The 288,358-nt window shown below is 43.1% G+C and overlaps 12 protein-coding genes and 2 long non-coding RNA genes across 40 annotated transcripts in view; 9 read left to right on the forward strand and 5 right to left on the reverse strand.

Annotated features, from left to right (window-relative positions):
* LOC118400675 (inaD-like protein) overlaps positions 1 to 21,687 on the forward strand; it is a 309,349-nt gene extending 287,662 nt beyond the window's left edge. For both annotated transcript variants that reach the window (XM_052475280.1, XM_052475281.1), the window contains 8 exons: positions 1,836 to 1,922; positions 2,409 to 2,541; positions 6,254 to 6,285; positions 6,492 to 6,614; positions 6,872 to 6,976; positions 16,741 to 16,832; positions 17,103 to 17,226; positions 17,644 to 21,687. In XM_052475280.1, coding sequence (XP_052331240.1) covers positions 1,836 to 1,922; positions 2,409 to 2,541; positions 6,254 to 6,285; positions 6,492 to 6,614; positions 6,872 to 6,976; positions 16,741 to 16,832; positions 17,103 to 17,226; positions 17,644 to 17,790 — 843 coding nt within the window. In that variant the 3' untranslated portion in view covers positions 17,791 to 21,687. The remainder of the gene's footprint in view (positions 1 to 1,835; positions 1,923 to 2,408; positions 2,542 to 6,253; positions 6,286 to 6,491; positions 6,615 to 6,871; positions 6,977 to 16,740; positions 16,833 to 17,102; positions 17,227 to 17,643) is intronic.
* Positions 7,240 to 9,686, forward strand: LOC127910657 (uncharacterized). Of its 5 annotated transcripts, none has more exons than XR_008075620.1 (3): positions 7,240 to 7,284; positions 8,077 to 8,142; positions 9,463 to 9,686. It is a non-coding gene; the product is annotated as an uncharacterized LOC127910657 (long non-coding RNA). The 5 variants fall into 5 exon arrangements; XR_008075621.1 differs by lacking the exon at positions 7,240 to 7,284 and adding an exon at positions 7,350 to 7,394; XR_008075622.1 differs by lacking the exon at positions 7,240 to 7,284 and adding an exon at positions 7,548 to 7,592.
* Positions 21,688 to 22,097: 410 nt separating the features above from the next.
* Positions 22,098 to 26,412, reverse strand: pdzk1ip1 (PDZK1 interacting protein 1). Its single transcript, XM_035799110.2, has 4 exons — positions 26,248 to 26,412; positions 23,195 to 23,309; positions 22,938 to 23,027; positions 22,098 to 22,633 (listed from the first exon to the last, which is right to left on the reverse strand). Exons 1-4 carry the CDS (start codon positions 26,312 to 26,314, stop codon positions 22,561 to 22,563), a joined length of 345 nt encoding a protein of 114 aa, XP_035655003.1. The 5' UTR covers positions 26,315 to 26,412; the 3' UTR covers positions 22,098 to 22,560.
* A 5,576-nt stretch (positions 26,413 to 31,988) lies between these two features.
* Positions 31,989 to 39,272, reverse strand: tal1 (T-cell acute lymphocytic leukemia 1). Of its 3 annotated transcripts, none has more exons than XM_035799112.2 (4): positions 38,648 to 39,272; positions 34,758 to 35,428; positions 34,283 to 34,380; positions 31,989 to 33,845 (listed from the first exon to the last, which is right to left on the reverse strand). In XM_035799112.2, the coding sequence occupies exons 2-4, from the start codon at positions 35,273 to 35,275 to the stop codon at positions 33,391 to 33,393; spliced, it is 1,071 nt and encodes a 356-aa protein (XP_035655005.1). In that variant the 5' UTR covers positions 35,276 to 35,428; positions 38,648 to 39,272; the 3' UTR covers positions 31,989 to 33,390. The 3 variants fall into 3 exon arrangements, with proteins under 3 accessions (XP_035655005.1, XP_035655006.1, XP_035655004.1); XM_035799113.2 differs by lacking the exon at positions 38,648 to 39,272 and adding an exon at positions 37,071 to 37,876 and having other exon boundaries at positions 34,283 to 34,377; XM_035799111.2 differs by lacking the exon at positions 38,648 to 39,272 and adding an exon at positions 37,071 to 37,872.
* Positions 39,273 to 48,477: 9,205 nt separating this feature from the next.
* On the reverse strand, positions 48,478 to 52,468 carry LOC118400795 (chemokine XC receptor 1-like). The gene is made up of 2 exons (XM_035797796.2): positions 52,081 to 52,468; positions 48,478 to 51,788 (listed from the first exon to the last, which is right to left on the reverse strand). The coding sequence occupies exons 1-2, from the start codon at positions 52,094 to 52,096 to the stop codon at positions 50,752 to 50,754; spliced, it is 1,053 nt and encodes a 350-aa protein (XP_035653689.1). The 5' UTR covers positions 52,097 to 52,468; the 3' UTR covers positions 48,478 to 50,751.
* A 12,010-nt stretch (positions 52,469 to 64,478) lies between these two features.
* On the forward strand, positions 64,479 to 109,758 carry LOC118401526 (FYVE and coiled-coil domain-containing protein 1-like). Its single transcript, XM_052475808.1, has 18 exons — positions 64,479 to 64,586; positions 70,184 to 70,284; positions 72,091 to 72,197; positions 72,526 to 72,651; positions 73,314 to 73,420; positions 74,162 to 74,305; positions 74,439 to 74,532; positions 74,703 to 77,219; positions 78,855 to 78,947; positions 81,391 to 81,509; positions 83,236 to 83,403; positions 93,665 to 93,814; positions 96,493 to 96,728; positions 98,122 to 98,275; positions 101,878 to 101,970; positions 102,217 to 102,427; positions 106,739 to 106,848; positions 107,198 to 109,758. Exons 2-18 carry the CDS (start codon positions 70,230 to 70,232, stop codon positions 107,268 to 107,270), a joined length of 4,557 nt encoding a protein of 1,518 aa, XP_052331768.1. The 5' UTR covers positions 64,479 to 64,586; positions 70,184 to 70,229; the 3' UTR covers positions 107,271 to 109,758.
* LOC127910658 (uncharacterized) lies at positions 87,487 to 90,119 on the forward strand. Of its 18 annotated transcripts, XR_008075640.1 has the most exons (7): positions 87,487 to 88,784; positions 88,850 to 89,044; positions 89,110 to 89,434; positions 89,500 to 89,629; positions 89,695 to 89,824; positions 89,890 to 89,954; positions 90,085 to 90,119. It is a non-coding gene; the product is annotated as an uncharacterized LOC127910658 (long non-coding RNA). The 18 variants fall into 18 exon arrangements; XR_008075627.1 differs by lacking the exon at positions 89,890 to 89,954 and having other exon boundaries at positions 89,695 to 89,889; positions 90,020 to 90,115; XR_008075636.1 differs by lacking the exon at positions 90,085 to 90,119 and having other exon boundaries at positions 89,110 to 89,239; positions 89,305 to 89,434; positions 89,695 to 89,994.
* A 13,497-nt stretch (positions 109,759 to 123,255) lies between the features above and the next one.
* LOC118400677 (growth hormone-releasing hormone receptor-like) lies at positions 123,256 to 164,490 on the forward strand. The gene is made up of 13 exons (XM_052475809.1): positions 123,256 to 123,270; positions 123,703 to 123,811; positions 126,142 to 126,255; positions 126,353 to 126,444; positions 128,439 to 128,536; positions 131,781 to 131,913; positions 132,090 to 132,243; positions 133,139 to 133,199; positions 136,446 to 136,515; positions 149,955 to 150,046; positions 152,746 to 152,875; positions 159,001 to 159,042; positions 161,778 to 164,490. The coding sequence occupies exons 1-13, from the start codon at positions 123,256 to 123,258 to the stop codon at positions 161,877 to 161,879; spliced, it is 1,212 nt and encodes a 403-aa protein (XP_052331769.1). The 3' UTR covers positions 161,880 to 164,490.
* Positions 164,491 to 173,866: 9,376 nt separating this feature from the next.
* On the reverse strand, positions 173,867 to 210,163 carry LOC118401527 (SUN domain-containing protein 2-like). Of its 2 annotated transcripts, none has more exons than XM_035799117.2 (13): positions 210,098 to 210,163; positions 184,377 to 184,479; positions 184,152 to 184,288; positions 183,675 to 183,950; positions 183,509 to 183,580; positions 183,097 to 183,230; positions 182,908 to 182,961; positions 182,764 to 182,817; positions 181,287 to 181,360; positions 180,656 to 180,788; positions 179,831 to 180,325; positions 179,546 to 179,635; positions 173,867 to 179,158 (listed from the first exon to the last, which is right to left on the reverse strand). In XM_035799117.2, exons 2-13 carry the CDS (start codon positions 184,475 to 184,477, stop codon positions 179,036 to 179,038), a joined length of 1,743 nt encoding a protein of 580 aa, XP_035655010.1. In that variant the 5' UTR covers positions 184,478 to 184,479; positions 210,098 to 210,163; the 3' UTR covers positions 173,867 to 179,035. The 2 variants fall into 2 exon arrangements, with proteins under 2 accessions (XP_035655010.1, XP_035655009.1); XM_035799116.2 differs by lacking the exon at positions 210,098 to 210,163 and adding an exon at positions 192,433 to 192,790.
* On the forward strand, positions 198,243 to 204,014 carry LOC118401529 (leukocyte elastase inhibitor-like). Its single transcript, XM_052475289.1, has 7 exons — positions 198,243 to 198,398; positions 198,544 to 198,802; positions 199,039 to 199,176; positions 199,397 to 199,514; positions 199,634 to 199,776; positions 200,181 to 200,345; positions 203,344 to 204,014. Exons 2-7 carry the CDS (start codon positions 198,551 to 198,553, stop codon positions 203,785 to 203,787), a joined length of 1,260 nt encoding a protein of 419 aa, XP_052331249.1. The 5' UTR covers positions 198,243 to 198,398; positions 198,544 to 198,550; the 3' UTR covers positions 203,788 to 204,014.
* LOC118401528 (cytochrome P450 2J4-like) lies at positions 204,159 to 212,375 on the forward strand. The gene is made up of 9 exons (XM_035799119.2): positions 204,159 to 204,717; positions 205,161 to 205,326; positions 207,056 to 207,205; positions 207,881 to 208,041; positions 208,197 to 208,373; positions 208,620 to 208,758; positions 209,061 to 209,248; positions 209,411 to 209,552; positions 211,144 to 212,375. Exons 1-9 carry the CDS (start codon positions 204,520 to 204,522, stop codon positions 211,317 to 211,319), a joined length of 1,497 nt encoding a protein of 498 aa, XP_035655012.1. The 5' UTR covers positions 204,159 to 204,519; the 3' UTR covers positions 211,320 to 212,375.
* Positions 212,376 to 219,079: 6,704 nt separating this feature from the next.
* LOC118401530 (cytochrome b-c1 complex subunit 6, mitochondrial-like) lies at positions 219,080 to 225,984 on the forward strand. Its single transcript, XM_035799120.2, has 4 exons — positions 219,080 to 219,230; positions 219,491 to 219,526; positions 219,772 to 219,933; positions 225,782 to 225,984. Exons 1-4 carry the CDS (start codon positions 219,186 to 219,188, stop codon positions 225,812 to 225,814), a joined length of 276 nt encoding a protein of 91 aa, XP_035655013.1. The 5' UTR covers positions 219,080 to 219,185; the 3' UTR covers positions 225,815 to 225,984.
* A 10,071-nt stretch (positions 225,985 to 236,055) lies between these two features.
* On the forward strand, positions 236,056 to 264,635 carry LOC118401531 (fatty-acid amide hydrolase 1-like). 2 transcript variants are annotated; one of them, XM_052475288.1, is made up of 16 exons: positions 236,056 to 236,375; positions 236,776 to 236,889; positions 237,932 to 238,072; positions 239,212 to 239,345; positions 239,684 to 239,890; positions 240,140 to 240,180; positions 240,467 to 240,591; positions 245,983 to 246,108; positions 246,340 to 246,437; positions 246,918 to 247,017; positions 247,378 to 247,421; positions 247,525 to 247,564; positions 249,949 to 250,057; positions 250,782 to 250,927; positions 251,387 to 251,533; positions 264,486 to 264,635. In XM_052475288.1, the coding sequence occupies exons 1-15, from the start codon at positions 236,094 to 236,096 to the stop codon at positions 251,507 to 251,509; spliced, it is 1,830 nt and encodes a 609-aa protein (XP_052331248.1). In that variant the 5' UTR covers positions 236,056 to 236,093; the 3' UTR covers positions 251,510 to 251,533; positions 264,486 to 264,635. The 2 variants fall into 2 exon arrangements, with proteins under 2 accessions (XP_052331248.1, XP_052331247.1); XM_052475287.1 differs by lacking the exon at positions 264,486 to 264,635 and having other exon boundaries at positions 251,387 to 252,341.
* On the reverse strand, positions 261,571 to 269,320 carry LOC118401532 (diencephalon/mesencephalon homeobox protein 1-B-like). The gene is made up of 5 exons (XM_035799123.2): positions 269,047 to 269,320; positions 266,062 to 266,226; positions 265,658 to 265,836; positions 264,469 to 264,862; positions 261,571 to 264,241 (listed from the first exon to the last, which is right to left on the reverse strand). Exons 2-5 carry the CDS (start codon positions 266,213 to 266,215, stop codon positions 263,799 to 263,801), a joined length of 1,170 nt encoding a protein of 389 aa, XP_035655016.1. The 5' UTR covers positions 266,216 to 266,226; positions 269,047 to 269,320; the 3' UTR covers positions 261,571 to 263,798.
* Positions 269,321 to 288,358: the final 19,038 nt, after the last annotated feature.

A 288,358-nucleotide genomic window follows, 5' to 3' on the forward strand; every position in this document is an offset into this window, starting at 1 on the left:
AGGCTTTTTGGTTGGTTTGGCTACAGTTCTTTACTATGTGGAGACCCTCTAAAGTGGGTGCTTTGTGTGCCCTTGCTACAGTGGTGTACACTACATTTACAGTGTACACTACATTTACAGTGCTGAGGTATATAACAACACTATCCTGTGTCCTTGCTACAGTGGTGTACACTACATTTACAGTGTACACTACATTTACAGTGCTGAGGTATATAACAACACTATCCTGTGCCCTTGCTACAGTGGTGTACACTACATTTACAGTGTACACTACATTTACAGTGTACATGACATTTACAGTGCTGAGGTATATAACAACACTATCCTGTGCCCTTGCTACAGTGGTGTACACTACATTTACAGTGCTGAGGTATATAACAACACTATCCTGTGCCCTTACTACAGTAGTGTACACTACATTTACAGTGTACACTACATTTACAGTGCTGAGGTATATAACAACACTATCCTGTGCCCTTACTACAGTAGTGTACACTACATTTACAGTGTACACTACATTTACAGTGCTGAGGTATATAACAACACTATCCTGTGCCCTTACTACAGTAGTGTACACTACATTGACAGTGTACACTACATTTACAGTGCTGAGGTATATAACAACACTATCCTGTGCCCTTACTACAGTAGTGTACACTACATTTACAGTGCTGAGGTATATAACAACACTATCCTGTGCCCTTGCTACAGTAGTGTACACTACATTTACAGTGCTGAGGTATTAAACAACACTATCATGTGCCCTTGCTACAGTAGTGTACACTACATTTACAGTGCTGAGGTATATAACAACACTATCCTGTGCCCTTGCTACAGTAGTGTACACTACATTTACAGTGCTGAGGTATTAAACAACACTATCATGTGCCCTTGCTACAGTAGTGTACACTACATTTACAGTGCTGAGGTATATAACAACACTATCCTCTGCCCTTGCTACAGTAGTGTACACTACATTTACAGTGCTGAGGTATATAACAACACTTTATCCTGTGCCCTTGCTACAGTAGTGTACACTACATTTACAGTGCTGAGGTATATAACAACACTATCCTGTGCCCTTGCTACAGTAGTGTACACTACATTTACAGTGCTGAGGTATATAACAACACTTTATCCTGTGCCCTTGCTACAGTAGTGTACACTACATTTACAGTGCTGAGGTATTAAACAACACTATCCTGTGCCCTTGCTACAGTAGTGTACACTACATTTACAGTGCTGAGGTATTAAACAACACTATCCTGTGCCCTTGCAACAGTAGTGTACACTACATTTACAGTGCTGAGGTATATAACAACACTATACTGTGCCCTTGCTACAGTAGTGTACACTACATTTACAGTGCTGAGGTATATAACAACACTTTATCCTGTGCCCTTGCTACAGTAGTGTACACTACATTTACAGTGCTGAGATATTAAACAACACTATCCTGTGCCCTTGCTACAGTAGTGTACACTACATTTACAGTGCTGAGGTATATAACAACACTATCCTGTGCCCTTGCTACAGTAGTGTACACTACATTTACAGTGCTGAGGTATATAACAACACTATCCTGTGCCCGTGCTACAGTAGTGTACACTACATTTACAGTGCTTGAGGTATATAACAACACTATCCTGTGCCCTTACTACAGTAGTGTACACTACATATACAGTGCTGAGATATTAAACAACACTATCTTGTGCCCTTGCTACAGTAGTGTACACTACATTTACAGTGCTGAGGTATATGACAACACTGTAAGGCCAGTCCCTAGCTGCTCTGGTCTAGTAGTTACGTGCTGTGCGCTACCTGTGCCTCTGCAGTGTGCCAGGGGGGTGGTGCTCCTGGAGCTGGGCCGACTGAAGGCTGCCTCCTGGCTCTCTTCCAGACGTCCCTCCCAGGGAAGCCAGGTGTGTGTGTGTGTGTGTGTGTGTGTGTGTGTGTGTGTGTGTGTGTGTGTGTGTGTGTGTGTGTGTGTGTGTGTGTGTGTGTGTGTGTGTGTGTGTGTGTGTGTGTGTGTGTGTGTGTGTGTGTGTGTGTTTGTGTGTGTGCCCCCGTTGTCACCCCCACTGCCTGGGTGCTTGCATGCATAAGTTTAGTTTAGTTTATTTTATTTGTACAGGGACAGTGCACATTAATCAACGTTTCAAGCTCAGTCATCGACTGACCCTGGCTGCTGTGTCATTAATACCCCTGTCTCTCCTCCTTCTCTCCATTCATCACGTGCATGGAAGCCAAAATGGCCATCTGATGGTTGTTTAGCAGGCTTCTTCTGGTGTCACCTGTATGTCACTCAGCCACCCAGCCAAACTTACCGCCACCGGGCAGCATGCCTCAGTGTGTGTGTTTTCTCCTGACTGGATCATAGCTCTGTTCCCTCTCCCTCTCTCTAGCAGATGAGTCACGTGAGTGCCAACAGCACAATCGTCACGCCCCACCCCCTGCCAAACTCCACCCCTTCCACCTCTCAGCTCCTCAATAACGTCAGGAAGCCAATGACAGTGGGCATGACATCATCACAGAGCGCAGGTAAAGTAGCACCAGTCCCTTTCCATAGAGAGTAGGACCCTTTCCACAGAGAGTAGGACCAGTCCCTTTCCACAGAGAGTAGAACCAGACCCTTTCCACAGAGAGTAGGACCAGACCCTTTCCACAGAGAGTAGGACCAGTCCCTTTCCACAGAGAGTAGGACCAGACCCTTTCCACAGAGAGTAGGACCCTTTCCACAGAGAGTAGGACCAGTCCCTTTCCACAGAGAGTAGGACCAGTCCCTTTCCACAGAGAGTAGGACTAGAACCTTTCCACAGAGAGTAGGACCAGACCCTTTCCACAGAGAGTAGGACCCTTTCCACAGAGAGTAGGGCCAGACCCTTTCCACAGAGAGTAGGACCAGACCCTTTCCACAGAGAGTAGGACCAGACGCTTTCCACAGAGAGTAGAACCAGACGCTTTCCACAGAGAGTAGGACCAGACCCTTTCCACAGAGAGTAGGACCAGTCCCTTTCCACAGAGAGTAGGACCAGTCCCTTTTCACAGAGAGTAGGACCAAACCATTTCCACAGAGAGTAGGATCAAACCTTTCCACAGAGAGTAGGACCAGACCCTTTCCACAGAGAGTAGGACCAGTCCCTTTCCACAGAGAGTAGGACCAGACCCTTTCCACAGAGAGTAGGACCAGACCCTTTCCACAGAGAGTAGGACCCTTTCCACAGAGAGTAGGACCAGTCCCTTTCCACAGAGAGTAGGACCAAACCATTTCCACAGAGAGTAGGACCAAACCTTTCCACAGAGAGTAGGACCAGACCCTTTCCACAGAGAGTAGGACCAGACCCTTTCCACAGAGAGTAGGACCAGACCCTTTCCACAGAGAGTAGGACCAGTCCCTTTCCACAGAGAGTAGGACCAGACCCTTTCCACAGAGAGTAGGACCCTTTCCACAGAGAGTAGGACCAGTCCCTTTCCACAGAGAGTAGGACCAGTCCCTTTCCACAGAGAGTAGGACTAGAACCTTTCCACAGAGAGTAGGACCAGACCCTTTCCACAGAGAGTAGGACCCTTTCCACAGAGAGTAGGGCCAGACCCTTTCCACAGAGAGTAGGACCAGACCCTTTCCACAGAGAGTAGGACCAGACGCTTTCCACAGAGAGTAGGACCAGACGCTTTCCACAGAGAGTAGGACCAGACCCTTTCCACAGAGAGTAGGACCAGTCCCTTTCCACAGAGAGTAGGACCAGTCCCTTTCCACAGAGAGTAGGACCAAACCATTTCCACAGAGAGTAGGATCAAACCTTTCCACAGAGAGTAGGACCAGACCCTTTCCACAGAGAGTAGGACCAGTCCCTTTCCACAGAGAGTAGGACCAGACCCTTTCCACAGAGAGTAGGACCAGTCCCTTTCCACAGAGAGTAGGACCAGACCCTTTCCACAGAGAGTAGGACCCTTTCCACAGAGAGTAGGACCAGTCCCTTTCCACAGAGAGTAGGACCAGACCCTTTCCACAGAGAGTAGGACCAGACCCTTTCCACAGAGAGTAGGACCCTTTCCACAGAGAGTAGGACCAGTCCCTTTCCACAGAGAGTAGGACCAGACCCTTTCCACAGAGAGTAGGACCAGACCCTTTCCACAGAGAGTAGGACCCTTTCCACAGAGAGTAGGGCCAGACCCTTTCCACAGAGAGTAGGACCAGACCCTTTCCACAGAGAGTAGGACCAGATCCTTTCCACAGAGAGTAGGACCCGACCCTTTCCACAGAGAGTAGGACCCTTTCCACAGAGAGTAGGACCAGTCCCTTTCCACAGAGAGTAGGACCAGACCCTTTCCACAGAGAGTAGGACCAGACCATTTCCACAGAGAGTAGGACCAGACCCTTTCCACAGAGAGTAGGACCCTTTCCACAGAGAGTAGGACCAGTCCCTTTCCACAGAGAGTAGGACCAAACCATTTCCACAGAGAGTAGGACCAAACCTTTCCACAGAGAGTAGGACCAGACCCTTTCCACAGAGAGTAGGACCAGACCCTTTCCACAGAGAGTAGGACCAGACCCTTTCCACAGAGAGTAGGACCAGACCCTTTCCACAGAGAGTAGGACCCTTTCCACAGAGAGTAGGACCAGTCCATTTCCACAGAAAGTAGGACCAGCCCCTTTCCACAGAGAGTGGGACCAGACCCTTTCCACAGAGAGTAGGACCCTTTCCACAGAGAGTAGGACCAGTCCCTTTCCACAGAGAGTAGGACCAGACCCTTTCCACAGAGAGTAGGACCAAACCCTTTCCACAGAGAGTAGGACCAGACGCTTTCCACAGAGAGTAGGACCAGTCCCTTTCCACAGAGAGTAGGACCAGTCCCTTTCCACGGAGAGTAGGACCAGACCCTTTCCACAGAGAGTAGGACCAGACCCTTTCCACAGAGAGTAGGACCAGACCCTTTCCACAGAGAGTAGGACCAGTCCCTTTCCACAGAGAGTAGGACCAAACCCTTTCCACGGAGAGTAGGACCAGTCCCTTTCCACAGAGAGTAGGACCAGACCCTTTCCACAGAGAGTAGAACCAGACCCTTTCCACAGAGAGTAGGACCAGACCCTTTCCACGGAGAGTAGGACCAGACCCTTTCCACGGAGAGTAGGACCAGTCCCTTTCCACAGAGAGTAGGACCAGACCCTTTCCACAGAGAGTAGGACCAGTCCCTTTCCACAGAGAGTAGGACCAGTCCCTTTCCACAGAGAGTAGGACCAGTCCCTTTCCACAGAGAGTAGGACCAGTCCCTTTCCACAGAGAGTAGGACCAGTCCCTTTCCACAGAGAGTAGGACCAGTCCCTTTCCACAGAGAGTAGGACCAGTCCCTTTCCACAGAGAGTAGGACCAGTCCCTTTCCACAGAGAGTAGGACCAGTCCCTTTCCACAGAGAGTAGGACCAGACCCTTTCCACAGAGAGTAGGACCAGACCCTTTCCACAGAAAGTAGAACCAGACCCTTTCCACGGAGAGTAGGACCAGACCCTTTCCACGGAGAGTAGGACCAGTCCCTTTCCACGGAGAGTAGGACCAGACCCTTTCCACAGAGAGTAGGACCAGACCCTTTCCACAGAGAGTAGGACCAGACCCTTTCCACAGAGAGTAGGACCAGTCCCTTTCCACAGAGAGTAGGACCAGTCCCTTTCCACAGAGAGTAGGACCAGTCCCTTTCCACAGAGAGTAGGACCAGACCCTTTCCACAGAGAGTAGGACCAGACCCTTTCCACAGAAAGTAGAACCAGACCCTTTCCACGGAGAGTAGGACCAGACCCTTTCCACGGAGAGTAGGACCAGTCCCTTTCCACGGAGAGTAGGACCAGACCCTTTCCACAGAGAGTAGGACCAGACCCTTTCCACAGAGAGTAGGACCAGACCCTTTCCACAGAGAGTAGGACCAGACCCTTTCCACAGAGAGTAGGACCAGTCCCTTTCCACGGAGAGTAGGACCAGACCCTTTCCACAGAGAGTAGAACCAGACCCTTTCCACAGAGAGTAGGACCAGTCCCTTTCCACAGAGTGTAGGACCCTTTCCACAGAGAGTAGGACCAGACCTTTTCCACAGAGAGTAGGACCCTTTCCACAAAGAGTAGGACCAAACCTTTTCCACAGAGAGTAGGACCCTTTCCACAGAGAGTAGGACCAGACCCTTTCCACAGAGAGTAGGACCAGAATTACACCCAGTTAGTTTCCCGTCCTCATCTTTTTCCCTTTCTTGGTTTGTTGTATCTGCAGAAACAGGGATACGCACTGTGGAGATTACAAGGGTGAGTTGAGCTGTCTCCAGTTATGTTTAGTGGGTTTAAACTACTCATAATATGCACATTTATATCTATATACTATACTGTATACTGTGCCTATTCAACTCTAGAAGCTTTCTTTATTGTCATAAAAATGATGACAACAATCACAATATCCTCTTCTATACCAGTTTATTATTAATAATGATCATAGCATTGACGATATCTCCCAGGGTCCTACTGATGCGTTGGGGATCAGTATAGCTGGGGGGAAGGACAGTCCTCTGGGGGATATCCCCATCTTCCTGGCCATGATCCAGGCCAACGGGGTGGCAGCGAAGACACACCGGCTCAAGGTACGTATGGGTGTGTGCGTGCGTGTGTGTGAGTGTGCGAGAGAACGCCCAGTGTCTTAGAATCCCCTTACTGTCTATGATGGCTCACCCTAGCGTGCGCTTGTGTGTCTCTGTCTCTCTCTCTCTCTCTCTCTTTCTTTCTTACTTTCTTTCTTTCTCTTTCTTTCTTTTTTTCTTTCTTTCTTTCTTTCTCTTTCTTTCTTTCTTTCTTTCTTTCTTTCTTTCTTTCTTTTTCTTTCTTCCCTCCCTCCCTCCAGGTGGGTGATAGGATCGTGAGTATCAACTCCCAGTCTCTGGAAGGTCTGTCCCATGGGGATGTAGTCACCATGCTGAAGAATGCCTACGGCAGCATCATTCTCCAGGTACACACAGATCATTCTCCAGGTACACACAGATCATTCTCCAGGTACACACAGATCATTCTCCAGGTACACACAGATCATTCTCCAGGTACACACAGATCATTCTCCAGGTACACACAGATCATTCTCCAGGTACACACAGATCATTCTCCAGGTACACACAGATCATTCTCCAGGTACACACAGATCATTCTCCAGGTACACACAGATCGTTTTCCAGGTACACACAGATCGTTTTCCAGGTACACACAGATCGTTTTCCAGGTACACACAGATCGTTCTCCAGGTACACACAGATCATTCTCCAGGTACACACAGATCATTCTCCAGGTACACACAGATCGTTTTCCAGGTACACACAGATCGTTCTCCAGGTACACACAGATCGTTCTCCAGGTACACACAGATCATTCTCCAGGTACACACAGATCGTTTTCCAGGTACACACAGATCATTCTCCAGGTACACACAGATCGTTTTCCAGGTACACACAGATCGTTCTCCACGTACACACAGATCATTCTCCAGGTACACACAGATCATTCTCCAGGTACACACAGATCGTTTTCCAGGTACACACAGATCGTTCTCCAGGTACACACAGATCATTCTCCAGGTACACACAGATCGTTCTCCAGGTACACACAGATCGTTTTCCAGGTACACACAGATCGTTCTCCAGGTACACACAGATCATTCTCCGGGTACACACAGATCATTCTCCGGGTACACACAGATCATTCTCCAGGTACACACAGATCGTTTTCCAGGTACACACAGATCGTTTCCCAGGTACACACAGATCGTTTTCCAGGTACACACAGATCGTTCTCCAGGTACACACAGATCATTCTCCAGGTACACACAGATCATTCTCCAGGTACACACAGATCATTCTCCAGGTACACACAGATCATTATCCAGGTACACACAGATCGTTTTCCAGGTACACACAGATCGTTCTCCAGGTACACACAGATCGTTCTCCAGGTACACACAGATCATTCTCCAGGTACACACAGATCGTTTTCCAGGTACACACAGATCGTTCTCCAGGTACACACAGATCGTTCTCCAGGTACACACAGATCGTTCTCCAGGTACACACAGATCGTTTTCCAGGTACACACAGATCGTTTTCCAGGTACACACAGATCGTTCTCCAGGTACACACAGATCATTCTCCAGGTACACACAGATCGTTTTCCAGGTACACACAGATCATTCTCCAGGTACACACAGATCGTTTTCCAGGTACACACAGATCGTTCTCCAGGTACACACAGATCATTCTCCAGGTACACACAGATCGTTTTCCAGGTACACACAGATCGTTTTCCAGGTACACACAGATCGTTTTCCAGGTACACACAGATCGTTCTCCAGGTACACACAGATCGTTCTCCAGGTACACACAGATCATTCTCCAGGTACACACAGATCGTTCTCCAGGTACACACAGATCGTTCTCCAGGTACACACAGATCGTTCTCCAGGTACACACAGATCATTCTCCAGGTACACACAGATCGTTTTCCAGGTACACACAGATCATTCTCCAGGTACACACAGATCGTTTTCCAGGTACACACAGATCGTTCTCCACGTACACACAGATCATTCTCCAGGTACACACAGATCATTCTCCAGGTACACACAGATCGTTTTCCAGGTACACACAGATCGTTCTCCAGGTACACACAGATCATTCTCCAGGTACACACAGATCGTTCTCCAGGTACACACAGATCGTTTTCCAGGTACACACAGATCATTCTCCAGGTACACACAGATCATTCTCCAGGTACACACAGATCATTCTCCAGGTACACACAGATCATTCTCCAGGTACACACAGATCATTCTCCAGGTACACACAGATCATTCTCCAGGTACACACAGATCATTCTCCAGGTACACACAGATCGTTTTCCAGGTACACACAGATCGTTTTCCAGGTACACACAGATCGTTCTCCAGGTACACACAGATCGTTCTCCAGGTACACACAGATCATTCTCCAGGTACACACAGATCGTTCTCCAGGTACACACAGATCGTTCTCCAGGTACACACAGATCGTTCTCCAGGTACACACAGATCATTCTCCAGGTACACACAGATCGTTTTCCAGGTACACACAGATCATTCTCCAGGTACACACAGATCGTTTTCCAGGTACACACAGATCGTTCTCCACGTACACACAGATCGTTCTCCAGGTACACACAGATCGTTTTCCAGGTACACACAGATCGTTCTCCAGGTACACACAGATCATTCTCCAGGTACACACAGATCATTCTCCAGGTACACACAGATCATTCTCCAGGTACACACAGATCGTTTTCCAGGTACACACAGATCGTTTTCCAGGTACACACAGACCGTTTTCCAGGTACACACAGATCGTTCTCCAGGTACACACAGATCATTCTCCAGGTACACACAGATCATTCTCCAGGTACACACAGATCATTCTCCAGGTACACACAGATCATTCTCCAGGTACACACAGATCGTTTTCCAGGTACACACAGATCGTTCTCCAGGTACACACAGATCGTTCTCCAGGTACACACAGATCATTCTCCAGGTACACACAGATCGTTTTCCAGGTACACACAGATCATTCTCCAGGTACACACAGATCGTTTTCCAGGTACACACAGATCGTTCTCCAGGTACACACAGATCGTTCTCCAGGTACACACAGATCATTCTCCAGGTACACACAGATCGTTTTCCAGGTACACACAGATCGTTCTCCAGGTACACACAGATCATTCTCCAGGTACACACAGATCGTTTTCCAGGTACACACAGATCATTCTCCAGGTACACACAGATCATTCTCCAGGTACACACAGATCATTCTCCAGGTTCACACAGATCATCTAAAAAATGCTTTTTAGAAATGTTTGCAAATGTAAAAAAATATATATATATATATATATTATTCAGTATTCAGACCCTTTATTACGTACGGTTAGAGCGTTGGACTAGTAACCGGAAGGTTGCGAGTTCAAACCCCCGAGCTGACAAGGTACAAATCTGTCGTTCTGCCCCTGAACAGGCAGTTAACCCACTGTTCCCAGGCTGTCATTGAAAATAAGAATGTGTTCTTAACTGACTTGCCTGGTTAAATAAAGGTAAAATAAAATAAATAAAAAACCTTTGGCAGCGATTACAGCCTTGAGTCTTTTTGAGTTTGACGCTACGAGCTTGGCACACCTGTATTTGGGGAGTTTCTCCCCTTTTTCTCTGCAGATCCTCTCAAGCTCTGTCAGGTTTAATGGGGAGCGTCACTGCACAGCTAATTTCAGGTCTCTCTAGAGATTTTCAATTGGGTTCAAGTCCAGGCTCTGGCTGGGCCACTCAAGGACATTCAGAGACTTGTCCTGAAGCCACTCTTGCGTTGTCTGGCCTGTGTTCTTAGGGTCGCTGTCCTTTTGGAAGGTGAACCTTCGCCCCAGTCTGAGGTCATGAGCGCTCTGGAGCAGGTTTTCATCAAGGATCTCTCTGTACTTTGCTCCATTTATCTTTTACTTGATCCTGACTAGTCTCCAAGTCCTTGCCACTGAAAAACATTCCCACAGCATGATGCTGCCATCACCATGCTTCACCGTAGGGATGGTGCCAGGTTTCCTCCAGACGTGACGCTTGGCATTCAGGCCAAAGAGTTCCAAAGAGAGAATCTTGTTTCTCATGGTCTGGAGACCTTTAGATGCCTTTTGGCAAACTCCAAGTGGGCTGTCATGTGCCTTTTACTGAGGAGTGGCTTCCGTCTGGCCACTCTACCATAAAAGCCTGATTGGTGGAGTGCTGCAGAGATGGTTGTCCTTCTGGAAGGTTCTCCCATCTCCACAGAGGAACTGGAGCTCTGTCAGAGTGACCATCGGGTTCTTGGTAACCTCCCTGACCAAGGCCCTTCTCCCCCGATTGCTCAGTTTACCCAGGCGGCCAGCTCTAGGAAGAGTCTTGGTGGTTCCAAACTTCTTCCATTTAAGAATGATTGAGGCCACTGTGTTCTTGAGGACCTTCAATGCTGTAAAAATGTTTTGGTACCCTTCCCCAGATCTGTGCCTCGACACAATCCTGTCTCTGAGCTCTATGGACAATTCCTTCGACCTCATGGCTTGGTTTTTGCTCTGACATGCACTTTCAACTGTGGGACCTTATATAGACAGGTGTGTGCCTTTCCAAATCATGTCCAATCAATTCGATGTACCGCAGGTGGACTCTAATCAAGTTGTAGAAACATCTCAAGGATGATCAATGGAAACAGGATGCACCTGAGCTCAATTTCGAGTCTCATAACAAAGGGTCTGAATACTTATGTAAATAAGGTATTTCTGTTTTTTATTAATACATTTGCAAAAAAAAATTGAAAAAACTATTTTCACTTTGTCATTATGGGTTATCGTGTGTAGATTGATGAGGAAAAAATATTTAATACATTTTAGAACAAGGCTGTAACAAAAAAAAAATGTTTAAGTCAAGGAGCCTCAATACTTTCCAAATGCACGCACGCCTGCTCCCGCTTCTCCTCTCTGGCGCTCAAGGGCCCTTCATTACGGACACCTGTCAAAATCATTACGCGCATCAGCGCTCATTGGACTAACCTGGACTCCATTACTTTGTTGATTGCCCCTCTATATCTGTCTGGTCCTCAGTTGGTTCCCCATGTCAGCATTATTGTCTTCATGTCGTTTTGTTCTCCCTGTCCAGACGCTGTTATTGTTTTTTTGTGTCCGTTTTCCATTAAATGTTCACTCCCTGTACTTGCTTCTTGTCTCCAGCATCGGTCCTTACAGTAAACACACACACACACAGTACACACACAGAGAGTAGGTCAAATGAAATATCAGTTATTAAACGTGATATCACTCAATGTAACCACATTGTTTTTTAATTGCCTATTATTTTACATTCATCAAATAAATGTTTCCTGATAAGAGATGTAAATAAAATCATACATTTTTCAAATATACATTCTTGAAAAACCTGTATGTGTCTGTGTTTAGCAGTGTGTGTGTGTGTGTGTGTGTACCTAATGTGTACCGTATGTGTGTGCTTTGGCAGATCCTGCCGTGCGCGTGCGCGTGCACACTACCGTCCGGACACTGTGTGGTTATCAGCTTGTTGCAGCCGGTTGGCAGTTTGGTCAGATAATCCCAGGCCTTTATGTTAATGCTGCTTTATCAGTCCGGCTCCAGCAGCCTCAGCACTGGACTGTTAGACTGGACTGTCAGACTGGACTATTAGACTGGACTGTTAGACTGGACTGTTAGACTGGACTGTCAGACTGGACTGTTAGACTGGACTGTTAGACTGGACTGTTAGACTGGACTGTCAGACTGGACTGTTAGACTGGACTGTTAGACTGGACTGTTAGACTGGACTGTCAGACTGGACTGTTAGACTGGACTGTCAGACTGGACTGTTAGACTGGACTGTCAGACTGGACTGTCAGACTGGACTGTCAGACTGGACTGTTAGACTGGACTGTTAGACTGGACTGTCAGACTGGACTGTTAGACTGGACTGTTAGACTGGACTGTTAGACTGGACTGTCAGACTGGACTGTCAGACTGGACTGTCAGACTGGACTGTTAGACTGGACTGTCAGACTGGACTGTTAGACTGGACTGTTAGACTGGACTGTCAGACTGGACAGACTGGACTGTTAGACTGGACTGGACAGACTGGACTGTTAGACTGGACTGTCAGACTGGACTGTTAGACTGGATTGTTAGACTGGACTGTTAGACTGGACTGTCAGACTGGACTGTTAGACTGGATTGTTAGACTGGACTGTTAGACTGGACTGTTAGACTGGACTGTTAGACTGGACTGTTAGACTGGACAGACTGGACTGTTAGACTGGACTGTTAGACTGGACTGTTAGACTGGACTGTCAGACTGGACTGTCAGACTGGACTGTCAGACTGGATTGTTAGACTGGACTGTCAGACTGGACTGTTAGACTGGATTGTTAGACTGGACTGTTAGACTGGACAGACTGGACTGTTAGACTGGACTGTAAGACTGGACTGTTAGACTGGACTGTCAGACTGGACTATTAGACTGGACTGTTAGACTGGACTGTTAGACTGGACTGTCAGACTGGACTGTTAGACTGGATTGTTAGACTGGACTGTCAGACTGGACTGTCAGACTGGACTGTTAGACTGGACTGTTAGACTGGACTGTCAGACTGGACTGTTAGACTGGACTGTCAGACTGGACTGTCAGACTGGACTGTTAGACTGGACTGTTAGACTGGACTGTCAGACTGGACTGTTAGACTGGATTGTTAGACTGGACTGTCAGACTGGACTGTCAGACTGGACTGTTAGACTGGACTGTCAGACTGGACTGTTAGACTGGATTGTCAGACTGGATTGTCAGACTGGATTGTCAGACTGGATTGTCAGCACTGGACTGTCAGACTGGACTGTCAGACTGGAATGTCAGACTGGACTGTCAGCACTGGACTGTCAGCACTGGACTGTCAGACGTGACTGTTAGACCGGACTTTTAGACTGGGTTGTTAGACTGGGCTGTTAGACTGGGTTGTTACACTGGACTGTTAGACTGGGTTAATAGACTGTGCTGTTAGACTGGGCTGTTAGACTGGACTGTTAGACTAGACTAGCTGCCTGGTGCTGATTACACCAAACACACACGACACCCAGGACACCCAGCAATTACTGTCTGACACGATCTCTCTCTTCCCCCTCTCTCGTTCTCGTTCACAACTTTGGTCTCTCTCTAGGGGGGCGCACTATTGGCCCAGTGTCGACAGGGTTAGGGTTAGGCCGGGGTAGGGCGTCGTTGTAAATTAGAATTTGTTCTTAACTGACTTGCGTAGTTAAATAAAGGTTCAATCAAATATAAATACAAATAGTGACTTACAGTAGTGAGTTCATACATTTTTAAAAACTTTTTCTCTCCCTCTCGCTCTCTTTTCAACTCTCTTCTACTCTCTCTCTCTCACTCTCTTTTCAACTCTCTTCTACTCTCTCTCCCTCTCGCTCTCTTTTCAACTCTCTTCTACTCTCTCCCTCTCGCTCTCTTTTCAACTCTCTTCTACTCTCTCGCTCTCTTTTCAACTATCTTCTACTCTCTCTCCCTCTCTTTTCAACTCTTCTACTCTCTCTCGCTCTCTTTTCAACTCTCTTCTACTCTCTATCCCTCTCTCTTCTACTCTCTATCCTTCTCTTTTCGACTCTCTTCTACTCTCTCTCACTCTCTTTTCAACTCTCTTCTACTCTCTCTCGCTCTCTTTTCAACTCTCTTCTACTCTCTCTCCCTCTCGCTCTCTTTTCAACTCTCTTCTACTCTCTCTCGCTCTCTTTTCAACTCTCTTCTACTCTCTCCTTCTCGCTCTCTTTTAAAATCTCTTCTACTCTCTATCCCTCTCTTTTCAACTCTCTTCTACTCTCTCTTGCTCTCTTTTTAACTCTCTTCTACTCTCTCTCCCTCTCTTTTCAACTCTCTTCTACTTTCTCTCGCTCTCTTTTCAACTCTCTTCTACTCTCTCTCACTCTCCCTTTCTTTTCAACTCTCTTCTACTCTCTCCCTCTCGCTCTCTTTTCAACTCTCTTCTACTCTCTCCCTCTCACTCTCTTTTCAACTCTCTTCTACTCTCTCTCCCTCTCTTTTCAACTCTCTTCTACTCTCTCGCTCTCTTTTCAACTCTCTTCTACTCTCTCTCTCTCCCTCTCTTTTCAACTCTCTTCTACTCTCCCTCTCGCTCTCTTTTCAACTCTCTTCTACTCTCTCTCCTCTCTTTTCAACTCTCTTCTACTCTCTCGCTCTCTTTTCAACTCTCTTCTACTCTCTCTCCCTCTCTTTTCAACTCTTCTACTCTCTATCCCTCTCTTTTCAACTCTCTTCTACTCTCTATCCCTCTCTTTTCAACTCTCTTCTACTCTCTCTCCCTCTCTTTTCAACTCTCTTCTACTCTCTCTCCCTCTCGCTCTCTTTTCAACTCTCTCTTCTACTCTCTCTCTCGCTCTCTTTTCAACTCTCTTCTACTCTCTCTCCCTCTCGCTCTCTTTTCAACTCTCTTCTACTCTCTCTCCCTCTCGCTCTCTTTTCAACTCTCTTCTACTCTCTCTCCCTCTCGCTCTCTTTTCAACTCTCTTCTACTCTCTCTCCCTCTCTTTTCAACTCTCTTCTACTCTCTCTCCCTCTCTTTTCAACTCTCTTCTACTCTTTCTCCCTCTCTTTTCAACTCTCTTCTACTCTCTCCTTCTCGCTCTCTTTTAAAATCTCTTCTACTCTCTCTCCCTCTCGCTCTCTTTTGACCTCTACCTGTTTCCCTTTCTCTCTCTTCATCCTCTATCCATCCCTCCCCTTCATTCATCCCCCTATCTGTTATTCATTTCCATACACACAAGTAAGCCTTAAAGCTGGAATCCTTAATGGTCAAACTGCCACGTCCGTTTGTGATATTACAACAACAAGGAAGTTACTGCAAACAAGAAAACACAGTTTTCCCCCTCTGACATCACTGCATCACATCAGAACAGCATGATATGTACTGCTGGTGGGGACAGTGGCGCGGTTTCCCCCTACTGGGGATTCCATCTCTAACAAAGGAAGAGAACATTGCCCCTCTCTCTCTCTCTCTCTCTCTCTCTCTCTCCTCTAAACACTGGTTTGGCTCTGTTGTCTATTTTGCTGTGTTCCCCTCTCCCAGTTCTCCTATCCTTCCCCTTTGTGTTCCTCTTTCCCACCCTTCTCCCTCCCTCCCTCCCTCCCTCCCTCCCTCCCTCCCTCCCTCCCTCCCTCCCTCCCTCCCTCCCCCTCCCTCCCTCCCTCCCTCCCTCCCTCCCTCCCTCCCTCCCTCCCTCCCTCCCTCCCTCCTCTCTCTCTCTCTCTCCCTCTCTCTCTCTCTCTCTCTCTCTCTCTCTCTCTCTCTCTCTCTCTCTCTCTCTCTCTCTTTCTCTCTCTCCTCTAAACACTGGTTTGGCTCTGTTGTCTATTTTGCTGTGTTCCCCTCTCCCACTTCTCCTATCCTTCCCCTTTCTGTTCCTCTTTCCCACCCTTCTCCCTCCCATCTCTCTCTCTCTCTCTCTCCTTCCTCCTCTCCCTCTCTACCCCTACACTCCCCCTCTCTGTCTATAAAGAAGGTGTGTTAGTAAGATAAGTGCAGACGATGGCTGGGGAGCGTTCCACTAGCGTTCCACTGACGTTCCACTAACGTTCCCTCCACAGCCCACCAGTCGTCTGTTCATCGTCCGTTAATTAACCTTTGTTTGTTGTTGTTGTTTTCAGATTTTTAATTGCCTCTCGGTTGATTAAATATGGAAATGAACAGATGCTGACAGACCGTTGCCACCCTTGATATGTGGCTGACTGAATATTTCATTAAAAAAAGACAACTAAAGTGGGAGAGAGAGAGAGGACTGATAAATGATTGCTACATTAGGCCTTTGTGTAGTTCTGTGGCTTTGATCCAGGACCTGTCTGTAGTAAAATCCATTCTTCTGTAATTCTATTCAGCCATGAGGGACGTTAAAGTTTAAAATAGGGGGTTGATTTTGAACACATATCACATGTACTGTACTTTGATATGATAGGCTTATCATACACTGACACTCATCCTTGTCTATAACACACACACACACACACAGAAAGACACACACTCATGCACAGATCATGTCTGGTTAATAATATTTTTTTTAACTTGACACGTGCATTGTTTTGTCTTCTGTCCGTGCACATGTGTCTGTGTGTGTGTTTTAAAGGTGATTGCTGACACCAACATCAGTGCTATAGCCAGTCAGGTGGAGAGTATGTCGACTAGCAGCTGCTCCGAGACACAGCCAGGGGAACCAGAGTAAGTTGGACTAAGTATCTCTTAGACACTGATGTTAGGTCCGTTTTTTCTCTTCTCCCCTAAAGGTTAAAGGACCAATCCGGGAGTCGAAAAAACAAAACAGCAGTCACCCAGCCTCTTGTTTGGTAAACAGCTGAGGGCTAGGGGAAATGTAACAACTCCCAAATTCATAAACCGAGCAATGGATTGCATGAGATCAAAATAATAGTTCCCCCCCTCCCTGTTTTGAAGCTATACAGTGCTTGTTTTGTAATGTGATGCTCTCTGCAGAGCCCCCAAACCCAAGAGTATCTGCCTGGAGAAGGGTTCTGACGGCCTGGGCTTCAGCATCGTAGGAGGCTTCGGAAGCCCTCATGGAGACCTGCCAATCTACATCAAGACTGTCTTCAGCAAGGTAACTATCTCTAACTCTACACCATCACACACACATGTCCTGATTTCCCCTCTGGGACATTAGATGGCAGCAAAATTCCCTTCCCCACACACACACACAAACACACACACACAAAAACACAAACAGATCAGTGATTACTTGAAAGAAGGGAGGAAGGATCATAAGGTTACATTTAAAAAATACTGTAACAAGGCCAATTTTTGTATTTCCACCATTTTGTGTGTGTGTGTGTGTGTGTGTGTGTGTGTGTGTGTGTGTGTGTGTGTGTGTGTGTGTGTGTGTGTGTGTGTGTGTGTGTGTGTGTGTGTGTGTGTGTGTGTGTGTGTGTGTGTGTGTGTGTGTGTGTGTGTGTGTGTGTGTGTGTGTGTGTGTGTGTGTGTGTGTGTGTGTGCGTGTGTTCCCCTGTTGTCGCTGCAGGGGGCAGCAGCGGTGGACGGGCGTCTGAGGAGGGGTGACCAGATCTTGTCTGTGAACGGAGAGAGTCTGGAAGGGACCACACACGAGCTGGCTGTGGCCATACTGAAGAGACAGAAAGGGGCCGTCACCCTGGATGTGCTGTCCTAACTCACACACACTAACCCTTGAACTGGTTTGAACTCCCCAACATGTTGGAAGGGGTTGACCAACAACTGATGCCCGTCTCCAGCCCATTAAACAGCCCGTTAACGTGAAGGGGACATTGGTTCTGGAAGGATTCAGTTGATAGTTAACATATGTGGTTGAACCATGGGAAATAAGAGAACTGTTATGGGGGGTTGCAGGAAGTAGGGACACCTCATTTCCTGTGTGCCATCTTATGAGCTTCACTGTGAGGGCGGTTCAACCTCTGTACTGACTGGATACACGACTCAAAATGGTGAATGTTTGGATGAAGCGAGGAAGCGAAGTGGGAAGCTTTATATGTGAATATCGGATCTCTTTGTGTCATTTCAACTTTGTGTGATCACACATCATAGAACACTGATAGGGCAATATGAATGGTTCAGTTAGGAGGTGTCTTCACCATTAGCCTAGCGTTAGCTTAGCATCTCCCTTATGGGGAGACACTGGTTAGCCGTTAGCGATGTTAACTGCAGGTACTGCTAATGTGAAAACTGTGAGGAGGAATGGTCTCGGCAGGACGCACTAAACTGGAACAGATACTACACACACACACACACACACACACACACACACACACACACACACACACACACACACACACACACACACACATGCACAATAGGCTAGTTAGTCACTGTCAGGTTGTCACATTCTCATTCATCACAGACACTTGTCCATTTGTCTCATGTCATGTCATACTTGTTGCAAACAGACAATTTAAACTCCTAGTGACTGGCTCTTACACAACAACACTACTCAGTTCAACAGTGATTAGGCTAGACATGGCCAAAGGAAGAAGCAATGCATTCTATAGTAACTGGTAAACAGCCGTGCACTTCTAATACACTTCATAACATGCTCGTAAAAATGACATAACTCCCTCTGTAGACATTCAAAGGCAGTTATAAAGGCCACCCAACTACTGGTGTCACTATACAGTACCTTGTGTAGTCCTGCAGGAAGTTGCTGTAGGAAGCTTCTTTATTCATTTTTTAACTTCTTTTTCATGGTATCCAATTTGTAGTTTACAGTCTTGTCTCATCGCTGCAACTCCCGTACGGACTCGGGAGAGGCGAAGGTCGAGAGCCGTGCGTCCTCCGAAAAACATAACCCAACCAAGCCTTACTGCTTCTTGACACAATGCCTACTTAACCCGGAAGCCAGCCGCACCAATGTGTCGGAGGAAACACTGTACACCTGGCGACCGTGTCAGCGTGCACTGCGCCTAGGCCCGCCACAGGAGTAGTCGCTAGGTCACGATGGGACAAGGACATCCCTGCCGGCCAAACCCTCCCCTAACCCGGACGACGCTGGGCCAATTGTGCGCCGCCCCATGTGTCTCACGGTCGCGGCCGGCAGCAGGCTTTTCTGAACCCACTTCAAATTTGAGACCATGAACAATGTGTACTATAGGTGTGTGTTTGCTTTAGCAGTACAATGTAATGTAGCTGAATCTTAGGACCTCCATCAGGCATTGGGAGTCTATTGCTGGGTTTGATTTACAGTAGTGGGGGTTCGTTCGGAGGGCAGCCAAGTCTTTTGTTGGTGGTCATGGAATAGCCCTGTAAGTCTATAGGTCCTATGAAATGGTGTCAAATACATGTCTTCACTAGCCTGGTCCCAGATTTGGGTTCTACTCCCATGGTCATTGTCACGCCAAACCAGACAGCACAAACAGGTCTGGAACCTTACTGGTAGAAGGAGGATGGGATAGTATGATATTTTGATATGATATTGTGATATGATGCTATGATATTGTGATATGATGCTATGATATTGTGATATGATATTGTGATATGCTATTATGCTATCATATTGTGATATGCTATTATGATATTGTGCTATTTCTGCTTTGAGTGGGATCATTCACTTCCTATCCAAAACTCCACCGACTATAATTTTAATTGGTTAGTGGACTGGAAACGTTTCAACCAGATGCTAATACTTGTAGTTTGACCTGCCTTTATATTATGTGGATGGTACTACCTGTATGTTACTGCAAGCTTATTCTTTAGCTTTTCACAGTAAAACAATTGATTATTTTTTACATCATTTTTGGGAACTATGAGAATCAACAATGATCCATTATTTTCTTGTTATGAGACATGTTAATCATCATAGAGCAGGGCTGTATTCATTAGGCACCAAATGGAAGAAAATGGTCTGAAACAGGAAGGGACAAACTGAACTTGTCCAGTAAGATATGCTTGTTTTCATTTTTGTGAAGAAAAACATTTTGCTACGTTGTGCATTAATGAATACGACCCATGTGTGTCTGTGGCTTCACACTGTCCTGTCCAGTGGTGAGAAGCTTGCCACATCCAACAATGACAGGATATCCTGTTTCTCTCTGAGCCCTTCGTCTGTCTCCCGTAAACCCCTCCACACTCACAGGAAGTGACAACATGTTCCTCCAAAACACTTTGAGACTCCCCAGGGGTCATGTTCCTTAGGCACCAAACTAGGAAAAATGGTCTGAAACAAGGAGGGACTACCTGAACTGAATTTTTTTTTAATTGCTATGCCGTGCCCTAATGAATACGACCCTGGTCGACACTGTATATTAACCCTGCATATTAACTCTCAAACCATGCCCGTCTCAGGGTGGCAGGTAGCCTAGTGGTTAGAGCGTTGGACTAGTAACTGAAAGGTTGCAAGATCAAATTTCCCCGAGCTGAGAAAGTACAAATCTGTCATTCTGCCCCTGAACAAGGCAGTTAACCCAATAAGACTTTGGTCTTAACTGACTTAGTTAAAAAAAGGTTTTAAAAAAGTAGAAGTGCAATCTGGTGGCAATATCTAATTGTAGGCTGTGTCTTAAATGTGCGCCTTGAATACTCAGAAGTGGTCCTAGGATTTAGAGGAAGTGTACTATTAGTGCCATGTGGTGCCTCTTAAGGGAACTACTGCTGTGCCATAAGTCTCTGATGTGCTAGAGTAGACAGTGGCTATTTATCATATGTCAGTCTTAGTTCTGTGAGAGCCTAGCGCTGTCAAGTCTTAATGCTCAATCCTTTAAATGCACACATCCGGCCACTCACTGCTCTCTCTCCCTCTCCTCCTGTGATCTCTCCATCTACTGTTGAATTTTAGCTTTTGTCTGGCCTTGTCCTAAGTGTGTCAATCAGCCATAGGCTGTGTGTGTGTGTGTGTGTGTGTGTGTGTGTGTGTGTACACATACGTGTGTGTGTTCATCAGAAGTTGTACTGATGATGATCCTGTAACTCCCAATCTTTCCGTGTTATGATGCCACCGATGAACTGACTGCTCGACCTTAGCGCCACAGAAAACATCTTAATTCACCTCATTGATCGTTGGATCGCATTTTCAAATCCAAAGAAACGATCCACTTTTCATATGTCCACATGTGACAAGTTATGCTGTAAAAACGTGCATAAAGAGTATATACAGTGCATTCAGAAAGTATTCAGGCCCCTTGACCTTTTCCACATTTTCTTACGTTACAGCCTTAGTCTAAAATGTATTTAAAAAAGAATTTCCCTCATCAATCTACACACACAAAAAAAAACATTTTAGTATTTAATCCATTATTGAATAAGGCTGTAATGTAACAAAATGTGGATAAAGTCAAGGGGTCTGAATACATTCCGAATGCACTGTAGGTCTATAGAAGAACTTGTGTGAAAAATATATTGTCTATGATCACAATTGCAAGTCGTATCTTTAAATGTGTGTACTGAGTGTGTTCCTACATTGATGCTCTTTATTAATACTGATTAATTGTTTGATGATGAGGTTTTATTAAATGCAAGGGGACCACAACCATTTCCACCATGTCCTCCCTCTGATCTTCAAGTGTGGCTGTTCAGTCCTTAAAATAAATGTATTTTAATAAGAGGTCATTCTACCATGTCTCATTGATACACTGTTAAGGAATATCTCAATTGCTTCCATTGTTATGAGGATTGTTCCTTTTATATTTCATGTTCGTATATTAATACTTCAGTGGGCTAAATCAGACTACTGGGAAGACAGACAGCTCAGTGGGTTAAATCAGACTACTGGGAAGACAGACAGCTCAGTGGGCTAAATCAGACTACTGGGAAGACAGACAGCTCAGTGGGCTAAATCAGACTACTGGGAAGACAGACAGCTCTTAAATAAAGCCTTTTACAGCAGTGGGCTAAATCAAGGTCATGCAAAGTGCTTCTTGGGAGTCTTAAACAAATCTACTTTGAAGCAAATGTATGAACCTCACACACATGGTTATGAGCTTATAAAAAATAAGATGCCTGTATCATACCAGATCTAGAGTTGTAATGTATTACATTTTGAGTTTGCATCCCAATGTTACACTTTATATACATCACAGAAGACTGAAATACAGTATAACAAAATTATCTGAAATAGAAACAGCAGATTTTCTAATGTACATTTTTTTTTTTTTATGGTTTATGAAATTATGAAAAAGATGAATAACATTCCACCCATAAGGCCACTAGATGGCGATTTGACTGCAGGAATGGGTTTTAAGAGTTCTATCACACATTAGGCCCATATGTACTGTAGCTTTTTAAACAAATCAGAAAGTTGTTGGACAAGATTCTACACTCTAAGATCCACTTTAATGCATATCTACTGATCTTGAAACTTTTTGCGACTTGCTTGGAGTGCTCTTGGTAAATTGCTTTTGCATATCTCTGAAAATACGTGTGTGTGTGCGCGTCCACGACAAACCACAGATTGGTGGCTTCTATTGGATCTCATTGGTCACATGACAGTGACTTTGTCTTCAATACCTTCGAGGTCCATGTTCTCATATGCACCCTCGTGATCTCTGCTCCTGTGGGTCTCACACACACACACACACACACACACACACACACACACACACACACACACACACACATACTTATTAGAACACAGGCCCTAATGTAATTGCACACACACCAACATTAGTGCGGCTTGGTTGGGTTGTGTATCAGAGGACGCATGACTTTCAACCCGAGCCCGTACGGGAGTTGTAGCGATGAGACAAGATAGTAGACACTAAAACAATTGGATACCACGAAATTGGGGAGAAAAAGGGGTAAAAAATAAAAAAGACAAGTAGACCACACATCAAGAGCGATTAAGTGGCATCTTACCTGAACATGTCCAGGCTGGTATCATAGTGGTCTCCATTGGTGTTGGCATACCCAGGGGTCTTCCCACACTCACATTCTTTGGTATCAGGCCTTCATGTAATCAATAACAGATGGTAAACAGACAGTAACGCTCCCTTACATTTAGATTCAGAAGCAATTATAACGTTTTGTCAATCTCATGCCGTTGGGTGCAGACAGCTACTACAGTAGCTGTGGGGACTGTGGAGATGGTCAGGTGACATGGTGTCTTGGCTCACCTCGAGTCCTGACACCAGGCCTTGTTGACCAGAAACGCCACGAAGATGAGGAAGAGAAACACGGCCACAGCTATGATGCCTGTCAGCCACTGTGGCAGTGCCCGCTCCACCTTATCTTAAAGAGTCAGGACATAGGGGGGAAGTCATCATTGGATACCGGTGTGTAGGTGCAATATGCAGAAATCTCTCCGTCGTTTCCTGGTTGCTAAAATTCTAATAGTTTGTCTAATTTCAGTTTATGTGACAAAACAAGAGAATCATTGTACCATCTTAACTAAAATCTAATATTCTCAGCTGTTTGAGGCTACAAGTAAAAGACACAATAAACAAAACTTAAGAACGGGAAGCATAAAAATAGAGCACATAGAACAGATCTACAGCTTCTTATACTTGCTTTCAATGACAGTGACAGATCTATAACTACTATTTCTATGTGAATTTGGTCATGTCACCCAAAAATGTTAATTTTGCAGCTTCAATTAAGCAATCATTTTGATTCCTCATGTTGTTACAGGTGCAATTGTTGCATAGAGCACTTTTTAAAAATATATATTTCATGATATCCAATTGGTGGTTATACTTGTCCCATCGCTGCAACTCCCCTACGGACTCGGGAGAAGCGGAGGTCGAGAGCCATGTGTGCTCCGAAACACGACCCTGCCAAGCCGCACTGCTTCTTGACACACTGCTCGCTTAACCCGGAAGCTAGCAGCACCAATGTGTCAGAGGAAACACCATCCAGCTGGCGACCGAAATCAGCTTGCAGGTGCCCGGCCCGCCACAAGGAGTCGCTAGTGTGCGATGTGACAAGGAAATCCCGGCCGGCCAAACCCCTCCTTTAACCCAGACGACGCTGGGCCAATTGTGCTTCACCTCATGGGTCTCCCGGTCATGTAAGTTACAGGTTCCACCTTTAAATGTTTAATTTAGACTGTATGTCTGTCACTTGTCATTCTAATGTTCTGTAATGTGATTTTTATTCTCTTGAGTTATCGTCCCAGTTGATGGGATTATTAACATGGCAGTCAAGATAAACTCTATATATATATATATATATATATATATATATACAGTATATATATACAGTACCGGTCAAAAGTTTGGACACCTTCTCATTCAAGGGTTTTTCTTTATTTTACTATTTTCTACATTGTAGAATAGTGTGAAGACATGAAAACTATGAAATAATGTAGTTAAAATCAACATTTATTTAATATTTGAGATTCTTCAAAGTAGCCACCCTTTGCCTTGATGACAGCTTTTCACACTCTTGGCATTCTCTCAACCAGCTTCACCTGGAATGCTTTTCCAACAGTCTTGAAAGACTTCTCACATATGCTGAGCACTTGTTGGGTGATTTTCCTTATCTCTGCGGTCCAACTCATCCCAAACCATCTCAATTGAGTTGAGGTCGGGTGATTGTGGAGACCAGGTCAGCTGATGCAGCACTCCATCACTCTCCTTGATCAAATAGCCCTTACACAGCCTGGAGGTGTGTTGGGTCATTGTCCTGTTGAAAACAAATGACAGTCCCAAGCTCAAACCAGATGGGATGGCATATTGCTGCAGAATACTGTGGTAGTCATGTTGGTTAAGTGTGCCTTGAATTCTAAATAAATCACAGAGCGTGTCACCAGCAAAACACCCCCACACCATCACACCCCCTCCTTCATGCTTCACGGTGGGAACCACACATGCGGAGATCATCCGTTCACCTACACTGCGTCTGACAAAGACGCGGCGGTTGGAACCAAAAATCTCAAATTTGGACTCATTAGACCAAAGGACAGATTTCCATTGGTCTAATGTCCATTACTCATGTTTCTTGGCCCAAGTAAATCTCTTCTTATTATTGGTGTCCTTTAGTAGTGGTTTCTTTGCAGAAATTCAACCATGAAGGCCTGATTCACCGCAGTCTTCTCTGAACAGTTGATGTTGAGATGGGTCTGTTACAGTGGTACTTAAGTAAAAATACTTTTCAGTACTACTTAATTCGTTTTTGGGGGTATCTGTACTTTACTTAACTTAACTACTTTACTATATTTTTACAACTTTGACTTTTACTTCACTACATTCCTAAAGAAAAGATTGCACTTTTTACTCCTTACATTTTTCCTGACAAGCAAAAGCACTTATACTTAAGTATATTTAAAACCAAATACTTTTAGACTTTTACTCAAGTAGAATTTTACCGGATGACTTTCACTTTTACTTGAGTAACTTTCTAATAAGGTATCCATACTTCTACTCAAGTATGAAAATTGGGTACTTTTTCCACCACTGGTCTGTTGCTTGAACTCTGTGAAGCATTTATTTAGGCTGCAATTTCTGAGGATAGTAACTCTAATGAACTTATCCTCTGCAGCAGAGGTAACTCTGGGTCTTCCTTTCCTGTGACGGTCCTCATGAGAGACAGTTTCGTCATAGAGCTTGATGGTTTTTGCGACTGCACTTGAAGAAACTTTAAAAGTTCTTGAAATGTTCCAGATTGACTGACCTTCATGTCTTAAAATAATGATGGACTGTCATTTCTCTTTGCTTATTTTAGCTGTTCTTGCCATAATATGGACTTGGTCTTTTACCAGACAGAGATATCTTCTGTATACCACTCTACCTTGTCACAACACAAATGCACTTTTAACGAGGCACACCAATTAATTTAAATGCATTCCAGGTGACTACCTCATGAAGCTGGTTGAGAGAATGTGTGCAAAGCTGTCATCAAGGCAAAGGGTGGCTACTTTGAAGAATCTCAAAGAAAAAATATATTTTGATTTGTTTAACACTTTGGTTACTACATGATTCCATATGTGTTATTTCATAGTTTTGATATCTTCACTATTATCCTACATTGTGAAAATAGTAAAAGTAAAGAAAAACTCTTGAATGAGTAGGTGTTCTAAAATTTTGGACCGGTAGTGTATATATAGTATATTTTATGCTCCCCACTCTTATCAACAGTGAGTTGGAAAAGCATGCAGTCACATAAGGCAGCTATTTCTTTATGTGGGCTACTATAAACTTCAAATGTAACCATTAGTTTCAGTTCTTACCTATTTGAGCTGTGACTACTCCCAAAGTCAGTATCAGCCATATAACCACAGTATGATCTCTCCCCATTGTTGACTCTGAAAATCCACAAAATGTTGTTTTTAGATCCCAAAATGGCCTCGTGAGCAACTCTTCGGAATAGGTTTGTTCTATGTAGCTCAGTTGTGTTTTTTGGCATGTAAAGAACACACATCCTGGCACAGTATTTGGTTAATGATTAACCCATGCCTGCTTAGACAAACAACTGGTGATGATTCGGTAATAATCGCTATAACCTCGTGTTTTAATTATTGATTTCGTTCAGAGATTGACATTTGTAGGCCATCCATCTATTAACAGAAAATATGCAAATATTTGTATTATTTCAGATGTGCAAATGAATCTCTCTGTCCTACAAAAGTACACATAATTAGAGAACATTTGACTTATTAGGTCCACTTCAATACATAACACTTGGTACAGGGTATTTTCCACTATAGTGACCAGGAAGTAGACTATATAAACACACTCTAATAGCAGCTCAGTGGAAACACACAAAAACCTAGAGAATAAATATTAATCTCTGAAGAAGGACTTTGGCTTGGTTAGTGTCTCATGACCACACTTCTAATATGTCACTGGAGGTTCTAGTTGAAAAGAACTGTGGAACTCAGTTTTTGCCCACTAAGGAGTTACCACTTGACAAAATCTATTTTTTTGTATAGTAAACTATATTAGCCTGAGTTAAACAGCCCTCTCCTGCTTAATTTATAATTCTAAAATGATTTAGAGTTGTATAATATGATGATTTGTTATCAGATAACTATAGTTTACTATATCTCATTGAAAAGGTGAACTTGACAATGCGCCAGAATGACTGACATAAGGCAACAAGGGAGCTGACTTTGCAGTCAAAGTTGACGCTTAGCAGAGCCATACTTTTATACTTTCAGTAGTTACTGTAGCCTGCATGGGTATAGTTGGTGCAGTGGGCTTCACATGGGTGCATGTTGTTATTTCAGACATGACGGGGGAAATGTAAAAGGCTGGATTAGTAGAGCAGAAAGGGGGATGTGCTGGAAGGTTAGGGGAAACACCCCCTCTGGACTCCAGGGACACATGATGAGCGTGTGTGTGTCTGTCCATCCGCCTGTCTGTCTGTCAGTTTATACAGTCCATCAGTACTAGGCTTTGTCCTAACCTTAGCACCAGCCAAATTAGCAGGTCCCTTTCAGCCAACCCCGCCCTCTCATTAACACCACCCCTCCCCCCTCTCTCTTTCTCTCTCTCTCTCCCTCACACACACCTCAGGGGAGTAGGTTGGCAATGATGTCAGATAGCGACCCTGAGAGCCAGTAGTAGCGTCTCTCCCCACTGTCCCGTTACCTGATGAGAACCAGCCCTCAGTTCCGTTCTCTGGAGAGAACACAACTCCCATATGGCCCATCCCATCCATCCCATCAACCACACACAGAGGCAGGGAGGGATGGGAGGAGGGAGAGAAGGAGGGGGCCTTTAATTGATTTCTCCCCCTGTCTATCTAGTTATCTCCAGCCATAAAGAGGTTTTATTTTGTTATCTGTCTGTAACACTGGTTTCTGTTTGAAAAGCCCAAATGGTAACCTATTCAGTGCACTACTATTGACACGGGCACATAGGGCTCTGGTCAAAAGTAGGGCACTATGTAGGGAATAGGGGGCCATTTGGAACGCATACCCAGATTGGCTCCTGGCTGCTCTGACTGCTCTCACTGTCTTCTTATGGGAGAAGGGTTCTAAGAGTTAAAAAGAGGCAAGAATCCGCTGTGATTTTGCTGAGTTAAAGTGTCTCGATTTAATCCATTATTTCAATGGAGGGAACTCGCTCTCATACTCAATAAGCTTGAGTGGACATAATGCCATGAATGTGAAATGAACATATTTAATCTATAGGTGGATATACACCAGAGTGGTTTTTATGGATGGGGCTGATGTTTAGTTAAAATCTGGAAGGCCTTATTCTGAGTGTTACCCTGAAAGCAATGCATAATTGGTAGATAAGTGTGGCACAGACCTGTAGTTAATATTGTTGGATCGCTGTTGCAAGTATAAAGATATGACATTCGGGGTGCGTGCGCGTGTGTGCGTGCGTGCGTGTGTGTACAGTGCCTATAAAATGTCCATTGCACACCAGCCTAAATTAATTTCTATACATACTGTGCATTTGGAAAGTATTCACACCCTTTGACTTTTTCCACATTTTGTTACATTTACAACCTTATCCTAAAATGGATCAAATAAAATAAAAATGCTCATCAATCTATACACAATACCCCATAATGACAAAGCAAAAAGGATTTTAAGAAATGTTAGCAAATTTATTACAAACTAATACAGGCACTTTGCTATGAGACTAAGGTCCCACAGTTGACAGTGCACATCAGAGCAAAAACTAAGCCGTGAGTTCGAAGGAATTGTCCGTAGAGCTCAGAGACAGGATTATTTCGACGCACAGATCTGGGGAAGGGTACCAAAACATTTCTGCAGCATTGAAGGTCCCCAAGAACAGTGGCCTCCATCATTCTTAAATGGAAGAAGTTTGGAACCACCAAGACTCTTCCTGGAGCTGGCCGCCCGACCAAACTGAGCAATCGGGAGAGAAGGGCCTTTGTTCAGGGAGGTGACCAAGAACCCGATGGTCACTCTGACAGAGCTCCAGAGTTCCTCTGTGGAGATGGGAGAACCTTCCAGAAGGACAACCATCTCTGCAGCACTCCACCAATCAGACCTTTATATTTATGGTAGAGTGGCCAGACGGAAGCCACTCCTCAGCAAAAGGCAAATGACAGCTCGCTTGGAGTTTGCCAAAATAATAATAATAATAATAATAATATATGCCATTTAGCTGACGCTTTTATCCAAAGCGACTTACAGTCATGTGTGCATACATTCTACGTATGGGTGGTCCCGGGAATCGAACCCACAACCCTGGCGTTACAAGCGCCATGCTCTACCAACTGAGCCACAGAAGGACCAAAAGGCACCTAAGGGCTCATGGTGGTGGCATATGTGGGGATGTTTTTCAGCAACAGGGCCTGGGAGACTAGTCATAATCAAGGGAAAGATGAACGGAGCAAAGTACAGAGAGGTCCTTGATGAAAACTTGCTCCAGAGAGCTCAGGACCTCAGACTGGCGTGAAGTTTCACCTTCCAACAGGACAATGACAATGGCACACAGCCAAGACAACGCATGAGTGGCTTCGGGACAAGTCTCTGAATGTCCCAGCCAGAGCCCGGACTTGAACTCGATCAAACATCTCTGGAGAGACCTGAAAATAGCTGTGCAGTGACGCTCCCCATGCAACCTGACAGAGCTTGAGAGGATCTGCAGAGAATAATGGGAGAAACTCCCCAAATACAGGTGTGCCAAGCTTGTAGCGTCATACCCAAGACGACTCAAAGCTCTAATCACTTCCAAGGGAGCTTCAACAAAGTACTGAGTAAAGGATCTGAATACTTATGTAAATGTAATGTTTCTTTTTTTTTATCCACTTGCAAACATTTCTAAAACCCTGTTTTTGCTTTGTCATTATGAAATATTGTGTGTAGATTGATGAGGGAAAAAACATTTGAATCAATTTTAGAATAAGGCTGTAATGTGGAAAAAGTCAAGGACTTGGAATACTTTCTGAATACACTGTAGCTACAGAACATAATCCACGTCTTTTATGTGAAGGCCTCTGAAATATAAACCTGTGTTTGTTTAATCTCTGTGTTTGCCTGTGTCATTATAGTGGGGGTGAGACAAGTGCACAGTTGCTGTGTAAATACTGGGGTGATGTAGCACCTCACTCATTGTGTATTTGTGTCATTACTTCCTTAAGGGCCAGTTCCCTGGACATACAAATTAAACCTAGTCCTGGACTAAAAATGAATCTCAATGGAAAATCTCTATTGAAAGTGCCTTTGAATTGTGGACTAGTCTTAATCTGGGTCCTTTATGTGCAGTATGAGATCAATGTAGTCCATTTTAACAAAGAATATATACCCACATATACACCCATAATATATACCCACATATACACCCATAATATATACACACATATACACACAATATATACACACATAATATATACCCACATATACACACATAATATATACCTACATATACACACAATATATACCCACATATACACACACAATATATACACACATAATATATACCCACATAATATATACCCACATAATACTGTATATACATCCATAATATATACCCACATATATACACATAATATATACCCACATATATACACATAATATATACCCACATATACACACAATATATACCTACATATACACACATAATATACACCCACATATACACACATAATATATACCCACATATACATACATAATGAATGCTGATTGGCTGAAAGCCGTGGTATATCAGACAGTATACCATGGATTTGACAAAACATTTATTTTTACTGCTCTAATTTTGTTGGTAACCAGTTTACAATAGCAATAACACACCACGGGGGTTTGTGATATATGTCTATTATACCACGGCTAAAGGCTGTCTCCTAGCACTCCTCGTTGCGTCGTACATAACAGCCATTGGCCATATACCACACTCCCTCTGGCCTTATTGCTTAAATATACACATATAATATTTACCCACATATACACATATATTTACCCACATATACACATATATTTACCCACATATACACATATAATATTGACCCATATGCTCATATTTTTGTGTGATATACTAGTTTACTTACAATCAGAGCCATTTATAAAGAGACAGTATATTTCTGCTTCTAACCATTAGGCTCTTTTCCCATGTTCTCCTGAAATTAAAATGATGCCCGTAGACCGCGATGGGAACTGGTGATGCGTCAGTATTTCACACACACCCCTTCATTCCCTACGGGACCAGTACCCTGACCTCTCCGTCTCTGATGGCTTTTTCATTGGCTGTGATTCTTATCAGTCATCTGCACCATCGCTCCACTCATCATAGAGCTGTAATCAGGACATACTGCTACCCAGTGCCCCCTTAAATACCTTCTAGCTCCACTCTATCACAATCCTATTAGTGGATCATAACAATAGTTGTCCATTCATATGGTGGGAACACGAAGGTTACATTTGACCCATTGCAACTCATCTGAAGAGGCATCTATCCTGATTGTGGGGTCTGTCTGTGGATGGATTATTCAATGATGATAGGCCATGGCATCTTTAGGGATTGGAATTTCAAATGGTGGGAACTGCCCTAAAAATGGGTTGAAATTCAATTGGCATTTTTAATGGATAGTTTTGGGGGTTGGGGTCAACATTAAAAAAAATATAATAAAAAATAAATAAAATTCCTTCCTCATACCAATTCCTTCCATGTACTGTATCTCTATTTGAAAACCAATTTGGAGTAGGCATAAATAATACTACTGCCATTGAAATATACTGGAATTCAATCAAACTCATGCACCGAACAATGTTTACACCATGTCTTCGTTTGCGAACTACTGCCCATGCAGATTGCAGACAGGCCTCTAATTCACAAAATGGGAAGCATCTTCCTGTGAGGGGTCTACCCACATATCCTATAATTCACTATGATTCTATACGTAGTTCTATGGGTCCACCTGGTTGATTTTAATACTTTTATGTTTCAGAAATGTTTCAAGTAAAATAGACCCACTTATCTAATAGATGATGGACAAATATAACATGAATTGGAAACGATTAGCACAACAGCACACGATTGTCAAGTTATTTTTCTCAATTTTTTTTATTTTGTGGTTTCATACAATTCTCTGGGAAATAACATTGCATGTATTTATAGATGGAAAGGTTTTATCCTACAAAATAACAACTTTATATGTAATACATCATAGAATTAAAAAGTACCAATTCTGGTTACTCAATAGTATGCTGAAATAGCATGTACATTATGTTAAATACAGTGGTAAAACACTTCCTTTATGAATGTTATCAATACAAGATAAATGAAAGAAGTGAATGTGTATAAATAGGATAAACTCAATGTACCGTGGTTACAGGGAAAGAAGCAGTTGAAAAAATGTTCCATTGTCCGTTTTATGTACACCTAGAGTGGAATGCTTGTACCTGTCTTTAAATATCTTTAGATACAGAGATATTATAATGTTGTTTTATTGTTCTGTTATTGGACAGGAATCATTTCCTCCTTTGTTTTGGCTCTCAGTTAACTTGAATGGTGTGTGTGAACTTCGAATGGTATGTGTGAACTTTGAATGGTGTGTGTGTGTGTGTGTGTGTGTGTGTGTGTGTGTGTGTGTGTGTGTGTGTGTGTGTGTGTGTGTGTGTGTGTGTGTGTGTGTGTGTGTGCACTTGCGTCGTACTTATAATCTCAATTACATGTTGTATGGTAAATGTTGCAACCATGTGGTTTATGTGAATATCCTATTAACAAGTAGACTTTTAAACATTTTGTTCTCCTCCCAACATTGACAGCCACACTGAGATCTCACACTTTTTTTTGTCTTGACCGATTATCGGTTATTATCAGTTATCTCACTGAATAACTATTTGTGCTGGGGATTAACTGTGCCATCCAACAACTAATGAGGTGATCTTCAAGAAAACCATTCAGGTCTGGACATTATTATTTGATAAACCCCAAATGTTAGGTTCTAAAGGAACTCAAATGAACTTTAGCGGACCCTAAAATGAAGACAAGTCACTTACATTTAGTAGTCTGTAGTACTTAAGAACACAGTTCTCATTCTTGTTTAGAGTCAAGCGGTGTACCTAAACAAACTTTCACCTTAGACAAGAAAAGGTATCATTTTGCAATTTCATGCCTTTTTCCAGAAACACCTTCACTGTTTTAAAATATTTTCTTCATTTTCAACTTAGTTTGTACTTTCATGACTTCCAAATCCATCACCTGCTTACAACAGCAGCTGGGACATGTTCCACCAGAGAACACACCCTCCTCTGGATTGGCCAATAACAGACAGAGCCATTGAGCGAAACAGGAAGAAGAGAAAGAGCAAATCTGTACACAGCACAAATGCATCACCATTCGACACACCCTATTGACCCCTCTCTACCCAGGTGGAAAAATGCTCCAAATCGCCAACCTCCTGCTTCTCACATTGTTTCTTTTCTTCTCCAAATAGGGAAAATGCTGAGTCATCTGTGGTTGTGTTCATCCATATGGAGTCCAGAGTGAGGATGGAGAACCCTGGAGGTTTGCGTTCGAGACTCGACAGACGAGTCCTGGTCCTCGGTGTAGCTGTCGGGACTCCCATCCCCTCCCAGAAGACTCCCGCAGCTGGAGTTGCTGGATGACAGCATGCCCTGGAGGAGCTCCTCCCGGACCAGGCTCTCCTCATGGCCCTCGGGAGCCCAGGCCCCCTCAGCACCACTGCTGCCCCCCACCACACCTTCCTGGTCGTCCAGTAGCTTGGCTAAGAAGTTGATGTACTTCATGGCCAGTCGGAGGATCTCGTTTTTGGAGAGCTTCTTATCGGGCGGGTGGGTAGGGATGAGCTGGCGGAGGTCAGCGAACGCGCCGTTCACGTTCTGCTGGCGCCAACGCTCACGGCTGTTGGTGAAGATCCGCCGCACAATTTTAGGCTGTGAGCCTGAGAGAGGGAGGAGGAGAGGGTGTTAAATACTGTAGGTATTCTGATGTGTTTGATAATACACTGTCTGCATACATCAGCAGTATGTACAGTATAGTTGAATCAGATGTGGTAGAGATGGGCTGTAACAAAAGCTTGCACTGTGGCCTTCCAGAACCTGAGATTGTCATCCCCATTCCCTACATGCCCTTTCCTTCTGTCTAAAGACCACCAACCCAGATGTCAGCTCTCTGTGTTAAACCACACTTTAATGGTATGACAGTTAGACTTGATGCAGCACTTTACAATTTGTCTCTCTGTATTCATGTTGCAGCTTTTCTCTTTAAAATGACTATTGTCCAGAAACTCCCTTCACCCCTTTGCACTCTGACAGTTTGATGCAATATCCAGAGCAACATGTCGATAGACATAATTATTAAAATCTAAAATACTCTTACCATTATCATCGTTGATTTCAATCTCATAAGGCGCGGGTCGTCGTTTGATCCGATGGCTGGGGTACATGCCATACTGTTCTGTCTCGCCACCATAGCTACTAGAGAAAGATGTAAAAGTGTGGAATTAGACCACACATTAATATATCTATAGACTTTTATACTGGTGATTTTGTTGGACATAACTATGACAGTTAATATAGTCCTACGCATTTCCATTTGCAAAGTAAGAAATGAAAAACGCAAAGCATTTATAATAACACAAATCATTATTATTATTACTATTTAATAGCCAATAATAATAATGAAAACAATTTAAATCGGAATGCACATTTCAGGCCTAAACTTGGGATAGACCTAGGCTACATAAATCCAATACATATCCAACAATAATTGCGCTGACCAAGAGCATAAACATCTCAAGACCACGCACATAATTTGGACATAAAAACATTACCAAACGGTTAGTATGCCTTACCTGTTCATGGTGGCGAGTGGTTGAGCAAAGTTACTGTACAGCATCGCTCGTGCAGGGAGAGGGAAGGCGAGCGGGCTCAACTGCACCATTCGAGTTTCGCTCAACAACGGGTCCCGGGAATCCAGTGGAAGGGGTATCTGCGGTCTGCACAGTTCCGTGGTCTTTACCTTGTGGTTAATGTCTGCCGTCTGCTCCCTAGCTTTTATATCCACCGGTCCTCCTCCCCTGGCCAATTCGATAACCGGTACTAACTTTTTTAGCTCGCTGTGGTACGCCGTTTCCTTGGAAACGCCATTAATGAAGATAGTCCCGTTGCAGTGCTCCCTGGGGACGCGCTTCCTCTCAGCTGAGTCCCCCGACGCCGCAGTCGTGTTTTCCTGTGTCTCGCTAACAGCTTCGCCCCCCTCCCCACTGACACGACCTGTTATGGAAGTAGTCAGGCTGTCGTGCTGTGGGGACTTGCACCCATTGACAATAGGACTGAGATGCCTAAATTCTGGTTTCCGTTTTTCCATCATTTCAACCGCTATTCGATAGATTCGACCGTGCGTAAAAATGCATGAAATGGCCTAGTAAAAACGCAAAGGCTTAATGGTAGGCTTTTCCGAGATTGACTGAGTTGAGCATCGAAAAGAGCCCACTCATCTGGCGATATTAATCCTTGATGTCACCTGCAAAAACAAGATAGCTTTTATGCTTATGCTTTATTGTTATGAATATTATCAACGTGTTCAACTGTTTGAGCACACTGTTGCATTTTCTGCCGCCCTTGTCAATTACAGGCTAACCAATTAACAATTTTGAATGCACTCTTGTAGTCCATCAGATCGGAAATACCATATCACATGACATGGCTACTACTTTAGAGAATAGTATAGTTTTTAAAACAATTGTTGTTCTATTTGGCCTGTACATAAAAGATAAATAAAGAATGTAACATAGCTGGCTTTGTTCTAAGTGCTACTCCACGTTCACGTGACCCTGACCTTATAAGCTGCTATTAACTGGCAGGGTGGATAACAATTCTGATAACGCACAGGTTTTAACAGGGAGGGGTCCTAATCATTCTTCCACATTGTTGCATTTGCCCAACAATCGTCGCGCCGTTAAACGGACGCGATATCTCTGCGTGGCTATTTAAAAAATATATATATATTTTATTTGGGATTTTTAGACAATTGTCTAAATCAACAAAAAAAAGTATATATTTTTTAAAATGTCCACGCAGAGATAACGCTTCCTTTTAATGTCTATTACAGACAATAGACTTAGACAAAATACAATAGACAACATTTCACATACATGGATCCCCAAAATTAAACATCAATATAATTAGCCTTTGTCTTTCGCTGGATCATTATCGTTATAATATAGCAGCCTATACCACACTCATATTCATTAAGTTGCAATGATAACCGCTGTCACTCTTGAGCACATATTTTTCAATTGAGCTCATAATTCTTCGTTCATTGTCTTTTTCTTTTGAATGTATTTTATTTGATATATTCTTACTTTGTTGCTTGAGCATAACTTAGTTTCAAATTAAATGTATTTCCTCCCATGCTGCTAAATGTTATTTCTTCCATGCTGCAAAATGTTATTTCTTCCCATGCTGCTAAAGGAATAAGTGTAGTGTTTTTCACAACCAATATTGTTTTGGTTATGGCTCGTGCGTTTAAAAGGTAATGACAATAACAGGGTATAGAGTACGTTTTTGCGTCGTTTATTTTAGGCTATCATTCATTATTAATGTATGATTTTGAACGTTTGAACCGAATTGAATCAGGTTTTAGAGTGCACAAAATGTGAGGCGAAAACCTTTTCATTCCATAGCCAAACTGTGTAGATAGACCTTGGCTTCACACATTTTTACAGAAACAGAGTGGTCATTTTCTGTTTCACAATAGCCTATAAAGATGTAGAGATTAATAACATATTTAGACTGGGCCTACATAACGAATATATTAGGCTATTGCTCCGTAACCTATATCAGAATGAAATTATCATCCACCAATTATTCTTAGCCTATAGCCTTCCCAAAGTATGTGGATATTGGACATTGACTGAGGATATGTTACTAAACGAATAAAAAAGGAAAATGTCGAAGCCTATTATATTGGTAGATAAAGTGAACGCCAAATCGACAGGCAAACTGCTGTATTTCCCTTGACCGAGAAACAAATTGGCTGCATTTTCAATAAGAAATAGGAACTTACAATGATAAACACTTTTCTATATTTCCATCACAGATAACATATCCACACCAACAACAAATATGACTTGATGATGCCTATTTGGGTGTGCTGTCCTTACCATAGCCGGAGTTTTGTTGATAGAGTATGTGTGGAGCCATTTTGTCGAGGGTCGTCCATGTCTGAGGTTTTAGATTCACTGACGTACTGTGTGGAAACTGGAAGTGAGGTTTTATATAATTCCACATCATGTCCAGTGTGGCGCTTAGTGTGGGGAACGAGCTGAACACCGGTGCAATGTGGTGACGAGAGATAAGGGCGCGCAGTTGCGCCCCCTTAACCATTATTTATACAATGATTCATTATTATTTGACGTTTTATCGAGGGCAAATGGGAGGACATTTTTGTTGTCTTATAGGCCTATTGAGAATGGATATGCACTGAAATATTGGCTAAGCGGGAAATTTGAAAGGAAAACATCCCATGTGCCTTGTAAAATGCTCCAAGGCTTAGTCCAAAATTAATTATAGAACAATGGGGCTTATTTAAAATCATATCCGTGAAGATGTTGACTTGAGAAAAATACTATCAGGCCGTGTTTGTTTTCACTAATATCTTAACCTTTTATGACGGAGAATAACTAAACAGTGCGTGCTAAAATCATTCATGAATTTGAATAAAATAATGCGACATGTACAATTAATATCATTGGTCTTCTGAATGTATTTCTGATAATATTGTATTGTGCAACAATGATAATTAATGAATTCTCTGTCATTTGGATCAAACTCTTAAGTTAATGCATTTGACAACACCCAGAACACTGTCAATCAATTATCTCTAACAAGTGTCTCTTGGGCCAGATATTCAATATTCACACGAGAGGTTTGCATGAAAAACCTAAATTGAAACAGCATAGCTTACACCTGGTAACCTACCTTGCCAATTATGGTTAGCATTATTATTTAGCTGGCTCTACAATGATGTAGTCTATTCTTATAGCTATATAGTCTATATGAAATAAACATATAGATCTACAGAAAAAAATTATAGGCTAAATCAGCTAAATTATCAGAAGCCTTTATCTTGCTTTGTTCATTTTGCAGGGGTTGCCGTCATTACCGAGGTAAAGACAGATTCAGGTTGGATACGCATTCGCCTGTAGTTTTCCTTACGTCCACCAACAGCAGCGAGGGACCGTCAACATAGTGACAATTCAACATTTCAATAGCTCTTCAACCATTACTCTTACAACATTCAAAACTGGTTCTAGCTAACCCGATGGCATAGACACACACATAGCTTTTTGGTTGTGACCTACTGACTTCAAACAAGGTTCAGAATGTACACTCAGCGGGCCTACACATTGCACCCCCTTTAGTTTGTCCATTTTCATCTCATGCAATTTTACATTAATTTTCTATGTTTTTTAATGTATATAATTTCAATAGCTACTTGGTCATGTGACCTACGGACCCCTGCTTGGACTCGGAGCCCCCCCTCTCCCGCCTTGATGGAGGTGTCCATGGACAAACTAAAGGGTGTGCAATATAGAAGGGTGGTCAGTGGACATTCTGAACCTTGTTTGAAGTCAGTAGGTCACATGACCAAGGAGTTATTGAAATTCAAATGTAAAAAAAGTTTGTACTTTGTTTACGCTCTCTAACTAATTCAACTAGGAATACAAAATGTCTTTACCTCAGTGCAGTCTTTACAGGGTCCCTGATGCCTTTGGAAACTTGGCAGAATTAGGTGTAAAACTCACAGGACCACCTCGCAGACGGAGATTTGGTGGTATCAGTGCGCCAGCAACCTGCAGGGTCATCCATCAAAGCAGGAGGCGAGACACTCGATGTGGGTATGGTGCGGTACAGTATACTGTTTGCTCAGAGATGCAAGCTTAGGTCCAACATTAGGTGTATTTTAGGCCTACATGTCTCCTTTGGGTAAATCTCAAAGACATATGCCGACATTAAATGAATATTCAATAATCAGTAGGCCTAGTGAACAGAACAAGTATCTAAATATATATGCGTGAGTCTATTTGAAATATATATATATTCTAGCAGATTGGCTAATTAGCCCATGTCAGACATTCAACATTTAGGCCTGGAAAAAAAGAAAAACTGTTGAAATATTTCCTTCTGTTCTTTGTCAACGCAGCTCCCTCTGTCACGACCATAGAAAAACAGTGTGGTCACGGCACATGACCACCAACATCCATCCTGTCAGTATCCAAGTGTCACACAATGTAAACTACCGTAGCAGGCGAAAAAACACACATTCTAAACCCAGAGGTGCAACATCGTGAGACTTCCGGGAACGCTTGTGAAACAGACCATACAGGCCAGGTTTGGGGTTTGAGAAGTCAATGAGAGAAGTGAAAAATTAATAATTCGTTTATTGTGCCTTTATATTCTCGAAATATAAAGGCACAACCTAGATAAGAGCCAATGTCTTAAGTAGTTTAATTACTCCAACCTCGTGAAAGTGATAAACTTAAATTTTTATTTTCGTCAAAAACAACTTTATATTAACGTGTTTCAGCGCATGAGTTTAGTTAGCTAACGTCGCCATGACATCGCCTACACGTGTGATCGTGGATTTCTATTGGATATGCACTTTCTAACTATCGTCATACTGTATCGCCTTTGTTTAAAAAATATATATTAAAAAAGAGACGCCTGAGCGGAGTAACCACATCAGTTTTTCATGGGGTATTTCAGAAGCCTATGAATGTGAATTCCTATGTTATGCTTTAACGTCCTCTGCTGGTCATTGGCTGGCATCACAAGAAAATGTATCTTGGAGCCCTAACTGTCAATACCCGCTCTCGCTGTCTCTCTCACGCAGGCTTGTAGAGTGGAAAAGCACCATAAAAAGTTCATAAGTTGCCACAGTTTTTAGTAGGCTACATCTCTCTCACATTCTTTTCTACTTCTTGTTTTTCTCTCTCCCCTCTCAAAATTCAGTTCAACAGAATGCACACATAAATGTCCAGAGGAGATAACTCACCCCTATCTGATATATTTACTGCAGTGTTATCCTCCACATACAACACCCTTTCTGCCAGTCACATTCTGTTAAAGGTACCCAAAGCACACACATCCCTGGGTCACTCCTCTTTTCAGTTCGCTGCAGCTAGCGACTGGAACGAGCTGCAACAAACACTCAAACTGGACAGTTTTATCTGAATCGCTTCATTCAAAGACTCAATCATGGCCACTCTTACTGACAGTTGTGGTTGCTTTGTTGTCTCTACCTTCTTGCCCTTTGTGCTGCTGTCTTTGCCCAATAATGTTTGTACCCTGCAGGTAGCCTATTTTTTAATTATTATTTTTCATTTAACTGAGCAAGAACAAATTCTTACTTACAATGACGGCCTAGGAACAGTGGGTTAACTTCCTTGTTCAGGGGCAGAACAACATATTTTTACCTTGTCAGCTCAGGGATTTGATCTACCAACCTTTTGGTTACTGACCCAATGCTCTAATCACACCTGCAGCCCCAAGTGGTTAGAGCGTTGGGCCAGTAACCAAAAGGTTGCTGGATCGAATCCCCGAACTGACAAGGTAAAAATCTGTCGTTCTGCCCCTGAACAAAGCAGTTAACACACTGTTCCCCGGTAGGACTTAATTGTTAATAAGAATATGCTCTTAACTGACTTGTCTAGTTAAATAAAGGTTAAATAAAACATTTTTTTTAAATAACATCTTTAAAAGGCCTATTTTTCTCCCTTATCGTGCTTATGTCCATATCACCCTTCAACACACGCAGGGACATCATTTCAGCTAAACCTGCCAGGGCAGCGTTTCCCAAACTTGGTTTCCCAAACGTTTTGGGTTTTGCCCTAACACTACACAGCTGATTCAAATAATCAACTCATCATCAAAGCTTTGATTATTTGAATCAGGTGTGTAGTGTTAGGGCAAAAACCAAAACGTGCACCCCTTGGGGTATGTCATGCCAAATAGTGTCAGATTTTGGAGATCATTACAGCCAAAATAACTTTATTATCATTCCTGCTATGTAAACAAAGCTGATTTCTGCAACAATATCGCTGTTTAAGATGAAAACACTACTTGGACCTACTTTTGGGTACCCTAACATGTCAACAACGGAAACATGGCTCACTCGAGACACGCTATCTGAGTCGGTACAGCCACCTGGTTTCTTCACGCATCGCGCCGACAGAAACAAGCATCTTTCTGGTAAGAAGAGGGGCGGATGGGTATGCCTTATGATTAACGAGACGTGGTGTGATCATAACAACCTACAGGAACTCAAGTCCTTTTGTTCACCTGACTTAGAATTCCTCACAATCAAATGCCGACCGCATTATCTACCAAGGGAATTCCCTTCAATCATAATCACAGTCATCTATATTCCCCCCCCAAGCAGACACATCGACGGCCCTGAAAGAACTACATTTTACTCTAACTTCCGCAACACATGGGGCAGCAGAGTAGCCTAGTGTTTAGAGCGTTGGACTAGTAACTGGCATTTAACCCACTGTTCCTAGGCTGTCATTGAAAATAAGAATTTGTTCTTAACTGACTTGCCTAGTTAAATAAAGGTAATACATTTTTTTTTTTAAATCCCCTGCCCTCCCTTCGGAAAAGCTGACCATGACTCTATTTTGTTGCTCACTGCCTATAGACAGAAACTAAAACAGGAAACGCCCTTGCTCAGGTCTGTTCAACGCTGGTCCGACCAATCGGATTCCACACTTCAAGATTGCTTCGATCACGTGGACTGGGATATGTTCTGCATTGCGGCGAACAATAACATTGACGAATACGCTGATTCGGTGTGCGAGTTTATTAACAAGTGCATTGGTGATGTTGTACCCACAGCATCTATTAAAACATTCCCAAACCAAAAACCGTGGATTGATGGCAGCATTCGGGAAAAACTGAACGTGCGAAACATGACCGAATACACACAGTGTAGCTATTCCCTCTGCAAGGCAATCAAACAAGCTAAGCGTCAGTATAGAGACAAAGTGGAGTCGCAATTCAACGGCTCAGACACGAGAGGTATGTGGCAGGGTCTATCAATCACGGACTACAAAAGAAAAACCATCCACGTCACGGATCACGATACCTTGCTCCCAGAAAGACGAAACAACTTTTTTTGCATGCTTTGAGGACAATACAGTGCCACTGACATGGCCCGCTACCAAAACCTGCGGGCTCTCCTTCACTGTAGCCAACATGAGTAAAACATTTAAACGTGTTAACCCTCGCAAGGCTGCAGGCCCAGACGGTATCCCCAGCTGCGTCCTCAGAGCATGCGCAGACCAGCTGGCTGGTGTGTTTACAGACATATTCAATCAATCTTTATCCCAGTCTGCTGTCCCCACATGCTTCAAGACCACCCATGTCACTTTTCCCAAGAAAGCTAAGGTAACTGAGCTAAATGACTATCGCCCTGTAGCACTCACTTCCGTCATCATGAAGTGCTTTGAGAGACGAGTCAAGGACCATATCACCTCCACCCTACCTGATGCCCTAGACCCACTCCAATTTGCTTACCGCCCCAATGGGTCCACAGGTGACGCAATCGCTATCACACTGCACACTGCCCTAACCCATCTGGACAAGAGGAATACCTATGTAAGAACGCTGTTCATCGATTACAGCTCAGCCTTTAACACCATAGTACCCTCCAAACTCGTCATTAAGCTCGAGACCCTGAGTCTCGACCCCGCCCTGTGCAACTGGGTCCTGGACTTCCTGACGGGCCGCCCCCAGGTGGTGAGGGTAGGTAACAATATCTCCACACCGCTGATCCTCAACACTGGGTCCCCACAAGGGTGCGTTCTCAGCCCTCTCCTGTATTCCCTGTTCACCCATGACTGCGTAGGCATGAACGCCTCCAACTCAATCATCAAGTTTGTAGACGAAACTACAGTGGTTGGCTTGATTACCAACAACGAAGAGACAGCCTCAGGGAGGAGGTGAGGGCCCTCGGAGTGTGGTGTCAGGAAAATAACCTCACACTCAATGTCAACAAAACAAAGGAGATGATCGTGGACTTCAGGAAACAGCAGAGGGAGCAGCCCCCTATCTACATTGACGGGACAGTAGTGGAAAGGGTGGAGAGTTTTAAGTTCCTCGGCGTACACATCACGGACAAACTGAATTTGTCCACCCTCACAGACAGCGTGGAGAAGAAGGAGCAGCAGCACCTCTTCAACCTCAGGAGGCTGAAGAAATTCGGCTTGTCACCAAAAACACTCAAACTTTTACAGATGCACAATCGAGAGCATCCTGTTGGGCTGTATGGTACGGCAACTGCTCCGCCCACAACTGTAAGGCTCTCCAGAGGGTAGTGAGGTCTGCACAACGCATCACCGGGGGCAAACTACCTGCCCTCCAGGACACCTACACCACCCGAAGTCACAGGAAGGCCAAAAAGATCATCAAGGACAACAACCACCCGAGCCACTGCCTGTTCACCCCGCTATCATCCAGAAGGCGACGTCAGTACAGGTGCATCAAAGCTGGGACCGAGAGACTGAAAAACAGCTTCTATCTCAAGGCCATCAGACTGTTAAACAGCCAACAAGTGGCTGCTGCCAACATACTGACTCAACTCTAGCCACTTTAATAATGGAAAAATTGATGTAATCAATTTATCACTTGCCACTTTATATTAAATAATGTTTACTTACCCTACATTACTCATCTCATATGTATATACTGTACTCTATACCATCTACTGCATCTTGCCATCTTGATGTAATGTATCACTAGCCACTTATATGATATAATGTTTACATACCCCACATTACTCATCTCATATGTATATACTGTACTCTATACCATCTACTGCATCTTGCCTATGCCATTCGGACATCACTCATTCATATATTTTTATGTACATATTTGTATTCATTCCTTTACACTTGTGTGTATACGGTAGTTGTTGTGAAATTGTTAGATATATTACTTGTTAGATATTACTGCATGGTCGGAACTAGAAGCACAAGCATTTTGCTACACTTGCATTAACACCTGCTAACCATGTGTATGCGACAAATACATTTGATTTTATTTTTGAACATATTCTAGTCTGTGCTAGCAAAACAGTCCTGTAGCATACATCTGACCACTTCCGTATTGAGCGAGTCGCTGGTGCTTCCTGGTTTAGTTTTTGCTTGTAAGCAGGAATCAGGAGGATAGAATTATGATCAGATTTGCCAAATGGAGGGTGAGGGAGAGCTTTGTACACGTCTCTGTGTGTGGAGTAAAGGTGGTCTAGTTTTTTCCCACTCTAGTTGCATGTGACAGGCTGGTAGAGATTAGGTCAATTAGATTTAAGTTTTCCTGCAATAATGTCATCGGCCACTATGTGCAAATCAGTTTCATTCATACACTGGCTCCTCTGGCTGGCATATTTTTATTTTGAGCTTCCCTCCCCGTGTCTTGTCTTGTACGCTATTAGTCCTATTATGATTATGTTCCCCTTCTTCCACCACATGCCATAGCTCAGTAATACAGCAGTATACTTGTGGTTGAATACGATGCAGTACACAGATAGTTGAATAATGTTGAACTCACAAATACCAAAAGGGATTTACAACAATGAACTAATTAAATGAACACCCAGTGGTAAAAAAAACAACCTGGCAATATTTAAGATTGAAATATGAAAAAGTCGTTTTTGTGTGGAACAGCTGGGTCATGTTGTTGAACTTGTTGATTTTAGTTAAACCCACATGGCAGTTATAGATTGAAATACATCAACACATCAACAATACAATAGTAAGAAGTAAGAATGACAATGAAAGTCTGTGCCTGATTTGCTACGCTTTTACCACGTCGGAGGGTACATCCGTGGTCAGTGGATGGTTCTGAAAATAAATGAGTTGTTTGCATCACCGAGCGGTGGTCAGGAAATAATTAAATCCAATTGTTAGATGCTATCACCCCCTTCAAATCAAAACCAATGTCAATGTTCGCGCGCACACGCTCCATTCTAATTCCTGTCTGTGGCAACATGTAAATAAGTCACATGGTTGGCTAGTGTTATACTGCTAGACTGAGATCTTGGTCTAGAAGCTTGGCTCAGTAATATTCAGCTGTCAGAGCAGCTCACAGCTGTCAGAGCAGATCACTGCACCTGTACATAGCCCATCTGTAAATAGCCCATCCTCATCCCCATACTATATTTATTTATTTATCTTGCTCCTTTGCACCCCAGTATCTCTACTTGCACATTCATCTTCTGCACATCTACCATTCCCGTGTTTTAATTGCAATATTGTAATTACCTTAGAGAGCCTTTTTATTTCTCTATTTGGTTAGGTCGGGGTGTGATTTGGGTGGGCATTCTAGTTTTTTTATTTCTTTGTTGGCCGGGTATTGTTCCCAATCAGAGGCAGCTGTCTATCGTTGTCTCTGATTGGGGATCATACTTAGGCAGACGTTTTTCCACCTTTGGTTTGTGGGATCTTGTTTGTGTGTAGTTGCTTTCTGCACTGCATGTAGCTTTACGTTTGTTTTTTGTTTTGTTTTTTGGTGTCATTTAAAGATAGACAAATTGTTTTCATGCACATTTTTTCACTTGAGAAATACTACACCAAAGATCTTAGATGTAAAATTGTGCGCCTAAGATCTCCTCTGAAAAAATGTCAAAATTAATGACCGATTTTTAAAAGTTATTTTAGATTAATTCAGACTATTTTGAGGAAGAGTATATTGGGTACAGCGTCTCAAAATGGCCAAACAGTACTATTGCCATTTTATTCTAGTTTTTCAAGCGAAGGGAGTATGCTAGCCGAGTTAGGCTAGATGCCAGCCAAACTGAAGCATGCTGACACCTTAACCCACCGTGTGTGTGGGTGTGTGTGTAAGCAGGGTCAGGCTTGGGTTCTACTTGGATGACAGACCGCCTGGGAATACCAGGGTACATATTCATGAAGCGTCTCAGAGTAGGCTCTAGTTTTTCCATTTGCATCATAATTAATAAGATTAAGATGGACAGAGGGGACCTGATCCTACTCTGATAAGCATTAAAAGGGGTCTGGTTATGTAAACCTTTCCTCTTTTTTTCTCTCTTTCCCCAGCAGAGGGCAGTGGAACCCTAGTTGAAGTTTCTTAAAATTATATATTTTTAAAGCATCACACAGTCCAAAAATGTGGACAGACAATTGTTTGTAGGAACAGCAGGCGGACAGAGCTTGTCAAACTACAGGAGTGTGTGAAGCTGTCTCCAGAACTCACACTCATCCTTGACTTCCATCCTTGCTTTTAACAGGGATGGTCAGGGATGAGCACACTGTTATCACCCAGTTCTAACCTATAGCCTTAAACCACTTGGTCTATATCCCGATATTTAAATCTCTCATTAGTGATTTTTTAAATGTCTGTCCTCTTCTGTATCTGCCCTAGAATCCATTGCATTGTAGTAACCTTTGTACAGTAAGTGTTTCAGATCTGTTTAGATACCAATACTAACTTTATTTGAAATGTGATTTTTATACATTGCAGTTATTATTAAAATACAACCGATTGAAAAGAACAAGATACTATTTACAATAATAAAAAGTGGATGATATCATGGTTACGGATAATCCTGAATGAATCGTGAATAATGATGAGAGGGAAAGTTAGACACACAAATATCATACCCCCAAGACATGCTAACGTCTCACCATTACAATTAGAGGGGAGGTACATTTTTTTGGGGGGGGGTATGATATTTGTGCGTCTATAACTTTCTCACTCATCATTATTCACAATTCATTCAGGATTATCCATAATCACGGTAGCATCCAAATTCATGTAAAAGTGTTAAAAATTCCGGACCTAAAATTGGCTTTTTGTTCCACCAGCCACTGTGGCAGGTAGATTTAAATATTTACCAGTCACTCAGATTTTTTTACCAGCCAAAACTATTTTTCCCAGCTAAAATTACACCAACAAAACACAAAAATAAATATGATCATGATTTGTAATCTTTCTAAAACAATAAATGTATTACTAGTAAGAAGTAATGTGGTATATTGTTTAATTTCATATTTGTGACCTGAGTTTTTTTTTACCAGAATATCACGGATGAGACAAACATTTTCACCTGCCCCTTAAAGGGCAGGAGGTTACCATGGTTACGCAACTCCAGTCATGTTTCTGCTGGGGTAGAGTGTGGGAAAATACTGCATTTTTTACAATGTATCGAAATAATGTATTGTAATACCATTGTGCAGTTTCCCGCAAGACATAGTTTCACACACTACAAAGGGTAAAGAGTGCAAGAAAAGCGGGAGACAGGCAGGGAGACAGACAGGTTCTTGGTGCTGTGGAGAAACAGCAGGCCCAGGGAGGAGGAACACAAGAATGAAGACAGGAGTGAAGACAGGAGTGAAGGCACACAGCAAACCTTTTTGTTTAATTTTTACTTGTTTTTACCTACACACACACTTTTCCACAGTGGACCTGAACACCACACATGTAACATGTGTACAGTGGGCACTCAAGGAAAATGTGTTCTTTTACATGTTCTTCACAGAAAATGAGCCAAGGCCAATGAGTCTCAGCTTGGAAAAATGATTCATTATATAATTTTTATTTTAATAAACATTGAAAATGGGTCCCACAGACCCGAACACCACACAAGGGTTAAAAAAGTAAATTAGGCCAACTTTTATGCCTGTTTCTAAAAATGAATCTTTCACTCAGATCTTCATATGCCCACAGCCCCCAGCCAAGCAGTGTTGCAGCGTGAGGTGGCATCGGATATATTGTACAGGTAGTTCTTTGACTTTGTGCGATTTAATTTACCAGGTATGAAACAAACCGGCAGAACTACTTTGAAACAGCTACTGCTGTTTTTGTTATCATACTTGACTATTTTTATTCACAAATGCGAGTGAAATGGTCACACTGTGGAACCCTGCCCACCCGCCAATGTGGCTAATGAAATAGACATCTTAATGCGCCAATGCCAGAAATCTACCCGCATTTGGCAGGTATTTATTTTAGGCCCTGAACATATTATATTCTTATTTATAATAAATGTGACCTCAAAATGACCCCAAAAGGGTCATATTAGATTGTGCAGAACAGTGGAAGCTCCTCAGTGGAGGAAGGGGAGGACCATCCTTCTCAGTGAATTTCAAAAAAATAAAAATGTTAAGACATTGAAAAAGTTATCCTTTTTAGATAAAACTATACTAAATATATTCACGTCACCAAATAATTGATTAAAACACACTGTTTTGCAATGAAGGTCTATAGTAGCCTCAACAGCACTCTGTAAGGTAACAACATGGTGTAGCCGGAGGACAGCTAGCTTCCGTCCTCCTCTTGGTATATTGACTTCTGTTGAGGCTAATGCAAAACAATGTATTTTAATAAATTATTTGGTGAAATGTGAATATTTATGTAGTATAGTTTTATCTAAAAAGGATAACTTTTTCAATGCTTTACCATTTTTAGTTTTGTGAAATTCACTAAGAGGATGGTCCTCCCCTTCCTCCTCTGAGGTGCCTCCACTGCCCCCCCCCATTTCTAAACCCAAAGCTGCGCCCCTTACAAAACCTGATGATATGATTTCAGCAGCCACCCACACAGAGAGTGTGGTGAAGAAGGCACAACAGCACCTCTTCAACCTCAGGAGGATAAAGAAATTTGACATAACACCTAAAACCCTCACAAACTTTTACAGATGCACAATTGAGAGCATCCTGTCGGGCTGTATCACTGCCTGGTACGGCAACTGGGGCGGCAGGGTAGCCTAGTGGTTAGAGCGTTGGCCTAGTAACCGGAAGGTTGCAAGTTCAAACCCCCGAGCTGACAAGGGGGTTTATGTCGTTCTGCCCCTGAACAAGGCAGTTAAACCCACTGTTCCTAGACCGTCATTGAAAATAAGAATTTGTTCTTAACTGACTTGCCTAGTTAAATAAAGGTAAAAAAAAAAAAAAATGCACCGCCCACAAGCGCAAAGCTCTCCAGAGGGTGGTGCGGTCTGCCCAACGCATTACCGGGGGCAAACTCCTAGACAGCTAGAGCACATGATGCCCTAACAATGCCAAAAAGATCATCAAGGACATCAACAACCCGAGCCACTGCCTGTTCTTCCCGCAATCATCCAGAAGGCGAGGTCAGTATAGGTGCATCAAAGCTGGGACCGAGAGACTGAAAAACAGCTTCTATCTCAAGGCCATCAGACTGTTAAACAGCCATCAGAGGCGGCGACCTATAGACATAGATTAGGAATCACTGGCCACTTTTAGAAATGGATCACTAGCCACTTTAATAATGTTTCCGTATCTAGCATTACACATCTCATATGTATAAACTGCACTCCACACTATTCTACGTTATCTTAGTCACTTTTAAATTGGATTTGCATATTGCGTCACACATTTCATATGTATATACTGTATATATACTACACCACTGACTGTTAAACAGCCATCTCCAGCACATCAGAGGCTGCTGCCTATAGACATTGATTAAGAATCGCTGGCCACTTTAAGGAAATGAAACACTAGCCACTTTAATAATGTCTCTGTATCTTGCATTACTCATATGTATAACTCCCTTAGTCACTTTAATTGTGTGTAAATATTGCATTACTCATCTCATATGTATAAACTGTCCTCTATACTATTCTACGATATCTTAGTCGTTTTAATTGTGTGTAAATAGTGCATTACTCATCTCATATGTATATACTGTCCTCTATACTATTCTACGATATCTTAGTCACTTTAATTGTGTGTAAATAGTGCATTACTCATCTCATATGTATATACTGTCCTCTATACTATTCTACGATATCTTAGTCACTTTAATTGTGTGTAAATAGTGCATTACTCATCTCATATGTATAAACTGTCCTCTATACTATTCTACGATATCTTAGTCATTTTAATTGTGTGTAAATAGTGCATTACTCATCTCATATGTATAAACTGTCCTCTATACTATTCTACGATATCTTAGTCACTTTAATTGTGTGTAAATAGTGCATTACTCATCTCATATGTATAAACTGTCCTCTATACTATTCTACGATATCTTAGTCATTTTAATTGTGTGTAAATAGTGCATTACTCATCTCATATGTATAAACTGTCCTCTATACTATTCTACGATATCTTAGTCACTTTAATTGTGTGTAAATAGTGCATTACTCATCTCATATGTATAAACTGTCCTCTATACTATTCTACGATATCTTAGTCGCTTTAATTGTGTGTAAATAGTGCATTACTCATCTCATATGTATATACTGTCCTCTATACTATTCTACGATATCTTAGTCACTTTAATTGTGTGTAAATAGTGCATTACTCATCTCATATGTATAAACTGTCCTCTATACTATTCTACGATATCTTAGTCACTTTAATTGTGTGTAAATATTGCATTACTCATCTCATATGTATAAACTGTCCTCTATACTATTCTACGATATCTTAGTCACTTTAATTGTGTGTAAATAGTGCATTACTCATCTCATATGTATAAACTGTCCTCTATACTATTCTATGATATCTTAGTCCAATGCCACTCTGGCATATATTTATATTCTTAATCCATTCCTTACCTAGATTTACGTGTATTTTGGGTATATGTTGTGAAACTGTTAGATATTACTTGTTAAATATTACTGCACTGTCAGAGCTAGAAGCACAAGCATTTCACTACACCCGCAATAATATATTCTAAACACGTGTATGTGACCAATAAATTTGATTTTGATTTGACCAGATGTGACTTATTTTGGGTCGCCGGTTTGCCTGGCGTGGGTCCCTGGGTAAGGAAAGATTGAAGAACCCTGTGCTAGTACATTGATCCCATCGAGTAAATGTTAGGTAATCTAATCTGTTGTGTATCCATGGTGCTTTGGCGATGGCAAAGCTTCAGCAAGATCACCTTCAAGTGATTTCTGAACTTAATCCCAACAAATGCGTAGAAGACAGGGTTGAGACAGCAGTGGGAGAAAGCAATCAGTCGACACACATAGAACCCATAGTCAAGCCATGTGCTGACCTCACAAGTATTGAAAGGTGCTACGGAGTAGTCAGTCAACAACCTCAGAAATATCACCACGTTGTAAGGCGCCCAGCCAATGAAAAATACTGCCACGATACTGAAGATCAGCTTCACGGTTCGATTCCTCATGTGTGACCTTGACTTGAAGATTGTCCTCAATATCCTCACGTAGCAGAACCCGATCACTGCAAAAGCAGCCAAGAAGAAGATGTTCTGTTGGTAGCTGCCCACTCTCTTCCACAGCGGATCCCAGTATTCACAGTAAAAATGGTTGTCTTCTTCATGGGGGTTCTTTTGGACAGAGCTGAAAATCAAAGCAGGGACGGCCGCCACAAAACTAACAACCCAGATGACGAGAGAGACTGTGACCCCGTAACAGCCCCTTTGGGAACCGTGGTCGGACAGAGGATGCACCACGGCCAGGTAGCGGTGGATAGTCATGATGGTCAGGAACAAAACGCTGCTGTAGAAGCCAGCGTAGAAGACAAAGGTAACGGTCTTGCAGAGGATCAGGCTAAAGGTCCAGCCCCAGATATGGTAGGCTGCCCAGAAGGGCAGACCAAAGGTGAAAACCAGGTCAGATAGGGCCAAGTTGAGGATGAAGATGTTGGTGAGAGACTTGAGGTTCTCGTACTTGGCCAGGATGGCCAGGACCAGGATGTTGCCCGCTAGACTCAGGATAGTCACCACAGAGAAGAAGGCAGGGGTGGCGATGGAGCCAAACTTGACAACGCCGTTCTTGTTACAGACCTCGTCTGTATAACCCTCATCATATTCGTAATCGGCGCCGTTGGTTTCAATATCGCCCATGGCATGGCTGAAATCTTGAAAAGTGAATAGTGCAGATTAAATCAATTACATCACATCTTCATTCACATCTTCATTCACAATACACTGTTTTTAAAGCAGCAATTCAAATAATTCAGATGATTTAGTAACACACCTGACTACAATTACAGAAATATAAAAAGTCATAAAAAAGAGAACACCTGAAACTGCAATAATTAAAATATAAAAAATGTATATTGTTTTTGCTCTATGGTTTTGTTTGGGTTAAACTCTAGAATGAAGTTTGAAAAATGTGGTTTACTATATCATTAACCAAATCAAACTTACCTGTTGTACCCGTCATAATGGTTTAGCGTGATGGCCTCACTGTCCCTGCTAGGCTACACAATGATATGAGGACAGGGGAGTTGTGATGAAGGTAAGGTACTGCATCTTTGTTATAAACACCCCCCATAACGCATCTCTTCCTCTACAGCTCCAGCGTAAGACCGGACAAAGGCCCGACCAAAAAAAATCTGATTTGTTATTTTTGGGCCAATATATGCGGCGCTTTGGTTGTAATGAACTGTCCGTTCTCCCTTTATAATGCACTGTCGCCTTTCTCAAGTTGATGCGCAAGAGACCAAACCACCACAGATCAAGCGCTCAGATAATGTTCGAGTCTTGGATTGGACAGTGAAACGCACACCCTCGCACCTGCAGCCGACGTGCAGATGTTTAATTTCTCCCTCATGCAGTCATCGCTGAAACCAGCGCAAATTCCTACTGTTGTTGTGTCCAGATTAAACGTGGGACGTCCCTCATTATAAACAAACAGTCGGTTAAACTAACGGTTATTGGTTAATGCATATTTTATATTTTATTAGAAGCGATTATTGGATGAAACAACAATGTCATTGAACCAATGGAATGGCCAGAGATCAGGGCATTAATCAGCAAAGACGCAGAGCAAGCTGATTAGTATTTTGGACAACAAAATTGAAGTCAAAATGATTGATGAAATCTAAGTGTGTCAGCTGCAGTGGCGATTTTAGCCTGTAAATCTTGGCGGGGCAACAAAAAAAAAAGGTGGGATGCATGCCAGAAAAGCCACTACACAACACCAAACAATACATTAATTGCACTATAACGGTGACAAACGGTGCCCACAAACTGTTAGGGCCTAAATAAAGCTTTCCCAACAGCAGACCCAACACCATACCACTGCTACACCTGGCTATCAGCAGAGCCTTGTCTTGCAGCAAAACAGGTCATTCAGCCTCATTTACTGCCATTAAAAAAACATAGCTGATATGGGTGACTTGCTTAAGCAAATGTGGTTTCTACAGACAATTCAGATGTCCAAACTATGGCATAATGGGATGGATGACAAGAGGATAAGAGGCAATCCGTAATTTCGATTAAGACATTCAGGAGCGAGCTAGGACGGACGTAGTCAATAACTATTTGTTCAGCACTTTTGAAATGTACAGAGACAGAATTCAGAACATGGGCCATTCTTACAGTGTTCTCCCTGTACACCAAGTCAGAACCGTAGGATAAATAAAGGGTGCATTCATATAAGCAGTCAATGAAAGCTTTTACAATATTTGATGATTACATTTCTCAAAAAAAGGTAATAGACTACATGTGCACACCAAGTCAGAAGAGTAGGCAAAATTAAGAGGTGAATATAGATCATATTGATTAGGGCGAGGCACATGGGCTACTAACAGCTTACTACAAAACATACACTTAGTATTATTTTATTAGCTATAGCATGCATATCTCCCTGGCATATTACATAATTTATGCAGTAGCATACAAGACAGTTTTGGACACCTTGTTGTGCTGTGTTTACTTGGACAGGAAGGTGGCGTGGCAGTCCTTTGTGGGCAAATTTTCTAATCAAACTTTGTCATCAAAGTCCAACATTCTCTGGATTTATATGGGGCTTTCAAGACAACTGAGAACTCGAGAAAAAAAAGGTTAAATCATGATGACGTCAGTGATCTTCAGGTCGTAGCTCTAGAAAGAGGCCCGTGTTCCGAATGTACAATTACGAGTTGGATGAAAGTTCAAAACGTATTTTCCCAGTCGTAGCTAATTTTCCACAAGTTCCCAGTTGTTTTGAACTCACTTAAGTCAGATTTTACAGTTCCAAGTTAACAGTTGTTTTGAGCGCACCACAAATCATGCTTCATTGATAGCATGGTGTTACGCCCTGGCCATAGAGAGGGGTTTATTCTCTATTTTGGTTAGGCCAGGGTGTGACTAGGGTGGGCATTTTGGTTTCTTTATTTCTATGTTTTTCTGTTTCTCTGTTTTGGCCGGGTATGGTTCTCAATCAGGGACAGCTGTCTATCGTTGTCTCTGATTGGGAATCATACTTAAACAGCCATTTGTCTTATGTTATTGTGGGAAGTTATCTTTGTTAGTGGCACTATATCCCTTGTAAGCTTCATGGTCGTTTCTTTGTTTCTTGATTTGTTGGCGACATTTATAATAATAAACAAAAATGTACGCTCACCACGCTGCGCTTTGGTCAACTTCTTCAGACGATCGTGACACATGGCCAATGTTGAATTATAATTCTAAACTATCAAAAGAGACCCTTAATCTTAGACTTGGTACCACACAGCCACTCCACTGAAAAGCAGACTAATGATTGCTTTGCAATGCTTGCAGTTGGCCACTGATTCATTCCAAACCAATCATTGTTGAATTTGCGATTTCCAACTTGTTGTGTAATGTTTATGTCCAATGGCCGTTGAGCATCGATACGTTTTATCTATCATTTCTCTTCATTATTTCTCTTCATATAACAAGGATTTAAAAGGATTTGCCAGTAGATTGTCAACTTGATTCATGATGATGACTGCTAGCTAAGATTTTGAAAGTATGATATTGACAGTCCAATCAAAGATACTGTAGATATAGTGTGATTTGACTTAATATTATCTGTGGCCAATGACCTTGAGCCTTCTTGGTTGGGAACTTCTAATGTAACTCTATGACAGCACCCAAGGTGCTAGACTTTTCGAGGTCGACCCTTAGGCGTTGACGTAGTGTCTCCATGAGTGACAGAACACTGAGCCAATCACAGCACAACACTCTGTATTTTCTGCTGGCTTGCCGCACCACAAAAAGCACTGAGCTATTTTTTATTTGACCTTTATTTAACTAGGCAAGCTACCCTGCCACTCCAATGCTGAAACACCTGCATTTTGGAGCTGCCTTACTCAAGTAAACAAAAATATGCACATGCTGCCAAAGTGAACAGCTACTTCCTGAGAGAAATGTATCAGTTTCTAACTGATGACAAAGAGGTCAGCAAACAATGAAGAACAGGGCCTACTTGATGAGAGAGTATCCTTATTCCTCCTTGATGGTGATGACCCAGACCTGATCATGGATTTAAGGAAGCTGAATGGCAAACCACAATCCTCATTCCAGCCCTTTTGGGATGAAGTACAGAAGTATTTTAACGAATACACAGTTTAGGTCAAAGATCAGACATGGGGAGTACTTGTACTTACCTCTTGCTATATCAGTTGAGGACTCGCGTGACACAGTGGAAAAGCGGCTTCCACCAGAAACTAAAATCCCATCAATACAGTGGCTAAGGAATCACTGGCCACTTTAAGGAAATGAAACACGAGCCACTTTAATAATGTCTCTGTATCTCACATTACCCATCTCATATGTATAAACTGTCCTCTATACTATTCTACGATATCTTAGTCACTTTAATTGTGTGTAAATAGTGCATTACTCATCTCATATGTATAAACTGTCCTCTATACTATTCTACAATATATAAGTCACTTTAATTGTGTGTAAATAGTGCATTACTCATCTCATATGTATAAACTGTCCTCTATACTATTCTACGATATCTTAGTCCTTTTAATTGTGTGTAAATATTGTATTACCCATCTCATATGTATAAACTGTCCTCTATACTATTCTATGATATCTTAGTCACTTTAATTGTGTGTAAATAGTGCATTACTCATCTCATATGTATAAACTGTCCTCTATACTATTCTACAATATATAAGTCACTTTAATTGTGTGTAAATAGTGCATTACTCATCTCATATGTATAAACTGTCCTCTATACTATTCTATGATATCTTAGTCACTTTAATTGTGTGTAAATAGTGCATTACTCATCTCATATGTATAAACTGTCCTCTATACTATTCTACAATATATAAGTCACTTTAATTGTGTGTAAATAGTGCATTACTCATCTCATATGTATAAACTGTCCTCTATACTATTCTACGATATCTTAGTCACTTTAATTGTGTGTAAATATTGTATTACCCATCTCATATGTATAAACTGTCCTCTATACTATTCTACAATATATAAGTCGCTTTAATTGTGTGTAAATAGTGCATTACTCATCTCATATGTATAAACTGTCCTCTATACTATTCTATGATATCTTAGTCACTTTAATTGTGTGTAAATATTGTATTACCCATCTCATATGTATAAACTGTCCGCTATACTATTCTATGATATCTTAGTCACTTTAATTGTGTGTAAATAGTGCATTACTCATCTCATATGTATAAACTGTCCTCTATACTATTCTATGATATCTTAGTCACTTTACTCATCTCATATGTATAAACTGTCCTCTATACTATTCTACGATATCTTAGTCACTTTAATTGTGTGTAAATATTGTATTACCCATCTCATATGTATAAACTGTCCTCTATACTATTCTATGATATCTTAGTCACTTTAATTGTGTGTAAATAGTGCATTACTCATCTCATATGTATAAACTGTCCTCTATACTATTCTACAATATATAAGTCACTTTAATTGTGTGTAAATAGTGCATTACTCATCTCATATGTATAAACTGTCCTCTATACTATTCTATGATATCTTAGTCACTTTAATTGTGTGTAAATAGTGCATTACTCATCTCATATGTATAAACTGTCCTCTATACTATTCTATGATATCTTAGTCACTTTACTCATCTCATATGTATAAACTGTACTCTATACTATTCTACGATATCTTAGTCACTTTAATTGTGTGTAAATATTGTATTACCCATCTCATATGTATAAACTGTCCTCTATACTATTCTATGATATCTTAGTCACTTTAATTGTGTGTAAATATTGTATTACCATCTCATATGTATAAACTGTCCTCTATACTATTCTATGATATCTTAGTCACTTTAATTGTGTGTAAATAGTGCATTACTCATCTCATACGTATAAACTGTCCTCTATACTATTCTACGATATCTTAGTTGCTTTAATTGTGTGTAAATATTGCATTACTCATCTCATATGTATAAACTGTCCTCTATACTATTCTACGATATCTTAGTCGCTTTAATTGTGTGTAAATATTGCATTAATCATCTCATATGTATATACTGTCCTCTATACTATTCTACGATATCTTAGTTGCTGTATTCTCTACTACACCACTGTATCTTAGTCCAATGCCGCTCTGACATATGTATTTATATTCTTAAACCATTCCTTACTTAGATTTATGTGTATTTTGGGTGTATGTTGGGAAACTGTTAGATATTACTTGTTAGATATTAGTGCACTGTCGGAGCTAGAATCACAAGCATTTCGCTACACCCACAATAACATCTGTTAAATACGTATACAGTATGTGACCAATAACATTTGATTTGATTTTAAGATGGCAGTTTACACCCAACAATCATGGTCCATGTATGCTCTCTTGTACACAGGAAGGTTTGACCTCAAGGTCATGGTCCAGTCTCGGATGATAAAAAAGGGACGTCAAGACTCATAGTTTGTTGCAGTACAGTGGAACTACATTAAACAGTTTTCCTGCATGTGGCAGAAGGACTGTGAAATGTTATGTGTGGATGATAAGGCAATCATCCCTGTTGGAGAACCTGGCCAGCCTATAGGGACCTGTAACAGAGGCAGACATCCAAGCATTGCTCCTGTGAGTGGGCCAGTTCTAGCAGCTGCCGAACTTGATTCAAAATCAAATCAAAGTTTATTTGTCACGTGCGCCGAATACAACAGGTGTAGTAGACCTTACAGTGAAATGCTGAATACAACAGGTGTAGTAGACCTTACAGTGAAATGCTGAATACAACAGGTGTAGTAGACCTTACAGTGAAATGCTGAATACAACAGGTGTAGTAGACCTTACAGTGAAATGCTGAATACAACAGGTGTAGTAGACCTTACAGTGAAATGATTACTTACAGGCTTTAACCAATAGTGCAAAAAATGTATTAGGTGAACAATAGGTAGGTAAAGAAATAAAACAACAGTAAAAAGACAGGCTATATACAGTAGACAGGCTATATACAGTAGTGAGGCTACATACAGACACTGGTTAGTCAGGCTGATTGAGGTAGTATGTACATGTAGGTATGGTTAAAGTGATTATGCATATATGATGAACAGAGAGTAGCAGTAGTGTAAAAAGAGGGGTTGGCGGGTGGTGGGACACAATGCAGATAGCCCGGATTGCCACTGTGCGGGAGCACTGGTTGCTCGGCCCAATTGAGGTAGTATGTACATGAATGTATAGTTAAAGTGACTATGCATATAAGATAAACAGAGAGTAGCAGCAGCGTAAAAAGAGGGTTTGGGGGGGCACACAATGCAAATAGTTTGGGTAGCCATTTGATTACCTGTTCAGGAGTCTTATGGCTTGGGGGTAAAAACTGTTGAGAGGCCTTTTTGTCCTAGACCTGGCACTCCGGTACCGCTTGCCATGCGGTACTAGAGAGACTCTATGACTGGGGTGGCTGGGGACTCTGACAATTTTTAAGGCCTTGCTCTGACACTGTCTGGTGTAGAGGTCCTGGATGGTCCTGGATGATTACAACAACAGTGGACTTGTACTGTTTGTCATGTTGATCCCAGACACCCCAACATCTCCATCTAGTTCATTATATGATGGGAAAGTTCATGTCACTGTGAAGGACAAGGTTTTCCAGCCATCCAACCCCCTTCGACACACAGTTGAAAATCTCAGCATCCTCAGAGGAGAGAACTACAGTGAAGATGATGTCTCTCTCAACAAGTCAATCTTGATCAATCAATCTGGGCCAGACCACAGAACCATATATGCCATATAGACACTCCTGTTTGTTCAACTGGATCTTGACATGCTTATCGCCTGTAGAACAGCACCAGCTGACAGCTGGGCCAACCCTGCCGAGAGAGTTAATTCCCTTCTAAACGTGGGGCTTCAGGGAACAGCCCTGGCTACCCTAACCCTAGGGAGAAGATGGAAGAATCAAATGAGAAGCGTGTGAAGAAGTGAGGCACAATGACACACCCACGTGAAACAGCCAACAAACAACCAGAGGCTTTTGAAAAGCGTGTGCATCCTGTTGCAGCTCTTGTGATTGGCCGGTTTGAGCGCCTGGAAAGGAACACACGTAGGAGTACATCAGCCTGCAACACAGGAAGAAATTGCCAATATTACATAACAATTAAACATCATTGATACAGAAGTTGACATGATACATGACCTCAGTATAAAAGTCCTTAACCAGGAAGGTACAAGCAATTCCAAGACATATATTTCAAGATGTCACAATACATGGTACAGATAAAGAAATGCGAGGGAGAAAATCCATGCTGGTACTGCTTAATCAATTCTTGCCAGAAGAACAATTTAAGAAATGAAGCTTTGTGCCTGATCCAATATTGACAGCAGACAGACGTGAGCATCAGACATTTGATGACCTGTACAGCCTGGAAACCACTGACAAGGATAGTCCTTATCTGACACCAAATATAGAACGTGTAAAGAGGTGGCTGCCATGGTCAGTGCAAAGGGGAGAGCGACCATCAACTGTGTTGAATGTGAGAAACCAAGGTGCTTGAATGCCAAAAGCAAGCTGCCTAAAGAAGAACAGAAAATAGTCCAACGCATTTGGGATGAGAACAATTTTAACATGTGGTTCAGACTTTTCCAAGAAGACAATCCATATCACGAGCAGATAGATGGTTTCAAGGGGCTAACCTGTGGAATGCAAATGGAGACGCAGTATTACTCAGTATTACTCAGCAATCACAGTGTCATTCCCAGATGTGTGTTTCCATTGTGGATGTCCAGATGTTCTTGAGGGGGAAGAGGTAGTGAGGCTCAAACAGCAATATTAACATGTCTGGCCAATGTGCCCAGTGTGTAAGCAAGAAGGAAAGCAGTTCATTACTAGAACTCCAAGAAATCTTAAAAAGAAATGGAACACCCTAGAGACCAGAATAATCAACAAATAAAGGACAAACCAGACCGTGCTGTTGAACAGTAAAAAGCAGCAGGTGATTGTGCTATTGCCTCTGACCACAGAACATTGGCCGCCGTTTTCATTTCCAGACGATTCTCCGTGTTGAATCGCCATTGTTTGTATTGTATTGTTTGTTTTCACCCTGTAGGCGATCTACTGCATCCGGCCAACCTTTGTTATGTTATGGTGTCTTGTGAAGCTGTTCTTGATTTTTTTCTTCTTCTGTGTTTCATTTCTCATGGTTATAACGACATTGAAACATCTGCATTCTTTTCAAGAAAAATGTTGTAGGTTTTCACATGGAATAATATAACTCTTGAAGCTCACATTAGGCCTAGAGCCTGCGGAGAAAATAGTGACATAAATTAACCAGAACCACACAAACCATATGTACAGCCATATATAATATATATAAGAATTCATGATTCAGTAATTATATGCAGAGCCACTACCCCATGGTAGGCTACCGTGGTAAATCCCCCCTCCATGGTAGGCTACTGTGGTAACCCCCCCTCCCCAATTCACTGACCTTCATGTCTTAAAGTTATGATGGACTGTCATTTCTCTTTGCTTATTTGAACTGTTCTTGTTTTGAGCACGCTCCCTCCAAACTTGAGACATCTGTTGCATTGTGTTGTGTGACAAAACGACTCATTTTAGAATGAATTTTAATTTGAATTCTTTTGGAACTATTGGATATAAATAAGAGCAATGTCAACTCCCCAACATTACGACCAGGAATACGACTTTTCCGAAGCGGATCCTCTGTTTGGTCCACCACCCAGGACAATGGATTGGATCCCAGCCGGCGAACCAAAACAACGGCGCTGCAGAAGGGGCAGATGGAGCAGTCTTCTGGTCAGGCTCTGTAGAAGGGCACATCGCCCACTGCTCCCGAGTATACTACTAGCCAATGTCCAGTCTCTTGACAACAAGGTAGACGAAATCTGAGTAAGGGTTGCCTTCCAGAGAGACGTCAGAGATTGTAACGTTCTTTGTTTCACGGAAACATGGCTCACTCGGGATACGTCATCAGAGTCGGTACAGCCACCTGGCTTCTTCACGCATCGCGCCGACAGAAACAAACATCTCTCTGGTAAGAAGAAGGGCGGGGGTGTATGCCTTATGATTAACAAGACGTAGTGTGATCATACAGGAACTCAAGTCCTTTTGTTCACCTGATCTAGAATTCCTTACAATCAAATGCCGACCGCATTATCAACCAAGAGAATTCTCTTCGATCATAATCACAGTCGTGTATATTCCGTCCCAATCAGACACATCAACGGCCCTGAAAGAACTACATTTGACTCTATGTAAACTGGAAACCACATATCCTGAGGCTGCATTTATTGTAGCTGGGGATTTTAACAAGGCTAATCTGAAAACAAGGCTCCCTAAATTTTATCAGCATATCGAATGCGCGACCCGGGCTGGCAAAATCCTGGATCATTGTTATTTTAACTTCCGCGACGCATATAAAGCCCTCCCCCACCCTCCTTTCGGAAAATCTGACCACGACTCCATTTTGTTGCTCCCAGCCTATGGAAAGAAACTAAAACAGGTAGCACCCTTGCTCAGGTCTGTTCAACGCTGGTCTGAACAATCGGATTCCACGCTTCTAGATTGCTTCGATCACGTGGACTGGGATATGTTCTGCATAGCGTCGGACAATAACATGGATGAATATGCTGATTCGGGGAGCGAGTTTATTAGCAAGTGCATCGGTGATGTTGTACCCTCAGCGTCTATCAAAACATTTCCCAACCAGAAACCGTGAATTGATGGCAGCATTCGCACAAAACTGAACACGCGAACCACTGCTTTTAATCAGGGCAAGGTGACCGGAAACAAGACCGAATACAAACAGTGTAGCTATTCCCTTTGCAAGGAAATCAAACAAGCTAAGCGTCAGTATAGAGACAAAGTGGAGTCGCAGTTCAACGGCTCAGACACGAGAGGTATGTGGCAGGGTCTACAGTCAATCACGGACTACAAAAGGAAAACTGGCCCCTTCGTGGACCATGATGTCTTGCTCCCAGACAAACTAAACAACTTCTTTGCTCGCTTTGAAGACAACACAGTGCCACTGATACAGCCCGCTACCAAAACCTGCGGGCTCTCCTTCACTGCAGCCAACGTGAGTAAAACATTTAAACGTGTTAACCCTCGCAAGGCTGACGGCCCAGACGGCATCCCCAGCCGCGTCCTCAGAGCATGTGCAGACCAGCTGGCTGGTGTGTTTACGGACATATTCACTCAATCCTTATCCCAGTCTGCTGTTCCCACATGCTTCAAAAGGGCCACCATTTTTCCTTTTCCCAAGAAAGCGAAGTTAACTGAGCTAAATGACTATCGCCCCATAGCACTCACTTCCGTCATCATGAAGTGCTTTGAGAGACTCTTCAAGGACCATATCACCTCCATCCTAACCTGACACCCTAGACCCACTCCAATTTGCTTACCGCCCCAATAGGTCCACAGACGACACTATCGCAATCACACTGCACACTGCACACTGCCCTAACCCATCTGGGCAAGAGGAATACCTATGTAAGAATGCTGTTCATCGACTACAGCTCAGCCTTTAACACCATAGTACCCTCCAAACTCATCATTAAGCTCGAGACCCTGGGTCTCAACCCCGCCCTGTGCAACTGGGTCCTGGACTTCCTGACGGGCCGACCCCAGGTGGTGAGGGTAGGTATCAACATCTCAACCCCGCTGATCCTCAACACTGGGGCCCCACAAGGGTGCGTTCTCTGCCCTCTCCTGTACTCCCTGTTCACCCATGACCACATGGCCATGCACGCCTCTAACTCAATCATCAAGTTTGCAGACAACACTACACTGTTAGGCTTGATTACCAACAACGACGAGGCGACCTACAGGGAGGAGGTGAGGGTCCTCGGAGTGTGGTGTCAGGAAAATAACCTCACACTCAATGTCAACAAAACAAAAGAGATGATAGTGGACTTCAGGAAACAGCAGAGGGAGCAGCCCCCTATCCACATAAACAGGACAGTAGTGGAGAAGGTGGAACGTTTTAAGTTCCTCAGCGTACACATCACGGACAAACTGAAATGGTTCACCCACACAGACAGCGTGGTGAAGATGGAGCAGCAGCGCCTCTTCAACCTCAGGAGGCTGAAGAAATTTGGCTTGTCACCAAAAACACACATCCTGCCGGGCTGCATCACCGCCTGGTACGGAAACTGCTCCGCCCACAACAATAAGGCTCACCAGAGGGTAGTGAGGTCTGCACAACACATCACCGGGGGCAAACTACCTGCCCTCCAGGACACCTACACCACCCGATGTCACAGGAAGGTCAAAAAGATCATCAAGGACATCAACCACCCGAGCCACTGCCTGTTCATCCCGCTATCATCCAGAAGGTTAGGTCAGTAAAGGTGCATCAAAGCGGGGACCGAGAGATTGAAAAACAGCTTCTATCTCAAGGCCATCAGACTGTTAAACAGCCATCACTAACATTGAGTGGCTGCTGCCAACATACTGACTCATCACTAACCACTTTAATCAATGCCACTTTATATGTTTAATACCCTACATTACTCATCTCATATGTATAAACTGTACTCTATACCATCTACTGCATCTTGCCTATGCAGGTAGTTGTTGTGAAATTGTTAGGTTAGATTACTTGTTAGGTATTACTACATGGTCGGAACTAGAAGCACAAGCATTTCGCTACTCTCGCATTCACATCTGCTAACCATGTGTATGTGACAAATAAAATTTGATTTGACAGTAAACAAATTTGTGCACAACATTGTAGAGAAATAAGCTTTTTGTGCATATGGAACATTTCTGGGATCTTTTATTTTCAGCTCATGAAACATGGAACCAACACTTTACATGTTGCGTTTATATTTTTGTTCAGTATAAATGGAGTGTCTCGGATTTACGTAATAGAATACGAAATGCTCTGAGACCAGGTTTCAACCCACTTCGTGGTCATATTTTCACGGGCAGATATTTGGTAGAAGTAAACCCTTTCTCTTCGCCTGTGCAGCTCTGGCTAAAAGCCTATTTTCTTACAAATCATGCCTGAGTTGGGTGTGGTAGTCCTGAGAAATAAACCAGTCCTACATTAATCATCCCACATGATTTTACTATTTACCTTGTCATACTCTACAACCAAACTACACATACCGAGTCCTCTGCCCTTGGGTCGTCACTAATTACCCCAGCCACAAAGTCATACACACCGCCTATTTCTACAATTTATCTTCTTAAAATCTGATTTTAAACCTATCCCTAACCGCAAACCTTAACCTAATCGCACTGCTAAGTTTATGCCTAACCGTAACTTTAAATAAATACCAAAAAGCTTTAAAAAAATAACGGTAGGCCAACAGCCAATTTTGACTTTGTAGCTGTGGTAACTAGTGGGAACCCCTGCCCTTGTCCTCATCCTCGCATTGTAAGTGGTTGACGTACTTGTCAATCCAGTTATTGTTGCCGGCCCATACATAGCAAGATTGTGTGTGGACGTAAACTATCTGGATTTTCATGGATCACGCAGTTTAACGTACGTTTAAGTAGTTTTTTTTTAAAATGATCAATATCTATTTGTTTATATTAATATAAATGTGTTTTATGTACATTCACTTAGAATGAAATAACTGATTTAGGGCTATATACATGCCAAGGACAGACTGTCACAGGATATAGTCAGATAATAACAACATTATTAGCTATGTGGACATACCAGCCCATTTTATTTAGGGTTTTAGTCAAATGTGTTGTGCAACATAATGTAGTCTAGAGTGAAATGATTTGGCAATTAGTGTTTAATTTGAATAGCTATTAAGAATGAAGTACAGTCTATATTGTAACGTTTGGACAGCTTGTTCTTTTAAAATACAAACCATAATAAATCCGCTCCCAGTTTTCGGTTCCCTTTATCCAACAATAAGCAAAATTATACAACAATGTAGGAATAGTTTCACTTAGTTTAGAGTTCCTCCCCACTTCCTCTTTTGGCAACATCGCGGTCTGAGTGAACCTTTTTAGTCTCTCGCGTATTACAATCGATCGATGGATTTTCTCATGAATAAAACCTTGTTGTGTGCGAACATAATCAACTTTAAGCGTCAAGTAAAATGTTTAAAGGACTAGTGCATAATGTTTTCGCATTCCGGTGATTGATAGTTAAACATTACCCTGTTCTTACGCTTAACATTACCCTGTTCTTACGCAACAGTTTTCAATGATCTGATTCTTGTTGCAGCCACAATACAGTCTGTTCCACTCAGAGGATACAACTATGCAATTTAAACACACACGCAATATACAGTTGAAGTCAGAAGTTTACATACACCTTAGCCAAATACATTTAAACTCAGTTTTTCACAATTCCTGACATTTAATCCTAGTAAAAATCCCTGTCTTAGGTCAGTTAGGATCACCACTTTATTTTAAGAATGTGAAATGTCAGAATAATAGTATTGAGAACGATTTATTTCAGCTTTTATTTATTTCATCACATTCCCAGTGAGTCAGACGTTTACATACACTCAATTATTATTTGATGGCATTCCCTTTACATTGTTTAATGTTTTTGGACAGCCTTCCACAAGCTTCCCACAATAATTTGGGTGAATTTTGGCCAATTCCTCCTGACAGAGCTGGTGTAAACTTTTCAGTTCTACCCACAAATGTTCTACTTGATTGAGGTCAGGGCTTTGTGATGGCCACTCCAATACCTTGACTTTGTTGTCCTTAAGCCATTTTGGAAGTATGCTTGGGGTCATTGTCCATTTGGAAGACTAATTTGCGACCAAGCTTTAACTAACTGACTGATGTCTTGAGATGTTGCTTCAATATATTCACATCTATTTTGTGAAGTGCACCAGTCCCTCCTCAGCAAAGCACCCCCACAACATGATGCTGCCACCCCCGTGCTTCAAGGTTGGCATGGTGTTCTTCGACTTGCAAGCCTCCCCCTTTTTCCTCCAAACATAACGATGGTCATTATGGCAAAACAGTTCTATTTTTGTTTCATCAGACCAGAGGACATTTCTCCAAAAAGTATGATCTTTGTCCCCATGTGCAGTTGCAAACCGTAGTCTGGCTTTTTTTATGGCGGTTTTGGAGCAGTGGCTTCTTCCTTGCTGAGCTGCCTTTTAGGTTATGTCGATATAGGACTCATTTTACTGTGGATATAGACACTTTTGTACCTGTTTCCTCCAGCATCTTCACAAGGTCCTTTGCTGTTGTTCTGGGATTGATTTGCACTTTTCGCACCAAATTACGTTCATCTCTAGGAGAAAGAACACGTCTCCTTCCTGGGCGGTATGACGTCTGCGTGGTCCCATGGTGTTTATACTTGCGTACTATTGATTGTACAGATTAACGTGGTACCTTCAGGCGTTTGGACATTTCTCCCAAGGATGAACCAAATTTTTTGCAGACTGGCTGATTTTCTTGGTTGATTTCTTTTGATTTTCCCATGATGTCAAGCAAAGAGGCATTGCGTTTGAATGTAGGTCTTGAAATACATCCACACGTACACCTCCAATTGACTCCAATGATGTCAATTAGCCTATCAGAAGCTTCTAAAGCCATTACATAATTTTCTGGAATTTTCCAAGCTGTTTAAAGGCACAGACAACTTAGTGTATGTTAACTTATGACCCACTGGAATTGTGATACAGTGAACTATAAGTGAAATAATCTGTCTTTAAACAATTGTTAAAAAATTACTTTGGATGTCCTAAACAACTTACCAAAACTATAGTTTGTTAACAAGACATTTTTGGAGTGGTTGAAAAACTAGTTTTAATGACTCCAACCTAAGTGTACGTAAACTTCCGACTTCAACTGTAGATAGTACAGTGCACATTTGCAGCCATCACATTAAACTGCGTTACTAGGCTAAGATAGATAGAGAGAGAAAGAACCTTGATAAAAAAGAAAGGAAGAACCAAAATAAAAGACAGTTGAATTAAGAAGTCTGATACGTTATTTTAGAATTGGCCTGAAGGTCGGCCTGCATATTTTATAGACATATTTGCCTTTGTAGCCTGAGTGCCAACCTAATAATATCAGTACAGTAAATGATAGGTGTGGAGGTGAGGCAATGGATGTTGTGGTAAATGGAAGAATCTCTATGTAACCTAACATGCTGACCACACCACCTGCGTTGTCTGCAAGAACGTTGCAAAATAAATGTACACATACATGTTATTCAATAATTTCATCCAAAACGCTTCTGCGCGTCAACGGGTGTCTGAGTAGCCAGGCGCTAGAATAGAATTTGGCAAGTCCAGTTGGTGGTGGTAATGCACCTTAACGTTGGTTGCCAACCGCCATATAAAATCCACAGAAGAAGAAGACTGAAGGAGGGGAGATTACTAGAAACTAACTAGGTTTCACCTTTTATCTCAAAATGGGTCAACATTCTACAAAGTTCCAGAAAAAAGGACCTTGTGCATTTCAGTTAAAATAACAACCCAATGTTTATATCCCAGGACATATTCACTAGCAACAGCAAGCTAGCTAGCTAAATGTCCATGAAAGTTTCATGGGTTTCGACCTGTCCCCAAATTAATATAGTTGGTTCGGAGTTTGTTTTGATATTTCAATCTGCGTGTCTAGATCGCGTTTGGTGTGGATGGACAAAATCAACATGTGTGTGTGTGATGGTGCACGTGGACGCATGCACGTGCCCAGTTTAGACAGCATGTAACGTAGCAGGCATAACAGAAACGCCTGAGCAGTGTTGAATTTTTTATGGCCCTGTCGGGGAAGGTTATCTTCTGCTCTGGAGAACCAATCCAGTAAATGTGGAGGAGGAGTTACATGCTGACTACACTGGGCATGTGCGTGTGCCATCTTGCACATGTTGATTTTGTCCATCCACACAGGATGAAATCAGGACATGCAGGTTGAAATATCAAAAATAACTCTGAAGCAACTATATTAATGGGGACAGGAAGAAACACATGAGACACTCATGGACATTTATATAGCTAGCTTGCTGTTGCCAGCTAATTTGTCCTGGGATATAAACATTGGATTGTTATTTTCCCTGCCCCAATGCATAGTACCAACTGTAAAGTTTGGTGGAGGAGGAATAATGGCCTGGGGCTGTTTTTCATGGTTCAGGCTCGGCCCCTTAGTTCCAGTGAAGGTAAATCTTAATGCTACAACATACAATGACATTCTAGACTATTCTATGCTTCCAACTTTGTGGCAACAGTTTGGGGAAGGCCCTTTCCTCTTTCAACATAACAATGTAATTGTTTTTTATTTATTTAAACATTATTTAACTAGGCAAGTTAGTTAAGAACAAATTCTTATTTGCAATGAAGGCCTACCGGGGAACAGTGGGTTAACTGCCTTGTTCAGGGGCAGAACAACAGATTTTTACCTTGTCAGCTCAGGGATTTGATCCAGCAACCTTTCGTTTACTGGCCCACGCTCTAACCACTAGGGTACCTGCCACCCCAATGCCCCCGTGCAATGCCCCCGTGCACAAAGTGAGGTCTATACAGAAATGGTTTGTCGAAATCGGTGTGGAAGAATTTGACTGACCTGCACAGAGCCCTGACCTCAATCCCATCGAACACCTTTGGGATGAATTGGAACACAGACTGCTAGCCAGGCCTAATTGCCCAACATCAGTGCCCTACCTCACTAATGCTCTTGTGGCTGAATGGAAGCAAGTCCCCACAGCAATGTTCCAACATCTAGTGGAAAGCCTTCCCAGAGGAGTGGCTGTTTATAGCAGCAAAGGGGGGCACAACTCCATATTAACGCCCATGATTTTGGAATGAGATGTTCGACGAGGAGGTGACATACTTTTGGCCATGTAATGTATGTGTACATTTATTTTGCCACACTCGCACACGCAACGCAGCTGGTGTGGCCAGTATGTAAAGGTGGCGTGTTGCCTGGTGTTTCCTTGTTAATACAACGTTTCTAAAAACCATAGGCGGGACTTGCGAAACAGACTAAGCAGACCAGGCCGGTGTTTGGAGTTTGAGAAGTGAAAATGGATTCCTTAGTTAATTTTCTTGAAATCTAAAGGCACGACCTAGATTTGAGCAAATGTCTTAACTAGTTGAACATCTTAATTCTCCAACCTCATGAATGTGACAAACTGACACTTTTTCATTTTTGTCCAAAACAACTTATATTGAAGAAGTGCTTTTGATTTGACGGCCTGCACATGCGCAGTTCAGTGCGAGATGACCATTAAACCTGCTGACGTGTTTCTACGCATGAGTTTAGCTAGCCAACGTCGTCATGACGTTCACCTACAAGTGTGATCAGGGATTTCACCTGGAGAAGCAGTTTCTGCCTATCTTCATACTGTACAATCTTTGTTGTTAACGTCCAAATGTGGTAGTTGCGTCACAGGATCTCTTTCCATTTCCCATGAAAACCAGATGCATCTGTTTGTTCTGGCCTCGCAGAGGGTGATCTCTATGCAACCAGGCAGCCAAGAACACCATATTCAGAATCCAAGAACACCATATTCAGAATCCAAGAACACCATATTCAGAATCCAAGAACACCATATTCAGAATCCAAGAATACCATATTCAGAATCCAAGAACACCATATTCAGAATCCAAGAATACCATATTCAGAATCCAAGAACACCATATTCAAAATCCAAGAATACCATATTCTAAAAGTGAGTTCCCTGTGGAACTCATAGAAAGCTCATCAATTTCTTTCTCAGACTTGTCTTGAGGTAACACTGAGCTCACAGGCTTATGTACCAGAATCAAATATTTCAATTTTTTTAGCCACGACCAAGGTAGGTGGAGTTCAAACCACAAGTTTGGAAACACAGCATGGTCTCCAGCGTTGCTTAGAAATGCGTAATGAAAGTGTGTGTGTGTGTGTGTTTGACTGTATGTGTGTGTTTGCAAGCATGTGTGTGTGATATAGTGAGTGAATGACAGATAGAATGAGAAAGGGATGTAGTACTGAGATGTTGGGCTGGTCCATTTTTGCCCAGTCGGATCGTCTAACTTGTCTAAATGATCATTATGTAGCTAATAATGGGGGTAGATTTTTGGTCCCAGTCCGCCCGCCCGCGTGTGTGTGTGTGTCAGTACATGCTTGTCTTTTGTTCCTGACTGTCCATCTGATTCTCTGATTCAGCAGACTGTGTATCACCCCGTGACCTGGTTGCCATAGAGCCAGTCGGACCATGGCCGGCGGTGTGGGGGAGAGCCAGCTTCAGAGGATTATCAGAGATCTGCATGGTACACTGCCATTGTGTGTTTTTGTGTGCGTGACTGCGTGTGACTGCCCGCGTGTCGGTCCCTTTGTAACAACCAGTGCGTGCGGGCCTGTGTGATAGTTACAGGGGTAGACCACCACTGTCGGCTGACATCGAGAGTCAGAGAGGGAGAGAAAGATAGAAAGAGAGTAGGATCACAGAGGTAGAGAAAGTGACAGAAGGGTTGCAGTGGCCTCGATGTAACTGGCTTGGCCTCGGCTTCAAGCCCGACAGCATTTCTTTCCACACATTGGTTTTCCGGTCTCCTCATTGGGACGACATCATGGAGCCGACCCTCTCCCCCAGTCCCCGGGGTGTACCCCCCAGGGTGTGGCTGGGGCGACAGAGAGGCCCTGTCAGCATGCAGCGAGAGAGAGAGGGGGTGCTTAGCCTCAGGGTGCACCCGTCACGGGTGTCTTTCCTGTTTTTACGCTGGATGAGAGGCAAGTGGGTAATTGTACTGAGCTGGGATGTGTGAGGAAGGGGTCATCTGTGTGGAGTTAGAGGTTGTGGGTAGGGGTTGGGGAGAAACCATTGAAATGTATCCAGGCCACTGTGAGGATATTACATCTGACTGTGTGTACTGTATTTTTGGTACATTGTAATGGTTTCTAGAAATGTCAGGGTTTCTGTGCCCACTTAAAACGTTCCACAGATACTGTGCCTATTGGCCTAGATCGATTTACGTTTTTTTTTTGTTTAGTTCAGGAGAAGGAGGCTACCAGGTCAGGGACGATCACAGTAATGTGTTTCTCTCAACAGGTAAAGTTTGTGTAGTAGAAACTCAGTTCCTGTCAGCTGTGTATAAGTGAGGGGAATACTTGTGTAACGTCGATGTACAGTACCAGTCAAAAGTTTGGACACACCTACTCGTTCCAGGGTTTTTCTTTATTTTTTACATCAAAACTATGAAATACCACATATGGAACCATGTAGTAACCAAAAAAGTGTTAAACAAATCAAAATATATTTTATATTTGAGATTCTTCAAAGCAGCCACCCTTTACCTCGATGACAGCTTTGCACACTCTTGGCATTCTCTCAACCAGCTTCATGAGGTAGTCACCTGGAATCCATTTCAATTAACAGGTGTGCCTTGTTAAAAGTGAATTTGTGGAATTTCTTTCCTTAATGCATTTGAGCCAATCAGTTGTGTTGTGACAAGATAGCGGTGATATACAGAAGACAGCCCTATTTGGTAAAATATCAAGTCCACGTTATGGCAAGAACAGCTGTGATGCATCAGATGACCTGGCCTCCGCAATCACCCGACCTCAACCCAATTGAGATGGTTTGGGATGAGTTGGACCGCAGAGTGAAGGAAAAGCAGCCAACAAGTGCTCATCATATGTGGGAACTCCTTCAGGACTGTTGGAAGCTGGTTGAGAGAATGCCAAGAGTGTGCAAAGCTGTCATTAAGGCGAAGGGTAGCTACTTTGAAGAATCTCAAATATAAAATATATTTTGATTTGTTTAACACTTTTTTGGTTGCTACATGATTACATATGTGCTATTTCATAGCTTTATGTCTTCACTATTATTCTTCAATGAAGAACATAGTATAAATAGAGAAAAAACATCTCTCTCTGTCTCTCTCTCTCTCTCTCTCTCTCCCTCTCTCTGTCTTTTTTTTTCTCTCTCTCTCTCTCTCTCTCTCTCTCTCTCTCTCTCTCTCTCTCTCTCTCTCTCTCTTTCTCTCTCTCTCTCTCTCTCTCTCTCTCTCTCTCTCTCTCTCTCTCTCTCTCTCTCTCTCTCTCTCTCTCTCTCTCTCTCTCTCTCTGAACCACAGATGCTGTTGCTGAGCTCACTAAAGAGTACAGGGAGAATGGGGAGCCAATCACAGATGATAGTCCCAATCTGCAGAAATTCTCCTACAAACTGGAGTACCTTCTACAGGTGAGTCACTCACCGTTCATAGACAGTGGTATAGTACGAACAGTGTTTTCCCTTTCTTTAGGCGGGACCAAGGCCTCAAAGCAACATCCAGGACTGGTTAATTAATCAAAACATCTATAGAACAATCTGTTTTTCCCCCTACCAGACACAGATTAAGCAACATGCTTTTCAGTCCAGGATTAGGTTTAATCTGTATCCAGGAAACCGCCGCACAGAGTCCAAGTCAAATCAAGGCCAACCTGCTATGCTCACCAATGTGGCATTGTTCAGATCTCTGTACAGTAGGTCACATACAACTTGTCGCTAACACGTCATCTACGCTTTTCAGTTTGACCAGAAGGAGAAGACAACATTTCTTGGCACCAGAAAAGACTACTGGGATTATTTCAGCGACTGTCTGGCCAAGATCAAAGGAGCCAACGATGGTATCCGCTTTGTCAAATCCATCCCTGAGGTATTGAGATCAGCACTTTTAAAGGACAATTATAAGGATTGTCAACTGTTATTACACAATGTATCGTAGTAATTCATACATGATGACGTTCTATCTTTAGAGTTCTTTACCACTTTTTTATGGGTCACAGCAAACACCACTGTCACCATTTCTTTGTACCCTCTATCTGAAGTTATGTATACCATTACAGTTTCACCAAATGTGAAATAATGAAGGAACAAATGAACTGTATCTACAAATGATCTACCAAATCTACTTTGACGCATATTTCCCTTGTGTGATGAAACGGATAATACTCCTGACATTGCAGCTGTCACGGATTGCATAATTAACATAGATGCATTCAATTGTCAGTCTCACTGATAAGTAGTTATAAGGGCATGGGGGAATTTAGCATTCTGCCAGGTAGTGGATACTAGCCATGAAGAAACAAATCATATTTGTTAACAGGATCTACACAACAGATTTAGTTGAATATGGATGATTGATTATAGACCACTTTTGAGGAATGAAAATGTCTGACGAACTTTGATTTGAACTATCCCTTTAATGGACACATTCAGGAAACATACGCTAATTTAAGGCCTCATTGGCAGAGGAACAGCTATCACATATATTTGCTGTACAGCACTGTGAATATTTCCTGTACTTTTCCCTTCCAGCTGAAGACTTCTCTGGGGAAAGGCAGGGCTTTCATTCGTTACTCCCTGGTGCACCAGCGACTGGCCGACACGCTGCAGCAGTGCCTGATGAACCAAAGGGTGACCAGGTAAAACTCAACCCAGCACAGGATTCACAGAAGGTCATTGGTTGAAATCCCTGCGGCAAAGAGGGGGTCAAGTCTCAAATAAATATCATACTTGGAAACTGCAAAGTGAGCAGACATGTATTTTTTCAAATCTCAAACCTGACCCCACTCCAGCAACAGTTTTAGCCGTTAAACATGGGTGCAGAGGTCATAGGTTCACGTCTGGGATAGTGTTTGGCTAAATGAAGGGACTTGTTTATGTTCCAGACTACTATTCTGAAATCGATTTCAAGTGAACAACGTCTCCTTCCTGATTCTTGTTAGCGCCTTTCATTTCTCTTTTCCTTTGTGGTGTTTTACTTCTGTAAACATTTCCCTGTTCCTCAGGTGAGTAAACACAGTGTGCTGGTTCTTATGTTGCCAAAGGTTACTGGAAGCAGTGTTCAGTGGGAGGGGAGTAGACGTTGTCTGACTCAGTATAGATACAGCATTTTGTACCAATCCGCTTCTCGAAAAGTTACTTCTCCCGTTGTACAGAACCACGTCTATATGCTCTATGTACTTGTGAAATGTACCTGTGTGTTTGTAAAAGGCATGTACATTAGTCCAAAAAAGTACTTTTTTTATGTGTCGAAGTGATTTAATATAAGGAACAATCCAAGTGTGTTAGTGAAGGTAGTTCTATGTGAATGTATGCACATGTGTGTTGTTATGCCTATCTCTCAACTCATTTCCCTGTATATGCTTCTCTTCTTCTTGCAGTGACTGGTACTATGCTCGCAGCCCCTTGCTGAAATCCCACCTCAGTGTTGACATCGTAAGTCACCTGTATGAGCTCAACGAGATCCAGTTTGACGTGGCTTCCAGGGGTCATGACCTTGACTCGTCCTGGCCCACCTTTGCAAGGTAACCAATTGCAAAGTCATTATGTTTATAAATGCACCCTACACTCAAGATGCTGCGCATTGGATTGAGGAATTGATCAAATGTAGACACTTGGTGATGTCACCTCATCACATGTGTGTTTTCTTATCTCCAGGAGGACACTGGGCATGCCCAACTCACCTGGCCACATGTGGAAACCACCCAGTCGCAGCTCCAGCATTAACAGCCTGGCCAGCACATACTCACAGGTACTGACACAGCTCCTCAGAGCTTTTACTCTACTGGGACTAATATGGTTCTATAAGGAGCTAGTCATATCTTGTGAGATCATACAGTATTTCTAGTGAAGTCTTAACAATGTGTCAAGTCTGCAGTACTCACTCTAGTACCCTGTTTCTCTAATACCCCCCCCCCCCAGCACGCTCATGAGTTCCCCGGCAGTCCTGAGTACGGCCCGGGCATGCTGAGCGAGCTGAACGAGTCGCTGCCTTCCGGCGTGGAGGTGAGCATGTTGGACGAGCTCCGCCTGGAGCTGGACCAGTCAGAGCTGAAGCAGCGGGAGCTCCAGGACAGGGTGCGCCTGATGGGGGAGGAGGGTGCTGAGCTCAAAGGCGTGGTGCTGGAGCTCCAGAGGCAGCTGGATGTGTCGCTGACCGCACAGGAGGAACAGCAGGGTATGCAAGGGACCCTGAAAGCCCTGGAGAGGCGTGAGGAGGCCTTGTCCCGCGAGCTGGAGACCCTGAGGGCTGGGGAGAGGGCCAGGGAAGCAGAACAGTGCCACCTCCAGGAGAAGCTGGTGGCCGCAGAGGGGAAGAACGTAGAACTAATGGCCAAGCTGGACGGTGTGTTGGATGAGAAGGGCCAGCAGGTGACCAGCTATTTTGACTCAGCACAGAAGATCCACGAGCTGCTGGACAGACTGAAGGAGGCAGAGGGGGGGAAGATAGAGGCTCTGGCTGAGGGAGAGGATAGGAGGCGGCAGGCTGAGAAGCTGGCAAATGAGCTAAGGGTCAAGGAGGTGGCAGCAAAGGAGGATGAGGCCAAGCTGGAGGCGCTGTCAAAGTCTGCTGCAGAGGAGAAGTCTAAGTTTGCAGAGTGTGCAGAGGAGCAGTGTAACGCCATTGACAAGCTGCAGGGGGCATTGACTTTGAGGGAGAAGGAGGCCAGCAACCTGCAGAGGCAGCTGCATGACCTCCAGAGTGCTCTGGAAGAAAGGGAGATACAGGCCGAGGAGGCCAGAGACAGGGCGCAGGAAGAGAAAGAGGAGATCCAGGGAAGCATGGGCAATCTGAAAGAAGCCTTGGAGGTGGAACTCCTCTACCTGAAGAATCAGTTGAAGACCAGAGAGGCGGAGCTGCTCTCCAGCACGCAGAAGCTCCAGCACCTGGAGGGCCAGAGCCATAGCCTGACCACAGAGCGCGATGGCCTGAGCGCCAACCTCTCAGAACTGGAGTCCAGCGTCAGGGAGCAAGCCAATAGGATCGAGGAGTACAAGACCCAGTGCACCAACCTGATGGAGCTGAACGGGAAGTTGCTGGGCACAGTGAAGAGGAATGAGGAGCTGAAGAAGGAGCTGGCAGAAAGCCGGGTAGCCCTTGAGGGTGAGGTGGCTGCTCTGAGGGCCTCTGACAAGCAGTTGAGGAGCCAGCTGGACGACGCCAAAGTGACTGTGGATGAGAAGGACAGGAGGCTGCGTGAGGAGAACCGGGCCTTGGACGAGAGTCTGCAGAGGGCAGCCATGGCTGCCGAGGTGTCAGACGCCGCCGGCAAACGTCTGGAGCAGGAGAACCTAGGCCTGAGGGAGGAGCAGACCACGGTGAGGGCGGCCCTGAGCTCCATGCAGGATGAGCTGAAGGCCATCCATGGGCAGATCGCAGAGCTGGAGAAGAGCTTGAGTCGGTCCCGCAGGAGTGAGGCCAGCCTGCAGGAGCAGCTCAAAGACCGGCAGGCCCAGCTCGAGAACAAGGAGAAAGGCTGTGTAGAGCTCCAGGCCAGGGTGGAGGCCCTAGAGGCCAGGGGTAGGGCACTGGAGAAGGCTAAGACAGATGCAGAAAAGGCCTGTGCCAAAAAGACAAAGCTGATAGAGAGGGTCACCACCGAGAAGCAAACGGTGGAGAGAACCCAGCTAGTGAGGAGCTCTGCCCAGGCCAAGGAGAGCCAGGAGATAGCTGCCAAAATGACCATGATAGAGGGCCAGCTGGAGGTGAACATGAAGGAAGTGACGAGGCTCCAGGCAGAAGTGCTGGATCTAAGGGTGCAGCTGAACACCTCTGCGGAAGACAGGATGAGGAGCCAGGCCCAGCTGGAGGTGACGGAGGCCCAGAGAGACGAACTCAGGACCCTAACGGAGCAGCTTAAAGCCCAGACCGAGGCACTCAACCAGAGGCACGTAGCCGAGCTCCTGCAGTGCAATGAGAGGGAAGAGGCACTGAGCAGGGAGCGTGACCGGGTGGAGGCAGCCACCCGGGCAGAATTGGCTACCGCTGAGGCCTCCGCCAGAGGAGAGCTGGCCACACTCAAGACCCAGAACGAGAGGCTGACCATGGAGAATGCTGAGACACGCGAGAGCCTCCACCGGGCCAATACAGAGATGGCAGAGCTTGGGATGACCCTATGTAGACTGACGGCAGAAAGGGAGGAGGCCAAGGAAGGCTGGGCGGGGGAGGCAGGCAGGATAGGGGAGTTAGAAGAGCGGACGTCCAGGGAGGTGGAGCGGCAGGAGGCTTGCATGGCCGCCCTTCGCCAGGAGAACGCCAGCCTGAGAGAGGAGCTGAGGATGATGGAGAACCTTCCGGCAGCCATGCTGGAACTCCAGGAGAAGCTGGAGAAGGCGGAGGGCCAGGTGAGGAGCCTCAAAGACTCAAGTCGGGAGGAGATGGAGGCGGTCAAGTTCCAGATGAGCTCCGAGAGTATGAATCATCAGAACCAGATCAAGGTGAGTTTGACTGGAGTTCTGTGAAAAGCGTGTGCCTTGTGGGAATCCTGGACAGGAGCAAAATCATATCATTACGGCAGCACATGAAAGGGCAGTTTATGGTGTATTTCCACCCAGTGTTTACCCAAAAGTCTCAGACTTTTCTGTTTTCTGCGGGTCAGCACCCGTGTCTCACTGGGCCATGACTCAGGCGGACCTGCTCTAACTTGGGGCCAAAGCCAGACCACTGGTACTTTTTAGCTGACATTTAAATAACAATGTCTGACTGTGGACTTCAACACCCAGCGGAGGATGTTGATTCTGCTCTTCACAAGTCCTCACTGTCAGCCCTAGCTACGGAGACACGATTTCCCTAGTATATCATAAGGGTGTATGCACTAGTGTAACACTGGTGTTAGTCGAAAAGCAGCATTAAGAGCAATGTGATTTATAAAACAGTTAATGATTACTTGGCACCATTTGAATACCTGTGTGTTTTACTCTCCATTAGAACACCTGTGTGTTTTACTCTCCATTAGAATACCTGTGTGTTTTACTCTCCATTAGAATACCTGTGTGTTTTACTCTCCATTAGAACACCTGTGTGTTTTACTCTCCATTAGAACACCTGTGTGTTTTACTCTCCATTAGAATACCTGTGTGTTTTACTCTCCATTAGAATACCTGTGTGTTTTACTCTCCATTAGAACACCTGTGTGTTTTACTCTCCATTAGAACACCTGTGTGTTTTACTCTCCATTAGAACACCTGTGTGTTTTACTCTCCATTAGAACACCTGTGTGTTTTACTCTCCATTAGAACACCTGTGTGTTTTACTCTCCATTAGAACACCTGTGTGTTTTACTCTCCATTAGAATACCTGTGTGGTTTACTCTCCATTAGAATACCTGTGTGTTTTACTCTCCATTAGAATACCTGTGTGTTTTACTCTCCATTAGAACACCTGTGTGTTTTACTCCCCATTAGAACACCTGTGTGTTTTACTCTCCATTAGAACACCTGTGTTTTACTCTCCATTAGAACACCTGTGTGTTTTACTCTCCATTAGAACACCTGTGTGTTTTACTCTCCATTAGAACACCTGTGTGTTTTACTCTCCATTAGAACACCTGTGTGTTTTACTCTCCATTAGAACACCTGTGTGTTTTACTCTCCATTAGAACACCTGTGTGTTTTACTCTCCATTAGAACACCTGTGTGTTTTACTCTCCATTAGAACACCTGTGTGTTTTACTCTCCATTAGAACACCTGTGTGTTTTACTCTCCATTAGAACACCTGTGTGTTTTACTCTCCATTAGAACACCTGTGTTTTACTCTCCATTAGAACACCTGTGTGTTTTACTCTCCATTAGAACGCCTGTGTGGTTTACTCTCCATTAGAACACCTGTGTGGTTTACTCTCCATGAGAACGCCTGTGTGTTTTACTCTCCATTAGAACACCTGTGTGTTTTACTCTCCATTAGAACGCCTGTGTGTTTTACTCTCCATTAGAACACCTGTGTTTTACTCTTCATTTGAACACCTGTGTGTTTTACTCTCCATTACAATGCCTGTGTGTTTTACGCTCCATTAGAACACCTGTGTTTTACTCTTCATTTGAACACCTGTGTGTTTTACTCTCCATCTATCCAGAGTGTGAATGATGAGCTGGGGAAACTGAGAGTCCAGCTGCCAAAAGAGCAGGAAAAGGTGTCCGGTCTGGAGGCCAAAGTCTCAGAGTTAGAGGTCTGTATCTTCACCTCTTCACATTATTCACATACAGTGCATTCAGAAAGTATTCAGACCCCTTGTATTTTTCCAAATGTTGTTATAATACAGCCTTATTCTAAAATATATTAAATGTTTTTTTCTTCTTCATCAATCTACACACAATACCTCATAATGACAAAGAAAACACAGGTTTCAATAAATTGTTGCAAATTTACAATAAAAAAACAACTGAAATGATCACATTTACATAAGTATTACTCAGTACTTTGTTGAAGCACCTTTGGCAGTGATTACAGTCTTCAGTCTTCTTGGGTATGACGCTACGAGCTTGGCACACCTGTATTTGGAGAGTTTCTCCCATTCTTCTCTGCAGATCATGTCAAGCTCTGTCAGGTTGAATGGGGAGCATCACTGCACAGCTATTTTCGGTCCTTCTGTAGCTCAGTTGGTAGAGCATGGCGCTTGTAACGCCAGGGTAGTGGGTTCAATCCCGGGACCACCCATACGTAGAATGTATGCACACATGACTGTAAGTCGCTTTGGATAAAAGCGTCTGCTAAATGGCATATATTATATTATTATTATATTATTCAGGTCTCTCCAGTTATGTTCGACCTGGTTCATGTCCAGGCTCTGGCTGGGCCACTCAAGGACATTCAGAGACTTGTCCCGAAGCCACTCCTTGGTTGTCTTGGCTGTGTGCTTAGGGTTGTTGTTCTGTTGGAAGGTGAACCTTTGCCCCAGTCTGAGGTCCTGAGCAAAACATCCCCATAGCATGATGCTGCCACCACCATGCTTCACTGTAGGGATGGTGCCAGGTTTCCTCCAGACGTGACGCTTGGCATTCAGGCCAAAGAGTTAAATCTTGGTTTCATAAGACCAGAGAGTCTGGTCTGAGAGTCTTTAGGTGTCTTTTGGCAATCTCCAAGTGGGCTGTCATGTGCCTTTTACTGAGGAGTGGCTTCCGGCTGGAAGGTTCTCCCATCTCCACAGAGGAACTTTGGAGCTCTGTCTGAGTGACCATCGGGTTCTTGGTCACCTCCCTGACCAAGGCCCTTCTCCCCCGATTGCTCAGTTTGGCTGGGCGGACAGCTCTAGGAAGAGTCCTTGTGGTTGCAAACTTCTTCCATTTAAGAATGATGGAGGCCACTGTGTTCTTGAGGACCTTCAATGCTGCAGACATTTTTTGTTACTATTCCCCAGATCTGTGCCTCGACACAATCCTGTCTCAGATCTCTACGGACAATTCCTTTGACATCATGGCTTGGTTTTTGCTCTGACATGCACTGTCAACTGTGGGACCTTATATAGACAGGTGTGTGTCTTTCCAAATCATGTCCAATCAATTGAATTTACCCCGGGTGGACTCTAATCAAGTTGTAGAAACACCTCAAGGATGATCAATGGAAACAGGATGCATCTGAGCTCAATTTCAAATCTAATAGCAAAGGGTCTGAATACTTATGTATAGAAGGAAGGTATTTCTGTTTTTTATTTGTAATCCATTTGCAAAAATGTCTTAACCTGTTTTCGCTTTGTCAATAGGGGGTATCGTGATGATTTTTTTCTTATTTAATCCTTTTTAGAATAAGGCTGTAACATAACAAAATGTGGGAAAAGTCAAAGGGTCTGAATACTTTCCGAATGCACAGTATGACAAGAGTGCAATATAACAGACAGTCTACAATCCTTTGTCTTGTAATGTATTTTCTCTGTAATGTCTTTTGTCTGTAATGTCTTTTGTCTGTAATGTATATTTCGTTATATGCCGGAACCCAGTAAGACTAGCTGTCGCCATTGGCGTCACCATGGGGATCCTAATAAATCACAATCAAGATACATACAGTAAAACACTTTGGGAAACACTGGCAGAGAAAAAATGATTGGCTACATGGCATGTCTGTTCAGCACTGTCTTTAGACCCAATTGAAATAGCTGACATTGAAATAGCTGAAAGCAAAGAATCAGTGATAAGAATTCATAAGATGATCATATAATTGGGTGGATGACAAAGTCAGATGTGCACACGTCCAGCCTGTCTGCTCTGGCGTATGTTTTTACGTTTTCATTAGAGATGCCTAGGAATACATATGAGAGAGGGCAAAGAAATGAATATGAAAGAAGAGCAGGCCTGTACACACTTGACCGGGTTAATTAATACGAAACAGATTAGAGTTCGGTGTTCATCAGCCGAGTATGATAAAACAGAGAGCAGAGTGCTCTTAATCTCCTTCCTGTCCTTGCCTAGACAGGATGTGACACGTTGTAATTAATCTGCCTGTACTGTGCTATCTGAGTGAAGGAGAGAGATAGGCTGTTCATTTACAAAGCATCGCTCCTCTGTAGACTTCTTAATCCTTGGTCTGTATTAATTTATCAACCGATCAAACACCTGTTTCTGAAAGTTTTTTGGTTCTATTTTTATAACTACTGCATGTTATGATTATGTTTGATGAAGGGGGTGAATGAAGAGTACTCACGACTGATTGAAGAGAAGGATGCTCACATTACAAAGTCCGAAGCAGCCATTTGTCAGAGTGAGGGAGAGATTCAGCACCTAAGAGACTCTGTCACCAGGTAAGGCTGTAACCCCGGCATTTACCTATTATACCCCACACAGAAAACAACCTTTCCATTTAGATGAGCTAAGTAGCCCGTCTTAAGGTTTTTATAAACGCATCGTACAGAATCGACAAGACAATTCTGTCTGCTATTTTCTTCAAAGAAAGTCAAAGATTATGTCCCTGATTGAGTCTGTAATACCAACATGTTTCAAGCAGACCACCATAGTCCCTGTGCCCAAAAACACAAAGGCAACCTGCCTAAATGACTACAGACCCGTAGCACTCACATCAGTAGCCAAGTGCTTTGAAAGGCTGGTAATGGCTCACATCAACACCATTATCCCAGAGACCAGGGACCCACTCCAATTTGCATACCGCCCAAACAGATCCACAGATGATGCAATCTCTATTGCACTCCACACTACCCTTTCCCACCTGGACAAAAGGAACACTAATGCGAGAATGCTATTCATTGACTACAGCTCAGCATTCAACCTGCGACTAAACACCTCCCTCTGCAACTGGATCCTGGACTTCCTGATGGGCCGCCCCCAGGTGGTGAGGGTAGGTTGCAACACATCTGCCACGCTGATCCTCAACACCGGAGCCCCCCAGGGGTGCGTGCTCAGTCCCCTCCTGTACTCCCTGTTCACCCACGACTGCATGGCCAGGCACGACTCCAACACCATCATTAAGTTTGCAGACGACATAACAGTGGTCGGCCTGAGCACCGACAAGACAGCCTATAGGGAGAAGGTCAGAGATCTGGCCGGGTGGTGCCAGAATAAAAACCTACCCCTCAATGTAACCAAGACTAATGAGATGATTGTGGACTACAGGAAAAGGAGGACTGAGTACGCCCGGGGCTGTAGTCGTACGCACTCCATCTTCCATTCTCTTAAAGTAACTGTCCAGTATTTCAAGATTTCTATGAAATATGGCCTATAATTCATTTCAAGTTGTTATTATTAAGTATGTTAAAAAGCAGCTGTCATGTGTTGGAAATATGTGGGAGTACCACAACAACAAAATGGGGTGGGCGTATACCAGTCATTAAAATATTCATGGAAGTAGACCTCTCATTGGCCAGCTCAGCCAACAAGCCAACATGACATCATGCTCTATGAGGAAATAGCAAGCATTTTTTAAACAATCTTTTTGAGATACAAATTTGAGGTGGGGTTTTTAAAGTGTTTTTTCTCCAATTTATGTTTTGGCCACATATACTAGTATAGGTCAAGTCAACAACATTATTTGCGATGAGTTAAGAGAATATTAACTTGTACAAATATTCAGTGGACAGTTAAAGCCAATTTATGCTTAATCCAGAAATTCGATCCAGAGGCTCTGTACAGAGAGTGTGATACAATTGCGGAGCCTCCGGAGGCTTGCGACGGCCAAATCGAGCTAGCTCCGCACTGCGAAGGGCTCCGTATAGCTCCGCACTGCGAAGGGCTCCGTATAGCTCCGCACTGCGAAGGGCTCCGTATAGCTCCGCATTGACATGATTGGTTGATGGTAGGTGGGGGCAGGAGGTCCTGTATAAATACAATCTAACTTCCTTGAGAACTTCCTTCAGAACAGCTTGGCTCTGCTCCGCGAAGCGCAAGAAGTATGAATGCTCTGACTTTTGTGGAGTCCGCATCGCAGTAAATGCTGTACGGCCACTGCAGATGTTGGATTGACCATGCTTCCTTGTACTTTAATATTTTTCTCACCCTTATCTCTCTGTCATTTAGTGCTGAGGAGGCTCTCTCAACGGTCCAGGCGGTGTGTGAGGAGCTAAAGCAGAAACTGGAGCAGGCCGAGGTGGACAAACGTAGTTATTACCTTAGGACGACCGCAGAGATCGACGACCTATACCGAACCAAGAGCACCCTGGAGGAGCGTCTCATCGAACTTATCAAGTACGACCTAGTCCCTCCTCTGCACTATCCTGAGCACGGGAAGAAAAAGACAAAGTGACAGCTGAACCTTTGATCTGTAGATCTAAGACAGGCTTTTGTTTAGAAACTGGAAAGGGTGTTGTTGTTTTCTGCCTTCGTTTGGGTGATCAGATAGCAAGGTCTGGTTCTACCCTCTTGGCTGAGTCCTGTGGGGAGTGTGTCCTCTGAGGATGCTCTCCCATAGCGAGCACAGTGTGGGTCTTTGTAATGCCATCTCACCCCTGACAGTCTCATCTGATGAAAAGGAGGGAGAGAGGGATCTGACATAAAGGAGGGAGGAAGGGATCTGACATAAAGGAGGGAGGGATCTGACATAAAGGAGGGAGAGAGGGATCTGATGAAAAGGAGGGAGGGATCTGACATAAAGGAGGGAGGGAGGGATCTGACATAAAGGAGGGAGGGATCTGACATAAAGGAGGGAGGGATCTGACATAAAGGAGGGAGGAAGGGATCTGATGAAAAGGAGGGAGGGATCTGACATAAAGGAGGGAGGGAGGGATCTGACATAAAGGAGGGAGGGATCTGACATAAAGGAGGGAGAGGGATCTGACATAAAGGAGGGAGGAAGGGATCTGACATAAAGGAGGGAGGAAGGGATCTGACATAAAGGAGGGAGGAAGGGATCTGACATAAAGGAGGGAGGAATCTGACATAAAGGAGGGAGGGATCTGACATAAAGGAGGGAGGGAGGGATCTGATGAAAAGGAGGGAGGAAGGGATCTGACATAAAGGAGGGAGGAAGGGATCTGACATAAAGGAGGGAGGGAGGGATCTGACATAAAGGAGGGAGGAAGGGATCTGACATAAAGGAGGGAGGAAGGGATCTGACATAAAGGAGGGAGAGAGGGATCTGATGAAAAGGGAGGGAGGGATCTGACATAAAGGAGGAAGGAAGGGATCTGACATAAAGGAGGGAGGAAGGGATCTGACATAAAGGAGGGAGGGAGGGATCTGACATAAAGGAGGGAGGGATCTGACATAAAGGAGGGAGGGAGGGATCTGACATAAAGGAGGGAGGGATCTGACATAAAGGAGGGAGGGATCTGACATAAAGGAGGGAGGAAGGGATCTGACATAAAGGAGGGAGAGAGGGATCTGACATAAAGGAGGGAGGGAGGGATCTGACATAAAGGAGGGAGGGATCTGACATAAAGGAGGGAGAGGGATCTGACATAAAGGAGGGAGAGATCTGACATAAAGGAGGGAGAGAGAGATCTGATGAAAAGGAGGGAGGGATCTGACATAAAGGAGGGAGGGAGGGATCTGACATAAAGGAGGGAGGGAGGGATCTGACATAAAGGAGGGAGAGAGGGATCTGACATAAAGGAGGGAGGGATCTGACATAAAGGAGGGAGAGATCTGATGAAAAGGAGGGAGGGAGGGATCTGATGAAAAGGAGGGAGGGAGGGAGGGATCTGACATAAAGGAGGGAGAGATCTAATGAAAAGGAGGGAGGGATCTGATGAAAAGGAGGGAGGGAGGGAGGGATCTGACATAAAGGAGGGAGAGATCTAATGAAAAGGAGGGAGGCATCTGATGAAAAGGAGGGAGGGAGGGAGGGATCTGACATAAAGGAGGGAGGGAGGGATCTGACATAAAGGAGGGAGGGAGGGATCTGACATAAAGGAGGGAGGGAGGGATCTGACATAAAGGAGGGAGAGAGGGATCTGACATAAAGGAGAGAGGGATCTGACATAAAGGAGGGAGGGATCTGACATAAAGGAGGGAGGGAGGGATCTGACGAAAAGGAGGGAGGGAGGGATCTGACATAAAGGAGGGAGAGAGGGATCTGACATAAAGGAGGGAGGGATCTGACATAAAGGAGGGAGGGAGGGATCTGACATAAAGGAGGGAGAGAGGGATCTGACATAAAGGAGGGAGGGATCTGACATAAAGGAGGGAGAGGGATCTGATGAAAAGGGAGGGATCTGACATAAAGGAGGGAGAGAGGGATCTGACATAAAGGAGGGAGGGAGGGATCTGACATAAAGGAGGGAGGGAGGGATCTGACATAAAGGAGGGAGGGAGGGATCTGACATAAAGGAGGGAGGGAGGGATCTGACATAAAGGATCTGACATAAAGGAGGAGGAGGGATCTGACATAAAGGAGGGGAGAGGGATCTGATGAAAAGGAGGGAGGGAGGGATCTGACATAAAGGAGGGAGAGAGGGATCTGACATAAAGGAGGGAGGAAGGGATCTGACATAAAGGAGGGAGGGAGGGATCTGACATAAAGGAGGGAGAGAGGGATCTGATGAAAAGGAGGGAGAGAGGGATCTGACATAAAGGAGGGAGAGAGGGATCTGATGAAAAGGAGGGAGGGAGGGATCTGACATAAAGGAGGGAGAGAGGGATCTGACATAAAGGAGGAGAGAGGGATCTGACATAAAGGAGGGAGAGAGGGATCTGATGAAAAGGAGGGAGAGAGGGATCTGACATAAAGGAGGGAGAGAGGGATCTGACATAAAGGAGGGAGAGAGGGATCTGACATAAAGGAGGGAGAGAGGGATCTGACATAAAGGAGGGAGAGAGGGATCTGACATAAAGGAGGGAGAGAGGGATCTGACATAAAGGAGGGAGAGAGGGATCTGATGAAAAGGAGGGAGGGAGGGATCTGACATAAAGGAGGGAGAGAGGGATCTGACATAAAGGAGGGAGGGAGGGATCTGATGAAAAGGAGGGAGGGAGGGATCTGACATAAAGGAGGGAGAGAGGGATCTGATGAAAAGGAGGGAGAGAGGGATCTGACATAAAGGAGGGAGAGAGGGATCTGATGAAAAGGAGGGAGGGAGGGATCTGACATAAAGGAGGGAGAGAGGGATCTGACATAAAGGAGGGAGAGAGGGATCTGACATAAAGGAGGGAGAGAGGGATCTGACATAAAAAAGGATCTGACATAAAGGAGGGAGAGGGATCTGACATAAAGGAGGGAGAGAGGGATCTGACATAAAGGAGGGAGAGAGGGATCTGACATAAAGGAGGGAGAGAGGGATCTGACATAAAGGAGGGAGAGAGGGATCTGATGAAAGGAGGGAGAGAGGGATCTGACATAAAGGAGGGAGAGAGGGATCTGATGAAAAGGAGGGAGAGAGGGATCTGACATAAAGGAGGGAGAGAGGGATCTGACATAAAGGAGGGAGAGAGGGATCTGACATAAAGGAGGGAGAGAGGGATCTGACATAAAGGAGGGAGAGAGGGATCTGACATAAAGGAGGGAGGAAGGGATCTGACATAAAGGAGGGAGAGGGATCTGACATAAAGGAGGGAGGAAGGGATCTGACATAAAGGAGGGAGGAAGGGATCTGACATAAAGGAGGGAGGAAGGGATCTGACATAAAGGAGGGAGGAATCTGACATAAAGGAGGGAGGGATCTGACATAAAGGAGGGAGGGATCTGACATAAAGGAGGGAGGGATCTGACATAAAGGAGGAAGGGATCTGACATAAAGGAGGGAGGGATCTGACATAAAGGAGGGAGGGATCTGACATAAAGGAGGAAGGGATCTGACATAAAGGAGGGAGAGATCTGACATAAAGGAGGGAGGAAGGGATCTGACATAAAGGAGGGAGGGAGGGATCTGACATAAAGGAGGGAGGAAGGGATCTGACATAAAGGAGGGAGGGAGGGATCTGACATAAAGGAGGGAGAGAGGGATCTGACATAAAGGAGGGAGAGAGGGATCTGATGAAAGGAGGGAGGGAGGGATCTGACATAAAGGAGGGAGAGAGGGATCTGACATAAAGGAGGGAGAGAGGGATCTGACATAAAGGAGGGAGGGATCTGACATAAAGGAGGGAGAGAGGGATCTGATGAAAGGAGGGAGGGAGGGATCTGACATAAAGGAGGGAGAGAGGGATCTGACATAAAGGAGGGAGAGAGGGATCTGACATAAAGGAGGGAGAGGGATCTGATGAAAAGGAGGGAGGGAGGGATCTGACATAAAGGAGGGAGAGAGGGATCTGATGAAAAGGAGGGAGGGAGGGATCTGACATAAAGGAGGGAGAGAGGGATCTGATGAAAAGGAGGGAGGGAGGGATCTGACATAAAGGAGGGAGGGAGGGATCTGACATAAAGGAGGGATCTTTGCCTAGGAGTAGTCCATTCGGAATTCAGAAAGAATCCCAAGATAACAAGGAAGAAGACAGCGAGGGGGGATATCAAGGAGGAAGACAGTGAGAGGGGATATCAAGGAGGAAGACAGTGAGAGGGGATATCAAGGAGGAAGACAGCGAGAGGGGATATCAAGGAGGAAGACAGCGAGAGGAGATATCAAGGAGGAAGACAGCGAGAGGGGATATCAAGGAGGAAGACAGTGAGGGGGGATATCAAGGAGGAAGACTGCGAGAGGGGGATATCAAGAAGGAAGACTGCGAGAGGGGGATATCAAGAAGGAAGACAGCGAGAGGGGGATATCAAGAAGGAAGACAGCGAGAGGGGGATATTAAGAGGGAACAGAAAGCGACAGCTCTCGTCTACTTATGAATTTTCAGTTTTTTTGGCAGGCATTGCTCTCTCGCTCCTTCTCTCTTTTTCTGTGTCTGGGTGTGTCTCTTTCTCTCTCTCTCTCTCTCTCTCTCTCTCTCTCTCTCTCTCTCTCTCTCTCTCTCTCTCTCTCTCTCTCTCTCTCTCTCTCTCTATGTGTGTGTATCTGTGTATATGTGTGTGTGTTTCTCTGTGTGTGTGTGTGTCTCTCCTATTTGCATAGCTCTCATCCCCTGTAGGGCATAAAACACAATGCCAGCTCCCCTGGGGTGTCCTTATTTAACCACAATATTTTTTGTTTGTCTTAATTTACTCCTACATTTTTTTTATATTCCAACTGCTCATTGGCAGAGAGACGTACAGTACATCAGAACAGGGGGTCGTTGGAAGTGCATGTAAAATTAGATTAGGACAATATAATCAGAATAGCATGAATAATGATTTTGTTGACTTTATTGAGTTCATTTTTACAGGGACAGTACACATTAATCGACGTTTCAGTAAAAGTGACAGTTTTAGCTCGTTTTCAACCGCAGTCCTTGAGGATGTTAGAGAGTCCATGAGCAGGTGGACACTAAATTTAGTCCTCAAATACACACAAATCACACACATATATGATTCACTGATTACAAAGAAACCATGCCTAAAAAAACCTAACTGAGCAGACAATATCCTGATGATCAAGAGGGGAACAACCAGACGGATGTAACTGTGTTGTTTTAACAGCAGGTCCTGCTCTCTAAAGGCATCTGCATGCTTCCCAGACGGATGTAACCGTGTTGTTTTAACAGCAGGTCCTGCCCTCTAAAGGCATCTGCATGCTTCCCAGACGGATGTAACCGTGTTGTTATAACAGCAGGTCCTGCCCTCTAAAGGCATCCGCATGCTTCCCAGACGGATGTAACCGTGTTGTTTTAACAGCAGGTCCTGCCCTCTAAAGGCATCCGCATGCTTCCCAGACGGATGTAACCGTGTTGTTTTAACAGCAGGTCCTGCTCTCTAAAGGCATCTGCATGCTTCCCAGACGGATGTAACCGTGTTGTTTTAACAGCAGGTCCTGCTCTCTAAAGGCATCCGCATGCTTCCCAGACGGATGTAACCGTGTTGTTTTAACAGCAGGTCCTGCTCTCTAAAGGCATCCGCATGCTTCCCAGACGGATGTAACTGTGTTGTTTTAACAGCAGGTCCTGCTCTCTAAAGGCATCTGCATGCTTCCCAGACGGATGTAACCGTGTTGTTATAACAGCAGGTCCTGCTCTCTAAAGGCATCCGCATGCTTCCCAGACGGATGTAACCGTGTTGTTTTAACAGCAGGTCCTGCCCTCTAAAGGCATCTGCATGCTTCCCAGACGGATGTAACCGTGTTGTTATAACAGCAGGTCCTGCCCTCTAAAGGCATCTGCATGCTTCCCAGACGGATGTAACCGTGTTGTTTTAACAGCAGGTCCTGCCCTCTAAAGGCATCTGCATGCTTCCCAGACGGATGTAACCGTGTTGTTATAACAGCAGGTCCTGCCCTCTAAAGGCATCCGCATGCTTCCCAGACGGATGTAACCGTGTTGTTTTAACAGCAGGTCCTGCTCTCTAAAGGCATCCGCATGCTTCCCAGACGGATGTAACCGTGTTGTTTTAACAGCAGGTCCTGCCCTCTAAAGGCATCTGCATGCTTCCCAGACGGATGTAACCGTGTTGTTATAACAGCAGGTCCTGCCCTCTAAAGGCATCCGCATGCTTCCCAGACGGATGTAACTGTGTTGTTATAACAGCAGGTCCTGCCCTCTAAAGGCATCTGCATGCTTCCCAGACGGATGTAACCGTGTTGTTTTAACAGCAGGTCCTGCCCTCTAAAGGCATCTGCATGCTTCCCAGACGGATGTAACCGTGTTGTTATAACAGCAGGTCCTGCTCTCTAAAGGCATCCGCATGCTTCCCAGACGGATGTAACCGTGTTGTTATAACAGCAGGTCCTGCTCTCTAAAGGCATCTGCATGCTTCCCAGACGGATGTAACCGTGTTGTTATAACAGCAGGTCCTGCCCTCTAAAGGCATCCGCATGCTTCCCAGACGGATGTAACTGTGTTGTTATAACAGCAGGTCCTGCCCTCTAAAGGCATCCGCATGCTTCCCAGACGGATGTAACCGTGTTGTTATAACAGCAGGTCCTGCTCTCTAAAGGCATCTGCATGCTTCCCAGACAGATGTAACTGTGTTGTTTTAACAGCAGGTCCTGCCCTCTAAAGGCATCCGCATGCTTCCCAGACGGAAGAGTTTGTGCAAATATTATGACAACGTTTTGTGATGTTTTTGTTAGTTTTGGATTTACTTAGGTTTTTTTCCGGTTGTTCGGGCACAAATTTTTTTCTTGAGGCAGGCCGAAGTTGGTAGCCAAAGTATACTCCCCTACATCGGTGATTGGTCAACAGTAGGGATTCTTCAGTAAAGTCTTTCTTGTCATTCAACGAGAGACGACTCGTTTTCATGCACATTTAGTCATTGAGAAATACTGTTCCAAACATCTTAGTTAGATGTAAAATCACGTGACAAAGATCTTCCCGTCCAAAACGTCAAAGTTAATGACAGATTTCTTAAATTATTTTAGAGTAATTCTGAATATTGTGAGGAAGTGAATCCTGGCTACGGCATCTCAAAATAGACAAACAGTACTATTGACGCTTTTTCCGTGTTTTTCAAGTGAATGTCTTTTATGTGAGCACACCTGTTTGGTTCAACGAGCCGACTTCGGCTAGCCGACAGCGGGACTGAAGCATGCTGACGCCTTAACCGCCCACCTGTGTGTGTGTGTCTTTGGGTGTCTATCTGTCTGTGTGTGTGTGTCTTTGGGTGTCTATCTGTCTGTGTGTGTGTGTCTTTGGGTGTCTATCTGTCTGTGTGTGTGTGTCTTTGGGTGTCTATCTGTCTGTGTGTTTGTGTCTTTGGGTGTCTATCTGTCTGTGTGTGTGTGTCTTTGGGTGTCTATCTGTCTGTGTGTGTGTGTCTTTGGGTGTCTATCTGTCTGTGTGTGTGTGTCTTTGGGTGTCTATCTGTCTGTGTGTGTGTGTCTTTGGGTGTCTATCTGTCTGTGTGTGTGTGTCTTTGGGTGTCTATCTGTCTGTGTGTGTGTGTCTTTGGGTGTCTATCTGTCTGTGTGTGTGTGTCTTTGGGTGTCTATCTGTCTGTGTGTGTGTGTCTTTGGGTGTCTATCTGTCTGTGTGTTTGTGATCTTTGGGTGTCTATCTGTCTGTGTGTGTGTGTCTTTGGGTGTCTATCTGTCTGTGTGTGTGTGTCTTTGGGTGTCTATCTGTCTGTGTGTGTGTGTCTTTGGGTGTCTATCTGTCTGTGTGTGTGTGTCTTTGGGTGTCTATCTGTCTGTGTGTGTGTGTCTTTGGGTGTCTATCTGTCTGTGTGTGTGTGTCTTTGGGTGTCTATCTGTCTGTGTGTGTGTGTCTTTGGGTGTCTATCTGTCTGTGTGTGTGTGTCTTTGGGTGTCTATCTGTCTGTGTGTTTGTGATCTTTGGGTGTCTATCTGTCTGTGTGTGTGTGTCTTTGGGTGTCTATCTGTCTGTGTGTGTGTGTCTTTGGGTGTCTATCTGTCTGTGTGTGTGTGTCTTTGGGTGTCTATCTGTCTGTGTGTGTGTGTCTTTGGGTGTCTATCTGTCTGTGTGTGTGTGTCTTTGGGTGTCTATCTGTCTGTGTGTGTGTGTCTTTGGGTGTCTATCTGTCTGTGTGTGTGTGTCTTTGGGTGTCTATCTGTCTGTGTGTGTGTGTCTTTGGGTGTCTATCTGTCTGTGTGTGTGTGTCTTTGGGTGTCTATCTGTCTGTGTGTGTGTGTCTTTGGGTGTCTATCTGTCTGTGTGTGTGTGTCTTTGGGTGTCTATCTGTCTGTGTGTGTGTGTCTTTGGGTGTCTATCTGTCTGTGTGTGTGTGTCTTTGGGTGTCTATCTGTCTGTGTGTGTGTGTCTTTGGGTGTCTATCTGTCTGTGTGTTTGTGATCTTTGGGTGTCTATCTGTCTGTGTGTGTGTGTCTTTGGGTGTCTATCTGTCTGTGTGTGTGTGTCTTTGGGTGTCTATCTGTCTGTGTGTGTGTGTCTTTGGGTGTCTATCTGTCTGTGTGTGTGTGTCTTTGGGTGTCTATCTGTCTGTGTGTGTGTGTCTTTGGGTGTCTATCTGTCTGTGTGTGTGTGTCTTTGGGTGTCTATCTGTCTGTGTGTGTGTGTCTTTGGGTGTCTATCTGTCTGTGTGTTTGTGATCTTTGGGTGTCTATCTGTCTGTGTGTGTGTGTCTTTGGGTGTCTATCTGTCTGTGTGTGTGTGTCTTTGGGTGTCTATCTGTCTGTGTGTGTGTGTCTTTGGGTGTCTATCTGTCTGTGTGTGTGTGTCTTTGGGTGTCTATCTGTCTGTGTGTGTGTGTCTTTGGGTGTCTATTTGTCTGTGTGTGTGTGTCTTTGGGTGTCTATCTGTCTGTGTGTGTGTGTGTCTTTGGGTGTCTATCTGTCTGTGTGTGTGTGTCTTTGGGTGTCTATCTGTCTGTGTGTGTGTGTCTTTGGGTGTCTATCTGTCTGTGTGTGTGTGTCTTTGGGTGTCTATCTGTCTGTGTGTGTGTGTCTTTGGGTGTCTATCTGTCTGTGTGTGTGTGTCTTTGGGTGTCTATCTGTCTGTGTGTGTGTGTCTTTGGGTGTCTATCTGTCTGTGTGTGTGTGTCTTTGGGTGTCTATCTGTCTGTGTGTTTGTGATCTTTGGGTGTCTATCTGTCTGTGTGTGTGTGTCTTTGGGTGTCTATCTGTCTGTGTGTGTGTGTCTTTGGGTGTCTATCTGTCTGTGTGTGTGTGTCTTTGGGTGTCTATCTGTCTGTGTGTGTGTGTCTTTGGGTGTCTATCTGTCTGTGTGTGTGTGTCTTTGGGTGTCTATCTGTCTGTGTGTGTGTGTCTTTGGGTGTCTATCTGTCTGTGTGTGTGTGTCTTTGGGTGTCTATCTGTCTGTGTGTGTGTGTCTTTGGGTGTCTATCTGTCTGTGTGTGTGTGTCTTTGGGTGTCTATCTGTCTGTGTGTGTGTGTCTTTGGGTGTCTATCTGTCTGTGTGTGTGTGTGTCTTTGGGTGTCTATCTGTCTGTGTGTGTGTGTCTTTGGGTGTCTATCTGTCTGTGTGTGTGTGTCTTTGGGTGTCTATCTGTCTGTGTGTGTGTGTCTTTGGGTGTCTATCTGTCTGTGTGTGTGTGTCTTTGGGTGTCTATCTGTCTGTGTGTGTGTGTCTTTGGGTGTCTATCTGTCTGTGTGTGTGTGTCTTTGGGTGTCTATCTGTCTGTGTGTGTGTGTCTTTGGGTGTCTATCTGTCTGTGTGTGTGTGTCTTTGGGTGTCTATCTGTCTGTGTGTGTGTGTCTTTGGGTGTCTATCTGTCTGTGTGTGTGTGTCTTTGGGTGTCTATCTGTCTGTGTGTTTGTGATCTTTGGGTGTCTATCTGTCTGTGTGTGTGTGTCTTTGGGTGTCTATCTGTCTGTGTGTGTGTGTCTTTGGGTGTCTATCTGTCTGTGTGTGTGTGTCTTTGGGTGTCTATCTGTCTGTGTGTGTGTGTCTTTGGGTGTCTATCTGTCTGTGTGTGTGTGTCTTTGGGTGTCTATCTGTCTGTGTGTGTGTGTCTTTGGGTGTCTATCTGTCTGTGTGTTTGTGATCTTTTGGGTCCTTTGTACTTCGATGCTGGATCCAAACATAAAAAATGTATTGTGTGTGTGTGTCTGTGCTCCTGCAGGGATAAGGATGTTCTGTGGCAGAAATCGGACGCTCTGGAGTTTGAGCAGAAGCTGTGGGCAGAGGAGCGGTTGTTGCAGGACAAGGAGACCACCCACTGCCTGGGCTGCCAGGCCCATTTCACCTGGTGGTTACGCCGACATAACTGCAGGTGGGCACAGAGAGAGCGCTGACTCACGAGATGGCCTTGTTATGTCTTGTTACAGGAACAATGGACGACATGTTAAGCGCTACTAGCAACACAACCAGATAGCAGGGGAAGAGTAGGCAATGATTTGACTGAGATTTCAACTTGTGTTTTCACACACAATACACTGCCAGTCTTGGCCGAGATTTGGATTAGTGATCAGTGCATGTGTAGTGGGAAAAGGAAGTAAAGTCAAACCAATGTTATTTGTCACATGCGCTGAATACAGTGAAATGCTTATTTACAAGCCCTTAACCAACAATTCAGTTTAAAGAAAATTCCCCAAAAAGGGAAGAGATAAGAATAACAAATAATTAAAGAGCAGCAGTAAATAACAATTGCGGGGCTGTATACATGTGGAACCAGTACAGAGTCAATGTGGAGGCTATATACAGGGGGTACCGGTACAGAGTCAATGTGGAGGTTATATACAGGGGGTACCAGTACAGAGTCAATGTGGAGGCTATATACAGGGGGTACCGGTACAGAGTCAATGTGGAGGCTATATACAGGGGGTACCGGTACAGAGTCAATGTGGAGGCTATATACAGGGGGTACCAGTACAGAGTCAATGTGGAGGCTATATACAGGGGTACCAGTACAGAGTCAATGTGGAGGCTATATACAGGGGTATCGGTACAGAGTCAATGTGGAGGCTATATACAGGGGGTACCGGTACAGAGTCAATGTGGAGGCTATATACATGGGGGTACCGGTACAGAGTCAATGTGGAGGCTATATACAGGGGGTACCGGTACAGTGTCAATGTGGAGGCTATATACAGGGGTACCGGTACAGAGTCAATGTGGAGGCTATATACACGGGGTACCGGTACAGAGTCAATGTGGAGGCTATATACAGGGGGTACCGGTACAGAGTCAATGTGGAGGCTATATACAGGGGTTACCGGTACAGAGTCAATGTGGAGGCTATATACATGGGGGTACCGGTACAGAGTCAATGTGGAGGCTATATACAGGGGTACTGGTACAGAGTCAATGTGGAGGCTATATACAGGGGTACCGGTACAGAGTCAATGTGGAGGCTATACACAGGGGGTACCGGTACAGAGTCAATGTGGAGGCTATATACAGGGGGTACCGGTACAGAGTCAATGTGGAGGCTATATACAGGGGTACCAGTACAGAGTCAATGTGGAGGCTATATACAGGGGGTATCGGTACAGAGTCAATGTGGAGGCTATATACAGGGGGTACCGGTACAGAGTCAATGTGGAGGCTATATACATGGGGGTACCGGTACAGAGTCAATGTGGAGGCTATATACAGGGGGTACCGGTACAGAGTCAATGTGGAGGCTATATACAGGGGGTACCGGTACAGAGTCAATGTGGAGGCTATATACAGGGGGTACCGGTACAGAGTCAATGTGGAGGCTATATACAGTGGGTACCGGTACAGAGTCAATGTGGAGGCTATATACAGGGGGTACCGGTACAGAGTCTCTGTGGAGGCTATATACAGGGGGTACCGGTACAGAGTCAATGTGGAGGATATATACAGGGGGTACTGGTACAGAGTCAATGTGGAGGCTATATACAGTGGTACCGGTACAGAGTCAATGTGGAGGATATACACAGGGGGTACCGGTACAGAGTCAATGTGGAGGCTATATACAGGGGGTACCGGTACAGAGTCAATGTGGAGGCTATATACAGGGGGTACCGGTACAGAGTCAATGTGGAGGCTATATACAGGGGTACCGGTACAGAGTCAATGTGGAGGCTATATACAGGGGGTACCGGTACAGAGTCAATGTGGAGGCTATATACATGGGGTACCGGTACAGAGTCAATGTGGAGGCTATATACAGGGGTTACTGGTACAGAGTCAATGTGGAGGCTATATACAGGGGGTACCGGTACAGAGTCAATGTGGAGGCTATATACAGGGGGTACTGGTACAGAGTCAATGTGGAGGCTATATACAGGGGGTACCGGTACAGAGTCAATGTGGAGGCTATATACAGGGGGTACCGGTACAGAGTCAATGTGGAGGCTATATACAGGGGGTACCGGTACAGAGTCAATGTGGAGGCTATATACAGGGGGTACCGGTACAGAGTCAATGTGGAGGTTATATACAGGGTGTTACGGTACAGAGTCAATGTGGAGGCTATATACAGGGTGTTACGGTACAGAGTCAATGTGGAGGCTATATACAGGGGGTACCGGTACAGAGTCAATGTGGAGTCTATATACAGGGGGTACCGGTACAGAGTCAATGTGGAGGCTTTATACAGGGTGTTACGGTACAGAGTCAATGTGGAGGCTAAATACAGGGGTTACCGGTACAGAGGCAATGTGCGGGTGCACCGGTGTCGAGGTAATTGAGGTACTGGCAGAGGAAGCTTTAATGGTAGTGCTTGTATTGCTTTTAGAGCTGACTGGACACGTCAAAGAGAGTCGGAGACTTTGTTTTGCTTGTATCGTGGCTTCCACAGACTTCGGTCTGACTGGTCATTTCAATGTAACTCTTGAATTGATGTTGAGAGAAAAGGTGCTCCGCTCTATTGAACTGTTGTACAATAGTTTCCAGAAAATGAGAAAATCTGAGAGGTTTCAGGTTTTGGGTGAATGTTCCACAGTGTTATAATACTACAGTACACTCTTCTTGTTTCAGACTGTGTGGACGTGTCTTCTGCTACTACTGTAGTAACAACTTTGTGATGACCAAGCACAGTGGGAAGAAGGAGCGTTGCTGCAGGGAGTGTTACTCCCAGCACAGCGCCGTGGTGGAGAGGTTCACCGAGGGTGAGCTGAGCCCCTCCGATACCCAGCCACCTCCCCCAGTTTTGGTCCTCACTCACCCCCTGAACCAGCCCCCTACAAACCCACTCCCAGGGTTAAAGGTGAGATGTACACACATATGCAAACGCTCAAATATCATACCCCCAAGACATGCTAATATCTCACCATTACCATTAGCATTTTTGGGGGGGTATGATATTTATGCCTCTGTAACTCATCATTATTCATGATTCATTCAGGACTATCCATAATCATGGTAGCATCCGCATTGATGTAGAAGTGTTCAGAAACATATTATATTCTTATTTACAATAAAAGTGACTCCAAAATGACAATACATTATTTACCATTCATTGCTATTGGCCACAAAATAATCAGAAACACAACCAACACAAACAAACAGCAAATGCATCCAACAAGTTCGTAGAGTCACAAGCTTGATGAGGTCCTTGTGTGCTAGGAATATGGGACTGAAGACTAAACTTTTGACAACTTGAATACACATATAAGTGAATTTGTCCCAATACTCTTGTTTTGTTTTGCACAACACCCCTCATTTTGAAGTGGCCACAAAAAGTATCTAGTGAACATAATGCAGCGGAATAATTCAGTTTGAGTCGTCAGGCAAGCCCTTTGGAGTAATTGTTTGACAATCGGATAAAAACATCATGACTTGTTGTGTTTATGCCACATTAAAAGGTAGGCTAATACATTTTCAAAGTTAAACAACATATCTTCACTATTAGGCCCATAAAGATCCTATTAAATGAATAGGGATTTTATATGTAATGCTATGATTATGCCCATATAAAAAGAGAAGAGCTTGAACATATAGGATATACGTCTACCCAGTGATGCCAACTTAGCAATTTCGTTGCTGTATTTAGCAACTTTTCAGACTACCCTGGCAACTTTTTTTTCAAACAGCACCTAGCAACAAATTTAGCTACTTTAAAAAATGTATTTGGAACTTTTAGCAAATTCTGAAAGGTGACTCAAACGCTAAAATGCAGCATTTTCCCTCTAAATGAGACAAAAGCGATTTTCTCTGTCACACAGTCAGTCACAACACGTGCGAGTCTGTACCTGAACAAATGTCAAATCATATTTTTTTGCAGAGATGGCCAGTCAATTTGAGTAACGTTATTGTGTATTCTATGTAATGACGCAGTTTTACGTCATTACAAATCAACCTGCCTCTAGCAACTTACCCTGAAAATGAGTTGGCAACACGTCTACCTCTGAGGATAGTAGACAGGCTGGTAAAGTACATCAAGAGAAAAGCCTTGGTGATCACAATCTGTTGTGCATAAACACACAATGTTATCTTAACAATGGCTTTTCTCTGTGTAAAACGTGTATGACTGTCTGTTATTGGAATAGGCATAGGTTTGACTTCCTGTCATGTCTTATGTAGCTCTTATGAAGGCTTTATGAATGTATACATTAGAGGCTACAGTAAAGTGTTACAGGTACATGACTGGTTTGACGTCCTGTGCAGTGTCGGACCCCAGCGCCAAGTCTGATGACGCGGCCTATGACATCATCACGCAGGAGGAAGTGAACGGGACCTACGACAGCGACTCACTGTCCCAAACAACAGGCGGTTCACTGGAGGGAGAACAGGACGCGCGGCCACTGGGGGCGCTAGACATGTGAGTGCAACCAGACGTGGACAGATAGCCAAATAAAACACGCCCGCGCGCACACACACAAATGTGTACGTACACATACACACACACACACACAAATGTGTACGTACACATACACACACAAACACAGCATTCACAGTCCAAGTGTCCAGTCATGACAAACTCTCTCTCAAACAGTCATGTCAAAGTCATGACAAACTCTCTCTCAAATCTCTGAAAGACAAAAAGTTCAGTGTGACCTTCACACATTCTGCTGCCTTCCATTTATGAACACCTGCTGCTGAAATTAATGTAAATGGAAGGCATGAGCAGACCAAGGAGAACCCCAGGTGTAAACAATGGGAGAGAACATGACTGTGAGTTTATGCATCCAGAGGTGCGATTTAAGACATCCACATTTATAAGTGTGATTTCTTATGTCATCGTCTCCCGTTTTGGAGAATATTCTAATCTCAGATATTGCTTCGGCTTGATTGGACCCTTGTCTGTGAGGGGTGTCGTAATCAAAAAACACACCATGAACAAAGTGAGCGATGTCACCCAAGATCATTCCAAAAAATAGATTTGTAACTCACCGTAGCCATCAATAAGTCCCTCCCTTTACAGGTTTCTCAGTCATCTGAGAAACCTTCGAAATAAAGAGCTTTACCTGTCACACTTTCACTTTGTATCCTTCTGGTGATCTAGTCGATCCCCTTCCGGACCCAAGCCCTAGCTGTACTGGGCCAGGTTACACTGGACCCAAGCCCTAACTGTACCGGGCCAGGTTACACTGGAGCCAAGCCTAGCTGTACTGGGCCAGGTTACACTGGACCCAAGCCCTAGCTGTACTGGGCCAGGTTACACTGGACCCAAGCCCTAGCTGTACTGGGCCAGGTTACACTGGACCCAAGCCCTAGCTGTACTGGGCCAGGTTACACTGGACCCAAGCCCTAACTGTACTGGGCCAGGTTACACTGGAGCCAAGCCTAGCTGTACTGGGCCAGGTTACACTGGACCCAAGCCCTAACTGTACTGGGCCAGGTTACACTGGAGCCAAGCCTAGCTGTACTGGGCCAGGTTACACTGGACCCAAGCCCTAGCTGTACTGGGCCAGGTTACACTGGAGCCAAGCCCTAGCTGTACTGGGCCAGGTTACACTGGAGCCAAGCCTAGCTGTACTGGGCCAGGTTACACTGGACCCAAGCCCTAGCTGTACTGGGACAGGTTACACTGGACCCAAGCCCTAGCTGTACTGGGCCAGGTTACACTGGAGCCAAACCTAGCTGTACTGGGCCAGGTTACACTGGACCCAAGCCCTAGCTGTACTGGGACAGGTTACACTGGAGCCAAGCTGAGCCAAGCCCTAGCTGTACTGGGCCAGGTTACACTGGACCCAAGCCCTAGCTGTACTGGGCCAGGTTACACTGGACCCAAGCCCGAGCTGTACTGGGCCAGGTTACACTGGAGCCAAGCTGAGCCAAGCCCTAGCTGTACTGGGCCAGGTTACACTGGAGCCAAGCCTAGCTGTACTGGGCCAGGTTACACTGGAACCAACCCCTAGCTGTACTGGGCCAGGTTACACTGGACCCAAGCCCGAGCTGTACTGGGACAGGTTACACTGGAGCCAAGCTGAGCCAAGCCTAGCTGTACTGGGCCAGGTTACACTGGAGCCAAGCTGAGCCAAGCCCTAGCTGTACTGGGCCAGGTTACACTGGAGCCAAGCTGAGCCAAGCCCTAGCTGTACTGGGCCAGGTTACACTGGAGCCACGCTGAGCCAAGCCCTAGCTGTACTGGGCCAGGTTACACAGGAGCCAAGCCTAGCTGTACTGTTCCAGGTTACACAGGAGCCAAGCCTAGCTTTACTGTTCCAGGTTACACAGGAGCCAAGCTTAGCCATATCTAGCTGTACTGTTCCAGGTTACACTGGAGCCAAGTCTAGCTGTACTGGGACAGGTTACACAGGAGCCAAGCCTAGCTGTACTGTTCCAGGTTACACAGGAGCCAAGCTTAGCCAAGTCTAGCTGTACTGTTCCAGGTTACACAGGAGCCAAGTCTAGCTGAACTGGGCCAGGTTACATATCCACCATAAATACTAGAACCGTGCTGGAAAGGACAATGTGAAAGCAAAATGTGGTCCAGCACAGCACGGTACGGTTCTGGTCAGTCCCATAGTGTTAATCAGCCAATAGGCACAGTAGGTACAGTGGGGCAAAAAAGTATTTAGTCAGCCACCAATTGTGCAAGTTCTCCCACTTAAAAAGATAAGAGAGGCCTGTAATTTTCATCATAGGTACACTTCAACTATGACAGACAAAATGAGAAGAAAAAAAATCCAGAAAATCACATTGTAGGATTTTTAATGAATTTATTTGCAAATTATGATGGAAAATAAGTATTTGGTCACCTACAAACAAGCAAGATTTCTGGCTCTCACAGACCTGTAACTTCTTCTTTATGAGGCTCCTCTGTCCTCCACTCATTACCTGTATTAATGGCACCTGTTTAAACTTGTTATCAGTATAAAAGACACCTGTCCACAACCTCAAACAGTCACACTCCAAACTCCACTATGGCCAAGACCAAAGAGCTGTCAAAGGACACCAGAAACAAAACTGTAGACTTGCACCAGGCTGGGAAGACTGAATCTGCAATAGGTAAGCAGCTTGGTTTGAAGAAATCAACTGTGGGAGCAATTATTAGGAAATGGAAGATATACAAGACCATTGATAATCTCCCTCGATCGTGGGCTCCATGCAAGATCTCACCCCGTGGGCTAAAAATGATCACAAGAACGGTGGTAAAACCTCAACTCGCCGTGTTTGGAGGACAAAGAATGCTGAGTTGCATCCAAAGAACACCATACCTACTGTGAAGCATGGGGGTGGAAACATCATGCTTTGGGGCTGTTTTTCTGCAAAGGGACCAGGACGACTGATCCGTGTAAAGGAAAGAATGAATGGGGCCATGTATCGTGAGATTTTGAGTGAAAAACTCCTTCCATCAGCAAGGGCATTGAAGATGAAACGTGGCTAGGTCTTTCAGCATGACAATGATCCCAAATACACCGCCCGGGCAATGAAGGAGTGGCTTCGTAAGAAGCATTTCAAGGTCCTGGAGTGGCCTAGCCAGTCTCCAGATATCAACCCCATAGAAAATCTTTGGAGGGAGTTGAAAGTCCGTGTTGCCCAGCAACAGCCCCAAAACATCACTGCTCTAGAGGAGATCTGCATGGAGGAATGGGCCAAAATACCAGCAACAGTGTGTGAAAACCTTTTGAAGACTTACAGAAAACATTTGACCTCTGTCATTGCCAACAAAGGGTATATAACAAAGTATTGAGATAAACTTTTGTAATTGACCAAATACTTATTTTCCACCATAATTTGCAAATAAATTCATTAAAAATCCTACAATGTGATTTTCTGGATTTTTTTCTTCTCATTTTGTCTGTCATAGTTGAAGTGTACCTATGATGAAAATTACAGGCCTCTCTCATCTTTTTAAGTGGGAGAACTTGCACAATTGGTGGCTGACTAAATACTTTTTTGCCCCACTGTATGTGGTTATGAGGAGCTTTGTGGTAAATCAATACCGTCTTTTGTAATATGACCCACGACCTGCAGAGGCACAGGAGCAGTGTCCCCAGACGACCCGGAAGAGAATGTACCCACTGTGCAGGACACAGAGATCACCCTTCTCAAGTCTGGAGAAGTCACGTGAGTCTAGAACCTTGCGCGCACAGACACAATTGCACACACACAATCACACACACATGTATGTTGGAAATAAAAGCACTACCGTTACAGCTTCCTCTGCCAGTACTTCCTTTTTCCACAATACCTACCCTGATCACGAAACCAAATCCTGGCTAAGACTGCCAGTGTATTGTGTGTGAAAACTCAAGTTGTAATCTCAGTCAAATCAATGCCTACTCTTCCTCTGCTATCTGGTTGTGTTTGCAGGCTGGTTGTCCCTCTCAGCATCGAAGACATCTCTCAGTTTGGCGATGGCTCCCGAGAGCTCTTTGTCAAGTCCAGTTGCTACAGCGTGATCAACATCGCCGTGGTCGATTGTGGGCCTACCGTGAGCTGGGTGTTCTCCTCGGAGCCCAAGAGTATCTCTTTCAGCGTGGTATACCGTGAGACCACCGACGTCCCGGTGGAACAGTCCAAGGTAGGACCACTATGGACCAGCTCCGCTCATAGACCAGTGGTCAGTCACTAACCCTGGACCTAAAGAGCTATTGGAGGTACAAGCAGGATTTTGTGCAGTCATCAAGACTAAGATGAGTTGAATCAGGGGCTGTATATATCAAGTGTCTCATAGTAGGAGTGCTGATCTAGGATCACCCGCCCCTGTCCATGTAAGCTTGTTCATTATGATCTAAAAGGCTAAACTGATCCTAAATCAGCATTCCTACTGGGAGACGCTTGATACATACTGTGTTAGTGCTGGGCCTGTTGCTCTCCAGGGCCGTGATTAGGAGGACTGTTGCTGCAGATTATCCCAGTAGCAAATAATAACCCTCGTTGAGTCTAAATAGTGTAGGATGATGTTGCAACTAGACGCTGATCTTTGGTCAGTTTTGCATTTCCCAAACTAATGTTTAAATTCTGGATTGGGAACGGAAAGATTATTCTAAATCTGTACCTAGGGGAAGCTTCACCCGAGAGCAGTGTAAATGAGAGAGGAGCTCCCCCTGCTGAGAACAGAACTCTTTATTGACCTTTCACCTAAAGTAGAGCAAACAGCCTGGTGCAGCTCAGGTAGTCCATTGCACTCCAGGGAATTAACTGTGGACTAGAGGTCGACCGATTAATAGGCAGGGCTGATTTCAAGTTTTCATAACAATTGGTAATCGACATTTTTGGGCGCCGATTATGACCGATTACATTGCATTCCATGAGGAAACTGCGTGGCAGGCTGACCACCTGTTACGCGAGTGCAGCAAGGAGCCAAGGTAAGTAGCTGGCTAGCATTACATTTATCTTATAAAAAACAATCAATCTTCACATAATCTCTAGTTAACTACACATGGTTGATGATATTACTAGTTTATCTAGCTGGTCCTGTGTTGCATATAATCAATGCGGTGCCTGTTAATTTAGCATCGAAACACAGCCTACTTCGCCAAACGGGGGATGATTTAATAAAAGCGCATTCGCAAAAAAAGCACAATCGTTGCACGAATGTACCTAACCATAAGCATCAATGCCTTTTTAAAAATCATTACAAAGAAGTAATTTTTTTTAAATCTGCATATTTAGTTCAAATAAATTAATGTTAGCAGGCAATATTAACTAGGGAAATTGGGTTACTTCTCTTGCGTTCATTGCACGCAGAGTCAGGGTATATGCAACAATTTGGGCCACCTGGCTCGTTGTGAACTAATTTGCCAGAATCTTACGTAATTATGGCATATTATTGAAGGTTGTGCAATGTAACAGAAATATTTAGACTTAGAGTTGCCACCCGTTCGATAAAATACGGAACGGTTCTGTATTTCACTGAAAGAATAAACGTTTTTCGAAATGATAGTTTCCAGATTTGACCATATTAATGACCAAAGGCTTGTATTTCTGTGTTTATTATATTATAATTAAGTCTATGATTTGATATTTGATAGAGCAGTCTGACTGAGCGGGGGTAGGCGGCAGCAGGCTCATAAGCATTCATTCAAACTTTACTGCGTTTGCCGACAGCTCTTAGCAATGCTTGATTCACACGCGGTTTATAACTTCAATCCTATCAACTCCAGAGCTAATGCTGGCAATACTAAAGTGCCTATTAGAACATCCAATAGTCATAGGTATATGAAATACAAATGGTATAGAGAGAAATAGTTGACGTGTCGTAATTCCAATAACTACAACCTAAAACTTCTTAACTGGGAATATTGAACCTCCAGCTTTCATATGTTCTCATGTTCTGAGCAAGGAACTTAAAACGTTAGCTTTTTTACATGGCACATATTGCACTTTTACTTTCTTCTCCTGTGTTTTTCCATTATGTAAACCAAATTGAGCATGTTTCATTATTTATTTGAGACTAAACAGATTTTATTTCTGTATTATACTGTATTAAGTTAAAATAAGTGTTCATTGTTCCTTCAGTATTGTTGTAATTGTCATTATTACACATATATATAAAAACCATCAGATTAATCGGTATCGTCTTTTTTTTGGTCCTCCAATAATCGGTATTGGTGTTGAAAAATCATAATCGGTCAACCTCTACTATGGACAGGCCTAAATGTAAATGCTTCTAATGGAAACCATTATGAAAAGCAAAATGCATAACCATGGTAACAGGTGAAAGGGAACCCTTTAAAGCATGGGTTCCTAAACCTTTTGGGACTACCACCCCATTTTGAAATCTGAACATTTTTGAGACCCCACCCATTTGGAAAAAAGTATGTAATTAACAGTCAATGTAAAAATATATATATTTGGGGCTATGACAGAAAATTGAAAAACATTCTAACAGTATTTCTGATTGTCTTCTCAACTCATGATCCATACTTTTATTGTGGGGATATGACAGTCAATTGCAAATTAGTTTGATATAATCTATCTTATCTCACCACCACTAATGAGATGGGTGTGCTTGATGCATGTCGCGTCAGAGTTTCTCAAAGTCAGGGGGCGTGGTCGACAGTGAGCACCTCATCTCTGCTGTCGCATCCAACCTGGATCGGTATTTGGTCTTAATGTAGACGAGAGCACTGATAAGAGCTGGCAAAGGGTAGCCTACCATGAGTGTTATGGTGCTTTCAAGACAGCTGGGAACTCTGAAAAATAAGAGGTCAAAACATGACATCAGTGAACTTTAATATTATTATTATTTATTTTTTATACCCCCAATTTTGTGGTATCCAATTAGTAGTTACAGTCTTGTCCCATCGCTGCAACTCCCGTATGGACTAGGGAGAGGTGAAGGTCGAGAGCCATGTGTCCTTCGAAACACGACCCCGCCAAGCCACTCTGCTTCTTGACACAATTGGACACCTTCAAAATACTTGTCGTAGGAAACAAGTACACCTGGCAACCGTGTCAGTGTGCATGCACTCGTCCCACCACAGGAGTCGCTAGAGCACGATGGGACAAGGACATCCCGGCCTGCCAGACCCTCCCCTAACCCATACAACGCTGGGTCAATTGTGAGCCGGTGGAGACAGCCTAGAATTGAATGTAATGCGCCAATGTAAACTCAGATTTTTATATAAATATGAACTTTATCAAACAAAACACATGTATTGTGTAACATGAAGTCCTATGAGTGTCATCTGATGAAGATCATCAAAGGTTAGTGATTAATTTTATCTCTGTTTGTGCTTTTTGTGACTCCTATCTTTGGCTGGAAAAATGGCTGTGTTTATTGTGGCTTGGTAGTGACCTAACATAATCGTTTGTGGTGCTTTTGCTGTAAAGCACATTTGAAATCGGACACTGTGGTGGGATTAACAACAACATTACCTTTAAAATGGTATAAGATACATGTATGTTTGAGGAATTTTAATTCTGAGATTTCTGTTGTTTTGAATTTGGCGCCCTGCACTTTCACTGGCTGTTGCCATATCATCCCGTTAACGGATTTCAGCCCTAAGAAGTTTTTAACTAACTTACGGTTAAAATAAAGGGTGTTCTTTAGTCTTTCAGTTTTTATTGTTATTCTTATGTTTGTTTTATCCTCTTATGTTTGTTGTGTAATAAATAAATATTTTCTTATTGTCATTGTTTTTTATATATGTTTTTTTTGCTGTAACGCTCATTACGTTGCATTATGTTTGATTTGATAGAAGGGTTAAAACTCAAGCAGGGAGTTACATTCTGTTTTTCAGGAACTCAGGCTGGTGGCTGGTGGCTGGTGGCTAGTGGCTACAATATGGCAGCAACTACAAAGATGATCCTACATCATCACAGAAAACACTGATTGTTTTTGCTCCAATGCAATGTGTTAGGGACTGCGTTCTGCTTGTGGAACTGCAATATATGTTACAACTGACAATAAATATTTGTTGGGAATGTTCGTTTAAATCGTCACAAGGTTTTTATTTCAGCTGTTTAAAAGTAGAGAGATAGGCTACATCATCATGGTTCAGAAGAGGTTGAGTAAAGACTGAAACGTAAACGGACGGGGAGTGTGACCAGTAGCTACATTGTGTGTGTGTAAAATAACACGAGCAGAACGTGGTCTGGATTCTTAGCTTTGAGAAAGAGGTTTCCATAGGGACAGGAGAGGGCGGGGGCTAAAACTCTCAATAAAATAACTTTTGGTTTTGAATGGTCACCTAAAAGAAGGGCTTCCCCACTTCCCAATTCCCAATACAATTAACCTATCAGATTACAATAAGACTGAAGATTGGGGCCTCTTTTTGAACATGAGCTTTAATATCTCAAATATAAACGGCTCCACATCGACAATATTATCACTGAGTGTTATAAGCTAGGAATCAATTGACTTATTCTCGTGTTCTCGTCTCAGGTGCTGATTCCTCTGACTCGCTGTAACTCTCACAAAGAGACCATCCAAGGCCAGCTGAAAGTCAGGAACCCTGGTCTCTACACTCTCATCTTTGACAACTCCTTCTCAAGGTATGATACGCCACACACCTTTATTATTAGAATGACCCTTGTAGTCAGTCGACACTCTTTACCTCTCCGTGTGCTTGTGTAGCGCAGAACGTTATCCCTTCTCAGCGAACGGTAGGCAAAACAGTCACGTTCTTAACCGTAACCACACTGAAACCCACCTTCTCATGGCAGTGTGCTTCTGTAGAACATCTATCGCTAGCATCAAGTCAGTCTCCAGTTCCCATGTGCCCTTGTGGTGAAGGATGACACAGCTCTCTGAAGCACTCCAGTACTACGAAGTTGCTTGTGAGGGTTTCATTTTTGTTGCAAAATGTTATATTGTTCTATTTCTTCACTACAACCCTGACAGGTTCATCTCAAAGAAAGTCCTCTACCACTTGACAATCGAGAAGACGATTATATACGATGGGAGTGACTTCTAAGCCTGGATAATGGATACTTACGCAGGGTGAAGGTTATAGTTTTTTTTTTCAAATGCGTATTTGTTTCTGGATGCCCCACCAAATACACTATTTTATGTTTGGTTTTGCTCTTTTATATAGTAAAAAAAAGTTTTTGTTGGATCCCTATATTTTTAACACTAATGTTTTTATGTTTTGAGTGTGTTGGTCATGTTTTAGTTAGAGCACAAACACCCTACAGACATGGTGGTTGTTTTGACCTAATGGACTCTTCACATAGAGTATGTGGTGAAACAAACGTACAGATGTAGGGTCTTGATTTGATTACCCTCTTGCAGGAGAACTTTCATGAAATATAAAACCTGTTGTGTATTTGAGGCTTAAAGAGGCTTCTAAAGTTTGTTATTTCCACTTTTACATTTCAGACTTGATTTTCCCTTACAAAAATCTATCAAACCAATTTTAAAAAATGCCCATTAATTATAATCCACAATATAATTCACATGTTCTGTTGCTGCAGGATTATTTTCCTGCTGTAGCAAACTGGGTCCAAATGTAGATCCTACATCTGTAGGAAAACCAGGAATTCAAAACTTAACCACAGGTGAAGAGTTAAAAGGGTAGCCTTATGAGTTCACTACATGGTCTTGTTAAACAGAGATAGAGAGGTTATTGCGCACACATTTATACAATGTTATTAGCTATGATTGTTTTCTATCATGGACTAACACAGTGTCCACAAGTAAGATGACACTTATTGAGCAACTGCTCACATTGTAATCACACAATACAGAGGACAATACTGGACAAAATAGCATCTTTTTCATGCTACAAAAACATGAATAATGTTAATAAAACAAGTCCAGCTAGACTACATTATGTTTAGGAGGAGGCAGTTACTTTGTGTCATCCTCAAATGCTGCCAGGCTGAAGGGAAGATAATTGTGTGGGGGGGAAATGGGCACTAAGTAATACAAGAGATTGAAAGCTTTGCTACCAATTTCTTGTGTCTGTGGGAGCTTTTGAAGCCTTCTGTTTAAACGAATTGAACTCAGACTCATGGGTTATACACTATAGAGGAACTCTCTTCGACCATTAATAGGCTTTCCTCAAGTTTTTCCATAGCTCCAAGATTTCAAATGAAAGACTGCAATATTTATTCTAATGTAAAAAGTATGTGGGGAGCATTTATATCCCAAAAGGATAGTTTTTTAATCAATTTTCAAATGGTTTTGATGCAAAATAATGTTTAATGATAATTTCATTAAGATAACTGCAACATAATAATTTGGTTGTATTGCTTCAAGGTTATATTATACAGCACACTATCAACTAACATGATCTATTACTGTGACCTATAAGCTCAATGTCACTTACCGACAAAGCAAGTGCCAACTTTTGCCTATAGGAGATAAGTTCCCCTTCAACATAGTTTTGAATTATGTTTTAATTACAAAAGACACATATAAAACTGCACTTTAAAGATAAAAAAATATGATTTTCCAAGTGTGGATTTACACGTGTTTTGCATAGCCAGTTCTTGCTATAGTCCGCATCTTTGAGAATACACTGCTGTGCCCAGGGCTTATACACTTTTGTGTTTAGGCTATCCTCCCTGAGCACCCCAAGGCATAGTGTAGTGTACCATGGCAAGCTTATGTTTCTGTAAGGTCTCTTTGGATAAAATCTGGATTGAGCATAACAGCAGGCCTATAGATTATATACCATTATAGGAATATGATTTTGTTATGTTTCGTTATAAGGGATTTTAGAATTGTGTTATAGCCATACATTTATATACCGTGTATAAATATGACCTCTGTTTTTTTTGTTCTTGTAAGGATCCTATGTGTTGATATTGTCCTTTGTAATTATTATAGTATCTGAAAGCAATAAGGAATGACAGCTCAGTCATACCATCAGTCAAGGAGGCGACCAATGTTCTTCACTAATGAAGCCAGCTCTGGGGTGAATTTTCCTTTAGTACAGATCTAGGATGAGCTTCCCCTCCACCAGTCATAACCTTAACCCTTAGTGAGGAAAATTTCAACACTGACCCAAGATCAGATTCTAGGGGCAACTTCACCCTACCTACACCAATGGGGCTCAGTAGCTACATCGAATGCTGCTTTTACAGAGAACTGTTTACCATTTTTATTGGGAGCTTTTCTTTTGTATTTTATAAGTGGTCTACATGTGTGCAATTTGTATACAAAGCCTCATATTTTCTCTACAGTTTTGCACTTTTGGATGGATTTTAGCAATAATAATGATTTACAATGTCACAAGGAATAGTATTTTGATAGTATTTTCTGGTGTTTGTAAAAGAGATTGTGCAGGGAAAGATATCCTATCTTTTTTAAATTAACAAACTGAGGGCTTTCAAGTCTGCCACCAGCATCATGTGACTTCAGTGAAATCCACATGACCCTGTTCTTGATCTATGCATTCACTATGATGTAAAAACATGTACAGTTCAACTTAAAAATAAAGTTTGTTAATTATGTCACTCTCTTCCTCCTCCTAACTCCCCACACCTGTTCCAGGTTGGAAGTCTTTAGCCCTGTTTATATCTGGTGCTGGTATCTGGTGCTAACATGCACTGGGTATAACATGCATCTTATCCACATTCTGATTGGGCTCACAGTTTTAGACAGAAGTATTCAATTAAGATATGCATTGTGATCAGATCTTACTTACCACCTACAGAGGATCCATTGTATCTTGTCCATTGACAGGTATCATTGACTTATGTCATCAATAATTGTCGTACATTTTTTTTTTAAATTCATTAAAAAATGTGTTATGTTAAAAGAATATCTGTTAAATAATTTTCTTACAGGGTGGCACCAGGAACTCTGGTCACAATGCAGACACAGTGGACTTATCAGAGACTCATTTCAATACCATGTCTAGACACGACAAACGTAGAACAGATAGTGATGGATCATATCACCCTTGACTTCCGCTTTTGGACATTAACAAGGCAACACTCAATCCAGGCAAAGCGCTTTTGGGGGTTCCAGGCGGGGGGGGCATTTGATTAATTGTTCAGTTTTGTGGCTTGGGAGTGGAAGCTATTAAGGAGCAGTTTGGAACTAGACTTGGCGCTCCGGTACCCATACCTACATGGAATCATAGGCAATCTTATCCACTCAGCTTGGGGGCATTCGTGACAACGATATGAGGCGAAAATGTGCATTGATGTGTGCGCCAGAGCTACCAGGCCATTAGTGAATGAAGTGCGCATTGTGCTTTAATGTTAATGTATGTATTGACTTCTAAGATTAAAATAAAGAGGAAAATCAACTGTGTACATTCCAGTCTACAGGTGATTTGTCCAAATTGGAAATGACCCTAATTACACCCCACACATGCTTACAGAAATGTCCAATGATGCACAAGAAATGACTGGCATTACAATCGGACACTGGGTTTAAAGCACATAAAGCGCAGTAAACCCACAATAAAAGTTTACATGGGTAGTGTTAGTTGTGATAATCAAATTTCAAACAGATTCTAGATTCAGTAATGTGACTTTGTAGTGTAGACGGCCGGTGCCACGCGCAGGCTCCGACGCAGCAGAGAGATGGTTTTAGATGCATCTCTCCCTGTGGTGGGGAGATAGGTTTTCCGCTACCTTCTTCAGCGCATGTCATTCGAGACTTAATTAAATAGACGGCAGTTCAGTGAGAGTGGACGGTTTGGTGAGTTGATCTGACGCATTCAAACAGCATCGAACACTCAAGATGCGTGTCCTTCTCTATTGGATTATTTTCGTGACGTCTATGGCTCCATCTGTAAGTATTTGAAGTGCTTTCTTCCACTATATGACTTACTGTACACAGATGTTGAGGACCGTATTGTGCATGCATTAGACTCTAAAAGTGTAAATAATTGCCGAAGCATTGACAATTAGGTTACACGCATGTATACAGAATAGGTTATCGCCTACGTGTTTTGGATAACTTAAAATGTCACGTGTATGATGAAGAAATACGCTGTGTACAAAACATTAAGAACACCTGCTCCTTCAATGATATAAACTGACCAGCGGAATCTAGGTGAATGCTAGGATCCCTGATTGATGTCCATTGTTAAACCCACTTCGATGAGTGTAGATGAAGGCGAGGTGACAGGTTAAAGAAGGATTTGTTTAAGCCTTGAGACAATCGAGACATGGATTGTGTATGTGTGCCATCCAGAGGGTGAATGGGCAAGACAATATTTAACTGCCTTTGAACAGGTTGTGGTAGTAGGTGCCATGCTCACAGCTTTGTGTCAAGAACTGCAACACTGCTGGGTTTTTCATGCTCAACAATTTCCAGTGTGTATCAAGGATGGTCCACCACACTCAGTGTACACATTCATGCATCCCTTTATTTTCTTTTTTGAAATATCAAACTTTGATGTAGCTGTGTATAAAAAATATATATATTATTTTTATATATAGATATTTTTCACCCCCTTTTCCTACCCGATTTTGTGGTTACGATCTTGTCTCACCGCTGCAACTCCCCAACGGCTTGGTAGAGGTGAAGGTCGAGTCATGCAGCCTCTGAAACGTGATCCGCCAAACCCGCACCTCTTAAAACCCACTCGCTTAACCCGGAAACCAGCTGCACCAATGTGTCGAAGGAAACACTGTTCAACTGATGACCGAAGTCAGTCTGAGGCAACCGGCCCACCACAAGGAGTCGCTAGAGCGTGAGGAGCCCATTATAATACATTTGAAAGACTGTAAGGAGATAGCTATATCAAATTTGAAGTGTGTGTCTGGACATGTGTTTTGCGTGCGTTTGCGTGTTTGTGTGAGTGTGGAGGGGTCTTTCATTGGTGTAATTAAATCCATGGCACGAAAGCCCCATAATGAATGAGTTTGTGCTGACACTGATTGTCTTCTAATAAGCCCTGCTCCTCCCATCCATAGGGAAATTATAATTAAAGTTATTCTTCAAGGTTAATGTTAATCACACGGGACTACGTGGTATCTGCAGAATAATGATGTGATTTATTAATTAATGTTGTTTGTGCCACAAGGCAGTCACCCTATATCCACATTTTGAAGTGGAGCCAGGCTATTAAATTAACTGTATTTCAATCATGAAATTAAAAGTAGACTGTGTGTTCCCATATAAAAGTAGGATTTGTGTTAGCCTGGTGGTCCCAGATCTGTTTGCAGACTCCTATGGCTGATGTGTGGCAATGACAATGACCATATAGCCTAGTAGTTGACAAGACAACACAATTAGATCTTGGACCACCAGGCTAGGTTTGTACTGAATTGTTGTTGGAATATACTGGTCCTATATGACCGTGTTGGCTTTCCTCTTCCTCCACATGGGTGGGCCTATGGTAGCCCCGGGGCCAGTCTGTTTGTGCTATCATGCCAACTCCTTGTCATGCCAATGACAATGTCGTGTTCAGCTTCTCAATGACAGCTATGTCGTTTGCAAGAGCACAAACAGATGGGACCAGGCTAGGCATACGGTGCTCTGATTTAACTAGAGCCAAGGGTGATGTTGTCTCCGTCAAAATTAAATGTCATCAGTGAAAATTAAATGGTGTTCTTGGCCCATTCACTTTTGCAGAGACACCTAATAAGCTATCTCTGGTCCACGACGTTAGTGTGAGTTTCTCCATGCTCATTTAACAACCTTGATTAGGAGCTCACACTAACGACATGGACCAGAGCTAAAAATAGCCAAGCAAATACTGTATGTTCAGCTTGGAGGGTTATGACTGATTCCTCTAGCCATTAGAGTCTGGTTACCAATGAACATACTTTATCTCCAAAGGTTTATGTATGTGACATCTGCCAAATTAAAACCACTAGATGTGTGTTTTACCAGCTGTTTTGTATTCCTTTCCCAAGCTAACAGTATGACAGTGTGTGTGTCCAGGATAATAATGGACAGAGTGATTACCTAACGAAGCTTGGTGGTGACAACAACAGAGTGATTACCAAACTAAGCTTGGTGGTGACAACAGAGTGATTACCAAACTGAGCTTGGTGGTGACAACAGAGTGATTACCAACCTATGTTTGGTGGTGACAACAGAGTGATTACCAAACTAAGCTTGGTGGTGACAACAGAGTGATTACCAAACTAAGTTTGGTGGTGACAACAGAGTGATTACCAAACTAAGCTTGGTGGTGACAACAGAGTGATTACCAAACTAAGCTTGGTGGTGACAACAGAGTGATTACCAAACTAAGTTTGGTGGTGACAACAGAGTGATTACCAAACTAAGCTTGGTGGTGACAACAGAGTGATTACCAACCTAAGTTTGGTGGTGACAACAGAATGATTACAAAACTAAGCTTGGTGGTGACAACAGAGTGATTACCAACCTAAGTTTGGTGGTGACAACAGAATGATTACCAAAATAAGCTTGGTGGTGACAACAGAGTGATTACCAACCTAAGTTTGGTGGTGAGATGTGACTGCTTGTCTCTTACCTTATTCCAATCCGATGACCCAAGACCTCTAAATGCAGCATAACGAGAAAGAATTCTAAACACTGATAATAATAACAACAATAATAATTATAATATGGGTCTCTCTGTTTATCTGTTCACCCTCTCCCATTCTCTCTCACTCTCTCTGTCACACATGAATTAATATACTGGAGACTATACATCTCTCTCTCTTTCCTACTTTCGTTCTTTCGTTCTCTCACTTTCTCCCCCCTCTCACTCTACAATCGCAGATTTGGCGAGAGTGGAACGTTTGATTTACCGTCTGCAGTTATTTGTCAAGAGAGCTCTCTTATTTGTCCATCTCTATGGCTGCATTCCAAATGGTGCTACAGTACCTCTCTGCCCCATGGAAACATCTGTAGAATTGCAGGAACACACACACACATCTGTCTATCTTACCCTCTCCCCAACAATTGTATCTATACTGTATATACTCTGCTCGAGTTTAGTGCTTTAGAGAACCCACTTTCTCCTCAATGGAGGTGCAGGCTGTACATAGGGATCCCTACTGTAGTCTACACTGTTGCACAGCCAGAGGTAGTAGCCTAGTATGGAATAAACATATTGCATTGAAGTGTGTGTGCTTCCTCTCTAAGCATAATAACTCAAATCCTCTCTCTCTCTCCGCTAATGTATTGCTCTCTCTCTCTCTCTATATATATATATCTCTCTCTCTCTATTTTTACTCCAATGCTTCCCACTGTTGTCTAGTTGGCTGGATGTTCTGTGGGTGGTGGACCATTCTTGATACACACAGGAAACTGTTGAGTGTGGGGGGAAAAAGCAACGTTTGCCTGACCATACCCCGTATACCCCGTTCAAAGACACTTCAATATTTAGTCTTGCCCATTCACCCTCTGAATGGCACACATACACAATCCATGTCACAATTGTCTCAATGCTTAAAAATCCTTCTTTAATCTGTCTCCTCCCCTTCATATACACTGATTGAAGTGGATTTAACAAGTGACATCAATAAGGGATTATAGCTTTCACCTGGATTAACCTGGTCAATCTATGTCATGGAAAGAGCAGGTCTTCTTAATGTTTTGGATACTCAGTGTATATTTCCTCTGTGGAATTGTGAAAATAATTATAATGCTCTGTTAGTGTAAGACCTGTTGAAAAAGACCACCTGAAATGTTAGCCTGTTTTGGTGGGATGGAGTTTTGGCCTGCCTGGTGACATCACCAGTAAATTAGTTAGTAGACCAATAAGAAAAAGAGTTCCAAACCTCTCTGCAAATAACAGCTAGTTTTCAGTTTTCCCCTCCCTGCTCAGGCCACTTCCATACAGTCCTAGCAAAATTATTTCTTAAGAAATAAGCCATAAGCCATATCCATCCATTTTTGTTTCTTTTTGACCATTTTAATTGAAAACATTTACAGTAAGATACTTAATTGTTACCCAGAAATGATTTGATCTATATTTAACCAGGCAAGTCAGTTAAGAACAAATTCTTATTTACAATGACGACCTACACCGGCCAAATTGTGCGCCGCCCTATGGGACACCCAATCACATCCAGTTGTGATACAGCCTGGAATTGAACTAGGGTGTCTATAGTAAGGCTTCTAGCACTGAGATGCAGTGTCTTAGACCACTGCACCACTCGGGAGACCCGTATTGACATACAAACTGCTACATTGAAACTTTAACCGCTCTTTATCCTCTGAAACATTTCTGTCGTCAGATTGAGACAGAAAGGCACTGCAAACAAAATAACCAGGTAACTGGGTCAAGTATTACAAAAATGACTAAAAAGTGTTTTTACCGACAAAGTTGGAAGTTGAGCATTGAACTCCACCATGATGTCTGACTGATTTTATTCAATTGTAGCACTTTGGTCTTCACATCAGAACATTTGGTCACATTTGGCAATGCACCCAGAGCGTTGGGCCAGTAACCGAAAAGTTGCTGGTTCCAATCCCCGAGCTGACAAGGTAAAAATCTGTTGTTCTGCCCCTGAGCAAGGCAGTTAAGCTGCTGTTCCCCCTGGGTGCCGAAGAATTCGATTAAAGCAGTCCCCCGCACCTCTCTGATTCAAAGGGGTTGGGTTAAATGCGGAAGACAGATTTCAGTTGTACAACAGACTAGGTATCCCCCTTCCCATACACCCTTAATATGGTATGACATCAGATTGTATTTGTCACGTGCTTTGTAAACAACAGGTGTAAACTAACAGTGAAATTCTTACTTAAGGGTCCTTTTCCAACAATGCAGAGTTAAAGATAAGACAAAAATATAAAATCAAATTAGAAATAGTGACACAAGGCATAAATAAACAGTGAATAACTATAACGAGTAAAAAATAACATGTCTATATACAGGGAGTACCAGTACTGAGTCTGTGCAGGGGTACGAGGGAATTGAGATAGCTATGTACATATTATAAGGATTTGTGAAGCATCTTTAAAGTGCTTATGAAGACGTTATGTATGCTACATAAAGCCTTTAAAAGTTGTAATGCCTAAAGTGGGACTGAAAGTTTCTATTGGGTAGCCTTCATTTGAAGAGTGAAGAATTGACAGGAAACAGGAAAACAAAATGTAACCTTTTTCAGTGACAAGACTGACATATGGGTGTGTGTATGAGAGAGACCCCGACCAACCTGTGAGTTATCTACACTTTTCTACTCCAGGGAGATTATGTCGTCGTTGTGCCTCGGCTTATCCAAAGAAATAAAGTCCTTTATCAGAATCAACGTGACCTGTTTTTTTCAAAACGACAATGATCCATTTTATAGCAACTGCCAAACCAGGAGACAATAACGTCTGGTGGGAAATATTCCCATATGGAGAATTTGACAAGCGTGTTACTGACACACACATGTTGTTATTGTTGATGATATTGTTGTAATGAAGCCAATAAGAGCAACCAGTGTAAATGCTCTACACAAACAAGTTCAAAGGTCAATTACAGTAGTGATGTGGTTAGCATTAGCTCTCTTAGCGTTTTCCAACATGTCCGACAACATGACCTGCATATTTTACAAATGTAAACATAAACCCTGAGATGATTTTAGTTGAAGTGACTATGCCACTAGCTACATCATACAGAACACACATTGCTCTCCTCTTCTGGTATCCTTTTTTCTCTACTCTTCTACCCAGAGACTTGTAATAACCTAACAGTGATCCAGACAAACACAGAGTGACTCTACTCTGCTTATGCTCAGTTCCATATTGATCCCTAGACCCTAGACCCTAACCCCTTTGCCCTACACCTTAATCCTAACCCCTAGACCCTACACCCTAGGCACTACTGTAGATCTGAGAGGAGTGGATAGATGGAACCAATAGGCCTATGGCAACCAATCAGAACCAATAGGCCAATGGCATCCAATTAGAAACAATAGACCTATTGCAACCAATCAGAACCAATAGGCCTATGGCAACCAATCAGAACCAATAGGCCTATGGCAACCAATTAGAAACAATAGACCTATGGCAACCAATCAGAACCAATAGGCCTATGGCAACCAATCAGAACCAATAGGCCTATGGCAACCAATCAGAACCAATAGGCCTATGGCAACCAATCAGAACCAATAGGCCAATGGCATCCAATTAGAAACAATAGACCTATTGCAACCAATCAGAACCAATAGGCCTATGGCAACCAATCAGAACCAATAGGCCTATGGCAACCAATCAGAACCAATAGGCCAATGGCAACCAATTAGAAACAATAGACCTATGGCAACCAATCAGAACCAATAGGCCTATGGCAACCAATCAGAACCAATAGGCCTATGGCAACCAATCAGAACCAATAGGCCTATGGCAACCAATCAGAACCAATAGGCCTATGGCAACCAATCAGAACCAATAGGCCAATGGCATCCAATTAGAAACAATAGACCTATTGCAACCAATCATAAGCGATTACCGTAACGCTGATATGTAGCCAATCCTCTCAGATTAAGACAAGTGTCTAGGGGGCGATATGGAGTTCAGAATGTGTCGGTAAAAGCCACAACTGTCCGTGTCTCAAATCTGTCTTGCCTACTACTTACTAAAAGTATAAGCTAACTATATAAGCTAACTTTTTTTGATGAATTTAAGCAAAATTCCCCAAATTAACTCCCCATGGAGAACTTCCAGAAAATTTTCGGAAATTTCCAGGAAAGTTTCCGACCCTTTGCAACCCTAGTCAAGATCGAGGGAAAGATGAACAGAGCAAAGTACAGAGAGATCCTTGATGAAAACTTGCTCCAGAGCGCTCAGGACCTTAGACTGGGGTGAAGGTTAACCTTCCAATATTACAACGACCCTAAGTGCACAGCCAAGACAACACAGGAGTAGCTTTGGGACAAGTCTCTGAATGTCCTTGAGTGGCCCAACCAGAGCCATGCCTTGAACCCAATCAAACACATCTGAAGAGACCTGAAAATAGCTGTGCAACGACGCTCCCCATCCAACCTGACAGAGCTTGAAAGGACCTGCAGAGAGGAATGGGAGAAACTCCTTAAATACAGGTGTACCAAGCTTTTAGCGTCATACCTAAGAAGAATCGAGGCTGTAATCTCTGCCAAAGATGCTTCAAAAAAGTACTGAATTAAGGGTCTGAATATTTATGTAAATGTGATATTTTCATTTTTCATTTTTAATACATTTGCAAAGAAAACAGACCTGTTTGCGCTTTGTCTTTATGGGGTATTGTGTGTAGATTGATGAGGGGGAAAAAAATCGAATCAATTTTAGAATAAGGCTGTAATATACAAAATGTGGAAAAAGTCAAGGGGTCTGCATACTTTCCAAATGCAGAGTATGTCCATCCACACAACCACTCAACATATCCTAAAACTAACAATTCCACAAACATACTCTCACACACGGAAATGGAAGAAATATGCGTGTGTTGCTTCCTCCAGTCCTCCGTTCATGCAAGCACACGCGCACACGCGCACACGAACGCAGGCACACAAAATGATTGTGGACTTCAGGAAACAGCAGAGGGAACACCCCCCTATCCACATCGATGGAACAGTAGTGGAGAGGGTAGCAAGTTTTAAGTTCCTCGGCATACACATCACAGACAAACTGAATTGGTCCACTCACACTGACAGTGTCGTGAAGAAGGCGCAGCAGCGCCTCTTCAACCTCAGGACGCTGAAGAAATTAGGCTTGTCACCAAAAGCACTCACAAACTTCTACAGATGCACATTCGAGAGCATCCTGGCGGGCTGTATCACCGCCTGGTACGGCAACTGCTCCGCCCTCAACCGTAAGGCTCTCCAGAGGGTAGTGAGGTCTGCACAACGCATCACCGGGGGCAAACTACCTGCCCTCCAGGACACCTACACCACCCGATGTTACAGGAAGGCCATAAAGATCATCAAGGACATCAACCACCCGAACCACTGCCTGTTCACCCCGCTATCATCCAGAAGGCGAGGTCAGTACAGGTGCATCAAAGCTGGGACCGAGAGACTGAAAAACAGCTTCTATCTCAAGGCCATCAGACTGTTAAACAGCCACCACTAACATTGAGTGGCTGCTGCCAACACACTGTCATTGACACTGACCCAACTCCAGCCACTTTAATAATGGGATTGATGGGAAATGATGTAAATATATCACTAGCCACTTTAAACAATGCTACCTTATATAATGTTACTTACCCTACATTATTCATCTCATATGCATACGTATATACTGTACTCTACATCATCGACTGCATCCTTATGTAATACATGTATCACTAGCCACTTTAACTATGCCACTTTGTTTACTTTGTCTACATACTCATCTCATATGTATATACTGTACTCGATACCATCTACTGTATGCTGCTCTGTACCATCACTCATTCATATATCCTTATGTACATATTCTTTATCCCCTTACACTGTGTATAAGACAGTAGTTTTGGAATTGTTAGTTAGATTCCTTGTTGGTTATCACTGCATTGTCGGAAATAGAAGCACAAGCATTTCGCTACACTCGCATTAACATCTGCTAACCATGTGTATGTGACAAATAAAATTTGATTTGATTTGATTTGAAAATGTTTTCCCCGTACCTGCTTAGCCTTGTAAAGAGCACTGTATATATTATACTTCCCACCTAGAAGATAATGGTTTCATATGTCTGGTTACTTTATCTGATCATCCAGGCACCACACAATCATCTCTGCAGGTGTAACTGAGCCTCAGATGCTTAATATTCAGGCTTTCCTAACTTGAAATTCATAAAACTCTTATCAACATTTGCATAAAATAACACACCAACAGTAACTCTTGAACCGTTCAAATTAGTCACCAAACCAACTTTCACATATTCAGGCTATCTTGTCCAAATACTTTTTAAAGAGCTGAAACAAGTCACACAATTTTACTTCATGGAAAATTACCATCTAGTTTATGTGTATATCTTAGATGCTTTTATAAAACGCAATTTATTTTTAGAAGGACTGTAGGTAAAGGGACTGTAGGTAAAGGGACTGTAAGTATAGGACTGGGTGTATAGGACTGGCTGTATAGGACTGGATGTATAGGACTGGGTGTATAGGACTGGCTGTATAGGACTGGGTGTATAGGACTGGATGTATAGGACTGGATGTATATGACTGGGTGTATATGACTGGATGTATAGGACTGGATGTATATGACTGGGTGTATAGGACTGGATGTATAGGACTGGATGTATATGACTGGGTGTATAGGACTGGATGTATAGGACTGGGTGTATAGGACTGGATGTATAGGACTGGGTGTATAGGACTGGATGTATATGACTGGGTGTATAGGACTGGATGTATATGACTGGGTGTATAGGACTGGGTGTATAGGACTGGGTGTATAGGACTGGGTGTATAGGACTGGGTGTATAGGACTGGATGTATATGACTGGGTGTATATGACTGGATGTATAGGACTGGATGTATATGACTGGGTGTATAGGACTGGATGTATAGGACTGGATGTATATGACTGGGTGTATAGGACTGGATGTATAGGACTGGGTGTATAGGACTGGGTGTATAGGACTGGGTGTATAGGACTGGATGTATATGACTGGGTGTATAGGACTGGGTGTATAGGACTGGGTGTATAGGACTGGGTGTATAGGACTGGGTGTATAGGACTGGATGTATAGGACTGGGTGTATAGGACTGGGTGTATAGGACTGGGTGTATAGGACTGGATGTATATGACTGGGTGTATAGGACTGGATGTATAGGACTGGGTGTATAGGACTGGGTGTATAGGACTGGGTGTATAGGACTGGGTGTATAGGACTGGGTGTATAGGACTGGGTGTATAGGACTGGGTGTATAGGACTGGGTGTATAGGACTGGGTGTATAGGACTGGATGTATATGACTGGGTGTATAGGACTGTACAGTAGTTATAGGCAGATAGATTGATGGAAAGATAAACTATAGTAGATAGATCCATAATCGGCATCTAATGTCAAGGTACAGGTACTTAGTAATTCAGAGCAGTCTAGGCCTAAGTTAAAGGGCTCTAAGGGTTTGCCTATGTACATATTGACTTCAGGCAACTTGGCATGACAATGACCTGCGACCCTAATTGAAACGAATGTGGCATTTAGAGAAAACTCAATGAATTAATGTCTCTCGTTCGCCCTTCCTCTCGCCTGTCTCAGTAACCTAAAACACAAGGCCAAATCTACACTGGAGTTGCTTACCAAGAAGACAGTGAATGTTCCTGAGTGGCCGAGTTTGACTTAAATATACTTTAAAATATATGTCAAGACCTGAAAATGTTTGTCTAGCAATGATCAACAACCAGTTTGACAGAGCTTGAAGAATAAAAGAAAAACAAAAAAACAGGCAAATGTTGCACAATCCAGGTTTGGAAATCTGTTAGATCTGTGACATACCTAGTGGATGTGCAATAGTACGAGGGAATTGAGGTAGACGTGTACAGTTGAGGTCAGAAGTTTACATACACTTAGGTTGGAGTCATTAAAACTCGTTTTTCAACCACTCCAAAAATATCTTGTTAAAAAACTATAGTTTTGGAAAGTCGGTTCGGACATCTACTTTGTGCATGACAAGTAATTTTTCCAACAATTGTTTACAGACATTATTTCACTTATAATTCACTGCATCACAATTCCAGTGGGTCAGACGTTTACATACGCTAAGTTGACTGTGCCTTTAAACAGCTTGGAAAATTCCAGAAAATGAATTAATGGCTTTAGAAGCTTCTGATAGGCTAATTGACATAATTTGAGTCAATTGGAGGTGTACCTGTGTATGTATTTCAAGGCCTACCTTCAACCTCGGTGCCTCTTTGCTTGACATCAGGGGAGAATCAAAAGAAATCAGAAAAGACCTTGGAAAACAAATTGTAGACCTTCACAAGTCTGGTTCATCCTTGGGAGCAATTATCAAACTCCTGAAGGTACCATGTTCATCTGTACAAACAATAGTATAAACACCATGGGACCACGCAGCTGTCATACTGCTCAGGAAGGAGATGCGTTCTGTCTCCTAGAGATGAAAGTACTTTGGTGCGAAAAGTACAAATCAATCCCAGAACAACAGCAAAGGACCCTGTGAAGATGGTGGAGGAAACAGGTACAAAAGTATCTATATCCACAATAAAACCAGTCCTATATCGACAAAACCTGAAAGACCTCTCAGCAAGGAAGAAGCCACTGCTCCAAAACCGACTTAAAAAAGCCAGACTACGGTTTGCAACTGCACATGGGGACAAAGATCGTACTTTTTGGAGAAATGTCGTCTGGTCTGATGAAACAAAAATAGAACTGTTTGGCCATAATGACCATCATTATGTTTGGAGGAAAAAGGGGGAGGCTTGCACGCCGAAGAACACCATGCCAACCGTGAAGCACATCGTCATGTTGTCGGGGTGCTTTGCTGCAGGAGGAACTGCTTTGCTGCAGAAGGAACTGCTACACTTCACAAAATAGATGGCATCATGAGGTATGAAAATTATGTGGATATATTGAAGCAACATCTCAAGACATCAGTCAGGAAGTTAAAGCTTTGTCGCAAATGGGTCTTCCAAATGGACAATGACCCCAAGCATACTTCCAAAGTTGTGGAAAAATGGCTTAAAGGACAACAAAGTCAAGGTATTGGAGTGGCCATCACAAAGCCCTGACCTCAAACCTATAGAAATTTTGTGGGCAGAACTGAAAAAGCATGTGCGAGCAAGGAGGCCTACAAACCTGTTTCAGTTACACCAGCAATCCTACCAAATACTAATTGAATGTATGTAAACTTCTGTCCCACTGGGAATGTGATAAAAGAAATAAAAGCTGAAATAAATCATTATCTCTACTATTATTCTGACATTTTACATTATTTAAATAAAGTGGTGATCCTAACTGACCTAAGACAGGGAATTTTTACTGGGATTAAATGTCAGGAATTGTGGAAAAACTGAGTCTAAATGTAGTTGGCTAAGGTGTATGTAAACTTCTGACTTGAACTGTACATATAGGTAGAGGTAAAGTGACTAGGAAATGGGATAGATAATAAACAGTAGCAGCAGCTTATGTGATGAGTCAAAAGGGCCAATGCAGATGGTCCAGGTAGCTATTGGTCAACTATTTAACTAACCATTTATAGCAGTCTTATAGCTTGGGGATAGAAGCTGTTCAGGGTTCTGTTGGTCTTGTTGGTTCATTTTCCTTTCTCTGACATTTGGGATACAGACTCTGTCAATGTCAAGGTGTTTTATGTTCTTTTTTTCCTTGGGAATAGCCACCTTCAAATTTCAAAAATGTCATTTCATCTGGGTGCACTTAAAATGAATAATAAAATGTGCAGACATCTCAGCTGGTAGATAACATTCATTCCTTTCTTCAATCGCCATTCAGGTGGGTTTCTGGAGGGAGACGTGAGTGTTCTTCCATACACTTAAGAGAAGAATAATTGTTTTTTTTCTATGGTTTCAACTTTTGGTTCAATATTTGCCTCACTTTCTGTTTCTCTTTCTCTCCCCGACCCATCTCTCTCGCCAGGATCTGTCCAGTCTGCACCCAGACTGCGAGTATATATTACAGCTGGAGAGAGAGGAGCGGCATTGTCTTCAATACATCGCAGAGCATGACAACAACCACAGTACACTAGGTATCCGTGACTATCGTCTTAGAATGAGCCATTACATTTTCTCACTCTCCAGTTTACTGCTCATCTCAATGAATAGTCAGTCATAATATGATATATAGTATGTTCACATGTAAACATGAGCGTCTGGCATTGAATAAATGGTTTATAGACAATAGTTTGTTGAAAGAGCAGATTCCAAAACAATTCTAGTGTAAAAGTAGTAAGTCTATTATAAAATGTCAAAAGAGAGCAGCTACAGTGCATGGTTGAGGTGAACTATCCCTTTAAGGCCTATATACAGTGCATAGTTGAGGTGAGCTATCCATTTAAGGTCTATATACAGTGCATTCATAAAGTATTCAGACCCCTTCCATTTTTTCACATTTTGTTACATTACAGCCTTATTATAAAATGGATTAAAATACTTTCCCCCCCCCATCATCAATCTACACACAATACCCCACAATGATAAATAGAAAAACAGGTTTTTGCAAATGTATAAAAATAAAAAAAAACAGAAATACATGATTTACATAACAATTCAGACCCTTTGCTATGAGACTCGAAGTTGAGCTCAGATGCATCATGTTTCCATTGATCATCCTTGAGATTTTTCTACAACTTGGAGTCCACCTGTGGTAAATTCAATTGTTTGGACATGATTTGGAAAGGCACACACCTGTCTATATAAGGTCCCACAATTGACGGTGCATGTCAGCGCAAAAACCAAGCCATGAGGTCGAAGTGACCAAGAACCCAATGGTCAATCTGACAGAGATTCAGAGTTCGTCTTTGGCGATGGGAGAACCTTCCAGAAGGACAATCATATCTGCAGCACACCACCAATCAGGCCTTTATGGTAGAGTGGCCAGACAGAAGCCACTCCTCAGTAAAAGGCACATGACAGCCCGCTTGGAGTTTGCCAAAAGTCACCTAAAGGTCTCCAGACCATGAGAAACAAGATTCTCTGGGCTGATGGAATCAAGATTGAACTCTTTGGCCTGAATGCCAAGCATCATGTCTGGAGGAAACCTGGCACCATCCCTATGGTTAAGCATGGTGGTGGTAGCATGGGGGATGTGGGGATGTTTTTCAGCGGCAGGGACTGTCAGGGAAAGATTAATAGAGCAAAGAGATCCTTGATGAAAACCTGCTCCAGAGCGCTCAGGACCTCAGACTGGGGTGAAGGTTCACCTTCAATGAGGACAACGACAATAAGCACACAGCCAAGACAAGGCCGGAGTGGCTTCGGGACAGGTCTCTGAATGTCCTTGAGTGGCACAGCGCAGAATGCTCAATGAGGTTAAGATGAATCCTAGACTAACAGAAATCTCTGGAACATGCTAACATCTCTGTTGACGAGTCTACGATACGTAAAACACTAAACAAAAATGGTGTTCTATGGGAGGACACCATGGAAGAAGCCACTGCTGTCCAATAAAAACATTGCTGCACTTCTGAAGTTTGTATAAGTGCACCTGGATGTTCCACAGCGCTACTGGAAAAATATTCTCTGGACAGATGAAACTACAGTTGAGTTGTTTGGAAGGAACTCACAACACTATGTAAGGAGAAAAAAGGGCACAGCACACCAAACATCAAAACCTCATCCAACTGTAAAGTATGGTGGAGGGAGCATCAGGGTTTGGGGCTGCCTCAGGGCCTGGACAGCTTGCTATCATCGACAGAGAAATTAATTCCCAAGTTTATCAAGACATTTTGCAGGAGAATGTTAGGCTATCTGTCTGCCAATTGAAGCTCAACAGAAGTTGAGTGATGCAACAGGACAACAACCTAAAACACAGAAGTAAATCAACAACAGAATGGCTTCAACAGAATAAAATACGCCTTCTGGAGTGGCCCAGTCAGAGTCCTGACCTCAACCCGATTGAGATGCTGTGGCATGACCTCAATAGAGGACGTTCACACCAGACGTCCCAAGAATATTGCTGAACTGAAACAGTTTTGTAAAGAGGAATGGTCCAAAATTCCTCCTGACCGTTGTGCAGGTCTGATCCGCAACTACAGAAATGTTTGGTTGAGGTTATTGCTGCCAAAGGAGGGTCAACCCAAAAAATCTAACATTTGGCATCGTCTTCACCATCACTCCACCCCTATCCGATGGCCAGTGCAAGTATCAACCACATTGCATCCAACACCTCCAAGGGTTCACATACTTTTTCCACCCTGCACTGTGAATGTTTTCATGGTGTGTTCAATAAAAATATGAAAACGTCTAATTGTTTTTGTGTTATTAGTAGCTTTATGAATGAATGTACTGTAGACTAGACATCATCTCCCTCTCTCTCTCTCTCTCTCTCTCTCTCTCTCTCTCTCTCTCTCTCTGGAAGGTTGTCTACCGTTCTGGGACTCTGTGGTGTGCTGGCCATATGCTGCAGTTGGGGAGATGATCAACACAACCTGTCCTGCTGTCTTCTCTTTTTGGGGGAATAACACAGGTGCAGGTGACATTTGTGTATCAGTTCACATAGTGGGTGGAGATGTACTTATGTGTATGTGACAGTACTGTATAACCTTTGGCCTCTACCTCAGCAGGGTCAGTCAGCAGAAACTGCACCAGCATCAGATGGTCGCGACCCTTCCCCCCGTACCACACAGCCTGTAGTGTGGGCGACGACGTTCCCATTCCAGAGGTGAAAGAGAGTTTAGAGATAAGGTTCAGGGGTAGGGTTGCGAAGGGAGAGTATATTACTGGAAATTTACCAGTAAACAACCAGAATTTTGGTAACTTTCAAGGAATATATGAATTTATCGATGACATCTAGTGGCCTTTTTTGGTATTTATTACAAAATTATTACAAGAGTCTGTAATTATCTCTGGCCCTCTGTGTGGCCCCATCACATGTAAAATACATATAACATCAAATAAGATTATTTAAAAATGTAAAATACCATGATAAAGCTGTAAACATTATCCTAAATATAAACCATCAATGTAGTGAACACCATTGGTTTTCAGGGTTTCATAGTGAAATAAATAGTATGGTGTTTAATATGTCAATGTTGTAAATGTTTTGGGGCCAAACTGGTGGCAGTTGTGAAAAAAAACTATAGTTGGAAATCTCATTCAAGTCATGGGACTGATATTATCATCATGAGCAAAAGCAATTGGTTTTCTACCCAAAGTTGCAAAGACAATTTTATAAAACACAAGAGACCAGAAAAATAAATAAAATGGTGTGGTGGCAGTAGCAGGAACAGCGACATCTAGTGGGAAACACTTGGTACTTCCACACTCATTTATGGTAAAGATTGCAAGTGACTTCAATGGCTAATTTCTCTGAACAGGGGGGATGAAAATCACCATGTTCAAAGGGAGTGCATTACAAAGGTTGAAGTATCAATACTCTAAGCAACAGCTCCATAATACTTTCAATCAATCAAATGTATTTAAAAAGCCCTTCTTACATCAACAGTTGTCACAAAGTGCTTATAGGTAAACCTAGCCTAAAAGCACAAAGAGCAAGCAATGCAGATACAGTAGATGCACGGTGGCAAGGGAAAAAAAACTAGAAAGCAGGAACCTCGCTGTGCCTGTGGAGATTAAAAGAGTACATGTAAATTAAGACTAGACTGTTCCTCAAGATGTTCAAACGTTCCTAGATGACCAGCAGTGTCAAATAATAATTACAGTGGTTATAGAGGGTGTAATAGGTCAGCACCTCAGGAGTAAATGTCAGTTGGCTTTTCATAGCCGAGCATTCAGAGGTCGAGACAGCAGATGTGGCAGAGAGAGATGGAGGGTTAAAACATCAGTTCCGGGATAAAGTAGCAGGTCCGGTGAACAGGTCCGGAGAACAGGTCCGGTGAACAGGTCCGGTGAACAGGTCCGGTGAACAGGTCCGGTTCCATAGCAGCAGGCAGAACAGCAGAAAGGTCGACTGGGGAAGGGGACAGTCAGGAGTTGTCAGGCCAGGTTGTCCTGAGGCATGGTCCTAGGGCCTAGGTCCTCTGCGAGCGAAGAGAGAGATGGAAGAATTAGAGGAAGCATGCTTAAGATCACACAAGAAACCAGATCAGGCAGGAAAATTTCACCAGATAAAACAGACTAACTCTTTGGGGGGGTGTAACGTCAGTGACTTGACTCCTGTCAAGACTTGATGCACCCCTCCTAGGGACGGCATGGGAGAGCACTATAGCAAGCCAGTGACTCAGCAGTGACCCCCTGCTCTTAAATATAAGTAAAACTAAATGCATTCAACCGATCACTGCCTGCACCTGCCCGCCCGTCCAGCATCACTACTCTGGATAGTGTTTCAGGAATGATTATCTTATCTGTTTCTAACTACAGAAACGATTTCAGAATAATCTGAGTGGGTGTCATGGCTTGCTGAAATGACATGGAATTACCCCAGAGCCTCAAAGCTGATCTAGGATCAGGTCCCCCTGTTCATATAATTGTACTTATTATGATCTAAAATAGAGAACTGATCCTAAATGAGCACCCGTACTCTGAGAGGCTTCATTAGTACAGGTCCTGGTGTCAAGTGGGAGTGCCGATATAAGATCGGTTTGTTTTTAGATCATAATGAACAAAAGTATATGGACACGGTGAAGCTGATCTTAGATCAGTTCCACTACTCTGAGCCTGAATATGGGTTCTGATCTCTATGTGAAACCTATGCAGGATTCCTACTTTGCCACTGTCAAGCTGATCTACACCATCGGCTACGGCACCTCCCTGGTCTTCCTCTTCATCGCCGTGGTGATCCTATTGCTCTTCAGGTAGGAGGCGGTCAAAGGTCACAACAGGAGATTGTTTTGAGGTTGTTGTTGGGTGAAGAAAAATAATGGCTAGAATTGGGGGGCATACTAAAGCCGAGTGGTATAATTTATGATCTCAGTAACAAACACCTGCTAAGGCCAGCACGCACTCTATCTCTCTATCTCTCTCTCTTTCTCTCTGTCAATTCAATTTCAATTTAAGGGCTTTATTGGCATGGGAAACATATGTTAACATTGCCAGAGCAAGTGAAGTAGATAAACAAAAGTGAAATAAACAATTAACAGTAAAAATTACACTTCCAAAAGAATAAAGACATTCAAATGTCATATTATGTGCAAATAGTTAAAGTACAAAAGGGAAAATAAATAAATACACATACAGAAGTTTCAAAACAATAAAGACATTACAAATGTCATATATATATATATATACATACAGTGTTGTAATGATGTACAAATGGTTAAAGAACACAGTGGAAAATAAATAAGCATAAATATGGGTTGTATCTACAATGGTGTTTGTTCTTCACTGGTTGCCCTTTTCTTGTGGCAACAAGTCAGATATTCTGCCACTGTGTACTCTCTGTTTAGGGCCAAATAGCATTCTAGTTTGCTCTGTGTTTTGTTATTTCTTTCCAATGTGTCAAGTTCAGATTTTTTTGTTTTCTCATGATTTTGTGTTGTTGTCCTGGGGCTCTGTGGGGTGTGTTTGTGAACAGAGCCCCAGGACCATCTTGATTAGGGGACTCTTCTCAACACATTATTGTTTCTAAACCTGAGGCTCCCCTATTGTTGTACTATTCTCCTTGACCTCATTTTAATGTCTTTCAATTGTTGGTTGAGAAGTGTGGTCCTTCGTCCTGACAGTGTTTTGTGTGTGTGTGTGTGTGTGTGTGTGTGTGTGTGTGGTCCGTTGTCCTAACAATGTTTTGTGTGTGTGTCCTCTGTCCTGACGGTGTTGTGGGTGTGTGTTCTTTGTCCTGATGGTGTTGTGTGTGTAATCTGTTGTCCTGACAGGGTTGTGTGTGTGTGTGTGTGTGTGTGTGTGTGTGTGTGTGTGTGTGTGTGTGTGTGTGTGTGTGTGTGTGTGTGTGTGTGTGTGTGTGTGTGTGTGTGTGTGTGTGTGTGTGTGTGTGTGTAGTCCTTTTGTATTTGTATTTATTATGGATTAGCTGTTTCCCATTAGCAGTTGCCAAGGCAGCAGCAACTCTTCCTGGGGTCCAGCAAAATTAAGGCAGTTATACATTTTAAAAACATTACAATACATGCTCCGAGTGGCGCAGCGGTCCAAGGCACTGCATCTCAGTGCAAGAAGCATCACTACAGTCCCTGGTTCGGATCCAGGCTTTATCACATCCGGCTGTGATTGTGAATCCCATAGGGCGGCGCACAATTGGCCCAGCGTCGTCCGGGTTTGGCTAGGGTAGGCCATCATTGTAAATAAGAATTTGATCTTAACAGTTAAATAAAGGTTAAATATAAAATCATTACAGATTTCACAACATAAATGTGTGCCCTCAGGCCTCCACTCTACTACCACATATCTACAACACAAAATCCATGTGTGTATAGTGTGTATGTTATCATGTGTTTGTATGCATGTTTCTATGTTTGTGTTGCTTCACAGTCCCCACTGTTCCATAAGGTGTATATTTATCTGTTTTTTAAATCTAATTTTACTGCTGGCATGAGTTACTTGATTGGAATAGAGTTCCATGTAGTCATGGCTCTGTAGTACTGTGGGCCTCCCATAGTCTTCTGGACTTGGGGACTGTGAAGAGGCCTCTTGTGGCATGTCTTGTGGGGTATGGATGGGTGTCCAGGCTGTGCGCCAGTAGTTCAAACAGACAACTCAGTGCATTCAACATGTCAATACCTCTCACAAATACAAGTAGTGATGAAGTCAATCTCTCCTCCACTTTGAACCAGGAGAGATTGACATGCATATTATTCATGTTAGCTCTCTGTGTTCATCCAAGTGCCAGCTGTGCTGCCCTGTTCTGAGCCATTTGCAATGGCACCTCTTTGTGGCACCTGACCCCATGACTGAACAGTAGTCAAGGTGCGACAAAACTAGGGCCTGTAGGACCCACCTTGTTGATAGTGCTGTTAAGAAGGTAGAGTAGCGCTTTATTATAGAAAGACTTCTCCCCATCTTAGCTGCTGTTGTATCAATATGCTTTGACCATGACAGTTTACAATCCAGGGTTACTCCAAGCAGTTTAGTCACCTCAACTTGCTCAATTTCCATATTATTTAGTGAATGATGTGCCAAATACAATGCTTTTAGTTCTTGAAATATTTAAGACTAACTTATTCCTTGCCATGCATTCTGAAACTTACTGCAGCTCTCTGTTAAGTGTTGCTGTCATTTCAGTCACTTGTGGTACAGTAGATGTGTATAGCGTTGAGTCATCCGCATATATACACACTGGCTTTACTCAAAGAAAGTGGCATGTCGTTAGTAAAGTTTCAAAAAGACAGCTGCCCTGGGGAATCCCTGATTCTACCTGGATGAGAGGCTTCCATTAAAGAACACCCTCTGTGTTCTGTTAGACAGGTAACTCTTTATCTACATTATAGCAGGGGGTCTAAAGCCATAATACATACGTTTCTCCAGCAACAGACTATGATCTATAATGTCAAAAGCCGCACTGAAGTCTAACAAAACAGCCCCCACAATTTTTTTATAATCAATTTCTCTCAGCCAATCATCAGTCATTTGTGTACATGCTGTTCTTGTTGGATGTCCTTCCCTATAAGTGTGCTGAATGTCTTGTCAATTTCTTTACTGTAAAATAGCATTTTACCTGGTCAAATACAATTTTTACTAAGGGTTGGTAACAGGCTGATTGGTCGGCTATTTGAGCCAGTAAAGGAGGCTTTTACTATTCTTAGGTAGGGGAATAACTTTTGCTTCCCTCCAGGCCTGAGGGCACACACTTTCTAGTAGGCTTAAGTTGAAGATTGTCCTGATGGTGTGTGGTCCTTGGTCCTGACCGTGCTTTGTGTTTGCCCTGTGGTCCTTGGTCCTGACCGTGCTTTGTGTTTAACCTGTGGTCCTTGGTCCTGACCGTGCTTTGTGTTTGCCCTGTGGTCCTTGGTCCTGACCGTGCTTTGTGTTTGCCCTGTGGTCCTTGGTCCTGACTGTGCTTTGTGTTTAACCTGTGGTCCTTGGTCCTGACCCTGCTTTGTGTTTAACCTGCGGTCCTTGGTCCTGACCGTGTTCTGTGGTTCTTCCCAGGAGGCTTCACTGTGCAAGGAACTATATTCACATCCAGCTGTTTGTCACCTTCATGCTAAAGTCGGTGGCTGTGTTCATCAAGGACGCCACACTATTCGCCAGCGACGACACCAACCACTGCACCCTCTCCACCGTAAGCCAACCACTGCACCCTGTTATCCATAAATCAACCAATGCACCCTGTCCACCGTAAATCAACCACTGCACCTTCCACGTTACCTCTCTTTCTCAATCTTCCTTCCCATGCCCTCTCTCTCTCTCTGATTGTCTTTCTCAATGATCTCTTCCCTGGTTTTCCCCTCTCTCCAGGCAGCCTGTAAGGCATCAGTGGCCTTCTGTCACTACTGTGTCATGACTAACTTCTTCTGGCTCCTGGTTGAGGCCCTCTACCTCAACTCACTGCTCCTCTCCTCCTTCCACCACTACCGTCGTTGCCTCTGGGGCTTTGGCCTGCTGGGCTGGGGTAAGCACTATCCACCTCGCCCCTGTCTGTCTGTAGTAATTCCTTTAGTTCATTTAAGAGCCATTTGTTTATGTGGCTTGGGTTCGTGGTGTGTCACTAATCAAATCCTGTTTGATGTCCATTCCACTATGCGCTTTTAGAATGAATTCAAATGAACTCAAACTGTGCAAAACAAAACATCACTTGCTTACTATTTTTAAATGGCACAAATAACTCTCTAGATATGAGTAAACCTTCATTATGGAACAATCTAAGTTAAACTTAGTGGCCTGTGGCAAATCTCACTGGTATTTTGGATTGGATTAAGAGTTGAATAATATCCCCCCATGCTGTTTAGTGCTGCATGCTTATTACAGTTATTAATCATCTGAGATACATCTTTTTTCTTCGACGAGGTGCCTCCTTGATATGCATATGAATCAAGAGATTGATAATGAATAGTTCTGCCACCATTTCTCCCGCAATCGGATCATGATGCACATTCTGCTGAGATGTGAACAGTAGGTGTTTCCCACTCAGTTAATGAAATGCTTAAATACATTACTTTTACCATTTCAATGCTTGGTCCTTAGACATTCAGGTGTATTTAACTGAAGCAGAATGGGGAGTAGGTTACCGAGAAGTTCTAGTAAAACCTGTCCAGCTACTGCAAGTAGTACTTAGTTCTATGTTCTCCATAATGACTCAGTAAGTGCTACATCTCAGCATATAATTGTTACATCCCACCGTCTAGTCCAAAATGTACATCTTATTTTCTATAATTACTATATGTCACTCATGTTCAGCCAAACAGCACATTCCATCTTCACAAACGTTTACATTTGCCTCCACTCATTACATTAACACACATGAACATGTTTCCTTTTCAAGTTGATTCTTGGCCTTCATTTTTTAGGTGTACCCATCATCTTCACAGTCATATGGATTGGATCCAGGGTGTATTTTGAGGATACTGAGTGAGTATTACTCTGTCATTCTCTCACAGTACTGTATAGTGCATTTGGAAAGTATTCAGACCCCTTCACATTTTTACATTACAACCTTATTCTAAAATTGATAAAAATGATTTATTTTCCTCAAACTACACACAATAAATACCCCATAAGGACAAAGCAAAAACAGGTTGTAACGGGTGTCGTCTTCTGAAGAGGAGGAATCGGACCAAAGCGCAGCGTGGTAAGTGTTCATGACTTTTTATTAAACAGAACACTGAAACAAAAATGACAAAGTGAATAAACGAAACCGAAACAGTCCTGTCAGGTGCAAAACACTAAACAGAAAACAACTACCCACAAAACCTCGATGGGAAAAAGCTACCTAAGTATGGTTCCCAATCAGAGACAACGATAGTCAACTGTTCCTGATGGAGAACCATACCCGGCCAAAACAAAGAAATACAAAACATAGAAAAAAGAACATAGAATGCCCACCCAAATCACACCCTGACCAAACCAAAATAGAGACATAAAAAGCTCTCTAAGGTCAGGGTGTGACACAGGTTACAAAAAAAAAAAAAAAAAAAAAATCTAAACTCAGCAAAAAAATGAACGTCCCTTTTTCAGGACCCTGTCTTTCAAAGATAATACGTAAAAATTCATTGTGAAGGGTTTAAACACTGTTTCCCATGCTTGTCCAATGAACCATAAACAATTCATGAACATGCACCTGTGGAACGGTCGTTAAGACACTAACAGCTTACAGACGGTAGGCAATTAAGGTCACAGTTATGAAAACTTAGGACACTAAAGAGGCCTTTCTACTGACACTGAAAAACACCAAGATCCCTGCTCATCTGCAAGAACATACCTAAGACATTCTGCAAGGAGACATGGGGACTGCAGATGTGGCCAAAGCAATAAATTGCAATGTCCGTACTGTGGGATGCCTAAGACAGCGCTATATGGAAACAGGACGGACAGCTGATCATCCTAGCAGTGACAGACCACGTGTAAACACCTACACAGGATTGGTACATCCAAACATCACACCTGCGGGACAGGGAGAAAATGGCAACAACTGCCTGAGTTACACCAGGAAGGCACAATCCCTGAATCAGTGCTCAGACTGTCTGCAATAGGCTGAGAGAGGCTGGACTGAGGGCTTGTAGGCCTGTTGTAAGGCAGGTCCTCACCAGACATCACTGGCAACAACGTCACCTATGGACACAAACCCACCGTCGCTGGACCAGGCAGCACTGGCAAAAAGTGCTCTTCACTGACGAGTTGCGGTTTTGTCTCACCAGGGGTGATAGTCGGATTCGCGTTTATCGTTGAAAGAATATGCGTTACACCAAGGCCTGTACTCTGGAGTGGGATCGATTTGGTGGTGGAGGGTCCGTCATGGTCTGGGGCGGTGTGTCACAGCATCATCGGACTGAGCTTATTGTCATGGCAGGCAATCTCAACGCTGTGCTTTACAGCGAAGATATCCTCCTCCCTCATGTGGTACCCTTCCTGCAGGCCCATCCTGACATGACCCTCCAACATGACAATGCCACCAGCCATACTGCTCGTTCAGTGAGTGATTTCCTGCAAGACAGGAATGTCAGTGTTCTGCTATGGCCAGCGAGGAGCCCGGATCTCAATCCCGTTGAGCACTGGGACCTGGGACCTGTTGAATTGAAGGGTGAGGGCAAGGGCCATTCCCCCCAGAAATGTCCGGGAACTTGCAGGTGCCTTGGTGGAAGAGTGAGGTAACATCTCACAGCAAGAACGGGCAAATCTGGTTCAGGCCATGAGGAGGAGATGCACTGCAGTACTTAATGCAGCTGGTGGCCACACCAGATACTGACTGTTACTTTTGATTTATTTTGACCCCCCACCCTTTGTTAAGGGACACATTATTCACATAGTCACATGTCTGTGGAACTTGTTCAGTTTATGTTTCAGTTGTTGAATCTTGTTATGATTATACAAACATTTACACATGTTCAGTTTGCTGAAAATAAACGCAGTTGACAGTGAGAGGAAGTTTCTTTTTTTGCTGAGGTTACATACTGTTAGTATTCATACCCTTTGCAATGAGAATTGAAATTGAGCTCAGGTGCATCCTGTTTCCATTAATCATCCTTGCAATGTTTTTACAACTTAATTGGAGTCCACCTCCAATTAAGAGCTCAGAGACAGGATTGTGTTGGTACCCCTACCAGATCTGGGTAGGTGTACCAAAGTATTTCTGCAGCATTGAAGGTCCCCAAAAACACAGTGGCCTTCATCATTCTTAAATGGAAGAAGTTTGGAACCACAAAGACTCTTCCTAGAGCTGGCGACCCGGGTAAACTGAGCAATCGGGGGAGAAGGGCCTTGGTGTGACCAAGAACCCAATGGTCACTCTGACAGAGCTTCAGAGTTCCTCTGTGGAGATGGGAGAACCTTGCAGAAGGACAACCATCTCTTCAGCACTCCACCAATCAGGCCTTTATGGTAGAGTTGCCAGACGGGAGCCACTCCACAGTAAAAGACACATGACAGCCCACTTGGGGCAAAGGTTCACCTTCCAACAGGACAACAACCCTAAGCACACAGCCAAGACAATGCAGGACTGGCTTCGGGACAAGTCTCTGAATGTCCCTGAGTGTCTCAGCCAGTGGCCAGACTTGAACCGGATCTCTGGAGAAACCTGTAAATAGCTGTGCAGCAACGCTCCCTATCTAACCTGACAGAGCTGGAGAGGATCTGCAGAGAAGTATGGTAGAAAGTCTTCAGATACAGGTGTGCCAAGCTTTTAGCGTCATACCCAAGAAGACTCGAGGCTGTAATTGCTAACAAAGGTGCTTCAACAAAGTACTGTGTAAAGGGTCTGAATACTTATGTAAATGTCAAGTTTATTTTTAATACATTTGCAAAAATGTCTACATCTGTTTTTGCTTGGTCATTATGGGGTATTGTATTGTGTGTAGATTTATGAGGGTGAAAAATATATGTAATACCTTTTAGAATAAGGCTATAATGTAACAAAATGTGGAAAAAGTCAAGGGATCTGAATACTTTCCGAATGCACTGTATACCTGATAACCCAAATCGGATCCTGTCCTCAATTGAAGCCATTTTCTTTCCTCTGGAAAATGTGCTACTCACTATTCTCAGTAGGGTTGTACTGTCAGTGTTTACATGGAACTATAATAATCACTGAGAAAGACTCTAGTGACTCTTACTCCCACCAGAGAGTTCTGTCTGACCGGTCGTTCGCATCTCCTCCTATAGATGCTGGGACATCAATGAGGACTCCCCCTATTGGTGGATCGTAAAAGGGCCAATTGTTGTTTCTATCGGGGTGAGTAGACCCTACAGGGGTGCAGTCATACACAATGTGTCATATTTTAAAGGGAGATACTTACTCATTATAGGCCATTTATATCATGGCATTGTTCAATACTCCTTTCTGACTAGCTTGAAGGGCATTCTAGAGTACACATTATTTAAAGTGGAACTTAAAGCATTAACTACTTTGCAGATATTAAACAAACAAACAATCATAATATCAGTCAAAAATATATAATTCCCAGTTTATGCCTCAAAACCAACTTTAAGAGGTTATAAAAATAGGTTATATTTCACAAATTCCATGACGTACAGTAAGACATTGTTGGCAGAATAGATGGATGCAGTTCAATGCATAATTAATATCATTCATCAATACATTTCTTTGTAGTCCTCAAAATATCAGGTTGTAAATCACAGCTGGCCTGGTACATTGTCTGCTGTCTCCATTCAGGATGCACTGGTTCAGTTTCAATGACTCAATATTTTGAACAGAAACGGACAAATGTAACTAAAGGCTGGGAACTTCAACATAATCAAACTAGCAAGGGAAATGATCACAAGTCAGTCATAACGTGGCTAATAGGCTAGCGCACACACAAGGCCTGCGGGTCGAATAGGACACACAAGGCCTGCGGGCCGAATAGGACACACAAGGCCTGCGGGTCGAATAGGACACACAAGGCCTGCGGGCCGAATAGGACACACAAGGTCTGCGGGCCGAATAGGACACACAAGGCCTGCGGGCCGAATAGGACACACAAGGCCTGCGGGCCGAATAGGACACACAAGGCCTGTGGGCCGAATAGGACACACAAGGCCTGCGGACCGAATAGGACACACAAGGCCTGCGGGCCGAATAGGACACACAAGGCCTGCGGACCGAATAGGACACACAAGGTCTGTGGGCCGAATAGGACACACAAGGCCTGCGGGCCGAATAGGACACACAAGGCCTGCGGGTCGAATAGGACACACAAGGCCTGCGGACCGAATAGGACACACAAGGTCTGCGGGCCGAATAGGACACACAAGGCCTGCGGGCCGAATAGGACACACAAGGCCTGCGGACCGAATAGGACACACAAGGCCTGCGGGCCGAATAGGACACACAAGGCCTGCGGGCCGAATAGGACACACAAGGCCTGCGGACCGAATAGGACACACAAGGTCTGCGGGCCGAATAGGACACACAAGGCCTGCGGACCGAATAGGACACACAAGGCCTGTGGGCCGAATAGGACACACAAGGCCTGCGGGCCGAATAGGACACACAAGGCCTGCGGACCGAATAGGACACACAAGGCCTGCGGACCGAATAGGACACACAAGGCCTGCGGACCGAATAGGACACACAAGGTCTGCGGGCCGAATAGGACACACAAGGACACACAAGGCCTGCGGGCCGAATAGGACACACAAGGCCTGCGGGCCGAATAGGACACACAAGGCCTGCGGACCGAATAGGACACACAAGGGCCTGCGGACCGAATAGGACACACAAGGCCTGCGGGCCGAATAGGACACACAAGGCCTGCGGGCCGAATAGGACACACAAGGCCTCTAGGACACACAAGGCTGCGGGCCGAATAGGACACACAAGGCCTGCGGGCCGAATAGGACACACAAGGCCTGCGGACCGAATAGGACACACAAGGTCTGCGGGCCGAATAGGACACACAAGGCCTGCGGACCGAATAGGACACACAAGGACACACAAGGTCTGCGGGCCGAATAGGACACACAAGGTCTGCGGGCCGAATAGGACACACAAGGCCTGCGGGCCGAATAGGACACACAAGGTCTGCGGGCCGAATAGGACACACAATAGGACACACAAGGACACACAAGGTCTGCGGGCCGAATAGGACACACAAGGTCTGCAAGGTCTGGGCCGAATAGGACACACAAGGTCTGCGGGCCGAATAGGACACACAAGTTCTGCGGGCCGAATAGGACACACAAGGTCTGCGGACCGAATAGGACACAGAAGGCCTGCGGACCGAATAGGACACACAAGGCCTGCGGGCCGAATAGGACACACAAGGCCTGCGGACCAAATAGGACACACAAGGTCTGCGGGCCGAATAGGACACACAAGGCCTGCGGACCGAATAGGACACACAAGGCCTGCGGACCGAATAGGACACACAAGGCCTGCGGGCCGAATAGGACACACAAGGCCTGCGGGCCGAATAGGACACACAAGGCCTGCGGGCCGAATAGGACACACAAGGTCTGCGGGCCGAATAGGACACACAAGGCCTGCGGGCCGAATAGGACACACAAGGTCTGCGGGCCGAATAGGACACACAAGGCCTGCGGGCCGAATAGGACACACAAGGTCTGCGGGCCGAATAGGACACACAAGGTCTGCGGGCCGAATAGGACACACAAGGTCTGCGGGCCGAATAGGACACACAAGGTCTGCGGGCCGAATAGGACACACAAGGCCTGCGGGCCGAATAGGACACACAAGGTCTGCGGGCCGAATAGGACACACAAGGCCTGCGGGCCGAATAGGACACACAAGGTCTGCGGGCCGAATAGGACACACAAGGTCTGCGGGCCGAAAAGGACACACAAGGTCTGCGGGCCGAATAGGACACACAAGGCCTGCGGACCGAATAGGACACACAAGGCCTGCGGACCGAAAAGGACACACAAGGTCTGCGGGCCGAATAGGACACACAAGGCCTGCGGGCCGAATAGGACACACAAGGCCTGCGGGCCGAATAGGACAGTATAAATGAGTCAACAGTTGAGTCATCTCGTAATTACAGCCTGATGTGCTTGCATCAGTGTATTCAAATTCAATTGTGCTGCTTTCGTGTGTCCCATTTACAGCACACAGTGGAGGGAAAGTGTACAGGCGCATGCCACAGTCCTAGCAAGGCTACTAAAATGTTGTAGTCTGGCTTTGGTCTTTTGTTAAAGCTTGAGAATGAATAACTAAAAAACTAAACCTGCAACAAAACACCATGAATAGGCCTATGACAGCAACAGTCAGCCAACAATGATTTGCAATTTTTTTGAAATTGCTTCTGGCCTTCTGCTGCCTGGGCACGAGCTGAGCGCCTGCTGCTGACATCACTCACAATGCACTTTTGCAGCCAGGCACATGTGTTGTGACTGACTGTGTGACAGAGAAAATCGCTTTTGTGTCATTTAGAGGGAAAATGCTGCATTTTAACATTTGAGTCACCTTTCAAAAGTTGCTAAAAGTTCCAAATACATTTTTTAAAGTAGCTAAATTTGTTGCTAGGTGCTGTTTGAAAAAAAAAGAGTTGCCAGCGTAGTCTGAAAAGTTGCTAAATACAGCAACAAAATTGCTAAGTTGGCATCACTGCCAGTGATACTGTACATGCAGTGCAATTGAAAAAATATTACATGTTTAAAATGTTACAAGAACCTATAGCTACGTTTGTTATTAGGAGTTAAATACTTTCGGATTAGTGTCGCAGCATATTATGCACATCTGCAAGCATCAAATCAAATTTTATTTGTCACATGCGCCGGATACAACAGGTAGACCTTACAGTGAAATAGCAGCAAATGTTGGACAAATCTTATATCTCTTTTGTTTTAATGTTACAATGCTATATACAGCATCCTATGTACATAAGTGGACATTATAAAGGGTGAATTTGTTGTGTTTTATCTATATGGCCCGTGAGCTGATTGAGTTTGACACCCCTGTGCTAGCATATCTATTTATCGAGCTAGCTATTTATTTAGCAAGCTAAATGCATTTGCTAACTAGCTAGCTATGCTAAACTTGAACGACTGTTATCCACAGTTAGCATGTCTCTTAGTTGTCAATCAAATATATTTGTCATTGACCAAATGGACGGGCAGGCAGGTAAGTTCCCATTCAGTTGTCAAAACATGGGTTGGGGCAAGCTGCAGAAGGGCGAGCAGGCTACTCTTCCACATCGTTTATCAGTGCAATTTTGACGCCCAACTAGCTGAAAAAGTTTGACAGGGTTTATCTAATGTTACCTCGTTAGATTTGAGCTAATCTCGCTCTGTCACGGTTTTCATATGGTGAAGGAGAGTCGGACCAAACTGCAGCGTGTCGATTGCGATTCATGTTTATTTAAACAACGTAAACACGAATAAACACAAACTCTACAAAACAATAAACGTAGTGAAAACCGAAACAGCCTTAACTGGTGCAAACTAACACAGACTAAGGACATCAAGACACTCAGGACAATCACCCACAATACAACCAAAGAATATGGCTGCCTAAATATGGTTCCCAATCAGAGACAACGATAAACACCTGCCTCTGATTGAGAACCACTTCAGACAGCCATAGACCTACCTAGAACACCCCACTAAGCTACAATCCCACTATCTACACACCACATACAAAAACCCATGTCACACCCTGGTCTGACCAAATACATGAAGAAAAACACAAAATACTACGACCAGGGCGTGACAGAACCCCCCCCCCCCTAAGGTGCGGACTCCCGAACGCACCTCAAATCAATAGGGAGGGTCCGGGTGGGCGTCTGTCCATGGTGGCGGCTCCGGCGGGGGACGTGGACCCCACTTCACAATTGTCTTAGTCCGCCTTATTGTCCGCCTCCATGGCTTTCTCACCATGGCCACCCTTATCAATGACCCCACTGGACAGAGGGGCAGAAGCTCTGGACAGAGGGGCAGAAGCTCTGGACAGAGGGGCAGAAGCTCTGGGCAGAGGGGCAGAAGCTCTGGACAGAAGGGCAGAAGCTCTGGACAGAAGGGCAGAGGCTCGGGACAGAGGGGCAGAGGCTCGGGACAGAGGGGCAGAGGCTCGGGACAGAGGGGCAGAGGCTCGGGACAGAGGGGCAGAAGCTCTGGACAGAAGGGCAGAAGCTCTGGACAGAAGGGCAGAGGCTCGGGACAGAGGGGCAGAGGCTCGGGACAGAGGGGCAGAGGCTCGGGACAGAGGGGCAGAGGCTCGGGACAGAGGGACTCCGGCAGCCGGACAGGCGGGAGACACCGGCAGCGGCGCCGGACAGGCGGGAGACTCCGGCAGCACAGGAGAGGCGAGGAGTACTATAGGCCTGATGCGTGGTGCTGGCACTGGTGGTACTGGGCCGAGGATACGCACAGGAAGCCTGGTGCGGGGAGCTGCTACCGGAGGGCTGGGGTGTGGAGGTGGTACTGGATAGACCGGACCATGCAGGCACACTGGAGCTCTTGAGCACCGAGCCTGCCCAACCTTACCTGGTTGAATACTCTCGGTCGCCCTGCCAGTGCGGCGAGGTGGAATAGCCCGTACTGGGCTATGTAGGCGAACCGGAGACACCGAGCGCAAGGCTGGTGCTATGTAAGCCGGCCCAAGGAGACGCACTGGGGACCAGATTGCATAGAGCCGGCTTCATGGCATTTGGCTCGACGCTCAATCTAGCCCGGCCGATACGTGGAGCTGGAATATACCGCACCGGGCTATGCACCTGCACTGGGGACACCACCACTGCGCACCACTGCATAACACGGTGCCTGCCCGGAGTTTGCGCAGGTCTCCTACCTGGCGTTGCCATACTCCCTGTAAGCCCCCCAGGAAATTTTGGGGCTGATTCCCGGGCTTCCGTCCGCGCCGTCGTGCTTGCTTCGCCAAACTCATTCTCCTGTAACCTTCCGCGCACTGCTCCATCGAAGCCCAGGCGGGCTCCGGCACTCTCCCTGGATCGACCGCCCACCTGTCTATCTCCTCCCAAGAAGTATAGTCCATACTGTACTCCTCTTTGGGCTGCTCCTGTTTCCTCTTCTCCTGCTGCACCTTTGGGCGGCTACACTCCCCTGGTTTAGCCCAGGGTCCTCTCCCGTCAAGGATTTCCTCCCATGTCCAGAAATCCTTAATACGCAGCTCCTCTTTGGGCTGCTCCTGCCCATGTCACACCCTGGTCTGGCCAAATACATGAAGAAAAACACAAAATACTACGACCAGGGCGTGACACACTCTGGCAAGCGTTGGTTGTTTTTGTTGTTGATGTGCATAAGCAACTGAGGGAGAGAGAGTTTACATTCTCATTGTTGTTTGATTAATAGAACTGTAAAGTTCCCAAATGTAAGAGGGATCCCTTCCTATTTACATATTTGCAGAAATCCATTCAGGTGTATTTTGTGGCTTTTGGCAAATGGGTTCTAATGATCTAAAGTCACACTGTTGCTACTGCCTGTAAACACACTTCAGTTCAAATTGAATGATGTCAAGCCCCTGTGGCAAATGGCTCATTTGCATATATGCCTTCTGTAGCTCTGATTGGCTATAGCGCACCGGTCTGTGTAGACATATGTTTTTTTAGGTTTAATTTACAGTACTGCAGTATTTTTATTTTTTTTAACCTTTATTTAACCAGTTAGGCCAGGTGAGAACAAGTTCTCATTTATAACTGCGACCAGGCCAAGATAAACACAAAGCAGTGCGACAAAAAACAACGACACAGAGTTACACATGGGATAAACAAACGTACAATCACACAATAGGAAAATCTGTATACAGTGTGTGCAAATGAAGTAAGGAGGTAAGGCAATAAATAGGCCAATAGTGGCAAAGTAATTGCAATTTAGCAATTTACACTGGAGTGATATATGTGTAGATGAGGATGTGCAAGTAGAAATACTGGTGTGCAAAAGAGCAGAAAAACCAAAACAAATGGGGATGAGTTAGGGAGTTGGATGGGCTGTGTACAGCTGCAGCGATTGGTAAGCTGCTCTGACAGATGAGGCTTAAAGTTAGTGAGGGAGATAAGTCTCCAACTTCAGTGATTTTTGAAATTCGTTCCAGTCATTGGCAGCAGAGAACTGGAAGGAAAGGAATTAATTGTCCAAACTTGGCCGCTTTCCCACTCTATATTGCTATAGAATTTTCACAAAGGCCTTACTATACGTCATTCTCAATCATTCTATGGATTTATGCTCGTTTGCCAGAAATTGTTTTTTAAAAAGTGTCATTCTTCCTGGGGGTGTAAATAGACCAATTTGAATAAGATTTCATGTTGCTAAAACACTGTCAGTTCCACTTTAAACAATAAGGCACATGAGGCAGTGCTATATCTTGAATACTGGAAGGTATTCTGTACTGTGATACAGAACTGGTCATCCATTCTTAACAAAATGGTGGCTACGCAGGCTGGATAACGTTCTTGTCACTTGCTAGCTAATTAGCAAACTTCAGCTAACTCATTCACGTCAAACATTGAACCAGTTTTTTTCCCTCATATAACTAGGCAAGTCAGTTAAGAACATTCTTATTTACAATGATGGCCTACCCCAGCCAAACCCTTTCCTAAACCGGATGATGCTGGGCCAATTGTGCGCTGCCCTATGGGACTCCCGATTACTTGTGGTTGTGATACAGCCTCGGGATCAAACATGGGTCTGTAGTGACGCCTCTAGCACTGCAATGCAGTGTATTGGACCTCTGCGCCACTCAGGGCCCCCCCAATGACACTACACAAGCTCCATTTTAGTTTGTTTGATCATTTTATCTATTGCCATTTTCTTGGACATGGCCCATAATAATGACGTTGATGCATAATTTCAACTGGCTCAGATAAAGTTAGAGTGAACAGTGCCCAGACCAGATTATGTATGTTCTTCAGAGATCAAAATTCAACGGTGAAATGTTTCCAGGCAGACCTCAAGGTTCATATTAACCTCTGCTTTACCAAACGAAATACTAGACTGGAAGCAAGGGGGGATAATGTGAGTTGATATAAATACACAAGATGATTCAGACAGCTACATGAACATGATATTATGTAATAATTTGGGAATCATTTTCAGATGGAACTGTTAGCAGGCATAGGTGTGTGTGGCGGTCAATACTGCAAGGCTTGGAACACTGCTCATCCAATCAATATTCCCTTTATAAACTAGGTGGTTCGAGCCCTGAATGCTGATTGCCGTTGTGCCCAAGAACAACCCTTAGCCGTGGTATATTGGCCATATACCACACCTCCTCGGGCCTTACTGCTTAAATAACTTATGGTACAGTATGTCAGCATGGTAGAATTCAATGGCTATAGTTCATTCTTACATGTTCTATGTTTGAGCTGCTTTTGAAAGCAAAAGTCAAATTGAAAACAGTACAGGCATTGTTGAATTAGATTGTCATAATAGCAAGCTAGGACTGATGGTTAAGTTAGCTAAACTGGCAAGTCTGTTTGGTTACCAAGGCAACTTCAGCGGCGGTTGAAGACATTTCTTGCTGCAAATGTGTTAAATTATAACCACGGTATAAAGATAATCAACCTGTGTCTTTATGCTTTCTCTGAAAACTAATGCAACTCTTTGGAGGGTTCGTTCCACCAAAGATTTTTATAACTAAACCAATAGCCCACAGCCTGTCGTTTCCAATGGGAACACGAGTCATAGTGGGCAGAACAAGCAAGAAGATGGGCAGAGCCCAAAGGGTAAAGTCAAATAAAATCAAATCTCATTTTATTTGTCACATACACATGGTTAGCAGATGTTAATGTGAGTGTAGCGAAATGCTTGTGCTTCTAGTTCCGACAATGCAGTAATAACCAACAAGGAATCTAACTAACAATTCCAAAACTACTGTCTTATACACAGTGTAAGGGGATAAAGAATATGTACATAAAGATATATGAATGAGTGATGGTACAGAGCAGCATAGGCAAGATACAGTAGATGGTATCGAGTACAGTATATACATATGAGATGAGTACGTAAACAAAGTGGCTGTCGATGATATAGAGTACAGTATATACGTATGCATATGAGATGAATAATGTAGGGTAAGTAACATTATATAAGGTAGCATTGTTTAAAGTGGCTAGTGATATATTTACATAATTTCCCATCAATTCCCATTATTAAAGTGGCTGGGGTAAAGGGTAAAGTTTCTGTGCCACTCTGTTCATATGATTCTAGTTTGGGTAAAGTCTCTGTGCCACTCTGTTCATATGATTCTAGTTTGGGTAAAGTCTCTGTGCCACTCTGTTCATATGATTCTAGTTTGGGTAAAGTCTCTGTGCCACTCTGTTCATATGATTCTAGTTTGGGTAAAGTCTCTGTGCCACTCTGTTCATATGATTCTAGTTTGGGTAAAGTCTCTGTGCCACTCTGTTCATATGATTCTAGTTTGGGTAAAGTCTCTGTGCCACTCTGTTCATATGCTTCTAGTTTGGTTAAAGTCTCTGTGCCACTCTGTTCATATGATTCTAGTTTGGGTAAAGTCTCTGTGCCCCTCTGTTCATATGATTCTAGTTTGGTTAAAGTTTCTGTGCCACTCTGTTCATATGATTCTAGTTTGGGTAAAGTCTCTGTGCCACTCTGTTCATATGATTCTAGTTTGGGTAAAGTCTCTGTGCCACTCTGTTCATATGATTCTAGTTTGGGTAAAGTCTCTGTGCCACTCTGTTCATATGATTCTAGTTTGGGTAAAGTCTCTGTGCCACTCTGTTCATATGATTCTAGTTTGGGTAAAGTCTCTGTGCCACTCTGTTCATATGATTCTAGTTTGGGTAAAGTCTCTGTGCCACTCTGTTCATATGATTCTAGTTTGGGTAAAGTCTCTGTGCCACTCTGTTCATATGATTCTAGTTTGGGTAAAGTCTCTGTGCCCCTCTGTTCATATGATTCTAGTTTGGGTAAAGTCTCTGTGCCCCTCTGTTCATATGATTCTAGTTTGGGTAAAGTCTCTGTGCCCCTCTGTTCATATGATTCTAGTTTGGGTAAAGTCTCTGTGCCCCTCTGTTCATATGATTCTAGTTTGGTTAAAGTTTCTGTGCCACTCTGTTCATATGATTCTAGTTTGGGTAAAGTCTCTGTGCCCCTCTGTTCATATGATTCTAGTTTGGGTGAAGTCTCTGTGCCCCTCTGTTCATATGATTCTAGGGTAAAGTCTCTGTGCCCCTCTGTTCATATGATTCTAGTTTGGTTAAAGTTTCTGTGCCACTCTGTTCATATGATTCTAGTTTGGGTAAAGTCTCTGTGCCACTCTGTTCATATGATTCTAGTTTGGGTAAAGTCTCTGTGCCACTCTGTTCATATGATTCTAGTTTGGGTAAAGTCTCTGTGCCACTCTGTTCATATGATTCTAGTTTGGGTAAAGTCTCTGTGCCCCTCTGTTCATATGATTCTAGTTTGGGTAAAGTTTCTGTGCCACTCTGTTCATATGATTCTAGTTTGGGTAAAGTCTCTGTGCCCCTCTGTTCATATGATTCTAGTTTGGGTAAAGTCTCTGTGCCCCTCTGTTCATATGATTCTAGTTTGGTTAAAGTTTCTGTGCCACTCTGTTCATATGATTCTAGTTTGGGTAAAGTCTCTGTGCCACTCTGTTCATATGATTCTAGTTTGGGTAAAGTCTCTGTGCCCCTCTGTTCATATGATTCTAGTTTGGGTAAAGTCTCTGTGCCCCTCTGTTCATATGATTCTAGTTTGGTTGAAGTTTCTGTGCCACTCTGTTCATATGATTCTAGTTTGGGTAAAGTCTCTGTGCCACTCTGTTCATATGATTCTAGTTTGGGTAAAGTCTCTGCCACTCTGTTCATATGATTCTAGTTTGGGTAAACTCTGTTCATATGATTCTAGTTTGGGTAAAGTCTCTGTGCCACTCTGTTCATATGATTCTAGTTTGGGTAAAGTCTCTGTGCCACTCTGTTCATATGATTCTAGTTTGGGTAAAGTCTCTGTGCCACTCTGTTCATATGATTCTAGTTTGGGTAAAGTCTCTGTGCCACTCTGTTCATATGATTCTAGTTTGGGTAAAGTCTCTGTGCCCTCTGTTCATATGATTCTAGTTTGGGTAAAGTCTCTGTGCCACTCTGTTCATATGATTCTAGTTTGGGTAAAGATTCTCTGTGCCCTCTGTTCATATGATTCTAGTTTGGGTAAAGTCTCTGTGCCCCTCTGTTCATATGATTCTAGTTTGGGTAAAGTCTCTGTGCCCCTCTGTTCATATGATTCTAGTTTGGGTAAAGTCTCTGTGCCCCTCTGTTCATATGATTCTAGTTTGGGTAAAGTCTCTGTGCCCCTCTGTTCATATGATTCTAGTTTGGGTAAAGTCTCTGTGCCACTCTGTTCATATGATTCTAGTTTGGGTAAAGTCTCTGTGCCCCTCTGTTCATATGATTCTAGTTTGGTTAAAGTCTCTGTGCCACTCTGTTCATATGATTCTAGTTTGGGTAAAGTCTCTGTGCCACTCTGTTCATATGATTCTAGTTTGGGTAAAGTCTCTGTGCCACTCTGTTCATATGATTCTAGTTTGGGTAAAGTCTCTGTGCCACTCTGTTCATATGATTCTAGTTTGGGTAAAGTCTCTGTGCCACTCTGTTCATATGATTCTAGTTTGGGTAAAGTCTCTGTGCCACTCTGTTCATATGATTCTAGTTTGGGTAAAGTCTCTGTGCCACTCTGTTCATATGATTCTAGTTTGGGTAAAGTCTCTGTGCCACTCTGTTCATATGATTCTAGTTTGGGTAAAGTCTCTGTGCCACTCTGTTCATATGATTCTAGTTTGGGTAAAGTCTCTGTGCCCCTCTGTTCATATGATTCTAGTTTGGGTAAAGTCTCTGTGCCCCTCTGTTCATATGATTCTAGTTTGGGTAAAGTCTCTGTGCCCCTCTGTTCATATGATTCTAGTTTGGGTAAAGTCTCTGTGCCCCTCTGTTCATATGATTCTAGTTTGGTTAAAGTTTCTGTGCCACTCTGTTCATATGATTCTAGTTTGGGTAAAGTCTCTGTGCCCCTCTGTTCATATGATTCTAGTTTGGGTGAAGTCTCTGTGCCCCTCTGTTCATATGATTCTAGTTTGGGTAAAGTCTCTGTGCCCCTCTGTTCATATGATTCTAGTTTGGTTAAAGTTTCTGTGCCACTCTGTTCATATGATTCTAGTTTGGGTAAAGTCTCTGTGCCACTCTGTTCATATGATTCTAGTTTGGGTAAAGTCTCTGTGCCACTCTGTTCATATGATTCTAGTTTGGGTAAAGTCTCTGTGCCACTCTGTTCATATGATTCTAGTTTGGGTAAAGTCTCTGTGCCCCTCTGTTCATATGATTCTAGTTTGGGTAAAGTCTCTGTGCCCCTCTGTTCATATGATTCTAGTTTGGGTAAAGTCTCTGTGCCCCTCTGTTCATATGATTCTAGTTTGGGTAAAGTCTCTGTGCCCCTCTGTTCATATGATTCTAGTTTGGGTAAAGTTTCTGTGCCACTCTGTTCATATGATTCTAGTTTGGGTAAAGTCTCTGTGCCCCTCTGTTCATATGATTCTAGTTTGGGTAAAGTCTCTGTGCCCCTCTGTTCATATGATTCTAGTTTGGGTAAAGTCTCTGTGCCCCTCTGTTCATATGATTCTAGTTTGGTTAAAGTTTCTGTGCCACTCTGTTCATATGATTCTAGTTTGGGTAAAGTCTCTGTGCCACTCTGTTCATATGATTCTAGTTTGGGTAAAGTCTCTGTGCCACTCTGTTCATATGATTCTAGTTTGGGTAAAGTCTCTGTGCCACTCTGTTCATATGATTCTAGTTTGGGTAAAGTCTCTGTGCCACTCTGTTCATATGATTCTAGTTTGGGTAAAGTCTCTGTGCCCCTCTGTTCATATGATTCTAGTTTGGGTAAAGTCTCTGTGCCACTCTGTTCATATGATTCTAGTTTGGGTAAAGTCTCTGTGCCCCTCTGTTCATATGATTCTAGTTTGGGTAAAGTCTCTGTGCCCCTCTGTTCATATGATTCTAGTTTGGGTAAAGTCTCTGTGCCCCTCTGTTCATATGATTCTAGTTTGGGTAAAGTTTCTGTGCCACTCTGTTCATATGATTCTAGTTTGGGTAAAGTCTTAGTCCACTCTGTTCATATGATTCTAGTTTGAGGAACAGAAAACTGTATTGAGATCAAATGTTTCATTGATGAGAAAATGTGCAGAATGTCGGACAAAATCCATCTCACGCCATCTTCTCCCACTGCCGGCCAATGGGCTTCCTCTTGCTACCATATTTGGTAGTGAGTGGAAACGCCAAGCGGATGCTTCACGTTCATACATCCAGTGAAATATCCGTCTCATTGTTCTGTGGTTCCACTCAGCTAGTGCGTCGTGGAACACCTTCCATGTCACTCATTATTTTCCATAGAGTGCATAGCCTTATCCCTTACTTATGTGACAGGGAACTTGTGATTGTTTTTTACTGTTAAAGAAAGTTAATGCTTCATTCTGATATTTCTCCATTGATCTCTTGTCAATTCTCGGCAGGGAAAATTGTCCTGAATCCATACCAAGTACAGATTGGTTTTCCTGTTGCCATGGCAATGCAAGTTGCAACTCAGAAAAGGAGGAATATTGTTTAGTTTACTTTATTGAATCCCCTTGGGAAGATTGTCTCCAAGTTTTTCTATAGTTGTACTCATGTTGTGTTACTGTAAAGCACTCAGACACTGTGGATAAAAAAGGGCTTTATAAAATGATTGATAGAATTTTTATTAAATCAACAGGTCAATTTCATCCTTTTTCTGAACATCATCAAAATCCTGATACAGAAACTGAACCCTCGTCTGATCCAGTTCAATAACTCCGACAACTACAGGTGAGGTTTTTTTTCTTCCATTGGATGATACAAGAATGGATCGATATGGGGGAGATGATTTGATTGGGCAGTTCCAATGGGAAGTTACTGTCCGGAAAAGACAGGAAGAGACAATTATAGGATACAATCTAGATTATATCTACTGTTCCATCTATTATGATGTCTGTCTGCAACAGATAAATGGGAGATCTGAGTGAAGTCAACTTTCCAAGTTTCCATTTTGAGGAGAGAGACAGAGTCACCATAATCACTGACTGACTTAGTATTCTGAGTACCTTATGCAATGCAGAAGTAGGTAAAAAAAAATATATATTTTGTTTTACCTTTATTTAACCAGGCAAGTGAGTAAGACATTTAAACAGGTCAACATTCACAAGGCCACAGGGCCAGACGGATTACCAGGTCGTGTACTGCGAGCATGCGCTGACCATTTGGCAAGTGTCTTCACTGACATTTTCAACCTCTCCCTGTCCGAGTCTGTAATACCAACATGTTTCAAGCAGACCACCATAGTGTTCTTGGGTACAGGGACTTAGGCAACCTGCCTAAATGACTACCGATCCATATGCACTCACCCCCAGGTGGTAAGGGTAGGTAATGACACATCCACCATGCTGATCCTCAACACAGGGGCCCCTGAGGGGTGCGTGCTCAGTCCCCTCCTGTACTCCCTGATCACTCATGACTGCACGGCCAGGCACGGCTCCAACACTATCATCAAGTTTACCGATGATACATCAGTGGCAGGCCTGATCACCAACAACGATGAGACAGCCTATAGGAAGGAGGTCAGAGACCTGGTCGTGTGGTGCAAGGACAACAACCTCTCCCTCAATGTGATCAAGACAAAGGAAATTATTGTGGACTACAGGAAAAGGAGATCCGTGCACGCCCCCATTCTCATCGACGGGGCTGTAGTGGAGCAGGTTGAGAACTTCAAGTTCCATGGTGTCCACATCACCAACAAACTAACATGGTCCAAGCACACCAAGACAGTCATGAAGAGGGCACGACAAAACCTATTCCCCCTCAGGAGACTGAAAAGATTTGGCATGGGTCCTCAGATCCTCAAAAGGTTCTACAGCTGCACCATCGAGAGCATCCTAACTGGTTGCATCACTGCTTGGTATGGCAACTGCTCAGCCTCCGACCACAAGGCATTAAACAGGGTAGTGTGTACGGCCCAGTACATCACTGGGGCCAAGCTTCCCGCCATCCAGCACCTCTATACCAGGCGGTGTCAGAGGAAGGCCCTAAAAATTGTCAAAGACACCAGCCACCCTAGTCAAAGACTGCTCTCTGTTACCACACGGCAAGCGGTACCAGAGTGCCAAGTCTAGGTCCAAAAGGCTTAACAGCTACTATCCCAAAGTGTTACACGGCAAGCGGTACCAGAGCGCCAAGTTTAGGTCCAAAAGGCTTAACAGCTACTATCCCAAAGTGTTACCCAGACCCCTCTTTTACACTGCTACTGCTGCTCTCTGTTTATCATCTATGCATGGTCACATTATCTCTACCTACATGTACATTACATCGACTAACCGGTGCCCTCGCACACTGACTCTGTACCGGTACCCTCTGTATATAGCCTCTCTATTGATATTTTACTGCTGCTGTTTAATTATTTGTTACTTTTATTTTATATGTTTTTTACTTAAGTAAAAAATTGATAACCAACAAGTTAAGAAAAATGTGTTAAGGGCTTGTAAGTAAGCATTTCACTGTAAGGTCTACACATGTTGTATTCAGCACGTGACAAATCATCTTTCATTTAGAGGATTACTGAAGGGAACGGTCTACTCAGTGGCTTGGCTGCTGCATGGCGCTGGTTAAATGTAGTACATTTCAGCAATTAGAGAGAGAATGTGTACGAATTGTAAAGCACTTTTCATGTACACTGTTGGGTGCTTTTAGAGAGTTCAGAAACAGGCCTCTTATGAAGAGCTCTGTTGCAGTTTTAATGAGCTAAGAGGCTTCCTATACAGGCAAAACTGCATCAAACTTTGAACTGGAGTCAATTTACTTAAATGAACTGAAATCAAATGATCAGTTCATTTAAGTAAATTTACATTCAGCTCACTTCAGTTCCTCTAGTTCATTTCATGTGGATGTCTGTCTGCTACCTTCTGTAATCATAGCTGGATTTCACTTCTAAAACGCACATTGCACCACCTTTAACTTTCCCTCACAGATCTGAGAGCACTAACAGGTGAAAACAATGGTGGAAAATCTACCCATTACTTACCTATCCAGTCTCTTGATATCCAGGAAGGAGAGTAGTCAAGGGCTGAAGGAAACATGATTTTGTAATGGAATGCTTCCAATGTGGGCAAGGTCTAATTCACCCACCTGGAACCTACACCACTTCACCACTCAAGAGGCTTAGTAGATGAATACCTTATTGGAGGGCAGTGCAGAGTAATTGACTAGAGCCTTGAAAGCCCTCATGCATATGTAGGCCCTATTATATTCTCAAAGGTCAGTGAAGTAGACTTTAAAAAAAGACATGGACATCTATAATATGATACCAGTATTTTCCCACTCGTAAATTACTTTGAAATGCATTATTGTACACAATCACATTTACTCCAACATTTCGCTACACCCGCTAAATGTGTGTATGCGACCAATACATTTGATAAACATGAACACCCCCAGAGCTTATTACTCAAACATATTTTCTCTTCCCTCTCTGCTAGACGGCTGACTAAGTCAACCCTGCTCCTCATCCCCCTCTTCGGGACCCCCTACATGGTGTTCAACTTCCTACCTGACTACTTCAATATTAGCGTGCGCCTCTGGTTCGAGCTCTGCATGGGGTCCTTTCAGGTACTCTGATACACACACACACACACCAGGATTTCCGATGGAAAATGTGGGCTCCGGACACTTGACCGGAAGCCTTTACATTTACTGGTCATTTAAGAAATGTACCAGATCCATATTGGTTGGGCAACCTGAGGGGCATCCACTCACTGTGCTCAAAATTCCAGTCACATTTACTTTATGGAAATTCATCTTAACACAAAATATAACAGCATGCAGCATTCTAACCGAATTATGATGAGCAATTTGAAGACGTTAGAATAAATAGGTGGGGCATCTATAAAGATAGGGAAGCTAGAAGTTCCCTAAATAGCTTACTCCTCTATACATAAACAAATATAATCATTCAAAATAGTCTACTACACCAGAAAGCATGATTTGGCCACAGAGGATCATTGGCTTATTTTTTTGAAAAGCTGCCGGTTGTTTTAGATCGCATAGCCTACAGTCGGAAGGGCATGCAATTTGGCCAGAGCGCTCGGCAAATACCAAATAGAAAAACAGTTTGGAAAGCGAAATGGCTATTGCTGTAAATATAAGAATGAAAAGACTCGGTCTTTTAATAAGCAAAATTTGCAATTTAATTGAGCGAAAAGTAGCCTCTTATTGGCACCAGCGGAGAACATCGGCTATGCCCCCCTCGGCGAGTGAAGCCCGTCCAGTTGCCTATGCGAGTTTCAATTTACCATTTGAAAAAAAAATAGTATTTTTACACACCAATGCTTTTAGAATTGTTGTGCACTGATGTGTCTTATTGAGGCACGTTTCACTCTCGCTACAGCGACTGCTATTTCAATCAATGAATAGGCTAAAATGCATTCTTTCGCAATGGATTTCTTTCTCCTCTTCTCCTGGACAATAGACTGGTGCCAATTTAATTAATCTGCTTTTATTTGTAATAGATTAAAAGCCAGCCATTACCGTCTAAAGAAAACACTGACACAGTCTTATGAAGTGGATATGTTGCCTCAAAATGTGTTGTGGCATGTACATCGTATGTAATGAATATTTATATAAATCTAATTTACATAAATTATTCCTGGGATGGATAGCACTTTTACAGCCTGTAAAAAAAGGCATCAGAATATTAAAAAAGAGCAGTTACTTACATGAACAATTCTCAAGCTATGTAAAGCCTGATAATCATAGCATATTAGTTTTTCATTTGGCCTTTTACATAACTTATAAAAAATCTGATCAAATAAAACTGTATAACATCCCCAAAAATGTTTTCAAGCTATCAATTGCTCTGCCCAATCATGCCCTCTAGAATGCTCCTCTCCCTCTGTAAGATCAAGTGCTTGATAGAGGGAGGCAGCCCAGGCTAGTGGACCAGACAGCTCCGTAGAAACACTTGATTGTCAATATTTTATCCAAGGTCACATGAGGCTAGGGTCTGATCACTTCCAAAACAATGGTCATGTGGTTTGGTAAAAAGAATGCCTTTTTTCCCCACCAGTGTGATTACTACTTCTGAGGGTTTAGAGCTTGAGGTAGTCACCTCATACAAGTACTTGTGAGTATGGCTAGACAGTCCTCTTAGCACATAGCCAAGCCGCAGGCTAAGATTAAATCTAGACTTGGTGTCCTCTAACTTAATTGTTCCTTTTTCACCTCAGCTGCCAAACTAACGCTGATTCAGAACGGAGTGCTCGGTTTGGGGTGTAGGCTTTGAGCACAGCCTGAAGGTAGGGAGGAGAAGTTCCTCTTGTTGCTCCGTAGTCAAGCACCATGGTCTCGTACTAAATGTGAGCATTGATTGGAAGCCAGTGGAGTGTGCGGAGGAGCGGGTGCCATGGGAGAACAGTAGTAGAGTGTCAACCGCATAGCAGTGATAGGAGAGACCATGTGAGGATGATAGGAGAGACCATGTGAGGATGATAGGAGAGACCATGTGAGGATGATAGGAGAGACCATGTGAGGATGATAGGAGAGACCATGTGAGAATGATAGGAGAGACCATGTGAGGGTGATAGGAGAGACCGTGTGAGAATGATAGGAGAGACCATGTGAGGATGATAGGAGAGACCATGTGAGGATGATAGGAGAGACCATGTGAGGATGATAGGAGAGACCATGTGAGGATGATAGGAGAGACCATGTGAGGATGATAGGAGAGACCATGTGAGGATGATAGGAGAGACCATGTGAGGATGATAGGAGAGACCATATGAGGATGATAGGAGAGACCATGTGAGGATGATAGGAGAGACCATGTGAGGATGATAGGAGAGACCATGTGAGGATGATAGGAGAGACCATGTGAGGATGATAGGAGAGACCATGTGAGGATGATAGGAGAGACCATGTGAGGATGATAGGAGAGACCATGTGAGGATGATAGGAGAGACCATATGAGGATGATAGGAGAGACCATGTGAGGATGGATGATAGGAGAGATCATGTGAGGATGATAGGAGAGACCATGTGAGGATGATAGGAGAGACCATGTGAGGATGATAGGAGAGACCATATGAGGATGATAGGAGAGACCATGTGAGGATGATAGGAGAGACCATATGAGGATGATAGGAGAGACCATGTGAGGATGATAGGAGAGACCATAATAGGAGAGAATGATAGGAGAGACCATGTGAGGGTGATAGGAGAGACCGTGTGAGAATGATAGGAGAGACCATGTGAGGATGATAGGAGAGACCGTGTGAGGATGATAGGAGAGACCATGTGAGGATGATATGTGAGGATGGAGAGACCATTTGAGGATGATAGGAGAGACCATGTGAGGATGATAGGAGAGACCATGTGAGGATGATAGGAGAGGAGGATGATAGGAGAGACCATGTGAGAATGATAGGAGAGACCATAGGAGAGACCGTGTGAGAATGAGACCATGTGAGGATGATGAGGATGGAGAGACCATGACCATTTGAGGATGATAGAGACCATGGAGGATGATAGGAGAGACCATGTGAGGATGATAGGAGAGACCATGTGAGGATGATAGGAGAGACCATGTGAGGATGATAGGAGAGACCATGTGAGGATGATAGGAGAGACCATGTGAGGATGTGAGAAGAGGACTCCTGTGTGGCTCAGTGGGTAGAGCATGGCACTTGCAATTTTTTATATTTTTTATTTATTTTACCTTTATTTAACCAGGCAAGTCAGTTAAGAACACATTCTTATTTTCAATGACGGCCTGGGAACAGTGGGTTAACTGCCTGTTCAGGGGCAGAACGACAGATTTGTACCTTGTCAGCTCGGGGGTTTGAACTCGCAACCTTCCGGTTACTAGTTCAACGCTCTAACCACTAGGCTACCCTGCCGCAATGCCAGGGTTGTGGGTTCAATTCCCACAGGGGACCTGAGCCCTGCGGGACACCAGTAGTGAGAGTATATGGAGCAGACACAGATCTTCTCCACGTCACCTGGTAGAGGTGGCCTGCGAGGTAGGATGCAGAGCCAGGGTGGCGAGGAGGTTCTGATGGTTCACTGTGTTGAAGGCAGGAGGATGAGGAAAGAGAGTTGTCTTTGGCAGTGCGGAGAGCCTCCATGACACAGAAGGCCAGTCTCAGTTGAGTGACCAGTTACATTCAAGAAGATTGTGTTTTGGAGAGAAAATAGAGAAGGTCTGTAGGTCTGTAGGTCAGATGAGTTGATGGAGGCCTTGTGAGTTTCTGGAGGGGAGCGACTCAGGACATTTTGAAGTCCGAGGGGAAGCAGCAAGTGGTCAGAGATGAGCTGATGAGGGAAGTGAGGAATGGGAGGTTTCCAGACATGGTCTGGAGGAGGGCATGGGGTCGAGCGGGCAAGTTGTCGGGTGGCCAGACCTCACTAGTCGCAGGTTTTCATCTGGAGAGAGGGGAGAAAGAGGTCAAGGCATATGGTAGTTCTGTTTGAGTGGGACTATTGGACTCAATAGGCTGAGTGATTGAGGAGTGGATGTTGTCAACCTTCTTTCAAAGTGGTTGACAAAGTCGTCAGTAGAGGGGGAGGGGGTGGAGGATTAAGGAGGGTGGAGAAGGTGGAAAGAGTGTTGGAGGCAGAAGCCTGCAATTTAGAATGAGAAGGTAGCTTTACCAGCACATACAGAGGAAGAGAAGGTAGAGAGAGACTGAAAGGATGATAGGACCTCCAGAAGTTTAGTTTTCCTCCATTTTTCGGTCATCTGCCCGAAGCCCTGTTCAGTAAGCTTGCAATGAGGCACTCAGCCACGAAGCAGGAGGGAAGGTCCGATCCGGCTGGGAGGAAACCGTGCGAATATTAGGATGCGGAAAGGAAGGAGAGTAGGGTCGAAGAGGCAGAATCAGGAGACAGGAAGGAAAAGGATTTATCAGAAGGGAGAGATGATAGGATAGAAGAGGAGAGAGTAGTGGGAGAGAGAGCGAAGATTGCGATGGCTCATGACCATCTGGGTAGGGGCTGAGTGGTTAGGGTTGGAGGAAAGGGTGACAAAGGAAACTAGGTAGGGATCAGAGACCTGGGAGGGGGGGTTGCAGTGAGGTTAGTAGATGAATAGCCTCTTGTAAAGATGAGATCAAATATATTGCCTGCCTTGTGAGTTGGACGGGATTGGGAAAGGGTGAGGTCAATGGGCAAAGAGGGGAAAGAGAGTTGGAAAGAAATTCATCGGTAAGGTTGCAGTTGCAAAGTAAGAATTGTGGTGAGCCATTGTCAGGAAATTTGCTTAAAGGTGTCAAGCTCATTGAGGAACTCCCCAAGGGCACCTGGTTGGTGATAGATGACGACAATGTTAAGCTTGAGTGGACAAATGACAGCGACGGCATGGAATTCACATGAGATGGAGGTGAGAGAGGGAGATAACATAAAATCTCCAGTTAAGAGAAATTAATAGCCCTGTGCCATCACTGCGACGCCCAGAAGCTCTTGAACTATGAAAGAAAATGTGGTCAGAGAGCAGCAGTGTTCTCTGGGTCTCCATCAGGGCCAAACAAGTAAAGGGAGTGAAGGGCAGCATAGGGTGAGATGAACTATGTGTTCTTGACCGTAGATCGGCGGTTTCAAATGCTGCCAGAGAACTTGAATTCCACATGGGTTGTGTGCACAGGGTACACTAAGAGTTGCAGCCAAGGGTGGGAAACGTTTGTAAAGCCTGCAGGGAGAGGAGCGAACAGGTATAGAAACCAAAGCCCAGGGAGACACACAAAAAAAAGCTACAAAAGAGCAAAATGAGAATCTGTAAATAACTTTGTAAGATATTCAAATGAGATAATGGTGGGTAGCCTCCCTCTCCTTCCTTCATTATAACTGCAGAACCATCTTTGTTTCGGCGACGGTCTTAGTTTTTCTGACGAGACTGACACGACCCGCCATTTACAGCTGCCGCTGAGAAACCAGGGGAGACTGAAGAACTAACACTAATTGCTAATTGCCAAGCACAGGTGGAGAGCACACCTCCCTGTACTAATTGCTGATTGCCTAAGAGAGTAAAAACCATTCCCCCACAATAAAGTCACTGATTACCAAAACAAGTCACAAATTGCCCTGCCCGTTGATTCTGGTGAATGTGTCAACAATGATCTGCAAGTTATGAGCAGTCAGCAGTTCACACCACAAGTACGCAACTGGGGAGAAACACAGCACTTAAAGCAGATGGCCCTAGATAGCAAAAAGACAGTACTAGACAACATATAAAGACAACAATTATACTTATCAAATATAGAAAAATAAACCGTGAGGCAACTATGAGAAACAGGAATAAACTATCATAAATGAGCTCTAAAACAGGCTTTGTTCATGGGAAGAGTGAGAAACTGATTCGTGCCACGTCTTTAGGTTCTAAAGGCGACAGGAAAAGCAGGAGAGTTTAGACAGTGTCTGCATCCCAAATGGCGCCCTATTTTAGTGCCCTACTTTTGACCAGATCCCTAGTGCACTATGTTGGGAATTATACAACCAGTCTCATCAACTATTTCAACACTAGCATAGCTTACAGCGAGCTCATTAACAAGCACAATACATATTTGCGGTCGTTCAGCTGTTGACGCTATGGCTGAATCTGTGCAGCAATATATAATATACATTTTATGGCTTTATGTACAATTATACTTGCAACAATTATACTTCACAATTATACTTCTCTTAAATTTTGAGAACATCTGGGTACTTAAAATCTATAAATAAATATTATATCCTCTGTCTTGTAGGGGCTGATAGTAGCGATCCTCTACTGCTTTCTCAATCAAGAGGTGAGTAGCCTTCACTAACGTTCCAACAATAATAAACACCAACCATTCTGCTCTCTAAATGTTGCTTTGATATAAATCAGAAGCTAATAATGTAATATAAGCCATTGAGCAGATGCTTGTAGCCAAAGCAACTTACACAAGTGTTTTAGGTGTTAACATGGGTTACCATGGATCACGGTGTTATTAACATGGGTTACCATGGATCACGGGGTTATTAACATGGGTTACCATGGATCCCGGGGTTATTAACATGGGTTACCATGGATCCCGGGGTTATTAACATGGGTTACCATGGATCCCGGGGTTATTAACATGGGTTACCATGGATCCTGGGGTTATTAACATGGGTTACCATGGATCCCGGGGTTATTAACATGGGTTACCATGGATCCTGGGGTTGTCTCTGGAACACTCTTCACATTTCCTGAAAAATCGAATGACAAGACCTGCCAAATAAATACAACATCCCCAATGTCGCACCAATGCAATTCCACAAAAATATGCAACATTGCTCCAGGGTCACAGTCAATAATGTTTGATCCCTGGCCGTGAACCCACTCTCCGAGGGTGTCTCAGGGGGAGTGGCATGTGGAACAAACACATAATGTTTGATCCCTGGCCGTGAACCCACTCTCCGTGGGTGTCTCAGGGGGAGTGGCATGTGGAACAAACACATAATGTTTGATCCCTGGCCGTGAACCCACTCTCCGAGGGTGTCTCAGGGGGAGTGGGATGTGGAACAAACACATAATGTTTGATCCCTGGCCGTGAACCCACTCTCCGAGGGTGTCTCAGGGGGAGTGGCATGTGGAACAAACACATAATGTTTGATCCCTGGCCGTGAACCCACTCTCCGAGGGTGTCTCAGGGGGAGTGGCATGTGGAACAAACACATAATGTTTGATCCCTGGCCGTGAACCCACTCTCCGAGGGTGTCTCAGGGGGAGTGGGATGTGGAACAAACACATAATGTTTGATCCCTGGCCGTGAACCCACTCTCCGAGGGTGTCTCAGGGGGAGTGGCATGTGGAACAAACACATAATGTTTGATCCCTGGCCGTGAACCCACTCTCCGAGGGTGTCTCATAATACATGCACATGTGTGAAATAGGACAAATGTTAGCACCCACCTGCTGCCTGTATGAGAGCTTCGGGAGAGAATGTGTGATCAACAAACTGCCTTGATATTTAAACAATTTCCACACTCTTCACCCCCCCGTTATTCATGAGCTGATCTGCCATCTGTATAATCATCAACTTGATTTTGCCAAATATAGGATATATTCTGTCATTCGTGAAAGGAGGTTATCTAGCAAGCTAAGCAACTTTGGTTTGACTGCCATTACAAATGTTGTATGATTGGAAAATGCTATACTCTGGGTGTGCTCTGTGTCGAAATGCGCTGAATTAGAGAATTGAGAAACATAATAACGCTATGAATCTATGAAAGGCCTGTTTTGCAATTCACAACAATGTCATTGGCGATCAAATATATTTAGCAATGCACGATAGTTGCTCTATCAGTTTAATTTGCTCTGAAATCTTTACATAGTGGCGCAGTCAAGCCAACAAGGTGGCGCAGCACCACTCTTATTTGGGGAGAACCCATAGTGACCACATCTTGGTTTTAAACGGTGTAGATGGGGCACATCTGATTTTTGCTGTATTTTCCGAGACTCTAGAGATAAATTTGAATTATTCCCGGTATTGAAACTTGGTAGATTTTCTGGAAAATATTCATCCCTACTGAGTTTACACCGAGTGCTTAGAAATCAGTTCATTTGACCCCAGCTGGGTTTTTTTTTTCAGATGTGCACCACTTAATGACTAGCTTGTGTAATTCAGCAATGAAACTCAGTGCTGCTGTATATAGAAACTCACAATAGTCAATAAGTGATTCATTTTTTCCAATTAATTTCTTTCATTCGTTTGTTAATTCGTTCATTTATTCATCCATCCAATCATTTTCAACAACACTAAAAACTGGCTGTCGTGATCTGAAGTATCTCCTACAATGTCTGTGGTGATGTAATCTGAGGTCTTTAGATCCTATTAAATTACTAGAGAGGATATGTCATAAAGTTCCATAATGGGGCGAAAATGGCAGCCATCTTATTCAATAAGAAATTCCAAACCAGTCTAATTGGATTGAATGGCAGTAGAGGCATAGGTGATGCATTCCCTGCTTTTACTTATGCAGGAAAATAAAAATAAGACATTTAATTCATCCAAAATTGTGTAATGGAATTATAATCAACCTGTCGTATAATTATAAATACAGTTTATATGGGTTTTATACACTTTCTGTATAAATAGCCTCTAAAATATATGTAAACAGACCATAAATGTTTTAGATACTGTTTTCTTGGAAATCTGTGAGTGGTGTTATATGATACAATATCAGTACTTGTTGCATTTACAACTGGGCTGTCCTATCATCAACTGTTTGGAGCCAGTGTATAGTTGTGGATTGACTTTGAATGGAATGTTGGCATATTGGCAGTTAATTTGAAAAATGTAAGGAATCATTCCTTTAAAACTGTCTGGCAATATAGCTAACACAGATACAGTGCAGATAAAATCTTCACATTCATTGTTTTGCACAATGATCTTATCACAGTACTGGCAAAACATATTTGACCAACTCCTGACCAAAATGGTTGCCCTTTATCCCATCATCGTCCATTCTAGTATTCTAATTCCTAATTCTACGGCTGTGTATCTGTTTGTATCAGGTCCAAAAGGAAATCCATATGAGGTGGCTGAGGTGGCAGGATAACAGCAACGGAGTGGTTCTGCCCGGTGCCAAGGGAAGTCAGATGGACACACATTTCTAGGGCCACATTCTTCATCCACCTCCTCCTTTCTCCAACCTCTATATGTGTGTCTTTCAGCGGGGTTGGAATAAACCAGAAGTTTTCATTGGACAACGGTCATATTCTTCTTCTAATTCCTGTGGCCTCCACACATTGCTTCTAGATTTTTAGAAGGAGAGGGTGCTGTACATTGTGTCCCTAAAGCATACAATGTCCTCTCTTCCCATCATCACAATCTCATTGCTGAAGGGACCACCACTGGGTTCATCCATTGTGTCCAGCTCAAGATGAACTGTTGCAGCACTGTGAAATGCCCTTCCTCCTCCTCTTTCTCCTCTTCAGTATCATCTATGGTTAAGTTACAGAGAAGCCTGTCTCTGAGGTACTATAACATCAAGGATTGTATCCCAATTCGTATTGGGACAGCAAATCAAGTGTTGATGTTTGTTTTTTTAACAAAACAAAGTTCAAAAATCATTTAGACTGGAAAATAGAGGGTTTTATGTATCAAACGTGTGCCTGTTTTTCATGCTTTATGGAAATATTGTCTTGTAGCTTTCTCTCCATGTTTCAGTGCCTCTGTGTGTGTTTTGCTCTCTCTCTTTCTCTTTGTGTTTAGCTCTCTCTCTTTCTCTCTGTGTGTTTAGCTCTCTCTCTTTCTCTGTGTTTATCTCTCTCTCTTTCTCTGTGTTTAGCTCTCTCTCTTTCTCTGTGTTTAGCTCTCTCTCTTTCTCTCTGTGTGTTTAGCTCTCTCTCTTTCTCTGTGTTTAGCTCTCTCTCTTTCTCTTTGTGTTTAGCTCTCTCTCTTTCTCTTTGTGTTTAGCTCTCTCTCTTTCTCTCTGTGTGTTTAGCTCTCTCTCTTTCTCTGTGTTTAGCTCTCTCTCTTTCTCTTTGTGTTTAGCTCTCTCTCTTTCTCTCTGTGTGTTTAGCTCTCTCTTTCTCTGTGTGTGTTTTGCTCTCTCTCTTTCTCTGTGTGTGTTTAGCTCTCTCACTTTCTCTCTGTGTGTTTAGCTCTCTCTTTCTCTATGTGTGTTTTGCTCTCTCTCTTTCTCTGTGTGTGTTTAGCTCTCTCTCTTTCTCTGTGTTTAGCTCTCTCTCTTTCTCTGTGTTTTGCTCTCTCTCTTTCTCTGTGTTTAGCTCTCTCTCTTTCTCTGAGTGTGTTTAACTCTCTCTTTCTCTGTGTGTTTTGCTCTCTCTCTTTCTCTGTGTGTGTTTAGCTCTCTCTCTTTCTCTGTGTTTAGCTCTCTCTCTTTCTCTGTGTTTAGCTCTCTCTCTTTCTCTGTGTTTTGCTCTCTCTCTTTCTCTGTGTTTAGCTCTCTCTCTTTCTCTGTGTTTTGCTCTCTCTCTTTCTCTGTGTTTAGCTCTCTCTCTTTCTCTGAGTGTGTTTAGCTCTCTCTCTCTTTCTCTGTGTGTTTTGCTCTCTCTCTTTCTCTCTCTGTGTTTAGCTCTCTCTCTTTCTCTGTGTTTAGCTCTCTCTCTTTCTCTGTGTTTAGCTCTCTCTCTTTCTCTGTGTTTAGCTCTCTCTCTTTCTCTGTGTGTGTTTTGCTCTCTCTCTTTCTCTGTGTTTAGCTCTCTCTTTTTCTCTGTGTGTGTTTAGCTCTCTCTCTTTCTCTGTGTGTTTTGCTCTCTCTCTTTCTCTCTGTGTGTTTTGCTCTCTCTCTCTTTCTCTGTGTTTAGCTCTCTCTCTTTCTCTGTGTGTTTTGCTCTCTCTCTTTCTCTCTGTGTGTTTTGCTCTCTCTCTCGTTCTCTGTGTTTAGCTCTCTCTCTTTCTCTGTGTGTGTTTTGCTATCTCTCTTTCTCTGTGTTTAGCTCTCTCTTTTTCTCTGTGTGTGTTTAGCTCTCTCTCTTTCTCTGTGTGTTTTGCTCTCTCTCTTTCTCTCTGTGTGTTTTGCTCTCTCTCTTTCTCTCTGTGTGTTTTGCTTTCTCTCTCTTTCTCTGTGTTTAGCTCTCTCTCTTTCTCTGTGTGTGTTTTGCTATCTCTCTTTCTCTGTGTTTAGCTCTCTCTCTTTCTCTGTGTGTGTTTTGCTATCTCTCTTTCTCTGTGTTTAGCTCTCTCTCTTTCTCTCTGTGTGTTTTGCTCTCTCTCTCTTTCTCTGTGTTTAGCTCTCTCTCTTTCTCTGTGTGTGTTTAGCTCTCTCTCTTTCTCTCTGTGTGTTTTGCTCAATCTCTTTCTCTGTGTGTGTTTAGCTCTCTCTCTTTCTCTGTGTGTGTTTTGCTCTCTCTCTTTCTTTGTGTGTGTGCGTGTGTGCGCATGCATGCATGAATGCGTGTGTGTGTGTATGCTTCCATGTCCTATTATCCAATGCTTTAGATTCTGAATACAGTATTAGGTCCCCTGGAGGCCCTTTCATTAGGCTTCTTGTGGCTATTGATGGGTAACGTGCAATGTATACAGGAGTACTGTGTGTCGAAGACAATTCTCCCCTGGAGGATATTAAAGTTCATCCTATCCTTTCCTATTGGCCGTAAGCATGAGAAATACACACATGTATGGGCTACAGTACATCACCACAGGATAATTCCTTAGCCTCTAGAAGTGCCAAGAAATATGAAAAAAATAGGACCAATTCTGTTTGAATTAAGCTGTGTTATTTAATGTGGGCTGAATGTTCTGTTTGAATAAAGCTGTGTGCTTTAACGTGGGCTGAATGTGATGTATAATACGACAGAATTGAAAATACTCAGAAATATATGGTGTCTCCTGAGATACAGCTACATTTATACTCGAACAGGTTACCACTGCAAAGAAATGGCGTCTGCTAAGAGAATCAATTACATGTGCCCAATACAACAATGCAGTTGTTTAAGAAAATACCCCCCCAAAAAGTAAGAGATAAGAATACCAAATAATTAAAGAGCAGCAGTAAATAACAATAGCGGGGCTGTATACAGGGGGTACCGGTACAGAGACAATGTGCAGGGGCACCTGTGTTGAGGTAATATGTACATGTCGGTAGAGTTATTAAAGTGACTAGATAATAACAGAGAGTAGCAGCAGCGTAGAAGAGAGAGAGGGGGGGCGCATGCAAATAGTCCTGGTCCTTCTGTAGCTCAGTTGGTAGAGCATGGTGCTTGTAACGCCAGGGTAGTGGGTTTGATTCCCGGGACCACCCATACGTAGAATATATGCACACATGACTGTAAGTCGCTTTGGATAAAAGCGTCTGCTAAATGGCATATATTATTATTATTATATTATAGTCTGGGTAGCCATTTGATTAGCTGTTCAGGAGTCTTATGGCTTGGGGGTAGAGGCTGTTTAGAAGCTTCTTGGACCTAGACTTGGTGCTCCGGTACCGCTTGCCGTGCTGTAGCAGAGAGAACAGTCTATGGCTGGGGTGGCTGGAGTCTTTGACAATTTTTAGGACGTTCCTAAGACAACGCCTGGTATAGAGGTCCTGGATGGCAGGAAGCTTGACCCCAGTAATGTACTGGGCTGTACTCACTACACTCTGTTGTGCCTTGCGGTCGGAGGCTGAACAGTTGTCATACCAGGCGGTGATGCAACCAGTTAGGATGCTCTCGATGGTGCAGCTGTAGAACCTTTTAAGGATCTGAGGACCCATGCCAAATCTTATCAGTCTCCTGAGGGGGAATAGGTTTTGTCGTGCCCTCTATACAAATGTCTTGGTGTGCTTGGACCATGGAACTTGACACTCTCAACCTGCCCCACTACAGCCCCGTCGATGTGAATGGGGGCGTGCTTGGTTCTCTTTTTCCTGTAGTCCACAATTATCTCCTTTGTCTTGATCAAGTTGAGGTTGTTGTCCTTGCACCACACGGCCAGGTCTCTGACCTCCTCCCTATAGGCTGTCTCATCGTTGTCGGTGATCAGGTTCTCACTCTACTATAAGATGGCCTTGAGGCTGCGTGACTATCAGCAGGTGCAGGCAATTCTCAGCCTGAGAACTAAAACAGTACATCTCCATTTACCCAGTACTTTTCCAATCATTGTGCATTGCAAGCATACAAAGGTTATCACATATATACAGTAATCATGGCATTGGCATCATGAGATGCTCGCTTGAGGTAGAGTAAAACCTCTAGACTTCCTTAGATATCGTGCACCAGCTGTTGTTTACAAATATGCGTCCCTGTGTCTTACCAGAGACTGCTGTTAAATCCTGCCGATAGAGTGTATAACCCGCCAGCTGTATGTTCTTAATGTCCTTGTTCATCCACGACTCGGTGAAACATAACATATTATAGTTTTAATGTCCCGTTGGTAAGATATACATGCTTTCAGTTCATCCTATTTATTTTCCAGCGATTGAACGTTAGCTAGCAGTACAGAGGGCAAAGGCAGATTAGCCACTCGTTGCCTGATCGTCACAAGGCACCCTGATCTCTTTCCGCAAAATCTCTGTTTCATTCTCCAGCGAATGACGTGGATGAGGGCCTGTTCGGGTGTTTGGAGTATATCCTTTCTGTCCGACTCATTAAAGAAAAACGATTTAACCAATTTGGGGTGAATAATCTCTATCCTGATGTCCAGAAGCTCTTTTCAGGCATAAGAGATGGTAGCATCAACATTATGTACAAAAGAAGTTACGAATAATGCAAAAAATATATATAAAAAAATAGCACGGTTGGTTAAGAGCCAGTAATACAGCAGACATCCCCTCCGGTGACATCACAACAACAACAATAGCACGGTTGGTTAAGAGCCAGTAATACAGCAGACATCCCCTCCGGTGACATCACAACAACAACAATAGCACGGTTGGTTAAGAGCCGGTAATACAGCAGACATCCCCTCCGGTGACATCACAACAACAACAATAGCACGGTTGGTTAAGAGCCAGTAATACAGCAGACATACCCTCCGGTGACATCACAACAACAACAATAGCACGGTTGGTTAAGAGCCAGTAATACAGCAGACATCCCCTCCGGTGACATCACAACAACAACAATAGCACGGTTGGTTAAGAGCCAGTAATACAGCAGACATCCTCCGGTGACATCACAACAACAACAATAGCACGGTTGGTTAAGAGCCAGTAATACAGCAGACATACCCTCCGGTGACATCACAACAACAACAATAGCACGGTTGGTTAAGAGCCAGTAATACAGCAGACATCCCCTCCGGTGACATCACAACAACAACAATAGCACGGTTGGTTAAGAGCCAGTAATACAGCAGACATCCCCTCGTGACATCACAACAACAACAATAGCACGGTTGGTTAAGAGCCAGTAATACAGCAGACATCCTCCGGTGACATCACAACAACAACAATAGCACGGTTGGTTAAGAGCCAGTAATACAGCAGACATCCCTCCGGTGACATCACAACAACAACAATAGCACGGTTGGTTAAGAGACAGTAATACAGCAGACATCCTCCGGTGACATCACAACAACAACAATAGCACGGTTGGTTAAGAGCCAGTAATACAGCAGACATCCCTCCGGTGACATCACAACAACAACAATAGCACGGTTGGTTAAGAGCCAGTAATACAGCAGACATACCCTCCGGTGACATCACAACAACAACAATAGCACGGTTGGTTAAGAGCCAGTAATACAGCAGACATCCCCTCCGGTGACATCACAACAACAACAATAGCACGGTTGGTTAAGAGCCAGTAATACAGCAGACATACCCTCCGGTGACATCACAACAACAACAATAGCACGGTTGGTTAAGAGCCAGTAATACAGCAGACATACCCTCCGGTGACATCACAACAACAACAATAGCACGGTTGGTTAAGAGCCAGTAATACAGCAGACATCCCCTCCGGTGACATCACAACAACAACAATAGCACGGTTGGTTAAGAGCCAGTAATACAGCAGACATCCCCTCCGGTGACATCACAACAACAACAATAGCACGGTTGGTTAAGAGCCAGTAATACAGCAGACATCCCCTCCGGTGACATCACAACAACAACAATAGCACGGTTGGTTAAGAGCCAGTAATACAGCAGACATCCCCTCCGGTGACATCACAACAACAACAATAGCACGGTTGGTTAAGAGCCAGTAATACAGCAGACATCCCCTCCGGTGACATCACAACAACAACAATAGCACGGTTGGTTAAGAGCCAGTAATACAGCAGACATCCCCTCCGGTGACATCACAACAACAACAATAGCACGGTTGGTTAAGAGCCAGTAATACAGCAGACATCCCCTCCGGTGACATCACAACAACAACAATAGCACGGTTGGTTAAGAGCCAGTAATACAGCAGACATACCCTCCGGTGACATCACAACAACAATTCACATTTCTGCAGAAATGTGTCAAATTAATCCATAATAGGCTAATTCCTGCAGGAGGAATTTATGCATCTATGCTATGCTTTATAACTCACCCTGAATATCAGGTTTAAAATCATTAGTGTATCTGGTGCCTCTCTCGTTCAACTGACTCACTGACTAGGCAGCGGCTCCCTCTGTGGGCTGTAACAACCACAACACCCCTTGACACAGATTATCCATTATATTTACCAGATTCTCTAGCCAAACCAGTATCACAGATTGTGAAATAGGCACAAATTGCTCATTGGAAATTCATGACAGGCACACAAAATGTAAAAACACTTTGTGTGCAGTACACAATGTTGTATGCATTGAATTTCAATCTCACAGATAAAGAAATTAGGTTACTTAAGACAGAAACAATGATCGAGGTTGGCCAGGTGTATAATGCCACTAGACAACTTTACTGATTAACTGAGTGATTCATTGGGACACATCTCAAATTATTAACAGGCAATTCATAACTGCATTGCTTTTACAGAAACTATTTTCACAAACATTTTATTTTATAACAATGTGTGTGTTGTTGTGATTGCATTGTGTTGAATATAAACAAATCATACAACTATCTGTACGTCACAACGTACATGTAGAGCTAGCTAGAGCACATGATTTAGTCTTCAATAAATGACTTGCATACAACTGCTTACACAAAATTACTTTTCATGTTTCTAGTGATTGTGGTAACTGTGGTGGTGCAAAATTAGATTTCACCTCCCCCAACTAGTTGCAGCCCTGCAGTCCTTGGCAACACTGGCAGACTGCCCAAAAGCTTCCTGCGCTCATGATGAAGTTGTTGCTCGTGCTGCTCCATTACTAGTGCACAGGCAAAATAGTCCCAACAACGCATCTATCACACCTACAGCATCTTGAGCAAAATGGTAATCATCTGGATATGTGTGCACCAAAAGTTCAACATTCACCTTCTGCTACCATTTTTGTCAAGTCCTCTATGCATGGGGTGGCAGCGTAGCCTAGTGGTTAGAGCGTTGGACTAGTAACCGGAAGGTTTCGAGTTCAAACCCCCGAGCTGACAAGGTACAAAACTGTCGTTCTGCCCCTGAACAGGCAGTTAACCCACTGTTCCCAGGCCGTCATTGAAAATAAGAATATGTTCTTAACTGACTTGCCTAGTTAAATAAAGGTAAAATAAAAAAATATATAGTGAGGCATACAGTTTGAGACATACAGTTTGAGGCATACAGTTTGAGGCATACATTTGATAAAGCCAATATTTGCACCACACAGAACGCTCTGCAACACAATGTTGAAAGGCAAACGCAGCGCTCCATTGGAAATGTATGTACTTCTGGTGTACCAAAATGCAATGACTCTATCGGTAACTAGCAAGATGGCAGCTACCACAAAACGGTGTATGTGTTGAAAACAACTGTCGGCCATCTTGGATGCTGTCTCCAGTTCTTTATACCTCAGTGATGGCGTAGCAGTGAATATGTGTTTTTTTAATACTTTTGTATTTTTTCATATTTTTTGTATATATATTTCAATTTATTTTCAATCTCTTTTCGATTTTTAATTAGATTATACCTTCTGGTAACCTGCCTCACCCAATGTGATACGGAATCGCTATTATTTTCAATTTTAGAACACATTCAAGAACCTCCAGAAGCTAACCAGCTAATTAGCTACAAGCTATTTAGTCATTGTTAGCCACTGCTAGCGGCTTTTACTTTCTGCACAGATACCAGCCCTGTTTTCAGCCTGAATAATACTCGCTAGTCTACCAGTATCGAACTGTCTCTCCACAACAACGCCGGATTCCTGGCGTAATCCCTGGACCATTACTTCTGATCTTCACAGCTAGCTAACAGCTAGCTAACACCGAAGCTATCCCTGAGGCCCACCTCCCGGCCTACTCAGCTGTTCACCCGAACCCCACTCATACACGGCTAGAGCCCAATACTCCACCGGATCCTTGCTGTAAACTCTGGACCTTGGCACCGGATCACCGCTGCTACCGATTGGATATAGTGGCTAATGACACTGCCACGAAGCTAGCACCAGTTAACCGTGTTAGCCGTGAGCCAGGCGCATCTCCCGGCTAGCAAACTAAATTCTACATCGCCATCTGGCTTGGATTCTCTGTCGACACGGCGCCCCGCCGCACCATCACGACTGGTCTGACGATGAATAATCCATCCGCTGTGCCTTCAACCGGCCTCCGTCGGAGCAGACGCTCCTACTAGCCCCGGGCTACTAACTTTAAACGCCGTGTCGCCCGCTTGCTAACGTAGTGGCGGCTTCCCTGTTCCATCTACTGCTGCCCCCTGGACACTATGATCACTTGGCTACATAGCTGATGCCTGCTGGACTGTCCATTAATCACGGTACTCCATTCTGTTTATTTATTTTTATCTGTTGGCCCCAGCCGCGAACTCAGGCTCTGTGTGTAGTTGATCTGACCCTCTCTGCCTAGTCATCACCATTTTACCTGCTGTTGTTGTGTTAGCTGATTAGCTGTTGTTGTCTCACCTGTTGTTTTAGCTAGCTCTCCTAATCAACACCTGCGATTACTTTATGCCTCGCTGTATGTCTCTCTCAAATGTCAATATGCCTTGTATACTGTTGTTCAGGTTAGTTATCATTGTTTTAGTTTACAATGGAGCCCCTAGTTCCACTCTTCATACCTCTGATACCTCCTTTGTCCCACCTCCCACACATACGGTGACCTCACCCATTACAGCATGTCCAGAGATACTACCTCTCGTATTATCACCCAGTGCCTGGGCTTACCTCTGCTGTACCCGCACCCCACCATACCCCTGTCTGCACATTATGCCCTGAATATATTCTACCATGCCCAGAAATCTGCTCCTTTTATTCTTTGTCCCCAACGCTCTAGGCGACCAGTTTTGATAGCCTTTAGCCGCACCCTCATACTACTCCTCCTCTGTTCCGCGGGTGATGTGGAGGTAAACCCAGGCCCTGCATGTCCCCAGGCACCCTCATTTGTTGACTTCTGTGATCGAAAAAGCCTTGGTTTCATGCATGTCAACATCAGAAGCCTCCTCCCTAAGTTTGTTTTACTCACTGCTTTAGCACACTCTGCTAACCCTGATGTCCTTGCCGTGTCTGAATCCTGGCTCAGGAAGGCCACCAACAATTCTGAGATTTCCATACCCAACTATAACATCTTCCGTCAAGATAGAACTGCCAAAGGGTTGCAGTCTACTGCAGAGATAGCCTGCAAAGTAATGTCATACTTTCCAGGTCCATACCCAAACAGTTCGAAGTACTAATTTTAAAAATGACTCTCTCCAGAAATAAGTCTCTCACTGTTGCCGCCTGCTATCGACCCCCCTGAGCTCCCAGCTGTGCCCTGGACAACATTTGTGAATTGATCGCCCCCCATCTAGCTTCACAGTTTGTTCTGTTAGGTGACCTAAATTGGGATATGCTTAACACCCCGGCAGTCGTACAATCTAAGCTAGAGGCCCTCAATCTCACACAAATCATCAAGGAACCCACCAGGTACAACCCTAAATCTGTAAACAAGGGCACCCTCATGGACGTCATCCTGACCAACTGGCCCTCCAAATACACCTCCGGTGTCTTCAACCATGATCTCAGCGATCACTGCCTCATTGCCTGTATCCGCTACGGATCCGCAGTCAAACGACCACCCCACATCACTGTCAAACGCTCCCTAAAACACTTCTGCGAGCAGACCTTTCTAATCGACCTGGCCCGGGTATCCTGGAAGGATATTGACCTCATCCCGTCAGTAAAGATGCCTGGTTATTCTTTGAAAGTAACTTCCTCACCATCTTAGATAAGCATGCTCCGTTCAAAGTTAAATAAACCATTTATTCTGATACTATTATGTTATGATATGAAATGTATGGGCTCTTGGTTAAGCTGTTACTGAAAATGTAAGGAAAACAAATTAATTGTCTGTACCTTGCGGGTTTAAGGGGGAGAGATGATATAGCTTTTCAGACAGATAAGAATGTTTGGTTTGTGTTCCATTAGTGGAGAAAAGTACATCTTTTAGACAGTTTGGAATGTAGTTTTATGAGGGGAGTAGAAGATCTCCAGACCTGAATACACTGCGCTATTGTGGGGATGGGAGAGAGTATGAAACTGATGACGTCATGTTATGTTCTCTCTTTAAAATGTAATGTTCTTTGTATTTTGGGTCAGTACTCATCAAGAATAAATGCTGAACTTGTTTTTAAGACTGGTCTCTTGCTAATTCATGCAAAATGATAAACTTACAACTTATCATGAAATAGATAAGAGTGTGAATTTGGTTTTGGCTACAAAACACATAGGAATTTAGAATTCCTCTATCAAGCACCCACCTGCAGCATGCGCTCCAGCAGGTATATTTCACTGGTCACCCCCAAAGCCAATTCCTCCTTCGGCCACCTTTCCTTCCAGTTCTCTGCTGCCAATGACTGGAACGAACTGCAAAAAATCTCTGAAACTGGAAATACTCACTAGCTTTAAGCACCAGCTGTCAGAAAAGCTCACATATAATAGGTTTATTCAGAGAGAACAAATCATGCAGGGAGGTTGATGGTTGATGTTCATGCACCCGTGTCCCCTGTGATTCTCTCCACAAAACAAAGGGACAGGATGTACTTTATAACCAATCCCTAGCCTGTGGTTGACAATTAGAATTCCTTGCAATAAAACTGTGCCAATGACCAAATAACAAGTATCCTATTTCAGGTTGGACCAATGAGAGCGTGCCACACGTAGCTATGAGTTCAGGACTGACATTCCTAAAAAATTTTTTAACTGAAAACCAACTATTTCCATTGATAATTCCCTATTGAACGTTACTACTCTATTGACTTTTAGTACTCTTGACCTCTCGTTCTCTGTCTCTTGACCTCTCGTTCTCTGTCTCTTGACCTCTTGTTCTCTGTCTCTTGACCTCTCGTTCTCTGTCTCTTGACCTCTTGTTCTCTGTCTCTTGACCTCTTGTTCTCTGTCTCTTGACCTCTTGTTCTCTGTCTCTTGACCTCTTGTTCTCTGTCTCTTGACCTCTCGTTCTCTGTCTCTTGACCTCTTGTTCTCTGTCTCTTGACCTCTTGTTCTCTGTCTCTTGACCTCTTGTTCTCTGTCTCTTGACCTCTTGTTCTCTGTCTCTTGACCTCTTGTTCTCTGTCTCTTGACCTCTCGTTCTATGTTTCTTGACCTCTCGTTCTGTTTCTTGACCTCTCGTTCTCTGTCCTTGACCTCTCGTTCTCTGTCCTTGACCTCTCGTTCTCTGTCCCTGACCTCTCGTTCTCTGTCCCTGACCTCTCGTTCTCTGTCCCTGACCTCTCGTTCTCTGTCCCTGACCTCTCGTTCTCTGTCCCTGACCTCTCGTTCTATGTCTCTTGACCTCTCGTTCTGTTTCTTGACCTCTCGTTCTCTGTCCCTGACCTCTCGTTCTCTGTCCCTGACCTCTCGTTCTCTGTCCCTGACCTCTCGTTCTCTGTCCCTGCGTTGTGTATTTATCTTCAAAATATACTTATACTTCTGTAAATGAGACATGTGCAAAAAATCATAAAAACAAGTTTTCATTTTGTCAATATGGGGTATTGTGGGTAAATGGGTGAAACTTATTTGAATCCATTTTGAATTCAGGCTGTAACACAACAAAATGTTGAATAAGGCAAGAGGTAGGACTACTTTCTGAAGCCACTGTAGGTTCACTTTAAAGCATTGCTGAGCAATTTGAGTTAAAATAATCAGTTGATAAAAGCAACAGGGTTGAGAAGTTTTATTTGTCACTCTGTCTATAACACCTTAAAAAACAAACAGAGCAGAAGCGCTTCAGGTATTACAAAACAACCACAGGTGCTCTTTGAGGGGAATAGGAACTGAAAAGCATATGGGAAAATTATAACATCAAATAAGTGATGAGTGGCATAAACAATCAAAGTCAAGGAACCTGGTGGGTTTGAACTTTAGGAAGCCTTTCATTAATGGGATACAACATTATCAAAATACACTAATGCGCATCGGCTTAGGCCTTCATCAGGGTGTCTGATACAAAGTGAGTCAAGGCTATACAACTGCATCTCCTCCATTTTGTATCAGACACAGTAAGCCGATACAATTTTAATAATAATAATAATTTTTTAACTTTCAAACCACACGAGTGCCTGGACTTGGATTTAACAGTCCAAGGGAAGACTTCTGCAGTCATTTTACATTACCCTACATTAATTACATGGTACAATATTGATGCATTATCAATGACCTGATCCATAGCAAATAAATATCATATACCACTGAGAATTTGAAAAACTCATAAATAACACAATGTCCTTCATTCAATTATGTTTGATATGCACATGGTTAAATAAATACAAACCAATATCATGAGCATTATGTTCACCTGTGCCGTATTCAGTTTTACATTTAACATTTAAGTCATTTAGCAGACACTCTTATCCATGTAGCAACAATTTTGCAACACAAAACAATTCTGAATTATTAAACAACTTCAGGTACTACCTTCCTGTTTGAAAATGTTTTATCCCATTTCGTGCCAATATAACACACACTTGGTTAAGTAAAGTATGTCCCAATTCTAAACATCTGATCATGTACCTGTCAAAATGCCACTCTGTCAAAGAGCACTATTGCAGAAAAGTAACCCCCAAAAATGTGTACGTTCAATTTCAGAGTATATGTCATACAGTGAGTATAGAAATGTATGTATGTTCCAGGCAAAAGTTTGGAAACACCTACTCATTCCAGGGTTTCTTCATTGTTACTACTTTCTACACTGTAGAATAATAGTGAAGACATCACAACTTTGAAATAACACATATGGAATCATGTAGTAACCAAAACAGTGTTAAACAAGTCAAAATATATTTTATATTTGAGATTCTTCAAATAGCCACCCTTTGCCTTGATGACAGCTTTGCACACTCTTGGAATTCTCTCAACCAGCTTCATGAGGTAGTCACCTGGAATGCATTTCAATTAACAGGTGTGCATTAAAAGTAATGTTAAATGTAAAAGTTCATTTGTGGAATTTCTTTCCTTCTTAATGTGTTTGAGCCAATCGGTTGTGTTGTGACCAGGTAGGGATGGTATACAGAACATAGCCCTATTTGCCAAAATACCAAGTCCATATTATGGCAAGAACAGCTCAAATAAGCAAAGAGAAACGACAGTCCATGATTACTTTAAAGACATGAAGGTTAGTCAATATGGAACATAAAGAACTCTGAAAGTTTCTTCCAGTGCAGTTGCAAAAACCATCAAACGCTATGATGAAACTGGCTCTCAAGAGGACCGCCACAGGAAAGACCCAGAGTTACCTGCTGCAGAGGATCATTTCATTAGAGTTACCAGCCTCCGAAATTGCAGCCCAAATAAATGCTTCACAGAGTTCAAGAAACAGACACATCTCAACTGTTCAGAGCAGACTGCGTGAATCAGGCCTTCATGGTCGAATTGCTGCAAAAAAAAAAAAACACTAGTAAAGGACACCAATAAGAAGAGACTTGTTTGGGCCAAGAAACACAAGCAATTGACATTAGACCGGTGTAAATCTGTTCCTTTGGTCTGATGAGTCCAAATGTGTGATTTTTGGGTCTAACCGCCGTGTGTTTGTGAGAGGCAGAGTAGGTGAACGTATGATCTGTATGGAGGAGGAGGTGTGATGGTGTGGGGGTGCTTTACTGGTGACAAGATCTGTGATTTATTTAGAATTCAAGGCACACTTAACCAGCATGGCTACCACAGCATTCTGCAGCGATACGCCATCCCATCTGGTTTGCGCTTAGTGGGACATTCATTTGTTTTTTAACAGAAAAATGACCCAATACACCTTCAGGCTGTGTAAGGGCTATTTGATCAAGGAGTGTGATGGAGTGCTGCATCAGATGACTTGGCCTCCACAATCACCCGACCTCAACCCAATTGAGATGTTTGTCTTGTTTTAAAAAAAAACATTTATTTAACTGGGCAAGTCAGTTAAGAACACATTCTTATTTACAATAACGGCCTAGGAACAGTGGGCAGGATGACAGATTTTTACCTTGTCAGCTCGGGGATTCGATTGCGCAACTTTCGGTTACTAGCCCAATGCTCCAACCACTAAATACAAATACACCATGACAGCGCAACACACAAGGGGTGGAACAGTGGCAAAGGTACCCACAGGACCAACAGAATAATATTAGTCTGAGGAGAGATTAAATACTATTAATACCTGCCGCCCCGAGTGAAGGAAAAGCAGCCAACAAGTGCTCAGCATATGTGGGAAATCCTATAAAAGACTGTTGGAAAAGCATTCCAGGTGAAGCTGGTTGAGAGAATGCCAAGAGTGTGCAAAGCTGTCATCAAGGCAAAGGGTGGCTACTTTGAAGAAACTCAAATATATTTTGATATGGTTATTACTTTTTTGGTTACTATATGATTCCATGTGTTATTTCATAGTTTTGATGTCTTCACTATTATTCCACAACGTAGAAAATAGTACAAATAAAAAGCCTTCAATGAGTAGGTGTCTCCAAACTTTTGACTATTGTTGTAACCATAGTTTCCGCATATGGCTTCCGTGTTTTAAAAGCATTCGAAAATGAGGTGGATACATAGCCAGTCATTTCAGGTATTGAACTACATTCCTATGGGGAAATTATTTACTTAAATTCTGTTGTCGTTGGACAAAGTTCAAATTGACCGAGCGTTAAGTATGATGTTTCACTGCCGTAACATCAGAAAAACACAATACAGAAATAAAATGCTATTGAGAGCCATTCATACTGTATAGGTTATTTTTGTGATCAGTCTTTTGTTAGTCTATAGCTACCACTGCTGCACATACTGTAATTGTAAACATAATGATTTAAAACATGAAATAAAATAAAAAGTTCCTGATTATTTTCATCAAACACTAGCAAAAAGTACAAGGTTACTTTTTTGCTATTTACAAATGTTTAGAAGTAGAAAAGCCTGACATTTAGACATCATTGCAATGGACTCATTGCTTTGAGGTGAAAGTTATTCAAGTATTGCAGTAAAATCGGTAAGAGCAATTATGTATTTACTATTAAACTGATCAAAATTGGTAAAAAGACTAAATAAATGCTGCAAGTCATGTAAACTAAGCTGTATTTTTGAATTCAGACAATATGTTCCAGGCCTCCCGAGTGGCACAGTGGTCTAAGGCACTGCATTGCAGTGCTAGCTGTGCCACTAGAGATTCTAGGTTAGAGTCCAGGCTCTGTCGCAGCTGGTATTTATTTATTTTTAGGCATGGTTATTTTTTAGTTGGTCTGAAAACTTTAATAATCAATTAACTACTTGTTTCGTCATTTAAAAACAAAAAACAAAGAAGGGGGGAAGAAGAAGGGAAGACCCATGGAGCGGAACACAATTGGCCCAGCGTCATCCGGATTAGGGAAGGGTTTGGCCGGCAGGGATGTCCTTGTCCCATCGCGCACTAGCGACTCCTGTCGCGGGCCAGGCGCAGTGCGCGCTGACACGGTCACCAGGTGTATGGCGTTTCCTCCGACACATTGGTGCGGCTGGCTTCCGGGTTTAGTGGGCATTGTGTCAAGAAGCAGTGCGGCTTGGTTGTGTTTCAGAAGACGCGCGGCTCTCGACCCTCGCCCATACGGGAGATGCAGCGATGAGACAAGACGGTAACTACCAATTAGATACCATGAAAATGTGAAAGATAATACGTTGCAACCTCAGTGTGCTCCTGTCTATTTCTCTCTAGTCTCTATTATTATAAAGGACATTGAAACACCAGTGTGCTCCTGTCCATTTCTCTCTAGTCTCTATTATTATAAAGGACATTGAAACACCAGTGCGCTCCTGTATATTTCTCTCTAGTCTCTATTATTATAAAGGACATTGAAACACCAGTGTGCTCCTGTCCATTTCTCTCTAGTCTCTATTATTATAAAGGACATTGAAACACCAGTGCGCTCCTGTATATTTCTCTCTAGTCTCTATTATTATAAAGGACATTGAAACACCAGTGCGCTCCTGTCTATTTCTCTCTAGTCTCTATTATTATAAAGGACATTGAAACACCAGTGCGCTCCTGTCTATTTCTCTCTAGTCTCTATTATTATAAAGGACATTGAAACACCAGTGCGCTCCTGTCTATTTCTCTCTAGTCTCTATTATTATAAAGGACATTGAAACACCAGTGCGCTCCTGTCTATTTCTCTCTAGTCTCTATTATTATAAAGGACATTGAAACACCAGTGCATTACCAAATGCAAAGTAGAAAGCATCTACAATCATATAGTTCATCCTGTAATAGGAAGCCTATTGGCAAGGTGGGTCGAGACTTAACCATTCAGGCCAACGGAAAAATCATTTACAAACATATTACATCCTATTCTTATCGGATTAATAAAATAATGAACAATACATCTTGATTCTTGCAATATATACATCCAACAACGTTCTTTTTAACCATAATTAAACCTTTGTATATCATTTTAAGACAGATGAAATTAAACAAAATAAGAGCCCAGCAACCCAGGAGGGATTGTCACAAACACACATTCAAAGTACAATCTGAAATCTTTGTCCGCTGTGGCCGGGCGTTAAAATGCAAACAAATAATCGATGCTCAAAAGCACACACACACACACACACACACACACACACACACACTTCAATTTGAAACTCTCAAAAACCTATCCCCACACTCCTATTAGCCAGGTCAATACCTCTGCCAGAAATGAAACTGCAAATTGTAACAAAACCTTGCAGACCTCTGACCTCACACCCGGCAGAAGCCAGTTTAGGAAGCCATCCTGATTACGCCAAATAAAGAAATTTATTTAGAATGATCCGTCATAATGTTGAGATGCAAAAAGAACGTTGCTCTGATATGAAAGCGAAGCCTCGGAGGTCTGCGGTTGAGGTGGACGATGAACGTCTCTCACTTGGAGGAGGAGGCCATGTGTCCGTGCACACGGAAGCGGTACACGCATGTGTACTCCAGGTGACCCCAGTTACTCAGAACGCGCAGCTCCACAAAATAATAGATGGCCCTGGTAGGATTCTGACATAGAGAACAGGAAGGGTAAAGGGTTAGAACAAGCAACGCAACTGATGACTGTATAGATACTGCATTAGGGTCAACAGTAGCTACTAGCTAGGTAGTTAGAACTTTGTTCTATGGTCTTGGTCCAGTTCTGTTCCAGGCTTATTTCAACTATAGTCTGTTGCATAAACATCGAACCCGACTAATGTCTCACGCCCCCTAAAAATAACCTAGTCATCCTAACCGGAGGTCGTGTTCACTAGGCACCAAACTGAAAGAGGGAGGGACTACCTGAACTTGTCCAATAAGAAACACTAATTTTCTGTAGCAAAATGTTTTGCTTCATTTTGAAACGGTGTGTACTAATGAATACAACTGAGGCAAAGTTTAAATGATTGGACTCACAGGCAGTTGGAAGGTCTGGATTGCCCCTCCGTGCTGGTCATAAGTGAAGGTTCCCAGCCAGGTGCCGTCTTCTGTCTCAGTGGACATACCCTGCACAGAGAGAGAAAGCGATGAGACCGATTTTAAAAGACAGAAATGAGTCATCAGCGTTAAAGATATTCACCATACTGCTCTAAACATCTCTGTAGGAAATCTTCAACAGTAGATTATGTAGATCTGGCTCTGGGAAAAAGTTGTGCACTGACTCGAGTGTCAGGGAAGGGCTAGAGGTCACAGATGACTCACGTAGACAGAGAAGGCCTTGGGCGCGCTGTCGATGCGTCCGGTGGGCGCGTTGGAGACCGGGAGGTGCTCCAGTGTGACATGGGTGATGTGGGCAGGATGAGATAGGGCGATGACCAGGGTGCCCTGCGCTCCGTAGAACGCCCAGCACTTCCCAGCTTGCACCGCCTGACCCTGGATAACAGTGCGGGGGTTCTCAGAGGGGTACCAGAGGGGTACACCCAGGAAGGACACGCATGCCGAGCGGGTACGGTACGTCTCGGAACACCGTGTGCTCACAACACTGGCACCTTGGGACTCCAAGGCAAAGTCTGGCATCCTGTCAGCCAATAGGGGACTGCAGTTCTTCACAACCTCTTTCACCATCCGTGGCTCATTCTGGGGCACATTCTCATGCAGCCATTTGGCCATGGCCTCTTCGAGCTCAGGGGTCAGGTGTGTGGTGGGGTTGGGAGCTGGAGGAGGCTGGTTCTGAACAGAGTAGACCTGCTTCCCCAGCTACACAACACAGAGAGACCACATCCATTAGGTTAGGAAGGATCATCAATGGCTCATCAATTATTGTGTCCCAAACAGCACCCCATTCCCTATATAGTGCACTACTATAGGGCTCTGGACAAAAGTAATTGTAAGTCGCTCTGGAGGAGTGCGTCTGCTAAATGACTAAAATGGGAAATGTTGTGCACTATGTAGGGAATTGGGTGCCATTTTGGACTCTACCATTCACATTTGAGTTATTTATCACCATCTCTTATGCAGAAGCACTTAAGAAAGTGCAAAAGTTCAGTGCTACAAATTTGACTTGAGTTTGCGTATTTTGTACATTACCGTGGCACTCTGGTCCTCCAGGGCAGCGACTCGCTGCTTGACGTGTGTGTGTTGGTCCTTCAGCTCGCCCACCTGACTGATGAAGCCGGCTGTCTGCTCGCTCAAACGATGCTCCCAATCCAGTGGATTCACACTACAATAGAAAAAAATAGAACTTAATTGAGAAACAGAAATGTATTTATCTTCAACCCCCTGAGACAGCAAACTCAAAATATTTTTAAAGGCTAAGTCAAGATGGTCTTCAAATTTCAAATGTATTTATATAGCCCTTTGTACATCAGCTGATATCTCAAAGTGCTGTAGAGAAACCCAGCCTAAAACCCCAAACAGCAAGCAATGCAGGTGTAGAAGCACATTGGCTAGGAAAAACTCCCTAGAAAGGCCAAAACCTATTAAGAAACATAGAGAGGAAATCTTAAATCCAAAGTTTTTTTGCAAACAAGGTTTGGACATTAGATTGGTTAACAGAAAAAGTATGGGAGTATGTTTTCACTCCTTTCAAATCTTCCCAAGTGCCTAGGGAGCATGGGACAGGAGCTAGGGCTAAGGACAGGAGGTAGATGCTAGGAGGTAGGGGCTAGGGGCAGAAGCTAGGGGGCAGGTTCTGGATTGGGGCCGGACACACACTCACCTGTCCACTCTCACTCTCACGTCCCTCATGTCTGTTCTCACGTCTGCCAAGTCTGTCTGCAGTCTCTCTACCATCTGTTGGGACAGACGAGCACAACATCTCAAACATATACATAAATATACAACAATTCTATAGATAAAACATACATATATACAGTACCAGTCAAAAAATTAACACGCCTACTCAGTCCAGGGTTTTTCTTTATTTTTACTATTTTCTACATTGTAGAATAATAGTGAAGACATCAAAACTATGAAATAACACATGGAATCATGTAGTTACCAAAAATAAGTGTTAAAGAAATCAAAATATGTTTTACATTTAGATTCTTCAAAGTAGACACCCTTTGCCTGGACTCTTCTCTTGGCATTCTCTCAACCAGCTTCCCCTGGAATACTTTTCTAACAGTTTTGAAGGAGTTGCCACATATGCTGCGCTCCCGAGTGGCGCAGCGATCTAAGGCACTGAATCTCAGTGCAAGAGGCGTCACTATAGTCACTATAGGCCAGTTTTATTGATTCTTTAAATCAGTACTACAGTTTAACTGTGCTAAGATAATTGCAAAATGGTTTTCTAATGATCAATTAGCATTTTAAAATGATAAACTTAGATTAGCTATACAATAATATTTTGAAGATAAACACACAACGCAGAGGATGAGGACGAGCGTACTAAACTAAATGGAGTACTATGATCAATAGGGAATTGTCAATGTAAATAGGAGTTGGTTTTCAGTTCAACAGCTGTTTAGAATCTGTGGAATGTCAGTCCTGAACTCAGAGCTACGTTCTGTACATTGAGTCTGGAGCAGGATACTTGTTATATGGCCATTGTCCCAGTTGTACTACAAGGACTTCTGATTGGTCAACCCCAAGCTAGGTTGGGGGGGTTATAAATGAGATCCTGTTATTTGTTCTGTGGAGAAAAGCTAAGGACAACAGGGGGAATGAACATCTACCTCCCAGCATAGCATCTATGATTTGTCCTTTTCAAATAAATACATTTTTCTCCCCGATTTGCTTTGGGGTTTGTGTTATTGAAGAATAACAACTGCTAACAGCTAACACATTGTGCCATTGGAACACAGAAGTGATGGTTGCCGATAATGGGCCTATGTAGATATTCCATAAAAAAATCTGCCGTTTCCAGCTATAATAGTCATTTACAACATTAACAATGTCTACACTATATTTCTGATCAATTTGATGTTATTTTAGACTATTTTTTTGCTTTTCTATCAAAAACAAGGACATTTCTAAGTGACCCCAAACTTTTCAACAGTAGTGTGTATGTGTGTATATTACATAAAAAAAGAAAACACTATTTCCCAAATACTACACTATTATAGAGCCCTATAAAAGGACTCCCTATTACACTACTACAGACATCTATAACTGAAACCCTGTTCTCCATACTAGACTGTTATAGGACCTTATGACACCCCATTCCACATAATACTGCACTATAGAGCACTCACCTCAGTTACAAATTTCTGCTGGTGTTCCTTCTTCTTAAGAATTTCAATTTCTCTCTGCAGGAGAACACGCACACAAGTGAGTTAAACCAAATGAATACACCCAAATGCAGTATAGTTTGTGCATTCTCTCTTTGTCTCTCTTACCAGGATGGTGTTCATCTTGGCTTCCAGAGCAGAATGCAATACCGAAGCTCCATCCTGCAGAAAGAGTTTCAACAAACAAGCTTTTAACTGTGCAATCCAGGAGTACACATGCAGAGCGTCAATGTAGCATCCTACCAAATCAAGAGAAAGAGAGATTATTGCCGGGTATGTGGTCCCATCAGATCCTACCATAGCCTTGACAGGTGGCGTAGTGAAGACAGGTGGCGGAGTTGGGGTGATGACAGGTCGGTTCAGGGTCATAGTGATAGCATTCAGGGCTGAAGTCAGAGTGGCCCATACCAAGGGGGCAAGGAGCCAGCAGCCTAGCAGAAAGGGGTAGAATAGACTTGAATACACTAAGGAGCACATTATCATACAGGACAGGCTACACAGACAACATTTTGAACATTTTTGCTCATCAACAATGGGTGTGTGTGTGTTGTACTTCTGTTATTTAAATTGTCAGTAAGTACTATGGTTAGGCATGTCTTCTGTGGACAATGTACTGCTGGCACCAATAAAGTAACAGTGATGTTGGTTCTTTTCATGAAAGTTCTATAGAACTATAGACTGTCTGATTCTGTAGTGTGATGTCACTCACCGAAGGTCAATAGGATGAGGAGGATGGCAATTAGAATGGCCTTCCCCACATCGGCCGGGATAAACGGAGGGGCTACAGGAGGAGAGAGAGATAAAGCTAATGCTAACAAACAAGCTACAAGCATAGAGACCAGCTAATGCTACGCTAGCACACACACAGTACTCACTCCAATTGGCACGAGCACTTGTCCTTTTAGTGCCAGATCTCTGGCTGGCGCTAGCCCTTTGTTCGCCTAAAGAGGAGTCTCCAGAGTATCCTCTGTAACGTCTTGCCTCTGAAGAGGAGTATCCAGAGCTGTCCATGGCGCTGCTCTGGCTCTGGGCCTGGTTCAGGCCGGTCTGGCAGGACGAGAAGCCCCTGGGGCTGGGAGCCAGGTTCAGGCTGGGGGCTGGGGCAAGAGGTTCCTGGAAGGTCTTCCTTCTCTGAACCAAGCTTGAGACGCCTGAAGGGCAGGGGGTGCGGGGACAAAGAGAGAGAGTTAGATGGTTAGTTCTGAATAGCCATAATAGCTAACTATAACCATAGACAAAGAGGCAGCTGCAATACAAAGCTATACAGTATAGGCCTAGACAATGAAAGTAACTGAGTGAGTAGGACTGAGTGTCAATAGGACTGTGGATGCAGGAAGTGGTGTGAACCGTACCAATGTAGTCCTCAGCATTGATGGGTGGCTCCACTGTACTACCCTTGCTGCTAGCGGTGCTAGCCACGCTGTTAGCCCGGCTGGAGGTACGAGAGGCCGCCACTTTACGACCACCTGTCTTTCTCTTAGTAAAAACCCTGAGAGAGAGAGAGAGGGCTTTGTTAAAGCAACTTTGTCAGGTCTACTGTATTAGGCTATACGGTACAACATGAAACACAAACACACCTCACGGGGCTCTCCCTGTAGGAAACTGAGGAGGACTCATCATCGTCTGATGACTGGTGGTAGTATCCCCCTAAAACCAGCCTCATACTGCGCCGCGACATGTCTGACAGAGGGAGAGAGACAGAGACAATACCTCATACAGGATACTGTGTTATACAAACTGCTTTAACAGGAGGAATCCCACACACACAGCAAATCAATAATATAACACTTTGTAACAGTCATTAGGCTTTTATATGTTGTTAAAAATAGATAAAAAGTAAAGTTACAGTAAAAAGGGAATTGAGGTTCCCAAGAGGTAGCATAGCGCTAACCCAGAGCTGGTGGTAGCAGTAGCCCAGAGCTGGTGGTAGCAGTAGCCCAGAGCTGGTGGTAGGAGAGAGGCTCTCTGACAGATGCTCTCCTGTATAATCTCTAATCCAGTTAATCTACAGCACCTCACACTGCTCTCTCATGCACCCCAACTTCAACTTTCAAACAGAGCTAGCACGGATTAGCATTAGCTAACTGGCAGAAGGAGAGGTCAGTACAGGTAGAATATGTAAAACATCCATCACTAGCCGGCTACCACCCGGTTACTCAACCCTGCAACTTAGAGGCTGCTGGTCTATATACATAGACATGGAATCACTGGACACTTTATTAACAGAACACACGTTACTTTAATAAATGTTTACATACTGCTTTACTCATCTCATATGTACAGTACCAGTCAAAAGTTTGGAGTCACCTTCTGTATACCACCAATACCTTGTCACAACACAACTGATTTGCTCAAATGCATTAAAAAGGAAAGAAGTTCCACAAATGTAATTTTAACAAGGTACACCTGTTAATTGAAATACATTACACCTCATGAAGCTGGTTGAGAGAATACCACAAATGTGCAAAGCTGTCAAGGCAAATGGTGGCTACTTTGAAGAATCCAAATATAAAATATATTTAGATTTTATAACACTTTTTTGGTTACTATTCCATATGTGTTATTTCACAGTTGATGTCTTCACTATTATTCTACAATGTGCCCAAACATTTCAATTAACAGGTGTGCCTTGTTAAAAGTGAATTTGTGGATTTTTTCCCCTTCTTAATGCGTTTGAGCCAATCAGTTGTGTTGTGACATGGTAGGTATGGTATACAGAAGATAGCCCTATTTGGTAAAAGATCTTGATAGAGACTTCAACAGCTCAAATAAGCAAAAAAAAACTACTTTAAGACAAAGGTCAGTCAATTCGGAAAATTTCAGTTACCTCTGCTGCAGAGGATAAGTTCATTAGAGTTAATTAAACTTCAGATTGCAGCCCAAATACATGCTTCAGAGTTCAAGTTACAGACATCTCAACATCAACTTTTCAGAGGAGATTGCATGAATCATTCCTTCATGGTCAAATTGCTGCAAAGAAACCACTCCTAAAGGACAACGATAAGAAGATACTTGCTTGGGCCAAGAAACACGAGCAATGGACATTAAACCAGAGGAAATCTGTCCTTTGGTCTGCTGAGTCCCAATTTGAGATTTTTGGTTCAAACCGCCATGTCTTTGTGAGACGCACAGTAGGTGAACGGATGATCTCAGCATGTGTGGTTCCCACCGTGAAGCATGGAGGAGGTGTAATGGAGCGGGGGTGCTTTGCTGGTGTCAGTAATGGGAACTCCTTCAAGACTGTTGGAGATGCATTGCAGGTGAAGCTGGTTGAGAGAATGCCAAGAGTGTGCAAAACTGTCATCAAGGCAAAGGGTGGCTATTTTGAAGAATCTGAAATATATTTAGATTTGTTTAACAATTGTTTGGCTACTACATGATTCCATGTGTTATTTCATAGTTTTGATGTCTTCAGGTTAAAATGGCGCTGGAGAAGATGGCAGACGTTTCACGTGCCCCCAGCCAATTGTGTTTTTTTGTTTTTTCTTATTTGCGTTATCACTTATCTTGTACATAATGTTGACGCTACCATCTCTTATGACTGAAAACTTCTGGACATCAGGACTGCGATTACTCACCACGGACTAGCAGAATCCTCTTTTTCCTTTCACCACTAACGAGGCCGACGCAAAGGACACACTGCTTCCTCAGGAACAGGCCCCGATACCCATGATCTGTGTGAAGAGGAGGCCGAAAAAGAGGGGCCGAAGGTCCAGCTGCCTTCTGAGAATTCGCAGGCGATCCAATAAACCTCCACTTCCTCCACTCTGCTTGCAAATGTGCAATCGACAAGTTACGCGGAAGATTAAACTACCAACGGGACATTAAAAACTGTAACATCTTATGCTTCAGAGTCGTGGCTGAACGACATACAGCTGGGTGGTTATACGTTGTGCCGGCAGGATAGAACAGCAGCGTCTGGTAAGACAAAGGGCGGCGGACTATGTATTTTTGTAAAAAAAAAAAAAAACAGCTGGTACACGATATCTAAGGAAGTCTATTGCTCGCCTGACGTTTATCTCATGATAAACTGTAGACCACACTACCTACCTCCATCTGTATTTTTCGTAGCTGTTTACATACCACCATAGTCAGAGGCTGGCACTAAGACCACATTTATGAGCTGTATTCAGTCATAAGCAAACAAGAAAACGCTCACCGAGAAGTGGCACTCCTAGTAGCCAGGGACTTTAATGCAGAGAAAGTTAAATCTGTTTTACCAAATTTCTATCAGCACGTTAAATGTGCAATCAGAGGAAAAAGAACTCTGGACCACCTATACTCCACACACAGACACATACAAAGCCTTCATTTGGCAAATCTGGCCATAAATTCTATCCACCCGATTCCTGCTTACAAGCAAAAAAAGCAGGAAGCACCCGTGACTAGATCAATAAAAAAAGTGGTCAGATGAAGCAGATGCTATGCTACAGGACTGTTTTGCTAGCCCAGACTGGAATATTTTCTGGAATACCTCCGATGGCATTGAGGAGTACACCACATCAGTCATTGGCTTCATCAATAAGTGCGTCGATGACGTCGTCCCCACAGTACATACCCCAAACAGAAGCCAATGTTTACAGGCAGCATCCACACTGAGCTAAAGGCCAGAGCTGCCGCATTCAAGGAGCGGGACTCTAACCCGGAAGCTTATAAGAAATCCCGCTATGCTTGCCGACGAACCATCACACAGGCAAAGCGTCAATACAGGACTAAGATAGAGTCGAACACCGGCTCTGATGCTCGTCAGATGTGGCAGGACTTGCAAACCATTACAGACTACAAAGGGAAGCACAGCCGAGAGCTGCCCAGCGACACGAGCTTACCAGATGAGCTAAACTACTTCTATGCTAGCTTCGAGGTGAATAACACTGAAACATGCATGAGAGCACCAGCTGTTACAGAAGACTGTGTGATAAAGCTCTCCGCAGCCGACGTAAGTAAGACCTTTAAACAGGTCAACATTCACAAGGCCACAGGGCCCGATGGATTACCAGGACGTGTACTCCAAGCATGCTCTGACCAACTGGCAAGTGTCTTCACTGACATTTTCAACCTCTCCCTGTCCGAGTTTGTAATACCAACATGTTTTAAGCAGACCACCATAGTCCCTATGCCCAAGAACACTAAGGTAACCTGCCTAAAAAACTATTGACCCGTAGCACTCACATCTGTAGCCATGAAGTTCCTTGAAAGGCTGGTCATGGCCCTCAACACCATCATCCCAGAAACCCTAGACCCACTCAAATTTGCATACCACCCCAACAGATCCAAAGACGATGCAATCTCCATTGCACTCCACACTGCCCTTTCCCACCTGGACCAAAGCGACACCTATGTGAGAATGCTATTCATTGACTACAGCTCAGTGTTCCACACCATAGTGTCCCACACCATAGTGTCCTCAAAGGTCATCAATAAGCTAAGGACCCTGGGATTAAACACCTCCCTATGCAACTGGATCCTGGACTTCCTAATGGGCCGCCCCCAGGTGGTAAGGGTAGGTAACAACACATGCGCCACGCTGATCCTCAACACAGGGGCCCCGTCAGGGAGCGTGCTCAGTCCCCTCCTGTACTCCCTGTTCACTCATGACTGCACGGCCTGGCACGACTCCAAAACCATCATTAAATTTGCCGATGACCGACAACAACGAGACAGCCTATAGGGAGGTCAGAGACCTGGCCGTGTGGTGCCAGGATAACAACATCTCCATCAACGCGATCAAGACAAAGGAGATGGTTGTGGACTACAGGAAAAAGAGGACCGAGCACGGCCCCATTCTCACCGACGGGGCTGCAGTGGAGCAGGATGAGAGCTTCAAGTTCCTTGGTGTCCACATCACCAACAAACTAACGTGGTCCAAGCACACCAAGATAGTTGTGAAGAGGGCACAACAAAACCTATTCCCCCTCAGTAGATTGAAAAGATTTGGCATGGGTCCTCAGATCCTCAAAGGTTCTACAGCGGTAGGTGGTGTCAGAGGAAGGCCCTAAAAATTGTCAAAGACTCCAGCCACCCTTGTCATAGACTGTTCTCTCTACTACCGCACGGCGGAGGTACCGGAGCGCCAAGTCTAGGTCCAAGAGGCTTCTAAACAGCTTCTACCCCCAAGCCATAAGACTCCTGAACATCTAGTCAAATGGCTACCCAGTCAAATGGCTACTCCCCCCCCCCACACCATTGCTACTCTGTTGTCATCTATGCATAGTCACTTTAATAACTCTACCTACATGTACATACTACCTCAAATAACCGGTGTCCCCACAATTTGACTCTGTATCGGTGATCCCTGTATATAGTCTCGCTATTGTTATTTCACTGCTGCTCTTTAATTACTTGTTACTTTTACCTCTTATTCTTATCTGTATTTTTTGAAACTGCATTGTTGCTTAGAGGCTCGCAAGTAAGCATCACTGTAAGATGTTGTATTCGACGCAAGTGATTTGATTATTTGATTTGATTAACTATTATTCTACAATGTAGAAAATAGTCAAAATGAAATTAAAAAACTGTTGAATGAGTAGGTGTCCAAACTTTTGACTTGCACTGTATGTAATTTTCTCCATTCAGCATTCACACAAAACAGTCTCACTGCACTAGCTCAGACCTGTTTTGATTGAGTTTGCTGCTCCAATCAGAGAGCAGTGTGTGTGTTTCACTACCCAATCTGTTTTTTGCAAGTGCGGTACGGTCTCTGGTTGCGTGGAGAGCAATCCACAGAGACAAAAACCTGGCAAGATAATTAAGTCAGTCTCAAGTCAAAGTTGACTTGGAGCCTCAAGAATCGGGACTCAAGTCTCAAGTTTGTGACTCAAGTCATGTGGCTCGAGTACTGCAGAGAAGCCAAAATACAGGGTAAAGGCATGGCATAAGGTGTAAGAGGATGTGGTGTGTGGTGAGACAGGAAGTCAGACATGTGAGTGATATGCAAATTCAGACAACAGAGTTGAGAAAAAAAGAAGATGGCCCACACTATCCGCAGCTTTGACAACACTACAGTAAACAACTAACAACAAGTTTAGGTTGCTAGGGCATAGAGCAGTGTCTGTCCTTTTCCATGGTTACTGACAGACAAAAAGACACTGATGTAGGTCAAGTGATCAAGTGGGATTGAGCCAACACCATGAGATTGGGTAAAAACATCCAGCTAGCCAGGTTAAAGTAGCCTACATTAATAGCATTCTCATTGTTATGCAATGGAGTCTGGAATACATTACCTTCCTCTGGTGTGAAAATAAGCTTTAGCATCACTGAACATATTGTACCATAGGCTAATTCTCTCAAATCCTCTATTCCACTGAAAATGGCGTCTCTTGCTGTCTCAGCGCTTTATCCCGCTTCCCAATCCTCTTCTCATTACAATAGCCTTCAGTTCCCTCCTTCACTAAGCTCTCCTCCCCTCTTTCTTTACCTGATCCTGCAATCTAATCAACCCCTCTCATCTACAGTGCATTCGGAAAGTATTTAGACCACAACTTTTTCCACCACATTATGTTACATTACAGCCTTATTCTATAAATTCATTAAATTGATGAAACAAAAACAAGTTAGAATTTCTCAAATGTATTATTTGCATAGGTATTATTAACATAAGTATTCAGACCCTTTTCTCAGTACATTGTTGAAGCACCTTTGGCAGTGATTACAGCCTCGAGTCTTCTTGGGTACGACGCTGCAACCTTGGCACACCTGTATTTGGGGAGTTTCTCCCATTCTTCTCAAGCTCTGTCAGGTTGGATGGAGAGCGTTGCTGCACAGCTACTTTCAGGTCTCTCCAGAGATGTTTGATCAGGTTCAAGTCCGGGCTCTGGCTGGGCCACTCAGGGACAATCAGAGACTTGGCCCAAAGCCCCTCCTGCGTTGTTTTGGCCTTGTGCTTAGAGCCGTTGTCCTGTTGGAAGGTGAACCTTTGCCCCAGTCTGAGGTCCTGAACACTCTGGAGCAGGTTTTCATCAAGGATCTCTGTACTTCGCTCCGTTCATCTTTCCCTCGATCCTGACTGGTCTCCAGTCCCTGCCGCTGAAAAACATCCCCACAGCATGATGCTGCCACCGTAGGGATGATGCCAGGTTTCCTCCAGACGTGACGCTTGGCATGCAGCCAAATAGTTCAATCTTGGTTTCATCAAACGAGAGAATCTTGTTTCTAATGGTCTGAGTCCTTTAGGTTCCTTTTGGCAAACTCCAAGCAGGCTGTCATGGGTCTTTTTGAGGAGTGGCTTATGTTTTGCCACTCTACCATAAAGGCCTGATTGGTGGAGTGCTGCAGAGGTTGTTCTTTTGGAAGATTCTCCCATCTCTACAGAGGAATTCTGGAGCTCTGTCAGAGTGACCATCGGGTTCTTGGTCACCTCCCTGACCAAGGCCCTTCTCCCCCGATTGCTCAGTTTGGTCGGGCGGCCAGCTCCAGGAAGAGTCTTGGTGGTTCCAAACTTCTTAAATTTAAGAATGATTGAGGCCACTGTGTTCTTGGGGTCCTTCAATGCTGCAGACATTTTTTGTACCCTTCCCCAGACCTATGCCTCGACATCATCGTGTCTCAAAGCTCTACCGACAATTCCTTGGACCTCATGGCTTGGTTTTTGCTCTGACATGCACCGTCACCTGTGGGGCCTTATATAGACAGATGTGTGCCTTTCTAAAATCATGTCCAATCAATGGAATTTATCACAGGTGGACTCCAATCAAACATCAAGGATGATCAATGGAAACAGGATGCACCTGAGCTCAATTTCGAGTCTGATAGCAAAGGGTCTGAATACTTATATAAAGTTGTGTTTTATTTGCAAAAATGTCTAAAAACGTTGTCATTATGGGGTATTGTGTGTAGATTGAGTTCTAAAAAAATGAATAAAGCTGTAAAGTAACAAAATGTGGAAAAAGTAAAGGGGTCTGGATATTTTATTTTTTCGTAGCTTGCTAGCCTATAATTACATGGGGACACAAATACAGTCCACACACTACAAAAGAGCATCATTCGACCTGACACACACAGGAGAACAGCCATATAAAATACACATAAACAAAGACACGTGTGTTTCAGTAACAGCTTGAAGCTGATCCTCATTAGTAAATTGGATGATGTTCCTCCTAGAACATCAGAGAGGAGAGTTAGGGTTTGAACGTTCTGTGTTCCTGTTAAGGGAGGGGCAGGTCATGGAGGCATTGCTGGCAGAGCTAGCATGACTACTGCCATACACACAGCCAGGCTACATAGAAAAATAGACCACAACACAGAGAGAGAAAGAGACCGAGAGAGAAAAAAACTCGGCTGAGTCATTTTAAAGCAAACAGCACATAATTGCCATCTAAATAATAGGAAATGTGTTGACTGTGCCCCTAGAAGCTTGGAAACGGTTTCTCAAAAGTCTGTGTGTCAAAGAGATACTCGTGCGTGTTGTGAACATCAATACGCGTTGTTTTATCAACAAGATACTGACACTTCAGCTGCCGTCTCACGGACACGAACAGCATCATCCCCATATGAGAAAAAAGTAATTAATCTGCCTTGCAAACTGTTAGTTACAGCACGTCACGAGTTCACCGCATAGCTACTGTAACTAGCTTGTACCATTAAACATGCATAAACAAACTTGGTGTAAACAAACGGATATATTTTGTCCAGACTTACCCGCTTCTTGGGTCGCCATCATGGGTAAGGCAGAGGCAAAGCTCCCTATCCCAGGTGGCGAGCTGTCAAATGTAACCTCTCTCAAATGGAACGATAACTTGGCTAATTGCAACCAGCAGCCCTATACATTTCCGAACAACAATTTAGTGGTAGACAGGACGGGGTATAAAGAGCCAACCCCTTTGTTGGCTCTTCGTAACACTTTCACAAAAAAAAATCTGCTACAGTATTTGCTAGCACAAGGCAAACGGGACTCAAGCAGAACGTTGCTACTGACAGTTAGGTGGAGGAGGAGTCCGCGGGCCAGACAGACAGTTACAAAACACCCTCTTATTTTGAGTTAAGACTGCCTCTTAGGAGCTCTCGTCTTTTTTACGCGTCACCATGTGGCAATATCTGGTCAGCAACAGTTCCCCCCTTTCTATTGAATGAATCATTAATAATCGTGGCAACTTTCCTTTGCATCTTGCGAGGTGAAAACAATTAATAAAAGTATGGGAAAATAGGCTAAACATGCGCATATGATAAAACCAAGGACATCATTTAGAAAATATTACCTAAATCTTGTATAATGTTCCCAGTCTACAGTCAGTGAAGAAGATCAATGACTCGGGTTGTTGTCCCGACACTGTTCATATTACATCATAATCAAGTCTCAGAGAACTGATTATGACGTCAAACATTGGTTGACTTTTTTATTTTAAGTTTGTATTGCTATCCTTACGTTTTCAAGTTAAAGTTTAATTCATGAATTAATTCATATAAAGTGCAATTTAATACTGAATTGCTTGATGGAAAAAATATATCTATAACACAAGAGCACGTTCATTATGGACATTGTCGATCCAACAACCGAGAGTCAGTGGCCTTTCCTTTTCTCAATTAAATTTGCTCAACTCCTGCGTCCTGTCTGAGCCTTCCCATCTGGCCTCACGTTAAAGGTAGTAGAGGAGAGGGAAAGTGTTTTTAAAAAACGCTTGTATTAAATGAGAGGGCTTGATTGACATAGCAGTTGACATTGCAGGCAACTGCCGGCAGACTGATCAACAAAAATAAATATTCATAAATCATAAATAACTACTCCATTTTATTTGTAGATCAGTCAGTCACGCAAACGACGTTAACAAAACACATGTATAAAGTGATTAAAAACAAATGTAGCTAGTTGTGCAAGACATTTTATAGACAAAGGGATAAGTAGCGTATACTTTTTGTCTGTTCGCATACTTTACTCCTTCAAGAAAACAATAGCTGATTTATTTTTTAAAATGGGTAATTGTATATATGGAGTGTCTGGAAGTGGGCGTGTCAATAGAAGTGGGCGGATGAACAGAACAGGATGTATGGAAAAGCGAATCAGCTAATTGGGCCTATTTGTTGCCACTCAATACTCTTTTGCCTGACTGATTGAATTGCACAACATGTCGATTGTCGACAACTTTAGCATTTTAGCTAAACCTAACACCTTTCCTAACCTTAACTTAATAACTGATTTGAGTTGCACAGCATGTCGATTGTTGACAACTGTAGCATTTTAGCTACACCTAACTCATTTCCTAACCTTAACTTAATTCTCTCAACCTGCCACCTTAATTATCCTAACCTGCTACGTTAGTTCCTAACCCTTTATGTTAACCAGCGGTGCACCTGGCTATGGCCGGTCTAACCAATAATGGAGTGCTGATGACGCACCATCTAATTTTACTCACAAGAAATAGCCTACACGCCAATCATATGTTTTTGGGAGCGGGCAGAAAAAGGTTGTCGATCCACTTCGGGACAACATCGGAGTTTAATTCAATAAGAGAAAAGCTGCAAAATTGAGAGGTTAAAATAAAGAGAAGTGAGGGCCAGAAAAGTAATGTTTGGGAATGATTTGGTAAAGTAGTTAAAGAGGATTGTAGGATCGTGATAATTGTGAGGCGCTATACAAATTAGACAGTCACAAGATGGGGACATCAAATAGGCCAATGGCACATCAAGGGAACTGTAGTCTACTGTTCGGATGGGTTTAAATGGAAACTGAAATCTGGACACTGACTGTAGGTCTATAACCTCTCACATCGTCTTAATATCTTTACAACCGGTCAAACGGATGTAATTTAGAAATTTTGCACATTTTCCTCCTCAATCTACACACTATACCTCGTAATGACAAAGCAAAAACAGGTTTTAGCCATTTTTGCAAATGTATTTAAAAAATCTATATGTATATATACAGTTGAAGTCAGAAGTTTACATACACCTTAGCCAAATACATTTAAACTCAGTTTTTCACAATTCCTGACATTTAATCCTAGTAAAAATTCCCTGTCTTAGGTCAGTTAGGTGCACCACTTTATTTTAAGAATGTGAAATGTCAGAATAATAGTAGAGAGAATGATTTATTTCAGCTTTTATTTCTTTCATCACATTCCCAGTGGGTCAGAAGTTTCAATACACTGGTAGCATTGCCTTTAAATTGTTGAACTTGGGTCAAACATTTTTAGCCTTCCACAATAAGTTGGGTGAATTGTGGCCCATTCCTCCTGATAGAGCTGGTGTAACTGGGTCAGGTTTGTAGGCCTTCTTGCTCGCACATGCTTTGTCAGTTCTGCCCTCAAATTTTCTATAGGCTTGAGGACAGGGCTTTGTGATGGCCACTCCAATACCTTGACTTTGTTGTCCTTGAGCCATTTTGCCACAACTTTGTAAGTATGCTTGGGGTCATTGTCCATTTGGAAGACCCATTCGTTAGTTAACAAGAAATTTGTGGAGTGGTTGAAAAACAAGTTTTAATAACTCCAACCTAAGTGTATGTAAACTTCAGACTTCAACTGTATATACATTATAACAATAAGTATTCAGACCCTTTGCTGTGAGACTCGAAATTGAGCTCAGGTGCATGCATCCTGTTTCCATTTATCATCCTTGAGATGTTTCTACAACTTGATTGGAGTCCACCTGTGATAAATTCAATTGATTGGACATGATTTGGAAAGGCATAAACCTGTCTATATAACGTCCCACAGTTGGAAGTGCATGTCTAAGCAAAAACCGAGACGGAATGATGTCGAGGCACAGATCTGGGGAAGGGTATCAAAAAATGTCTGCAACATTGAAGGTCCCCAAGAACACAGTGGCCTCCACCATTCTTAAATGGAAGAAGTTTGGAACTACCAAGACTCTTACTAGAGCTGGCCGCCCGGTCAAACTGAGCAATCGGGGGAAAAGGTCCTTGGTCAGGGAGGTGACCAAGAACCCAATGGTTACTCTGACAGAGCTCCAGAGTTCCTCTGTAGAGATGGGAGAACCTTCCAGAAGGACAACCATCTCTGCAGCACTCCACCAATCAGGCCTTTATGGTAGAGTTGCCAGACTGAAGCCACTCATCAGTAAAAGCACATGACAGCCCGCTTGGAGTTTTCCAAAATGTACCTAAAGAACTCAGACCATGAGAAACAAGTTTCTCTGGTCTGAAGAGACCAAAATAGAACTCATTGGACTGAATGCCAAGCATCTGGAGGAAACCTGGCACCATCCCTACGGTGAAGCATGGTGGTGGCAGCATCATGCTGTGGGGATGTTTTTCAGTGGCAGGGACTTGGAGACTAGTCAGGATCGGGGAAAGATGAACAGAGAGAAGTATAGAGATCCTTGATGAAAACCTGCTCCAGAGCGCTCAGGACCTCAGACTGAGGCGAAGGCTCACCTTCCAACAAGACAATGACCCTAAGCACACAGCCAAAACAACGCAGGAGGGGCTTTGGGACAAGTCTCTGATTGTCTCTGAGTGGCCCAGCCAGAGCCCGGACTTGAACCCGATCAAACATCTCTGGAGAGAGCTGAAAATAGCTGTGCAGCAATGCTCCCCATCCAACCTGACAGAGCTTGAGAAGATCTGCAGAGAGGAATGGGAGAAACTTTTTTTTAAATCTAAAAACCTGTTTTGCTTTGTCATTATGGGGTATTGTGTGTAGATAAATGATGGGGGGGGGACAATTTAATCCATTTTAGAATAAGGCTGTAACAAAATGTGTAAAAAATATCATTTCAGAATGCACTGTATCTATTTATAGACAAGTTGACTAACAAGTAGCCTACCAAAATGTAGGAAATTATAAGCAGAAACATATATAAATTAGGCACAAAAATAATGCACCCCCTGTCAAAAAAAATATTACGCTGTCTCGGATTGTAGCCTGCAGTTCATTTTCTATATTAGCTGGTTAGGGTCGGGTGCGGGCCTCAGATTTTCACTTTTTGACATATAGTCTTGCGGTTTCCGATGGGTTATTAGCAGGCGGTTGCAGGTGTAAAACTGCTGTTCTACACATCACTAGTGTAACGGATGTGAAATGGCTAGCTTAGTTAGCGGTGCGCGCTAAATAGCGTTTCAATCGGTGACATCACTTGCTCTGAGACCTAGAAGTAGTGGTTCCCCAGATACAAAGATGAGTTCTCTATCTATCTCTATTGGTAAGATAGCCTACACTTGCCTTCCACTCTGAAAGGAGGGTGTCGATTAGGGGAGAGCCGTTTTCCTTTTGCTTACTAACAAATTGACACACTCCACCAACACTTATCGGTTTCTGGGTCATGGAGGAAAGAATCCAGAGGAGATAGGACATAGACCCCACTGCAAGTCTATTGCTTGGTATTAATGAAGGTGGGTGGGGACAGGGGTTCCCCTAAGCTATATGGAATTGTTTAAAGAACCAAGTGTTATGTTCTGTTAATTACTGATGTCCCCTTTAAGAATGGAGCACCCTTGGTCATGTGCATTTTGAATTTTAAGACCCTTTAAAGTATCACTACATGAAAAATATCTGAAAGATTTAAGAAAGATCAGGAAACATTTGTTATTATTTTGGACATTATCTTTTGCCACCAAACAGTCTCTATATATTTCCATTCTTGTGAGTCTTGTGAGTCCTAGTCCTTGAGCAAAACAACCGACATGTGAGAGTCTCACCCACAGAGGGGTCATATTAGCGTGTAGCCCAAACTGTTTGGACGCTACAGACATAAATTGGCAGATCGACTTCAGAGGAGTCACAACAAGCTTGTGGGGATCGTATAGCAAAACACCATCGTTTCGTGAGTCTCATCTTTCCAGAGGGGATTGAGATGCATCCAATGCAAAAAACAGATATTTCTAGTTTAAACTGATGGATTTGTATGGAGATTTTTGTATTATGCTAATTCGATTTCAGCGGGGGGCGCGGACATCGACCTTTGGGATTTGAAATAAAGAAATAGATTCATAAACTCTTTCCGCCTTGCTTTCATTGTGTGTATTTCTGCCTTGGCCACATGATGTCGCCATTTAATAATTCAAACGAGTGTACATCTTGGCAACGCCCAACCAAAGATGTTTATAGCTCAACCAAGATAGACCACAACCTGTCGTTTCTAATGGGAACAAATGAGTCATAGTGGGCAAAACAAGCAAGAAGGGGGGCAGAGTCAAGTACGAGCCTGAGAGATCCTATTGGCGCGTTCTAGCATGTATTTGCATAATTCCGTTAGGGAACGCCTACTCTGAAGTGCGTGTGTGCAAAAACTCAATTACAATTTGTACTCCTTTAAACAACTCGGTTTTAATAAACTTTTACAAAGGGTAAAGCCTACAAAACTTAGTCAACTCTGTTCATAATCTAGTTTTGGGAATAGAAAATCAGATCAGCTTTGAAAAAGATCTGAAGTGGAAAGATCTGATATGGTTGGTCAAAATACCATTTAGTGCCTGTAAGACCAAAATAGATACATGTATATTTACAATGAGGCCTATTTCTATAGCTTGTAAAGTGGTAACTAAAACCAGGATTATGATACTGACACAGAGTCGATGGGAGAAGGAACCACTGTGAAAAGTGAAACCACATCCTCATCTCCTTCTCCTGCAACCACTCCCACTTAGAAAAGAAGTGTCCTCAATAAACGGTAGAAGGAAAAGGGGTTTCAGAGCAACGACAAACACCAATGTAAGTAGACTATATTTATCTCTATTTTTCCAAAGTCCCGCAACCAGCCATTGTTTACAGACAGACATCTGTTTAATATAATCTATATTGATGTCATTACAACAATTATGGATGAGTAGCCTTTCTCATCCATACTTCTTCGCAGAGTTGAGATGGGATCTGGTTTCAGCGGCTGCGTTCGGCAACAAAGTCCAAATAAGTCCAAAGAGGGTGAGGCAATAGCTTTCAGCAACCCTTCATCCACTGTTCGGAACTCAAACACAGCGTTTGCTCTGGACCTTTACCGTACACTGAGTGAAAACCATGCAGATGGAAACATATTTTTCTCCCCTCTGAGCATCAGTTCAGCTCTGGCCATGGTCTATCTGGGGGCCAAAGGAGACACCGCCAAACAGATGGCAAAGGTAGCCCTACACACCCACCCACCCACCCACACACACACACACACACACACACACACACACACACACACACACACACACACACACACACACACACACACACACACACACACACACACACACAACCAATTTTGTTCTATGTGTATATAATAATTTACCAGCCCTGTCTGTCTTTGCCACAGCACTCAACCTGGTAGGTGTGTGTAAGAGATACTACTCACTCATTCTACTATTCCTAGACCCTGTGTCTCGACACTGCCACTGATGTCCACTCTGAATTTCAAAAACTCGGCTCAAAAATCAACAAACCCTCAGCTTCATACCAATTGAAACTGGTCAACTGCCTGTGTGGAGAAGAGACTTTCAACTTCTTCCCAGTGAGTTAGACCAGCTACTTCCCAAATATCTAGCAGCAGGCAGTAACCCTACTGAATATCACTGCCTTGTTTGCAAATGTTGCCATTCCTCTTTCCCCTAACTTGAGAATTGTGTAAATATAGGAAATAAATTCATGACCATTGGAAATATTCAACTCTAGACTGTTTGGTAAAACGCTCAGCTGCTTTAGTTTAGAGTGACTCTTTATGCTTCCTCTAGGAGTTCATTGAAGCCACACAGAAGTTCTACCATGCAGAACTGAAGGCTATGGACTTCATAGGGGCTGCAGAGGAGTCCAGAGCACAAATCAACAGCTGGGTGGAAAAGAAAACAGACAGTAAGATGACTGGTGTAAATCAGGAGTGTAAAATCTACCTATTGTACATTAATGTAAGGATGTGTCTGCTCCAACTTCAGTACTTGGATCCGTTAATTATTTGTGTTCTTTATCTACAGATAAAATTAAAGTGATGTTGAAACCTGGCACTCTAAGCAGCATGACCAGGTTGGTTCTTGTGAATGCAGTCTACTTTAAAGCACAATGGATAAGTGAGTTCCATGAAGCTGATACCATGGAACACACCTTTCAAGTCAATGAGGTGAGAGAACTAGTGTCTGAAAATCCTCCATTTGAGTCATAAAAACATACTTCTGAAATCAGTGTGGAAAATCCACTGTCTGCAACAATTGCATAATTGCAACCAGCCCCACCAATTGTTCAAGCAATACAACTTGTGGAAATACAGTCCTTAAACATGGTTCTTTATTACGTGTGTGTTTGTGTGTGTGTGTGTGTGTGTGTGTGTGTGTGTGTGTGTGTGTGTGTGTGTGTGTGTGTGTGTGTGTGTGTGTGTGTGTGTGTGTGTGTGTGTGTGTGTGTGTGTGTGTGTGTGTGTGTGTGTGTGTGTTCTCCACTCTTCCACCCTCTGTGTCTTGGCAGAATCTATGGTCATTTGTACTGTGATTATTGATGTATGACCCTGCCTCTTTTGTGTGGTTTCAGAATGAGAAAAGACAGGTGCAGATGATGGTTCAAGTCAAGAAGTTACCATACAACTACATACCCCAGTTCAAACTCCAAATCCTGGAGCTTCCATATAAAGGGGAGGAGCTGAGCATGTTCTTCCTTCTGCCTGCAGATTCCAATTACCCTGACCAGTTACTGGAGGTAGGTGTAGCCAAAACCACTATTGACCCAACCTTTAGCTCTGTCATGACTGCCCATGAGAATCTAAATAGGTCAGATCAGGTATGCAATGAATAACTTCAATCAGAGGAAGGAAAGAGCTAGTGGTGATTAACAACTCACGTCCTGTCGTAAATCAAGGGGAGAAGATTGATAAGAGAATTATGTTCTCAAGGTACATAACCCAATTTAATTATATTACTCTCAGTCTGCAAACCAGAATTTGTAAGATCCTGGTCGAATGAAACAGATGGAGGCCCAGCTAAATAGTCAAAAAGGTTTATTCACGGGAACGTTCTGGCGTGCACAATACAAAGACCTTCATTTTATACTGACTTCTCACGCCCATACATTCACACCACACACACACACAAACAGACGCACACGCATACACACAAACAGACGCACACAATGTCCTGCTACACACACACTGTCTGTCTCACTACCCAGGCGACAGAGATTAGTGACCTTGTCCTTGAGACATACTCCCCGTTCTCTCCCAAATCTCTAGTCAGGTCGGCACCGAGCTCAGACAGTCTGTGTTTTAAAATACCATAAAGACATATTGTTTTACCCTAATTCTGACTAGGACTACACATTTATTGATTATGATTTCATACATTCTAATAAATTCCATACAATTATATGTTTCAGGGCGGAATATTCGAATCATTCAATTAACAGATAATTCTCAACTAACAAAGATTCAGGTCTCCCTCTCCAATATTCACCAAGGCATGTCCTTTGTTTCAAGAGACCTTTCTTGACGAAACTCTAACACGTTCAAAAGCAAATACTGGAACAATATATCTAACATAGAACGTAGGGAATGGTCAGAGGCGATCTACAGAACACGAATGTAATTTTGTTGGTTATTTTGTGATGTCATTAAAAATGTTATGAAGGAAATACTGTAACTTGGAAAGTATACTCACTACATGTACGAAGTTTCCATACTATGCGTTGTGCATGTAATATGAAAAATGATGAAAGTGTTTCTGTTAAGAGAGGAATGTGATTTTGTGGTCCTTCTGTAGCTCAGTTGGTAGAGCATGGCGCTTGTAACGCCAGGGTAGTGGGTTCGATTCCCGGGACCACCCATACGTAGAATGTATGCACACATGACTGTAAGTCGCTTTGGATAAAAGCATCTGCTAAATGGCATATAAAATAAACTATAAGAGATAATTATTTTACATAAAACTTTATACAAGTGACAAGTCACGCCCCCAGAGTGAGGTCAGAGAGTGTGTCAGCCTGACGGAACCGCCCATTTCAAACAAACTGTATAAATGATGAGTCAAGAAATTAACATACTAGACCAGAAAAGCATAAAGCTGCAGCTGCACATTTAAAGTGGTTTGAACTGTGAATCTCAACATGAGGTAGAGACGATAAAGTCACCTCCCGGACAATCTCTGGTATGGCTGATTAGCTGTCCTAAGTAAAGTATCTTCGAAAGCAAATTTAAGTAGGACCATTCTAATACTCTGCTCAAACAATCGTATTACGCTACTCTCATGACCCCACTGGGAACCATCTACACGTCTGGCTAGCCTATCTTCAAAGAAGCATCTTCAAATGGAAGAAAAATAAACTATGTAGTTCTGTTCAGGACTACACGACAAGTCACCAGATACCAGACAACTACAGAGGAGAACAAAGGTAGAAGACTTGTTGGAACTCTTTTGAACAATCAGAGCCTTACAAGTGTGCCGCGAAAAGGCCCAACTCCCTTTCCAAGAGAGAGATCCGGCGAACCAAGGCATTTCATGTAAATGCATTCATGATTTCTTACTCAAAGGAGGCGGCGGTTCGTGTGCAAAGTATATGGTTACTGTAAGTGAGAGTAGTTTCTGAAAGTACCAATGTTAAGTGTCTCTGTCCTGCTCTCTCCCTCCCTCTACATCTCTTTTGTAACAAGCAGCCACGTTGTTGTCATTCCGCTAGGGACCTGTTTTTTAACATATTAACTGTGTATGTTTATCCTGTGTTACCATTTAATTAGCTAGTAAATAAATATATACCAATTTGTGTAGTACTGAAGTAAGGTTCGGGTTTTTGCAGATGCAAGGAGGTTACGACTGTTCAGAATGACGATATGATACGAGGTTATGATTAATTAGTTGACTGTTTATAGATATGATAGGTAAAGACCCTTTAGAGTATAATTGGGGAGATGGTAACTCTTTAAAGAACCGCTCTCATGGTGCCCCAGATCCTAATGAGCTACTCGTTACATGATTAATTTAATTAGGTAACAATTAAACATATTTCAGTAATTTAGATAAATAACAGTCTTCATATTAATGTTAAAGTCAAGTCACGACAGCTCAGAGGACTATTAGTCTTGTGTTGCGTGGAAGACCATGGTTCAATACTCTGTGGATCATACATCCACAACTTTTCCAGTATGAAGCACAGGATGTTGGTGGCACCTTAATTGGGGAGGACGGGCTCGTGATAATGGCTGGAGCGGAATCAGTGGAATGGTATCAAATACATCAAACATGGCTTGATGCCTTTTCATTTGCTCCGTTCCAGCCATTATTATGAGCCATCCTCCTCTCAACTGCCTCTACTCATATGTAGATATAGTGAAAACCTCTGCTGTCATTTAATTGCTTGGAAAGTAATATGTCATAAAACAAATTACTCCATAAACTGACTACAAAAACATATCTCTTCTTACCTTTTAAATGCGTAACATACTGTATGTAAGACTGGCAGCAAGGTCCATATACCACCAATATAGAGTTGTGCTGTTTAATATCCAGTGGAGGGGTGGATGCCTCATAATAGTGGCTGGAACGGAGCGAATGGAATCAAACACATTGAAACCATGTGTTTGATGTTGTTGATACTTTTCCACGTATACCGATCCAGCCATTACCACATGGCCGTCCTCCCCAATTAAGGTGCCACCAACCTCCTGTGGTTACATCATCCCCTGTTTGTCATTCTCCACTGTCTGACACAGCTGGGGAGAGAGCTGACACCGGAGAGGATCCACAAGTGGACCAAACGGCAGAAAATGGGCACGAGGACCAAAGTCCAGGTTTCAATCCCCAAGTTTAAACTGCAGGAGGACTATCAGCTGAACACACCCCTGGCCTCGCTGGGCATGGTGGATGTGTTCGACCAGGACGGAGCAGACCTATCTGGGATGAGTGCAGCGATGGAAGAGGAAGTCTACCTATCCACTGTAGCCCACAAGGCCTTCGTAGACGTGAACGAGAGAGGCACAGAGGCAGGCGCGTCCACAGGGGCAGAGGGCAAAATGTACGGTTTCAGTAACATGCATTACTTCACGGCAGACCACCCCTTTATTTTCTTCATTAGACACAACCAGACCCAATCCATTCTGTTTCTGGGCAGGTTCTCTTCACCTGAGGAGGGTGACAGGGAGGGAAGATTTCTGTAGGAAGGGAAAATAATGTTTTGAAAAACATGTTATATAATGCAAGAGAGCCCTTCACAGTTTAGTTGATTATTGTTGATCTTGTGAACCGAGTTTGGATTTCACCTTTACTACGTGGATAGTGCTGTTATGTATTGTTATGTAATATAGCTCTCACGTGCTTATAGTTTGTGATATTTAATGTATTGAAAATCATCAATGATATAATAAAGTGAAAGTTTCTGTATGTAGATTGTCTACACGTGAAAATATTAGGAAATAGAATGTAGTAGTCTGTATTGGCACATTGCAGGCAAATATTCCCTTGTGTAACTAGCCTATCACAGAGACCTTCATTGTGCAGCTATTGCGTAACAAATGTACGAATATCCCAGACTGAATTCTTGCCCCAGTAAAAGTCCGTCTGAACAGGCTGAGACATCTGGGTCACACAAAACTACAAATATAAGTACCATTTTAGGAAACCTTTTCCTCATTGGTTTGGCCGGAGAGGCAAGGAATGTGTTTACATTTGTGAAAGCTAGAAGTTGTTGAACTCTGCTCTATATCACTGCAGTCCTCCGTGGATTTATGTTCTCTTACAGAATGAGACTTGTTTATTCTAGAGAAAAGTTTACGGTTTTGTCCGCTGACCACATGTGATCTTCTAATACATGCCTTAAGAGTAAAGACTTATACTCAGGGTTTCTACTGCCTCTGTACGCATTACCAGAGAGTTCAGTGAGGGTTTCCACCATGTTGGAGGCGTTAGTCTGTCTGGTGGGACAGTGGATCGATACCAAGGGGGTCCTCCTGTTCCTCTTGGTTCTGTTGGTGACCAAGTACATCCATGATCTGCCGCCTAAGAACTACCCACCAGGCCCCTTCCCCCTGCCTTTTGTTGGGAATATGCTGAATATCAGCATCAAGGACCACATAGGCTCCTTTAAAAAGGTAAGGACACGTGAGAGATAAGGTCGTGTGTAACTGCTCAAATTATACACTCTTAGAAAAAAAGGTTACAAAAGGATCCTTTGTTTGTCCACCATAGGAACACCTTTTTTGGTTCCAGCTAGAAGTCTTTTGCTTTCCATGTACAAACTTCTGGGGAAGGGGTTGTACATGGAACCCAAAAAGGTTCTATCTGGATGCAAAAAGGGCTCTTTAAAGAGTTAACCTATGGGGACAGCCGAAGAACCCTTTTAGGTTCTAGATAGCACATTTTTCCCCACATCTCCATAGGCTTTTCCACAAGAACAAAATATGCTATACTCAGTGACCAATTGGATCTAGTCATTCTGTAATCATCTGTTTCTTTTGTAAATAACCGATCTAATAAATGATGATGTAATTAGTGTGCTTAGTGTGACATGCTCACTAAAGTGTGTTTTCTACAGTTTGTAGAGACCTACGGGGATGTGACTACACTAGACCTGGGTGGAGGGAACCGCTGTGTGCTCCTCTCAGGTCTCCGAGGCTTTAAGGAAGCCTTTGTGGATCAGGCCGATGCCTTCACCGATCGGCCATCTTACCCCCTGAACGACAGGATAAGCGGAGGCTTGGGTAGGCTAATATGGTAGCTTAATGCAGGGGTTCCCAAACTCCTGGGTCCCCCCCGGGTACACAAACCAAAATGTGCACCCAGGAGGGGCCCCAGGGCCGAGTTTGGGAAACCTTGGTTTAATTAATTGAAATAAGTTTGACCATTATGACATTGTGCCACCAGTAAGAGTAATAACACCAATGATACCTTTTTGGTACATTTTCTAGAATGGAGGTCACAATCCTTTAAAAAACATTTACTAAAGTGATATGATTAATCATTTTGCTCACAATGTTGTTTCTCTTTATTTAAATTGACATCAAGTGAGGCTTTGGATTTAGACACACCACATGATCAATGGAATCCTCACATTTATGACATCATTTTCTTTAATATAGACCCCTCCCCCAATAACAGTTTGCCACTTGAGATGATGCTCAAGATCCTTGTATATCTTTGTGATCAGTGATTTTCAAGGCGGTAACAACAATGATAACACTGAAGGAAACACATTCTGCTAGTAAAAAAAAAGTGTTTTAATAGCCTTCTTTGTTTTTATTGATCTGTACAATATCTTTAATTGTCACGCCCTGACCTTAGTTATCTATGTTTTATGTATTATTTTGGTCAGGGTGGGTATGTGTGTTTCTCTGTCCTGTCTAGGGTTTTTGTATATCTATGGGTTTTTTGTATGTCTAGGTAATGTAGGTTTATGGTGGCCTGAATTGGTTCCCAATCAGAGGCAGCTGTTTATCGTTGTCTCTGATTGGGGATCCTATTTAGCTTGCCATTTTGGTTTTGTGGGTTGTTGTCTATGTGTAGTTGCATGTCAGCACTCGTTCTATATAGCGTCACGGTCGTTTTGTTAGTTTAGTGTTCTTTCTTTATTAAAAGAAGAATGTCTCCTCTATACGATGAACATGAATACTTTTTTTTCACTGTCTAGCATTCAAAATAATATCTCTAAATCCCCAAAGCATTTCTACATATCACCAGTGGGACAAGTACATTTTTTATTTGACCTTTATTTAACTAGGCAAGTCAGTTAAGAACAAATTCTTATTTTCAATGACGGCCTAGGAACAGTGGGTTAACTCCCTGTTCAGGGGCAGAACGACAGATTTGTACCTTGTTGGCTCGGGGATATGAACTTGAAGCTTTTCGGTTACTAGTCCAACGCTTTAACCACTAGGCTACCCTGCCGCCCCTACGCTCTAACCACTAGGCTACCCTGCCGCCCCTACACTCTAACCACTAGGCTACCCTGCCGCCCCTACGCTCTAACCACTAGGCTACCCTGCCGCCCCTACACTCTAACCACTAGGCTACCCTGCCGCCCCTACGCTCTAACCACTAGGCTACCCTGCCGCCCCTACGCTCTAACCACTAGGCTACCCTGCCGCCCCTACACTCTAACCACTAGGCTACCCTGCCGCCCCTACACTCTAACCACTAGGCTACCCTGCCGCTCCAATTAGCTAACCCTCAGTATTTTCTACAATACATAAAAATAAAGGTTTTTCAGTATAAAGGACTTACATTGGTTTTCACATTAAATAACAGCAGTAGATGTATTATTTGTCACGTTTTTGTGTTTTTACAAAATGGTGCAAAAGTTAACGGAAAGCATTTACCACCACAATTCAAGAATGACCCATCAGGCAGAACCACACAATCATATTGGGTCCTATTTAGTTATATTTAATCTTAGTAATTCTGTCATTGTCTCTGTCTTGGTTGGTTATCTAGGCCTGATCTCCTCTAACGGTCACATGTGGCGGCAGCAGAGGCGCTTTGCCGTGTCCACGCTCAAATACTTTGGAGTGGGGAAGAAGACTCTGGAGACCTCCATCCTCCAGGAAAGCCACTTCCTGTGTGATGTCTACTTGGCAGAGAGAGGTGAAGTCAGCGTTTATGCTACACTTTTATGGTGCCCAAACCAGGAAATGAACCACAGTCTCAGTTGTTTAACTGGCACTCTTATCCAGAATGGCTAGTTGTTGTATTGTTAATTGCTATCTGGCGTTCAAACCCAAAACGTTGCTATTGTGAAGTCCAGATGTTTCTTAGCTTTAATTTCCAACAGTCTCTGATCAAGGTATCCTCTCTCTACTTGTAAATGAATGCTATGAACAAGCATCTTGAGATGTAGTTATTTGCATATTTCCATTGGGGAACACCTACTCTGTGAAGTGTGCATGTGCAATAACTCAATTCACCCTTGCACTAGTTCTAAACAATACTTTTTTTTTCTCTTTTTTTTTGCAAAGGGTAAAATCTACAAACTGAGTCCAATCTGGTCATAACAGATTTTAGTTTTTGGAACAGAAAACTGTATTGAGATCAAATGTTTCATAATGTTGGCCACAATCCATCTCGGTCCATGATCTCCCACTGATGGCCACTGGGCTTCCTCTCATCACCGTATTTGTTTTTGTTTGGAAAAGTCAACCAGCTGCTTCACTTATACATCCGGTGAAATATCTGGCTCATTGTTCCATCTGTGTCTAAACTGTCTGAGTAAGACATCTTCATTTATCCACCATCTTTGACCCAACCTCTGAACTGTTTCAGGCCTGCCCTTTAACCCTGAAGACATCACCAACAATGCAGTGGCCAACATCGTTTGCACCCTGGTGTTTGGTTGTAGGTTTGAATACAACGACCACCACTTCCAACACATGCTGAAATGCTCTGAGGACATTTTCCAGCTGCCTGCTACCTTCTGTGGACGGGTATGGTTACAACGACACAGACGTGTCTGCTATTCTCTGTTGGGTGATCAGTGTATCTCTTTGGCAAAGTGAATTATAGTGCACAGCATCTGCAAGGACACACATTGTAATCAGGAAATCTACCATCTCAGGCTAATTTCATGTTCTTTCGACAGATGTATAATCAGTTTCCCACATTGCTGCACTATTTACCTGGGAGGCACCAATCAGCCTTTATCAACCTTGGTACCATAAAGCAGTTTATCAAGGAGGAAGTAGAGAAACACAAAGAGGACAGGAACCCATCCAACCCCAGAGACTACATAGACTGTTACCTGGAAGAGATAGAGAAGGTAATACCACAGCCTGACCTTTTCAGCTCTATTCTATCTTTAACAGTTACTCCCTGTGATCTACTCTCATTTCTTTAGAATTACGATAGCCGTGTTAATATAGTTTGTCATATTTTGGGAAAATTTTGTCAAGAAAATTGTACATTTGTGGTTTAATATGACTTTGTCAGCAAACTCCCCACAGCCTGACAATGCATGATGATTTGCCCTCAACTTAACATCACCTGATGACCATTCCCCCTACAGAATCAGGATGGGGCGGCTGGCTTCACTGAGGAGAACCTGCTGCACTGCGTGGTGGATCTGTTTGGTGCCGGGACAGAAACTACGTCCAACACCCTTCTCTGGGCAATGCTGTACATGGCCAAGTACCCCGACATTCAAAGTGTGACACTGGCAGGAACACATCTATTAGTATTAAAAAATGTTGGTTTCAAATGGCTGGTTTCCCAGATACAATAGAACATTTTCATTGAGCATGTTTTTTAATCCAGAACTAGGCTTCATCTGTGTTCAGGAAATAGGCGCTAAGCGTAAACAGGCCCTAACAATACTCTGTTATAATAGCCTAGTGTTGACCAGGAAAATGACTTGTTTTATGGCTTTGTTAATCCATTATATTTCATGCGCTATGAAGCCATCTGCCCTAGCCAATCATTAACTTCCTCATTCTGACTCTGTCCGTAGAAAAGGTGCAAGCGGAGATCGATGAGGTCATAGGTTCGGCACGCCAGCCCTCAATGGATGACCGAGCCGACATGCCATATACCTACGCTGTGATCCATGAGATCCAGAGGTTTGGGAACATTGTCCCCTTCACGCCTCCCAGAGTGGCCAATAAGGACACCACCGTGGCGGGCTATCTAGTGCCCAAGGTGGGTGTAGGGTCGATGGATATGTTGTGATTCTACTGCTGGAGTACATGATCAACTGAATGTTTGAGTTGATGCGTGCTGGTTCAATAGTGCATGTTGACTTCACACTGAAGGTTTTACTGGCAATGATGTTTGACAAATTGACTCTTCTGTTTTGCACAGGGAATGATGGTGCTTCCAATGTTAAAACCAATCCTACAGGACAGAGATGAGTATGCAACCCCTAACCAGTTCAATCCTGGACATTTCCTGGATAAAAATGGAAAATTTGTCAAAAAAGACAATTTTATCCCATTTTCTATAGGTAATGTATTATGAACATGCGTTTAAAGGGGAATGGAAACATTGGGATTGGAACTGTACATCGCCATATTAGCATTGATGCATCACTGGCAGGAGAATTTTGTAACTCCCAAAAATAGCTACATTTACAGAGTAGCTCCGAGTCTGAGAATTAGTTTATTACAGAGAATGAAATAATGTAAGTTTAATATCAGTAGTGGTTAGGTGCTCAATATATTGTAATGAAACCCTCGACCTTCTAGTCCGAGGACTGGCGCGCTATCGACTGTGCCACAAAAGCATGCTCGTGCGGCAAGGTTGATTTCCGTGCTTATAAACCGAGGGTCGTTACAATATATAATCAGTATCTTATAACGATGTGTTTCACCAGCGCCTTTTGGCGCGATGGTAAGACATTTATCATCGATTAGACGACCGGAGTTCTAATAATCGCAGACAGCGTCATGGTTTATGAAATCTCATTCTAACCAATAACGGGGCGTGCTCATAGATACATTGTGATTTAGTTTCGGTATAAGACAAACTTCAATGATTTTGTTTGCTTACCATACAGGCTGGCAGTTTATCGCCAGTTCACCCTATGGGCACAAGGGAGAATTAGACGAGGTGTAGGTGTGTGTCGTTTCTTCCCTAAGGCGCGCATACCCAGAAGCAAAGTCATTTACATAGAGTTTGAATAAAACCAGTTAATTTAGTAAATCTATCCTTTTTTAAAGACATATTGCCTGCGCCTTTTGTAAAAATAGTATTGGTTAGCTTGTCCACTAAAACGACATGTTCAAGCTTAACCAGAAACTTGCTTATAAAATAACTCTCAACGCGCACTAATCCCGTGTCCCTGTCGCTAGAGCAGTGACTTCAACTAGCTGTTGCTCCCATCTATTGGAAAGGAATGGTAACTACACTAGGCAGCAAGTAACAGTATAGTTTGCACCACACCGTTTGCACCACACCAAACACACTGCAACTGCCTCTGCAACACAATGGTGCAAGGCAAACGCAGCGTTTCATTGGAAATCAATGCAATTCTGGTGTGCCGAAATGCAATGACGCCTCAACACCACAGACAATTTGATGATTCCTGCCAGTGATGCACTGGCATCAGACGTTACTATGGCAATTTAAAATGGCCTGACCATAGCTCAAATAAACCTTGTCAATGATCAAAATACTAAATGTAGAGATGTGTTTATGTTAAATGCACATGTTTAGTATTAGTGGATTGAATACATCGCTTTGCTTAGATGTACTTTCTGTTTCTATTACCCTTTAAAATGTCAAATGTTACTGTTAATTCATAACAGAAACCCTTAATTAGTCTCCCAAACGTGTATCACAAAGCTATCTTCCTTCAATCCTCCCTACCTGAGAAATGGTTGTTCAAAATCAAATGTGCTACTGCAGGGTCTTTAAACAGAATTGTTCGGGTTTTCATTTTCCATAGATTCTGCCAAGACACGGAGGGTGGAAGAGTGGATAACAAACACACACACACACACACACACACACACACACACACACACACACACACACACACACACACTCCATCCTCATGTTAAAGGTATCTGTGTGTGTGCTCTACTCTCTCTCAGGTAAGAGGATGTGTCCAGGGGAGCAGCTGGCCAGGATGGAGCTGTTTCTGTTCTTCACCTTTCTGCTCCAGAGGTTCACCTTCACACCTCCACAGGGCTGGGAGCTGGGCCTGGAGGGCCAGGTGGGCATCACCAGTGGACCAAAGCCCTTCAAAATCTGTGCCTTGCCTCGATGAGACACCTTGGGTGAATCTCTATTGTATTTTGTTGATTCCTTGTGTTCTGTCTCCTTGCCTCCTTCTCAAAATACATTGGAGGAATGTGGCTTGAGAAGGATACGAGGAGGGAGGATGTGAGGAATCAAGAAAATACGATTGATATGAATTTGTGTAGGACTAGGCCCTGCATGAACTGGTTGATGAAGATAAATAGCATTGTTTGTCAAGCCTGTCTAAAATATTTTGTACTCTAACTGAGGAAATATTTGGTAGAGGTGGAGAGAATTCCAGCATCCAGCTGGTGCATCATGATGTTTATATTGTAAGAGTGGTGTATTAGAATTGCATTAAAATAAACGCTGGCTAACAGGCTTAGCACTTTAATTGGCAAATTGGTCCATTCGGATCAGACCGGCTTTATCCCTAACAGAAACTCATTCTTCAATCTCAGGCGCCTCTTCAATATTATGTATTCTCAGAGGTTACCCAACGTGGACCTTGCCGTCATATCTCTTGACGCCGAAAAGGCCTTTGACCAAGTTGAGTGGCCCTATCTATTCAAGGTCCTACAGAAATTTAATATTGAGATAGGTTCATAAATTGGATCCAGCTTTTATATAGGAACCCCTGTGCCAGAATACTCACTAACCAATCATTGTCGCCCGATTTAACCTCAACAGGGGGACAAGGCAGGGTTGTGCGCTGTCGCCTATGCTCTTCGCCCTAATTATCGAACCGCTCGCTCAGACGATTAGATCTTATGCAGCAATACACGGCTATAATACTAAAGATACTCTAAATAAGATCTCCCTATACGCAGATGACATCCTCCTCTATGTAACAGAACCCCAGGCTAGTATCCCAGCTATTCTTGATGTGATCAATTTGTTTGGTACCTTCTCGGGATACAGAATAAATTGGAACAAGAGTGAATTAATGCCCATACGGTCGCAAAATACCTCCTGGCTAGAACATCTCCCATTTAAGTTATCTTCAGAAAAATTTACCTACCTAGGAATTGTAGTTACCAAACAATACTCCTTACTATTTAAAGAGAATTTCCCCTCTCTGATACAAAACTCAAAGCAAACATACTATTTTGGAGAACTCTCCCAATTTCTCTGCTCGGAAGAATTAATGCCATTAAAATGGTCTTCCTCCCACAACTGCTCTACCTATATCAGAACATCCCAGTATTCATACCTAAATCCTTTCATAAACAACTGGACTCAATTATCAATCCTTTCATCTGGGATTATAAAACACACAGGATAGGTAAAAAACACCTCTGTAAATCCAAGACGGAAGGAGGATTGTCTCTCCCAAATTTTATATTTTATTACTGGGCCGCTAACCTCCGTATTGTTACGTTTCTGTTGGATGACATACTCCCGGCATCCAGCTGGCTTAGTATGGAGCGTGAGGAGTGTCACCCCTTCTCTATTGGCGCTGTGATTTTGTCGCCTGTCAATCTGGAGATGTCACTTTATTGTAACAATCCTATAATACATAGCACAGTCCGAATCTGGAAGCAAATTAAAGTCCACTTTGAGCTCAGACCAATGTCATTCATGCTCCCTGTCGCCAGGAATCCCTCCTTTGCCCCTTCTAACCTTGACAACACCTTTGAGCGATGGGGAGAGTTGGGGATAAGCACCATAGGGGATTTATACATAGAAGGGACCTTTGCTTCCTTTGAGCTGCTGAGGGAAACTTATAATCTTCCCAGAAGTAATTTTTCAGATACCTACAAATTAGAGACTACGTTAGAAAACACCTCCCAACATTTGGGAATGCTAAACCTTCCATGTTTGACGGATGCATAAAAATATGCCCCACCTCAGATAAACTGATATCGCGTCTATATGATGCTTTTCAATCGGTTAGCACACCTTCTACTGATGCCATCAAGGCAAAATGGGAGGAAGAACTAGGGACTGACATCTCAGTGGCAGACTGGGAAGAGAGCTTGGAGTATATCCACACATGCTCCATTAATTCCAGACATCGTCTCATACAATTCAAGGTATTACACAGATTACACTATTCCAAAACTAAACTGCATAGGATATTTCCTGATACATCCCCTACATGTGATAAATGTCAGGCTACGCAGGGTACACTACTCCACTGCTTTGCCCTATGCTCTAGCTTGCATGGTTATTGGTGTGGAATTTTTAGGAACCTCTCTGAAGTTTTGGAGACTTCAATAGATCCAGACCCGCTTCTGATAATCCTGGGAGTATCTGAGTCCCTAAACAGATTAACCAACCCCCAAAAACAACTAATCTCGTATGGTCTCATCGCGGCAAAAAAACTAATCTTGTTGTTTTGGAAAAGGAGGGAAGCGCCCTCCACCAAATTATGGCTCAGTGAATTGGCAAACACTGTACACTTAGAAAGAATTAGATATATTCTGAACAATAAATTATCAACATTTGATAAAATCTGGCAGCCTTTCCTCTCCTACTTGGACGAGTCGGCGCTGTGAATTTGTACTTATTAACGCACTCGCAATGGTAAAATTTTAATCTACCTTTGGGCAGCGTGTGCTGGCCCTACCACCCGAGCAATTGGGAGGGGGGACAGGGGGGGGATAGGGGGACATCTTCCCTCTTTCTTTCTACGTGTCCTTGTTTTGTATGTCGTGTTCTGTATTATTTGTTCTGCACCCAGAACTCTGGGTCTTGTTGTTCCTGTATGCTCTTTTATGTTTAGATAAGAAGTGTATACCTGTCATGTATACCTATACACCATTCTTGTGTGTGTTTAATAAAAATATTTGAAACAGAATTGCATTAAAATTCTTTCTTAATTTTTTTTACTGGAAATTATATTTCTGGAAGTCATTATATACAAAATGTGTTTACTTTACTTATTTACTTCCCAAAACAGGGTGTATGATTATTATGAGCTTATTGATGATGAGTGAAACTTCTCATGTAATTATGTTAACTGTTACTGTGGCGTGAAGAAACCATACCATCTCAATGGATCCGTGCCCTCTCATTGGTGCGGGGTGGCACAGATGTCATGGGGAACGGGTGACAGGGTGATGCCAAAGTTGTCGTCCCATCACAGGCTTCACTCTGGGCGGCATGGAGAACAAGAACCTCTGTATGAAGGTGAAGAAGAGGAATAGCTCCATCCTGGTCAAGCTCTCTCCCAGGCGCATTAGTTTACCTGGAAGAGAGACAGGAGGGTAGATTTAAGCAATAAGGCTCCTCTGACGTTTGTGGTATATGGCCAATATACCACTGCTAAGGGCTGGTGTTACGCATCGCGGAGTGCCTGGACACAGACCTTTGCCGTGGTATATTGGCCATATACCACAACCCTCCGAGGAGCCTTATTGCTATTATAAACTGGTTACCAACATAATTAGAGCAGTAAAAATACATGTTTTGTCATACCCGTGGTATACGGTCTGATATAACATGTCTGTCAGCCAATCAGCATTCAGGGCGTAATCAGTATTAGCTAATTACTGTACTTCATTTTGTGAACATAATGCTATAGACTGCAGTTTCTTATGCAGTTTGTGAACTATATCCCTTTATTCTTCATGGTATACTGACAAAATATTTTTTAAATGAATTAGCGTTACATGATTTACACTTCGAACACACCGACAGCGTCATTGTCACACCCTGATCTGTTTCACCTGTCTTTGTGATTGTCTCCACCCACCTCCAGGTGTCACCTGTTTTCCCCATTAGTCCCTGGGTACTTATTCCTGTTTGTCTGTTGCCAGTTCGTCTTGTCAAATCAATCAGTGTGGTTTTCTGTGCCCCTGGTTTTTTTTCTTCCTTATTTCTGTTTTTGCTAGTCCTCCCAGTTTTGACCCTTGACTCTGAACCAGCCTGCCTGACCATACTGCCTGCTCTGACCTCGAGCCTGCCTGCCATTCTGTACCTCCTGGATGACCTAGTTTATGATCTTTTGCCTGTCCATGACCATTCTCTTGACTGCCCCTTGGATTATAATAAATATCAAGAGACTCCAACCGTCTGCTTCCCATGTCTGCATCTGGGTCTCGCTCTGTGCCCTTATAAGTCATCGCATTTTGGTACATCAGAATTACATTAATTTCCAATTACATGCTGCGTTTGCCTTGCAGTATTGTGTTGCAGAGGCAGTTGCAGTGCGTTAGGTGTGGTGCATAACTCTTTGAACACGCTGCTCAAAATAGGATGCAGCATCATCTGGATATGTATGCAACAAAAGTTCAACATTCACCTTCTGCTCCCTCCTCTATGCATACAGTTTGACACATATGTTCAATAAATCCACTGTATGCACCACACCGAATGCACTGCAACTGCCTCTGCAACGCAATGCTGCAAGGCAAATGCAGTGTTTCAGAATGTAATTCTGGTGTACCGAAATGCAACGACGCTGTTGGTGTGATTGACGCATAAGTTGGATTTATCAAACGTATGAGTCAAACTGTATGTGTAGACGGCTTGACGGAAATGGTAACAGAAGGTGAATGTTGATCTTTTGTTGCATACATATCCAGATGATGCTGCATCCTATCAATGAGGAGATGGCACGAATAAGATACAGGGGAGATGGCACGTGAGTACCTACTTCTAGAAACCAATGAGTAGATGGGAGGGGCAGGACTTGCAGCGCGATCTGCGTCAGAAATAGAAGTCAAATCATCAAATCATCAAGCAACCCACCAGGTACAACCCCAAATCTGCAAACAAGGGCACCCTCATAGACGTTATCCTGACCAACTGGCCCTCCAAATACACCTCCGCTGTCTTCAATCAGGATCTCAGCGATCACTGCCTCATTGCCTGTATCTGTTACGGGCCAGCAGTCAAACGACCACCCCTAATCACTGTCAAATGCTCCCTAAAAACACTTCTGTGAGCAGGTCTTTCTAATCGCCCTGGCCCGGATATCCTGGAAGGATATTGACCTCATCCCGTCAGTTGAGGATGCCTGGTCATTCTTTAAAAGTAATTATCCTCACCATCTTAGATAAGCATGCTCCGTTCAAAAAATGCAGAACTAAGAACAGATACAGCCCTTGGTTCACTCCAGACCTGACTGCCCTCGACCAGCACAAAAACATCCTGTGGCGGACTGCAATAGCATCGAATAGTCCCCGCGATATGCAACTGTTCAGGGAAGTCAGGAACCAATACACGCAGTCAGTCAGGAAAGCAAAGGCCAACTTTTTCAAGCAGAAATTTGCATCCTGTAACACTAATTCCCTCAAAATTTGGGACACTCTAAAGTCCATGGAGAATAAGAGCACCTCCTCCCAGCTGCCCACGACACTGAGGATAGGAAACATTGTCACCACCAATAAATCTACGATTAAGGGTAATTTCTATAAGCATTTTTCTATGTCTGGCCATGCTTTCCACCTGGCTACCCCTACCCCAGCCAACATCTCTGCACACCCTCCGGCAACTTGCCCAAGCCCCCCGCTTCTCCTTCACCCAAATCCAGACAGCTGAAGTTCTGAAAGTTCTGAAAAATCTGGATCAGCTGGGCTCGACAATCTGGACCCTCTCTTCCTAAAATGATCCGCCGAAATTGTTGCAACCCCTATTACTAGCCTATTCAACCACTCGTTTTGTCTGAGATTCACAAAGATTGGAAAGCTGCCGCGATCATCCCCCTCTTCAAAGGGGGAGACACTCTAGACCCAAACTGCTACAGACCTATATCTATCCTACCCTGCCTTTCTAAGGTCTTCGAAAGCCAAGTTAACAAACAGATCACCGACTATTTCAAATCCCACTGTACCTTCTCCACTATGCAATCTGGTTTCTGAGCTGGTCATGGGTGCACCTCAGTCACGCTCAAGATCCTAAACGATATCATAACCGCCATCGATAAAAGATAGTACTGTGCAGCCGTCTTCATCGAACTGGCCAAGGCTTTCGACTCTGTCAATCACAGCATTCTTATCGCCAGACTCAAAAGCCTTGGTTTCTCAAATGACTGCCTCGCCTGGTTCACCAACTACTTCTCAGATAAAGTTCAGTGTGTCAAATCGGAGGGCCTGTTGTCTGGACCTCTGGTAGTCTATGGGGGTGCCACAGGGATCATTTCTTGGGCCGACTCTTTCCTCTATACATCAATGATGTCGCCCTTGATGCTGGTGATTCTCTGATCCACCTCTACGCAGACGACACCATTCTGTTTCTATCTGGCCCTTCTTTGGACACTGTGTTAACAAACCTTCAAACGAGCATCAATGCCATACAACACTCCTTCCGTGACCTCCAAATGCTTTTAAATGCAAGTAAACCTAAATGCATGCTCTTCAACCGATTGTTGCCCGCACCCGCCCGCCCGACTAGCATCATTACTCTGGACGGTTCTGACTTAGAATATATGGACAACTACAAATATCTCAGTGTCTGGTTAGACTGTAAACTCTCCATCCAGACTCACATTAACTTCTTAGGCCTGAGATCCCGTTAACGGGATCGATATGACAACAGCTATTATCTCCAATTCAAAATTAAGCATCTCCAATTCAAAATTAAATCTAGAATTGGCTTCCTATTTCGCAAACAAAGCCTCCTTCACTCATGCTGCCAAAAATACCCTTGTAAAACTGACTATCCTACCGATTCTGGACTTCGGCGATTTCATTTACAAAATAGCCTCCAACACTCTACTCAGCAAACTGGATGTAGTCTATCACAGTGCCATCCGTTTTGTCACCAAAGCCCCATATACTACCCACCACTGCGACCTGTATGCTCTGGTTGGCTGGCCCTCAATACATATTCGTCGCCAAACCCACTGGCTCCAGCTCATCTATAAGTCTCAGCTCACTGGTCAACATAGCAACACCCACCCGTAGCACGCGCTCCAGCAGGTATATTTCACTGGCCAACACTTGCTTTGGCCGCCTTTCCTTCCAGTTTTCTGCTGCCAATGACTGGAACGAACTGCAAAAATCACTGAATCTGGAGTCTTATATCTCCCTCTCTAACTTTAAGCATCAGCTGTCAGAGCAGCTTACTGACCACTGTACCAGTACACAGCCAATCTGTAAATAGCACACCCAACTACCTCATCCCCATATTGTTATTTATCCTCTTGCTCTTTTGCACCCCGGTATCTCTACTTGCACATCATTATCTGCACATCTATCACTCCAGTGTTTATGCTAAATTGTATTTTTTTCGCCTCTATGGCCTATTTATTGCCTAACCTCCCTAGTTCTCGACTGGCCTACCTGGTTAAATAAAAGTGAAGTAAAAACAATATTGTTGCTCTGATCCTCACATCATTTGAATATGGACACTAGAAGGGCCAATCAAATTTAGATTTTTTTTCTTGGACTTTGCCCTTTGATCTTGGAGATCTCACTCTGTTCTTAAACCATTTTTGGGGTGTTTCATTTAGTATTTTGGGTTGGGGGATTTCGAATTTGGGAAATAGGTCTAGATGTGAAATGGCTGTCCTGTACGTGACTGAGTCCCTTTAAAAGGCATGTAACTACTCCGTTGCACAATGCAGCAGTAGCGTACAGTGAATCAACTAGATGCCATTATTAAACATAGAAGAAGTAGCGGGTCGTCACCAGTTACCATAGCCACAAAGTTATAAACCTCGCCCATTTCTACAATTTATCTTCTTAAAATGTGATCTTAAACCTAGCCATAATTGTAACCCACTGATAACCTTATGCCTGACCTTAAATTAAGACCAAAAAGGAATAACAAAAATATGTCTACGATATAACCAATTTTCGACTTTGTGGCTGTGGTAACTAGTGGACACCGGAAGTAATGTGACGACCGGATAACATCCGGTGAGTGACCTGGACTGGTCCGTCCTCCAACATCTAATTCATCATCTAACAGTGGGTCATACCAGGTCAAGAGCATAAACGTCATGGTTTTCGAGGAGAAAATGATCCTGAACGGGGAACCTGAAGATGTAAGACGTGAACTCACCATGTTGTATTCAATATCTCGTTAAATAATGAACGGGCTCATTTGTTAAAGGCCAAACTTGAGAGAGCCAAAGTGGCTAGCAGATTCGTTAGCATACTCGCTAGCTAGTTAGCGAATAATCTGCTAGGTTGCTTTCGATCAACCAGTGGTAATAAATAGTACGCGCTAGCTAGCTTAATATATTGCCCAGTGTGTAACATCGGTGTAATGTTTCGAGTGGTTTAAAATGTGTTTTTCTTTCAGGAGGAGGAGGAAGAGGAGGAGGAGGAAGATATGGTGGTATGAATCGATTTGGTTTGATGCAGCATAATTTGCCCACCTTGCATTTGTTCTAAAACCCACATATGTTCTAACATAGCTAACTGGAGGGAATTAATAGCCTAGTCCCAGATCTGTTTGAGCTATAGCCAAGTCTATGGTCGTTTGTTATGCCAGACATGTTGGCTATAGCACAAACAGATCTGAGACCAGGCTAGGGGAATAGATGGTTTGTGTACTTATTGACCTTCGTTTATCTGTTCCAGGACCCCCTTGAGGTGGTGCGGGACAAGTGTGCACAGGCAGAGCACTGCGTCCACGCCAGGGTGAAACTGGAGGACTGTGAATCCAGGGTCGGCTCCAAGTCCGAAACCAGAGAGGACTGCACCGAGGAGCTTTTCGACTTCCTCCATGCGCGGGACCACTGTGTATGTGAGATCTACCCATACACTTTCACCAACAGTGAAGAAGGGGGTGCAAGGGAATACATACAAGCAGGCATGAGAGTGCATGTGACTCCATTGATAATGCCTACAGGTCTTGGTAGAGCCTACTCAAATCAAATGTTATTTGTCATATGCTTTGTAAACAACGGGTGCAGACTAACAGTGAAATGCTTACTTACGGGCCTTTCCCAACAATGCAGAGAAAAAATTATAGAAAAAACACAAGGAATAAATACACAATGAGTAACGATAACCTGGCTATATACACAGGCTACCAGTACCGAGTTTATGTGCAGGGGTACGAGCTAATTGAGGTAGATATGCACAGTTGAAGTCGGAAGTTTACATACACCTTAGCCAATTACATTTAAAATCATTTTTTTCACAATTCCTGACATATAATCCTAGTAAAAAATCCCTGTTTTAGGTCAGTTAGGATCACCACTTTATTTTAAGAATGTGAAATGTCAGAATAATAGTGATTTATTTCAGGTTTTATTTATTTTCATCACATTCCCAGTGGGTCAGAAGTTTACATACACTCAATTAGTATTTGGTAGCATTGCCTTTAAATTGTTCAACTTGGGTCAAACGGTTCGGGTAGCCTTGCACAAGCTTGGGTGAATTCTGGCCCATTCCTCCTGACAGAGCTGGTGTAACTGAGTCAGACTTGTAGGCCTCCTTGCTTGCACACGCTTTTTCAGTTCTGCCCACAAATATTCTATAGGATTGAGGTCAGGGCTTTGTGATGGCCACTCCAATACCTTGACTTTGTCCTTAAGCAATTGTTCCAAAACTTTGGAAGTATACTTGGTCATTGTCCATTTGGAAGACCTATTTGCAACTAAGATTTAACTTCCTGACTGATGTCTTGAGATGCTGCATCAATATATCCACAAAATTTTCCTACCTCATGATGCCATCTATTTTGTGAAGTGTACCAGTCCCTCCTGCAGCAATGCACCCCCACTACATGATGCTGCTACCCCTGTGCGTCATGGTTCGCATGGTGTTCTTCGGTTTGTAAGCCTCCCCCTTTTTCCTCCAAACATAACAATGGTCATTATGGCCAAACAGTTCTATTTTTATTTCATCAGACCAGAGGGCATTTCTCCCCATGTGAAGTTGTAAACTGTAGTCTGGCGTTTTTATGGCGGTTTTGGAGCAGTGGCTTCTTCCTTGCTGAGCGGCCTTTCAGGTTATGTCAATATAGGACTGGTTTTTACTGTGGATATAGATACTTTTGTACCCGTTTCCTCCAGCATCTTCACAAGGTCCTTTGCTGTTCTGGGATTAAGATGCACTTTTCGCACCAAAGTACGTTCATCTGTAGGAGACAGAACGCATCTCCTTCCTGAGCGGTATGACGGCCCATGGTGGTAGGATTGTCCCATGGTGTTTATACTTGCGTACTATTGTTTGTACAGATGAACATGGTACCTTCAGGCGTTTGGAAATTGCTTCCAAGGATGAACCAGACTTGTGGAGGTCTACAAATATTTTTCTGAGGTCTTAGCTGATTTCTTTTGATTTTCCCATGATGTCAAGCAAAGAGGCACTGAGTTTGAAGGTAGGCCTTGAAATACATCCACAGGTACACCTCCAATTGACTCAAATTATGTCAATTAGCCTGTCAGAAGCTTCTAAAGCCATGACATAATTTTCTGAAATTTTCCAAGCTGTTTAAAGGCACAGTCAACTTAGTGTATGTGAACTTCTGACCCACTGGAATTGTGATACAGTGAATTATAAGTGAAATAATCTGTCTGTAAACAATTGTTGGAAAAATTACTTGTCCTAACCGACTTGCCAAAACTATTGTTTGTTAACAAGAAATTTTGGGAGTGGTTGAAAAACTAGTTTTCATGACTCCAGCCTAAGTGTATGTAAACTTCTTACTTCAACTGTACATATAGGTAGGGGTAAAGTGACTAGGAAACAGGATAGATAATAGGTAGCAGCAGCAGCGTATGTGATGAGTCAAGAGTTACTGCAAAAGAGGGTCAATGCAGATAGTCCGGGTAGCTATATGATTAACTATTTAGTAGTCTTATGGCTTGAGGGTAGAAGCTGTTCAGGGTCTTGTTGGTTCCACACTTGGTGCACCGGTACCGCTTGCCGTGCAGTAGCAGAGGGAACAGTCTGATGTATTGTTTTATTTATTTATAGGGGACAATGCACATTAATCAACATCAATATTACAATAATGCAACAGCCATGTAAATGTGCTGGGGATAGCCAAAAGATAATTTGCATTTGTAGTCCCTGGGCAGTTAAGGACAATTACACAGCCACAATACAAAAACTCAGTAAAACAATACAAAATACCAATACATTACATCCAATAATATATCATTCTAATGACAACAACAACACTATCATCAACTGTAGTCTTACATATGAACCACAGATAACTCGTGTACAGGTTTGGATAGATTTTAGCCATGTTTTCAATTCAAATTTAAAAGTACAATAATCAGTGATTTGGGTGCCTGGAGTCCTTGACCGTTTTTAGGGCCTTCATCTGACACCGCTTAGAGGTCCTGGAAGGCAGGGAGCTCGGCCACTGTGAGGTACTGGGGCGTACGCAGTACCCTCTGTAGCGCCTTGTGGTTGGATGCCAAGCAGTAGCCGTACCAATCGGTGATGCAGCCAGTCAAGTTGCTTTCAATGGTGCAGCTGTAGATCTTTTTGAGGATCTGAGGGCACATGACAAATCTTTTCAGCCTCCTGAGGGGGAAGAGGCGTTGTCATGCCTTCTTAATGACTGTGTTGGTGTGTGTGAACCATGTTAATTCATTAGTGATGTGGACACTGAGGAACTTGGAAGTTCTCGACCCTCTCCCCTATAGCCCGTCGATGTGGATGGGGGCGTGCTTGGCCATCCATTTCATGTAGTCCATGATCAGCCACTTTGTCTTGCTGATGTCGAGAGAGAGGCTGTTGTCCTGGCAACACACCTGCCTCGTCACTGACCTCCTCCCTGTAGTCTGTCTCATCGTCGTTGGTGATCAGGTCCATCACTGAAGTGTCTTCAGCAAACTTAATGACGGTGTTGGAGTCGTGCAGTTATGAGTGAACGGAGTACAGGAGGGGACTGAGCACGCACCCCTGAGGGGACCCCGTGTTGTCGTTGCCTACCCTTACCCCCTGGGGGTGGCCCGTCAGGAAGTCCAGGATCCATTTGCAGAGGGAGGTGTTTAGTCCCAGGATCCTTAGCTTATTGATGAGCTTTCAGGGCACTATGGTGTTGAACGCTGAGCTGTAGTCAATGAATAGCATTCTCACATAGGTGTTCCTTTTGTCCAGGTGGGAGAGGGTAGTGTGGAGTGCAATAGAGATTGCATCATCTGTGGATCTGTTGGGGTGGTATGTGAATTGGAGTGGGTCTGGGATGATGGTGTCGATGTGAGCCATGACCAGCCTTTCAATGCATTACATGGCTACAGTTGTGAGTACTACTAGGTGAAAGTCATTTAGACAGGCTACCTTGGCGTTCCTGTGCACGGGGACTATGGTGGTCTGCTTGAAACAGAGATATTACAGACTGGTACTGTATGTAGGTTGGAGGTAGATCTCTCTGTCTGCCAATAATGAACATGACACTGAGGCTGGCTGTCAGACTGGAGACCTCTCCTTCATATGTACTGTTCTGAAAACAGTTGACAGAACTGTGGTTGAAACCATACTGGGTGTTTGCATTCACCTGTCCAGTTCCTTCACGTCAGTGCAGATGATGGAGAGAAAGCGACTTGAGACTATTGAGATGTGTAGTAGTATACTCCCTCCCTATATCTCTAGGGAAAATAATAGCCTAGTATTACTGTCAGCATTGGGCTAATCATCCAGGTGTACCACCACAACTGATGCATGGGTAAATTAGATGACTCAACATTTGAACTTCTACAAGCAAGATTATATCCAGGAGTCAGTGGATTTACTCTATCGCATGCTCCTCTTTCATTAAGTTCCTCATGATTGGAGATGTTAGAATTTGAGAACAGTAGTTGAAGAGGCTCCCACGCTGAGGTCTGTCCAACGCTGGTCCGACCAAGCTGACTCCACACTCCAAGACTGCTTCCATCACGTGGTCTGGGATATGTTTCGTATTGCGTCAGATAACAATATTGACGAATACGCTGATTCGGTGTGCGAGTTCATTAGAAGTGTGTTAAAGATGTCGTTCCCATAGCAATGATTAAAACATTCCCTAACCAGAAACCGTGGATTGATGGCAGCATTCGCGTGAAACTGAAAGCGCGAACCACTGCTTTTAATCAGGGCAAGGTGTCTGGTAACATGACCGAATACAAACAGTGCAGCTATTCCCTCCGCAAGGCTATCAAACAAGCCAAGCGTCAGTACAGAGACAAAGTAGAATCTCAATGGAACAGTAGTGGAGAGGGTAGCAAGTTTTAAGTTCCTCGGCATACACATCACAGACAAACTGAATTGGTCCACTCACACAGACAGCATCGTGAAGAAGGCGCAGCAGCGCCTCTTCAACCTCAGGAGGCTGAAGAAATTCGGCTTGTCACCAAAAGCACTCACAAACTTCTACAGATGCACAATCGAGAGCATCCTGGTGGGCTGTATCACCGCCTGGTACGGCAACTGCTCCGCCCTCAACCGTAAGGCTCTCCAGAGGGGAGTGAGGTCTGCACAACGCATCACCGGGGGCAAACTACCTGCCCTCCAGGACACCTACACCACCCGATGTTACAGGAAGGCCATAAAGATCTTTTTTTTATTTTACCTTTATTTAACCAGGCAAGTCAGTTAAGAACACATTCTTATTTTCAATGACGGCCTGGGAACAGTGGGTTAACTGCCTGTTCTGGGGCAGAACGACAGATTTGTACCTTGTAAGCTCGGGGGTTTGAACTCACAACCTTCCGGTTACTAGTCCAACGCTCTAACCACTAGGCTACCCTGCCGCCTCAAGGACATCAACCACCCGAGCCACTGCCTGTTCACCCCGCTATCATCCAGAAGGCGAGGTCGGTACAGGTGCATCAAATCTGGGACCGAGAGACTGAAAAACAGCTTCTATCTCAAGGCCATCAGACTGTTCAACAGCCACCACTAACATTGAGTGGCTGCTGCCAACACACTGACACTGACTCAACTCCAGCCACTTTAATAATGGGAATTGATGGGAAATTATGTAAATATATCACTAGCCACTTTAAACAATGCTACCTTATATAATGTTACTTACCCTACATTATTCATCTCATATGCATACGTATATACTGTACTCTATATCATCGACTGCATCCTTATGTAATACATGTATTACTAGCCACTTTAACTATGCCACTTTGTTTACATACTCATCTCATATGTATATACTGTACTCGTTACCATATACTGTATCTTGCCTATGCTGCTCTGTACCATCACTCATTCATATATCTTTATGTACATATTCTTTATCCCCTTACACTGTGTATAAGACAGTAGTTTTGGAATTGTTAGTTAGATTACTTGTTGGTTATTACTGCATTGTCGGAACTAGAAGCACAAGCATTTCGCTACACTCGCATTAACATCTGCTAACCATGTGTATGTGACAAATAAAATTTGATTTGATTTGAATAGCAGGATGGAGGAGAAGGCTGTGGAGAAACAGGGACATATGAGTGGACCGAACCTCATTTGGTGATAAGTCTGGGTGCTTTCTATCGTCAGACAGGAGGAATGAATAGAAAATACTCCCAACTTTGGATGGGATGACTAGCTACTTTAGGAGACAAGTATCACTCACTTTGCATACATTTGTACAAGACAGTTTGCAATAACTTGTCCTTTAATTTCTGTCCTACAGGTGGCTCACAAAGTCTTCCATTCTGTCAAGTAAAGTCCCTCCAGCTCCCTGCACTACTGGCAGAAGTTCCTTGTCAGATATAGACAACTACCATTTAACTTAAGTGACAAGTACCTGGTTTTAAAGGATTCCTCTGAGTCTAAGTTGTAACCTCATACACACTGTATTTGTTCATGTGAATAAATTATAAATTAAGTGTTGAATCAGTGTTTTCTGTGGTTGGATTTAATATATTGGATGATGCGTCTAATCTTGTCTATCAGCTGGCGGTATAGCTATTGAGACAGAATGGCGCTTGTAACGCCAGGGTAGTGGGTTCGATTCCCGGGGCCACCCATACGTAGAATGTATGCACACATGACTGTAAGTTGCTTTGGATAAAAGCGTCTGCTAAATGGCATATATTATAGAATGATGCATCAATTTGACAAGTGCAGCATACATTAATTTGGTCTAAACTGGACAATTGCAAAGCATTACAATTGTTTTATGTTTAGCTTAAACACAATTTCACATAATGAAAACCTATTGTATTGCATGCCTTCATGCAATCATCAGTCCCTGATAAGATACAATCATACTATATGGCACAAGAGTAGCCTAATGTGCCAATCTGGTTTCCGAGCCGGTCACGGGTGCACCTCAGCCACACTCAAGGTATTAAACGATATCATAACCGCCATCGATAAAAGACAATACTGTGCAGCCGTCTTCATCGACCTTGCCAAGGCTTTCGACTCTGTCAATCACCATATTCTTATCGGCAGACTTAGTAGCCTCGGTTTTTCAGATGACTGCCTTGCCTGGTTCACCAATTAATTTGCAGACAGAGTTCAGTGTGTCAAATCGGAGGGCATGCTGTCCGGTCCTCTGGCAGTCTCTATGGGGGTGCCAAAGGGTTCAATTCTCGAGCCGACTCTTTTCTCTGTATATATCAATGATGTTGCTCTTGCTGCGGGCGATTCCCTGATCCACCTCTACGCAAGCGACACCATTCTATATACTTTCGGCCCGACACTGTGCTATCTAACCTCCAAACGAGCTTCAATGCCATACAACACTCCTTCCGTGGCCTCCAACTGCTCTTAAACGCTAGTAAAACCAAATGCATGTTTTTCAACCGATCGCTGCCTGCACCCGCATGCCCGACTAGCATCACCGACCTTGAATATGTGGACATCTATAAGTACCTAGGTGTCTGGCTAGACTGCAAACTCTCCTTCCAGACTCATATCAAACATCTCCAATCGAAAATCAAATCAAGAGTCAGCTTTCTATTCCGCAACAAAGCCTCCTTCACTCACGCTGCCAAGCTTACCCTAGTAAAACTGACTATCCTACCGATCCTCGACTTCGGCGATGTCATCTACAAAATTGCTTCCAACACTACTCAGCAAACTGGATGCAGTTTATCACAGTGCCATCCGTTTTGTCACTAAAGCACCTTATACCACCCACCACTGCGACTTGTATGCTCTAGTCGGCTGGCCCTCGCTACATATTCGTCGCCAGACCCACTGGCTCCAGGTCATCTACAAGGCCATGCTAGGTAAAGCTCCGCCTTATCTCAGTTCACTGGTCACGATGGCAACACCCATCCGTAGCACGCGCTCCAGCAGGTGTATCTCACTGATCATCCCTAAAGCCAACACCTTTCGGCCGCCTTTCGTTCCAGTACTCTGCTGCCTGTGACTGGAACGAATTGCAAAAATCGCTGAAGTAGGAGACTTTTATCTCCCTCACCAACTTCAAACATTAGCTATCTGAGCAGCTAACCGATCGCTGCAGCTGTACATAGTCTATTGGTAAATAGCCCACCCATTTTCACCTACCTCATCCCCACAGTTTTTATTTATTTACTTTTCTGCTCTTTTGCACACCAATATCTCTACCTGTACATGATCATCTGATCATTTATCACTCCAGTGTTAATCTGCAAAATTGTAATTATTCGCCTACCTCCTCATGCCCTTTGCACACATTGTATATAGACTCCCCTTTTTTTCTACTGTGTTATTGACTTGTTAATTGTTTACTCCATGTGTAACTCTGTGTTGTCTGTTCACACTGCTATGCTTTATCTTGGCCAGGTCGCAGTTGCAAATGAGAACTTGTTCTCAACTAGCCTACCTGGTTAAATAAAGGTGAAATAAAAAAAATGAAATATGTATCACAGGTTCCCCATCCGAGTGTCTGCCTCTACTGATCGCTACATAGCTACTTCATTGCAGAGAAGACCGTGGCGTGGCGTGGCATTTGGCCAGAGCAATGAGACTGGGTAGCCAGGCAATCATCCGAAGGCAAACTGGATCATAGAATTCAGAATTAGTATACTAACTTAATAGGATCTATGAACTGGACCATCAACTGCGTCCTCTACCGTACACAGGCAAAACTAGGCTTCCTCTGCTAGTTAGCTACTTCCTTATTTTGTCTCCTGGGCTCCCGCAATTCAGGGCGTTCCTGCCCCCTTTATACTTCTCATGGTACATTTCTAAAATAGGACTCCGGTTCACATGCGGGAGCGCTCAAGTATTACAGTAAACCCCACAGAATAAGACGCGGGGGCGCAACAGCAGCTTGATAGTTAGGACAACAGTAGATAGACACGTCCTTCGCCCCCGCAGTTCTGTTAACGATGTCAGTTGTTTGGCAGGCGTTTAGGACTCTGGGTAATAACTTGCGAGTTGGAAAACTACGACTCCTGTACATGGCAGGCAGGAAAGGTAACGTTAGCTAACACACCGGTGAACCTCGCCCCCGCTTATCGGGCACTGTTTCCCGAAGTTATGTTATTAACGACGGCGAGGACAGGTATACAACAAGCGGGAGGGAAGGACATTTTGCTAGCTAGTTAGGACCCCAGTACACAGCAGACGAGATAGGTAGCTATATAACGAATCGAGGTGAAGTTGGTTTTATATTCGCACATTCGCCAAAAGCCATTTAAAAATGTAAAAATCAATAACTCATTCACCGTTTGTCACAGAATCATTAAGCTAGTTATGATTTGTTCTACAAATGTCAACCATAGTATTAGGACCTTTGTTTTGAGTAGAAATTCCAGTTTTGACTTGATAGAAATACATAAAATCTATAAAATGCCATTTAAAGCGGTAAAAATCAATAACTAACGTTAATTCACTGTTTGTCACATAAACATCAAACGATGTATGATTTATTCTATACATGTCTATCATACATTTTCAAGTTTTGATTTGATAGAAATACATAATCTCAAATATTGCATTTAAAGATGAAAAAAGTGAAAATATGCATTTATTTGCAAAACTTTAAAAATATGTTAGTTTAAAGTTAAATTTGTTATATATGAAGTTAGACAATGTTTACAATCTTAAATTGTATGTCAACTCAATGTTAGCATTTTATTGCAACAGTTCCATATTTTAAAGTAGTTACAAGGCACACCAGTCATTTATTTATACGTCTTTAATTTAACAGCAAAAAAGCCCCTTTCAATAATTTTCTATTTTGGCTTTGTTGAAGGTCTTCTTTGTCATCCCAAGACAAACTGAATGGTGCCATCTCTGGCACACGGAGCATTCTATCTGCATTATTAAAAACATAAAACAGGGTTATGTTTATTTACATGTAAATTACAGTTCTGGAATACCCTAATTCTGTTACATGCTTTTGCAATGAGGAACATTTTCAAATTAAATAGGATTTTTATTCAATTGCAAAATTGAATTTAAATTACATGCATTTGACCACAACCCTGACAGAAGCATATAACTGAGGTGTTAATCATCGTTGAGTATTCAGGCAATATAAATCATATAGTAATAGAGTCATACATTTGCAAAAAACGTATGTGTTGATAAAAAAAAGGTATCACACATCAATGTTGTAATATCAAACATTACAATAATGTCAGTCTGAATAAAAATTCCACAAAAACAAACCCAGATGGTCATAATTTTTCTGTGGATGATGCAAAGCACACATTGAGCAGTCTAGCTTCGCATTGAACTGGGAAAAAAGAGAACCACATTTGTTGTGCATTGTTGAGACATTTAAAGATGTTTTCTGGAACCCATAGTTATAAACGGTTGTGCTTCAAAGACACAATCTGTCAACCACCGTTGCATACTACATTGTTCTCTCACTGTCTGTGCCCTTCCCACACCCTGTAGCAAAGGGTTCTCCAGAGCGAGGCGTTTTTTTGGTCGTAAAAAAAAAGAACATGTAAAGCTTTTTCAAGATTAAACGCTCACCAATTGCAACCTTGGAATTGTATTTTAGTGCTAAACAGTGTGCATTTTTATGAGATTATAATTGCTTCCAATCTGAATATGGTTAGTTGCCAGTCAAATGGTTCATTGCCTTGAACTGAAATTGGAAGGCTGGTCTACATTGCCAAGACTGCAATATCAAAGTAGGGAGTTCATTGTTCAAGAGAGTCATTCTGCAATTGGCAATGTATGGAATACAAATGGACACATCCAGCTGATCAATGTTTAAAATAAGTAAAAACATTTTACTCCCTACACTGGCTTCCTGTCAAGGCAAGGGCTGATTTCAAGGTTTTACTGAGAACCTACAAAGCATTATATGGGCTTGCTCCTACCTTTCTCTCTGATTTGGTCCTGCCGTACATACGTACACGTACGCTACGGTCACAAGACGCAGGCCTCCCAATTGTCCCTAGAATTTCTAAGCAAACAGCTGTAGGCAGGGCTTTCTCCTATAGAGCTCCATTTTTATGTAATGGTCTGCCTACCCATGTGAGAGACGCAAACTTGGTCTCAACCTTTAAGTCTTTACTGAAGACTCATCTCTTCAGTGGGTCATATGATTGAGTGTAGTCTGGCCCAGGAGTGTGAAGGTGAATGGAAAGGCTCTGGAGCAACGAACCGCCCTTGCTGTCTCTGCCTGGCCGGTTCCCCTCTTTCCACTGGGATTCTCTGACTCTAACCCTATTACAGGGGCTGAGTCACTGGCTTACTAGGGCTCTTGCATACCGTCCCTAGGAGGGGTGCGTCACTTGAGTGGGTTGAGTCACTGATGTGATCTTCCTGTCTGGGTTGGCGCCCCCCCTTGGGTTGTGCCGTGGCGGAGATCTTTGTGGGCTATACTCGGACTTGTCTCAGGATGGTAAGTTGGAGGTTGAAGATATCCCTCTAGTGGTGTGGGGGCTGTGCTTTGGCAAAGTGGGTGGGGTTATATCCTTCCTGTTTGGCCCTGTCTGGGAGTGTCATCGGATGGGGCCACAGTGTCTCCTGACCCCTCCTGTCTCAGCCTCCAGTATTTATGCTGCAGTAGTTTATGTGTCGGGGGGCTAGGGTCAGTTTGTTATATCTGGAGTACTTCTCCTGTCCTATCCGGTGTCCTGTGTAAATTTAAGTATGCTCTCTCTAATTCTCTCTTTCTCTCTTTCTTTCTCTCTCTCGGAGGACCTGAGCCCTAGGACCATACCTCAGGACTACTTGACATGATGACTCCTTGCTGTTCCCAGTCCACCTGGCTGTGCTGCTGCTCCAGTTTCAACTGTTCTGCGTGTGATTATTATTATTTGACCATGCTGGTCATTTATGAACATTTGAACATCTTGGCCATGTTCTGTTATAATCTCCACCCGGCACAGACAGAAGAGGACTGGCCACCCCACATAGCCTGGTTTTGGCCTTTCTAGGGAGTTTTTCCTAGCCACCGTGCTTCTACACCTGCATTGCTTGCTGTTTGGGGTTTTAGGCTGGGTTTCTGTACAGCACTTTGAGATATCAGCTGATGTACGAAGGGCTATATAAATACATTTGATTTGATTTGCTATGGTGACCAGTGAGCTGAGATAAGGTAGGGCTTTACCTAGCAGAGACTTATAGATGACCTGGAGCCAGTGGGTTTGGCGAGGGCCAGCCAACGAGAGAGTATAGGTCGCAATATTGGGTAATATATGGGGCTTTGGTGACAAAATGGATGGAACTGTGATGGACTGCATCCAATTTGTTGAGTAGAGTGTTGGAGGCTATTTTTTAAATGACATCGCCGAAGTCGAGGATCGGTAGGATGGTCAGTTTTACAAGGGTATGTTTGGCAGCATGAGTGAAGGATGCTTTGTTGCGAAATAGGAAGCCGATTCTAGATTTCATTTTGGATTGGAGATGCTTAATGTGAGTCTGGAAGGAGAGTTTACAGTCTAGCCAGACACCTAGGTATTTGCAGTTGTCCACATATTCTAAGTCAGAACTGTCCAGAATAGTGATGCTGGATGGGCGGGCAGCGATCGGTTGAAGAGCATGCATTTAGTTTTACTTGCATTTAAGAGCAGTTGGAGACCACGGAAGAGGAGTTGTATGGCAGTGATGCTCGTCTGGAGGTTAGTTAACACAGTGTCCAAAGAAGGGCCAGAAGTATACAGAATGGTGTCGTCTGCATTGACGTGGATCAGAGAATCACCAGCAGCAAGAGCAACATCATTGATGTATACAGAGAAGAGATTTGGCCCGAGAAATTAACCCTATGGCACCCCCATAGAGACTGCCAGAGGCCCGGACAACAGGCCCTCGATGGCGCTTATGATACCATTTAGGATCTTGAGTGTGGCTGTGGTGCACCCATAACCAGCTCGGAAACCAGATTGCATAGCGGAGAAGGTACGGTGCGATTCGAAATGGTTGGTAATCTGTTTGTTAACTTGGCTTTCGAAGACCTTAGAAAGGCAGGGTAGGATAGATATAGGTCTGTAGCACTTTGGGTCTAGAGTGTCTCCCCCCTTTGAAGAGGGGGATGATCGCGGCAGCTTTCCAATCTTTGGGAATCTCAGACGATACGAAAGAGAGGTTGAACAGGCTAGTAAAAGGGGTTGCAACAATTTCGGCAGATAATTTTAGGAAGAGAGGGTCCAGATTGTCTAGCCTGGCTGATTTGTAGGGGTCCACATTTTTCAGCTCTTTTAGAACATCAGCTATCTGGATTTGGGTGAAGGAGAAATGGAGGAGGCTTGGGCGAGTTGCTGTGGGGGGTGCAGGGCAGTTGACCGGGGTAGGGATAGCCAGGTGGAAAGAATGGCCAGCTGTAGAAAAATGCTAATTGAAATTCTCAATTATAGTTGATTTATTGGTGGTGACAGTGTTTCCTAGCCTCCGTGCAGTGGGCAGCTGGGAAGAGGTGCTCTTATTCTCCATGGACTTTACAGTGTCCGAAAACGTTTTTGAGTTTGTACTACAGGATGCAAATTTCTGTTTGAGAAAGCTAGCCTTAGCTTTCCTAACTGCCTGTGCATATTGGTTCCTAACTTCCCTGAAAATGTGCATATCACAAGGGCTATTCGATGCTAATGCAGTATGCCACAGGCTATTTTTGTGCTGGTCAAGGGCAGTCAGGTCTGGAGTGAACCAAGGGCTTATATCTGTTCCTGGTTCAACATTTTTTGAATGGGGCATGCTTATTTAAATGGTGAGGAAGGCACTTTTAAAGAATAACCAGGCATCCTCTACTGACGGGATGAGGTCAATATCCTTCCAGGATACCCAGGCCAAGTCGATTAGAAAGGCCTGCTCGCTGAAGTGTTTTAGGGAGCATTTGACAGTGATGAGGGGTGGTCGTTTGACCGCAGACCCATTACGGATGCAGGCAATAAGGCAGTGATCGCTGAGATCTTGGTTGAAAACAGCAGAGGTGTATTTTGAGGTCAAGTTGGTTAGGATGATATCTATGAGGGTGCCCGTGTTTACGGATTTGGCATTGTACCTGGTAGGTTCATTGATCATTTGTGTGAGATTAAGGGCATCAAGCTTAGATTGTAGGATGGCTGGGGTGTTAAGCAAGTCCCAGTTCAGGTTACCTAGCAGCACAAGCTCTGAAGATAGATGGGGGCAATCAATTCACATATGGTGTCCAGGGCACAGTGGGGGTCAGAGGGAGGTCTATAGCAAGCGTCAACGGTGAGAGACTTGTTTCTGGAAAGGTGGATTTTTAGAAGTAGAAGCTCGAATTGTTTGGGTACAGACCTGGATAGTAAGACAGAACTCTGCAGGTTATTTCTTCAGTAGATTGAAACTCTGCCTCCTTTTGCAGTTCTATCTAGTCGGAAAATGTTATAGTTAGGAATGGAAATTTCAGGGTTTTTGGTGGTCTTCCTAAGCCAGGATTCAGACACGGCTAGGACATCCGGGTTGGCAGAGTGTTCTAAAGCAGTGAATAAAACAAACTTAGGGAGGAGGCTTCTAATGTTAACATGCATGAAACCAAGGCTTTTATGGTTACAGAAGTCAACAAATGAGAGCACCTGGGGAATAGGAGTGGAGCGAGGCACTGTAGGGAAATGCCACGACCAAGACTCGAGAAGTTACATACTTATCAAGGTTTCCAAATGAAAAATACATTTGAACCTCTACAGGATCGGTAGGTCCTCCATGAGACGGTTGAGCTAACATAGGCTAATTCGATTAGCATGAGGTTGTAAGTAACAAGAACATTTCCCAGGACATAGACATATCCGATATTGGCAGAAAGCTTAAATTCTTGTTAATCTAACTGCACTGTCCAATTTACAGTAGCTATTACAGTGATATAATACCATGCTATTGTTTGAGGAGAGTGCACAGTTATATTTAGGCACATTTGGGCAGTCTCAATCACTAGATCAGTCTAAAACATTGCACGCACACTGCTGCCATCTAGTGGCCAAAATAAAAATAACACCCCCCCCCCCTAGAGGCCAAGACATAAAAACAGCAAGGTTCCATGATATCACCATGCGGAATTTAGAAATATATGTAACATTAATTACAATAACTACAGTAGGTACATCAAACCTACATCAAAGTACATTAAACCTCCCAAAATGTATTTTCCATGATCAGTATTTCCTTTTTCAGTCTTTTTCCCTTGAGGTAATGGATTCAACTTTTCAACACTTACAGCCAAATGTTTAATAACCCCGGGTATTCCCAGAACACATTCTGGAAAGTCTATACATAGTGGTCATTTTATTAGGTACAAACCCCCTTTGCATCTGGAACAGCGTGAATTCAAAACTGTTGATGAAACTGGGGAAGGAGATAGACTGTTCAAGTTCTTAAGTCCAGTTGGAGTTTATTACAGTCAGTAAAAGCTGAGTGTTGGAATTATAATTGTAAAAAACAGTTTTGTAGACCATCACAGACTGTGTTGTCATTTTGCACATTCTAAAGTTCAAACAAACAGTAACAGAATACCTGAATACTTCTCTGCATGCTTTAGTGCCTAGTAAGCCAAGACCGTTGGACTTGCTGTATGTAGGAGCAATTTATTTTTGTGAATCAGGGTGGTGAACCTAATAAAGTGGCAACTGAGTGTAGAGCCTGGTTGAAGTCCTAGTTTTAATGGTTAGTGCCAGTAGATTGCAGAGGTGTTCACATACAGTTCAGAATCAAATCATAATCAAACATGTACTTCTTATATTAGTGATTTTTGTTGTTATCCACCCTCTGATATCTTTCAATACCCATGCTAATATATATACATTTTTACATATATATACAGTAAAAATGTATGTTATGGTTCACTCTTAGTTTTCCTTATCTCCGCCGTGGAATGTCCATGTTGATCCTCTTGGTTCTCTTGATCCATCCACCTATCTTCTTTGTTAGTCAGGCCTGACCCCTTCATCCCGTAGTTTCTTCCTGTAATCTAATTTAACATGAATGAAGATGCAGAATCTTCTGCCGGGTCCCTTCTAATAGGGTATAACAGACTCGTTAGAACTTTGACCACAAACATCATACCTAGTTTGATGTTTCTGTGACAAACAGTGAATTAGTTATTGATTTATACCGCTTTAAAATGGCATTTTATAGATTTGATGTATTTCTATCAAGTCAACACTGGCATTTCTACTCAAAACAAAGGTCGTAAAAGTATACTAGACATTTATAGAATACATCATATCTAGCTTGATGATTCTGTGACAACCAACTTTACCTCGGTAGCTAACGATACCTAGCACACCCGTAGACAGTGTACTTCTTTCCTGCAGTTCTGTTAACCACGAGGGCAGGTGATCGGCAGCCCGGAGCGAAGGACACTACTAATTTGTTAGCTAGCGAGGACTCCGGTAGACCATGTCTTTCGCCACTGGAAACACTCAGATAATAGTTTTATTTCCCTTTTGACACACATTTTAATCGCATAGACAATCAGGGGAAATCCCGAATATCAAGTATCACACAAGTTGGAAGATGGCGTGCTCGGAACCAATGGGATGGATGCTCGATAGGGGGCGTTTCTGTAGATACGTGGATAAACTACATGTAAGGGACGCCCCGATTTACGGGCCGCAATCACACACCATATATATTTATGATACATGGAACGTTCCCACATTGGTTTAGAAAGTCTGTTGTGCAAGGTGGATAGCTTTAACAAAGGCGTTATGGACCGAATGGATAACTATAAACAACTTATTTTTGGAGCAAAGCCGAAATGGACAGTGATTCTGACAGTCACTGCATGCGGTGCAAGTGCCTTGGTCCTTTTGTTGAAATGGTTCAGACACCAACAGTCGTGGAAGAAAATTCAGAAGGCAAAAGTGCGAAGAGAAAAGTCGCTGCAACGAGCAGAGCATGCTGTCTGTCAGTTCAACGAGTCGGTAAATTTGACTTTAGTTTCGCAAAAATTTGCTCTCGAGAACCCGAGGGTGGATTCTGCCTCTATGAATAGGCTAAGCGAAAGCTAGCTAACAATGAATTAACATTCAACACGGCTGATTAGTCAGACACAGCTGTGACTAGAACTTGCTGTCAGACACTCTAGTACTATATCACAACTGATCAATTTCATGTCAAACTCACTCCAAGTTCAAACCAGTTTTCTCTTAGCCATGCATGCGTCAAGTGAAAGGAGGAGTAATTCAGAGGACTCCATACGACTAGCCCACTGACTGAGATAACATGACATTTCATTTTTATTTTCAGAAAGTGTAGTTAGAGACATCTGGTGGTATAGGCCTACCCAATGTTCATACTCTCCTTCCTTGAATCCCATGTCAGCACCCTGAAACAGACACCTCTCTCATCCTCTCACTGTCCCTGGCTGAGCTGTCCAAACAACTGAAGGACGGAACACTAACTCCACAAGCTGTGTTCCACTCATACATGGAAAAGGTAATGCACAATTCAATCAACACCCCCAGTATTCACATATAGCTTATACCAGCTATTTCTAATGTGCATGTTGTGGATTTTTGGACATTTTTCCCCCATAGTTTTGTTTTCATTGCAAGCATTTGATCTAGTTTTGTTCCCTAAGTCGGTGATCTTTGACGGGTCATATCCTACTCCTGCAATGTTTTCTGCAAACCATTAACTGACTTTAATGTATTTAAATCGATTGTCACAGCCGACAGCCTTGAAGGTCTATATGTTTACACTGAGTGTACAAAACACTAGGAACACCTTCCTAAAGTCGAGTTGTACCCCTTTTGCACTCAAAACAGCCTCATTTTGTCAGGGCATGGACTCTACAATGTGTCAATAGTGTTTCCGCAGGGATGCTGGCCCATGTTGGCTGGATGTCCTTTGGGTGGGGGACCTTTCTTGATACACATTGGAAACTGTTGATTGTGAAATCCCCAGCAGTGTTGCAGTTCTGTACACAAACTGGTTTGCCTGGTACCTACTACCATACCCATTCAAAGGCACTTAAATATTTTGTCTTGCCCATTCACCCTTTGAATGGCACACATACACAATCCATGTCTCAAATTGTCTCTATGCTTAAAAATCCTTTGTTAAACTGTCTCCTCCCCTTTATCTACACTGATTGAAGTGGATTTAACAAGGGACATCAATAAGGGATGATAGCTTTCACCTGGTCAGTCTGTCATGGACAGATCAGGTGTCCTTAATGTTTTGTACATAGTGTATGATGACATGCCTGGATCATTTGTGCAGTGTTTACAAAACAATTGCTGCTGTATTGTATAAAACAATGCATGTTGTTGTATTGAAGGCCTATCACCTATTAGGCAACATTTATTGTGTGGTAATCAATCTAGCCTGGTCCCAGATCTGTTTGGGATCTGTTTGTGCTCTTGTTACCATGACCATAGGAGTTGACAACACAAACAGATCTGGGACCATGCTACTAGGCCTATCAATCTACCAAAGCAGTCCCATTGATTTATCCCATGATGTTTCCCCACAGACCTTGGAGGTGAATAGGAGACTGAACTGTTGCACTGAGGTCCTGCTGGAAAGTTGGGATCAGCTGGAGGATGTTTACTCTCACAAGGATGGTCTCCTTTATGGGGTCCCTGTCAGCATCAAGGAAAATATTGGATACAAGGTAGTGTTGATTAGGTGTTTCATTGCCCTTTTCCCCTGTACCTAGTCCTGGACTAAAACACTTTTAAATGGAGATTCTCCATAGAGTATGCTTTTTAGGACAAGGCTTAATCTGTGTGAAGGAAGCTGCTCCACAGTAGGCCTATCTGTAACATATGTTTGTTTGCTTCGAGTTGACTCTCATGACATAAGCCCAACCGGTAACATGGATCTGGGTTCAGAGATTGTGCTTCTATACTGAAAAAATATATAAATGCAACATGTAAAGTGTTGGTGCCATGTTTCATGAGCTGAAATAAGATATTGCATACATTTTACATATTAACAAAACGCACATTTCTCTCAGTTTGTGTACAAATGTGTTTACATCCCTGTTAGTGAACATTTATTTTATGCCAAAATAATCCATCCACCTGACAGGTGTGGCCTATCAAGAAGCTGATTTAACAGCATGATCATTACACAGGTGCACCTTGTGCTGGGGACAAAAGGTTATTCTAAAATGTGCAGTTGTCACATAACACAAGGCCACAGATGCTTTGAGGGAAGGTGTATTTGGCATGCTGACTGCAGGAATGTCCACCAGAGTTGTTGTCAGAGAATTGAATGTACATTTCTCTACCATAAGCCGCCTCCAACGTCATTTTAGAAAATTTGTCAGGACGTCCAACCGGCCTCACAACCGCAGACCACATGTAACCACACCAGCCAAGGACCTCCACATCCGGCTTCTTCACCTGCGGGATCATCTGAGACCAGCCACCTGGACAGCTGATGAAACTGAGGAGTATTTCTGTCTGTAATAAAGCCTTTTGTAGGGAAGAACTCATTCTGATTGGCTGTGCCTGGCTCCCCATTGGGTGGGCCTATGTCCTCCCTGCGCCCCTTCCCAGTCATGTAAAATCCATAGATTAGGGCCTATTTAATTAAATTGACTGATTTCCTTATATGAACTGTAACTCAGTAAAATCATTGAAATTGTTTCATGTTGCGTTAATATTTTTGTTCAGTATAGTTGAATCTCGCGTGACAATAGCCCTACCGGTAACATGGTTCAGAGATGTGCACGTCTACTGAAATAATATATTTTTACATGAATGATTTCCTTGTTTTAGTTTTTCCTCTTGTTTTTGTGTTTAGGGTCATGACTCTACGTGTGGCGTAATCTGTAAATTGGACCTGCCTGCCACACGGGACAGTGTGCTAGTTGAAGTGCTGAAGAGACAAGGCGCCATTCCCTTCGTCAAGACCAACGTGCCCCAAGGCCTGCAAAAGTATATAGTTATTTTAGACTTGTGAATGCAACAAATGAGTTTCAGAATATTATTTGGATACCAAACAATGTCAACTGGTGACTGATCGCCACATACACTTGAACTACATTGACACACTGTAGTAGGTGAGACGTGCACCACAGTAAGCCATGTAATTTAGTGCAAGAGCTTTGACTTTAGTAATGTGATTGAGGAATGTATGGACGTGGTCCACGTCGAAGCCCTAAGACCAGGCTAGTCCGCACCCAGAGTAAAGCTGGTTGGTCATACCATGTGTCATGTTAGCAAGCAGTCCTTTAAATATGTCCTAAAAATATATTTATTGTCCTCATTCCCAGCTTTGACTGTGGTAACCCTATCTATGGGCTGACTCTGAACCCCCACAACCCCCAGAAGACGTCAGGGGGCTCGTCTGGTGGGGAAGGGGCGCTGATTGGAGGAGGGGGCTCGGTTCTGGGCTTAGGGTCCGACATCGGGGGCAGCATCCGCATCCCATCATCCTTCTGTGGCATCTGTGGCTTCAAGCCCACGGCCAACAGGCTGAGGTGGGTGGGTGTGTTATTGGGTCTGTTACTCTTAGTATGTCTGTTAGTGTTCCTTCGTGTTTTTATCAAATGTATCTGTCAGTGTGTGTTAGTGAAACTGTGTGCCTCATGGTGACTCAGCCTAACATGTTATCTATCATTTACAATGCTCATAACCTTGAACACAGTTCAAAGAAAGAGTACGTCACAAGACTCCCAGGCTTGGTTCGATATTGACTGACTTTCTTTGTTCCTTTTTTTGTTGTTTAGTTTGCGAGGTGCTAGCTCCTGTATCCGGGGCCAAAAGTCCGGTACGGCTCAAATATGTAACTTTTATCCCTGCTCATGCATAGTAAATAAATGGATAACATTTTACTTGACCCTTCTGTCAGTCCTTCATAAGGTCTACAAAAAAAGCATTTCCAAAAGAAAAGTGAGCACTGCTTTGATTCTGTGGAACATATAGTAATTATTTCAAAAGGGTGATTAATGCTATATATACAGTAACGACATGGTAACTAATGGTTTTGTTAGCTTTCAGTGACTGACTTTCCACTGTCACGATAACACAAGTGGTTTGTGTTGTGCTTGTTCCAGTGCTGTCGTCCCTTGGGCCCATGGCAAGAGACGTAGACAGCCTGGCTCTCTGTATGCAGGCTCTGCTCTGTGACCACATGTTCAGACTGGACCCCACGGTACCACCCATCTCATTCAACCAACAGGTGGGTTCTCTATCATCGGGAGAAGTTGCCCCCCAGATGCTGGTCTTGGGTCAGTTTTGCATTTCCCCCATTAATGGTTAAGATTGTGGGAGATAATCTGTACGTAGGCTCCAGGGTGAAGTTTCTCTTATCATAGAATATGTATCATTAGCTAGGTTTCCATCTAAATGGTGACAGATTTTCATGTGAATTGTGTAAAATCTGTATAAAAACAAAACATTTTCCTCACCAGGGATTTGTTTACATCAAAAATGACTTGTGGATAAAAGGCTGTGTGTGGTGACGTAGTGCACATAACTAACTTTTGCAGTTAAATTCCCATGTACTGAAAAAAACAAGTTTTATTTAACCTGTATTTAACTAGGCAAGTCAGTTAAGACATTTTTTATTTTTTTTAAATTTACAATGACGTCTACCGAAAGGCCTCCCGCGGGGATGGGGCCTGGGATAAAAAAATGTTTTTTTTTAATATATATATATATGTCGGAAATTTACATACACCTTAGCCGATACATTTAAAATCAGTTTTTCACAATTCCTGACATTTAATCAGAGTAAAAAATCCCTGTCTTAGATCAGTTAGGATCACCACTTTAAGAATGTGAAATGTCAGAATAATAATAGTGATTTATGTAAGCTTTTATTTCTTTCCTCACATTCCCAGTGGGTCAGAAGTTTACATACACTCAATCAGTAGCATTGCCTTTAAATTGTTTTAACTTGGGTAAAATGTTTTTGGTAGCCTTCCACAAGCTTCCCACATTAAGTTGGGTGAATTCTGGCCCATTCCTCCTGACAGAGCTGGTGTAACTGAGTCAGACTTGTAGGCCTCCTCGCTCGCACATGCTTTTTCAGTTCTGCCCACACATTTTCCATAAGATTGAGGTCAGGGCTTTGTGATGGCCACTCCAATACCTTGACTTTGTCCTTAAGCAATTGTTCCAAAACTTTGGAAGTATACTTGGTCATTGTCCATTTGGAAGACCCATTTGCGACCAAGCTTTAACTTCCTGACTGATGTCTTGAGATGCTGCCTCAACATATCCACAACTTTCCTACCTCATGCCATCTATTTTGTGAAGTGCACCCGTCCCTCCTGCAGCAAAACACCCCCACAACATGATCCTGCCACCCCTGTGCTTTACGGTTGGGATGGTGTACTTCGGCTTGCAAGCCTCCCCCTTTTTCCTCCAAACATAACGATGGTCATTATGGCCAAACAGTTCTATTTTTGTTTCATCAGACCAGAGGACATTTCTCCAAAAAGTACGATCTTTGTCCCCATGTGCAGTTACAAACCGTAGTCTGGCTTTTTTTATGGTGTTTTTGGAGGAGTGGCTTCTTCCTTGATGAGCGGCCTTTCAGGTTATGCTGATATAAGATTAATTTTACTGTGGATATAGATACTTTTGTACCCGTTTCCTCCAGCATCTTCACATGGTCCTTTGCTGTTGTCCTGGGATTGATTTTGACTTTTCGCACCGACGTGTGTTCATTTCTAGGAGACAGAATGCGTCTCCTTTCTGAGCGGTATGACGGCTGAGTGGTCCCACGGTGTTTATACTTGCATACTATTGTTTGTACAGATGAATGTGGTACCTTCAGGCGTTTGGAAAATGCTCCCAAGGAAGACCCAGACTTCTACAAGGTCTTGGCTGATTTCTTTTAATTTTCCCATGATGTCAAGCAAAGAGGCACTGCCTTTGAAGGTTGGCCTTGAAATACATCCACAGGTTCACCTCCAATTGACTCAAATGTCAATTAGCCTATCAGAAGCTTCTAAAGCCATGACATCATTTTCTGGAATTTTCAAAGCTGTTTAAAGGCACAGTCAACTTAGTGTATGTAAACTTCTGACTTCAACTGTATCTCAGATGGGGGGAGTGAGGCCTAAGAGGGTTTAATATATATATATATATATATATAAGCATCAACCAGTGGGTATTGTGACAGGTATATAGAGATGACCAGTTTACAGAGGAGTATAGTGTGCAGTGATGTGTCCTAGGAGCATTGGTGGCAAATCTGATGACCAAATGGTAAAGAACATCTCTTTGTTCGAATGCACCTTTAACTGCCGATCTATAAATTATGTCTCCGTAATCTAACATGGGTAGGATGGTCATCTGGATCAGGGTTAGTTCGGCAGCTGGGGTGAAAGAGGAGCAATTATGATAGAGGAAACCAAGTCTAGATTTAACTCTCGCATGCAGCTTTGATATGTGCTGAGAGAAGGACAGTGTATTGTCTAGCCATACTCCCAAGTACTTGTATGAGGTGACTACCTCAAGCTCTGACCCCTCGGCTGTAGTAATTAGATGGGGGATTTCTTATCAAACCACATGACCTTTGTTTTGAAGGTGTTCAGAACACGGTTAAGTAGAAAAAGCTTGTTGTAGAGAATTTAACACAAAATCCGGGGAGGAGCCTGCTGAGTATAAGACTGTATAATCTATGTTGTTGATGTAAATTGAGCGTGGGGCCAAGGATTGAAACTTGGGGTACACCCTTGGTGACAGGCAGTGGCTGAGACAGCAGATTGTCTGACTTTATACACTGCACTCTGAGAGAGGTAGTTAGCAAACCAGGGCAAAGACCCCTCAGAGACACCAGTACTCCTTAGCCGGCCCACAAGAATGGCAGGGTCTACCGTATCAAAAGCTTTGGCCAAGTCAATAAAAATAGTATCACATTGCTTAGAATCAAGTGCGGTGGTGACATAATTGAGGACCTTCTAAGGTTGCAGTGACACATCCATAACCTTAGCGGAAACCAGATTGCATACCCGAGAGAATATTATAGACATGAAAGCCAGTCAGTTGATTGACAAGTTTTTCCACCACTTTTGATAAACAGGGCAAAATAGATAGGCCTATAAAATTTAGGATCAGCTTGATCTCACCCTTTAAATAAATGATGAATGGTGGCTGCCTTCCAAGCAATAGGAACCTCCCCAGAAAGGAGACAGGCTAGTCGATGATAGGGGCAGCAACGTTAAAGAAGAAATGGTCTAAACCATCTGACCCAGATGTGTTTTTTGGGGTCAAGTTTCAGGAGCTCCTTTAGCACCTCGGACTCAGTGACTGCCTGCAGGGAGAACCTTTGTAGCGGGGTAGGGGAAAACGAGGGAGAAGCAGCTGTGAGGAGGGTTTATTCTCCAGGTCTTTAACAGGCTGGTGCTGATGGCGGACCATAGCACCCAGCAACAGTCAACGAAGAGTTATTTGAAAGTTGAATGTTTAAAGCAGAAAAGTGAGACTGAGCTCATGACCTTCTGCCAGACCTCTTAGTCAAACAGCTCTTATTCTCTCCTCCTTCACAGTCGAAGCCTGAAACAAGGTTCTAAAGACTTGACATCTAGTGGAAGCATTAGGAAGTGCAATCGGAACAAATTTACACTATCTTGGATAGGCAAAGAGTTGAAAAACTACAAACCTTAGATTTACCACTTCCTGGTTGGATTTTTTTCTCAGGTTTTTGCCTGCCATATGAGTTCTGTTATACTCACAGACATAATTCAAACAGTTTTAGAAAATCTACTAATAATATGCATATCTTAGCTTCTGGGCTTGAGGCCGGTTGGATGTACTGCCAAATTCTCCAAAATGATGGCTTATGGTAGAGAAATGAGCATTCAATTATCTGGCAACAGCTGTCGAGGACATTCTGCAGTCAGCATGCCAATTGCTCGCTCCTTCAACTTATGATGTCTTGCATTGTGTTGTGTGCATAGGGCTGTTGCGGTGACCGAATTACCGCCACACCGGCGGTCACTAGTCATGAAGGCAGTCAAATTCCATGTGACTGTTTAGTCACGGTAATTAGGCTTCTCCAAGCTCTGATGCTGCTGATGAGATTAGTAGCCTGGTACTTGGCACCCTATTGTCCCTATACTCACTCTGACATCAATGCAATGCATATTGCATTGTGCATCAATGCACAATATGAATAAATAGCCTAATAGTTTATCAATATTTTAAAGCCGAGTGTTCTAATCTGTTGTCAGCCACATTGTTTAAAAAAAGTGGTGGTTATATTAATTTGGGATATATCGCATGACACAACTGTCCCAGACTATGTTGGGAATATTTATTTCTTGCACAGAATAGAATAGGTCGACTTTTGTAGCATGGGGGATAGTAGATTGACAGAGGCTAGTGCTTCTGCTGTTCGTTAGGCCGACTCGTCTTGTTGGCTGACGAAAAGTAAATGTGGACTGTTCTTCCAATATCTTCAATATGCACCTTGGAATTGGATAAGGATGCACGCAGTTGCCTCCCTGATGTGTCTGTCTTCACTTGTAGCCTGTGAGAAACACCTGATCGTGTGAGTGCGATGAGAGGTGCTTCGGAGCAGGCAGCATTTAGGGAGAAGGGCTGCAAAAATATATTTTAGGGGTGTATTATGGCCACACAAAGGGGATGCCACTGGGAAATTTGAGGCATTATCAAGTGCTTCTCAAATTGTGAATGAGAGACAGACAAAGTGTGCACAGCCTGCAAAAAAAACAAACAAAGCAGAGCTCATATGCCCTTTTAAGCATTGTATTTTTTCTCAAATCATTATCATTGGAGTAGCATCATGCAGCCTTACAATGTATTAAAAATCCAAACATTTGTAGAACAAACCCTAAATTAAGCATATAGGAGTACCTATTTCTTTGTTAACCGCATGAGTGCACTCCTTCATCGTTTTGAGAAAATATCCTTTCTATTTTATTCAGCTTTGTTCACTTGTAGTATTCATTATATAAAATAATGCCACAGAATACTAAGCAAATCTTGTCTCCTAAATGAGCTAGTGTTAGCCCATAGCTAGATCAGGACCAAACATAAGGACAACCCTTTGTAAGCCATTCTGTTCTTCTGAAGTAGACTATTTTCTTCACATCATGCTTCTTTATACCTGTCTAAAATAATGGATGGATGTGTGGAAGCCAGGATATGTTAAATGTGTTTGCTAATTAACCGTCAATTACAGTGAGACCGACACTTATTTGCTCGACAATCACCGGATGACAATTGTGACCCCCCCCCACAGCCCTATGTGTGACAACTGCACATTTTTAGTGTCCTTTTATTGTTCTCTGCACAAGGTTCACCTGTGTAATTATCATGCTGTTTAATCACCTTCTTGTTTTGCCACACCTGTCAGGTGGATGTATTATCTTGGCAAAGGATACATTTTCATTACAGGAATGTAAACTAATTTGTGCACAACTTTTGTTTGGTGCTTATGGAACATTTATGTTATCTTTTATTTTAGCACATGGGACCAGCACTTTACATGTTGCGTTTATATACTATATATTAGTATTATATTTTTGTTCAGTATATATTATTATTATATTTTGTGATAGCAGATGGAAAAACTTTCTATGTTCTCCTCCAGGTATACCAGAGCTCCAAGCCCCTGAGGATCGGTTACTATGAGAATGACGGCTATGCCATGCCCTCTCCAAGCATGGGCCGAGCCCTGAGGGAGACCAAGGCCCTGCTGGAGAAAGCAGGGCACACGGTGAGTACCCCCCCAGCCCCAGTCTGATCTATTTGTGATAATTCAGATCAGAGCTTGGTTGAACACTTATCAGACAGTGTTGACTTGGACTGCTGAATGACAGAAACATAAAAATAAGCATAATTAGTTTGATCCATGACTGTAATGATATGTAATTGCAAATCGCATTCCTTTCTCTCCCTCCACCCCTCCATCTTTTGCACTATCCCTCCACCCCCCATCTCTCTCTAGTTGGTTTCCTTCAGTCCCCCAAGGCTGATCTATGCCATGCATGAGCTGGTTGTCAGGGGTCTCTTAGGCGACGGATGCACTACCTTGCTTAGTCACCTGTGAGTCAAATTTCCCTGGGTTGTGTTCAGTAAGGCACACCGTAGCAAAATATTTAGAAAAGGAAAAACAAAAATGTGTGTTTCTCATTAGACAAGTCCATATTGGTTGGCTCCGGAGTAGCGCAGCGGTCTAAGGCACTGCGTCTCAGTGCTTGAGGCGTCACTACAGACACTCTGGTTTGAATTCAGGCTGTATTACAACAGTCTGTGATTGGTAGTCCCATAGGGCGGAGCCCAATTGGCCCAGCATCGTCCGGGTTTGGCTGGTGTAGGCCGTCATTGTAAATAGGAATCTGTTCTTAACCGACTTGCCTAGTTAAATAAAAAATGTATTGTTCCCTGTTTCAACCTGTTTACTTCCATTTTGGGCCTAATGAACACGAGTAATCCCAATGAACGTCCCTGGGAGTGAAATGAACTATCCAGTACACTAAAATATGTTGTCAATATAAGAATCCCTGTTTTTGTGTGTTTTTTCAGGAAAGGGGGGCCTGTTGACCCGTGTCTCAGGGATCAGATTATCCCCTACAGTCTGCCTCGCACTGTGAAGAAAATCCTCTCTATTCTCCTCAAGCGTATAGTAAGTGAATGGGAAGGTTGGAGAAACCATTCCCCTGCCCAATGACTCCTTCACAGTTCTGCGTCATTGTAATTCCTGTGGAGGAGTGCGTCTTTCTTCTTCATGTTCAATTAATGAAACTGTAGCATCAGTGCTTTTGTTTTGATTATATTCCACAGGCATTTTTCAATTCCAAATACTTTCTGGGGGCTTAAGGAAATTCAGTATAGAGACATAAGGGTCATACATCCGCCAAATGACGTGCACCTGTCCTCAGGAGTTAACAGGGGTATAAGGGTGTTAAGAGTAGTTTGCATTTGGTCTAAAGTGCTGGAGAATTTGGTCGACTGTGAATATTTCTGACACGTTTTCCTCCCTCAGTTTCCCCGCATTGCTGCCTCTCTGGATAGCCTGCGTGGAGTTGGGTGAGCTGTCTGATCAGCCCTGTTCTCCAGGTTTCTATCAGTAACAGTGTTTATGAAATACAGAAGTAACCATAATGAATTACTCCATTTCCTGTTTCACCAGCTCCGTGCAAGATCTGTGGAGACATCACGCGGATGTGGAAGTAGGTATACATTTGGTAATCAGTGTGGTTCACATTTCAGTCTAAAGGTCAACGAAGTGACCGTTCTATGAGTTATATTTTACAGCGACGGCTGCAGCAGAAGCAAACTCTTTTGTGGGCGACTCATGTGTGTGCACAATTATTTTTTGTTTTGATTACATAGGCCATATTAATATTATTTCACACCTTTGTCTATTAAAAATGATTTTGCATTCAATTGAACAAGTCATAGACAATATTATGTTTGTTATATACAGTGCATTCGGGTAAGTATTCAGACCCCTCAACTTTTTCCACACTTTATGTTAGAGCCTTATTCTAAAATGGTTTAAATAATGTTATTTTTCCTTAATCTACATACAATACCCCATAATGACAAAGCAGAAGTACATTTTTGCTAATTTATACATTTTTTTTAAACGACTTATTTACATAAGTATTCAGACCCTTTGCTATGGGACTTTAAATTGAGCTCAGGTGCATCCTGTTTCCATTGATCATCCTTGAGAAGTTTGTACAACTTGATTGGAGTCCACCTGTGGTAAATTCAATTGATTTGACATGATTTGGAAAGGCTCACACCTGTCTATATTATGTCCCACATTTGAAAGTGCATGTCAAAGTATAAAACCAAGCCATGAGGTCGAAGGAATTGTCCGTAGAGCTCAAAGACAGAATTGTGTTGAGGCACAAATCTGGGGAAGAGTACCAAAAAATGTCTGCAGAATTGAAGGTCCCCAAGAACACAATGCCCACTATTCTTAAATGGAAGAAGTTTAGAACCATCAAGACTTCCTGGAGCTGGCCGCCCGGCCAAACTGAGCAATCTTCACTGTTGACTCTTCACTGTTGAGACTGGACAGAGGAACTCTGCCTAGAAGGCCAGCATCCCAGAGGAGCCTCTTCACTGTTGATGTTGAGACTGGACAGAGGAACTCTGCCTAGAAGGCCAGCATCCCAGAAGAGTCTCTTCACTGTTGATGTTGAGACTGGACAGAGGAACTCTGCCTAGAAGGCCAGCACCCCGGAGGAGCCTCTTCACTGTTGATGTTGAGACTGGTGTTTTGCGGGTACTATTTAATGAAGCTGCCAGTTGAGGACTTGTGAGGCGTCTGTTTCCCAAACTAGGTACTAATGTACTTCGTGCACAAATTTGTTTACATCCCTATTAGTGAGCATTTCTCTTTTTCCACGATAATCCATCCACCCGACAGGTGTGACATATCGAGAAGCTGATTAAACTGCAGGATCATTACGCAGGTGCACCTTGTGCTTTGGCCAATAAAAGGCCACTCTAAAATGTGCAGTTTTGTCACACAAACAAATGCCACCAATGTCTCAAGTTTTGAGGATGCATATAATAATAATAATAATATATGCCATTTAGCTGACGCTTTTATCCAAAGCGACTTACAGTCATGTGTGCATACATTCTACGTATGGGTGGTCCCGGGAATCGAACCCACTACCCTGGCGTTACAAGCGCCATGCTCTACCAACTGAGCCACAGAAAGACCACTGGCTTGTTGGTTCCACCAGTTGTTGTTGTTGCCAGATAATGATAATTTCTGTACCATAAGCTGCTTCCAATGTTTTAGAGAATTTAGCAGTATTTCCAACCAGCCTCACAACTGCAGACCACATGTATGGCGTTGTGCGAGTGGTTTTCTGATGTGAACAGAGTGCTCCATGGTGGGGTTATGGTATGGGCAGCCATAAGCTACGGACCATGAACACAATTGCATTTTATCAATGGCAATTTGAATGCTTAGCAATACCGTGACGAAGTCCTGAGGCCGATTGTCGTGCCATTCGTCCGCCACCGTACCCATCATGTTTCGGCATGTTAATGCACGGCACCATGTCGCAAGGATCTGTACACAATTCCTGGAAGCTGAAAATCTCCCAGTTCTTCCATGGCCTGCATACTCACCAGACATGTCACCTGTCGATCCAGAGCATCCCAAACACGCTCAACGTGTACGACAGCGTGTTCCAATATCCAGCATCTTCGCACAGCCATTGAAGAGGAGTGGGACAACATTCCACAGGCCCTAATCAACTGCCTGATCAACTCTTATGTGAAGGAGATGTGTCGCGCTGCATGAGGCAAATGGTGGTTTTCTGATCCATGCCCCTACCTTTTTATTAAGGTATCTGAGACCAACATGAATATCTGTATTCCGAGTAGTGTGAAATCCAAAGATTAGGGTCTAATGAATTTATTTCATTTGACTGATTTCCTCATATGAACTGTAACTCAGTAAAATATATGCAATTGTTGCGTTTTATATTTCTGTTCTGGAAAACACATCTTGCTTTGGTGAGAAGGCTGTGAGTGTCAATGTTCTGAGGGAAATGTTGCTCTCTATCTGTTCTCTAAGGACTACATACATGAGGTGATTGCAGAGTGGAGGAGGTGTGAGCTGGATGTGCTGCTGTGTCCCATGGTTGGTCCAGCCTACATCCATAACTACCCTGGCCAGCTTACCAGTATGTACCCATCTCTCCTCTCTCTGTGGCCAGCTTACCAGTATGTACCCATCTCTCCTCTCTCTGTGGCCAGCTTACCAGTCTGTACCCATCTCTCCTCTCTCTGTGGCCAGCTTACCAGTCTGTACCCATCTCTCCTCTCTCTGTGGCCAGCTTACCAGTATGTACCCATCTCTCCTCTCTCTGTGGCCAGCTTACCAGTATGTACCCATCTCTCCTCTCTCTGTGGCCAGCTTACCAGTATGTACCCATCTCTCCTCTCTCTGTGGCCAGCTTACCAGTATGTACCCATCTCTCCTCTCTCTGTGGCCAGCTTACCAGTATGTACCCATCTCTCCTCTCTCTGTGGCCAGCTTACCAGTATGTACCCATCTCTCCTCTCTCTGTGGCCAGCTTACCAGTATGTACCCATCTCTCCTCTCTCTGTGGCCAGCTTACCAGTCTGTACCCATCTCTCCTCTCTCTGTGGCCAGCTTACCAGTCTGTACCCATCTCTCCTCTCTCTGTTGCAAATTAACACCTTATGAAATGGGGTTTAGGTTTATCTTTTATAGCATAGGAAGTTAACTGTTTTTGCTTAGAGTTGATTTTGTTGTCCAAGGCCACTTGTATAATTTACTTAGGAGTCACTCAAAGATTTTTCTTTTGACTTAATCATGCCATATTTTCCAATGCGTAACAAGATAGTGGTGTGATTAAGTTGTTTCTCCTTCTCTCTTTCCAGGTACACTCACCTACACTATTATCTACAATCTCCTTAACTTCCCTGCTGGGGTGGTTCCTGTCTCCACGGTTACAGCAGAGGATGAGGAAGAACTCAGGCACTACGAGGGAAACTATGGGGACCTCTGGGACAAGCTCTACAAAAAGGTAGTCTGAGTCACAAACTCTTCCTCCTAAAATATTTACAGTACATTTAGCCCTTTCCAAATATATTTACATCTTGACTTGAAGTAGCCATTGCAGCTGGCACAACCTGTAGCCTAATCACATGATGCAACACTATGGTCTCATAATTGTTCATTAATGTATGTCTTCATGTAGTTACTAACCTGTGAATCTTAGGCTGCAGTTCCACATTTAACCAGTAGATGGAGGTCCTGGTTGTTGTGTTGCAGAGAACAGATCACTGGGCCCATGTTCAAAAAGCGTCTCGGAGAAGGAGTGCTGATAGAGGATCAGTTTAGCCTTTTAGATTACGAGGGATGGACTGTGGGCAACTTCCTAGATCAGCACTCCTACTCTGATGAAATGATTTATGAGTACGGGCCCTGATCTGCTCATCATTGGTTGGGACTAATGTGCTTGGCATGTTGTGTGTGTCTACAGGCAGTGACTGGTGGAGAGGGGCTTCCTGTGGCCGTCCAGTGTGTGGCCCTGCCCTGGCAGGATGAGCTCTGTCTGCGATTCATGAGAGAGGTTGAGATGCTGGTCAGAGAGGATAAGAAATGAGAGGTCGACGGAGAGGGAGAGATGGTAACGGGGACCTGTTTGATCAAACAGTTAAAAAGTTTATGTACATAAATGTTACTGGGTTTTAGAAGTAGTACAAATTCAATATAACATTGTTCTTGTGATGCGAGGTAACTTGAGTAGGCCCCCTGGCCCAGGTAAACCTAAATGTCTAAGAAAGCAGATTGGAGTGAAGACTGATCCAAGTGCACTGTGAAACACTAAGGGTTGTTCTTGGCTGCTATCAGCGCACCAGACCTTTAAATAGTAATTTAAGTACATGGGAAGTAATATTTTCCTTACACACTCAAGGAAATTGAAAAATTATGTTTACCTCAGTTGATTAACCCCCCCCCCCCCACCACTTATAATGTAAGGAAACCCTAATGAAGTAAGACATTACTTGGTATTTGTCAATTATAATCAACATATGCATTTATCATTATATAGGAAAATTAGTTTGACTTCTAGCTCTGACTCTACTAATAGCTACTTTATTGAGGAAAAATGTCCTTTCTATGCCTGTGATATTTTTTTTTTTTTTACCTTTTATTTTACTAGGCAAGTCAGTTAAGAACATATTCTTATTTTCAATGACGGCCTAGGAACAGTGGGTTAACTGCCTGTTCAGGGGCAGAATGACAGATTTGTACCTTGTCAGCTCGGGGATTTGAACTTGCAACCTTCCGGTTACTAGTCCAACACTAACCACTAGGCTACCCTGTTGTCCCACCTAGCTATCTTAAGATGGCTCTGGATAAGTGTCTGCTAAATGACTAAAATGTAAATGTCTGTTTTTTTGTATCTCAAATTAAACAATTATTTAATATGGCCCTCTGTGATGCCGTTCTCGTGTGCAAGCTTTAGGAATGAGCACATTTATCATGTTGAGGTCAAGTGTCTTCCAAACACGGGTCTCTTACCTACAGTGACACCTCTCGCTCTAGCTCTCGCTCTCGCTCTCTCTTCAAATGGTTCTACTTAAACGCTTGACTTCAAACTATAATCAGGATGATGTCATTGTTTTAATAATGTTAGCTGATTGTAGTTAATGACTTGTGTGGTTTTTTTAATATAGCTCCTGTAGTGGTTCCCTACTATCATGCTCACAGAGGTAGAAGTACCTGCTACCACGCCACACATTCTGCTTATAACAAGCCTGTACTGATGATCAACCTATGGTCTGGGCATGGTTGGACAAACACCTTTACGGCATTTACTCAGACTGAATCCTGAGGTACGTTGTCCATCTCAGCAGGACTGAGGCTAAGGCTGTCCTGATATGCACACTGTACTACTGGGGGAGTTTTCTAACAAGAGTTAGAGAAAAGTTAGAGCTCAACATTCAACTGTGGCGTCACCTGGCTCCAGACCAAGAAAACACAACATATCAGACCATCTAGCAGGGTCCTCATGTCATGGCCCAGTGGTTAGAGGTCCAAACACCTCATTTACAGAAACCTCAGGCTTATGAAATCAGGTACTTCAAAAGCCATAACAACCCATTCATGATAAAACACGATATCGCACCAATTAAACTAATATGATTCTGTCTTAATGTGCCATTTCAGGGACGAAGAAGCCCTGTGGTCTTTCTAGTGCCGTAGACTCGCAGGTCATGTCTGTCGCAACATGACTCCTGGCTCCTGCATGTTCAAAGTGCTGAGTTCTGCCTCTGAGACCTGAAAGCCACTTCCAAAGGGACATCAGTGAGATTGGCAGCTTTTAGGACTTTGGTCCATTTCAACCACCATTACTCTCCAATCAGAAGAGGGAGCATGTGGAGGGAGGAGGAGCAGAATGGGGGAGATTACCAAACAGCTGACACAGGTGTACATGGAGTAGCACAAGTGGCATAAGGGAGCGTTTTTTTCAATGCACCAGCCCAGGCACTGTGCTTCTTCTTGCATAGGGGCTGGGATATCTTGAAACTATTTGCTTGAAAATCTCTCTGTGACGGGATTAGCCGAGAGTTCTGAATGATTTCCTAAGATTCTGTGACTCAACAATTCCGTGATCCAGATTCTAGTGGTTTTAAGAGCCACTATTCCAACGTTGAAAAGCTTCCCCTCTGGACAAGAGGACACTTATTTCTTTTTTAAAGTTTGTTCCACTTCCCTTTTTCTGCTGCTTTCAGGCGTTCATCAACCCCCCCCCCTCTCTTCTCACTACCTCACCATCACTTGCACCTCTTGCACAATCTGCTAGGTTTGAGCGTTTCCCTATCTTCCCTCTGGCGGCATGCTTGGCATGCAGCCCTTTTAGCCAAATTGGTTTACATTGGGGAGATAAATGCTCTGCAAATGCGCTTAAACACATACAGTCAAAAATGCAGACAGTGCGTGTCAGGATTAGCATCCAAGTCAGGGGGAGAAAGAAGAGCATCTCGGCTGTACAAAGCTGAGGAGCTGCTAGTGAAGCCTGCAGATACAGGCCGGCTCGTCCACTTTTCAGAGCAGAATTTAGCTTTTGCATGCTAGTCTGTAGTTCTGAGAATTTATAGAACTTGTCGAACTCCTTACAACGTATTGTTTCAAACTGGTGAGCAGACCTGGGAGTTACTATGTGCCGCTGGTGGAGGGAGTCTTGTTGGTTCTTCTGTAGGAGAAGTTGGCCCAGTAGCAGGTCTAGGAACAGTTGGTATTGGTGATGCTCTATTGCAGTGGTTTTCAACCGATGTGCAGTGGCGCCTTGAACTCTCAGGTGTGCAGCAAACAAAAATTCTATTGATTATTTTTGGGAACACACATTTATCAATGTGACCTGTGGAATTTTGACTTGGGAGCACCAGTGCCGCTCATATAATACATTGAATGGCACAGCTACGTCTGTATCGTTATTTCAAGTCTGGGACGCTCAGGATGTTACATTTGTATAGTTTGAGAGCAATCACTTGAATCATTATACTTTGCCTGTGAGAATTGTTAGAACAGACAAGGCAACTAGGCAATTCTTATTAGACAGCTGTACCAAAGCCTATGTCATAAAAACAAACGGAGCATGGCTTTGTGTGTATGTATTTTATTTATTTTACTTTTATTTAACTAGGCAAGTCGGATAAGAACATTCTTATTTACAATGACAGCCTACCAGAAGACAAAAGCTCTCCTGCGGGGATGGGGGCTGGGATTAAAAATAACACACAATTTAAAATATAGGACAAAACACATCACTACATAAAGAGAGACCTAAGAAAACTATGTAGCATGGCAGCAACACAAGGAAACACAGGATGGTAGCAACATGACATGTTAGCAGCACAAAACATGGTACAAAGAGCAAGAAGGTAGAGACAACAATACACACGAAGCAACCACAACGGTCACTGAGTGTCCTTGATTGAGTCTTTGAATGGTTGACCCTTAACAATGCCAAAAACCTCTTGTCTGTGTCGCGCCTGCAGGGTTGAAATGTTTTCTCTCTTGTTTGTGGAGGTGCTATCCTCAGATAATAGCATTGTTTGCTTTCGCCGAAAATCCTTTTTGAAATCTGACATGTTGGCTGGATTCACAACAGTAGCTTTAATTTTCTATCTTGCATGTGTGATTTCATGAAAGTTTGATTTTTATAGTAATTTATTTGAATTTGGCGCTCTGCATTTTCTCTAACTTTTGGCCAAGTGAGACGCTACTGTCCCATATCCCAGAGAGGTTTTTAAGGTCACTGATTAGTTAGGAACTCCCCTCACCTGGTTGTCTAGGTCTTAATTGAACACAAATTGAAAGGACATAACTAAAACCAGCAGACGTACAGCCCTCCAGAAATTGAGTTGGACCCCTGCTTTAAAGGGAAAATAGTAGCAGGTCTAGGAAAGTAGTAGCAGCCCATACCCTGACCTTAACCAGGCCTAACATTAATAACCTTTTGACGTTCTTCTGTCCTTGAAGTCATGGTTTTAAGTCCAGGCTTGTGAGGTTAAGTTGTGAGGAGAGGTTGTAGACTTTTTTGGGGGGTGATCTTGCTTAATGGAAAGATTCACCCTTTTTTAATGTCATATCGTTTTTGTGCATCTCTAAGCGATGTTCTATAAATTCCTGTGGTCATTTCCTGTTTTCATATTTATCTCAGCTATTGCTGTTCAAGTAGGCAGAAATACATCCGGTATGCCGAATTTTACATCCTGTAACATTCAAAGTCTGAATTTGTTTTATTTTAATAAATTAAGTCAGGAAACAAATGAATGGAGTTTGAGTGAGTTGTGCTGAGAGTCAGCATCCGATCCTCAGTAACTAAGATGTTCTAATTCTAAGGACCTGTGCTGAGAGTCAGCATCCGATCCTCAGTAACTAAGAGGTTCTAATTCTAAGGACCTGTGCTGAGAGTCAGCATCCGATCCTCAGTAACTAAGATGTTCTAATTCTAAGGACCTGTGCTGAGAGTCAGCATCCGATCCTCAGTAACTAAGATGTTCTAATTCTAAGGACCTGTGCTGAGAGTCAGCATCCGATCCTCAGTAACTAAGATGTTCTAATTCTAAGGACCTGTGCTGAGAGTCAGCATCCGATCCTCAGTAACTAAGATGTTCTAATTCTAAGGACCTGTGCTGAGAGTCAGCATCCGATCCTCAGTAACTAAGATGTTCTAATTCTAAGGACCTGTGCTGAGAGTCAGCATCCGATCCTCAGTAACTAAGATGTTCTAATTCTAAGGACCTGTGCTGAGAGTCAGCATCCGATCCTCAGTAACTAAGATGTTCTAATTCTAAGGACCTGTGCTGAGAGTCAGCATCCGATCCTCAGTAACTAAGATGTTCTAATTCTAAGGACCTGTGCTGAATGCAAACAAGTGGTCATGTGTGGGATTGTGTCTTTATAACAAAAGTGGTTGTATATTCAGATCGCATTAGTGTTAAACAAGGAGAACTATGTAGAGAGAAGTTCACTGGCAAAGAGTCCCAGGCATATGGACCCGGTCCTTGTGGGGGGAGAGTGGGTGGTGCTGAATGGAGCATCGCTAACCTTTGACCCCTGTCATGGTGACTTTTCTCATTCTCAGCGGAGAAGTCTGTGAAGTAATCCTGCAGTCATGGCTGGTAGTCTAACACTTAGAGAGTTGGACCAGTATCCGAAAGTAAGCTGGTTCGAATACCCGAGCCGACATCCTGGAAAAAATATGTTGATAATCTGTCAATGTGCCCTTTCGCAAGGCACTTAACCCTAATTTGCTCCAGGGGCACCTTACTACTATGGCAGACCCTGTAGAACAACACATTTCACTGCATCTATCTGTGTGTTTGTAACAAAACATATTTTTATATAGTCTGTTCATTATTTGTTTTATGAACTATTCTATTTCCCCTCGTCATATGGAGAAACACAACCCATCAAGTAAACGATCTGAGTAAATTCGACACAAACCATCTAGTTGAGTACGGACAGGATCATAATTTGAGCTCATTTGCTACAGCAGGAAAATAATCCTGCAGCAACAGGAAATGTGGTTTTATAATTTAATGGACATTTTTGTAGAGGTTAATGCATTCGTAAGGGAAAATCAAGTCTGAAATATCAGTGGAAAATACGAACTTCAGAAACTTTTTTTTTTTTTTTTTACTTCCAAGTACCCTACACGTTGAAAAGGACATGCATTGCAGGAAAATTCTCCTGCAACAGGGTGATCAAATTCAGATCCTACATCTGTATACTCAATTTATCTAATTGGTCACTACTGACTTTCCTGAATGGACCAAACATCAGTGATTTGAGATCACTGGATTATTCAGACCGCTATAGAGCTCAGACAACTACGTGTATGAAACTATATTCATCATTCAACAACAAATGTATTACATGCATGATTGATACAGTTTGATACAAGGGAATGTTTTACTAGAAGTCAACATTCACAGGACACTGTTCTTCACCTGCTGCGGTTTCTCCTTATGGGGACACTGCCTGCCTCCTCCCTGTCCGATAGCATCAGTGTAACAGCCCTCCCTTATGAACAGCCAGGTCTGTGTTTTTGTGTGTGCATGTGTAATGTGGCATCGGGGAAACTCTGGAAATACTGCTTGTAAACTGGGCGCAATGTGTTGTGCCTTCACGGGCTGTTGTGCCTTCACGGGCTGTTGTGCCTCCACGGGTTGTTGTGCCTTCACGGGTTGTTGTGCCTTCACGGGTTGTTGTGCCTTCACGGGCTGTTGTGCCTTCACGGGTTGTTGTGCCTTCACGGGTTGTTGTGCCTTCACGGGCTGTTGTGCCTTCACGGGCTGTTGTGCCTCCACGGGTTGTTGTGCCTTCACGGGTTGTTGTGCCTTCACGGGTTGTTGTGCCTTCACGGGTTGTTGTGCCTTCACGGGTTGTTGTGCCTTCACAGGCTTTGAACTCGTTGAACGCTGATGGCAAACGAGCTGCGTCAACCATGAACTGAAAGTACAGCTGTCATGCTCGTAAACGATTAAGTGTTAGAAATTCAGAATGGATTGTTTTTATAAATAATATTTTGTTGCATTTAAATGCCAAAAATGCTGTTATGTAGGTCATTTCCTTTTAATATGTCATGTCAGAGTTTAGGATGTGGGAGGAGTCAACGCTCAGAGATGATAGATATGTTTCCCACTAGAATGTACCCGTTTGAGGGGTGTTCAAGTGGATTTTTCCTAGTCGCTTGCTGGTATTTACCAATTTACGAGATGTTATGAATGCAGCATAATTTCCCAGACTCCAGTCATTAACCCAGTACCCCCTCCTCCCCCACCCCTTCCTCCAAATCCATGCCCCATAGACCTCCCAACACAATACCCCCCCTGATCCCAGCACAACCCAAATAATAGCGCACCATTCATTTAATCATTGTTCCCCCCCCCCCTCTTCCACTCCCTTTATGGGCCCACTAAAGGTTTTAGCTGGGCAGAGAAGGAGGGCTGTCACCCAGGGAACCTTAGCCCATTGATGAAGTGACAGGCGCTGCCAGAATATGAGCCTAATCCTGTTTCCAGCATTCTCTTAGACCGCTGGCATCGCAATTCCATCCACACATTCTCTGAGCTGTCAACGAGGAAAATCCCTCCTAATAGCACATTACCCAGATACACATCAAAGAGCTCATGGAAACCTTCCTTCGGCGGCTTAGCAGTGTCGTGTACACACACACACACACACACACACACACAGCATTCACATTAACCAGTCCACACACAAACTCGTGATATACAAATGTGTGTACATACACAAACCCCACTGATTAACGTAACATGACCACATAATCACAGGCTTGAACAACCCAATATTTCTCTGGCAGGATTTTTAATATCAACAAAAAAATTGAAATGACAGAGGAAGTTAAAAAAAAAAATGTTTAAAATCGTTTTTATGTACTCTGCAACTTGATATCCTTCCATTACATAAGTGGGACAGCGATTTCTGATTTTATGGGTTGAGGGAGTGAGAGGGTGGACCATGGTGAACTCTAGGAACCCTTTCAGTTCTATTTCATCTTATTCTATTCTTACTTAATCCATCGATATCCCAACCCAAGGTAATCCTTCTTATGGCAAAGCATTCTGTTTCGGTGCAGCCAAACCTTGACTGACAGGGACGTGGAGGAAGGGGATTGGGGACTCTTTAGAGCCTGACACTGTGCTTCAGTCATTTCCTTTAGGATTAGTTACTCTGCATTCGGTGGACAAGTGGCATGGGCTGTGTGTGTGTGTGTGTGTGTGTTCTGTTTGAGAAGAGTCCTGAAACCAGGACTTCAGCTCTGTGCATGTTTGCGTAACATGGAAAGTTAACTGTGTATTGTGTTAACAGTGATCATGTATTTGGGAGGGATGCGTAGTTACACTGAACAAAAATATATAAATGCAAAATTCAACCATTTCAGTTACAGTTCATATAAGGAAATCAGTCAATTGAAATAAATTCATTAGGCCCTAATCTATGGGTTTCACATGTCTGGGAATATAGATATGCATCTGTTTCGTCACAGATACCTTAAAAAAAAGGTAGGGGCACAGATCAGAACCAGAGAGTATCTGGTGTGACCACCATTTGACTCGTGCAGCGTGACATCTCTATCACATAGTTGATCAGGCTGCTGATTGTGACCTGTAAAATCTGTTGTCCCACTCTTCTACAATGGTTGTGCGAAGTTGCTGGATATTGTCGGGAACTGGAACCTGCTGTCATACGTCGATCCAGAACATCCCAAACATGCTCAATACGTGACATGTCTGGTGAGAACTGGGACATTTTCAGCCTCCAGGAATTGTGTACAGATCCTTGCAACATGGGGCCGTGCATCATTCTGAAACATGAGGTGATGGCGGTGGATGAATGGCACGACAATGAGCCTCAGGATCTCGTCACGGTATCTCTGTGCATTGAAATTGCCATCGTGTTTGTTGTCCGTAGCTTACACTGACTGGGAATACAAATTGTGTGTATGGCGTTGTGTGGGCAAGCGGTTTGCTGATGTCAATGTTGTGAACAGAGTGCCACATGGTGGCGGTGGGGTTATGGTATGGGCAGGCCATAACCCCGCCGCCACCACGGGGCACTCTGTTCACAATGTTGACATCAGCTAACGGCTTGCCCACACAACGCCATACACGCTATCTGCCCAGTACAGTTGAAACCGGAATTTATCCATGCAGAGCATACTTCTCCAGTGTGCCAATGGCCATCAAAAGTGAGCGTTGCCCACAGTAGTGAGTTACGACGCCAAACTGCAGTCAGACCGGGGTGAGGACGAAGAACACACAGATGCGCCTCCTTGAGACTGTTTCTGATAGTTTGTGCAGAAATTCTTCATCAGCAGTCTGAGTGGCTGGTCTCAGATGATCCCACAGGTGAAGAAGCTGGATGTGGAGGTCCTGGGCTGGTTACACGTGGTCTGCTGTTGTGAGGACGTACTGGACGTACTGCCAAATTCTCTAAAACAATGTTGGAGGGGGCTTATGGTAGAGAAATTAACATTAAATTATCTGGCAACAGCTCTGGTAGACATTCCTGCAGTCAGCATGCCAATTGCACACTCCCTCAACTTGAGGCATCTGTGGCAGTGTGTTGTGACAACTGCACATTTTAGAGTAGCATTTTGTCCCCAGCACAAGGTGCACCTGTAATGATCATGCTGTTTAATCAGCTTCTTGATATGCCACACCTGCCAGGTGGATGGATTATCTTGGCAATGGAGAAATGTTAAGTAACAAGGATGTAAAACTAATTTGTGCACACATTGAGAGAAATAAGCTTTTTGTGTGTATGTGAACATTTTTGGGATATTTTAGCTCAAGAAAACACATTCACATTTTGTTACATTCCCCAGCAAGAACAATGTTGCTCAAACAGAAGGGGGAATTAACAGTCACTGACCAACAACCAAAACAAAACGGGTGGGGTTTTAGGAGGGGTTCTGAAAGACACATGGGGGGTGTCCACTGAAAGTTGACTAGCAACAACACCTGGAACCTAGAAGACCACCATGAACGCCCATAAAATTTGCACAAGAGGCAAACGAAAGAAAAACCCACACCAAACTTAAAGACAGGAAGCAAACCAAAAAGGTAAAGCAAAACAAAGTCGGATAAAGGATTGTTTGTTTAGAACTCAAACTAGATAGCGCCAACTAAGTGTTAATCCTCCGCATCTACCCAAACAACTGGTACGCTTCGCTTAAATAGCACCTGGGACAGCACAGGTGAAACACTTCCCCACTAACGATATGGCAACCAGCACAGGTGTAACACATACTGACTAACGAGGTGACACCGATCTGCGTGCCCTACGTGCTAATTCTCTATACGTGCTAAAGTCCAACCTCAAACATAAACGGGGGGGGGGAATCCTTTAACACAATGTTGCATTTATATTTTTGCTCTGTGTTGGTTGTATTGTATTAATTTCATACTGAATGGTCTCTCATAAAGTTTTAACTTTTAGGAAGTCTTTGCGTGCGGGGTGTGTGTGTGTCCTACGTGTGTGCACTCTTGTGCCGATACAGTAGTTTTAATTCCCCGTACAATTCCCCGCATTCCCCGTACAATGCAAGAGTTCAAACCAGTTTGTACTCTGTAGCCTGTGATGTGTTCACAAAATTGTTTGGTTAAAACCATTCATAAATTGTAATTTGCATAATTTTAATAAACCTCTAAAATAATCATCTCATTAACCAATCAGTCTTCAAACATGTGGTTTATTCCCTTGCATTTTAACAGATAAATGACTCGCATTTAAGTAAAAAATGGACAAGTACACGTCTGGGATCTACAATGATTAAATGCATATACTGTAGCTATGGCCTGGGTGCCAGTCCGTTTCTGCTTTAGTCAACAACACAAAGTTTTTTTTCTTGTCTTTTTAAGGATGTACCAACGCTCTTGAACGCAGAAACAGCCTGGCCCCCAGGTGAACATAACATAGGTTCAACAGTTTCATATTTGAAGGTCGCTCTGTTCCCCCGGTAGGATTCCATTGACTAATCTGTACCGAGTAGGTATTGGCTCATTCTACTGGGGGGTCCTTTGCATTAAGCCACAATGGAACAATTCAAAAATAGATTGAATGTCTCTTGTAAGTACTCTGACGCAAAAGGAGACACCAACTTACAATAATATAAAAGATGGGATGGAAACAAACATGGTGGGGGTAGCTCTAAAACAGGAAGTACTGTCCATCTGCCAGGTGCAGGGCATTGTGGGATTTGTAGGCTATTACAACAGGACAGACTGGCCAGTTCAAATATTTGAATGGGAGTTTTCATCTGAGGCTGGAATCTTGATTCAATCTTTGTACCATTTCTATCTTTGTGATGTTGTAATCCCTCTCTCAGGATGCATGCAAAGCTCATCTTTAATATTATGGTCACCCTCACCACTTCTAGTGTTGAGATCATCAGATATACTGTGGACGGTCATAATGCATTTGCCCCATATGAGATGACAGCTTTGTGATTTAGGAGTGTAGCATTTGAAGTCTGATCCAACTGGTTTGGTAGGAAGTATACTGAACAAAAATATCAACCGAACAGGCATCAATTTAAATGATTTTACCCAGTTACAGTTCATATGAGGAAATCAGTCAATTGAAATCAGTTCATTGGGCCCTAATTTATGGATTTCCCATGACTGGGCAGGGGTGCAGCCATTGGTGGGCCTGGGAAGGCAATGGGGAGCCAGGCCTAACCAATCAGAATTACTTTTTCACCACAAAAGAGCTTTAATTACAGACAGAAATACTCCTCAGTTTCATCAGCTGTCCAAGTGTCTGGTCTCAGATGATCCAGCAGGTGAGGAAGCTAGATGTGGAGGTCCTGGGTTGGTGTGGTTACACGTGGCCTGCGGTTGTGAGGCCGGTTGGACGTACTGCCAGATTCTCTAAAACAATGTTCGAGGTGGCTTATGGTAGAGAAATTAACATTGAATTCTCTGACAACCGCTCTAGTGGACATTCTTGAAGTCAGCATGCCAATTGCACACTCCCTCAACTTGAGACATCTGTGGCATTGTGTTGTGTGACAAAACTGCACATTTTAGAGGGACCTTTTATTGTCCCCAGAAAAAGATGCACCTGTGTAATAATCATGCTGTTTAATCAGCTTATTGATATGCCACACCTATCAGGTGGATGGATTATCTTGGCAAAGGAGAAATGCTCATTAACAGGGATGCAAACAAATTTGACCATGAAATGTGCTTTTTGTGCGTATGGAAAATTTCTGGGATATTCTATTTGAACTCATGAAACATGGGACCAACACTTTACATGTTCCATTTATATTTTTGTTCAGTATAGTAGTGAGATTGCACTGGGTCTATGTATCTCACCTGCAAGGGTGTCAAATAAGTATAGTCCGGTAGGGTTCTTATCTAATGTCCAGTCCCATGCAGTCCCAGTGTACAAAACTGATGCAGTGTCTATAATGTCCAGTCTGTAGAAAGGGTCATAACATCTGACTGTGGGGGTCAGTCTGGGGGTCAGTTGGGTAGCGTGTCCAGGGGGTCAGTTGGGTAGGGTGTCCAGGGGGTCAGTTGGGTAGCGTGTCCAGGGTGTCAGTTGGGTAGCGTGTCCAGGGTGTCAGTTGGGTAGCGTGTCCAGGGTGTCAGTTGGGTAGCGTGTCCAGGGTGTCAGTTGGGTAGCGTGTCCAGGGTGTCAGTTGGGTAGCGTGTCCAGGGTGTCAGTTGGGTAGCGTGTCCAGGGGGTCAGTTGGGTAGCGTGTCCAGGGGGTCAGTTGGGTAGCGTGTCCAGGGGGTCAGTTGGGTAGCGTGTCCAGGGGGTCAGTTGGGTAGCGTGTCCAGGGGGTCAGTTGGGTAGCGTGTCCAGGGGGTCAGTTGGGTAGCGTGTCCAGGGGGTCAGTTGGGTAGCGTGTCCAGGCCCAGGGAGGCAGCGTGCTGCTTGGCCCTCAGACGCAGGTTCTCGATGCTGGTGGTCTTGCTGTTGAGGCTGGGTAGGCTGCTCGGAGGGGCCTGGAGACCCGTCAAGGGGCAATTCCACACCTGCTGGGCCTGGGACATGGACACTTGGGACATGGATGCCTGGGACAGGGACTGGTAGTACGATTGGCAGGGCAGAGAGCCCAGGGGGGACGGCATGTTGACGTTCATGCCCAGGTAGGGCAGGGAGGAGGGGGTACTCATGTCGAAGGAGGGGTAGTGGACCACGTTGTTGGTTGCAGCCATGTGCTGGCGGAACTGCTCCTGCAGACGGAAGAGGCTGAGAGGGGACGAGGCGTAGGAGCCTTGGGACACACAACTGCTGCCACCGCCACTGCTAGAGGAGGGGAGGGAGGGAGAGTCTGAGAGAGAAAGAGAGAGAGATTTTATAGTATAGAGAGGTTATAGTTTTTATTATTTTAGAGAGAAAGATGTATTTTTCCGCTTTCAAGACTAATTCATAATAATATAGAAGACATTGAAGTCCTGCAGATAAGGGATGAGCACACTAACAAAAATTGACATATGTGCATCTACAGTATAATAAATACATATGTCTAATGGCCCATTTGTCTATGGGATTTCTCACCTGGTGTGGGGCTGAAGCGTTTGCAGGATGGAGATCCTCCTCCCGGCTGCAGCCCTGCATCCCCCTGCTGCACCTCCCCATGATGCTGCTGAGTATCCTGCAGCCTCTCCCACTTCAGCTCCTCATCTCCCTCACCGTTATCCTCTGCAGCCGACTCGCTGTCCGAGGCCTCCGGGGAGGTGACGTTCACCTCCACACTCATCTCCGCAGGCTGGGGCCGCATGGTCTCCGAGAGGGAGGATGGAGATGGAGATGTCTGGGTGGAAGGGTCGGTGGTCTTGACCTTTTCCTCGTCACCTCCCTCTCTGTTGGCCTCCTTCTGTTTCTGGAGCTGCTCCTTTTGCAGGCTGCGCTGCTTCTTGCGGAACTTGGCGCGGCGGTTCTTGAACCACACCTGGTGAGAGGACGGATTTCAGTTGTTATACAGTAATAAACACAACTTCATCACTTTGTAATAAACTATAATTCTCTAATAGCCAAGGCTTCTGATAATGTCAATTTTGGTGATTTGTTACATGGCTTTGGTGTGTCAATCCTGTAAATTTAAAAAAATAAATCTCACTAACATCATTTTAACGAATTGCATTTGAAGTCCTTGACAGCGGAACTCAAAAACATCCACTTGTCATGGCCAGAAGCAACAAAAAAAAGCAGCTGAGACCAGCAACGTTGGAGATCTTTAGCATGGTCCTATGTTCCCCCAGAAACGTTGGAGATCTTTAGCATGGTCCTATGTTCCCCCAGCAACATTGGAAATCTTTAGCATGGTCCTATGTTCCCCCAGAAACGTTGGAGATCTTTAGCATGGTCCTATGTTCCCCCAGCAACGTTGGAGATCTTTAGCATGGTCCTATGTTCCCCCAGCAACGTTGGAGATCTTTAGCATGGTCCTATGTTCCCCCAGAAACGTTGGAGATCTTTAGCATGGTCCTATGTTCCCCCAGAAACGTTGGAGATCTTTAGCATGGTCCTATGTTCCTCCAGAAACGTTGGAGATCTTTAGCATGGTCCTATGTTCCCCCAGCAACGTTGGAGATCTTTAGCATGGTCCTATGTTCCCCCAGCAATGAAGACTGTTAAGTTAGCATTTCTCTTCATCACCCACACTCCCCCTCTTCTACACAACCAATACTGAAAGTTAAGATGCAGGTGAAATAGTTTATTTATTTTGACTAAGTAATATCCTCACCTGCACACGGGCCTCTGGTAAGTTGGTACACATGGCCAGGCGTTCGCGCATCACCACGTCAGGGTAGTGGGTCTTCTGGAAGGTCTTTTCCAGGGCCTCCAGCTGCTGGGTAGTGAAGGCTGTGCGACTGCGTCGCTGCTTCCTGTGCTGGGAGCCATACCGGGCCTCAAGGATTATGTCTTGAAATGTGCAGCCGTTGAAGGAAAAGAGATTGGGCCAATTTAATTGAGGAACAGGTCATATAGTGCTTATCAATAAGCCTTTCTGAAACAATGTAACACTTTTTTGCATTGAACTCAACACGTTTTGAACATAAGACAATTTTTGTCCATCACACAGCATGATAGCCTGATTTATGGACAGATTTACGCAGTAGAATGAATAAATGTGCAACCAGTTCTTACCAGCCAGTCTCTCTGCCAGCGTGAGCGCGTGCACGGACGGCCGATAGTCGGGCGCGTGCTGGGCATGCTGCGCCGCCTGCTGGTGAAGATTGTACATGGCATTTAGTGAGTTCATGGCGTGGAGAGAATATCCATTCACTCCGTAGTGCTGCATGGCTGCGTCACCTGTAAATACAGAGAGATAAATTGTTGTTTCAAACAATTCGTTATTGTTGAATTAGTAAAACCAGTAATATCAGTGTTTGATTTATGTACCTGCAAGCAAGTCTTGGGCTGCAAATGTAGGCCTAGATTTAAACATCAAGTGGCTTAAATTATTATCGAACATTTTTGTATTACACTTGTATTTATGCAGGCTATGTATTTATATTAAACTTCGTTTTCTATTTCCATTAATTTAAGGTGTTTTATTGTCACATACACCGGATAGGTGCAGTGACATGTGTTTTTACAGGGACAGCCATAGTAGTAAGGCGCCCCTGGAGCAAATTAGTGTTAAGTGCCTTGCTCAAGGCAACATACAGATTTTTCACCTTGTCGTCTCGGGTATTTCAACCAGCGACCTTCCAATCACTGGCCCAACACTCTAACCTAGGATACCTGCCGCCCATTTTATTAAAACTGTCAGTAGCGGATTTCAAATATCCTAATGGTGAAGCTGCATTTGGACATGATCCAATATTACATCAGTTATTATATGTCTATAACTGTAAATATGTTTCTTTAAGAAGATTCAAGCTGAGAGTGACATTATTATATGACGGCATTGAGAAACCTAGCCAGCCACTAAACCTATAAACCCCTTTTCCCACGGAGAGCTCGCTATTTAACCAGTCCTTCCCATGAGAGTTCCCCCCACTAAAGCCCGAGGGGCTGTGTTAAATAATTAGCCTACTCTCCTGTGTTATCGCAACATTAATGCTGATATTGATATTCATTAATTTAATGTCGCACTTGACGTTGTGCCTGAATAGCTAAGCGACGTGGGCCTACTAAATAGGCAAACTATAGGTCCCCTACAGCGCTAGCAGAATTTAAAAACGTCAACAGAAAACTACACAATGATCAGAAATTAATCAGGGACTTTTCTCTGAAAAAGCACACAAAATAAATTGGTGTGACCAGACTCATTTAATAAATGATATTATCATATTTTCATTGATTCCTATAAATTGCCTAATTATTGTCATTATCCATAACGTGTAGCACAATAGCGTGCATAATAGTATAACTAACCATTTTTATTTACACAGGTTACGCCTATAGATTACGATAGAAAATGCCCCAACCAAGCCTGCTGTTGAAAAGGCTACCTACCACATAAATCAGAAGTTGGTCAGTGCGTTCCGAATTTAATCGCATCCTGAGAATTAAACAAGTCAAAACGAATCATGTTTTAGTGTTTTATTTCATTGTGAAACAAGTTGGCCTAGCTTCATGTGCGTTCATATTGCGTTCATTTTTTTAACAGTTCTGTAAAAACTATCTAGGCCTACAATAATATTTGTTTGAATATAATTTTAATCCCTCAAAAATGTGGATTAAAATATGCCACTTTTGGATTTATTTATTTTCTTCGTCTAGTAGGCTTACATCGAGTTGAAACATATGCCGAAAAGATTATACAGCCGACGGTATGGGAATTTGTACCCCAACAATAAAGCTAAATACAGTACCAAAATCATAGTATCAGATCGCTATCAAGACCTTAACATTTCAGCGTGTAATTGATCATGCAGAAATGTGTAATAAAAGCTTAATATAATCATAATAATAATCAGAATGAACGCTGATAACCTGGATATACCTTACATAAAGTCACGTTCTTATTGTCACCAAATGCAGGAGCATGAACATTTACTAAGATCTATGTCTGAATGCTATACATATCTTGATTTATAATTCATGTATAATTTATACCTATTATAAATTGTCTCGTTTTTTGCCTTGACAATAATACAGTACAAATTTACAGAGGTTATCATAGGCCTAAAATACAGGCTTAAATCATAGGCTTACTTTTTACTGTCATATATTTTATTATTATTATTATTTATTTTTTACAATGGAATGATTTACAATAAACTGGAATATGCCATAGGCCATTAGGGAACACTTTACTTTGGCCAGGAACGGGACAGAAGGTGCTTATCAAAATATTTATTTAGCTCCCTGAGTACTGGAGTTTAATGGGAGCCGTTTCTCCTGGTCTATGGCGGCTCCCGCCCCACTACCCGGAGGCTTAGGTTAAATATATGCATAGGGAACGCCTGTTGGCTACTCGTCTAATGTAGGTGCAAATAGGTTTCAACTACTAGGTGTGTGTGTGTGTGATTAATAATGTCATTTTTTTTATATGACTGTTCCTCATAAGTGTCATTGCCGGAAGCCTACATATTGTTTACAATTGCTTTATTGAGGTTTTAAATAATTTTCATCACTAAAAATATGAATCTCTCGATGTGGACAAAGTCAGATAGCCTTGGGGAGCTGATTTAACAGTCATTATGCTAATTGCCGTGGATTTAGTTCTATCCCAGACACGGTAGAGGCTAAATATCGGCCCGCTGATATGCCTGTACAGGCGACACACTCTTTCTTCTACATTGACCCTTTTTTCAAGTTTTGCCCAAAATTACCCCCGGTAGACGTGGATAATTTAAATTAAGAAACTATTCCGGAGATTTAAAAAATGTCATGAAATAATGTTGAAGTCTAAGTTTCAGTTTAGACTCTTCAAATAAAAATGTATTGGTCACATACACATGATTAGAAGATGTTAATGCGAATGTAGCGAAATGCTTGTATTCCATGCATAATGAGAAGACCCGGGCAATATATTGCTCCAATGTTTAAATGGAAGAGGTTTAAAGTTGCAAGGAAATGCAATAAAACTGGAATTGTGACAGACACACATAATTTTACTTTACTAACAGGTCCAACTTGATTGTTTATACAGATGCATGCCTTTCAAAAAGCTCTTACCTCTTACGTACGCTGCCCGTGGGGTCTTGGCCTATAGCCTATGTCCGGCTGTTTTCAAATGGAATATTAGCTTTCAAAGTATCACCTTGTATATTACTTCTCAATTCCGTGCTGTTTAGTCCTGTATACTCATTTTTTTAAACTCAAACTCCTCGGGAATACTGTAGTCCGTTTTCTGCGCGCGGTGCTCTCACTCTCCAGTCGTTGGAGAATACCGAGAGTTGCCATCTAACGGGCTCGCGCACGACGAATGGGCTTTAAGGAGCTCGAGCGCCTGGTGAGGTCATGCAGGATTTCAAATGGATCTTTGCTGTGTCAACCAAAAGAGGTTTCTTCTACTCCAAGCTTTCTCATTACTGATTTAAACTATTAATGTATTAATAATTTCCTGGACATTAATGTTATAATCATAGTATCATTAAGCCTATCAAAATATCAATATTATTATTATTATTATTATTATTATTATTATCGCTATATAGGCCTACACCAACATATTTTAATTTCATTTTCTTAGGCCATAAACTTTTAATTGTACGTAGAGGTCATGCATTAGGGAAACCCGCAAGTTGCTCAGTCTATATTTTGATATGCAGAAATGTGTTTCCTTGAGACTCATTATCTTAATTCAAATATACATTTGGCAATTGTTTTGCATGTCGGCCCTTTGTAGCCTACTGTGTATATATATTTGGTCAATGTGCAGTCTATTTTCAAATGGAACACGGAATATTGACTAAAATCTTCCATGTCATGTTGTACACACATGTAACATTATAATAGCCTACATATAATCATAGCAATAATAATACTAATAATAGGTTAATTCAAATCTGTGGTAAATAAGAATTTATGATTGTTCATTCAAGAAGTGCCAATGGCTTCAATGACGCTTTCAATTACAATGGTTTGCATGCAGGGTTTGGGGGTGTTTAAAGGGCTATTAAGTTACTCATGCTTTAATTTGATTTGCTTTTCGACTTTGTCGAGCCACTTGCAGAGGAGTCTGCGGTGGAGAGCTGGCTAATAGATGCTAGGGTGCTGCCTTTAGAAACTCTCCCGGACCCAAGGGATTTAGTTTAGGATTGCAGAGACAAGACGCCATTTCAGCCTCCAAAAAACGGTCTTAAAATGACTGCTACTAAGAGGATTAAAACAATAATGTCCCTCTCCTTCAAGGTTTTTAGAAATGATTTATTCTGGAGAAAACCCGTTTAGGCTGGAATTAAGGGTCGCCTTCTAATGTAGTGCTTGCATATTTTGTTGAATTTCTCCAAGAGGAGAGAAAGTGACGGGGGGGGGGGGATCTTACACTCAATTTGATCTTTGGTTATATTCATACGTAGAAGTTTCGACTTTACACGGAAAGAAAACGTGTAGGCACTCGTGACACGAGGTGAATTGTCAATAACAACTATGCCGGAGAAATTATTTTAAAAATACACTCTAGGCGAATATGTTGTTGTATTTTATTTGTAGGTCGTGTAATTCTCACATCTTGATTGACTACATGAGACAATTGGGAAACTTATGATGCAAATAGTGGTAACGATATTAAATTATTGTGGAATGAATAAGCCGTTTTGGCATAGCCTGGTGGATTGAGCAGGTTGGCAGGACGAGTTACTGCGCGCCCTGGAGATCTTTACGCGCAACAGATGGACTGTTCAATATCTCTATGAATCATGTTTATTTGTGATACTTTATCATATTAGGCCTGTCTACTACAACAATGATCTAGGCAGATCCAGTCATTTTAATGAGAGGTTTATTCAACATCAGAATGGGTTTTTTGCTATTCTCTTGTTTTAAATCTTTGATTTATTGTCGTCCCGATTTGAGTCTTGATGGGTCTTGGTGACTTAATAGCCATGATAATCCCTTATTATAATGATGACAATGATTTAGGCCTAATAGTAATTTTCAATATTCAACTAATAAGCCTATTAAGTGATAATTAGACCATCTATAGGGTTAATAGACCTAATGAAAATAACGACAACACGTTTGGCAATGCATCAATAAAGCTGAATTGGGAGTTAATTCGTATGAATGCACATTCGTTTCCCATTGTTTGTTGTTATTTTTGGGAAAGTTTTTATTCCTTCAAGCCGACCCCCTTGTCATCACATATATCACGGAGTATTTGGGTCTGCGAGAGAAATCGGATTAACTTGTGAACTGATCGAAATAAGAACGTAAACGGGAGGCAAATCTGGGCAGTGTCTCTTTGTGGGAACACTTTCTAAAGCAATTAAAGCGAGAAGGTATACCCCCCAGCTGCTCTTCCTCAAATCAGCTTTCTACAGAACTTAATGCGGGCTAATGTCCAGCGCGTCGAAAGGGTTTAAAGCCAAGGGTCACGACGAAGACTAATTTATATTAGGCCTACAGCGATATTTCTCTCTCAATACAATTCAATTTAAGGGCTTTATTGCTCTAGGGCTCATTGTTTTCTACATACCCGGCATCTGGTCAGTTCAGACTTTATCATGTTGAAGCCTCGAATGGTCCGTGTCTTTGCTCTTCTTCATCTGCCTGCTTTCAGGATCTAAAACTGTATCCAGTCATATCAGGACTTTGGGCAGCACATGCCTTAATAAACTAACTCGAGCGGTAAAACACTAAATGGTAACTAAATGACTTCCGATTACAGTTTAACCACGTTTATTATGCATAGGCGTTTAATTTTACAGCTCAAAAATAGAGCACATTTTATACTGATATTTTGCATTAATAGAGTGGAAAATGGAGTCTCTCAAAGCACATTGAGTCATTATGAGGTTTTTGCAACCCAAGTGCCCCCCCCATGTCAAGGAAGACTCTGGCTGCTCCAGGTGCTTTCAGTTTCTGGATACTCACTAAGCCGCCCTGACCGCATCCTCAGAGTGTGTGTTGACCAGCTGGCGAGCATCTTCTCAGACATCTTCAACTTGTCCCTGCCACAGGCTGTAGTCTCCACCTACTTTAAGGAGACCACCATCATCCCAGTGCCCAAGAAAAAAAAGATGACATGGACAAATGACTATCGCCCCGTTGTACTAACCCCGGTCATCATGAAATGCTTTGAGAGGCTGGTCATGGCCCACATCAAGGCCAGCACACTGGACCCACTCCAATATGCCTACCGCTCCAACAGATCCATGGAAAATGCCATTCCCATCACTATTCACGTGGCCCTAACACATCTGGACAAGAGGAACACCTATGTGAGAATGCTGTTCATTGACTACAGTTCAGCATTCAACACTATTGTTTCCTCCAAATATGACACCAAGCTCAGAGCCCTGGGTCTGGACACCACCCTCTGCAACTGGATCCTGGACTTCTTGAAGGGCAGACGACAGGCTGTGAAGATTGGAAACAGCACCTCCTCCACACTGACCCTTAACACAGGTACGAGCCATGACTGCATTGCTTTGCGAGACACTAACTCCAAGGAGGTAAGTGAACTGTCATTGTGGTGCCATGACAACAACCTCTCCATGGGTGTAAGGCACCAGAACAGCAGGTGGGCTCAGGGTCAGGCAGAGGTTGGTAATCCCGAGTAGTGGGGCAAAGGTACAGGGATGGCAGGCATGCTCATGATCAGGGCAGGCAGAATGGTCAACACCAGGAAAACTAGGAAACAGGAACAAATCGAGGGACAGGACCAGAGGGGAAACCGCTGGTAGGCTTGACGAAACAAAACGAACTGGCAACAGACAAACGGAGAACACAGGTATAAATACACAGGGGATAATGGGTAAGATGGGTGACACCTGGAGGGGGGTGGAGACAAGCTCAAAGACAGGTGAAACAGATCAGGGCGTGACACTTAATGCGTTTGAGCCAATAAGTTGTGTTGTGACAAGGTAGGAGAGGTATATAGAAGATAGCCCTATTTGGTAAAAGACCAAGTCCATATTATGGCAAGAACAGCTCAAATAAGCAAAGAGAAATGACAGTCCATCATTACTTTAAGATATGAAGGTCAGTCAATCTGAAAATGTCAAGAACTTTGAAAGTTTCTTCAAGTGCAGTCACAAAAACCCTCAAGAGCTATGATGAAACTGGCTCTCTTGAGGACCGCCACAGGAATGGAAGACCCTGCAGAGGATAAGTTCTTTAGAGTTACCATCCTCAGAAATTGCAGCCCAAATAAATGCTTCACAGAGTTCAAGTAACAGACACGTCTCAACATCAACTGTTCAGAGCAGACTGTGTGAATAGGACCTTCATTGCTGGGTCCCAACTGCCGTGTCTTTGAGACGCGATGTGGGTGAATGGATGATCCCCACATGTGTATTTCATACTGTAAAGCATGGAGGAGGATGTGTTATTGTGTGGAGGGGAATTGCTGGTGACACTGTCAGTGATTTCTTTAGAATTCTAGGCACACTTAACCAGCATGGCTACCACAGCATTTTGCAGCGATACGCTAGCCCATCTGGTTTGTGCTGAGTAGAACTATCATTTGTTTTTCAACAGGACAATGACCAAACACACCTCCAGGCTGTGTAAGAGCTATTTGACCAAGGAGGAGAGTGACGGAGTGCTGCATCAGATTACCTGGCCTCCACAATCATCCGACCTCAACCCAATTAAGATGGTTTGGGATGAGTTGGACCGCAGAGTGAAGGAAAAACAGCCAACAAGTAATAAGCATATGTGGGAACTCCTTCGAGACCGTTGGAAAAGCATTCCAGGTGAAGCTGGTTGAGAGAATGCCAAGAGTTTGCAAAGCTGTCATCAAGGCAAAGGGTGGCTACTTTGAAGAATATAAAATATATTTTCATTTAACACTTTTTTTGTTACTACATGATTCCATATGTGTTATTTCATAGTTTTGATGTCTTTATTTAGACTATTTTCTACATTGTAAAATAATAATAAAGAAAAACCTTTGAGTAGTTGTGTTGTCCAAACTTTTGACTGATGCATACATGCTACACACACATCACAACTACTGCTACCAGACTCTTATTATTATGAAATACTGCGCATTTGAAACACCCATAAATACTGTTCTATAAATTGTACCTTCCTGTATTAAACTTATGCTGAAATGTGTCACGCCCTGGCTATAGAGGCTTTTATTCTCTATTTTGGTTAGGCCAGGGTGTGACTAAGGTGGGCATTCTATGTTCAGTTTCTATGTTTTGTATTTCTTTGTTGTTTGGCAAAAAATGTGTTAGGTGAACAATAGGTAGGTGAAATGGTTCTCAATCAGAGGCAGCTGTTTATCGTTGTCTCTGATTGAGAACCATACTTATGGCCTGGGAGGTGAACTTTTTTCCCACACCGCATGCGGTAGTGGAGAGAACCTATGGCTGGGGTCTTTGTCTGCCCTGACACCGCCTGAGTTTTGTCTAAAGGGGTGCAATCATTCACAGTTGACTCTCATTAACAAATCACATTGTTCTCTTGTTTTTATTTGTCACGTGCACCAAATTTAGTGCAAAAAATGTGTTAGGTGAACAATAGGTAGGTAAAGAAATAAAACATAAAAGCCTATATACAGTAGCAAGGCTATAAAATGATTCAAATCTGTCTCAGCCTTTTGTCTGCACCAGACAGAACTGTTCAGGCAGTGTTTAATTTATTCTTGTTGTTTTTGTTAGTCAGTGTTCAGTTTTAACCAAGGAGCTCTCAACCTGCTCCACTAAAGCCCCATCGATGAGAATGGGGGTGTGCTCGGTCCTCCTTTTCCTGTAGTCCACAATCATCTCCTTAGTCTAGCAGATGTGTCGCTACCTACCCTCACTACCTGGGAGCGGCCCGTCAGGAAGTCCAGGATCCATTTGCAGAGGGAGGTGTTTAGTCCCAGGATCCTTAGCTTAGTGATGAGCTTTGAGGGTACTGTGGTGTTGAACGCTGAGCTGTAGTTGATGAATAGCATTGTCACATAAGTGTTCCTTTTGTCCAGGTGGGAAAGAGCAGTGTGGAGTGCAATAGAGATTCCATCATCTGTGGATCTGTTTGGGCGGTATGCAAATTGGAGTGGGTCTAGGGTTTCTGGGATAATTTCGTTGTGAGTCATTACCAACCTTTCAAAGCACTTCATGGCTGCGGACGTGAGTGCTACGGGTCTGTAGTCATTTAGGCAGGTTGCCTTTTGGTTCTTGAGCACAGGGACTATGGCGGTCTGCTTGAAACATGTTGGTATTACAGACTCAATCACAGACATGTTGAAAATGTCAGTAAAGACACCTGCCAGTTGGTCAGCACATGCCCGGAGCACACATCCTGGTAATCCATCTGGCCCTGCAGCCTTGTATGTTGCCCTGTTTAAAGATCTTACTCAAGTCGGCTATGGAGAGAGTGATCACACAGTCATCCGGAACAGCTGATGCTCTCATGCATGCCTCAGTGTTGCTTGCCTCGACACGAGCATAGAAGTGATTTATCCTGTCTGGTAGACTCGTATCACTGGGCAGCTCGCAGCTGTGCTTCCCTTTGTAGTCTGTAATAGTTTGCGAGCCCTGCCACAGGACGAGCGTTGGAGCCGGTGTAGTAAGATTCAATCTTCGCCCTGTATTGACACTTTGCCTGTTTGATGGTTCGTCGGAGGGCATAGCAGGATTTCGTGTAAGCTTCCAGGTTAGAGTCCCGCACCTTGAAAGCGGCAGCTCTACCCTTTAGCTCAGTGCAAATGTTGCCTGTAATCCATAGCTTCTGGTTGGGGTATGTATGTACAGTCACTGTGGGGATGACTTCCTCTGCACTTATTGATGAAGCCAGTGACTGATGTGGTGTACTCCTCAATGCCATCGGAAGACTCCTGGAACATGTCCCTGTCTGTGATAGCAAAACAGTCCTGTAGTTTAGCATCTGCTTCATCTGACCACTTTTTTATAGACCGAGTCACTGGTGCTTCCTGCTTTAGTTTTAGCTTGTAAGCAGGAATCGGGAGCATAGAGTTGTAGTCGGATTTACCAAATGGAGGGCGAGGGAGAGCTTTGTACACGTTTCTGTGTCTGGAGTACAGGTGATCTAGAATTTTTTTTACCTCAGCTTGCACATTTAACATGTTGACAGAAATTTGGTAGAACTGATTTAAAGTCTCTCGGCCACTAGGAGCGCCGCCTCTGGGTGAGTGGTTTCCTGTTTGCTTATTTCCTTATACAGCTTATAACTCAACAACCTCTAACAAAGTATCCAGTCTTATTCTGAGGTTCTGTCTCAAACAGCACTCTACTCCCTACACTTCTGAACAGAGCTCTGTGGCCCCATTTGGGCCATCAGAATGGGGGATAATGATACGTCATCTGTAAGTTGAATGGGAAAGTACTGTAGATGGTGAGGGGAAATGAATGAAAATAGATGCAGTGTATTTCTGAATCATTAGTGCGAGACATATTAAAGGCCCAATGTAATCAAAAGTGTGATTTTTCTGTGTTATATTTCCACATTATGAGGTTGGAATAATAATGTGAAAATTATGATGTATTCCTTTAGGTGTAAGAACTGTTTGAAAAGACTGCCTGAAATGTTTTGGCCCGCCTCGTGACCAGAGGAGACTGGTGGGAGGGAGTTTTGGCCCGCCTCGTGACCAGAGGAGACTGGTGGGAGGGAGTTTTGGCCCGCCTCGTGACCAGAGGAGACTGGTGGGAGGGAGTTTTGGCCCGCCTCGTGACCAGAGGAGACTGGTGGGAGGGAGTTTTGGCCCGCCTCGTGACCAGAGGAGACTGGTGGGAGGGAGTTTTGGCCCGCCTCGTGACCAGAGGAGACTGGTGGGAGGGAGTTTTGGCCCGCCTCGTGACCAGAGGAGACTGGTGGGAGGGAGTTTTGGCCCGCCTCGTGACCAGAGGAGACTGGTGGGAGGGAGTTTTGGCCCGCCTCGTGACCAGAGGAGACTGGTGGGAGGATCTATAGGAGGACAGACTTTTTGTAGGCTGAAATGGAATAAATGAAACTGTATCAAACACATCAAACGTATGGAAACCACATGTTTGACTCCGTTCCATTCATTTGATTCCAGCCATCACAATGAGCCTGTCCTCCTATAGTTCCACTGCTGGTGACATCAACAGGTGGTAAATTAGTTGATAGACCAATAAGAAAGAGTTTAAAATATCTCTACCAATAGCCTCAGCTGAGTCCCCAACAACCGAATGTTCCGGTTTTCAGGGGAAATGTAAAGAGAGCCTGTGACACGACTTCCGCTCTTGGATGTGAACAAGGTGACACTCCGTCTTGGATTGGTCAAACAGGGCAGAAGAGAACCTCCCCCAACAGTTATTTAGATTTTCGTGATGACCGGTATGTAGGGTATATACACTGCTCAAAAAATTAAAGGGAACACTTAAACAACACAATGTAAATCCAAGTCAATCACACTTCTGTGAAATCAAACGGTCCACTTAGGAAGCAACACTGATTGACAATAAATTTCACATGCTGCTGTGCAAATGGAATAGACAACAGGTGGAAATTATAGGCAATTAGCAAGACACACCCCAATAAAGGAGTGGTTCTGCAGGTGGTGACCACAGACCACTTCTCAGTTCCTATGCTTCCTGGCTGATGTTTTGGTCACTTTTGAATGCTGGCGGTGCTTTCACTCTAGTGGTAGCATGAGACGGAGTCTACAACCCACACAAGTGGCTCAGGTAGTGCAGCTCATCCAGGATGGCACATCAATGTGAGCTGTGGCAAGAAGGTTTGCTGTGTCTGTCAGCGTAGTGTCCAGAGCATGGAGGCGCTACCAGGAGACAGGCCAGTACATCAGGAGACGTGGAAGAGGCCGTAGGAGGGCAACAACCCAGCAGCAGGACCACTACCTCCACCTTTGTGCAAGGAGGAGCAGGAGGAGCACTGCCAGAGCCCTGCAAAATGACCTCCAGCAGACCACAAATGTGCATGTGTCTGCTCAAACAGTCAGAAAAAGACTCCATGAGGGTGGTATGAGTGCCCGATGTCCACAGGTGGGGGTTGTGCTTACAGCCCAACACCGTGCAGGACTTTTGGCATTTGCCAGAGAACATCAAGATTGGCAAATTTGCCACTGGTGCCCTGTGATCTTCACAGATGAAAGCAGGTTCACACTGAGCACATGTGACAGACGTGACAGTCTGGAGACGCCATGGAGAACATTCTGCTGCCTGCAACATCCTCCAGCATGACCCGTTTGGCGGTGGGTCAGTCATGGTGTGGGGTGGCATTTCTTTGGGGGGGCCGCACAGCCCTCCATGTGCTCGCCAGAGGTAGCCTGACTGCCATTAGGTACCGAGATGAGATCCTCAGACCCCTTGTGAGACCATATGCTGGTGCGGTTGGCCCTGGGATCCTCCTAATGCAAGACAATGCTAGACCTCATGTGGCTGGAGAGTGTCAGTAGTTCCTGCAAGAGGAAGTTATTGATGCTATGGACTTGCCCGCCCGTTCCGCAGACCTGAATCCAATTGAGCACATCTGGGACATCATGTCTCGCTCCATCCACCAACGCTACGTTGCACCACAGACTGTCCAGGAGTTTATGCTTTAGTCCAGGTCTGGGAGTAGATCCCTCAGGAGACCATCTGCCACCTCATCAGGAGCATGCCCAGGCGTTGTAGGGAGGTCATACAGGCACGTGGAGGCCACACACACTACTGAGCCTCATTTTGACTTGTTTTAAGGACATTACATCAAAGTTGGATCAGCCTGTAGTGTGGTTTTCCACTTAAATTTTGAGTGTGACTCCAAATCCAGACCTCCATGGGTTTATAAAGTTGATTTACATTGATAATTTTTGTGTGATTTTGTTATCAGCACATTCAACTATGTAAAGAAAAAAGTATTTAATAAGAATATTTCATTCATTCAGATCTTGGATGTGTTATTTTAGTGTTCCCTTTATTTTTTTGAGCAGTGTAGTTTATTTTACGCCTGCTACTTTAGGTTACACTGCCAATAACATTTTCCCCTCCCCTCAGACCATTCCCAGACAGTCCTAGCAAAATTCTGACTTGAGAAATTGCTTTTTGCCAAGAAGCTTTTTTTGTTTGTTTGACAATTTTAAATGAAAACAATCACAGTAAATGTACTTAATTGTTACCCATAAATGATTTAATATTGAGATAAAATGGCTGCATTTGACCTTTAAGAGACACAAGTGACACTGAATGCTTGCATACAAAAGATGTCAAACCTTAGAAAATCTGGGCACGTGTTTATCAAGCAGAGCTGATCTAGGATCAGGTCATCCCTGTCTATAATAATTATATTCATCATGATCTAAAATATAACCGATCCTAGATCAGTACTCGGGAGGCACTTTATAAATATGGGCCTTTCATGCCAAATAGTGTCTGCCTACCAAATACTGTCCCTCCCTGCATCACAATGGGATTCGGTTAGCTCCTAGCGTCCATTGCCCTGTTGATTATTTTAAATATGAAAGATATAAGGCATCATTTTGCCATAGGATTCCTGGGCAGTACAACTCTTAGGGTAACCACAGAACTCATCTCAACAGGTGCGTAGGTTGAGAATCATTGGTGTTAATACTCATAATAACTGACATAAATAGGGCCCTGGTGCCCCTATTAGCTCTGTAATGTATAGTGTAACCAGCAAGGTTGATTTGAAGTCCTATTGGGTACTAGTAATGGGTATTGGATATTCTGTGTCAGTAGCACCCTTGAAGGGTTTGACTCCAATGGATCCTATAGAATCTAGATCTGCCTGAAGGGCTGAAACACTTCTGTTTTTTGTTTCTACCTGGTAGTTAATTGCACCCACCTGGTGTTCCAGGTTTGAATTAATCCCTGATAAGAAGGAGAGTATAAAAAACAAGTGTTTCAGCCCTCCAGGACTGGAATGGGGAAGCACTGATCAACACCACCATACATGCTCCACAGCCACTCTGGAGAACGGTTCCTCTGGCCAACTTGACATATCGAAGTTGGCAGGTTTGTTTCCACCCTTTCTCCCAAAGCCAGTGTTTGGTTGTCCACCCTCGGGCTGCAGCCTAGCACAAGGGTTTCTATTGTGGCAGCCTAATCCAGGGGAGACACAGCTTTAGCAACATGGAGGGATAAAAGCCTATCAAACCACTACTTTATGGGGGCAAATCTTCCCTAATCCTTCGCTTTATCTAAACAAAAGGAGAGAAACAAGAGGATAGAAAGAAATGGTGCAGACACAGGGCAAGACCTGGAGCTATAAGATGCAAAGAAGTAGTTTCACTGGAGAAGCTAACCATTTCTGACAGGCTTTCACCTCCACACTGACAAAAAAACGGACACCAGGATCCCAAAACTACCATAGAGGATTTTGTTCAAGCATAAGATTTAGTACCCCAGATAAAGTCGGGTAAACATTGAAAAGGTATTCTGGAAAACATTATTTAGGCTATACTAAAAAGGTTATTAAATAAGTGATGAGATCTCGCACATTTGTGAGAAAGCGACATCTAGGCATATGTTAAAGATGGCCGATGCTGTGTGATCTAGAGACCCTTTTCATTGCTCTTTTCTCAGTTTGAGACCAAGCACTACGGGAACCTTTCTGTCCCAGTACACACACTGTTTAGTAAATCTGCTTCATCACTCTGAATCCCCAAAACACTCTGACCTGTGTCTAAACCCTCCCACAAATCCACGTTTATATTTGGATCAGTTCATTCTATAATCAGAGTGAAATCAGTGGAGTGTACCTAGGATGTGGAGATGTTCCAGAGAATGTTAAAGACATTAAGACATCTAGCAGAGTTCTGTATCATGTTGCAAAGACTGGAATGACATTCCTCTGCTATTATACACCCCTAATTCCATTGATTTAACAGACCCCCTTGTAAACAAGATGTGCCCCCATCACACAATCTGTGTGTGTTGAGATCAAATCCCCTGACCCTGTTCCATGTCGGCTGCCAATTCCAATTTTCATCTTTGGTCCGCGGTGACACGCCCCCGTATAGAATCTGCAAATTACTCTGGGAGTGAGATAGGTAGTTATGCCTCCATTTTCTGCCGTGGCCCAAACACTCTACAGGAGAACCATTTAGACCCTACTCTGCCAAACATGAGGAAGAGATGGAAAACAAGGTGGCTTCTCTGCCAAACAAGAGGTAGAGAAGGAGAACAAGACCGCTTCTATTTGATCCCTGCCCCAGCCAGCAGGCTTTCAAACTACCTCTCCATTTTGGATCCATTGGACAAGGAGATGGTCGATGGTCGCTGACTGAAACTCCATTGGACTTAACATCTGACAGAAAAAATAGCCAGACAAGGCAGCAAACATTTTATCCCATAAAAACATACAGAACACATAACAAAAAATTGGCCGACACTTGATTAGATTTACTTCAACTATGTAAGGACTCCACTTCCCAGAGTGCCCTCTGCTGGCCAGAATCAGAGCCTCTACTAGTGTGGGGTAATTATGGGATAATGTGCTGGAGATTCTCTTCATAGACGGGGTGAACAGTGATTCATTACAGGGGCTTAGAACCAGGGAGGGGGAGCAGAGGGAGGGAAGAGACACAGACACAGCATGACAAATTGCCAATGGATTTATCTGGGGTAATTAAACTATCAACCAGGGGAGAGAGACTGCACTGGGACTAGCTGTACCCAAGAGTCAGTCACCACAGAAAAGAGGGGAGGGGGAAGAGGGGAAAGGGATAGGCAGACCACCAACAGATTATGTTATGTCAGGCTAGAAATAACAGTGTGTGTCATTTGGGCTCTGTGTTTGTCATAATTAGTGTACACCTCTTTGAAAGGAAAGTTCACCCAACATTCAACATATTGGTTTCCTTACCTGTATTACTTTGTCCTTGGACTGCTTATGGTAAGGAAACCAATACTATAACTTATCCAAACCCAAAACCGTGGATAGATAGGCACAACCATGGCACGGTGCAAAAGGAATACAACAGGATGTAATGCGATGCCTAAGACACATTTCTACTTGTAGTCATTAGTGGCCGTTAGAACCTATGTTCCTTTTTCCTTCTTGTTTTGTCGGCATACAACAGGACATAATGAGGACCGACATGAAATATGTATTACATGTAATGGACATCAAAAAAGGACTGGTCTTGCGAGTTGTTTTCTCTTCATTTTTTCAAATGTCTTTTGAACAATTGAATCCAATGAACTGAGCAGGCTGGGCTGACATGCTTACAGCCTTGCTAGGACTTTATAAATATGACCATGCATTTATAAGATTGTGCTGTTATTTATTTCTATTAATATGATTTATTATTGTTACATTTTATTATTTTCTGACTGTTTTCCATGTTATTTGGTTAGTTCTCTAAAGCATCCTCATAGATATTTATGTTATCATCGGACTGCCCAGATTTCCCTCTGGCCAATGACAATTGGCAGTCAACGGTTTGCCTTAGAACGCAAAGGTGTGTCATGAGTCAGGGAGATGGTCTGATGGTCTTAGTGACAACAGACCTAGATATGGGGGAGGTTTTAGTGGGTGGACTATTAGGACAATTGGAGGTTAACAAAATTGCAGCTACAGTATGCTTAACAGTGAAAATTATTATGGTACAGCTATATGGTCACTTAATCATCATGGTGCTTTTTAATGGTACATTTATAAACATTGGTTGTGGTAAGTATAATTGAAACTTGGGTATCATTATGGTAAGTGGGGAAATAAGTATAGCAAGTTATAATTGTAACGGCTTAGCAGATTGTAAAAAAATATACATTTTTACATTGCTAAAAAATAAAGAATATAATGTATATTGTTTACAGGAAACGTATTCTACAAATATAGATGAGGTTGGGTGGAAAAAGGACTGGGAGGGAAAAATCGATTTTTGTCATGTGCAAAGAAACTCAAAAGGGGTGATTATACTAATTAATACAAATTTTGATCCGATTGTGCAAACTGTGTAAACAGATCAACAAGGAAGATGGATTATTTTAAATATGCTATTGAACCAAAAACCGATCTGGATAATTAATCTATATGGGCCACTTAAGGAGATCATAAATATCATGGATACATTAGAGCTGGTGAATATATGGAGGTTGAAAAACCCTGATCTAGTGAGACATACATGGAGGAGGCTTAATCAAGCTATTCGTCTTGATTACTTCATATTCTTGTTCTTGCTGGAATCAAAAGTTTTTTAAAAGTATTAATAGGAGACCGAATGCGATCGGACCACCATCGAATTGTCCTCCACATAACTTACTGAATTTCCACGTGGACTGGGATATTGGACATTTTATCAAAGCCTATTGGATGACAATTTGTTCTTAACTAAAACAAAATAATTCATAATTGACTTTTTTTGTACAGCGTAGGTACAGCAGATCCTCTTATTGTATGGGACACTTTCAAATGTACGTTTAGAGGCCATTCAATAGAATACTCATCATTAAAACAAAATAAGTTTAGGTCAAAAGAAATTAGGCTAATAAAGGAAATAGAGGAAGTAACAGCACAGGTAGATGGTAATGGAAACTGTACTATAGAGGCACAAAATAGGTTAGAGGAAAAACAAAAATAAATGGAGGTACTTATTCAAGAACGATAAAGTGTAATATATTACAAAAATAAAGCGAATTGAATGGAAAATTGTGAAAAATGCCCCAGATTTTTCTGGAATATTCAACAGAAATTCTACCAAAAAATGATTTACAGAAACTTTTTACAAATGGAATTATATTTTGAAAAAGATTTTAAGCATATGTTTTCTTTTCAGCCTCCTCAATTTCCACTAAATGATTTTAACTGTAAGGATTTCTATCCTAATAATAATAATAATAATAATAATAATAATAATAATATAAAATGAACAGATTTACAGAAAGACCTGTGTGAAGGCCATTTTATAGAAGAGAAACGTTTCAATCTGGAAAAACACCAGGGCTTGACGGTATACTAGTAGAGGTATATCAGACTTTTTTTTATATACTCAAATATCTATTATTAGCATGTTTTAATTAGTCTTATACAAATGGTAGACATGTAGGTACTCAACAAGAATGTATGATTTCATTACTACTCAAACAGCACCCAGGTGGTAAGTATAAAGATCCAGTCCATTTAAAAAACTGGAGGCCTCAAACACTTGTTGTGATGCGAAAATCCTGGCGAAACGCATAGCACATAGAATCAGACAAGTTTTTTACATGGACGATATATTGGATATAATATATGACAATTACTTGAAACAATTGAACATTACAAAACATCAAAGATACCAGGTCTGGTCTTCATAGCAGATTTTGAAAAGACATTTGATAAAGTATGACTAGAATGTATATATACATTCCTGGATGACTTTAATTTGGGTGAAACTCTTATACAACGGGTTAAAGTTATGTACTGCAATCCCAGATGTAAAATAGTAAATAATGGTTACTTCTCAGAAAGTATTGAACTTTTAAAAGGATTAAAACAAGGCTGTCCGTTGTCTCCATATATATTTATTATGGCCATTGAAATGCTAACTATTACAATTAGATCCAACAAAAATATCAAGCGGTTAGAAATCCAGGTGATAAAAACAAAAGTGTCAATGTATGCTGATGACTCTAGTTTTTTCTTAAGTCTGCAATCTGGATCCCTGCACAGTCTCATTGAAGATCTTGATTACCTTTCTAGCCTCTCTGGATTAAAACCTAATTATGACAAATGTACCATATTACATATTGGATTGGTAAAAAAATACAGTGTTTACACTACCTTGTAGTTTACCAATAAAATGGGCAGATGATGAAGTAGACATACTTGTTATTCACATCTCAAAAAATATTAATGAATTTACCACAATTAATTTCAATAGAAAGTTTACTTGTCTATTTATGGAAAATCACATTGATTAACTTTTTGATCCTATCACAGTTTACTTACTTAGGCACTGCCTACTCCAGGTGACAATTTTTTTAAATTATGAGCAAAAAATATTTCATGTTATTTGGAATGCTAAGCCAGACTAAATTGAACATGTCTATTTATATAAGGAATATGAGTTTGGGAGGCTAAAATGATAAAATATTAAAGCTTTAAACATCTCACTACAAGCTTCACTCATACATAAGTTATACTTAAACCCCAAATGGTTCTACAGTAGATTATTAAGAAAGGCTAATCCTTTGTTAAAAAAATGGCCTTTTTGCCTTCATTCAGATTACAACTTCTCATTTCCGACTAATTGAAAATGGAATTTAGTTTAAAGTACCGCCCATTCTCAACCAAGCCATACAAAGCTGGTTACAATTTCAGTTTTAGCCTCCAGAAAAGATATTACAAATATTACAACACATGTTATGGTTAAACTCAAATATACTGATGAATGAAAAAAACATGATTTATGTTAATAATGTTTTGAAATAGAAACGGAGGAGTTATGTCACATATGCAGTTATCCAAATACATGGGAATATCTGCTCAATCCTTAAAACTTAAAACCAGCTGATTGCAGCAGCACCACAAAAATGAAGGAGGCAAGAAGAAAGGGAGAAGGTAGGGGACTTGTTTGTCTGCTGAATATTAAAGATACAAATTGTCTGAAAGGAACTTGCATGAATATACCAATATACCAGTTTCATATGAGGACACGAATACTGACAGCTGCTCCGTACAGGTTGCAAAATAAACGGGAGGAGATTTGCGATGTACCAATTCCATGGCACATGGTTTTTAAATGGGTACAAAAAACGACACTTGAATCAACACTTAGAGTTTTTCAATTTCAATAATTATGTAAATTTCTTGCCACCATCAAAATGCTATATACAGTTGAAGTATGAAGTGTACATACACCTTAGCAAAACATATTTAAACTCAGTTTTTCACAATTCCTGACATTTAATCCTAGTAACAATTCTGTGTTTTAGGTCAGTTAGGATCACCACTCTATTTTATGAATGTGAAATGTCAGAATAATAGTAGAAAGAATGATTTATTTCAGCTGTTATTTCTTTCATCACATTCCCAGTGCGTCAGAAGTTTACATACACTCAATTAGTATTTGGTAGCATTGCCTTTAAATTGTTTAACTTGGGTAGGTGATGGCCACTCCAATACCTTGACTTTGTTGTCCTTAACCCATTTTGCAACAACTTTGGAAGTATGCTTGGGGTCATTGTCCATTTGGAAGACCCATTTGCGACCAAGCTTTAACTTCCTGATTGATGTCTTGAGATGTTGCTTCAATATATCCACATAATTTTCCTACCTCATGATGCCATCTATTTTGTGTACCAGTTCCTCCTGCAGCAAAGCACCCCCACAACATGATGCTGCCACCCCTGTGCTTTACGGTTGGGATGGTGTTCTTCAGCTTGCAAGCCTCCCACGTTTTCCTCCAAATATAACAACGGTCATTATGGCCAAACAGTTCTATTTTTGTTTCATCAGAGCAGAGGACATTTCTCCAAAAAGTACGATCTTTGTCCCCATGTGCAGTTGCAAACCGTATTCTGGCATTTTTATGGAGGTTTTGGAGCAGTGGCTTCTTCCTTGCTGAGCAGCCTTTCAGGTTATGTCGATATAGGACTCGTTATACTGTGGGTATAAATACTTTTGTGCCTGTTTCCTCCAGCCTTTTCACAAGGTCCTTTGCTGTTTTTCTGGGTTTGATTTGCACTTTTCGCACCAAAGTATGTTCATCTCTAGGAGACAGAATGCGTCACCTTCCTGAGCGGTATGACGGCTGCGTGGTCCCATGGAGTTTATACTTGCATACTATTATTTGTATAGATATACTTGCGTACTATTGTTTATATAGATGAACGTGGTACTTGCAGGCATTTGGAAATTGCTCCCAAGGATGAACCAGACTTGTGGACGTCTAAATTTTTTTTCTGAGGTCTTGAAATACATCCACAGGTACACCTTTAATTGACTCAAATGATGTCAATTAGCCTATCAGAAGCTTCTAAAGCCATGACATAATTTTCTGGAATTTTCCAAGCTGTTTAAAGGCAGGGTCAACTTAGCGTATGTAATCTTCTGACCCACTGGAATTGTGATACAGTGAATTAGAAGTGAAATAATGTCCGTAAACAATTGTTGGGAAAATTACTTGTGTCATTCACAAAGTCCTAACCGACTGGCCAAAACTATAGTTTGTTAAAAATAAATTTGGGGAGTGATTGAAAAACAAGTTTTAATGACTCCAACCTAAGTGTATTTAAACTTCCAACTTCAACTGTATATGGGGCATACAACAATCTCAGCTCTGTAGATTTTGTTGCGAGGAGACAGAATCAATAGATCGTTTATTTTGGTACTGCCAAAATAAACCCATGACTGCGTAGCCACACACGTCTCCAACTCAATCCTCAAGTTTGCTCACAACACAACATTGTAAGGCCTGATTATCAACAATGATGAAACAGCCTACAAGGAGGAGGTGAGGGCCCTGGCAGGGTGGTGCCAGGAAAATAACCTCTCCCTCAACGTCAACAGAACGAGGGAGTTGATCATAGACTACAGGAGACAGCAGAGAGAGCACATTCCCATCTACACCAACAGGCTATATTGCAAGCTGTCTTTGAAAAGCCAGTCAGGTAAAAAGCAATTAAAGGGCCAGTGTTGTATTTTAAGACAGGCTTGAATATGCAAATAAGTCAATAGGCAGAGGGGTAGCCTACATTGTCTAATTCTCTGTATGGTAATAATAATTAATTGTATTTTGTAAAGTGGTTTCTTGCATTATACAACACAATACAACGCAATGTACGATACCAATTTGGCTCATGGTGTTAGGCCAAGTAAAGAATAATGAATTCATGTCAAGCCTTCATAATATAAAAACCATTTTAAAAGTCTCATGCAATGTAGGCCTGCATTGAACACTACATATAGGCTACTGTAGGCTATATCATAGAAAAGCTATTTCCATGTGAAAATGTTATGGGATTTGCTCCATTGGTTTTGTTGGTAGGCCTACATTATGTTCAAATAGCTATTGGCTACTGTCTAAAACAACCTCAGTGTTCACTGTAAACGCGCGCCGGAAGTTGCACAAAATTCTCACAAAGTTCAAGTTTCCGCTCACAAGACCAAACATTTGCTCAGTGCCCCAAAGAATTTGAGGGAACATTGGTTATACCCATTGGACTGCATTTTCACTTTGCAGCAGTCCGGTCATGATGTTGGATCAGGCTAAATATTCAGTAGACTGTATCAAAAAGTTAAGGGTGAGTTTACGCCTCCAACTCCCACATAGTCTCACCAAAGCCATCCGGACATGATCCTTTCTGTGAGCATGTCAGCGTCATAACGCTGAGAACATTTACGTGGAAAAGTTGATTTTCTCCTCAGTATTTTCTACATTGAAAGAATGGGAGAAAACTGACGGTGTGATAATAATATAATACCACCTACCCAACTACCTCTCAGCCCTCATAATCTGTCT

This window comes from Oncorhynchus keta, chromosome 22 (assembly GCF_023373465.1).
Source record: "Oncorhynchus keta strain PuntledgeMale-10-30-2019 chromosome 22, Oket_V2, whole genome shotgun sequence".
In the NCBI taxonomy this organism is placed as follows: domain Eukaryota; kingdom Metazoa; phylum Chordata; class Actinopteri; order Salmoniformes; family Salmonidae; genus Oncorhynchus; species Oncorhynchus keta.

Bases quoted from the DNA above. Each gene is read 5' to 3' on its own strand.
- LOC118401527 (XM_035799116.2), bottom strand. From the start codon at position 192,454: ATGATGGCGACCCAAGAAGCGG. The intron at 183,951-184,151 runs GTACGGTTCACA...CCTGCCCTTCAG, and splicing joins CAATGCTGAGGACTACATTG to GCGTCTCAAGCTTGGTTCAG. The intron at 183,231-183,508 runs GTGAGTGACATC...CCTTTCTGCTAG, and splicing joins CCTCATCCTATTGACCTTCG to GCTGCTGGCTCCTTGCCCCC.
- pdzk1ip1 (XM_035799110.2), bottom strand. From the start codon at position 26,314: ATGGGGAGAGATCATACTGTGGTTATATGGCTGATACTGACTTTGGGA. The intron at 23,310-26,247 runs GTAAGAACTGAA...TGACTCTTTAAG, and splicing joins AGTAGTCACAGCTCAAATAG to ATAAGGTGGAGCGGGCACTG. The intron at 22,634-22,937 runs GTAAGATGCCAC...TGAGACCCACAG, and splicing joins ACCAGCCTGGACATGTTCAG to GAGCAGAGATCACGAGGGTG.
- LOC118401529 (XM_052475289.1), top strand. From the start codon at position 198,551: ATGGGATCTGGTTTCAGCGGCTGCGTTCGGCAACAAAGTCCAAATAAG. The intron at 199,177-199,396 runs GTGAGTTAGACC...TGCTTCCTCTAG, and splicing joins AGACTTTCAACTTCTTCCCA to GAGTTCATTGAAGCCACACA. The intron at 200,346-203,343 runs GTAGGTGTAGCC...TGTCTGACACAG, and splicing joins ACCCTGACCAGTTACTGGAG to CTGGGGAGAGAGCTGACACC.
- LOC118401528 (XM_035799119.2), top strand. From the start codon at position 204,520: ATGTTGGAGGCGTTAGTCTGTCTGGTGGGACAGTGGATCGATACCAAG. The intron at 207,206-207,880 runs GTGAAGTCAGCG...GAACTGTTTCAG, and splicing joins TGTCTACTTGGCAGAGAGAG to GCCTGCCCTTTAACCCTGAA. The intron at 209,249-209,410 runs GTGGGTGTAGGG...TGTTTTGCACAG, and splicing joins CGGGCTATCTAGTGCCCAAG to GGAATGATGGTGCTTCCAAT.
- LOC118400677 (XM_052475809.1), top strand. The intron at 123,812-126,141 runs GTATCCGTGACT...TCTCTCTGGAAG, and splicing joins CAACAACCACAGTACACTAG to GTTGTCTACCGTTCTGGGAC. The intron at 159,043-161,777 runs GTGAGTAGCCTT...TGTTTGTATCAG, and splicing joins ACTGCTTTCTCAATCAAGAG to GTCCAAAAGGAAATCCATAT.
- LOC118401530 (XM_035799120.2), top strand. From the start codon at position 219,186: ATGGTTTTCGAGGAGAAAATGATCCTGAACGGGGAACCTGAAGAT. The intron at 219,231-219,490 runs GTAAGACGTGAA...TTTTTCTTTCAG, and splicing joins TGAACGGGGAACCTGAAGAT to GAGGAGGAGGAAGAGGAGGA. The intron at 219,527-219,771 runs GTATGAATCGAT...TATCTGTTCCAG, and splicing joins AGGAGGAGGAAGATATGGTG to GACCCCCTTGAGGTGGTGCG.
- LOC118401532 (XM_035799123.2), bottom strand. From the start codon at position 266,215: ATGCAGCACTACGGAGTGAATGGATATTCTCTCCACGCCATGAACTCA. The intron at 265,837-266,061 runs GTAAGAACTGGT...GCACATTTCAAG, and splicing joins GCTGGCAGAGAGACTGGCTG to ACATAATCCTTGAGGCCCGG. The intron at 264,863-265,657 runs GTGAGGATATTA...TCCTCTCACCAG, and splicing joins TACCAGAGGCCCGTGTGCAG to GTGTGGTTCAAGAACCGCCG.
- LOC118401531 (XM_052475288.1), top strand. From the start codon at position 236,094: ATGGAACGTTCCCACATTGGTTTAGAAAGTCTGTTGTGCAAGGTGGAT. The intron at 236,890-237,931 runs GTAATGCACAAT...GTTTCCCCACAG, and splicing joins TCCACTCATACATGGAAAAG to ACCTTGGAGGTGAATAGGAG. The intron at 247,565-249,948 runs GTAGGTATACAT...CTGTTCTCTAAG, and splicing joins GACATCACGCGGATGTGGAA to GACTACATACATGAGGTGAT.
- LOC118401526 (XM_052475808.1), top strand. From the start codon at position 70,230: ATGGCCGGCGGTGTGGGGGAGAGCCAGCTTCAGAGGATTATCAGAGAT. The intron at 70,285-72,090 runs GTACACTGCCAT...TCTGAACCACAG, and splicing joins GATTATCAGAGATCTGCATG to ATGCTGTTGCTGAGCTCACT. The intron at 93,815-96,492 runs GTGGGCACAGAG...TTCTTGTTTCAG, and splicing joins TTACGCCGACATAACTGCAG to ACTGTGTGGACGTGTCTTCT.
- tal1 (XM_035799112.2), bottom strand. From the start codon at position 35,275: ATGATGGAAAAACGGAAACCAGAATTTAGGCATCTCAGTCCTATTGTC. The intron at 34,381-34,757 runs GTAAGGCATACT...ATCTTTCTCTAG, and splicing joins CCACTCGCCACCATGAACAG to TAGCTATGGTGGCGAGACAG. The intron at 33,846-34,282 runs GTAAGAGTATTT...TCCCTCTCTCAG, and splicing joins TGAAATCAACGATGATAATG to GCTCACAGCCTAAAATTGTG.